This window comes from Salvelinus alpinus, chromosome 14 (assembly GCF_045679555.1).
Source record: "Salvelinus alpinus chromosome 14, SLU_Salpinus.1, whole genome shotgun sequence".
In the NCBI taxonomy this organism is placed as follows: domain Eukaryota; kingdom Metazoa; phylum Chordata; class Actinopteri; order Salmoniformes; family Salmonidae; genus Salvelinus; species Salvelinus alpinus.
Window position 1 is genome coordinate 17,502,389 of NC_092099.1, and position 283,792 is coordinate 17,786,180.

Below are 283,792 nucleotides of genomic sequence, written 5' to 3' on the forward strand. Positions count from 1 at the left end.
TACTAGACCTGACCTGTAGACCTGGTCTGTATTATAATAGACCTGGCCTGTATTATAATAGTTATGGTCCGTATTATACTAGACCTGGCCTATATTATACTACACCTGGCCTGTAGACCTGGCCTGTATTATAATAGACCTGGCCTGTATTATAATAGACATGGCCTGTATTATAATAGACCCGGCCTGTATTATACGAAACCTGGCATGTAGAGATGGCCTGTATAATAATAGATCTGGACATGTATAATAATAGACCTGGTCTATATTATAATAGACCTGGCCTGTATTATAATAGACCTGGCCTGTAAACCCGGCCTGTATTATAATAGACCTGGTCTGTATTATAATAGACCTGACCTGTATTATACTAGACATGGCCTGTAGACGGACCTGTATTATAATAGACCTGACCTGTATTATACTAGACCTGGCCTGTAGACCTGGCCTGTGTTATAATAGACCTGTTCTGTATTATAATAGACCTGGTCTGTATTATAATAGACCTGGCATGTATTATAATTTTCCTGACCTGTGTTATAATATACCTGGTCTGTATTATAATAGACCTGGTCTGTATTATAATTGATCTGACCTGTATTATACGAGACCTGGCCTGTAGACATGGTCTGTATTGTAATAGACGTGGCCTGTATTATACTAGACCTGGCCTGTATTATACTAGACCTGGCCTGTAATATACTAGACCTGGCCTGTAAACCCGGCCTGTAATATAATAGACCTGGTCTGTATTATAATTGACCTGACCTGTATTATACTAGACCTGGCCTGTAGACATTGTCTGTATTATAATAGACCTGGTCTGTATTATAATAGACCTGGCCTGTATTATACTAGACCTTGCCTGTAGACCAGGCCTGTATTATAATAGACATGGTCTGTATTATAATAGACCTGGCCTGTATTATAATATACCTCATCTGTATAATAATAGACCTGGTCTGTTTTATAATAGACCTTGCCTGTAAACCAGGCCTGTATTATAATAGACCTGGTCTGTATTATACTAGACCTGCCTGTAGACATGGTCTGTATTATAATAGACTTGGCCTGTATTATACTAGACCTGGCCTGTAGACCTGGTCTGTATTATAATAGACCTGGTCTGTATTATACTAGTCCTCGCCTGTAGACCTGGCCTGTAATATAATAGACCTGGACTCTATTATAATAGTACTGGTCTTATTATAATAGACCTGGCCTGTATTATACTAGACCTGGCCTGTAGACCTGGCTTGTAATATAATAGACCTGGCCTGTTTTATAATAGACCTGGCCTGTATTATAATAGACCTGATCTGTATTATAATAGACCTGGCCTGTATTATACTAGACCTGGCATGTAGACATGGCCTGTATAAAGATAGATCTGGCCTGTTAATAATAGACCCGGTCTGTATTACAATAGACCTGGCCTGTATTATACTAGACCTGGCCTGTAGAACTGACCTGTATTATAATGGACCTGGCCTGTGTTACAGTAGACCTGGCCTGTATTATACTAGACCTGGCATGTAGAGATGGCCTGTATAATAATTGATCTGGCCTGTATAATAATAGACCTTGTCTGTATTATAATAGACATAGTCTGTATTATAATAGACCTGGCCTGTATTATACTAGACCTGGCCTGTAGACCTGGCTTGTAATATAATAGACCTGGCCTGTATTATAATAGACCTGTCCTGTATTATAATAGACCTGATCTTTATTATAATAGACCTGGCCTGTATTATACTAGACCTGGCCTGTAGACATGGTCTGTATTATAATAGACCTGGCCTGTATTATACTAGACCTGGCCTGTAGACCTGGTCTTTATTATAATAGACCTGGTCTGTATTATAATAGACCTGGCCTGTATTATACTAGACCTCACCTGTAGACCTGGCCTGTAATATAATAGACCTGGCCTGTATTATAATAGTTCTGGTCTGTATTATAATAGACCTGGCCTGTATTATACTAGACCTGGCCTGTAGACCTGGCTTATAATATAATAGACCTGGCCTGTATTATAATAGACCTGGCCTGTATTATAATAGACCTGATCTGTATTATAATAAACCTGGCCTGTATTATACTAGACCTGGCATGTAGACATGGCCTGTATAATAATAGATCTGGCCTGTTAATAATAGACCTGGTCTGTATTACAAAAGACCTGGCCTGTATTAAACTAGACCTGGCCTGTAGAACTGACCTGTTTTATAATGGACCTGGCCTGTGTTAAAGTAGACCTGGCCTGTATTATACTAGACCTGGCAGGTAGAGATGGCCTGTATAATAATCGATCTGGCCTGTATAATAATAGACCTTGTCCGTATTATAATAGACATGGTCTGTTTTATAATAGACCTGGCCTGTATTATAATAGACCTGGCCTGTATTATACTATAACTGACCTGTAGACCTGGCCTGTTTTATAATAGATCTGGCCTGTATAATAATAGACCTGGTATGTATTATAATAGACCTGACCTGTATTATACTAGACCTGGCCTGTAGACCTGGCCTGTGTTATAATAGACCTGGCCTGTATTATAATAGTACTGGTCTGTATTATAATAGACCTGGCCTGTATTATACTAGACCTGGCCTGTAGACCTGGATTGTAATATAATAGACCTGGCCTGTTTTATAATAGATCTGGCCTGTATAATAATAGACCTGGTATGTATTATAATAGACCTGACCTGTATTATACTAGACCTGGCCTGTAGACCTGGCTTGTGTTATAATAGACCTGGCCTGTATTATAATAGACCAGTCCCGTATTATAATATACCTGGTCTTTATTATAACAGACCTGTTCTGTATTATAATAGACCTGGCCTGTTTTATACTAGACCTGGCCTGTAGACCTGAAATGTATTATTATGGACCTGGCCTGTGTTATAATAGACCTGGCCTGTTTTATACTAGACCTGGCCTGTAGACCTGAAATGTATTATTATGGACCTGGCCTGTGTTATAATAGACCTGGCCTGTTTTATACTAGACCTGGCCTGTAGACCTGAAATGTATTATAATAGCCCTGGCATGTGTTATAATTTTCCTGACATGTATTATAATAGACCTGGTCTGTATTATAATTGATCTGACCTGTATTATACTAGACCTGGCCTGTAGACATGGTCTTTATTATAATAGACCTGGTCTGTATTATAATAGACCTGGCCTGTATTATACTAGACCTCACCTGTAGACCTGGCCTGTAATATAATAGACCTGGCCTGTATTATAATAGTTCTGGTCTGTATTATAATAGACCTGGCCTGTATTATACTAGACCTGGCCTGTAGACCTGGCTTATAATATAATAGACCTGGCCTGTATTATAATAGACCTGGCCTGTATTATAATAGACCTGATCTGTATTATAATAGACCTGGCCTGTATTATACTAGACCTGGCATGTAGACATGGCCTGTATAATAATAGATCTGGCCTGTTAATAATAGACCTGGTCTGTATTACAAAAGACCTGGCCTGTATTAAACTAGACCTGGCCTGTAGAACTGACCTGTTTTATAATGGACCTGGCCTGTGTTAAAGTAGACTTGGCCTGTATTATACTAGACCTGGCAGGTAGAGATGGCCTGTATAATAATCGATCTGGCCTGTATAATAATAGACCTTGTCCGTATTATAATAGACATGGTCTGTTTTATAATAGACCTGGCCTGTATTATAATAGACCTGGCCTGTATAATAATAGACCTGGTATGTATTATAATAGACCTGACCTGTATTATACTAGACCTGGCCTGTAGACCTGGCCTGTGTTATAATAGACCTGGCCTGTATTATAATAGTACTGGTCTGTATTATAATAGACCTGGCCTGTATTATACTAGACCTGGCCTGTAGACCTGGCTTGTAATATAATAGACCTGGCCTGTTTTATAATAGATCTGGCCTGTATAATAATAGACCTGGTATGTATTATAATAGACCTGACCTGTATTATACTAGACCTGGCCTGTAGACCTGGCTTGTGTTATAATAGACCTGGCCTGTATTATAATAGACCAGTCCCGTATTATAATATACCTGGTCTTTATTATAACAGACCTGTTCTGTATTATAATAGACCTGGCCTGTTTTATACTAGACCTGGCCTGTAGACCTGAAATGTATTATTATGGACCTGGTCTGTATTATAATAGACCTGGTCTGTATTATAATTGATCTGACCTGTATTATACTAGACCTGGCCTGTAGACATGGTCTGTATTATAATAGACCTGAACTGTATTATACTAGACCTGGCCTGTATTATACTAGACCTGGCCTGTAATATACTAGACCTGGCCTGTAAACCCGGCCTGTATTATAATAAACCTGTTCTGTATTATAATTGACCTGACCTGTATTATACTAGACCTGGCCTGTAGACATGGTCTGTATTATAATAGACCTGGCCTGTATTATACTAGACCTGGACTGTATTATACTAGACCTGGCCTGTATTATACTAGACCTTGCCTGTAGACCTGGCCTGTAATATAATAGACATGGTCTGTATTATAATAGACCTGGCCTGTATTATAATTTACCTGACCTGTATTATAATATACCTCATCTGTATAATAATAGACCTGGTCTGTTTTATAATAGACCTTGCCTTTAAACCAGGCCTGTAATATAAAAGACCTGGTCTGTATTATACTAGACCTGCCTGTAGACATGGTCTGTATTATAATAGACCTGGCCTGTATTATACTAGACCTGGCCTGTAGACCTGGTCTGTATTATAATAGACCTGGCCTGTATTATACTAGACGTGGCCTGTATTATACTAGACCTGGCCCGTATTATACTAGACCTGGACTGTATTATACTAGACCTGGTCTGTATTATAATAAACCTGGTCTGTATAATAATAGACCTTGTCCGTATTATAATAGACATGGTCTGTTTTATAATAGACCTGGCCTGTATTATAATAGACCTGGCCTGTATTATACTATAACTGACCTGTAGACCTGGCCTGTTTTATAATAGATCTGGCCTGTATAATAATAGACCTGGTATGTATTATAATAGACCTGACCTGTATTATACTAGACCTGGCCTGTAGACCTGGCCTGTGTTATAATAGACCTGGCCTGTATTATAATAGTACTGGTCTGTATTATAATAGACCTGGCCTGTATTATACTAGACCTGGCCTGTAGACCTGGATTGTAATATAATAGACCTGGCCTGTTTTATAATAGATCTGGCCTGTATAATAATAGACCTGGTATGTATTATAATAGACCTGACCTGTATTATACTAGACCTGGCCTGTAGACCTGGCTTGTGTTATAATAGACCTGGCCTGTATTATAATAGACCAGTCCCGTATTATAATATACCTGGTATTTATTATAACAGACCTGTTCTGTATTATAATAGACCTGGCCTGTTTTATACTAGACCTGGCCTGTAGACCTGAAATGTATTATTATGGACATGGCCTGTGTTATAATAGACCTGGCCTGTTTTATACTAGACCTGGCCTGTAGACCTGAAATGTATTATTATGGACCTGGCCTGTGTTATAATAGACCTGGCCTGTTTTATACTAGACCTGGCCTGTAGACCTGAAATGTATTATAATAGCCCTGGCATGTGTTATAATTTTCCTGACATGTATTATAATAGACCTGGTCTGTATTATAATTGATCTGACCTGTATTATACTAGACCTGGCCTGTAGACATGGTCTTTATTATAATAGACCTGGTCTGTATTATAATAGACCTGGCCTGTATTATACTAGACCTCACCTGTAGACCTGGCCTGTAATATAATAGACCTGGCCTGTATTATAATAGTTCTGGTCTGTATTATAATAGACCTGGCCTGTATTATACTAGACCTGGCCTGTAGACCTGGCTTATAATATAATAGACCTGGCCTGTATTATAATAGACCTGGCCTGTATTATAATAGACCTGATCTGTATTATAATAGACCTGGCCTGTATTATACTAGACCTGGCATGTAGACATGGCCTGTATAATAATAGATCTGGCCTGTTAATAATAGACCTGGTCTGTATTACAAAAGACCTGGCCTGTATTAAACTAGACCTGGCCTGTAGAACTGACCTGTTTTATAATGGACCTGGCCTGTGTTAAAGTAGACTTGGCCTGTATTATACTAGACCTGGCAGGTAGAGATGGCCTGTATAATAATCGATCTGGCCTGTATAATAATAGACCTTGTCCGTATTATAATAGACATGGTCTGTTTTATAATAGACCTGGCCTGTATTATAATAGACCTGGCCTGTATTATACTATAACTGACCTGTAGACCTGGCCTGTTTTATAATAGATCTGGCCTGTATAATAATAGACCTGGTATGTATTATAATAGACCTGACCTGTATTATACTAGACCTGGCCTGTAGACCTGGCCTGTGTTATAATAGACCTGGCCTGTATTATAATAGTACTGGTCTGTATTATAATAGACCTGGCCTGTATTATACTAGACCTGGCCTGTAGACCTGGCTTGTAATATAATAGACCTGGCCTGTTTTATAATAGATCTGGCCTGTATAATAATAGACCTGGTATGTATTATAATAGACCTGACCTGTATTATACTAGACCTGGCCTGTAGACCTAGCTTGTGTTATAATAGACCTGGCCTGTATTATAATAGACCAGTCCCGTATTATAATATACCTGGTCTTTATTATAACAGACCTGTTCTGTATTATAATAGACCTGGCCTGTTTTATACTAGACCTGGCCTGTAGACCTGAAATGTATTATTATGGACCTGGTCTGTATTATAATAGACCTGGTCTGTATTATAATTGATCTGACCTGTATTATACTAGACCTGGCCTGTAGACATGGTCTGTATTATAATAGACCTGAACTGTATTATACTAGACCTGGCCTGTATTATACTAGACCTGGCCTGTAATATACTAGACATGGCCTGTAAACCCGGCCTGTATTATAATAAACCTGTTCTGTATTATAATTGACCTGACCTGTATTATACTAGACCTGGCCTGTAGACATGGTCTGTATTATAATAGACCTGGCCTGTATTATACTAGACCTGGACTGTATTATACTAGACCTGGCCTGTATTATACTAGACCTTGCCTGTAGACCTGGCCTGTAATATAATAGACATGGTCTGTATTATAATAGACCTGGCCTGTATTATAATTTACCTGACCTGTATTATAATATACCTCATCTGTATAATAATAGACCTGGTCTGTTTTATAATAGACCTTGCCTTTAAACCAGGCCTGTAATATAAAAGACCTGGTCTGTATTATACTAGACCTGCCTGTAGACATGGTCTGTATTATAATAGACCTGGCCTGTATTATACTAGACCTGGCCTGTAGACCTGGTCTGTATTATAATAGACCTGGTCTGTATTATACTAGACCTGGCCTGTATTATACTAGACCTGGCCCGTATTATACTAGACCTGGACTGTATTATACTAGACCTGGTCTGTATTATAATAAACCTGGTCTGTATAATAATAGACCTGGTCTGTATTATACTAGACCTGCCTGTAGACATGGTCTGTATTATAATAGACCTGGCCTGTATTATACTAGACCTGGCCTGTAGACCTGGCTTGTAATATAATAGACCTGGCCTGTTTTATAATAGACCTGGCCTGTATTATAATAGACCTGATCTGTATTATAATAGACCTGGCCTGTATTATACTAGACCTGGCATGTAGACATGGCCTGTATAAAGATAGATCTGGCCTGTTAATAATAGACCCGGTCTGTATTACAATAGACCTGGCCTGTATTATACTAGACCTGGCCTGTAGAACTGACCTGTATTATAATGGACCTGGCCTGTGTTACAGTAGACCTGGCCTGTATTATACTAGACCTGGCATGTAGAGATGGCCTGTATAATAATCGATCTGGCCTGTATAATAATAGACCTTGTCTGTATTATAATAGACATGGTCTGTATTATAATAGACCTGGCCTGTATTATACTAGACCTGGCCTGTAGACCTGGCTTGTAATATAATAGACCTGGCCTGTATTATAATAGACATGGCCTGTATTATAATAGACCTGATCTTTATTATAATAGACCTGGCCTGTATTATACTAGACCTGGCCTGTAGACATGGTCTGTATTATAATAGACCTGGCCTGTATTATACTAGACCTGGCCTGTAGACCTGGTCTTTATTATAATAGACCTGGTCTGTATTATAATAGACCTGGCCTGTATTATACTAGACCTCACCTGTAGACCTGGCCTGTAATATAATAGACCTGGCCTGTATTATAATAGTTCTGGTCTGTATTATAATAGACCTGGCCTGTATTATACTAGACCTGGCCTGTAGACCTGGCTTATAATATAATAGACCTGGCCTGTATTATAATAGACCTGGCCTGTATTATAATAGACATGATCTGTATTATAATAGACCTGGCCTGTATTATACTAGACCTGGCATGTAGACATGGCCTGTGTAATAATAGATCTGGCCTGTTAATAATAGACCTGGTCTGTATTACAAAAGACCTGGCCTGTATTAAACTAGACCTGGCCTGTAGAACTGACCTGTTTTATAATGGACCTGGCCTGTGTTAAAGTAGACCTGGCCTGTATTATACTAGACCTGGCAGGTAGAGATGGCCTGTATAATAATCGATCTGGCCTGTATAATAATAGACCTTGTCCGTATTATAATAGACATGGTCTGTTTTATAATAGACCTGGCCTGTATTATAATAGACCTGGCCTGTATTATACTATAACTGACCTGTAGACCTGGCCTGTTTTATAATAGATCTGGCCTGTATAATAATAGACCTGGTATGTATTATAATAGACCTGACCTGTATTATACTAGACCTGGCCTGTAGACCTGGCCTGTGTTATAATAGACCTGGCCTGTATTATAATAGACCAGTCCCGTATTATAATATACCTGGTCTTTATTATAACAGACCTGTTCTGTATTATAATAGACCTGGCCTGTTTTATACTAGACCTGGCCTGTAGACCTAAAATGTATTATTATGGACCTGGTCTGTATTATAATAGACCTGGTCTGTATTATAATTGATCTGACCTGTATTATACTAGACCTGGCCTGTAGACATGGTCTGTATTATAATAGACCTGAACTGTATTATACTAGACCTGGCCTGTATTATACTAGACCTGGCCTGTAATATACTAGACCTGGCCTGTAAACCCGGCCTGTATTATAATAAACCTGTTCTGTATTATAATTGACCTGACCTGTATTATACTAGACCTGGCCTGTAGACATGGTCTGTATTATAATAGACCTGGCCTGTATTATACTAGACCTGGACTGTATTATACTAGACCTGGCCTGTATTATACTAGACCTTGCCTGTAGACCTGGCCTGTAATATAATAGACATGGTCTGTATTATAATAGACCTGGCCTGTATTATAATTTACCTGACCTGTATTATAATATACCTCATCTGTATAATAATAGACCTGGTCTGTTTTATAATAGACCTTGCCTTTAAACCAGGCCTGTAATATAAAAGACCTGGTCTGTATTATACTAGACCTGCCTGTAGACATGGTCTGTATTATAATAGACCTGGCCTGTATTATACTAGACCTGGCCTGTAGACCTGGTCTGTATTATAATAGACCTGGCCTGTATTATACTAGACCTGGCCTGTATTATACTAGACCTGGCCCGTATTATACTAGACCTGGACTGTATTATACTAGACCTGGTCTGTATTATAATAAACCTGGTCTGTATAATAATAGACCTGGTCTGTATTATACTAGACCTGCCTGTAGACATGGTCTGTATTATAATAGACCTGGCCTGTATTATACTAGACCTCGCCTGTAGACCTGGCCTGTAATATAATAGACCTGGCCTCTATTATAATAGTACTGGTCTGTATTATAATAGACCTGGCCTGTATTATACTAGACCTGGCCTGTAGACCTGGCTTGTAATATAATAGACCTGGCCTGTTTTATAATAGACCTGGCCTGTATTATAATAGACCTGATCTGTATTATAATAGACCTGGCCTGTATTATACTAGACCTGGCATGTAGACATGGCCTGTATAAAGATAGATCTGGCCTGTTAATAATAGACCCGGTCTGTATTACAATAGACCTGGCCTGTATTATACTAGACCTGGCCTGTAGAACTGACCTGTATTATAATGGACCTGGCCTGTGTTACAGTAGACCTGGCCTGTATTATACTAGACCTGGCATGTAGACATGGTCTGTATTATAATAGACCTGGCCTGTATTATACTAGACCTGGCCTGTAGACCTGGTCTGTATTATAATAGACCTGGCCTGTATTATACTAGACCTGGCCTGTATTATACTAGACCTGGCCTGTAATATACTAGACCTGGCCTGTAAACCCGGCCTGTATTATAATAAACCTGGTCTGTATTATAATTGACCTGACCTGTATTATACTAGACCTGGCCTGTAGACATGGTCTGTATTATAATAGACCTGGTCTGTATTATAATAGACCTGGCCTGTATTATACTAGACCTTGCCTGTAGACCTGGCCTGTAATATAATAGACCTGGCCTGTATTATAATTTACCTGACCTGTATTATAATATACCTCATCTGTATAATAATAGACCTAGTCTGTTTTATAATAGACCTTGCCTTTAAACCAGGCCTGTATTATAAAAGACCTGGTCTGTATTATACTAGACCTGCCTGTAGACATGGTCTGTATTATAATAGACCTGGCCTGTATTATACTAGACCTGGCCTGTAGACCTGGTCTGTATTATAATAGACCTGGTCTGTATTATAATAGACCTGGCCTGTATTATACTAGACCTCGCCTGTAGACCTGTCCTGTAATATAATAGACCTGGCCTGTATTATAATAGTTCTGGTCTGTATTATAATAGACCTGGCCTGTATTATACTAGACCTGGCCTGTAGACATGGCTTGTAATATAATAGACCTGGCCTGTATTATAATAGACCTGGCCTGTATTATAATAGACCTGATCTTTATTATAATAGACCTGGCCTGTATTATACTAGACCTGGCCTGTAGACATGGTCTGTATTATAATAGACCTGGCCTGTATTATACTAGACCTGGCCTGTAGACCTGGTCTGTATTATAATAGACCTGGTCTGTATTATAATAGACCTTGCCTGTATTATACTAGACCTCACCTGTAGACCTGGCCTGTAATATAATAGACCTGGCCTGTATTATAATAGTTCTGGTCTGTATTATAATAGACCTGGCCTGTATTATACTAGACCTGTCCTGTAGACCTGGCTTATAATATAATAGACCTGGCCTGTATTATAATAGACCTGGCCTGTATTATAATAGACCTGATCTGTATTATAATAGACCTGGCCTGTATTATACTAGACCTGGCATGTAGACATGGCCTGTATAATAATAGATCTGGCCTGTTAATAATAGACCTGGTCTGTATTACAAAAGACCTGGCCTGTATTAAACTAGACCTGGCCTGTAGAACTGACCTGTTTTATAATGGACCTGGCCTGTGTTAAAGTAGACCTGGCCTGTATTATACTAGACCTGGCAGGTAGAGATGGCCTGTATAATAATCGATCTGACCTGTATAATAATAGACCTTGTCCGTATTATAATAGACATGGTCTGTTTTATAATAGACCTGGCCTGTATTATAATAGACCTGGCCTGTATTATACTATAACTGACCTGTAGACCAGGCCTGTTTTATAATAGATCTGGCCTGTATAATAATAGACCTGCTATGTATTATAATAGACCTGACCTGTATTATACTAGACCTGGCCTGTAGACCTGGCCTGTGTTATAATAGACCTGGCCTGTATTATAATAGACCAGTCCCGTATTATAATATACCTGGTCTTTATTATAACAGACCTGTTCTGTATTATAATAGACCTGGCCTGTTTTATACTAGACCTGGCCTGTAGACCTGAAATGTATTATTATGGACCTGGCCTGTGTTATAATAGACCTGGCCTGTTTTATACTAGACCTGGCCTGTAGACCTGAAATGTATTATTATGGACCTGGTCTGTATTATAATAGCCCTGACCTGTGTTATAATATACCTTGTCTGTATTATAATAGACCTGGTCTGTATTATAATTGATCTGACCTGTATTATACTAGACCTGGCCTGTAGACATGGTCTGTATTATAATAGACCTGAACTGTATTATACTAGACCTGGCCTGTATTATACTAGACCTGGCCTGTAATATACTAGACCTGGCCTGTAAACCAGGCCTGTATTATAATATACCTCATCTGTATAATAATAGACCTGGTCTGTTTTATAATAGACCTTGCCTTTAAACCAGGCCTGTATTATAAAAGACCTGGTCTGTATTATACTAGACCTGCCTGTAGACATGGTCTGTATTATAATAGACCTGGCCTGTATTATACTAGACCTGGCCTGTAGACCTGGTCTGTATTATAATAGACCTGGCCTGTATTATACTAGACCTGGCCTGTATTATACTAGACCTGGCCTGTAATATACTAGACCTGGCCTGTAAACCCGGCCTGTATTATAATAAACCTGGTCTGTATTATAATTGACCTGACCTGTATTATACTAGACCTGGCCTGTAGACATGGTCTGTATTATAATAGACCTGGTCTGTATTATAATAGACCTGGCCTGTATTATACTAGACCTTGCCTGTAGACCTGGCCTGTAATATAATAGACATGGTCTGTATAATAATAGACCTGGCCTGTATTATAATTTACCTGACCTGTATTATAATATACCTCATCTGTATAATAATAGACCTGGTCTGTTTTATAATAGACCTTGCCTTTAAACCAGGCCTGTATTATAAAAGACCTGGTCTGTATTATACTAGACCTGCCTGTAGACATGGTCTGTATTATAATAGACCTGGCCTGTATTATACTAGACCTGGCCTGTAGACCTGGTCTGTATTATAATAGACCTGGTCTGTATTATAATAGACCTGGCCTGTATTATACTAGACCTCGCCTGTAGACCTGTCCTGTAATATAATAGACCTGGCCTGTATTATAATAGTTCTGGTCTGTATTATAATAGACCTGGCCTGTATTATACTAGACCTGGCCTGTAGACCTGGCTTGTAATATAATAGACCTGGTCTGTATTATAATAGACCTGGCCTGTATTATAATAGACCTGATCTTTATTATAATAGACCTGGCCTGTATTATACTAGACCTGGCCTGTAGACATGGTCTGTATTATAATAGACCTGGCCTGTATTATACTAGACCTGGCCTGTAGACCTGGTCTGTATTATAATAGACCTGGCCTGTATTATAATAGTTCTGGTCTGTATTATAATAAACCTGGCCTGTATTATACTAGACCTGGCCTGTAGACCTGGCTTATAATATAATAGACCTGGCCTGTATTATAATAGACCTGGCCTGTATTATAATAGACCTGATCTGTATTATAATAGACCTGGCCTGTATTATACTAGACCTGGCATGTAGACATGGCCTGTATAATAATAGATCTGGCATGTTAATAATAGACCTGGTCTGTATTACAAAAGACCTGGCCTGTATTAAACTAGACCTGGCCTGTAGAACTGACCTGTTTTATAATGGACCTGGCCTGTGTTAAAGTAGACCTGGCCTGTATTATACTAGACCTGGCAGGTAGAGAGGGCCTGTATAATAATCGATCTGACCTGTATAATAATAGACCTTGTCCGTATTATAATAGACATGGTCTGTATAATAATAGACCTGGCCTGTTTTATACTAGACCTGGCCTGTAGACCTGAAATGTATTATTTTGGACCTGGTCTGTATTATAATAGACCTGACCTGTAGACCTGGCTTATAATATAATAGACCTGGCCTGTATTATAATAGACCTGGCCTGTATTATAATAGACCTGATCTGTGTTATAATAGACCTGGCCTGTTTTATACTAGACCTGGCCTGTAGACCTGAAATGTATTATTATGGACCTGTTCTGTATTATAATAGACCTGACCTGTAGACCTGGCTTATAATATAATAGACCTGGCCTGTATTATAATAGACCTGGCCTGTATTATAATAGACCTGATCTGTGTTATAATAGACCTTGCCTGTTTTATACTAGACCTGGCCTGTAGACCTGAAATGTATTATTATGGACCTGGTCTGTATTATAATAGCCCTGGCCTGTGTTATAATTTTCCTGACCTGTGTTATAATATACCTTGTCTGTATTATAATAGACCTGTTCTGTATTATAATTGATCTGACCTGTATTATACTAGACCTGGCCTGTAGACATGATCTGTATTATAATAGACCTGGCCTGTATTATACTAGACCTGGCCTGTATTATACTAGACCTGGCCTGTAATATACTAGACCTGGCCTGTAAACCCGGCCTGTATTATAATAAACCTGTTCTGTATTATAATTGACCTGACCTGTATTATACTAGACCTGGCCTGTAGACATGGTCTGTATTATAATAGACCTGGTCTGTATTATAATAGACCTGGCCTGTATTATACTAGACCTTGCCTGTAGACCTGGCCTGTAATATAATAGACATGGTCTGTATTATAATAGACCTGGCCTGTATTATAATTTACCTGACCTGTATTATAATATACCTCATCTGTATAATAATAGACCTGGCCTGTAGACATGGTCTGTATTATAATAGACCTGGTCTGTATTATAATAGACCTGGTCTGTTTTATAATAGACCTTGCCTTTAAACCAGGCCTGTATTATAAAAGACCTGGTCTGTATTATACTAGACCTGCCTGTAGACATGGTCTGTATTATAATAGACCTGGCCTGTATTATACTAGACCTGGCCTGTAGACCTGGTCTGTATTATAATAGACCTGGTCTGTATTATAATAGACCTGGCCTGTATTATACTAGACCTCGCCTGTAGACCTGGCCTGTAATATAATAGACCTGGCCTGTATTATAATAGTTCTGGTCTGTATTATAATAGACCTGGCCTGTATTATACTAGACCTGGCCTGTAGACCTGGCTTGTAATATAATAGACCTGGCCTGTATTATAATAGACCTGGCCTGTATTATAATAGACCTGGCCTGTTTTATACTAGACCTGGCATGTAGACATGGCCTGTATAATAATAGATCTGGCCTGTTAATAATAGACCCGGTCTGTATTACAATAGACCTGGCCTGTATTATACTAGACCTGGCCTGTAGAACTGACCTGTATTATAATGGACCTGGCCTGTGTTACAGTAGACCTGGCCTGTATTATACTAGACCTGGCATGTAGAGATGGCCTGTATAATAATCGATCTGGCCTGTATAATAATAGACCTTGTCTGTATTATAATAGACATGGTCTGTATTATAATAGACCTGGCCTGTATTATACTAGACCTGGCCTGTAGACCTGGATTGTAATAGAGTAGACCTGGCCTGTATTATAATAGACCTGGCCTGTATTATAATAGACCTGATCTGTATTATAATAGACCTGGCCTGTATTATACTAGACCTGGCCTGTAGACATGGTCTGTATTATAATAGACCTGGCCTGTATTATAATTTACCTGACCTGTATTATAATATACCTCATCTGTATAATAATAGACCTGGCCTGTAGACATGGTCTGTATTATAATAGACCTGGTCTGTATTATAATAGACCTGGTCTGTTTTATAATAGACCTTGCCTTTAAACCAGGCCTGTATTATAAAAGACCTGGTCTGTATTATACTAGACCTGCCTGTAGACATGGTCTGTATTATAATAGACCTGGCCTGTATTATACTAGACCTGGCCTGTAGACCTGGTCTGTATTATAATAGACCTGGTCTGTATTATAATAGACCTGGCCTGTATTATACTAGACCTCGCCTGTAGACCTGGCCTGTAATATAATAGACCTGGCCTGTATTATAATAGTTCTGGTCTGTATTATAATAGACCTGGCCTGTATTATACTAGACCTGGCCTGTAGACCTGGCTTGTAATATAATAGACCTGGCCTGTATTATAATAGACCTGGCCTGTATTATAATAGACCTGGCCTGTTTTATACTAGACCTGGCATGTAGACATGGCCTGTATAATAATAGATCTGGCCTGTTAATAATAGACCCGGTCTGTATTACAATAGACCTGGCCTGTATTATACTAGACCTGGCCTGTAGAACTGACCTGTATTATAATGGACCTGGCCTGTGTTACAGTAGACCTGGCCTGTATTATACTAGACCTGGCATGTAGAGATGGCCTGTATAATAATCGATCTGGCCTGTATAATAATAGACCTTGTCTGTATTATAATAGACATGGTCTGTATTATAATAGACCTGGCCTGTATTATACTAGACCTGGCCTGTAGACCTGGATTGTAATAGAGTAGACCTGGCCTGTATTATAATAGACCTGGCCTGTATTATAATAGACCTGATCTGTATTATAATAGACCTGGCCTGTATTATACTAGACCTGGCCTGTAGACCTGGTCTGTATTATAATAGACCTGGTCTGTATTATAATAGACCTGGCATGTATTATACTAGACCTCGCCTGTAGACCTGGCCTGTAATATAATAGACCTGGCCTGTATTATAATAGTTCTGGTCTGTATTATAATAGACCTGGCCTGTATTATACTAGACCTGGCCTGTAGACCTGGTCTGTATTATAATAGACCTGGCCTGTATTATACTAGACCTGGCCTGTATTATACTAGACCTGGCCTGTAATATACTAGACCTGGCCTGTAAACCCGGCCTGTATTATAATAAACCTGGTCTGTATTATAATTGACCTGACCTGTATTATACTAGACCTGGCCTGTAGACATGGTCTGTATTATACTAGACCTGGTCTGTATTATAATAGACCTGGCCTGTATTATACTAGACCTTGCCTGTAGACCTGGCCTGTAATATAATAGACCTGGCCTGTATTATAATTTACCTGACCTGTATTATAATATACCTCATCTGTATAATAATAGACCTAGTCTGTTTTATAATAGACCTTGCCTTTAAACCAGGCCTGTATTATAAAAGACCTGGTCTGTATTATACTAGACCTGCCTGTAGACATGGTCTGTATTATAATAGACCTGGCCTGTATTATACTAGACCTGGCCTGTAGACCTGGTCTGTATTATAATAGACCTGGTCTGTATTATAATAGACCTGGCCTGTATTATACTAGACCTCGCCTGTAGACCTGTCCTGTAATATAATAGACCTGGCCTGTATTATAATAGTTCTGGTCTGTATTATAATAGACCTGGCCTGTATTATACTAGACCTGGCCTGTAGACCTGGCTTGTAATATAATAGACCTGGCCTGTATTATAATAGACCTGGCCTGTATTATACTAGACCTGATCTTTATTATAATAGACCTGGCCTGTATTATACTAGACCTGGCCTGTAGACATGGTCTGTATTATAATAGACCTGTCCTGTATTATACTAGACCTGGCCTGTAGACCTGGTCTGTATTATAATAGACCTGGTCTGTATTATAATAGACCTTGCCTGTATTATACTAGACCTCACCTGTAGACCTGGCCTGTAATATAATAGACCTGGCCTGTATTATAATAGTTCTGGTCTGTATTATAATAGACCTGGCCTGTATTATACTAGACCTGTCCTGTAGACCTGGCTTATAATATAATAGACCTGGCCTGTATTATAATAGACCTGGCCTGTATTATAATAGACCTGATCTGTATTATAATAGACCTGGCCTGTATTATACTAGACCTGGCATGTAGACATGGCCTGTATAATAATAGATCTGGCCTGTTAATAATAGACCTGGTCTGTATTACAAAAGACCTGGCCTGTATTAAACTAGACCTGGCCTGTAGAACTGACCTGTTTTATAATGGACCTGGCCTGTGTTAAAGTAGACCTGGCCTGTATTATACTAGACCTGGCAGGTAGAGATGGCCTGTATAATAATCGATCTGACCTGTATAATAATAGACCTTGTCCGTATTATAATAGACATGGTCTGTTTTATAATAGACCTGGCCTGTATTATAATAGACCTGGCCTGTATTATACTATAACTGACCTGTAGACCAGGCCTGTTTTATAATAGATCTGGCCTGTATAATAATAGACCTGCTATGTATTATAATAGACCTGACCTGTATTATACTAGACCTGGCCTGTAGACCTGGCCTGTGTTATAATAGACCTGGCCTGTATTATAATAGACCAGTCCCGTATTATAATATACCTGGTCTTTATTATAACAGACCTGTTCTGTATTATAATAGACCTGGCCTGTTTTATACTAGACCTGGCCTGTAGACCTGAAATGTATTACTATGGACCTGGCCTGTGTTATAATAGACCTGGCCTGTTTTATACTAGACCTGGCCTGTAGACCTGAAATGTATTATTATGGACCTGGTCTGTATTATAATAGCCCTGACCTGTGTTATAATATACCTTGTCTGTATTATAATAGACCTGGTCTGTATTATAATTGATCTGACCTGTATTATACTAGACCTGGCCTGTAGACATGGTCTGTATTATAGTAGACCTGAACTGTATTATACTAGACCTGGCCTGTATTATACTAGACCTGGCCTGTAATATACTAGATCTGGCCTGTAAACCAGGCCTGTATTATAATATACCTCATCTGTATAATAATAGACCTGGTCTGTTTTATAATAGACCTTGCCTTTAAACCAGGCCTGTATTATAAAAGACCTGGTCTGTATTATACTAGACCTGCCTGTAGACATGGTCTGTATTATAATAGACCTGGCCTGTATTATACTAGACCTGGCCTGTAGACCTGGTCTGTATTATAATAGACCTGGCCTGTATTATACTAGACCTGGCCTGTATTATACTAGACCTGGCCTGTAATATACTAGACCTGGCCTGTAAACCCGGCCTGTATTATAATAAACCTGGTCTGTATTATAATTGACCTGACCTGTATTATACTAGACCTGGCCTGTAGACATGGTCTGTATTATAATAGACCTGGTCTGTATTATAATAGACCTGGCCTGTATTATACTAGACCTTGCCTGTAGACCTGGCCTGTAATATAATAGACATGGTCTGTATAATAATAGACCTGGTCTGTATTATAATTTACCTGACCTGTATTATAATATACCTCATCTGTATAATAATAGACCTGGTCTGTTTTATAATAGACCTTGCCTTTAAACCAGGCCTGTATTATAAAAGACCTGGTCTGTATTATACTAGACCTGCCTGTAGACATGGTCTGTATTATAATAGACCTGGCCTGTATTATACTAGACCTGGCCTGTAGACCTGGTCTGTATTATAATAGACCTGGTCTGTATTATAATAGACCTGGCCTGTATTATACTAGACCTCGCCTGTAGACCTGTCCTGTAATATAATAGACCTGGCCTGTATTATAATAGTTCTGGTCTGTATTATAATAGACCTGGCCTGTATTATACTAGACCTGGCCTGTAGACCTGGCTTGTAATATAATAGACCTGGTCTGTATTATAATAGACCTGGCCTGTATTATAATAGACCTGATCTTTATTATAATAGACCTGGCCTGTATTATACTAGACCTGGCCTGTAGACATGGTCTGTATTATAATAGACCTGGCCTGTATTATACTAGACCTGGCCTGTAGACCTGGTCTGTATTATAATAGACCTGGCCTGTATTATACTAGACCTGGCCTGTAGACCTGGCTTGTAATATAATAGACCTGGCCTGTATTATAATAGACCTGGCCTGTATTATAATAGACCTGATCTTTATTATAATAGACCTGGCCTGTATTATACTAGACCTGGCCTGTAGACATGGTCTGTATTATAATAGACCTGGCCTGTATTATACTAGACCTGGCCTGTAGACCTGGTCTGTATTATAATAGACCTGGTCTGTATTATAATAGACCTTGCCTGTATTATACTAGACCTCACCTGTAGACCTGGCCTGTAATATAATAGACCTGGCCTGTATTATAATAGTTCTGGTCTGTATTATAATAGACCTGGCCTGTATTATACTAGACCTGTCCTGTAGACCTGGCTTATAATATAATAGACCTGGCCTGTATTATAATAGACCTGGCCTGTATTATAATAGACCTGATCTGTATTATAATAGACCTGGCCTGTATTATACTAGACCTGGCATGTAGACATGGCCTGTATAATAATAGATCTGGCCTGTTAATAATAGACCTGGTCTGTATTACAAAAGACCTGGCCTGTATTAAACTAGACCTGGCCTGTAGAACTGACCTGTTTTATAATGGACCTGGCCTGTGTTAAAGTAGACCTGGCCTGTATTATACTAGACCTGGCAGGTAGAGATGGCCTGTATAATAATCGATCTGACCTGTATAATAATAGACCTTGTCCGTATTATAATAGACATGGTCTGTTTTATAATAGACCTGGCCTGTATTATAATAGACCTGGCCTGTATTATACTATAACTGACCTGTAGACCAGGCCTGTTTTATAATAGATCTGGCCTGTATAATAATAGACCTGCTATGTATTATAATAGACCTGACCTGTATTATACTAGACCTGGCCTGTAGACCTGGCCTGTGTTATAATAGACCTGGCCTGTATTATAATAGACCAGTCCCGTATTATAATATACCTGGTCTTTATTATAACAGACCTGTTCTGTATTATAATAGACCTGGCCTGTTTTATACTAGACCTGGCCTGTAGACCTGAAATGTATTACTATGGACCTGGCCTGTGTTATAATAGACCTGGCCTGTTTTATACTAGACCTGGCCTGTAGACCTGAAATGTATTATTATGGACCTGGTCTGTATTATAATAGCCCTGACCTGTGTTATAATATACCTTGTCTGTATTATAATAGACCTGGTCTGTATTATAATTGATCTGACCTGTATTATACTAGACCTGGCCTGTAGACATGGTCTGTATTATAGTAGACCTGAACTGTATTATACTAGACCTGGCCTGTATTATACTAGACCTGGCCTGTAATATACTAGAACTGGCCTGTAAACCAGGCCTGTATTATAATATACCTCATCTGTATAATAATAGACCTGGTCTGTTTTATAATAGACCTTGCCTTTAAACCAGGCCTGTATTATAAAAGACCTGGTCTGTATTATACTAGACCTGCCTGTAGACATGGTCTGTATTATAATAGACCTGGCCTGTATTATACTAGACCTGGCCTGTAGACCTGGTCTGTATTATAATAGACCTGGCCTGTATTATACTAGACCTGGCCTGTATTATACTAGACCTGGCCTGTAATATACTAGACCTGGCCTGTAAACCCGGCCTGTATTATAATAAACCTGGTCTGTATTATAATTGACCTGACCTGTATTATACTAGACCTGGCCTGTAGACATGGTCTGTATTATAATAGACCTGGTCTGTATTATAATAGACCTGGCCTGTATTATACTAGACCTTGCCTGTAGACCTGGCCTGTAATATAATAGACATGGTCTGTATAATAATAGACCTGGCCTGTATTATAATTTACCTGACCTGTATTATAATATACCTCATCTGTATAATAATAGACCTGGTCTGTTTTATAATAGACCTTGCCTTTAAACCAGGCCTGTATTATAAAAGACCTGGTCTGTATTATACTAGACCTGCCTGTAGACATGGTCTGTATTATAATAGACCTGGCCTGTATTATACTAGACCTGGCCTGTAGACCTGGTCTGTATTATAATAGACCTGGTCTGTATTATAATAGACCTGGCCTGTATTATACTAGACCTCGCCTGTAGACCTGTCCTGTAATATAATAGACCTGGCCTGTATTATAATAGTTCTGGTCTGTATTATAATAGACCTGGCCTGTATTATACTAGACCTGGCCTGTAGACCTGGCTTGTAATATAATAGACCTGGTCTGTATTATAATAGACCTGGCCTGTATTATAATAGACCTGATCTTTATTATAATAGACCTGGCCTGTATTATACTAGACCTGGCCTGTAGACATGGTCTGTATTATAATAGACCTGGCCTGTATTATACTAGACCTGGCCTGTAGACCTGGTCTGTATTATAATAGACCTGGCCTGTATTATAATAGTTCTGGTCTGTATTATAATAGACCTGGCCTGTATTATACTAGACCTGGCCTGTAGACCTGGCTTATAATATAATAGACCTGGCCTGTATTATAATAGACCTGGCCTGTATTATAATAGACCTGATCTGTATTATAATAGACCTGGCCTGTATTATACTAGACCTGGCATGTAGACATGGCCTGTATAATAATAGATCTGGCCTGTTAATAATAGACCTGGTCTGTATTACAAAAGACCTGGCCTGTATTAAACTAGACCTGGCCTGTAGAACTGACCTGTTTTATAATGGACCTGGCCTGTGTTAAAGTAGACCTGGCCTGTATTATACTAGACCTGGCAGGTAGAGATGGCCTGTATAATAATCGATCTGACCTGTATAATAATAGACCTTGTCCGTATTATAATAGACATGGTCTGTTTTATAATAGACCTGGCCTGTATTATAATAGACCTGGCCTGTATTATACTATAACTGACCTGTAGACCAGGCCTGTTTTATAATAGATCTGGCCTGTATAATAATAGACCTGCTATGTATTATAATAGACCTGACCTGTATTATACTAGACCTGGCCTGTAGACCTGGCCTGTGTTATAATAGACCTGGCCTGTATTATAATAGACCAGTCCCGTATTATAATATACCTGGTCTTTATTATAACAGACCTGTTCTGTATTATAATAGACCTGGCCTGTTTTATACTAGACCTGGCCTGTAGACCTGAAATGTATTACTATGGACCTGGCCTGTGTTATAATAGACCTGGCCTGTTTTATACTAGACCTGGCCTGTAGACCTGAAATGTATTATTATGGACCTGGTCTGTATTATAATAGCCCTGACCTGTGTTATAATATACCTTGTCTGTATTATAATAGACCTGGTCTGTATTATAATTGATCTGACCTGTATTATACTAGACCTGGCCTGTAGACATGGTCTGTATTATAGTAGACCTGAACTGTATTATACTAGACCTGGCCTGTATTATACTAGACCTGGCCTGTAATATACTAGACCTGGCCTGTAAACCAGGCCTGTATTATAATATACCTCATCTGTATAATAATAGACCTGGTCTGTTTTATAATAGACCTTGCCTTTAAACCAGGCCTGTATTATAAAAGACCTGGTCTGTATTATACTAGACCTGCCTGTAGACATGGTCTGTATTATAATAGACCTGGCCTGTATTATACTAGACCTGGCCTGTAGACCTGGTCTGTATTATAATAGACCTGGCCTGTATTATACTAGACCTGGCCTGTATTATACTAGACCTGGCCTGTAATATACTAGACCTGGCCTGTAAACCCGGCCTGTATTATAATAAACCTGGTCTGTATTATAATTGACCTGACCTGTATTATACTAGACCTGGCCTGTAGACATGGTCTGTATTATAATAGACCTGGTCTGTATTATAATAGACCTGGCCTGTATTATACTAGACCTTGCCTGTAGACCTGGCCTGTAATATAATAGACATGGTCTGTATAATAATAGACCTGGTCTGTATTATAATTTACCTGACCTGTATTATAATATACCTCATCTGTATAATAATAGACCTGGTCTGTTTTATAATAGACCTTGCCTTTAAACCAGGCCTGTATTATAAAAGACCTGGTCTGTATTATACTAGACCTGCCTGTAGACATGGTCTGTATTATAATAGACCTGGCCTGTATTATACTAGACCTGGCCTGTAGACCTGGTCTGTATTATAATAGACCTGGTCTGTATTATAATAGACCTGGCCTGTATTATACTAGACCTCGCCTGTAGACCTGTCCTGTAATATAATAGACCTGGCCTGTATTATAATAGTTCTGGTCTGTATTATAATAGACCTGGCCTGTATTATACTAGACCTGGCCTGTAGACCTGGCTTGTAATATAATAGACCTGGTCTGTATTATAATAGACCTGGCCTGTATTATAATAGACCTGATCTTTATTATAATAGACCTGGCCTGTATTATACTAGACCTGGCATGTAGACATGGCCTGTATAATAATAGATCTGGCCTGTTAATAATAGACCTGGTCTGTATTACAAAAGACCTGGCCTGTATTAAACTAGACCTGGCCTGTAGAACTGACCTGTTTTATAATGGACCTGGCCTGTGTTAAAGTAGACCTGGCCTGTATTATACTAGACCTGGCAGGTAGAGATGGCCTGTATAATAATCGATCTGACCTGTATAATAATAGACCTTGTCCGTATTATAATAGACATGGTCTGTTTTATAATAGACCTGGCCTGTATTATAATAGACCTGGCCTGTATTATACTATAACTGACCTGTAGACCAGGCCTGTTTTATAATAGATCTGGCCTGTATAATAATAGACCTGCTATGTATTATAATAGACCTGACCTGTATTATACTAGACCTGGCCTGTAGACCTGGCCTGTGTTATAATAGACCTGGCCTGTATTATAATAGACCAGTCCCGTATTATAATATACCTGGTCTTTATTATAACAGACCTGTTCTGTATTATAATAGACCTGGCCTGTTTTATACTAGACCTGGCCTGTAGACCTGAAATGTATTACTATGGACCTGGCCTGTGTTATAATAGACCTGGCCTGTTTTATACTAGACCTGGCCTGTAGACCTGAAATGTATTATTATGGACCTGGTCTGTATTATAATAGCCCTGACCTGTGTTATAATATACCTTGTCTGTATTATAATAGACCTGGTCTGTATTATAATTGATCTGACCTGTATTATACTAGACCTGGCCTGTAGACATGGTCTGTATTATAGTAGACCTGAACTGTATTATACTAGACCTGGCCTGTATTATACTAGACCTGGCCTGTAATATACTAGAACTGGCCTGTAAACCAGGCCTGTATTATAATATACCTCATCTGTATAATAATAGACCTGGTCTGTTTTATAATAGACCTTGCCTTTAAACCAGGCCTGTATTATAAAAGACCTGGTCTGTATTATACTAGACCTGCCTGTAGACATGGTCTGTATTATAATAGACCTGGCCTGTATTATACTAGACCTGGCCTGTAGACCTGGTCTGTATTATAATAGACCTGGCCTGTATTATACTAGACCTGGCCTGTATTATACTAGACCTGGCCTGTAATATACTAGACCTGGCCTGTAAACCCGGCCTGTATTATAATAAACCTGGTCTGTATTATAATTGACCTGACCTGTATTATACTAGACCTGGCCTGTAGACATGGTCTGTATTATAATAGACCTGGTCTGTATTATAATAGACCTGGCCTGTATTATACTAGACCTTGCCTGTAGACCTGGCCTGTAATATAATAGACATGGTCTGTATAATAATAGACCTGGCCTGTATTATAATTTACCTGACCTGTATTATAATATACCTCATCTGTATAATAATAGACCTGGTCTGTTTTATAATAGACCTTGCCTTTAAACCAGGCCTGTATTATAAAAGACCTGGTCTGTATTATACTAGACCTGCCTGTAGACATGGTCTGTATTATAATAGACCTGGCCTGTATTATACTAGACCTGGCCTGTAGACCTGGTCTGTATTATAATAGACCTGGTCTGTATTATAATAGACCTGGCCTGTATTATACTAGACCTCGCCTGTAGACCTGTCCTGTAATATAATAGACCTGGCCTGTATTATAATAGTTCTGGTCTGTATTATAATAGACCTGGCCTGTATTATACTAGACCTGGCCTGTAGACCTGGCTTGTAATATAATAGACCTGGTCTGTATTATAATAGACCTGGCCTGTATTATAATAGACCTGATCTTTATTATAATAGACCTGGCCTGTATTATACTAGACCTGGCCTGTAGACATGGTCTGTATTATAATAGACCTGGCCTGTATTATACTAGACCTGGCCTGTAGACCTGGTCTGTATTATAATAGACCTGGCCTGTATTATAATAGTTCTGGTCTGTATTATAATAGACCTGGCCTGTATTATACTAGACCTGGCCTGTAGACCTGGCTTATAATATAATAGACCTGGCCTGTATTATAATAGACCTGGCCTGTATTATAATAGACCTGATCTGTATTATAATAGACCTGGCCTGTATTATACTAGACCTGGCATGTAGACATGGCCTGTATAATAATAGATCTGGCCTGTTAATAATAGACCTGGTCTGTATTACAAAAGACCTGGCCTGTATTAAACTAGACCTGGCCTGTAGAACTGACCTGTTTTATAATGGACCTGGCCTGTGTTAAAGTAGACCTGGCCTGTATTATACTAGACCTGGCAGGTAGAGATGGCCTGTATAATAATCGATCTGACCTGTATAATAATAGACCTTGTCCGTATTATAATAGACATGGTCTGTTTTATAATAGACCTGGCCTGTATTATAATAGACCTGGCCTGTATTATACTATAACTGACCTGTAGACCAGGCCTGTTTTATAATAGATCTGGCCTGTATAATAATAGACCTGCTATGTATTATAATAGACCTGACCTGTATTATACTAGACCTGGCCTGTAGACCTGGCCTGTGTTATAATAGACCTGGCCTGTATTATAATAGACCAGTCCCGTATTATAATATACCTGGTCTTTATTATAACAGACCTGTTCTGTATTATAATAGACCTGGCCTGTTTTATACTAGACCTGGCCTGTAGACCTGAAATGTATTACTATGGACCTGGCCTGTGTTATAATAGACCTGGCCTGTTTTATACTAGACCTGGCCTGTAGACCTGAAATGTATTATTATGGACCTGGTCTGTATTATAATAGCCCTGACCTGTGTTATAATATACCTTGTCTGTATTATAATAGACCTGGTCTGTATTATAATTGATCTGACCTGTATTATACTAGACCTGGCCTGTAGACATGGTCTGTATTATAGTAGACCTGAACTGTATTATACTAGACCTGGCCTGTATTATACTAGACCTGGCCTGTAATATACTAGACCTGGCCTGTAAACCAGGCCTGTATTATAATATACCTCATCTGTATAATAATAGACCTGGTCTGTTTTATAATAGACCTTGCCTTTAAACCAGGCCTGTATTATAAAAGACCTGGTCTGTATTATACTAGACCTGCCTGTAGACATGGTCTGTATTATAATAGACCTGGCCTGTATTATACTAGACCTGGCCTGTAGACCTGGTCTGTATTATAATAGACCTGGCCTGTATTATACTAGACCTGGCCTGTATTATACTAGACCTGGCCTGTAATATACTAGACCTGGCCTGTAAACCCGGCCTGTATTATAATAAACCTGGTCTGTATTATAATTGACCTGACCTGTATTATACTAGACCTGGCCTGTAGACATGGTCTGTATTATAATAGACCTGGTCTGTATTATAATAGACCTGGCCTGTATTATACTAGACCTTGCCTGTAGACCTGGCCTGTAATATAATAGACATGGTCTGTATAATAATAGACCTGGTCTGTATTATAATTTACCTGACCTGTATTATAATATACCTCATCTGTATAATAATAGACCTGGTCTGTTTTATAATAGACCTTGCCTTTAAACCAGGCCTGTATTATAAAAGACCTGGTCTGTATTATACTAGACCTGCCTGTAGACATGGTCTGTATTATAATAGACCTGGCCTGTATTATACTAGACCTGGCCTGTAGACCTGGTCTGTATTATAATAGACCTGGTCTGTATTATAATAGACCTGGCCTGTATTATACTAGACCTCGCCTGTAGACCTGTCCTGTAATATAATAGACCTGGCCTGTATTATAATAGTTCTGGTCTGTATTATAATAGACCTGGCCTGTATTATACTAGACCTGGCCTGTAGACCTGGCTTGTAATATAATAGACCTGGTCTGTATTATAATAGACCTGGCCTGTATTATAATAGACCTGATCTTTATTATAATAGACCTGGCCTGTATTATACTAGACCTGGCCTGTAGACATGGTCTGTATTATAATAGACCTGGCCTGTATTATACTAGACCTGGCCTGTAGACCTGGTCTGTATTATAATAGACCTGGCCTGTATTATACTAGACCTGGCCTGTATTATACTAGACCTGGCCTGTAGACCTGGCTTGTAATATAATAGACCTGGCCTGTATTATAATAGACCTGGCCTGTATTATAATAGACCTGATCTTTATTATAATAGACCTGGCCTGTATTATACTAGACCTGGCCTGTAGACATGGTCTGTATTATAATAGACCTGGCCTGTATTATACTAGACCTGGCCTGTAGACCTGGTCTGTATTATAATAGACCTGGTCTGTATTATAATAGACCTTGCCTGTATTATACTAGACCTCACCTGTAGACCTGGCCTGTAATATAATAGACCTGGCCTGTATTATAATAGTTCTGGTCTGTATTATAATAGACCTGGCCTGTATTATACTAGACCTGTCCTGTAGACCTGGCTTATAATATAATAGACCTGGCCTGTATTATAATAGACCTGGCCTGTATTATAATAGACCTGATCTGTATTATAATAGACCTGGCCTGTATTATACTAGACCTGGCATGTAGACATGGCCTGTATAATAATAGATCTGGCCTGTTAATAATAGACCTGGTCTGTATTACAAAAGACCTGGCCTGTATTATACTAGACCTGGCCTGTAGACCTGGTCTGTATTATAATAGACCTGGCCTGTATTATACTAGACCTGGCCTGTATTATACTAGACCTGGCCTGTAATATACTAGACCTGGCCTGTAAACCCGGCCTGTATTATAATAAACCTGGTCTGTATTATAATTGACCTGACCTGTATTATACTAGACCTGGCCTGTAGACATGGTCTGTATTATAATAGACCTGGTCTGTATTATAATAGACCTGGCCTGTATTATACTAGACCTTGCCTGTAGACCTGGCCTGTAATATAATAGACATGGTCTGTATAATAATAGACCTGGTCTGTATTATAATTTACCTGACCTGTATTATAATATACCTCATCTGTATAATAATAGACCTGGTCTGTTTTATAATAGACCTTGCCTTTAAACCAGGCCTGTATTATAAAAGACCTGGTCTGTATTATACTAGACCTGCCTGTAGACATGGTCTGTATTATAATAGACCTGGCCTGTATTATACTAGACCTGGCCTGTAGACCTGGTCTGTATTATAATAGACCTGGTCTGTATTATAATAGACCTGGCCTGTATTATACTAGACCTCGCCTGTAGACCTGTCCTGTAATATAATAGACCTGGCCTGTATTATAATAGTTCTGGTCTGTATTATAATAGACCTGGCCTGTATTATACTAGACCTGGCCTGTAGACCTGGCTTGTAATATAATAGACCTGGTCTGTATTATAATAGACCTGGCCTGTATTATAATAGACCTGATCTTTATTATAATAGACCTGGCCTGTATTATACTAGACCTGGCCTGTAGACATGGTCTGTATTATAATAGACCTGGCCTGTATTATACTAGACCTGGCCTGTAGACCTGGTCTGTATTATAATAGACCTGGCCTGTATTATACTAGACCTGGCCTGTAGACCTGGCTTGTAATATAATAGACCTGGCCTGTATTATAATAGACCTGGCCTGTATTATAATAGACCTGATCTTTATTATAATAGACCTGGCCTGTATTATACTAGACCTGGCCTGTAGACATGGTCTGTATTATAATAGACCTGGCCTGTATTATACTAGACCTGGCCTGTAGACCTGGTCTGTATTATAATAGACCTGGTCTGTATTATAATAGACCTTGCCTGTATTATACTAGACCTCACCTGTAGACCTGGCCTGTAATATAATAGACCTGGCCTGTATTATAATAGTTCTGGTCTGTATTATAATAGACCTGGCCTGTATTATACTAGACCTGTCCTGTAGACCTGGCTTATAATATAATAGACCTGGCCTGTATTATAATAGACCTGGCCTGTATTATAATAGACCTGATCTGTATTATAATAGACCTGGCCTGTATTATACTAGACCTGGCATGTAGACATGGCCTGTATAATAATAGATCTGGCCTGTTAATAATAGACCTGGTCTGTATTACAAAAGACCTGGCCTGTATTAAACTAGACCTGGCCTGTAGAACTGACCTGTTTTATAATGGACCTGGCCTGTGTTAAAGTAGACCTGGCCTGTATTATACTAGACCTGGCAGGTAGAGATGGCCTGTATAATAATCGATCTGACCTGTATAATAATAGACCTTGTCCGTATTATAATAGACATGGTCTGTTTTATAATAGACCTGGCCTGTATTATAATAGACCTGGCCTGTATTATACTATAACTGACCTGTAGACCAGGCCTGTTTTATAATAGATCTGGCCTGTATAATAATAGACCTGCTATGTATTATAATAGACCTGACCTGTATTATACTAGACCTGGCCTGTAGACCTGGCCTGTGTTATAATAGACCTGGCCTGTATTATAATAGACCAGTCCCGTATTATAATATACCTGGTCTTTATTATAACAGACCTGTTCTGTATTATAATAGACCTGGCCTGTTTTATACTAGACCTGGCCTGTAGACCTGAAATGTATTACTATGGACCTGGCCTGTGTTATAATAGACCTGGCCTGTTTTATACTAGACCTGGCCTGTAGACCTGAAATGTATTATTATGGACCTGGTCTGTATTATAATAGCCCTGACCTGTGTTATAATATACCTTGTCTGTATTATAATAGACCTGGTCTGTATTATAATTGATCTGACCTGTATTATACTAGACCTGGCCTGTAGACATGGTCTGTATTATAGTAGACCTGAACTGTATTATACTAGACCTGGCCTGTATTATACTAGACCTGGCCTGTAATATACTAGACCTGGTCTGTAAACCAGGCCTGTATTATAATATACCTCATCTGTATAATAATAGACCTGGTCTGTTTTATAATAGACCTTGCCTTTAAACCAGGCCTGTATTATAAAAGACCTGGTCTGTATTATACTAGACCTGCCTGTAGACATGGTCTGTATTATAATAGACCTGGCCTGTATTATACTAGACCTGGCCTGTAGACCTGGTCTGTATTATAATAGACCTGGCCTGTATTATACTAGACCTGGCCTGTATTATACTAGACCTGGCCTGTAATATACTAGACCTGGCCTGTAAACCCGGCCTGTATTATAATAAACCTGGTCTGTATTATAATTGACCTGACCTGTATTATACTAGACCTGGCCTGTAGACATGGTCTGTATTATAATAGACCTGGTCTGTATTATCATAGACCTGGCCTGTATTATACTAGACCTTGCCTGTAGACCTGGCCTGTAATATAATAGACATGGTCTGTATAATAATAGACCTGGCCTGTATTATAATTTACCTGACCTGTATTATAATATACCTCATCTGTATAATAATAGACCTGGTCTGTTTTATAATAGACCTTGCCTTTAAACCAGGCCTGTATTATAAAAGACCTGGTCTGTATTATACTAGACCTGCCTGTAGACATGGTCTGTATTATAATAGACCTGGCCTGTATTATACTAGACCTGGCCTGTAGACCTGGTCTGTATTATAATAGACCTGGTCTGTATTATAATAGACCTGGCCTGTATTATACTAGACCTCGCCTGTAGACCTGTCCTGTAATATAATAGACCTGGCCTGTATTATAATAGTTCTGGTCTGTATTATAATAGACCTGGCCTGTATTATACTAGACCTGGCCTGTAGACCTGGCTTGTAATATAATAGACCTGGTCTGTATTATAATAGACCTGGCCTGTATTATAATAGACCTGATCTTTATTATAATAGACCTGGCCTGTATTATACTAGACCTGGCCTGTAGACATGGTCTGTATTATAATAGACCTGGCCTGTATTATACTAGACCTGGCCTGTAGACCTGGTCTGTATTATAATAGACCTGGCCTGTATTATAATAGTTCTGGTCTGTATTATAATAGACCTGGCCTGTATTATACTAGACCTGGCCTGTAGACCTGGCTTATAATATAATAGACCTGGCCTGTATTATAATAGACCTGGCCTGTATTATAATAGACCTGATCTGTATTATAATAGACCTGGCCTGTATTATACTAGACCTGGCATGTAGACATGGCCTGTATAATAATAGATCTGGCCTGTTAATAATAGACCTGGTCTGTATTACAAAAGACCTGGCCTGTATTAAACTAGACCTGGCCTGTAGAACTGACCTGTTTTATAATGGACCTGGCCTGTGTTAAAGTAGACCTGGCCTGTATTATACTAGACCTGGCAGGTAGAGAGGGCCTGTATAATAATCGATCTGACCTGTATAATAATAGACCTTGTCCGTATTATAATAGACATGGTCTGTTTTATAATAGACCTGGCCTGTATTATAATAGACCTGGCCTGTATTATACTATAACTGACCTGTAGACCAGGCCTGTTTTATAATAGATCTGGCCTGTATAATAATAGACCTGGTATGTATTATAATAGACCTGACCTGTATTATACTAGACCTGGCCTGTAGACCTGGCCTGTGTTATAATAGACCTGGCCTGTATTATAATAGACCAGTCCCGTATTATAATATACCTGGTCTTTATTATAACAGACCTGTTCTGTATTATAATAGACCTGGCCTGTTTTATACTAGACCTGGCCTGTAGACCTGAAATGTATTATTATGGACCTGGCCTGTGTTATAATAGACATGGTCTGTATTATAATAGACCAGTCCCGTATTATAATATACCTGGTCTTTATTATAACAGACCTGTTCTGTATTATAATAGACCTGGCCTGTTTTATACTAGACCTGGCCTGTAGACCTGAAATGTATTATTATGGACCTGGTCTGTATTATAATAGACCTGACCTGTAGACCTGGCTTATAATATAATAGACCTGGCCTGTATTATAATAGACCTGGTCTGTATTATAATAGACCTGATCTGTGTTATAATAGACCTGGCCTGTTTTATACTAGACCTGGCCTGTAGACCTGAAATGTATTATTATGGACCTGTTCTGTATTATAATAGACCTGCCCTGTAGACCTGGCTTATAATATAATAGACCTGGCCTGTATTATAATTTACCTGACCTGTATTATAATATACCTCATCTGTATAATAATAGACCTGGTCTGTTTTATAATAGACCTTGCCTTTAAACCAGGCCTGTATTATAAAAGACCTGGTCTGTATTATACTAGACCTGCCTGTAGACATGGTCTGTATTATAATAGACCTGGCCTGTATTATACTAGACCTGGCCTGTAGACCTGGTCTGTATTATAATAGACCTGGTCTGTATTATAATAGACCTGGCCTGTATTATACTAGACCTCGCCTGTAGACCTGTCCTGTAATATAATAGACCTGGCCTGTATTATAATAGTTCTGGTCTGTATTATAATAGACCTGGCCTGTATTATACTAGACCTGGCCTGTAGACCTGGCTTGTAATATAATAGACCTGGTCTGTATTATAATAGACCTGGCCTGTATTATAATAGACCTGATCTTTATTATAATAGACCTGGCCTGTATTATACTAGACCTGGCCTGTAGACATGGTCTGTATTATAATAGACCTGGCCTGTATTATACTAGACCTGGCCTGTAGACCTGGTCTGTATTATAATAGACCTGGCCTGTATTATAATAGTTCTGGTCTGTATTATAATAGACCTGGCCTGTATTATACTAGACCTGGCCTGTAGACCTGGCTTATAATATAATAGACCTGGCCTGTATTATAATAGACCTGGCCTGTATTATAATAGACCTGATCTGTATTATAATAGACCTGGCCTGTATTATACTAGACCTGGCATGTAGACATGGCCTGTATAATAATAGATCTGGCCTGTTAATAATAGACCTGGTCTGTATTACAAAAGACCTGGCCTGTATTAAACTAGACCTGGCCTGTAGAACTGACCTGTTTTATAATGGACCTGGCCTGTGTTAAAGTAGACCTGGCCTGTATTATACTAGACCTGGCAGGTAGAGAGGGCCTGTATAATAATCGATCTGACCTGTATAATAATAGACCTTGTCCGTATTATAATAGACATGGTCTGTTTTATAATAGACCTGGCCTGTATTATAATAGACCTGGCCTGTATTATACTATAACTGACCTGTAGACCAGGCCTGTTTTATAATAGATCTGGCCTGTATAATAATAGACCTGGTATGTATTATAATAGACCTGACCTGTATTATACTAGACCTGGCCTGTAGACCTGGCCTGTGTTATAATAGACCTGGCCTGTATTATAATAGACCAGTCCCGTATTATAATATACCTGGTCTTTATTATAACAGACCTGTTCTGTATTATAATAGACCTGGCCTGTTTTATACTAGACCTGGCCTGTAGACCTGAAATGTATTATTATGGACCTGGCCTGTGTTATAATAGACATGGTCTGTATTATAATAGACCAGTCCCGTATTATAATATACCTGGTCTTTATTATAACAGACCTGTTCTGTATTATAATAGACCTGGCCTGTTTTATACTAGACCTGGCCTGTAGACCTGAAATGTATTATTATGGACCTGGTCTGTATTATAATAGACCTGACCTGTAGACCTGGCTTATAATATAATAGACCTGGCCTGTATTATAATAGACCTGGCCTGTATTATAATAGACCTGGTCTGTATTATAATAGACCTGGTCTGTATTATAATTGATCTGACCTGTATTATACTAGACCTGGCCTGTAGACATGGTCTGTATTATAATAGACCTGGCCTGTATTATACTAGACCTGGCCTGTATTATACTAGACCTGGCCTGTAATATACTAGACCTGGCCTGTAAACCCGGCCTGTATTATAATAAACCTGTTCTGTATTATAATTGACCTGACCTGTATTATACTAGACCTGGCCTGTAGACATGGTCTGTATTATAATAGACCTGGTCTGTATTATAATAGACCTGGCCTGTATTATACTAGACCTTGCCTGTAGACCTGGCCTGTAATATAATAGACATGGTCTGTATTATAATAGACCTGGCCTGTATTATAATTTACCTGACCTGTATTATAATATACCTCATCTGTATAATAATAGACCTGGCCTGTAGACATGGTCTGTATTATAATAGACCTGGTCTGTATTATAATAGACCTGGTCTGTTTTATAATAGACCTTGCCTTTAAACCAGGCCTGTATTATAAAAGACCTGGTCTGTATTATACTAGACCTGCCTGTAGACATGGTCTGTATTATAATAGACCTGGCCTGTATTATACTAGAGCTGGCCTGTAGACCTGGTCTGTATTATAATAGACCTGGTCTGTATTATAATAGACCTGGCCTGTATTATACTAGACCTCGCCTGTAGACCTGGCCTGTAATATAATAGACCTGGCCTGTATTATAATAGTTCTGGTCTGTATTATAATAGACCTGGCCTGTATTATACTAGACCTGGCCTGTAGACCTGGCTTGTAATATAATAGACCTGGCCTGTATTATAATAGACCTGGCCTGTATTATAATAGACCTGGCCTGTTTTATACTAGACCTGGCATGTAGACATGGCCTGTATAATAATAGATCTGGCCTGTTAATAATAGACCCGGTCTGTATTACAATAGATCTGGCCTGTATTATACTAGACCTGGCCTGTAGAACTGACCTGTATTATAATGGACCTGGCCTGTGTTACAGTAGACCTGGCCTGTATTATACTAGACCTGGCATGTAGAGATGGCCTGTATAATAATCGATCTGGCCTGTATAATAATAGACCTTGTCTGTATTATAATAGACATGGTCTGTATTATAATAGACCTGGCCTGTATTATACTAGACCTGGCCTGTAGACCTGGATTGTAATAGAGTAGACCTGGCCTGTATTATAATAGACCTGGCCTGTATTATAATAGACCTGATCTGTATTATAATAGACCTGGCCTGTATTATACTAGACCTGGCCTGTAGACATGGTCTGTATTATAATAGACCTGGCCTGTATTATACTAGACCTGGCCTGTAGACCTGGTCTGTATTATAATAGACCTGGTCTGTATTATAATAGACCTGGCATGTATTATACTAGACCTCGCCTGTAGACCTGGCCTGTAATATAATAGACCTGGCCTGTATTATAATAGTTCTGGTCTGTATTATAATAGACCTGGCCTGTATTATACTAGACCTGGCCTGTAGACCTGGCTTGTAATATAATAGACCTGGCCTGTATTATAATAGACCTGGCCTGTATTATAATAGACCTGATCTGTATTATAATAGACCTGGCCTGTATTATAGTAGACCTGGCATGTAGACATGGCCTGTATAATAATAGATCTGGCCTGTTAATAATAGACCTGGTCTATATTACAAAAGACCTGGCCTGTATTAAACTAGACCTGGCCTGTAGAACTGACCTGTATTATAATGGACCTGGCCTGTGTTACAGTAGACCTGGCCTGTATTATACTAGACCTGGCATGTAGAGATGGCCTGTATAATAATCGATCTGGCCTATATAATAATAGACCTTGTCCGTATTATAATAGACATGGTCTGTTTTATAATAGACCTGGCCTGTATTATAATAGACCTGGCCTTTATAATACTATAACTGACCTGTAGACCTGGCCTGTTTTATAATAGACCTGGCCTGTATTATACTAGACCTGGCATGTCGACAAGGCCTGTATTATAATAGACCTGGCCTGTATTATACTATATCTGACCTGTAGACCTGGCCTGTTTTATAATAGACCTGGCCTGTTTTATACTAGACCTGGCATGTAGACATGGCCTGTATAATAATAGATCGGGCCTGTATAATAATAGACCTGGCCTGTATAATAATAGACCTGGTCTGTATAATAATAGACCTGGTCTGTATTATAATAGACCTGGCCTGTAGTATAATTTACCTGACCTGTATTATAATATACCTCATATGTATAATAATAGACCTGATCTGTTTTATAATAGACCTTGCCTGTAAACCAGGCCTGTAATATAATAGACCTGGCCTGTATTATAATAGACCTGGCCTGTATTATAATAGTTCTGGTCTGTATTATAATAGACCTGGCCTGTATTATACTAGACCTGGCCTGTAGACCTGGCTTGTAATATAATAGACCTGGCCTGTATTATAATAGACCTGGCCTGTATTATAATAGACCTGGCCTGTTTTATACTAGACCTGGCATGTAGACATGGCCTGTATAATAATAGATCTGGCCTGTTAATAATAGACCCGGTCTGTATTACAATAGACCTGGCCTGTATTATACTAGACCTGGCCTGTAGAACTGACCTGTATTATAATGGACCTGGCCTGTGTTACAGTAGACCTGGCCTGTATTATACTAGACCTGGCATGTAGAGATGGCCTGTATAATAATCGATCTGGCCTGTATAATAATAGACCTTGTCTGTATTATAATAGACATGGTCTGTATTATAATAGACCTGGCCTGTATTATACTAGACCTGGCCTGTAGACCTGGATTGTAATAGAGTAGACCTGGCCTGTATTATAATAGACCTGGCCTGTATTATAATAGACCTGATCTGTATTATAATAGACCTGGCCTGTAGACATGGTCTGTATTATAATAGACCTGGCCTGTATTATACTAGACCTGGCCTGTAGACCTGGTCTGTATTATAATAGACCTGGTCTGTATTATAATAGACCTGGTATGTATTATACTAGACCTCGCCTGTAGACCTGGCCTGTAATATAATAGACCTGGCCTGTATTATAATAGTTCTGGTCTGTATTATAATAGACCTGGCCTGTATTATACTAGACCTGGCCTGTAGACCTGGCTTGTAATATAATAGACCTGGCCTGTATTATAATAGACCTGGCCTGTATTATAATAGACCTGGTCTGTATTACAATAGACCTTGCCTGTATTATAATAGACCTGGCCTGTAGACCTGGCCTGTATTCAAATAGACATGTTCTTTATTATAATATACCTGGACTGTATTATACTAGTCCTTGCCTGTAGACCTGGCCTGTATTGTAATAGGCCTGGCCTGTATTATAATAGACCTGGCCTGTATTATAATAGACCTGGCCTGTATTATAATAGACCTGGCCTGTATTATACTAGATCTGGCCTGTAGACCTGGTCTGTATTATAATAGACCTGGCCTATATTATACTAGACCTCGCCTGTAGACCTGGCCTGTAATATAATAGACTTGGCCTGTATTATAATAGTTCTGGTCTGTATTATAATAGACCTGGCCTGTATTATACTAGACCTGGCCTGTAGACCTGGCTTGTAATATAATAGACCTGGCCTGTATTATAATATACCTGGCCTGTATTATACTAGACCTGGCCTGTAGAACTGACCTGTATTATAATGGACCTGGCCTGTGTTACAGTAGACACGGCCTGTATTATACTAGACCTGGCATGTAGAGATGGCCTGTATAATAATCGATCTGGCCTGTATAATAATAGACCTTGTCTGTATTATAATAGACATGGTCTGTATTATAATAGACCTGGCCTGTATTATAATAGACCTGGCCTGTATTATACTATAACTGACCTGTAGACTTGGCCTGTTTTATAATAGACCTGGCCTGTATTATACTAGATCTGGCATGTCGACAAGGCCTGTATTATAATAGACCTGGCCTGTATTATAATAGACCTGGCCTGTATTATACTATAACTGACCTGTAGACCTGGCCTGTTATATAATAGACCTGGCCTGTATTATACTAGACCTGGCATGTAGACATGGCCTGTATAATAATAGATCTGGCCTGTATAATAAGAGACCTGGTATGTATTATAATAGAATCGACCTGTATTATACTAGACCTGGCCTGTAGACCTGGCCTGTGTTTTAATAGACCTGGCCTGTATTATAATAGACCAAACCTGTATTATAATATACCTGGTCTGTATTATAACAGACCTGTTCTGTTTTATACTAGACCTGGCCTGTAGACCTGACATGTATTATTATGGACCTGGCCTGTGTTATAATAGACCTGGCCTGTTTTATAATAGACCTGGTCTGTATTATAACAGACCTGGCATGTCGACAAGGCCTGTATAATAATTGATCTGGCCTGTATTATACTAGACCTGGCATGTAGACATGAGCTGTATAATAATAGATCTGGCCTGTATAATAATAGACCTGGTCTGTTTTATAATAGAACTTGCCTGTAAACCAGGCCTGTATAATAATAGACCTGGTCTGTATTATACTAGACCTGCCTGTAGACATGGTCTGTATTATACTAGACCTGGCCTGTAGACCTGCTCTGTATTATAATAGACCTGGCCTGTATTATACTAGACCTCGCCTGTAGACCTGGCCTGTAAAATAATAGACCTGGCCTGTATTTTAATAGTTCTGGTCTGTATTATAATAGACCTGGCCTGTATTATAATAAACCTGATCTGTATTATAATAGACATGGCCTGTATTATACTAGACCTGGCATGAAGACGTGGCCTGTATAATAATAGATCTGGCCTGTTAATAATAGACCTGGTCTGTATTACAATAGACCTGGCCTGTATTATACTAGACCTGGCCTGTAGAACTGACCTGTATTATAATGGACCTGGCCTGTGTTACAGTAGACACGGCCTGTATTATACTAGACCTGGCATGTAGAGATGGCCTGTATAATAATCGATCTGGCCTGTATAATAATAGACCTTGTCTGTATTATAATAGACATGGTCTGTATTATAATAGACCTGGCCTGTATTATAATAGACCTGGCCTGTATTATACTATAACTGACCTGTAGACCTGGCCTGTTTTATAATAGACCTGGCCTGTATTATACTAGATCTGGCATGTCGACAAGGCCTGTATTATAATAGACCTGGCCTGTATTATAATAGACCTGGCCTGTATTATACTATAACTGACCTGTAGACCTGGCCTGTTATATAATAGACCTGGCCTGTATTATACTAGACCTGGCATGTAGACATGGCCTGTATAATAATAGATCTGGCCTGTATAATAAGAGACCTGGCCTGTATAATAATAGACCTGGTCTGTATTATAATAGACCTGGCCTGTATTATAATAGACCTGGCCTGTAAACCCGACCTGTATTGTAATAGACCTGGCCTGTATTATAATAGACCTGACCTGTATTATAATAGCCCTGGCCTTTATTATACTATACCTGACCTGTAGACCTGGCCTGTTTAATAATAGACATGGCTAGTATTATACTAGACCTGGCATGTAGACATGGTATGTATAATAATAGATCTGGTCTGTATGATAATAGACCTGGCCTGTATTATACTATAACTGACCTGTAGACCTGGCCTGCTTTATAATAGACTTGGCCTGTATTAAAATAGACCTGGCCTGTATAATAGACCTGGCCTGTATTATAATATACCTGGTCTGTATTACAATAGACCTTGCCTGTATTATAATAGACCTGGCCTGTAGACCTGGCCTGTATTCAAATAGACATGTTCTTTATTATAATATACCTGGCATGTATTATAATTTACCTGACCTATGTTATAATATACCTGGTCTGTATTATAATAGACCTGGTCTGTATTATAATTGACCTGACCTGTATTATACTAGACCTGTTCTGTAGACAAGACCTGGCCTGTATTATAATAGACCTGGCCTGTATTATAATAGTTCTGGTCTGTATTATAATAGACATGGCCTGTATTGTACTAGACCTGGCCTGTAGACCTGGCCTGTAATATAATAGACCTGGCCTGTATTATAATAGACCTGGTCTGTATTATAATAGACCTGATCTGTATTATAATAGACCTGGCCTGTATTATACTAGACCTGGCATGTAGACATGGCCTGTGTAATAATAGATCTGGCCTGTTAATAATACACCTGGTCTGTATTACAATAGACCTGGCCTGTACTATACTAGACCTGGCCTGTAGAACTGACCTGTATTATAATGGACCTGGCCTGTGTTACAGTAGACCTGGCCTGTATTATACTAGACCTGGCATGTAGAGATGGCCTGTATAACAATCGTTCTGGCCTGTATAATAACAGACATTGTCCGTATTATAATAGACATGGTCTGTTTTATAATAGACCTGGCCTGTATTATAATAGACCTGGCCTGTATTATACTATAACTGACCTGTAGACCTGGCCTGTTTTATAATAGACCTGGCCTGTATTATACTAGACCTGGCATGTCGACAAGGCCTGTATTATAATAGACCTGGCCTGTATTATACTATAACTGACCTGTAGACCTGGCCTGCTTTATAATAGACTTGGCCTGTTTTAAAATAGACCTGGGCTGTATTATAATATACCTTTCCAGTATAATAATAGACATGGCCTGTATTATAATAGACCTGGCCAGTATTATAATATACCTGGTCTGTATTACAATAGACCTTGCCTGTATTATAATAGACCTGGCCTGTAGACCTGGCCTGTATTATAATAGACCTGGACTGTATTACAATAGACCTGGCCTGTAGACCTGGCCTGTATTGTAATAGGCCTGGCCTGTATTATAATAGACCTGGCCTGTATTTGAATAGACCTGGTGTGTATTATAATAGACCTGACCTGTATTATACTAGACCTGGCCTGTAGACCTGGCCTGTATTATAATAGACCTGGACTGTATTATAATAGACATGGCCTGTAGACCTGGTCTGTATTATAATTGACCTGGTCTGTATTATAATAGACTTAGCCTGTATTATAATAGAACTTGCCTGTATTATAATAGACCTGGCCTGTATTATAATATACCTGGTCTGTATTACAATTGACCTTGCCTGTATTATAATAGACCTGGCCTGTATTATAGTAGACCTTGGCTGTAGACCTGGCCTGTAATATAACACACATGGTCTGTATTATAATAGACCTGGCCTGTATTATAATTTGCCTGACCTGTATTATAATATACCTCATCTGTTTTATAATAGACCTTGCCTGTAAACCAGGCCTGTATTCAAATAGACATGTTCTTTATTATAATATACCTGGACTGTATTATACTAGACCTGGCCTGTAGACCTGGCCTGTATTATAATAGAACTGGCCTGTAAACCCGGCCTGTATTATAATAGACCTGGTCTGTATTATAATAGACCTGACCTGTATTATACTAGACATGGCCTTTAGACCTGGCCTGTATTATAATAGACCTGGCCTGTATTATGCTAGACATGGCCTGTAGACCTTGCCTGTATTATAATTGACCTGGTCTGTATTTGAATAGACCTGGCATGTAGACATGGCCTGTATAATAATAGACCTGGCCTGTTTAATAATAGACCTGACCTGTATTATACTAGACCTGGCCTGTAGACCAGGCCTGTGTTATAATAGACCTGGCCTGTATTATAATAGACCTGGCCTGTTTTATAATTTACCTCACCGGTGTTATAATATACCTGGTCTGTATTATAATAGACCTGGCCTGTATTATAATAGACCTGACCTGTATTATACTAGACCTGGCCTGTAGACATGGTCTGTATTATAATAGACCTGGCCTGTATTATTCTGACCTGGCCTGTATTATACTAGACCTGGCCTGTAGTATACTAGACCTGGCCTGTAAACCAGGCCTGTATTATAATAGACCTGGTCTGTATTATAATTGACCTGACCTGTATTATACTAGACCTGGCCTGTAGACATGGTCTGTATTATAATAGACCCGGCTTGTATTATACTAGACCTGGCCTGTAGACCTGGTCTGTATTATAATAGACCTGGTCTGTATTATAATAGACCTGGCCTGTATTATACTAGACCTGGCATGTAGACAAGGCCTGTATTATAATAGATCTGGGTTGTATTATACTATAACTGACCTGTAGACCTGGCCTGTTTTATAATAGACCTGGCCTGTATTATACTAGACCTGGCATGTAGACATGGCCTGTATAATAATAGATCTGGCCTGTATAATAATAGACCTGGCCTGTATAATAATAGACCTGGTCTGTATTATAATAGACCTGGCCTGTATTATAATAGACCTGGCCAGTATTATAATAGACCTGACCTGTAGACCTGGCCTGTATTATAATAGACCTGGCCTGTAGTATACTATAACTGACCTGTAGACCTGGCCTTTTTTATAATAGATATGGTTAGTATTATACTAGACCTGGCATTTAGACATGGCCTGTATTATAATAGACCTAGCCTGTATTATACTATAACTGACCTGTAGACCTGGCCTGCTTTATAATAGACCTGGCCTGTATTAAAATAGACCTGGGCTGTATTATAATATACCTTTCCAGTATAAAAATACACATGGCCTGTATTACAACAGACCTTGCCTGTATTATAATAGACCTGGCCTGTAGACCTGCCCTGTATTGTAATAGGCCTGGCCTGTATTATAATAGACCTGACCTGTATTATACTAGACCTGGCCTGGAGACCTGGCCTGTATTTTAATAGACCTGGCCTGTATTATAATAGACCTGGCCTGTATTATACTATAACTGACCTGTAGACCTGGCCTGCTTTATAATAGAACTGGCCTGTATTAAAATAGACCTGGGCTGTATTATAATATACCTTTCCAGTATAATAATAGACATGGCCTGTATTATAATAGACCTGGCCTGTATTATAATATACCTGGTCTGTATTACAATAGACCTTGCCTGTATTATAACAGACCTGGCCTGTAGACCTGCCCTGTATTATAATAGACCTGGCCTGCATTATACTAGACCTAGCCTGTATTATACTCGACCTGGTCTGTTTTATAATAAGCCAGCATGTATGATACTAGACCTGGCCTGTAGATCTGGCCAGAATTATAATAGACCTGGTCTGTATTATAATAGACTTAGCCTTTATTATAATAGAACTTGCCTGTATTATATTAGACCTGGTCTGTATTATAATATACCTGGTCTGTATTATAATAGACCTGGCCTGTATTCAAATAGACATGTTCTTTATTATAATATACCTGGACTGTATTATACTAGACCTGGCCTGTAGACCTGGCCTGTATTATAATAGACCTGGCCTGTTTTATAATAGACCTGGCCTGTATTAAAATAGACCTGGGCTGTATTATAATATACCTTTCCAGTATAAAAATACACATGGCCTGTATTACAATAGACCTTGCCTGTATTATAATAGACCTGGCCTGTAGACCTGGCCTGTATTGTAATAGGCCTGGCCTGTATTATAATAGACCTGACCTGTATTATACTATACCTGGCCTGGAGACCTGGCCTGTATTTTAATAGACCTGGCCTGTATTATAATAGACCTGGCCTGTATTATACTATAACTGACCTGTAGACCTGGCCTGCTTTATAATAGACCTGGCCTGTATTAAAATAGACCTGGGCTGTATTATAATATACCTTTCCAGTATAATAATAGACATGGCCTGTATTATAATAGACCTGGCCTGTATTATAATATACCTGGTCTGTATTACAATAGACCTTGCCTGTATTATAACAGACCTGGCCTGTAGACCTGCCCTGTATTATAATAGACCCGGCCTGTATTATACTAGACCTAGCCTGTATTATACTCGACCTGGTCTGTTTTATAATAAGCCAGCATGTATGATACTAGACCTGGCCTGTAGATCTGGCCAGAATTATAATAGACCTGGTCTGTATTATAATAGACTTAGCCTGTATTATAATAGAACTTGCCTGTATTATATTAGACCTGGTCTGTATTATAATATACCTGGTCTGTATTATAATAGACCTGGTGTCACGCCCTGGCCTTAGTATTCTTTGCTTTCTTTATTATTTTAGTTAGGTCAGGGTGTGACATGGGTATTTATGTGGGTTTTTGTAGTGTCCAGGGTGATTGTAAGGTTTAGGGGGTTTATTTAGAGTAGTTGGCTTTATGTTTAGTATAGTTGTCTAGCTGTGTCTATGTTGTGTGTAGTTGTCTAGGAAAGTCTATGGTTGCCTGAATGGGTTCCCAATTAGAGACAGCTGGTTTCTGTTGTCTCTGATTGGGAGCCATATTTAAGGTAGCCATAGGCTTTAGTTTGTTGTGGGGAATTGTCTATGTAGAACGTTTGTAGCCTGTATGTATGTGCACAACGTTTGTAGCTTCACGGTCGTTTTGTTGTTTTGTTAGTTTGTATAGTGGTTTGTGTCGTGTTCATCTTCGTGGTGTTATTAAAAGAAGATGGCTTATTTTCCAAATGCTGCGTTTTGGTCCGTCTCTCAACCACACGATCGTGACAGAATTCCCCACCACAACAGGATCAAGCAGCATGATCGGAACCAACAACAGCGGCAAAGTAAACAGGACTCATGGACATGGGAGGAGATCCTGGACGGCAAAGGACCCTGGACTCAGCCAGGGGAATATCGCCGTCCCAAAGCGGAGCTGGAGGCAGCGAAAGCGGAGAGGCGGTTTTATGAGGCAAAGGCAAGGCAGAGTGGCTGGAAGCCCGTGAGTAACACCCAAAAATTTCTTGGGGGGGGGGCTAAAGGGGAGTGTGGCGAAGCCGGGTTGGATACCTGAGCCAACTCCCCGGGCTTGCCGTGGAGTAAGAGGGCGTCGTACTGGTCAGACACCGTGTTATGCGGTAAAGCGCACGGTGTCCCCAGTACGCGTGCTTAGCCCAGTGCGGGCTATTCCACCTTGCCGCACTGGGAGGGCTAGGTTGGGCATCGAGCCGAGTGCCATGAAGCCGGCCCAACGTATCTGGTCTCCAGTACGTCTCCTCGGGCCGGCGTACATGGCACCAGCCTTACAGGTGGTGTCCCCGGTTCGCCTGCATAGCCCAGTGCGGGCTATTCCACCTCGCCGCACTGGCAGGGCTACGGGGACCATTCAACCTGGTAAGGTTGGGGAGGCTCGGTGCTCAAGAGCACGTGTCCTCCTTCACGGTCCGGTATATCCGGCGCCACCTTCCCACCCCAGCTCAGTACCACCAGTGCCTACACCACGCACCAGGCTTCCAGTGCATCTCCAGAGCCCTGTTCCTCCTCCACGCACTCTCCCTATGGTGCGTGTCTCCAGCCCAGTGCCTCCAGTTCCGGCACCACGCACTAAGCCACCTGTGCGTCTCCTGAGTCCTGTACACACTGTTATTTCTCCCCGCACTCGTCCTGAGGTGCGTGCCCTCAGTCCGGTACCACGCACCAGGCATATAGTGCGCTTTGAGAACTCAGTGTGCCCTGTTGTTGTTCCCCGCACTAGCCTTAAGGTGCGTGTCATTAGCCCGGTACCTCCAGTTCCGGTACCACGCACCAGGCCTACAGTGCGTCTCAGCCGGCCAGAGTCTGCCGTCTGCCCAGCGGCGCCTGAACTGCCCGTCTGCCCAGCGGCGCCTGAACTGCCCGTCTGCCCAGCGGCGCCTGAACTGCCCGTCTGCCCAGCGGCGCCTGAACTGCCCGTCTGCCCAGCGGCGCCTGAACTGCCCGTCTGCCCAGCGGCGCCTGAACTGCCCGTCTGCCCAGCGGCGCCTGAACTGCCCGTCTGCCCTACGCCGTCTGAACTGTCCGTCTGCCATGAGCCTGCAAAGCCGCCCGTCTGCCATGAGCCTGCAAAGCCGCCCGTCTGCCATGAGCCTACAGAGCCGTCAGCCAGACAGGAGCCGCTAGAGCCGTCCGCCAGACAGGAGCCGCCAGAGCCTTCCGCCAGACCGGATCAGCCAGAGCCTTCCGCCAGACCGGATCAGCCAGAGCCTTCCGCCAGACCGGATCAGCCAGAGCCTTCCGCCAGACCGGATCAGCCAGAGCCTTCCGCCAGACCGGATCAGCCAGAGCCTTCCGCCAGACCGGATCAGCCAGAGCCGTCAGCCAGCCATGACCAGCCAGAGCCGTCAGCCAGCCATGACCAGCCAGAGCCGTCAGCCAGCCATGACCAGCCAGAGCCGTCAGCCAGCCATGACCAGCCAGAGCCGTCAGCCAGCCATGACCAGCCAGAGCCGTCAGCCAGCCATGACCAGCCAGAGCCGTCAGCCAGCCATGACCAGCCAGAGCCGTCAGCCAGCCATGACCAGCCAGAGCCGTCAGCCAGCCAGGATCCGCCAGCCAGTCCGGAGCTGCCGTCCCTCAGCCCGGAGCTGCCGTCCCTCAGCCCGGAGCTGCCGTCCCTCAGCCCGGAGCTGCCGTCCCTCAGCCCGGAGCTGCCGTCCCTCATCCCGGTGTTGCCCCTTATCCCGGTGCTGCCCCTTGTGTCGATGTTACCCAAAAGATTAAGTGGGGGTAATATGAGGGTGGTCATTTGTAGGGGTAGATATAAGCTGGGATTGACTATGGTGGGGTGGGGACCTCGCCCTGAGCCTGAGCCACCACCGTGGTCAGATGCCCACCCAGGCCCTCCCCTAGACTTTGTGCTGGTGCGCCCGGAGTTCGCACCTTAAGGGGGGGGCTATGTCACGCCCTGGCCTTAGTATTCTTTGTTTTCTTTATTATTTTAGTTAGGTCAGGGTGTGACATGGGTATTTATGTGGGTTTTTGTAGTGTCCAGGGTGATTGTAAGGTTTAGGGGGTTTATTTAGAGTAGTTGGCTTTATGTTTAGTATAGTTGTCTAGCTGTGTCTATGTTGTGTGTAGTTGTCTAGGAAAGTCTATGGTTGCCTGAATGGGTTCCCAATTAGAGACAGCTGGTTTCTGTTGTCTCTGATTGGGAGCCATATTTAAGGTAGCCATAGGCTTTAGTTTGTTGTGGGGAATTGTCTATGTAGAACGTTTGTAGCCTGTATGTATGTGCACAACGTTTGTAGCTTCACGGTCGTTTTGTTGTTTTGTTAGTTTGTATAGTGGTTTGTGTCGTGTTCATCTTCGTGGTGTTATTAAAAGAAGATGGCTTATTTTCCAAATGCTGCGTTTTGGTCCGTCTCTCAACCACACGATCGTGACACCTGGCCTGTATTCAAATAGACATGTTCTTTATTATAATATACCTGGACTGTATTATACTAGACCTGGCCTGTAGACCTGGCCTGTATTATAATAGACCTGGCCTGTATTATAATAGACCTGGTCTGTGTTAAAATAGACCTGCCTGTATTATACTAGACCTGGCCTGTAATATAATAGACCTGGTCTGTATTATAAGAGACCTGGTCTGTTTTATAATAAGCCAGCAAGTATGATACTAGACCTGGCCTGTAGATCTGGCCAGTATTATAATAGACCTGGTCTGTATTATAATAGACCTAGCCTGTATTTAAATAAATCTTGCCTGTATTATATTAGACTTGGTCTGGATTAAAATAAACCTGGCCTGTATTATACTAGACCTGGCCTGTAGACCTGGCCTGTAATATAATAGACCTGACCCTGTACTTTACTAGACCTGGCCTGTATTAAAATAGACCTGGCCTGTATTATAATAGACGTTGACTGTATTATAATAGACCTGACCTGTATGATACTAGACCTGGCTTGTAGACCCGGCCTGTATTATAATAGTTCTGGTCTGTATTATAATAGACCTGGTATGTATTATAATAGACCTGACCTGTATTATACTAGACCTGGCCTGTAGACCTGGCCTGTATTATAATAGACCTGGCCTGTATTATACTAGACCTGGCCTGTAGCCCTGGCCTGTTTTATAATAGACCTGACCTGTATTATAATAGACCTGGCCTGTATTATAATAGACCTGGCCTGTAAACCCGGCCTGTTATCAAATCCCGTTAATACCCAGATACCCCGTCAACAAATCTTCAGCTATCAAATCCCGTTAGTACCCAGATACCCAGATAAGTAGAAAAGGAATTTCTCTCTGAGTCTCTGCCTCCATCTATTATGATCGAAAAGCAGCTTATCTTGGTGTTTTGATACAGCCAACAACATCCCCACCGCAGACAGCACACAGGTCAGCACAGGTTATTTCAGTCATTATTCACTATAAATCACATGCAATGAGCATGACAACAAGGCAATGAGCATGACAACATGGCAATGAGCATGACAACATGGCAATGAGCATGACAACATGGCAATGAGCATGACAACATGGCAATGAGCATGACAATGAGCATGACAACATGGCAATGAGCATGACAATGAGCATGACAACATGGCAATGAGCATGACAATGAGCATGACAACATGGCAATGAGCATGACAATGAGCATGACAACATGGCAATGAGCATGACAACATGGCAATGAGCATGACAACATGGCAATGAGCATGACAATGAGCATGACAACATGGCAATGAGCATGACAATGAGCATGACAACATGACAATGAGCATGACAACATGGCAATGAGCATGACAACATGGCAATGAGCATGACAACATGGCAATGAGCATGACAACATGGCAATGAGCATGACAACATGGCAATGAGCAGACAGTTATTATGGTGTTGGAACATCCAGAGATCTCAGTGTAGATTTTACATGTAGCCTAGTGTCATGTGGACACTTGCTAATCGAACATCTCATTCCAAAATCATGATCATTAATATGGAGTTAGTCCCCCCTTTTGCTGCTATAACAGCCTCCACTCTTCTGGGAAGGCTTTCCACTAGATGTTGGAACATTGCTGCTATAACAGCCTCCACTCTTCTGGGAAGGCTTTCCATTAGATGTTGGAACATTGCTGCTATAACAGCCTCCACTCTTCTGGGAAGGCTTTCCACTAGATGTTGGAACATTGCTGCTATTACAGCCTCCACTCTTCTGGGAAGGCTTTCCACTAGATGTTGGAACATTGCTGCTATAACAGCCTCCACTCTTCTGGGAAGGCTTTCCATTAGATGTTGGAACATTGCTGCTATTACAGCCTCCACTCTTCTGGGAAGGCTTTCCACTAGATGTTGTAACATTGCTGCTATACCAGCCTCCACTCTTCTGGGAAGGCTTTCCACTAGATGTTGGAATATTGCTGCTATAACAGCCTCCACTCTTCTGGGAAGGCTTTCCACTAGATGTTGGAACATTGCTGCTACAACAGCCTCCACTCTTCTGGGAAGGCTTTCCATTAGATGTTGGAACATTGCTGCTATAACAGCCTCCACTCTTCTGGGAAGGCTTTCCACTAGATGTTGGAACATTGCTGCTATAACAGCCTCCACTCTTCTGGGAAGGCTTTCTACTGGATGCTGGAACATTGCTGCTATAACAGCCTCCACTCTTCTGGGAAGGCTTTCCACTAGATATTGGAACATTTCTGTGGGGACTTGCTTCCATTCAGCCACAAGACTATTAGTGAGGTCGGCACTAACGTTGGGTGATTAGGTCCGGCTCGCAGTCCTAGTTCCAATTCATCCCAAAGGTGTTCGATGGGGCAGAGGTCAGGGCTCTGTGCAGGCCAGTCAAGTTCTTCCACACCGATCTCGACAAACCATTTCGGTATGGACCTTGCTTTGTGCACGGGGGCATTGTCATGCTGAAACAGGAAAGGGCCTTCCACAAACTGTTGCCACTCCAGCCGATGCCTGGCATTGTGCATGGTGATCTTAGGCTTGTGCGCGGCTGCTCTGCCATGGAAAACCATTTCATGAAGCTCCCGACCAACAGTTATTGTGCTGACGTTGCTTCCAGAGGCAGTTTGGAACTCGGTAGTGAGTGTTGCAACTGAGGACAGACAATTCTTTTTTTTAATTTTTACGCGCTTTAGCACTCAGCGGTCGCGTTCTGTGAGCTTGTGTGGCCTACCACTTGACGACTGAGCCGTTGTTGCTCCTAGACATTTCCACTTCACAATAACAGCACTTACAGTTGACCAGGGCAGCTCTAGCAGGGCAAAAATGTGATGAACTGACTTGTTGAAAAGGCTGAATCCTATGACGGTGCCACGTTAAACGTCACTGAGCTCTTCAGTAAGGCCAATACTTGTCTATGGAGATTGCATGGCGGTGTGCTCGATGTTATACACCTGTCAGCAATGGGTGTGGCTGAAATGGATGAATCCACTCATTTGAAGGGGTGTCCACATACTTTTGTATATATAGTGTACTAAACTACTAATAATTGAAATGAAAATGATAACAAATGCATCATCATTAGTTCATTAGATATACGCTGCTGTTACATTGTTCCAATACGGGCGTGGTCCATGGGCGAGTCTACTGTTTCAAGCTCCGCCTTTAGTGATAGAGCTCCATATACCGGGCTCATTCATTCCGGACACACTACACGAGTCAAACAAACGGACGGTGTGTACATTTGTGTTGACGTGTTTTAAACCCCGTTTACAACGGATTTCTGACTGGGACGCTAATAGGAGTTCCTTGGTTTACTTGGTGTCTATTCCCGTTTTGAGAAGAAAGAGTGCGAAGGAAACGTCTCTCATCTTGAGCTCCGCTCGCGAATGGAAAGCATCAGGAAATACATCTTCGTCCTCGACTCCGCTGTGGGACCTGGAATCTAAGATCAGAATAGTTTTTTGGAGGATCATTTATTTTAAATGGATTCCTTCTTTGTAGAGGTAAGTCAAAGTCTCTACATGTTATATTTTTGGGTCGTTGATTTCCAAAGTGATTGTAGGAGGCGAGACCGTCTTTGTTACATCTTTTACGAGCAGTGGACACTTATGTCCAGCAGTTTGAGTGGCTTAATTAATACATGTTTTTTTAGCGGCCCTTTTCGCCTGCAAAGTCAAATGTATTACTGGTTATTTCTCAAGGAGTAGATGTGTTCCTCAACTTCGTGTCAGTAGTTGGTGCAGGATAGGCTCTCTTCAGTCAGTCACAGCAGTCCCCAGCACGCTGCTCTGGGATAGCTCGGCCACTAATCAAACCTTATTTCTCATAAGCGCAGAACAAAACAGGTGTAGACTTTTACCGTCAAAGTACTTACGAGCCCTTTCCCAACAATGCAGAGTTAAAAAGTAAGGAAATGAACGAACAAAAAAATGTAAAATAGTAACACAATAAATAACAACAGCGAGGCTACATATGAGTACCAGTAACGAGTCAATGTGAAGGGGTACAAGGTAACTGAGGTACACAGGACGCAGCTGGACGGTCTGTCGATCGGGATCACAAGTTTACAGCCACATGTTACACTCTTCTTCTGACTCGTCACACACGCTGCTGCTCCTGTTTAATATCTATCCTGCTGCCTAGTCGCTTGATCCCTACCATATGTATATATCTACCTCAATTACCTGGTGGCCCTACACATCCACTCGTACTGGTACCCTGTGTATATAGCCTGGCACCCTGTGTATATAGCCTGGTACCCTGTGTATATCCGTGGGGCGACGCACAATTGGCATAGCGTCGTCCGGGTTAGGGAGGGTTTGGCCGGTAGGGGTAGGGATCCTTGTCCCAGTATGGAAAAATGTAATAAAATGTATGCACTCTACTGTAAGTCGCTCTGGATAAGAGCGTCTGCTAAATGACTAAAATGTAAATGTAAATAGCCAATATATTGTTACTCAGTACTGGCACCCTGTGTATATAGCCTGGCACCCTGTGTATATATAGCCAATATATTGTTACTCAGTACTGGCACCCTGTGTATATAGCCTGGCACCCTGTGTATATAGCCTGGCACCCTGTGTATATATAGCCAAGATATTGTTACTCAGTACTGGCACCCTGTGTATATAGCCTGGTACCCTGTGTATATAGCCTGGTACCCTGTGTATATAGCCAATATATTGTTACTCAGTACTGGCACCCTGTGTATATAGCCTGGCACCCTGTGTATATAGCCTGGTACCCTGTGTACATAGCCAAGATAGTGTTACTCAGTACTGGCACCCTGTGCATATAGCCTGGCACCCTGTGCATATAGCCTGGCACCCTGTGCATATAGCCTGGCACCCTGTGTATATAGCCACGATATCATTACTTTAGAGGTATACCTAGTTACTTATGACTCAAAGGACTCTACAGACCTGTCGATAGACCAACTGTAAACCAGCCTTAAACCTGCAACACGACAAGTGTGACAACCCTAGCCCTATTAAACAACCAGGCTAGATTTAATTAATCTGGGATCCAACAAGTGAAGGGAGTTAGTTAAAGAATAGCATTCCATGTAAACTCCCTCACTGTGACTCAGTGGAATGCAGAGATGACTAAAAGACGAGGCCTCATTGGCCACTGTCCCATTTTGGTATTACATGTCCTCTTAAAGGAACATAGACGTAAACAGAGACATGAGTTTAGTTATGCTCTTTTGGACCCTGATATGCAGCTGTGTAGCCTGGGGGAACATACTGCTGTTAGGCTGGGTTATCCTCTAAGCTGTGTGGCCTGGGGAACATACTGCTGTAAGGCTGGGTTATCCTCTAAGCTGTGTGGCCTGGAGGAACATACTGCTGTTAGGCTGGGTTATCCTCTAAGCTGTGTGGCCTGGGGAACATACTGCTGTAAGGCTGGGTTATCCTCTAAGCTGTGTGGCCTGGAGGAACATACTGCTGTAAGGCTGGGTTATCCTCGACGCTGTGTGGCCTGGAGGAACTTAACAAGTGAGTGTCTCAGGTAACTGAGAAAGCTTTGTTTTTAGAGCCTTTAACACAAACTTCGGGGAGGGGCCAGCTGAGTATAAGACTGTCATCTGTGCCATAGTCTCCTTCCTCTCTGCATGCTTACATCCTCACAACTGAGAACCCCCCAACACACACACACACACGCTCTCTCACACACACACGCTCTCTCTCACACACACACGCTCTCTCACACACACACACGCTCTCTCACACACACACACGCTCTCTCACACACACACACACGCTCTCTCACACACACACACGCTCTCTCACACACACACACGCTCTCTCACACACACACGCTCTCTCACACACACACGCTCTCTCACACACACGCGCTCTCTCACACACACGCGCTCTCTCTCTCTCGCTCTCGCTCTCGCTCTCTTCCCCCCCACCAGCCTGTGGCTGAACCAAACACCAGCAGTCGTAACCTTACCAAGTACTGTTCAGCATCAGTTTGACACTGAAGAGGAAGAAAGGAAATCATCCTGACGTCTTCACTGTTTTCATCTGATTGTTCTGTTGTGGGGTTGAGACCGTGTCTTGGTGCCTCTCAGACAACTCTGTCTCACACACAGCCAGCAAGCGAAATCAACCATTTTACACCTTGGTTATTAAACTTGACGATGAGGGTGAATCCCAGATATTTCTTTCTAAATGTAATTCATTCCCTCTATGGGATGGCTGGTATTCATGGTAAAAGTACCCCCTAACTCTTCTCCGGAACAGGGTTCCTTCCTCGCCTTCAGACGTTCCCCTCTTGGGATTCCCAACCCTAACCCTTAGATTCCATAGCCATCCCTCTCCCATCTCTACTCTCTCCCCTCCGCTGCCCCTCATCCCACAGGCCTGAGGTGGCAAGGCATTAGGTTTCACACCCTCAACCTCTCTACAGTCTCTCCTCTCACCCCGTGCTTCTACACCTGCATTGCCTGCTGTTTGGGGTTTTAGGCTGGGTTTCTGTACAGCACTTTGAGATATCAGCTGATGTACGAAGGGCTTTATAAATAAATTTGATTTAATTAAATCAACTCCTGCAGACATAGCTGCCAGTCCTCTGTCTCGGTCTTAAAGTAGGAACCATGTGCTGGTATGTTGGGTCAGACTCGGCGTTCTCTGGTTAAATGGGGAACTCCTCCTGAGTCACTGAGTGGTAACATTTCTTCTCCCTCGATTGTAACTCTGTCACTTCCTCCCGCTGCCCCATGGCATAGCTGAGATGTATTGGCTATAGAGGACATCCTGAAGTCATCGCCTGTTCCTCTGCAGCCAGACTGATCTCTATAGACAACATCCTGAAGTCATCGCCTGTTCCTCTGCAGCCAGACTGATCTCTATAGACGACATCCTGAAGTCATCGCCTGTTCCTCTGCAGCCAGACTGATCTCTATAGACGACATCCTGAAGTCATCGCCTGTTCCTCTGCAGCCAGACTGATCTCTATAGACGACATCCTGAAGTCATCGCCTGTTCCTCTGCAGCCAGACTGATCTCTATAGACGACATCCTGAAGTCATCGCCTGTTCCTCTGCAGCCAGACTGATCTCTATAGACGACATCCTGAAGTCATCGCCTGTTCCTCTGCAGCCAGACTGATCTCTATAGACGACATCCTGAAGTCATCGCCTGTTCCTCTGCAGCCAGACTGATCTCTATAGACGACATCCTGAAGTCATCGCCTGTTCCTCTGCAGCCAGACTGATCCCACAATAAGTAATAAATAAAAGTAGTACCAAAGAAATAGTTACGTTATATATGTAGCTCTACACAGTATTATCTCTACACAGAGAAAGAAGAACGGGTGTTTGTGTAGGGCTGTGACTGTTGTGGATGATATTTATTAGTCAGCCAAATGACCACAGTCACCGTAATAATAAAATATTTACATTACCAGTCAAAAGTTTGGACACCTACTCATTCAAGGGTTTTTATTTTTACTATTTTCCACATTGTAGAATAATTGTGAAGATATCAAAACTATGAAATAACACATATGGAATCATGTAGTAACCAAAAAAAGTGTTAAACAAATCAAAATATATTTGAGATTCTTCAAAGAAGCCAGCCTTTGCCTTGATGACAGCTTTGCACACTCTTGGCTTCAGGAGGTAGTCACCTGGACTGCATTTCAATTAACAGGTGTACCTTGTTAAAAGTTAATTTGTGGAATTTCTGTTCTTAATGCGTTTGAGCCAATCAGTTGTGTTGTGACAAGGTATGGGGTGGTATACAGAAGATAGCCCTATATGGTAAAAGACCAAGTCCATATTATGGCAAGAACAGCTCAAATAAGCAAAGAGAAACGACAGTCCATCATTACTTTAAGACATGAAGGTCAGTCAATCCGGAAAATGTCAAGAACTTTGTAAGTTTCTTCAAGTGCAGTCGCAAAAACCATCAAACTGGCTCTCATGAGGACCACCACAGGAATGGAAGACCCAGAGTTACCTCTATTGCAGAGGATAAGTTCATTAGAGTTAACACCTCCTTTAGCCTGTTTCCTCCCCTTCATCTACACTGATTGAAGTGGATTTAACAAGTGAGTGACTGATTGACACTGGTTGCAGAGGGAGAGCGGGACAGCAGAAACCATGCCGACTCATGCTAGTTAAATAACATGGAAGCTAGAAGTTTGTCAATCATCCCATCTGAATAAATAGTACCTGTCTTGACTGCATCAAACAGAATAGAGAAGCTAGCTAGTTAACGAGCAGCTAGGCTAATTGAGGCGACATGCGAGTAGAGAAGCTTGCGAGCAACGAAGCTAGGCTAATTGAGGCGACATGCGAGTAGAGAAGCTAGCGAGTAGAGAAGCTTGCGAGCAACGAAGCTAGGCTAATTGAGGTAACATGCGTTTCCTCCCAGTCATTCTAATTACAAATCAACACTCTGTTCAGATTATTAAGTAGCAGCCTAAAGTTACCTGTTGTCTTTGGACGTTGTAGCATATCCTTCTCTCCAGCAAGATGGCGCCGATACACATGGCCGCTCTGTTTCCTATGCGTCTTTGCAGTATGTGTATATATATATATATTTTTTTTGTTATTTCTCACACTATTAGCCCAGAAGTATTGAAGATGGCACTGAAGAACATGGCTGACGTTTTATATTCTCCAAACCAATTGTGCTATTTTGTAAAAAAAAAAAAAAAGCGTTTTGTGTAACTTATTTTTTAACTTATTGTGTACATAATGTTGCTGCTACCGTCTGTTATGACCGAAAATAACTTTAACGAGTCCGACTAGAAGGATATCTTTGCTTTCACTGGAACAGGCCCAGATCCAAGCCTTTTGCGTGAAGAAGATGCTGGAAAAGAGGCCGCAGAATCCTTCTGAGAATCCGGAGGCGAACGAGTAAACTCCCATTGCCTTCCATTCTCCTTGCTAACGTGCAATCATTGGAAAATAACATTGATGACCTACGATTTTAAGATTATCCTACCAACGGGACATTAAAAACGTTCTTATGTTTCACCGAGACGTGGCTGAACGAAGATACGGACAACATAGCGCTAGCACGGGCAGAACAGAGACGCTACCTCTGGTAAGACGAGGGGTGGGGTTGTCTTTTTGTCAATAACAGCTGGTGCGTGATGTCTAATATTAAAGAAGTCTCGAGGTATAGCTCGCCTGAGGTAGAGTACCATATGATACGCTGTAGACCACACTATTCATAGCCGTCTATTTGCCACCACAAAGCGAAGCTGGCACTAAGACCGCTCTCAACCCACTCTATAAGGCCGTAAGCAAAGAAGAAAATGCTCACCCAGACGCGGCGCTCCTAGTGGCCGGTGACTTTAATATAGGCAAATTTAAATAAGTTATACCAAATTTTTATCAGCATGTCACATGTGCAACCAGGGGGGGAAAGAATCCTAGACCACCTTTACTCCACACACAGAGATGCATACAAAGCTCTTCCTCACCCTCAATTTGGCAAATCTGACCATAATTCCTCCTGATTCCTGCTTACAAGCTAAAACTAAAGCAGGAAGTACCAGTGACTCGCTCAATACGGAAGTGGTCAGATGATGCGGATGCTACACAACATGACTGTTTTGCACAGACTGGAACATGTTCTGGGATTCATCCAATGGCATTGAGGAGTACACCACCTCAGTCATCGGCTTCATCAATAAGTGCATTGATGACGTTGTCCCCACAGTAACTGTACGTACATACCCCAACCAGAAGCCATGGATTACAGGCAACATCCGAATTGAGAAAATCTAGAGCTGCCACTTTCAAGGAGCGGGAGACTAATCCAGACGCTTATAAGAATTCCCTCAGATGAACCATCAAACAAGCAAAGCGTCTATACAGGATTAAGATTGAATCCTACTACACCGGCTCTGACGTTCGTCGGATGTGGCAGGGCTTGAAAACTATTACGGACTACAAAGGGAAACCCAGATGCGAGACTACTAGACGAGCTAAATGCCTTTTTATGCTCGCTTCGAGACAAGCAACACTGAAGCGTGCACGAGAGCACCAGCTGTTCTGGATGACTGCGATAACGCTCTCGGTAGCCAATGTGAGCAAAACTTTTATACTGGTCAACATTCACAAAGCCGCTGGGCCAGACGGATAACCAGGACGTGTACTGCGAGCATTCACTGACCAACTGTCAAGTGTCTTCACTGACATTTTCTCCCTGACCTAGTCTGTAATACCTACATATTTAAAGCAGACCACCATAGTCCCTGTGCCCAAGGAAGCGAAGGTAACCTGCCTAAATGATTACCGCCCCATGGGACTCACGTCGGTAGCCATGAAGTGCTTTGGAAGGCTGGTCATGGCTCACATCAACAGCATCCTCCCGGACACCCTAGACCCACTCCAATTTGCATACCGCCCCAACAGATCCAGACCTCCCTCTGCAACTGGATCCTGGACTTCCTGAAGGGCCACCCCCAGGTGGTAAGGGTAGGTAACAACACATCTGCCACGCTGATCCTTAATGTTGGGCCCCCTCAGTAGTCCCCTCCTGTATTCCCTGTTCACCCACGACTGCGTGGGCAAACACGACTCCTCCACCATTAAGTTTGCTGATGACACAACAGTGGTAAGTAAGCCTGATCACCGACAACGAGATAGGGAGGAGGTCAGAGACCTCAGTTCCCTCAATGTGATCAAGACAAAGGAGCTGATCGTGGACTACAGGAAAAGGAGGGCTGAGCACGCCCCCATTCTAATCGACGGCGCTGTAGTGGAGCAGGTTGACTGCTTCAAGTTCGTTGGTGTCCACATCACCAACAAACTAACATGGTCCAAACACACCAAGACAGACGTGAAGAGGGCACAACAAAACTTTTTCCCCCTCAGGAGACTGAAAAGATTTGGCATGGGTCCTCAGATCCTTAAAAAGTTCTACAGCTGCACCATCGAGAGCATCCTGACAGGTTTCATCACCGCCTGGTATGGCAACGGCCATGTATGGAAATGATCTTTCTGGGCTGGGCGTCAGTTAAACTGCAGTACCGAAACAGAACTGCAGGCGCAGTCTAAACCATGATTCTAGACCAGAAACCCCCTTACTTCCAAATCAAATCAAATCAAATTTTATTAGTCACATACACATGGTTAGCAGATGTTAATGCGAGTGTAGCGAAATGCTTGTGCTTCTAGTTCCGACAATGCAGTAATAACCAACAGTAATCTAACCTAACAATTCCACACTACTACCTTACACACACACACAAGTGTAAAGGGATAAAGAATATGTACATAAAGATATATGAATGAGTGGTGGTACAGAACGGCATGGCAGATGCAGTAGATGGTATAGAGTACGGTATATACATATGAGATGAGTACTGTAGGGTATGTAAACATAAAGTGGCATAGTTTAAAGTGGCTAGTGGTACATGTATTGCATAAAGATGGCAAGATGCAGTAGATGATATAGAGTACAGTATATATACATATGAGATGGGTAATGTAGGGTATGTAAACATTGTATTAAGTGGCATTGCTTAAAGTGGCTAGTGGTACATTTTTACATAATTTCCATCAATTCCCATTTTTAAAGTGGCTGGAGTTGGGTCAGTATGTTGGCAGCGGCCGCTAAATGTTAGTGGTGGCTGTTTAACAGTCTGATGGCCTTGAGATAGAAGCTGTTTTTCAGTCTCTCGGTCCCTGCTTTGATGCACCTGTACTGACCTCGCCTTCTGGATGATAGCGGGGTGAACAGGCAGTGGCTTGGGTGGTTGTTGTCCTTGATGATCTTTATGGCCTTCCTGTGACATCGGGTGGTGTAGGTGTCCTGGAGGGCAGGTAGTTTGCCCCTGGTGATGCGTTCTGCAGACCTCACTACCCTCTGGAGAGCCTTACGGTTGTGGGCGGAGCAGTTGCCGTACCAGGCGGTGATACAGCCCGACAGGATGCTCTCGATTGTGCATCTGTAGAAGTTTGTGAGTGCTTTTGGTGACAAGCCGAATTTCTTCAGCCTCCTGAGGTTGAAGAGGCGCTGCTGCGCCTTCTTCACAACGCTGTCTGTGTGGGTGGACCAGTTCAGTTTGTCCGTGATGTGTACACCGAGGAACTTAAAACTTTCCACCTTCTCCACTACTGACCCGTCGATGTGGATAGGGGGGTGCTCCCTCTGCTGTTTCCTGAAGTCCACAATCATCTCCTTTGTTTTGTTGACGTTGAGTATGAGGTTATTTTCCTGACACCACACTCCGAGGGCCCTCACCTCCTCCCTGTAGGCCGTCTCGTCGTTGTTGGTGATCAAGCCTACCACTGTAGTGTCATCCGCAAACTTGATGATTGAGTTGGAGGCGTGCATGGCCACGCAGTCGTGGGTGAACAGGGAGTACAGGAGAGGGCTCAGAACGCACCCTTGTGGGGCCCCAGTGTTGAGGATCAGCGGGGTGGAGATGTTGTTACCTACCCTCACCACCTGGGGGCGGCCCGTCAGGAAGTCCAGGACCCAGTTGCACAGGGCGGGGTCGAGACCCAGGGTCTCGAGCTTGATGACGAGTTTGGAGGGTACTATGGTGTTATGCTTCATATCTGTTGGCTAGAACTAGTCTCAGTGGTTTGCTATAATGGGAGAGGACTGGACACATTACGTTATAACTTTATTCTAAAATTGATTAAAAAAAATATCTTCCTCATCAATCTACACACTACTCCATAATGACAAAGCAAAAACTGGTTGTTATAAATTTATAAATATATTTATATTTACCTAGTGTTTAGACCCTTTGCTATGAGATACAAAATTGATCTCAGGTGCATCCTGTTTCCAGTGATCATCCTTGAGATGTTTCTACAACTTGACTGGAGTCCACCTGTGGTAAATTCAATTGATTGGACATGATTTGGAAAGGCACACACCTGTCTATATAAGGTCCCACAGTTGACAGTGCGTGTCAGAGCAAAAACCAAGCCATGAGGTCAAATGAATTGTCCGTAGAGCTCCGAGACAAGATTGTGTCGAGGCACAGATCTGGGGAAGGGTACCAAAACATTTCTGCAGCATTGAAGGTCCCCAAGAACACAGTGGCCTCCATCATTCTTAAATGGAAGTTTGGAGCCACCAAGACTCTTCCTAGAGCTGGCCACCACTGTCTCCAGGGAGGTGACCAAGAACCCAATGGTCCCTCTGACAGAGTTCCTCTCTGGAGATGGTTGTCCTTCTGGAAGGCTCCCTCATCTCTGCAGCACTCTCCAGAACATCTCTGGACAGACCTGAAAATAACTGTGCAGCGACGCTTCCCATCCAACCTGACAGAGCTTGAGTGGATCTGCAGAGACGAATGGGAGAAATTCCCCAAATACAGGTGTGCCAAGCTTGTAGTGTCATACCCAAGAAGACTCAAGGCTGTAATCGCTACCAAAGGTGCTTCAACAAAGTACTGAGTAAAGGGTCTGAATACTTATGTAAATGTTTTTTTTTTTATACATTTGCACACAAAAAATAACGTGTTTTTGCTTTGTTGTGGGGTGTTGTGTGTAGTTTGAGGAAGAGAACAATTTAATCCGTTTTAGAATAAGGCTGTAACGTAAAAAAATGTGGAAAAAATTCAAGGGGTCTGAATCCTTTCTGAATGCACTGTATATATACACACATTTATTATTATTACTCTATGTGGAGTTGTGGGCAGACCCTGTAGGTGGCGGCCGCTAGTGGTTACTGTTAATACAGACCCGGCTCCTCTTCCTCACTCCCCAGTCAGCTAGTGGTTCCTGTTAATACAGACCCGGCTCCTCTTCCTCACTCCCCAGTCAGCTAGTGGTTCCTGTTACTGCAGACCCGGCTCCTCTTCCTCACTACCCAGTCAGCTCGTGGTTCCTGTTACTGCAGACCCGGCTCCTCATCCTCACTCCCCAGTCAGCTAGTGGTTCCTGTTACTGCAGACCCGGCTCCTCTTCCTCACTACCCAGTCAGCTAGTGGTTCCTGTTACTGCAGACCCGGCTCATTTTCCTCACTCCCCAGTCAGCTAGTGGTTCCTCTTCCTCACTCCCCAGTCAGCTCGTGGTTCCTGTTACTGCAGACCCGGCTCCTCTTCCTCACTCCCCCAGTCAGCTAGTGGTTCCTGTTACTGCAGACCCGGCTCCTCTTCCTCACTCCCCCAGTCAGCTAGTGGTTCCTGTTACTGCAGACCCGGGTCCTCTTCCTCACTCCCCAGTCAGCTCGTGGTTCCTGTTACTGCAGACCCGGCTCCTCTTCCTCACTCCCCAGTCAGCTAGTGGTTCCTGTTAATACAGACCCGGCTCCTCTTCCTCACTCCCCAGTCAGCTAGTGGTTCCTGTTACTGCAGACCCGGCTCCTCTTCCTCACTACCCAGTCAGCTCGTGGTTCCTGTTACTGCAGACCCGGCTCCTCATCCTCACTCCCCAGTCAGCTAGTGGTTCCTGTTACTGCAGACCCGGCTCCTCTTCCTCACTACCCAGTCAGCTAGTGGTTCCTGTTACTGCAGACCCGGCTCATTTTCCTCACTCCCCAGTCAGCTAGTGGTTCCTCTTCCTCACTCCCCAGTCAGCTCGTGGTTCCTGTTACTGCAGACCCGGCTCCTCTTCCTCACTCCCCCAGTCAGCTAGTGGTTCCTGTTACTGCAGACCCGGCTCCTCTTCCTCACTCCCCCAGTCAGCTAGTGGTTCCTGTTACTGCAGACCCGGGTCCTCTTCCTCACTCCCCAGTCAGCTCGTGGTTCCTGTTACTGCAGACCCGGCTCCTCTTCCTCACTACCCAGTCAGCTCGTGGTTCCTGTTACTGCAGACCTGGCTCCTCTTCCTCACTCCCCAGTCAGCTAGTGGTTCCTGTTACTGCAGACCCGGCTCCTCTTCCTCACTCCCCCAGTCAGCTAGTGGTTCCTGTTACTGCAGACCCGGCTCCTCTTCCTCACTCCCCCAGTCAGCTAGTGGTTCCTGTTACTGCAGACCCGGCTCCTCTTCCTCACTCCCCCAGTCAGCTAGTGGTTCCTGTTACTGCAGACCCGGCTCCTCTTCCTCACTCCCCCAGTCAGCTAGTGGTTCCTGTTACTGCAGACCCGGCTCCTCTTCCTCACTCCCCCAGTCAGCTAGTGGTTCCTGTTACTGCAGACCCGGCTCCTCTTCCTCACTCCCCCAGTCAGCTAGTGGTTCCTGTTACTGCAGACCCGGCTCCTCTTCCTCACTCCCCCAGTCAGCTAGTGGTTCCTGTTACTGCAGACCCGGCTCCTCTTCCTCACTCCCCCAGTCAGCTAGTGGTTCCTGTTACTGCAGACCCGGCTCCTCTTCCTCACTCCCCCAGTCAGCTAGTGGTTCCTGTTACTGCAGACCCGGCTCCTCTTCCTCACTCCCCCAGTCAGCTGGTGGTTCCTGTTACTGCAGACCCGGCTCCTCTTCCTCACTCCCCCAGTCAGCTGGTGGTTCCTGTTACTGCAGACCCGGCTCCTCTTCCTCACTCCCCCAGTCAGCTGGTGGTTCCTGTTACTGCAGACCCTGCTCCTCTTCCTCACTCCCCCAGTCAGCTGGTGGTTCCTGTTACTGCAGACCCGGCTCCTCTTCCTCACTCCCCCAGTCAGCTGGTGGTTCCTGTTACTGCAGACCCGGCTCCTCTTCCTCACTCCCCCAGTCAGCTGGTGGTTCCTGTTACTGCAGACCCGGCTCCTCTTCCTCACTCCCCCAGTCAGCTGGTGGTTCCTGTTACTGCAGACCCGGCTCCTCTTCCTCACTCCCCCAGTCAGCTCGTGGTTCCTGTTACTGCAGACCCGGCTCCTCTTCCTCACTCCCCAGTCAGCTCGTGGTTCCTGTTACTGCAGACCCGGCTCCTCTTCCTCACTACCCAGTCAGCTCGAGGTTCCTGTTACTGCAGACCTGGCTCCTCTTCCTCACTCCCCAGTCAGCTAGTGGCTCCTCTTCCTCACTCCCCAGTAACATGTTAGGTTCTTGATGAAGAGTAAGTAAAACTCATGGATTCTTATTAAAGCTCAAACCAAATACAGCAGACAAGGAACATATTGACTCTTTCTCCTGTGCCGAGCCCCTCCTAACACATCTGAAGATTAGTGAAATGTTCTTCCTCACTTCATCTGACTCGACCTCTGCCCCAACGTGCTCACTCCTCCCCAACTCACGGCTGTCATGTTGTACCAGACTGTGTCTCTTCTCCTCCCAGAGGATCCCCGATGGTTAACAATAACATATCCTGACAGAATGTGAACGTCATACATTCCCCACTCTCCCTCAGTGACATGAAGAAGTATATTTCATGTGTGAAAGTCAGAACCCATCACATGGGTGGGAGGCCGTTGACGCCGTCAGAACCCATCACATGGGTGGGAGGCCGTTGACGCCGTCAGAACCCATCACATGGGTGGGAGGCCGTTGACGCCGTCAGAACCCATCACATGGGTGGGAGGCCGTTGACGCCGTCAGAACCCATCACATGGGTGGGAGGCCGTTGACGCCGTCAGAACCCATCACATGGGTGGGAGGCCGTCGACGCCGTCAGAACCCATCACATGGGTGGGAGGCCGTTGACGCCGTCAGAACCCATCACATGGGTGGGAGGCCGTTGACGCCGTCAGAACCCATCACATGGGTGGGAGGCCGTTGACGCCGTCAGAACCCATCACATGGGTGGGAGGCCGTTGACGCCGTCAGAACCCATCACATGGGTGCCACTCTAGAGCAGACCACCCATCCTGTGTTTCTTTAACAGACAGGAAAACAGGAGATTGTGGCTGTGCGCTGCAATGCTTCGTGGGTAGTTTGAACATCAGGCTGCGTGGTCGCTGGGAACAGGTACACTCCCTGTAGGCTGTTTCTGTCATGATGTTAAAGAGTATCCCTCCCTCAGTAGAACACAGTGGACACTATGGCGCTGCAGCTCTGAGCCTGCCAGCCTGGGATGGCTAATGGCTAGGCTGTGCTATGTGACAGGATTGTGAGACAGAGGGTCAAGGTCCTCTCCAACTGGTCAGAACCTGAGTCAGGGACTGACTAGTGGCAGGATTGTGAGTGAGATAGGTTCTGACCCGTTGGAGAGGTCCTTGACCCTGAGTCAGGGACTGACTAGTGACAGTCTGTTGGCTGTTGTATTTAAATGTCACGTAAACTGTTATTTTTATTAATGAACTTTGAAGACCATCTCTATCTTTGTAGCTGATGGTTTCTCTCTGAAATGTTGGTGTCTATACTGTAGAAACAGGTTGGTAACCATGTATGTTCCTCTCTGAAATGTTGGTGTCTGTACTGTAGAAACAGGACTGAAAACCATGTTTCTCTTATGGCATGTTTATGGGTTGCCATTCCCCTCCTGAAGTGGCACTTGACATTGACACAGATTTTAGTAGTTGTTGACAGTCGGGGGGCATCAGATTTTAGTAGTTGTTGACAGTCGGGGGGCATCAGATTTTAGTAGTTGTTGACAGTCGGGGGGCATCAGATTCTAGTAGTTGTTGACAGTCGGGGGGGCATCAGATTCTAGTAGTTGTTGACAGTCGGGGGGGCATCAGATTCTAGTAGTTGTTGACAGTCGGGGGGGCATCAGATTCTAGTAGTTGTTGACAGTCGGGGGGGCATCAGATTCTAGTAGTTGTTGACAGTCGGGGGGGCATCAGATTCTAGTAGTTGTTGACAGTCGGGGGGGGCATCAGATTCTAGTAGTTGTTGACAGTCGGGGGGGCATCAGATTCTAGTAGTTGTTGACAGTCGGGGGGGCATCAGATTCTAGTAGTTGTTGACAGTCGGGGGGGCATCAGATTCTAGTAGTTGTTGACAGTCGGGGGGGCATCAGATTCTAGTAGTTGTTGACAGTCGGGGGGGCATCAGATTCTAGTAGTTGTTGACAGTCGGGGGGCATCAGATTCTAGTAGTTGTTGACAGTCGGGGGCATCAGATTCTAGTAGTTGTTGACAGTCGGGGGCATCAGATTATAGTAGTTGTTGACAGTCGGGGGGCATCAGATTCTAGTAGTTGACATCAGATTCTAGTAGTTGTTGACAGTCGGGGGGGCATCAGATTCTAGTAGTTGACAGTCGGGGGGCATCAGATTCTAGTAGTTGTTGACAGTCGGGGGCATCAGATTCTAGTAGTTGTTGACAGTCGGGGGCATCAGATTCTAGTAGTTGACAGTCGGGGGGCATCAGATTCTAGTAGTTGTTGACATCAGATTCTAGTAGTTGACAGTCGGGGGGCATCAGATTCTAGTAGTTGTTGACAGTCGGGGGGGCAGCAGATTCTAGTAGTTGACAGTCGGGGGGGCAGCAGATTCTAGTAGTTGTTGACAGTCGGGGGGCATCAGATTCTAGTAGTTGTTGACAGTCGGGGGGCATCAGATTCTAGTAGTTGTTGACAGTCGGGGGGCATCAGATTCTAGTAGTTGTTGACAGTCGGGGGGGCATCAGATTATAGTAGTTGTTGACAGTCGGGGGGGCATCAGATTCTAGTAGTTGACAGTCGGGGGGCATCAGATTCTAGTAGTTGTTGACAGTCGGGGGCATCAGATTCTAGTAGTTGTTGACAGTCGGGGGCATCAGATTCTAGTAGTTGACAGTCGGGGGGCATCAGATTCTAGTAGTTGTTGACATCAGATTCTAGTAGTTGACAGTCGGGGGGCATCAGATTCTAGTAGTTGTTGACAGTCGGGGGGGCAGCAGATTCTAGTAGTTGACAGTCGGGGGGGCAGCAGATTCTAGTAGGTGTTGACAGTCGGGGGGCATCAGATTCTAGTAGTTGTTGACAGTCGGGGGGCATCAGATTCTAGTAGTTGTTGACAGTCGGGGGGCATCAGATTCTAGTAGTTGTTGACAGTCGGGGGGGCATCAGATTCTAGTAGTTGTTGACAGTCGGGGGGGCAGCAGATTCTAGTAGTTGACAGTCGGGGGGGCAGCAGATTCTAGTAGTTGTTGACAGTCGGGGGGCATCAGATTCTAGTAGTTGTTGACAGTCGGGGGGCATCAGATTCTAGTAGTTGTTGACAGTCGGGGGGGCATCAGATTCTAGTAGTTGTTGACAGTCGGGGGGGCATCAGATTCTAGTAGTTGTTGACAGTCGGGGGGCATCAGATTCTAGTAGTTGTTGACAGTCGGGGGGCATCAGATTCTAGTAGTTGTTGACAGTCGGGGGGCATCAGATTCTAGTAGTTGTTGACAGTCGGGGGGGCATCAGATTCTAGTAGTTGTTGACAGTCGGGGGGCATCAGATTCTAGTAGTTGTTGACAGTCGGGGGGGCATCAGATTCTAGTAGTTGTTGACAGTCGGGGGGCATCAGATTCTAGTAGTTGTTGACAGTCGGGGGGGCATCAGATTCTAGTAGTTGTTGACAGTCGGGGGGGCATCAGATTCTAGTAGTTGTTGACAGTCGGGGGGCATCAGATTCTAGTAGTTGTTGACAGTCGGGGGGCATCAGATTCTAGTAGTAGACAGTCGGGGGGGCATCAGATTCTAGTAGTTGACAGTCGGGGGGGCATCAGATTCTAGTAGTTGTTGACAGTCGGGGGGCATCAGATTCTAGTAGTTGTTGACAGTCGGGGGGCATCAGATTCTAGTAGTTGACAGTCGGGGCATCAGATTCTAGTAGTTGACAGTCGGGGCATCAGATTCTAGTAGTTGACAGTCGGGGGGCATCAGATTCTAGTAGTTGTTGACAGTCGGGGGGCATCAGATTCTAGTAGTTGTTGACAGTCGGGGGCCATCAGATTCTAGTAGTTGTTGACAGTCGGGGGGGCATCAGATTCTAGTAGTTGTTGACAGTCGGGGGGCCATCAGATTCTAGTAGTTGTTGACAGTCGGGGGCCATCAGATTCTAGTAGTTGTTGACAGTCGGGGGCCATCAGATTCTAGTAGTTGTTGACAGTCGGGGGCCATCAGATTCTAGTAGTTGTTGACAGTCGGGGGGCATCAGATTCTAGTAGTTGTTGACAGTCGGGGGGCATCAGATTCTAGTAGTTGTTGACAGTCGGGGGGCATCAGATTCTAGTAGTTGTTGACAGTCGGGGGGGCATCAGATTCTAGTAGTTGTTGACAGTCGGGGGGGCATCAGATTCTAGTAGTTGTTGACAGTCGGGGGGGCATCAGATTCTAGTAGTTGTTGACAGTCGGGGGGGCATCAGATTCTAGTAGTTGTTGACAGTCGGGGGGGCATCAGATTCTAGTAGTTGTTGACAGTCGGGGGGGCATCAGATTCTAGTAGTTGTTGACAGTCGGGGGGGCATCAGATTCTAGTAGTTGTTGACAGTCGGGGGGGCATCAGATTCTAGTAGTTGACAGTCGGGGGGCATCAGATTCTAGTAGTTGTTGACAGTCGGGGGGGCATCAGATTCTAGTAGTTGACAGTCGGGGGGCATCAGATTCTAGTAGTTGTTGACAGTCGGGGGGCATCAGATTCTAGTAGTTGTTGACATCAGATGTTTGTAGTTGTTGACAGTCGGGGGGGCATCAGATTCTAGTAGTTGTTGACAGTCGGGGGGGCATCAGATTCTAGTAGTTGACAGTCGGGGGCATCAGATTCTAGTAGTTGTTGACAGTCGGGGGGGCATCAGATTCTAGTAGTTGTTGACATCAGATTCTAGTAGTTGTTGACAGTCGGGGGGGCATCAGATTCTAGTAGTTGTTGACAGTCGGGGGGCATCAGATTCTAGTAGTTGACAGTCGGGGGGCATCAGATTCTAGTAGTTGTTGACAGTCAGGGGCATCAGATTCTAGTAGTTGTTGACAGTCGGGGGGCATCAGATTCTAGTAGTTGTTGACAGTCGGGGGGGCATCAGATTCTAGTAGTTGTTGACAGTCGGGGGGGCATCAGATTCTAGTAGTTGACAGTCGGGGGGCGTCAGATTCTAGTAGTTGTTGACAGTCGGGGGGGCATCAGATTCTAGTAGTTGACAGTCGGGGGGCATCAGATTCTAGTAGTTGTTGACAGTCGGGGGGCATCAGATTCTAGTAGTTGTTGACATCAGATGTTTGTAGTTGTTGACAGTCGGGGGGGCATCAGATTCTAGTAGTTGTTGACAGTCGGGGGGGCATCAGATTCTAGTAGTTGACAGTCGGGGGCATCAGATTCTAGTAGTTTGACAGTCGGGGGGGCATCAGATTCTAGTAGTTGTTGACATCAGATTCTAGTAGTTGTTGACAGTCGGGGGGGCATCAGATTCTAGTAGTTGTTGACAGTCGGGGGGCATCAGATTCTAGTAGTTGACAGTCGGGGGGCATCAGATTCTAGTAGTTGTTGACAGTCGGGGGCATCAGATTCTAGTAGTTGACAGTCGGGGGGCATCAGATTCTAGTAGTTGTTGACAGTCGGGGGGGCATCAGATTCTAGTAGTTGTTGACAGTCGGGGGGGCATCAGATTCTAGTAGTTGTTGACAGTCGGGGGGGCATCAGATTCTAGTAGTTGACAGTCGGGGGCATCAGATTCTAGTAGTTGTTGACAGTCGGGGGGCATCAGATTCTAGTAGTTGTTGACAGTCGGGGGGGCATCAGATTCTAGTAGTTGTTGACATCAGATTCTAGTAGTTGTTGACAGTCGGGGGGCATCAGATTCTAGTAGTTGTTGACAGTCGGGGGGGCATCAGATTCTAGTAGTTGACATCAGATTCTAGTAGTTGACAGTCGGGGGGCATCAGATTCTAGTAGTTGTTGACAGTCGGGGGGGCATCAGATTCTAGTAGTTGTTGACAGTCGGGGGGCATCAGATTCTAGTAGTTGTTGACAGTCGGGGGGGCATCAGATTCTAGTAGTTGACAGTCGGGGGGCATCAGATTCTAGTAGTTGTTGACATCAGATGTTTGTAGTTGTTGACAGTCGGGGGGGCATCAGATTCGAGTAGTTGTTGACAGTCGGGGGGGCATCAGATTCTAGTAGTTGACAGTCGGGGGGCATCAGATTCTAGTAGTTGACAGTCGGGGGGGCATCAGATTCTAGTAGTTGTTGACAGTCGGGGGGGCATCAGATTCTAGTAGTTGTTGACAGTCGGGGGGGCATCAGATTCTAGTAGTTGTTGACAGTCGGGGGGGCATCAGATTCTAGTAGTTGTTGACAGTCGGGGGGGGCATCAGATTCTAGTAGTTGTTGACAGTCGGGGGGGCATCAGATTCTAGTAGTTGTTGACAGTCGGGGGGGCATCAGATTCTAGTAGTTGTTGACAGTCGGGGGGGCATCAGATTCTAGTAGTTGTTGACAGTCGGGGGGGCATCAGATTCTAGTAGTTGTTGACAGTCGGGGGGGCATCAGATTCTAGTAGTTGTTGACAGTCGGGGGGGCATCAGATTCTAGTAGTTGTTGACAGTCGGGGGGGCATCAGATTCTAGTAGTTGTTGACAGTCGGGGGGGCATCAGATTCTAGTAGTTGTTGACAGTCGGGGGGGCATCAGATTCTAGTAGTTGTTGACAGTCGGGGGGGCATCAGATTCTAGTAGTTGTTGACAGTCGGGGGGGCATCAGATTCTAGTAGTTGTTGACAGTCGGGGGGGGCATCAGATTCTAGTAGTTGTTGACAGTCGGGGGGGCATCAGATTCTAGTAGTTGTTGACAGTCGGGGGGGCATCAGATTCTAGTAGTTGTTGACAGTCGGGGGGGCATCAGATTCTAGTAGTTGTTGACAGTCGGGGGGGGCATCAGATTCTAGTAGTTGTTGACAGTCGGGGGGGCATCAGATTCTAGTAGTTGTTGACAGTCGGGGGGGGCATCAGATTCTAGTAGTTGTTGACAGTCGGGGGGGGCATCAGATTCTAGTAGTTGTTGACAGTCGGGGGGGGCATCAGATTCTAGTAGTTGTTGACAGTCGGGGGGGGCATCAGATTCTAGTAGTTGTTGACAGTCGGGGGGGGCATCAGATTCTAGTAGTTGTTGACAGTCGGGGGGGGCATCAGATTCTAGTAGTTGTTGACAGTCGGGGGGGGCATCAGATTCTAGTAGTTGTTGACAGTCGGGGGGGGCATCAGATTCTAGTAGTTGTTGACAGTCGGGGGGGGCATCAGATTCTAGTAGTTGTTGACAGTCGGGGGGGGCATCAGATTCTAGTAGTTGTTGACAGTCGGGGGGGGCATCAGATTCTAGTAGTTGTTGACAGTCGGGGGGGGCATCAGATTCTAGTAGTTGTTGACAGTCGGGGGGGGCATCAGATTCTAGTAGTTGTTGACAGTCGGGGGGGGCATCAGATTCTAGTAGTTGTTGACAGTCGGGGGGGGCATCAGATTCTAGTAGTTGTTGACAGTCGGGGGGGGCATCAGATTCTAGTAGTTGTTGACAGTCGGGGGGGGCATCAGATTCTAGTAGTTGTTGACAGTCGGGGGGGGCATCAGATTCTAGTAGTTGTTGACAGTCGGGGGGGGGCATCAGATTCTAGTAGTTGTTGACAGTCGGGGGGGGCATCAGATTCTAGTAGTTGTTGACAGTCGGGGGGGGCATCAGATTCTAGTAGTTGTTGACAGTCGGGGGGGGCATCAGATTCTAGTAGTTGTTGACAGTCGGGGGGGGCATCAGATTCTAGTAGTTGTTGACAGTCGGGGGGGGCATCAGATTCTAGTAGTTGTTGACAGTCGGGGGGGGCATCAGATTCTAGTAGTTGTTGACAGTCGGGGGGGGCATCAGATTCTAGTAGTTGTTGACAGTCGGGGGGGGCATCAGATTCTAGTAGTTGTTGACAGTCGGGGGGGGCATCAGATTCTAGTAGTTGTTGACAGTCGGGGGGGGCATCAGATTCTAGTAGTTGTTGACAGTCGGGGGGGGCATCAGATTCTAGTAGTTGTTGACAGTCGGGGGGGGCATCAGATTCTAGTAGTTGTTGACAGTCGGGGGGGGCATCAGATTCTAGTAGTTGTTGACAGTCGGGGGGGCATCAGATTCTAGTAGTTGTTGACAGTCGGGGGGGCATCAGATTCTAGTAGTTGTTGACAGTCGGGGGGGCATCAGATTCTAGTAGTTGTTGACAGTCGGGGGGGCATCAGATTCTAGTAGTTGTTGACAGTCGGGGGGGCATCAGATTCTAGTAGTTGTTGACAGTCGGGGGGGCATCAGATTCTAGTAGTTGTTGACAGTCGGGGGGGCATCAGATTCTAGTAGTTGTTGACAGTCGGGGGGGCATCAGATTCTAGTAGTTGTTGACAGTCGGGGGGGCATCAGATTCTAGTAGTTGTTGACAGTCGGGGGGGCATCAGATTCTAGTAGTTGTTGACAGTCGGGGGGGCATCAGATTCTAGTAGTTGTTGACAGTCGGGGGGGCATCAGATTCTAGTAGTTGTTGACAGTCGGGGGGGCATCAGATTCTAGTAGTTGTTGACAGTCGGGGGGGCATCAGATTCTAGTAGTTGTTGACAGTCGGGGGGGCATCAGATTCTAGTAGTTGTTGACAGTCGGGGGGGCATCAGATTCTAGTAGTTGTTGACAGTCGGGGGGGCATCAGATTCTAGTAGTTGTTGACAGTCGGGGGGGCATCAGATTCTAGTAGTTGTTGACAGTCGGGGGGGCATCAGATTCTAGTAGTTGTTGACAGTCGGGGGGGCATCAGATTCTAGTAGTTGTTGACAGTCGGGGGGGCATCAGATTCTAGTAGTTGTTGACAGTCGGGGGGGCATCAGATTCTAGTAGTTGTTGACAGTCGGGGGGGCATCAGATTCTAGTAGTTGTTGACAGTCGGGGGGGCATCAGATTCTAGTAGTTGTTGACAGTCGGGGGGGCATCAGATTCTAGTAGTTGTTGACAGTCGGGGGGGCATCAGATTCTAGTAGTTGTTGACAGTCGGGGGGGCATCAGATTCTAGTAGTTGTTGACAGTCGGGGGGGCATCAGATTCTAGTAGTTGTTGACAGTCGGGGGGGCATCAGATTCTAGTAGTTGTTGACAGTCGGGGGGGCATCAGATTCTAGTAGTTGTTGACAGTCGGGGGGGCATCAGATTCTAGTAGTTGTTGACAGTCGGGGGGGCATCAGATTCTAGTAGTTGTTGACAGTCGGGGGGGCATCAGATTCTAGTAGTTGTTGACAGTCGGGGGGGCATCAGATTCTAGTAGTTGTTGACAGTCGGGGGGGCATCAGATTCTAGTAGTTGTTGACAGTCGGGGGGGCATCAGATTCTAGTAGTTGTTGACAGTCGGGGGGGCATCAGATTCTAGTAGTTGTTGACAGTCGGGGGGGCATCAGATTCTAGTAGTTGTTGACAGTCGGGGGGGCATCAGATTCTAGTAGTTGTTGACAGTCGGGGGGGCATCAGATTCTAGTAGTTGTTGACAGTCGGGGGGGCATCAGATTCTAGTAGTTGTTGACAGTCGGGGGGGCATCAGATTCTAGTAGTTGTTGACAGTCGGGGGGGCATCAGATTCTAGTAGTTTGACAGTCGGGGGGGGCATCAGATTCTAGTAGGTTGACAGTCGGGGGGGGCATCAGATTCTAGTAGTTGTTGACAGTCGGGGGGGGCATCAGATTCTAGTAGTTGTTGACAGTCGGGGGGGGCATCAGATTCTAGTAGTTGTTGACAGTCGGGGGGGGCATCAGATTCTAGTAGTTGTTGACAGTCGGGGGGGGCATCAGATTCTAGTAGTTGTTGACAGTCGGGGGGGCATCAGATTCTAGTAGTTGTTGACAGTCGGGGGGGCATCAGATTCTAGTAGTTGTTGACAGTCGGGGGGGCATCAGATTCTAGTAGTTGTTGACAGTCGGGGGGGCATCAGATTCTAGTAGTTGTTGACAGTCGGGGGGGCATCAGATTCTAGTAGTTGTTGACAGTCGGGGGGGCATCAGATTCTAGTAGTTGTTGACAGTCGGGGGGGCATCAGATTCTAGTAGTTGTTGACAGTCGGGGGGGCATCAGATTCTAGTCGTTGTTGACAGTCGGGGGGGCATCAGATTCTAGTCGTTGTTGACAGTCGGGGGGGCATCAGATTCTAGTCGTTGTTGACAGTCGGGGGGGCATCAGATTCTAGTCGTTGTTGACAGTCGGGGGGGCATCAGATTCTAGTCGTTGTTGACAGTCGGGGGGGCATCAGATTCTAGTCGTTGTTGACAGTCGGGGGGGCATCAGATTCTAGTCGTTGTTGACAGTCGGGGGGGCATCAGATTCTAGTCGTTGTTGACAGTCGGGGGGGCATCAGATTCTAGTCGTTGTTGACAGTCGGGGGGGCATCAGATTCTAGTCGTTGTTGACAGTCGGGGGGGCATCAGATTCTAGTCGTTGTTGACAGTCGGGGGGGCATCAGATTCTAGTCGTTGTTGACAGTCGGGGGGGCATCAGATTCTAGTCGTTGTTGACAGTCGGGGGGGCATCAGATTCTAGTCGTTGTTGACAGTCGGGGGGGCATCAGATTCTAGTCGTTGTTGACAGTCGGGGGGGCATCAGATTCTAGTCGTTGTTGACAGTCGGGGGGGCATCAGATTCTAGTCGTTGTTGACAGTCGGGGGGGCATCAGATTCTAGTCGTTGTTGACAGTCGGGGGGGCATCAGATTCTAGTCGTTGTTGACAGTCGGGGGGGGCATCAGATTCTAGTCGTTGTTGACAGTCGGGGGGGGCATCAGATTCTAGTCGTTGTTGACAGTCGGGGGGGGCATCAGATTCTAGTCGTTGTTGACAGTCGGGGGGGGCATCAGATTCTAGTCGTTGTTGACAGTCGGGGGGGGCATCAGATTCTAGTCGTTGTTGACAGTCGGGGGGGGCATCAGATTCTAGTCGTTGTTGACAGTCGGGGGGGGCATCAGATTCTAGTCGTTGTTGACAGTCGGGGGGGGCATCAGATTCTAGTCGTTGTTGACAGTCGGGGGGGGCATCAGATTCTAGTCGTTGTTGACAGTCGGGGGGGGCATCAGATTCTAGTCGTTGTTGACAGTCGGGGGGGGCATCAGATTCTAGTCGTTGTTGACAGTCGGGGGGGGCATCAGATTCTAGTCGTTGTTGACAGTCGGGGGGGGCATCAGATTCTAGTAGTTGTTGACAGTCGGGGGGGGCATCAGATTCTAGTAGTTGTTGACAGTCGGGGGGGGCATCAGATTCTAGTAGTTGTTGACAGTCGGGGGGGGCATCAGATTCTAGTAGTTGTTGACAGTCGGGGGGGGCATCAGATTCTAGTAGTTGTTGACAGTCGGGGGGGGCATCAGATTCTAGTAGTTGTTGACAGTCGGGGGGGGCATCAGATTCTAGTAGTTGTTGACAGTCGGGGGGGGCATCAGATTCTAGTAGTTGTTGACAGTCGGGGGGGGCATCAGATTCTAGTAGTTGTTGACAGTCGGGGGGGGCATCAGATTCTAGTAGTTGTTGACAGTCGGGGGGGGCATCAGATTCTAGTAGTTGTTGACAGTCGGGGGGGGCATCAGATTCTAGTAGTTGTTGACAGTCGGGGGGGGCATCAGATTCTAGTAGTTGTTGACAGTCGGGGGGGGCATCAGATTCTAGTAGTTGTTGACAGTCGGGGGGGGCATCAGATTCTAGTAGTTGTTGACAGTCGGGGGGGGCATCAGATTCTAGTAGTTGTTGACAGTCGGGGGGGGCATCAGATTCTAGTAGTTGTTGACAGTCGGGGGGGGGCATCAGATTCTAGTAGTTGTTGACAGTCGGGGGGGGGCATCAGATTCTAGTAGTTGTTGACAGTCGGGGGGGGGCATCAGATTCTAGTAGTTGTTGACAGTCGGGGGGGGCATCAGATTCTAGTAGTTGTTGACAGTCGGGGGGGGGCATCAGATTCTAGTAGTTGTTGACAGTCGGGGGGGGCATCAGATTCTAGTAGTTGTTGACAGTCGGGGGGGGCATCAGATTCTAGTAGTTGTTGACAGTCGGGGGGGGCATCAGATTCTAGTAGTTGTTGACAGTCGGGGGGGGCATCAGATTCTAGTAGTTGTTGACAGTCGGGGGGGGCATCAGATTCTAGTAGTTGTTGACAGTCGGGGGGGGCATCAGATTCTAGTAGTTGTTGACAGTCGGGGGGGGCATCAGATTCTAGTAGTTGTTGACAGTCGGGGGGGGCATCAGATTCTAGTAGTTGTTGACAGTCGGGGGGGGCATCAGATTCTAGTAGTTGTTGACAGTCGGGGGGGGCATCAGATTCTAGTAGTTGTTGACAGTCGGGGGGGGCATCAGATTCTAGTAGTTGTTGACAGTCGGGGGGGGCATCAGATTCTAGTAGTTGTTGACAGTCGGGGGGGGCATCAGATTCTAGTAGTTGTTGACAGTCGGGGGGGGCATCAGATTCTAGTAGTTGTTGACAGTCGGGGGGGGCATCAGATTCTAGTAGTTGTTGACAGTCGGGGGGGGCATCAGATTCTAGTAGTTGTTGACAGTCGGGGGGGGCATCAGATTCTAGTAGTTGTTGACAGTCGGGGGGGGCATCAGATTCTAGTAGTTGTTGACAGTCGGGGGGGGCATCAGATTCTAGTCGTTGTTGACAGTCGGGGGGGGCATCAGATTCTAGTCGTTGTTGACAGTCGGGGGGGGCATCAGATTCTAGTCGTTGTTGACAGTCGGGGGGGGCATCAGATTCTAGTCGTTGTTGACAGTCGGGGGGGGCATCAGATTCTAGTCGTTGTTGACAGTCGGGGGGGGCATCAGATTCTAGTCGTTGTTGACAGTCGGGGGGGGCATCAGATTCTAGTCGTTGTTGACAGTCGGGGGGCATCAGATTCTAGTAGTTGTTGACAGTCGGGGGGGGCATCAGATTCTAGTAGTTGTTGACAGTCGGGGGGGGCATCAGATTCTAGTAGTTGTTGACAGTCGGGGGGGGCATCAGATTCTAGTAGTTGTTGACAGTCGGGGGGGGCATCAGATTCTAGTAGTTGTTGACAGTCGGGGGGGGCATCAGATTCTAGTAGTTGTTGACAGTCGGGGGGGGCATCAGATTCTAGTCGTTGTTGACAGTCGGGGGGGGCATCAGATTCTAGTCGTTGTTGACAGTCGGGGGGGGCATCAGATTCTAGTCGTTGTTGACAGTCGGGGGGGGCATCAGATTCTAGTCGTTGTTGACAGTCGGGGGGGGCATCAGATTCTAGTCGTTGTTGACAGTCGGGGGGGGCATCAGATTCTAGTCGTTGTTGACAGTCGGGGGGGGCATCAGATTCTAGTCGTTGTTGACAGTCGGGGGGGGCATCAGATTCTAGTCGTTGTTGACAGTCGGGGGGGGCATCAGATTCTAGTCGTTGTTGACAGTCGGGGGGGGCATCAGATTCTAGTCGTTGTTGACAGTCGGGGGGCCATCAGTTTCTAGTCGTTGTTGACATCAGATTCTAGTAGTTGACAGTCGGGGGGGCATCAGATTCTAGTAGTTGACAGTCGGGGGGGCATCAGATTCTAGTAGTTGTTGACAGTCGGGGGGCATCAGATTCTAGTAGTTGTTGACAGTCGGGGGGCATCAGATTCTAGTAGTTGACAGTCGGGGGGCATCAGATTCTAGTAGTTGACAGTCGGGGGGCATCAGATTCTAGTAGTTGACAGTCGGGGGCCATCAGTTTCTAGTAGTTGTTGACAGTCGGGGGGCCATCAGATTCTAGTAGTTGTTGACATCAGATTCTAGTAGTTGACAGTCGGGGGGGCATCAGATTCTAGTAGTTGTTGACAGTCGGGGGGCATCAGATTCTAGTAGTTGTTGACAGTCGGGGGGGCATCAGATTCTAGTAGTTGTTGACAGTCGGGGGGGCATCAGATTCTAGTAGTTGTTGACAGTCGGGGGGGCATCAGATTCTAGTAGTTGACAGTCGGGGGGGCATCAGATTCTAGTAGTTGTTGACAGTCGGGGGGGCATCAGATTCTAGTAGTTGTTGACAGTCGGGGGGGCATCAGATTCTAGTAGTTGTTGACAGTCGGGGGGGCATCAGATTCTAGTAGTTGTTGACAGTCGGGGGGGCATCAGATTCTAGTAGTTGTTGACAGTCGGGGGGGCATCAGATTCTAGTAGTTGTTGACAGTCGGGGGGGCATCAGATTCTAGTAGTTGTTGACAGTCGGGGGGGCATCAGATTCTAGTAGTTGTTGACAGTCGGGGGGGCATCAGATTCTAGTAGTTGTTGACAGTCGGGGGGGCATCAGATTCTAGTAGTTGTTGACAGTCGGGGGGGCATCAGATTCTAGTAGTTGTTGACAGTCGGGGGGGCATCAGATTCTAGTAGTTGTTGACAGTCGGGGGGGCATCAGATTCTAGTAGTTGTTGACAGTCGGGGGGGCATCAGATTCTAGTAGTTGTTGACAGTCGGGGGGGCATCAGATTCTAGTAGTTGTTGACAGTCGGGGGGGCATCAGATTCTAGTAGTTGTTGACAGTCGGGGGGGCATCAGATTCTAGTAGTTGTTGACAGTCGGGGGGGCATCAGATTCTAGTAGTTGTTGACAGTCGGGGGGGCATCAGATTCTAGTAGTTGACAGTCGGGGGGGCATCAGATTCTAGTAGTTGACAGTCGGGGGGGCATCAGATTCTAGTAGTTGACAGTCGGGGGGGGCATCAGATTCTAGTAGTTGTTCACAGTCGGGGGGGGCATCAGATTCTAGTAGTTGTTGACAGTCGGGGGGGGCATCAGATTCTAGTAGTTGTTGACAGTCGGGGGGGGCATCAGATTCTAGTAGTTGTTGACAGTCGGGGGGGGCATCAGATTCTAGTAGTTGTTGACAGTCGGGGGGGCATCAGATTCTAGTAGTTGACAGTCGGGCGGGCATCAGATTCTAGTCGTTGTTGACAGTCGGGGGGGCATCAGATTCTAGTCGTTGTTGACAGTCGGGGGGGCATCAGATTCTAGTCGTTGTTGACAGTCGGGGGGGCATCAGATTCTAGTCGTTGTTGACAGTCGGGGGGGCATCAGATTCTAGTCGTTGTTGACAGTCGGGGGGGCATCAGATTCTAGTCGTTGTTGACAGTCGGGGGGGCATCAGATTCTAGTCGTTGTTGACAGTCGGGGGGCATCAGATTCTAGTCGTTGTTGACAGTCGGGGGGGCATCAGATTCTAGTCGTTGTTGACAGTCGGGGGGGCATCAGATTCTAGTCGTTGTTGACAGTCGGGGGGGCATCAGATTCTAGTCGTTGTTGACAGTCGGGGGGGCATCAGATTCTAGTCGTTGTTGACAGTCGGGGGGGCATCAGATTCTAGTCGTTGTTGACAGTCGGGGGGGCATCAGATTCTAGTCGTTGTTGACAGTCGGGGGGGCATCAGATTCTAGTCGTTGTTGACAGTCGGGGGGGCATCAGATTCTAGTCGTTGTTGACAGTCGGGGGGGCATCAGATTCTAGTCGTTGTTGACAGTCGGGGGGGCATCAGATTCTAGTCGTTGTTGACAGTCGGGGGGCATCAGATTCTAGTCGTTGTTGACAGTCGGGGGGCATCAGATTCTAGTCGTTGTTGACAGTCGGGGGGCATCAGATTCTAGTCGTTGTTGACAGTCGGGGGGGCATCAGATTCTAGTCGTTGTTGACAGTCGGGGGGCATCAGATTCTAGTCGTTGTTGACAGTCGGGGGGCATCAGATTCTAGTAGTTGTTGACAGTCGGGGGGCATCAGATTCTAGTAGTTGTTGACAGTCGGGGGGGCATCAGATTCTAGTAGTTGTTGACAGTCGGGGGGCATCAGATTCTAGTAGTTGACAGTCGGGGGGGCATCAGATTCTAGTAGTTGTTGACAGTCGGGGGGGCATCAGATTCTAGTAGTTGTTGACAGTCGGGGGGCCATCAGATTCTAGTAGTTGTTGACAGTCGGGGGGCCATCAGATTCTAGTAGTTGTTGACAGTCGGGGGGCCATCAGATTCTAGTAGTTGTTGACAGTCGGGGGGGCATCAGATTCTAGTAGTTGTTGACAGTCGGGGGGCCATCAGTTTCTAGTAGTTGTTGACAGTCGGGGGGCCATCAGTTTCTAGTAGTTGTTGACAGTCGGGGGGGCATCAGATTCTAGTAGTTGTTGACAGTCGGGGGGCCATCAGATTCTAGTAGTTGTTGACAGTCGGGGGGCCATCAGATTCTAGTAGTTGTTGACATCAGATTCTAGTAGTTGACAGTCGGGGGGGCATCAGATTCTAGTAGTTGTTGACAGTCGGGGGGCATCAGATTCTAGTAGTTGTTGACAGTCGGGGGGGCATCAGATTCTAGTAGTTGTTGACAGTCGGGGGGCATCAGATTCTAGTAGTTGTTGACAGTCGGGGGGCATCAGATTCTAGTAGTTGTTGACAGTCGGGGGGGCATCAGATTCTAGTAGTTGTTGACAGTCGGGGGGGCATCAGATTCTAGTAGTTGTTGACAGTCGGGGGGGCATCAGATTCTAGTAGTTGTTGACAGTCGGGGGGGCATCAGATTCTAGTAGTTTTTGACAGTCGGGGGGGCATCAGATTCTAGTAGTTGTTGACAGTCGGGGGGCCATCAGATTCTAGTAGTTGTTGACAGTCGGGGGGCCATCAGATTCTAGTAGTTGTTGACATCAGATTCTAGTAGTTGTTGACAGTCGGGGGGCATCAGATTCTAGTAGTTGTTGACAGTCGGGGGGCATCAGATTCTAGTAGTTGTTGACAGTCGGGGGGCATCAGATTCTAGTAGTTGTTGACAGTCGGGGGGGCATCAGATTCTAGTAGTTGTTGACAGTCGGGGGGGCATCAAATTCTAGTAGTTGTTGACAGTCGGGGGGCCATCAGATTCTAGTAGTTGTTGACATCAGATTCTAGTAGTTGTTGACAGTCGGGGGGGCATCAGATTCTAGTAGTTGTTGACAGTCGGGGGGCCATCAGATTCTAGTAGTTGTTGACAGTCGGGGGGGATCAGATTCTAGTAGTTGTTGACATCAGATTCTAGTAGTTGTTGACAGTCGGGGGGGCATCAGATTCTAGTAGTTGTTGACAGTCGGGGGGCATCAGATTCTAGTAGTTGTTGACAGTCGGGGGGCATCAGATTCTAGTAGTTGTTGACAGTCGGGGGGCCATCAGATTCTAGTAGTTGTTGACAGTCGGGGGGCCATCAGATTCTAGTAGTTGTTGACAGTCGGGGGGGATCAGATTCTAGTAGTTGTTGACAGTCGGGGGGCCATCAGATTCTAGTAGTTGTTGACAGTCGGGGGGCATCAGATTCTAGTAGTTGTTGACAGTCGGGGGGCATCAGATTCTAGTAGTTGTTGACAGTCGGGGGGCATCAGATTCTAGTAGTTGTTGACAGTCGGGGGGCATCAGATTCTAGTAGTTGTTGACAGTCGGGGGGCATCAGATTCTAGTAGTTGTTGACAGTCGGGGGGCATCAGATTCTAGTAGTTGTTGACAGTCGGGGGGCATCAGATTCTAGTAGTTGTTGACAGTCGGGGGGCATCAGATTCTAGTAGTTGTTGACAGTCGGGGGGCATCAGATTCTAGTAGTAGTTGACAGTCGGGGGGGCATCAGATTCTAGTAGTTGTTGACAGTCGGGGGGGCATCAGATTCTAGTAGTTGTTGACAGTCGGGGGGGCATCAGATTCTAGTAGTTGTTGACAGTCGGGGGGGCATCAGATTCTAGTAGTTGTTGACAGTCGGGGGGGCATCAGATTCTAGTAGTTGTTGACAGTCGGGGGGGCATCAGATTCTAGTAGTTGTTGACAGTCGGGGGGGCATCAGATTCTAGTAGTTGTTGACAGTCGGGGGGGCATCAGATTCTAGTAGTTGTTGACAGTCGGGGGGGCATCAGATTCTAGTAGTTGTTGACAGTCGGGGGGGCATCAGATTCTAGTAGTTGACAGTCGGGGGGGCATCAGATTCTAGTAGTTGACAGTCGGGGGGGGCATCAGATTCTAGTAGTTGACAGTCGGGGGGGGCATCAGATTCTAGTAGTTGTTGACAGTCGGGGGGGGCATCAGATTCTAGTAGTTGTTGACAGTCGGGGGGGGCATCAGATTCTAGTAGTTGACAGTCGGGGGGGGCATCAGATTCTAGTAGTTGTTGACAGTCGGGGGGGGCATCAGATTCTAGTAGTTGTTGACAGTCGGGGGGGCATCAGATTCTAGTAGTTGACAGTCGGGCGGGCATCAGATTCTAGTCGTTGTTGACAGTCGGGGGGGCATCAGATTCTAGTCGTTGTTGACAGTCGGGGGGGCATCAGATTCTAGTAGTTGTTGACAGTCGGGGGGGCATCAGATTCTAGTAGTTTTTGACAGTCGGGGGGCCATCAGATTCTAGTAGTTGTTGACAGTCGGGGGGCCATCAGATTCTAGTAGTTGTTGACATCAGATTCTAGTAGTTGTTGACAGTCGGGGGGCATCAGATTCTAGTAGTTGTTGACAGTCGGGGGGCATCAGATTCTAGTAGTTGTTGACAGTCGGGGGGCATCAGATTCTAGTAGTTGTTGACAGTCGGGGGGGCATCAGATTCTAGTAGTTGTTGACAGTCGGGGGGGCATCAAATTCTAGTAGTTGTTGACAGTCGGGGGGCCATCAGATTCTAGTAGTTGTTGACATCAGATTCTAGTAGTTGTTGACAGTCGGGGGGGCATCAGATTCTAGTAGTTGTTGACAGTCGGGGGGCATCAGATTCTAGTAGTTGTTGACAGTCGGGGGGCATCAGATTCTAGTAGTTGTTGACAGTCGGGGGGCCATCAGATTCTAGTAGTTGTTGACAGTCGGGGGGCCATCAGATTCTAGTAGTTGTTGACAGTCGGGGGGCCATCAGATTCTAGTAGTTGTTGACAGTCGGGGGGCCATCAGATTCTAGTAGTTGTTGACAGTCGGGGGGCCATCAGATTCTAGTAGTTGTTGACAGTCGGGGGGCATCAGATTCTAGTAGTTGTTGACAGTCGGGGGGCATCAGATTCTAGTAGTTGTTGACAGTCGGGGGGCATCAGATTCTAGTAGTTGTTGACAGTCGGGGGGCATCAGATTCTAGTAGTAGTTGACAGTCGGGGGGGCATCAGATTCTAGTAGTTGTTGACAGTCGGGGGGGCATCAGATTCTAGTAGTTGTTGACAGTCGGGGGGGCATCAGATTCTAGTAGTTGTTGACAGTCGGGGGGGCATCAGATTCTAGTAGTTGTTGACAGTCGGGGGGGCATCAGATTCTAGTAGTTGTTGACAGTCGGGGGGGCATCAGATTCTAGTAGTTGTTGACAGTCGGGGGGGCATCAGATTCTAGTAGTTGTTGACAGTCGGGGGGGCATCAGATTCTAGTAGTTGTTGACAGTCGGGGGGGCATCAGATTCTAGTAGTTGTTGACAGTCGGGGGGGCATCAGATTCTAGTAGTTGACAGTCGGGGGGGCATCAGATTCTAGTAGTTGACAGTCGGGGGGGCATCAGATTCTAGTAGTTGACAGTCGGGGGGGGCATCAGATTCTAGTAGTTGTTGACAGTCGGGGGGGGCATCAGATTCTAGTAGTTGTTGACAGTCGGGGGGGGCATCAGATTCTAGTAGTTGACAGTCGGGGGGGGCATCAGATTCTAGTAGTTGTTGACAGTCGGGGGGGGCATCAGATTCTAGTAGTTGTTGACAGTCGGGGGGGCATCAGATTCTAGTAGTTGACAGTCGGGCGGGCATCAGATTCTAGTCGTTGTTGACAGTCGGGGGGGCATCAGATTCTAGTCGTTGTTGACAGTCGGGGGGGCATCAGATTCTAGTAGTTGTTGACAGTCGGGGGGGCATCAGATTCTAGTAGTTTTTGACAGTCGGGGGGCCATCAGATTCTAGTAGTTGTTGACAGTCGGGGGGCCATCAGATTCTAGTAGTTGTTGACATCAGATTCTAGTAGTTGTTGACAGTCGGGGGGCATCAGATTCTAGTAGTTGTTGACAGTCGGGGGGCATCAGATTCTAGTAGTTGTTGACAGTCGGGGGGCATCAGATTCTAGTAGTTGTTGACAGTCGGGGGGGCATCAGATTCTAGTAGTTGTTGACAGTCGGGGGGGCATCAAATTCTAGTAGTTGTTGACAGTCGGGGGGCCATCAGATTCTAGTAGTTGTTGACATCAGATTCTAGTAGTTGTTGACAGTCGGGGGGGCATCAGATTCTAGTAGTTGTTGACAGTCGGGGGGCATCAGATTCTAGTAGTTGTTGACAGTCGGGGGGCATCAGATTCTAGTAGTTGTTGACAGTCGGGGGGCCATCAGATTCTAGTAGTTGTTGACAGTCGGGGGGCCATCAGATTCTAGTAGTTGTTGACAGTCGGGGGGGATCAGATTCTAGTAGTTGTTGACAGTCGGGGGGCCATCAGATTCTAGTAGTTGTTGACAGTCGGGGGGCATCAGATTCTAGTAGTTGTTGACAGTCGGGGGGCATCAGATTCTAGTAGTTGTTGACAGTCGGGGGGCATCAGATTCTAGTAGTTGTTGACAGTCGGGGGGCATCAGATTCTAGTAGTTGTTGACAGTCGGGGGGGCATCAGATTCTAGTAGTTGACAGTCGGGGGGGATCAGATTCTAGTAGTTGTTGACAGTCGGGGGGCATCAGATTCTAGTAGTTGTTGACAGTCGGGGGGTATCAGATTCTAGTAGTTGTTGACAGTCGGGGGGCATCAGATTCTAGTAGTTGTTGACAGTCGGGGGGCATCAGATTCTAGTAGTAGTTGACAGTCGGGGGGCATCAGATTCTAGTAGTTGTTGACAGTCGGGGGGCATCAGATTCTAGTAGTTGTTGACAGTCGGGGGGGCATCAGATTCTAGTAGTTGTTGACAGTCGGGGGGCCATCAGATTCTAGTAGTTGTTGACAGTCGGGGGGCATCAGATTCTAGTAGTTGTTGACAGTCGGGGGGCATCAGATTCTAGTAGTTGTTGACAGTCGGGGGGCATCAGATTCTAGTAGTTGTTGACAGTCGGGGGCATCAGATTCTAGTAGTTGACAGTCGGGGGGCATCAGATTCTAGTAGTTGTTGACAGTCGGGGGGGCATCAGATTCTAGTAGTTGACAGTCGGGGGGCATCAGATTCTAGTAGTTGTTGACAGTCGGGGGGGCATCAGATTCTAGTAGTTGACAGTCGGGGGGGCATCAGATTCTAGTAGTTGTTGACAGTCGGGGGGGGCATCAGATTCTAGTAGTTGTTGACAGTCGGGGGGGCATCAGATTCTAGTAGTTGTTGACAGTCGGGGGGGCATCAGATTCTAGTCGTTGTTGACAGTCGGGGGGCATCAGATTCTAGTCGTTGTTGACAGTCGGGGGGCATCAGATTCTAGTCGTTGTTGACAGTCGGGGGGGGCATCAGATTCTAGTCGTTGTTGACAGTCGGGGGGCATCAGATTCTAGTCGTTGTTGACAGTCGGGGGGGGCATCAGATTCTAGTCGTTGTTGACAGTCGGGGGGGCATCAGATTCTAGTCGTTGTTGACAGTCGGGGGGGCATCAGATTCTAGTCGTTGTTGACAGTCGGGGGGGCATCAGATTCTAGTCGTTGTTGACAGTCGGGGGGGCATCAGATTCTAGTCGTTGTTGACAGTCGGGGGGGCATCAGATTCTAGTCGTTGTTGACAGTCGGGGGGGCATCAGATTCTAGTCGTTGTTGACAGTCGGGGGGGCATCAGATTCTAGTCGTTGTTGACAGTCGGGGGGGCATCAGATTCTAGTCGTTGTTGACAGTCGGGGGGGCATCAGATTCTAGTCGTTGTTGACAGTCGGGGGGGCATCAGATTCTAGTCGTTGTTGACAGTCGGGGGGGCATCAGATTCTAGTCGTTGTTGACAGTCGGGGGGGCATCAGATTCTAGTCGTTGTTGACAGTCGGGGGGGCATCAGATTCTAGTCGTTGTTGACAGTCGGGGGGGCATCAGATTCTAGTCGTTGTTGACAGTCGGGGGGGCATCAGATTCTAGTCGTTGTTGACAGTCGGGGGGGCATCAGATTCTAGTCGTTGTTGACAGTCGGGGGGGCATCAGATTCTAGTCGTTGTTGACAGTCGGGGGGGCATCAGATTCTAGTCGTTGTTGACAGTCGGGGGGGCATCAGATTCTAGTCGTTGTTGACAGTCGGGGGGGGCATCAGATTCTAGTCGTTGACAGTCGGGGGGGGCATCAGATTCTAGTCGTTGTTGACAGTCGGGGGGGCATCAGATTCTAGTCGTTGTTGACAGTCGGGGGGGCATCAGATTCTAGTCGTTGTTGACAGTCGGGGGGGCATCAGATTCTAGTCGTTGTTGACAGTCGGGGGGGCATCAGATTCTAGTCGTTGTTGACAGTCGGGGGGGCATCAGATTCTAGTCGTTGTTGACAGTCGGGGGGCCATCAGATTCTAGTCGTTGTTGACAGTCAGGGGGGCATCAGATTCTAGTCGTTGTTGACAGTCGGGGGGGCATCAGATTCTAGTCCTTGTTGACAGTCGGGGGGGCATCAGATTCTAGTCGTTGTTGACAGTCGGGGGGGCATCAGATTCTAGTCCTTGTTGACAGTCGGGGGGGCATCAGATTCTAGTCGTTGTTGACAGTCGGGGGGGCATCAGATTCTAGTAGTTGTTGACAGTCGGGGGGGCATCAGATTCTAGTAGTTGACAGTCGGGGGGGCATCAGATTCTAGTCGTTGTTGACAGTCGGGGGGGCATCAGATTCTAGTAGTTGTTGACAGTCGGGGGGGGCATCAGATTCTAGTAGTTGTTGACAGTCGGGGGGGGCATCAGATTCTAGTAGTTGACAGTCGGGGGGGGCATCAGATTCTAGTAGTTGACAGTCGGGGGGGGCATCAGATTCTAGTAGTTGTTGACAGTCGGGGGGGCATCAGATTCTAGTAGTTGTTGACAGTCGGGGGGGCATCAGATTCTAGTAGTTGTTGACAGTCGGGGGGGCATCAGATTCTAGTAGTTGTTGACAGTCGGGGGGGCATCAGATTCTAGTAGTTGTTGACAGTCGGGGGGGCATCAGATTCTAGTCGTTGTTGACAGTCGGGGGGGCATCAGATTCTAGTCGTTGTTGACAGTCGGGGGGGCATCAGATTCTAGTCGTTGTTGACAGTCGGGGGGGCATCAGATTCTAGTCGTTGTTGACAGTCGGGGGGGCATCAGATTCTAGTCGTTGTTGACAGTCGGGGGGGCATCAGATTCTAGTCGTTGTTGACAGTCGGGGGGGCATCAGATTCTAGTCGTTGTTGACAGTCGGGGGGCATCAGATTCTAGTCGTTGTTGACAGTCGGGGGGGCATCAGATTCTAGTCGTTGTTGACAGTCGGGGGGGCATCAGATTCTAGTCGTTGTTGACAGTCGGGGGGCATCAGATTCTAGTAGTTGTTGACAGTCGGGGGGCATCAGATTCTAGTAGTTGTTGACAGTCGGGGGGCATCAGATTCTAGTAGTTGTTGACAGTCGGGGGGCATCAGATTCTAGTAGTTGTTGACAGTCGGGGGGCATCAGATTCTAGTAGTTGTTGACAGTCGGGGGGGCATCAGATTCTAGTAGTTGTTGACAGTCGGGGGGGCATCAGATTCTAGTAGTTGTTGACAGTCGGGGGGCCATCAGATTCTAGTAGTTGTTGACAGTCGGGGGGCCATCAGATTCTAGTAGTTGTTGACAGTCGGGGGGCCATCAGATTCTAGTAGTTGTTGACAGTCGGGGGGCCATCAGATTCTAGTAGTTGTTGACAGTCGGGGGGGCATCAGATTCTAGTAGTTGTTGACAGTCGGGGGGGCATCAGATTCTAGTAGTTGTTGACAGTCGGGGGGGCATCAGTTTCTAGTAGTTGTTGACAGTCGGGGGGGCATCAGATTCTAGTAGTTGTTGACAGTCGGGGGGGCATCAGATTCTAGTAGTTGTTGACATCAGATTCTAGTAGTTGACAGTCGGGGGGGCATCAGATTCTAGTAGTTGTTGACAGTCGGGGGGCATCAGATTCTAGTAGTTGTTGACAGTCGGGGGGGCATCAGATTCTAGTAGTTGTTGACAGTCGGGGGGCATCAGATTCTAGTAGTTGTTGACAGTCGGGGGGGCATCAGATTCTAGTAGTTTTTGACAGTCGGGGGGGCATCAGATTCTAGTAGTTTTTGACAGTCGGGGGGGCATCAGATTCTAGTAGTTGTTGACAGTCGGGGGGCCATCAGATTCTAGTAGTTGTTGACAGTCGGGGGGCCATCAGATTCTAGTAGTTGTTGACATCAGATTCTAGTAGTTGTTGACAGTCGGGGGGGCATCAGATTCTAGTAGTTGTTGACAGTCGGGGGGCATCAGATTCTAGTAGTTGTTGACAGTCGGGGGGCATCAGATTCTAGTAGTTGTTGACAGTCGGGGGGCATCAGATTCTAGTAGTTGTTGACAGTCGGGGGGGCATCAGATTCTAGTAGTTGTTGACAGTCGGGGGGGCATCAAATTCTAGTAGTTGTTGACAGTCGGGGGGCCATCAGATTCTAGTAGTTGTTGACATCAGATTCTAGTAGTTGTTGACAGTCGGGGGGGCATCAGATTCTAGTAGTTGTTGACAGTCGGGGGGCATCAGATTCTAGTAGTTGTTGACAGTCGGGGGGCATCAGATTCTAGTAGTTGTTGACAGTCGGGGGGCCATCAGATTCTAGTAGTTGTTGACAGTCGGGGGGCCATCAGATTCTAGTAGTTGTTGACAGTCGGGGGGGATCAGATTCTAGTAGTTGTTGACAGTCGGGGGGCCATCAGATTCTAGTAGTTGTTGACAGTCGGGGGGCATCAGATTCTAGTAGTTGTTGACAGTCGGGGGGCATCAGATTCTAGTAGTTGTTGACAGTCGGGGGGCATCAGATTCTAGTAGTTGTTGACAGTCGGGGCATCAGATTCTAGTAGTTGTTGACAGTCGGGGGGCATCAGATTCTAGTAGTTGACAGTCGGGGGGGATCAGATTCTAGTAGTTGTTGACAGTCGGGGGGCATCAGATTCTAGTAGTTGTTGACAGTCGGGGGGCATCAGATTCTAGTAGTTGTTGACAGTCGGGGGGCATCAGATTCTAGTAGTAGTTGACAGTCGGGGGGCATCAGATTCTAGTAGTTGTTGACAGTCGGGGGGCATCAGATTCTAGTAGTTGTTGACAGTCGGGGGGGCATCAGATTCTAGTAGTTGTTGACAGTCGGGGGGGCATCAGATTCTAGTAGTTGACAGTCGGGGGGGCATCAGATTCTAGTAGTTGTTGACAGTCGGGGGGGGCATCAGATTCTAGTAGTTGTTGACAGTCGGGGGGGCATCAGATTCTAGTAGTTGTTGACAGTCGGGGGGGCATCAGATTCTAGTAGTTGTTGACAGTCGGGGGGGCATCAGATTCTAGTAGTTGTTGACAGTCGGGGGGGCATCAGATTCTAGTAGTTGACGACAGTCGGGGGGCATCAGATTCTAGTAGTTGACAGTCGGGGGGGCATCAGATTCTAGTAGTTGTTGACAGTCGGGGGGGCATCAGATTCTAGTAGTTGTTGACAGTCGGGGGGGCATCAGATTCTAGTAGTTGTTGACAGTCGGGGGGGCATCAGATTCTAGTAGTTGTTGACAGTCGGGGGGGCATCAGATTCTAGTAGTTGTTGACAGTCGGGGGGGCATCAGATTCTAGTAGTTGTTGACAGTCGGGGGGGCATCAGATTCTAGTAGTTGTTGACAGTCGGGGGGGCATCAGATTCTAGTAGTTGTTGACAGTCGGGGGGGCATCAGATTCTAGTAGTTGTTGACAGTCGGGGGGGCATCAGATTCTAGTAGTTGTTGACAGTCGGGGGGGCATCAGATTCTAGTAGTTGTTGACAGTCGGGGGGCATCAGATTCTAGTAGTTGTTGACAGTCGGGGGGCATCAGATTCTAGTAGTTGTTGACAGTCGGGGGGGCATCAGATTCTAGTAGTTGTTGACAGTCGGGGGGGCATCAGATTCTAGTAGTTGTTGACAGTCGGGGGGGCATCAGATTCTAGTAGTTGTTGACAGTCGGGGGGGCATCAGATTCTAGTAGTTGTTGACAGTCGGGGGGGCATCAGATTCTAGTAGTTGTTGACAGTCGGGGGGGCATCAGATTCTAGTAGTTGACAGTCGGGGGGGCATCAGATTCTAGTAGTTGGCAGTCGGGGGGCATCAGATTCTAGTAGTTGACAGTCGGGGGGCATCAGATTCTAGTAGTTGTTGACAGTCTGGGGGGCATCAGATTCTAGTAGTTGTTGACAGTCTGGGGGGCATCAGATTCTAGTAGTTGTTGACAGTCGGGGGGCATCAGATTCTAGTAGTTGTTGACAGTCGGGGGGCCATCAGATTCTAGTAGTTGTTGACAGTCGGGGGGCATCAGATTCTAGTAGTTGTTGACAGTCGGGGGGCCATCAGATTCTAGTAGTTGTTGACAGTCGGGGGGCCATCAGATTCTAGTAGTTGTTGACAGTCGGGGGGCCATCAGATTCTAGTAGTTGTTGACAGTCGGGGGGCCATCAGATTCTAGTAGTTGTTGACAGTCGGGGGGCCATCAGATTCTAGTAGTTGTTGACAGTCGGGGGGCCATCAGATTCTAGTAGTTGTTGACAGTCGGGGGGCCATCAGATTCTAGTAGTTGTTGACAGTCGGGGGGGCATCAGATTCTAGTAGTTGTTGACAGTCGGGGGGGCATCAGATTCTAGTAGTTGTTGACAGTCGGGGGGGCATCAGATTCTAGTCCTCTGTGCTCCCAGAACCTGATCTTCTGTTGTCTTTCAGGGGGCCCGTGTTTGGCTGCGGGACGAAGAGCTGCTCCTCCCTGCTACCGTCAGCTCCCGTTCCCACGACGACCTGGTCCTTACAACCGACTACGGAGAGGTAAGGAGGACAAACTATGTACTGGGACAAACCAAACTACCTTCATTAACCAAGATGGTCTTCATTAGGCTAATTACTCTGTGTTGTAGGGCCAATGTTGACTGTAACATCTCAGAAACAGGTGCAGTAAGTCCATCTAGCAGATTAGATTAGTTTAGAAACATGTGTTATTTATCTTTGTGAGGTGTGAAAAGGTGAAATAAATACAATTGTGTAAATGTCTAGTAGTTATGTCCAGATTTTGAAAGCCCTGGATCGCCTACAGACACTTGTGGGACCACAATGTTTTTTTTCAGCATGTTCAGGATTTCTTTAAAAAGGTGAGTCAGTATACAGATTCAACTAGATAAATAGTGGTGTGTTTGTTAACTCAGCCAGCCAGGAGTGCAGGTGAGGATGATTGTTTCATCTGAACAGGGGTCCGTGTACAGCCTTAAGTATGGATCTAAGGACCACGAATATTAGCTACGATGCTAATATTTGTGTGAACTCTAAACAGTTGTGTTCTGTGGGTGTCGCTGAGTAGGCTGATCACCCAAGACCCGTAGGTAAGGCTGCACAGTGCATATAAGACACGTAGGTAAGGCTGCACAGTGCATATAAGACCCGTAGGTAAGGCTGCACAGTGCATATAAGTACGGTGCATTCGGACTCCTTGACTTTTTCCACATTTTGTTACATTACAGCCTAATCCTGAAATGGATTGATTAGATTTTTCCCCCTCATCAATCTACACACAATACCCCACAATGACATCACAATACCCCACAATGACATCACAATACCCCACAATGACATCACAATACCCCACAATGACATCACAATACCCCACAATGACATCACAATACCCCACAATGACATCACAATACCCCACAATGACATCACAATACTCCACAATGACATCACAATACTCCACAACAACATCACAATACCCCATGACACAATTAAAAAAAATGTTTTTGGTTGAAATGTTTTCAAGTTTCATTTAAAAAAAAACTAAAACGGGAAATATAACATTTACGTAGGTAATTCAGACCCTTTACTCAGTACTTTGTTGAAGCACCTTTTGATGGGGGGCATCGCTGCACAGCTATTTTCAGGTCTCCAGAGATGTTCAATCGGGTTCAAGTCCAGGCTCTGGCTGGGCCACTCAAGGACATTCAGAGACTTGTCCCAAAGCCACTTCTGCGTTGTAGAAACATCTCAAGGATGATCAAATGTTCCGTTTTGTAGCTTAGCTCATGCTATTCTACACATTTTGTAATGCGGCTGAGAGAAGGTCCCGTGGGCCCCCTAGGCTCGGGCAGTATACCGGGGTATTTGAAAATAGCCATTGGATGGTTTTTCAATACAATTGAAGCTATTTCTTTTACATTTTTCTTAATACATTTTAATAATTGTAATAATTGTAATCTTTTTATGTAAATACCTTATGTAATATGTTTGCTTTCTTCATGTCACCTTTCACATGATTTTACATTATGAAGTTTACCGTAGTTCCCCGAAATCAATGACGAGGCCTTCATGATGCTCATCTTAGATTGAAGAAGGCAATGAGCTTTTTTTAAAATTTTTATTTTTATTTTTTATAAATGGCAGGTAGGGAAGAGAAACCTATTGCGTGATCGTGAGGAGAGATGTCGTGTGGGAAAACGGCTTTTTTCACTCGATCTGTCCATCTTATCACCTTATCGCCTCTAAAATGTAAATAAAAAAACTATACTATAAAGAGTTTATATAATGTATAATTACATACCTATTTGAAGGTTTGTGTCGAATTTGATTCTGGTTTTTAGGGCGGCGCTATAGTGCTCTTCAGAAGTAAACAGCGGCTTTTGAGAGTCACGATAGCTTGCAGTGAAGACGCAAAAAATGACTAGGTATCCCCCCCTTACCCTGTCCCTTTCTTATTTTTAAACTGGGAGAGTAGTGCTACACCTGGTGGAGAGAGGCTGTACGACACAGAATGAGTTGCATTATGGGTGCTGTATGTTACGTCATGACACGTCACAATTTAACGTACAGCGTCGGAGGGGATCAGTTAAAAAAAAAAAAACTTTTCTCCGATATTATTGGTTGATTACCATGTCAATCAACGCTTGAATAGAAACGTAGTTCACACCCCAGATTTTTGTCGCTACAGTCCCATTGGTTTTCTTTGCAGCCTCGTTTGAATGTCGAGGTGGCGCAGATTTGTACAGAATAGTTAATGCGTTAATGGTTAGTCAGCGTTATAGTTTTTCTTCACAGAAAATACATCAGTGCAAAATGGTTTCATTTCCATCAGATGACAACAGAAGTGCAACGCTATTTGGCTGGCAGCAACACACGTAAATGAGCTTTCAATGAAAAAAGCTAAGTATTTTTTTTGCGAAGACACCCATTTCAAAATTTTATCAAGAATATAGCCAGCTCCTAAAGTTAATCTTGCATTTTACCTGAGAAAAGTATCGGAGAAAAGTAGCTACTCATCAGTCCGTCTGTCTGCCTGTTTCTGATATCTCAAAGTGCTGTACAGAAACCCAGCCTAAAACCCCAAACAGCAAGCAATGCAGGTGTAGAAGCACGGTGGCTAGGAAAAACTCCCTAGAAAGGCCGAAACCTAGCGAGGAACCAGGCTATGAGGGGTGGCCAGTCCTCTTATGGCTGTGCCGGGTGGAGATTATAACAGAACATGGCTAAGATGTTCAAATGTTCATTGATCACCATAATATTCACAGTGGTTGTAGAGGGTGCACCAGGTCAGCATATCAGGAGTAAATGTCAGTTGGCTTTTCATAGCCGATCATTCAGAGTACGTCTACCGCTCCTGCTGTCTCTAGAGAGTTGAAGACAGCAGGTCTGGGACAAGGTAGCACGTCCGGTGAACAGGTTAGGTTTCCATAGCCGCAGGCAGAACAGCTGAAACTGGAGCAGCAGCACGACCAGGTGGACTGGGACAGCAAGGAGTCATCAGGCCAGGTAGTCCTAGGGCCATGGTCCACCGGATAAGACAGGATAAATACTCCAGATATAACAAACTGACCCTAGCCCCCCGACAAACTATTGCAGCATAAATACTGGAGGCTGAGACAGGAGAGGTCGGGAGACACTGTGGGCCCGTCTGACGATACCTCCGGACAGGGCCAACCAGGCAGGATATAACCCCACCCACTTTGCCAAAGCACAGCCCCCACACCACTAGAGGGATATCTTAAACCACCAACTTACCATCCTGAGACAAGGCCGAGTATAGCCCACGAAGATCTCTCCCACGGCACGCACCCGAGGGGGGGCGCCAACCCGGACAGGAAGATCACACCAGTGACTCAACCTACTCAAGTGACGCACCCCTCCTAGGGACGGCATGGAAGAGCACCAGTAAGCCAGTGACTTAGCCCCTGAAATAGGGTTTGAGGCAGAGAATCCAGTGGAAGAGGGAACCGGCCAGGCAGAGACAGCAAGGGCGGTTCGTTGCTCCAGTGCCTTTCCGTTCACCTTCACACCCCTGGGCCAGACTACACTCAATCATATGACCCACTGAAGAGATAAGTCTTCAGTAAAGACTTAAAGGTTGAGACCGAGTCTGCGTCTCTCACATGGGTAGGCAGACCGTTCCATAAAAATGGAGATCTATAGGAGAAAGCCCTGCCTCCCGCTGTTTGCTTAGAAATTCTAGGGACAATTAGGAGGCCTGCATCTTGTGACCGTAGCGTACATGTAGGTATGTACGGCAGGACTAAATCGGGAAGATGGATAGGAGCAAGCCCAAGTAATGCTTTGTAGGTTAGCAGAAAAACCTTGAACTCAGCCCTAGCCTTAACAGGAAGCCAGTGTAGGGAGGCTAGCACTGGAGTAATATATTTGGTTCTAGTCAAGATTCTAGCAGCTGTGTTTAGCACTAACTGAAAGTTTATTTAGTGTTTTATCCGGGTAGCCGGTAGAAGTAGAGTAGAGCATTGCAGTAGTCTAACCTACAAGTGACAAAAGCATGGATACATTTTTCTGCATCATTTTTGGACAGAAAATGTCTGATTTTTGCAATGTTACGTAGATGGAAAAAAGCTGTCCTTCAAACAGTCTTGATATGTTCGTCAAAGAGAGATCAGGGTCCAGAGTAACGCTGAGGTCCTTCACAGTTTTATTTGAGAAGACTTTACAACCAAGATTAATTGTCAGATTCAACAGAAGATCTCTTTTGTTTCTTGGGACCTAGAACAAGCATCTCTGTTTTGACCGAGTTTAAAAGTAGAAAGTTTGCAGCCATCCATTTCCTTATGTCTGAAACACAGGCTTCTAGCGAGGGCAATTTTGAGGCTTCACCATGTTTCATTGAAATGTACAGCTGTGTGTCATCCACATAGCAGTGAAAGGTAACATTATGTTTTCGAATGACATCACCGAGGTCAAATATATAGTGAAAACAATAGTGGTCCTAAAACAGAGCCTTGAGGAACACCGAAATGTACAGTTGATTTGTCAGAGGACAAACCATCTACGGAGACAAACTGATATATTTCCGACAGATAAGATCTAAACCAGGCCAGAACTTGTCCATGTAGACCAATTTGGGTTTCCAGTCTCTCCAAAAGAATGTGGTGATCGATGGTATCAAAGGCAGCACTAAGGTCTAGTAGCACGAGGACAGATGCAGAGCCTTGGTCTGACGCCATTAAAAGGTCATTTACCACCTTCACAAGTGCAGTCTCAGTGCTATGATGGGGTCTAAAACCAGACTGAAGCTTTTTCTAAAGTTTTTGAGAGGAATGGAAGATTCGATATAGGCCGATCATTTTTTATATTTTCCGGGTCAAGGTTTGGCTTTATTACTGCCACTTTTAGTGAGTTTGGTACACATCCGGTGGATAGGGAGCCGTTTATTATGTTCAACATAGGAGGACCAAGCACAGGAAGCAGCTCTTTCAGTAGTTTAGTTGGAATAGAGTCCAGTATGCAGCTTGAAGGTTTAGAGGCCATGATTATTTTCATCATTGTGTCACAAGATATAGTATTAAAACACTTAAGTGTCTCCCTTGATCCTAGGTCCTGGCAGAGTTGTGCAGACTCAGGACAACTGAGCTTTGGAGGAATACGCAAATTTAAAGAGGAGTCCGTAATTTGCTTTCTAATGATCATGATCTTTTCCTCAAAGAAGTTCATGAATTTATCACTGCTGACGTGAAAGCCATCCTCTCTTGGGGAATGCTGCTTCTTAGTTAGCTTTGCGACAGTATCATAAATACATTTTGGATTGTTCTTATTTTCCTCAATTAAGTTGGAAAAATAGTATGGTCGCGCAGCGGTGAGGGCTCTTCGATACTGCACGGTATTGTCTTTCCAAGGTAGTCGGAAGACTTCCAGTTTGGTGTAGCGCCATTTCCGTTCCAATTTTCTGGAAGCTTGCTTCAGAGCTCGGGTATTTTCTGTATACCAGGGAGCTAGTTTCTTATGACAAATGTTTTTAGGGGTGTGACTGCATTTAGGGTATTACGCAAGGTTAAATTGAGTTCCTCAGGCGGTTAATTGATTTTTGTACTCTGACGTCCTTTGATAGGCGGAGGGAGTCAAAGGGCATTTAGGAATCTTTGGGTTGTCCGAGAATTTATAGCACGGCTTTTGATGATCCTTGGTTGGGGTCTGAGCAGATTATTTGTTGCGATTGCAAACGTAATAAAATGGTGGTCCGATAGTCCAGGATTATGACGAAAAACATTAGATCCACAATATTTATTCCACGGGACAAAACTAGGTCCATAGTATGACTGTGGCAGTAAGTTGGACAAAACCCATTGAGTCGATGATGGCTCCGAAAGCCTTTTGGAGTGGGTCTGTGGACTTTTCCACTTGAATATTAAAGTCACCAAAAATGTGAATATTATCTGCCATGACTACAATGTCCGATAGGAATTCAGGGAACTCTGTGAGGAACGCTGTATTATGGCCCACGAGGCCTGTAAACAGTAGCTATAAAAAGTGATTGAGTTGCCTAGAAGCTCAAAAGACGAAAACGTCTTTTTTTTTTGTAAATTGAAATTTGCTCTCGTAAATGTTAGCAACACTTCTGCCTTTGCGGGATGCGCGGGGGATATGGTCACTAGTGTAACCAGGAGGTGAGGCCTCATTTTAACACAGTCAATTCATCAGGCTTAAGCCATGTTTCAGTCAGGCCAATCACATCAAGATTATGATCAGTGATTAGTTCATTGACTATAACTGCCTTGGAAGTGAGGGATCTAACATTAAGTAGCCCTATTTTGAGATGTGAGGTATCACTATCTCTTTCAATAATGACCGGAATGGAGGAGGTTCTAGTGAGATTGCTAAGGCGAACACCGCCATGTTTAATTTTGCTCAACCTAGATCGAGGCACAGACACAGTCTCAATGGGATAGCTGAGCTGACTACACTGACTGTGCTAGTGGCAGACTCCACTAAGCTGGCTGACAGGGTGCAGGCCAGGCAGCACGCTATCTCATTGTGGAGCTAGGGGAGTTAGAGCCCTGTCTATGTTTGTAGATAAGATGAGAGCACCCCTCCAGCTAGGATGGAGTCCGTCACTCCTCAGCAGGTCAGGCTTGGTCCTGTTTGTGGGTGAGTCCCAGAAAGAGGGCCAATTATCTACAAATTCTATCTTTTGGGAGGGGCAGAAAACAGTTTTCAACCAGCGATTGAGTTGTGAGACTCTGCTGTAGAGCTCGTCACTCCCACTAACTGGGAGAGGGCCAGAGACAATTACTCGATGCCGACACATCTTTCTAGCTGATTTACACGCTGAAGCTATGTTGCGCTTGGTGACCTCTGACTGTTTCATCCTAACATCGTTGGTGCCGACGTGGATAACAATAACCCTATACTCTCTACACTCGCCAGTTTTAGCTTTAGCCAGCACCATCTTCAGATTAGCCTTAACGTCGTTAGCCCTGCCCCCTGGTAAACAGTGTATGATCGCTGGGTGATTCGTTTTAAGTCTAATACTGCGGGTAATGGAGTCGCCAATGACTAGGGTTTTCAATTTGTCAGAGCTAATGGTGGGAGGCTTCGGCATCTCAGACCCCATAACGGGACGAGTAGAGACCAGAGAAGGCTCAGCCTCAGACTCCGACTCGCTGCTTAATGGGGAAAACCGATTGAAAGTTTCTGTCGGCTGAATGAGCGACACCGGTTGAGCATTCCTACAGCATTTCCTTCCAGAAGCCATGAGAATGTTGTCCGGCTGCGGGGACCGTGCGAGGGTATTTACACTGCTATCTGTATTTACTGGTGGCAGAGACGCTGTTTCATCCTTTCCTACACTTACATTACCCTCGCCTAACGATTGCATCTGAAGCTGGGCTTGCAGCACAGCTATCCTCGCCGCAAGGTGATCGTTCTCCTGTATATTATGAGTACAGCGACTGCAATTAGAAGCCATCATGTTAATGTTACTACCATGAGGGGAAAGGTATCCCCATTTCCCCCTCATGGTATCCCCCTTCATTTCCTTTTTTTTCCTCCACCTGTCTGCTCCTCCCCCTCAGAGCAGGCAGGCCCGTTGCCCTAGCGACTCCAGACACACAGCATGTAGATATGCTGCTTCACAGCCAGTATTGTTCTTCCTTCAGACAAGCATGCGTCAAATCTTTATTCATTTGCACAATGTATTTTGTTCACATTGGCTTGTAAACGTGCTTCTACACCTGCATTGCTTGCTGTTTGGGGTTTTAGGCTGGGTTTCTGTACAGCACTTTGAGATATCAGCTGATGTAAGAAGGGCTATATAAAATACATTCGATTTGATGATAGAGGAGACAATATAATAAATAAATACATTTGATTTGAATGTGCAAACTCACCAAAAATGACATTTGGTAGCGCCTACCTATATATTTGTATAACTTTATGAGCTGAATTGCCTGACTTTGCAATTAGTTTATTTTCGTTTGTGGTCATTAGCATATTTATCTAGCAGCCTCCATGGATATTTGCTATTACTTGTGTTAAGGTTGATAGCACAACGGGCTTTTTTGCATTTTATTGCAACCCCCTGTGCACTAAACCGTTAATACTGTAAATTTCGGTATAGAGAAGGACTGTAATGATGATGTGAACGTCTGGATACTGCCCACCCTAGCCTGGCCACCGGGGGGGGGTGCGGTATACCAGAGTTGATTTAATTAATCAATACATTTATCTTATGCGACACAAAGATAAATAACATACATTTTTCTAAACTAATTGCAACTGTTACTGAGATCTTTGTTCTCATTCATCTTTTTAACACAGTCATTCTGAATGCAGATTGTGGGAATCGACTCTGGCTGGTTTCCAATAGGATGTATGCTGGTCATCAGTGTCCATAACACAGCGAAGGCTGGTCACCATGCCAGTATAACCAGTTAGACCATGCTGGTCAAGACCAGCATCAGACCAACACTGACCAGCATGGACCAGCTTGTAATGTATGCTGATCTATGCTGGTTTTTTTCAGAAGGTAATGATTAGCAGTATGATTAGCAGTTTGTATGATGAGAATAGTAGGAATGGGCTCTACTCTAGCCAGGCTGAACTTATCTGTTGGCCTGGAGGGAGACCTTTGTGTCTGAAGGATATCCTGTTGAGTGAGTGAGACGTCAGCTGTGGGGTAAAGTCTTTTGGGTTCAGCTGCTGTTTGTTCTTGAAGGATGCCGCTTTACTGTAAATATGTTTAGCTTTTGAACTTGGACTGGTTTTGGTATGTTTCGCTAATCATGCACTGTAGCTCCATATTCCTAGACCTATTCCCAGGCCTTCGGAGTTGGCCCAGAGGACCATGACCCTCTGCCCCATCCCGTCCCCATTCCTAGGGTCTGTCCCCCAGCTGTCCACCTCACCCATACCCCAGGCTTCATGCTATTTCTGGAGGCCTGTGCTGTTCTGAGGATCTAAATATGAACAGTTCTAGTCTGCTGGTGTACTGAGTTTCTTTACAAGGTCACAGCTTAACTCACAGCATGATTTCTCAATGGAGCGAGTCATGGGTACTTCCTGTTTTGAGCTTCTACTTGTAAACAGGAAGCAGGAGTATGGAGTTGTGATCTGATTTGCTGAATGGCGGACAAGGGAGGGTCTTGTATGCTTGCTTGTGGGTAGATTTAACAGTGGTCTAGGACTTTATCGCCCCCTAGTGGCGAAGGAGAAGTGTTGGAGGTTGGGCATCACGTGTCTTAATAACGCAGAGTTAAAATCGCCGGTGGCAAGGAAAGCAGCCACCAGATATGTTTTCAGCCTCATACAGTTCGTTAAGTGTCTGCTTGTTATATTTCTTGTCCTGAGGTGGCTGAAAATGCCCTCGGGAGTCAACATTTGACCATCAGGTATTCCAAGACATCCACTGCGCTCAAATAAGCACACCAGTTGTTGAAGAGGCAAAACTCTCCTTTCGATTTCCCCGACTCAACTGTCCTGTCCGCTCGGTGAATGGAGAATCCATCGAGTTGGATAGCCATGGGGGTTATCTTGTCTGAAGGCCACGTTTCAGAAAAAACTGAGAATATTGTAGTTACGAAAGTCCCGTTTGGTAGCAATTCCACGATCAGAGGTTATCCATCTTATTATCAAGTGACTGGAGGTGGAGGGAAGAGGTGGCCGGTTTTCCCTTCACCTTCATCTCTCCAGGACTCCTCCTCTCCTGCCTCTGTTCCACTGGTGTTGCATACCCTGAAAAATTGGGTCAGAATTACAGAAGGAGCCCAGGGGCAGATGAGTCGAAGTGAAAGTTGAAGCTGGAATTGGGGTAAGTAACTGCCAATCTGATGTTCAAAAGTTATTGTCAATTACAAGGAATGATAGTGGATACATTCCGTGAATTAAAGTAAAGATAAACGGCAAAAGAAAATAGCAAAGTTAGGTCGCTGTTCTCAAAGCATCATCCAGTGTGGTGCCATCTTAGTAGATGTAGGAGACTGCTGCTGTAGCCAATCACGGCTTACAGCCATGTCGCTGACACCGATGTCTTGCTCCCGGACAAGCTGAACACCTTCCTCGCCCGCTTTGAGGATAACACAGCGCCATCGACGCTGCCCGCTCCCAAGGACTGTGGGCTCTCGTTCTCCGTGGCCGACGTGAGTAAGATATTTTAAGCGTGTTAACCCTCACAAGGCAGCCTGCTCATCCCTAGCCACGTCCTCAGAGCATGCGCAGACCTGCTGGCTGGAGTGTTTATGGACATATTCAATCTCTCCCTGTCCAAGTCTGCTGTCCCCACTTGCTTCAAGATGTCCACCATTGTTCCTGTACCCAAGAAGGCAAAGGTAACTGAACTAAATGACTAAATCACCCCGTAGCACTCACTTCTGCCATCATGAAGTGCTTTGAGAGGCTAGTTTGCATACCTCCCCAATAGATCCATAGATGATGCAATCGCCATCACACTTCCCTATCCCATCTGACGAATACCGATGTAAGAATGCTGTTCATTGACTAATTGCTCAGCCTTAAGCTCGGGGACCTGGGTCTAAACCGCGCCCTGTGCAACTGGGTCCTGGACTTCCTTACAGGCCGCCCCCAGGTGGTGAAGGTAGGAAACAACACCTCCACTTCACTGATCCTTAACACAGGGGCCCCACAAGGGTGTGTGCTCAGCCCCCTCCTGTACCCCCTGTTCACCCATGACTGCCTGGCCATGACTGCCTCCAACTCAATCATCAAGTTTTCAGACGACACAACCCTAGTGGGCCTGATTACCAACAATGACGAGACAGCCTACAGGGAGGAGGTGAGGGCCCTGGCAGAGTGGTGCCAGGAATATAACCTCTCCCTCAACGCCAACATAATGAAGGAGCTGTTCGTGGACTTCAGGAAACAGCAGAGGAAGCACGCCCCTGTTCAGAGTGACGGGACCGCAGTGGAGAAGGTGAAAAGCTTAAAGTTCCTCAGTGTACACATCATTGACAATCTGAAATGGTCCACCCACACAGACAGTGTGGCATTGCCTCTTCAACCTCAGGGGCCAAGCCGAATTTCTAAAGCCTCCTAAGACACAAACTTTTACAAATGCACCATTGAGCGCATACTGTTGGGCTGTATCACCGCCTGGTACGGCAACTGCACCGTCCTCAACCGCAGGGCTCTCCAGAGGGTAGTGAGGTCTGCCCAACATCACCGGGGGAAAACTACCTGCCCTCCAGGACACCTACAGCACCCGATGTCACAGGAATGCCGGAAAAATTATCGAGGACATCAACCACCCGAGCCACTGCCTGTTCACCCCGCTATCATCCAGAAGGCGAGATCACTACAGGTGCGTCAATGCTGGGACCGAGAGACTGAAAAACAGCTTCTATCTCAAGGCCATCAGACCATTCAATAGCCATCACTAGCCGGCTTCCACCCGATTACTCATCCCTGCACCTTAGAAGCTGCTGCCCTATATACATAGACATGGAATCACTGGTCACTTTAATAATGTTACTCCACCCTGTACCTTAGAGGCTGCTGCCCTCTATACATAGACATGGAATCACTGGTCACTTTAATAATGTTACTCCACCCTGTACCTTAGAGGTTGCTGTCCTCTATACATAGACATGGAATCACTGGTCACTTTAATAATGTTACTCCACCCTGTACCTTAGAGGCTGCTGCCCTCTATACATAGACATGGAATCACTGGTCACTTTAATAATGTTACTCCACCCTGCACCTTAGAGGCTGCTGCCCTCTATACATAGACATGGAATCACTGGTCACTTTAACTATGTTTACATACTGTTTTACCCATGCCATATGTGTATACTGTATTATAGGCAATATCTTTCAGCCATTGCTCATAATATTTATTTATTTGTTAATTCCATTCTTTTAGATTTGTGTATCGTTGTGAATTGTGAGATTCTACTGCGCAGGTGGAGCTAGGAGCACAAACATTTTGCTACACCTGCAATATCATCTGCTAAAAATGTGATGTGATCAATAAAATTAGATTTGAGTTGTTACGCAGTCATATTCTCAGCTATGTGTGTACTGAAATAGCATGGTTTTCACTAGCATCCACAGCTGACTACTGTTATTAGATGTGCAGTGAATACCACAGTAATGAAATTTGCAGAATCTACAATTATTTAATGTTGCCATGCATGCTGGATGATTCTCCTGCCCCTCTAATCTGCTCCAGGAAGTAAAAGACAATTCTGCTGCCCCTCTAATCTGCTCCAGAGATTAAGAGTTGTGAGCCTGTACTCTATTTCCCAGAGGGGCCTCGTGTGGCTTCTACTGTAATCTAGCCTCGTGTGGCTTCTACTGTAATCTAGCCTTGTGTGGCTTCTACTGTAATCTAGCCTTGTGTACTGTAATCTAGCCTTGTCTACTGTAATCTAGCCTTGTGTGGCTTCTACTGTAATTTAGCCTCGTGTGGCTTCTACTGTAATTTAGCCTCGTGTGGCTTCTACTGTAATTTAGCCTCGTGTGGCTTCTACTGTAATTTAGCCTCGTGTGGCTTCTACTGTAATCTGGCCTCGTGTGGCTTCTACTGTAATCTGGCCTCGTGTGGCTTCTACTGTAATCTGGCCTCGTGTGGCTTCTACTGTAGCCTAGTGTTCATCCCGACTGTTTTATGTAACCTTTATTTGTCAAGCAGGAAGTCTTATTGAGGTCAGCACCTCTCTCCTAGGGCAAACCAAGTACTGTACTGTCACAAAGGGACCAAGTCTAATGCAGATCAGCGCCAATATAGTAGGCCTACTTCCTGGCTGGCTGCTAACCAACCACCACTAGGCATGTTACCATGGAGACGGCCTGAAGTCAGTGATCAGACCCCACCATGTTAATCAGTGACTAGGGAAGAGTTGATCTGTTTGCAAGGGGCATCCGCTTCATGTGTGGTTGGTGGGTCTTCCATTTCCTGTTTTCCTAGGAGATATATCAGGATGTCTGGTTGTGTTGGTTCTAGACGTATAAGCAGGTCATAGTGTGAGTTATGGTGAGGCTTAAGGATGTCTCTTATGGGGAGTTACAGAGTGAGTTCCAACCAGAATGCAGTGTGGTGTGACAGAGCTAAACACCATATATCACAGTTGGCACTGATCTCTGGGGTTCAGGGGTTAGAGGTCAAGGCTGGACGAAGGCCCTGCCAGCTCTGTAGGTCTGTAACCTGTAACGTGTTAGTTTCAGTATTAGGACTTGTTCCACCTACCCATCTCCCCCTGCCCATCCCTCCCTCCCACATTCCTACCCATCTCCCCCCTGCCCATCCCTCCCTCCCACATTCCTACCCATCTCCCCCCTGCCCATCCATCCCTCCCACAATCCTACCCATCTCCCCCCTGCCCATCCATCCCTCCCACAATCCTACCCATCTCTCCCCTGCCCACCCATCAAATTGAGTTATATAGCCCTTCGTACATCAGCTGATATCTCAAAGTGCTGTACAGAAACCAGCCTAAAACCCCAAACAGCAAGCAATGCAGGTGTAGAAGCACGGTGGCTAGGAAAAACTCCCTAGAAAGGCCAAAACCTAGGAAGAAACCTAGAGAGGAACCAGGCTGAGGGGTGGCCAGTCCTCTTCTGGCTGTGCCGGGTGGAGATTATAACAAAACATGGCCAAGATGTTCAAATGTTCATAAATGACCAGCAGGGTCAAATAATAATATTCACAGTAGTTGTAGAGGGTGCAACAAGTCAGAACCTCAGGAGTAAATGTCAGTTAGCTTTTCATAGCCGATCATTGAGAGTATCTCTACCGCTCCTGCGGTCTCTAGAGAGTTGAAAACAGCAGGTCTGGGACAGGTAGCACGTCCGGTGAACAGGTCAGGGCTCCATAGCCGCAGGCAGAACAGTTGAAACTGGAGCAGCAGCACGGCCAGGTGGACTGGGGACAGCAAGGAGTCATCATGCCAGGTCGTCCTGAGGCATGGTCCTAGGGCTCAGGTCCTCCAAGAAAGAGAAAGAGAATTAGAGAGCATACTTAAATTCACACAGGACACCGGATAAGACAGGAGAAGTACTCCAGATATAACAAACTGACCCTAGCCCCCTGACACACAAACTACTGCAGCATAAATACTGGAGGCTGAGACATCCCTCCCACATTCCTACCCATCTGCCCCATCTAATCTTCATTCTTACATGTTGTCATCATATTCTCCAAGAATGTTCTGAGGTCACTAGGGGTTGTGTTTGTGTGTGTCTCCCAGGAATCCTGAGCAGGAATCACAGGAATGCTTCAGTCATGGGACTGGCTCCACCTACAGGAGGTAGTATATAATATAGGCCCAGGGTTAGGGGATATAATTGCCCCATCATATTATTGTTGCTTCATTTGATGTTATGTTCATTTAACAGACGCTCTCATCCAGAGCGACTTAGAGAATTGAGTGAGGTATATTTTTGGTATATTTCATACTGTTCCCCCATACTTTTTCGTGCTGGTTCCTCAAGCTAAGTGGTGTGAACCCCTCTGCTTTGTATAGCTGCCAAGCCATTAGCTTCAGGGGATCTGTGGGACTCTGCTCTGTCTAGCTGCCCAGCCACTAGCTTCAGGGGATCTGTGTGACTCTGCTCTGTCTAACTGCCCAGCCACTAGCTTCAGGGGATCTGTGTGACTCTGCCATTACTCACTGTAAGCGTGTGGTAAGTTAATTTGACTGCAGGAAAGGGCTACACACAAATGTTTAAAAATGTCAAATTATTAACTATATACAAAAACAAACTCAAATGAGTGTATCGGTCCAGACCTATACAGGCCGTCGGTCTATACACTCTAAATGAAATATAAAATAGCCTAGAAATTAAGATAAAATAGCTCAGACTATTTCAACTACTCACACCTTACAGAACTAGCTGGCTTTGCCAAGGCCTGTTCAGGAGGCTGGCTCTGCCAGGGCCTGTTCAGGAGGCTGGCTCTGCCAGGGCCTGTTCAGGAGGCTGGCTCTGCCAGGGCCTGTTCAGGAGGCTGGCTCTGCCAGGGCCTGTTCAGGAGGCTGGCTCTGCCAGGGCCTGTTCAGGAGGCTGGCTCTGCCAGGGCCTGTTCAGGAGGCTGGCTCTGCCAGGGCCTGTTCAGGAGGCTGGCTCTGCCAGGGCCTGTTCAGGAGGCTGGCTCTGCCAGGGCCTGTTCTGGAGGCTGGCTCCGCCAGGGCCTGTTCTGGAGGCTGGCTCCGCCAGGGCCTGTTCTGGAGGCTGGCTCCGCCAGGGCCTGTTCTGGAGGCTGGCTCCGCCAGGGCCTGTTCTGGAGGCTGGCTCCGCCAGGGCCTGTTCTGGAGGCTGGCTCCGCCAGGGCCTGTTCTGGAGGCTGGCTCCGCCAGGGCCTGTTCAGGAGGCTGGCTCCGCCAGGGCCTGTTCTGGAGGCTGGCTCCGCCAGGGCCTGTTCTGGAGGCTGGCTCCGCCAGGGCCTGTTCAGGAGGCTGGCTCCGCCAGGGCCTGTTCAGGAGGCTGGCTCCGCCAGGGCCTGTTCAGGGGGCTTAGTGCAATGTCTTTCAGGGTCCTGACAAAGGTTGGGACTGTGGTCTTGTACAGGTGTACCTGGTCATAGAGTGGTCCAAATCCAGCGTGGGTTGATGAGCCAGGTCAACGTCGGGTTTTGAAACAGTCACAGGAAATGCTTGCATTCACATGCTGCATGGTGGCAGGATGAAAGTATTTTTGTGGTAGCAGGGTAGAGATGACCACTCGTGTGTTAGGGAAAGTGGAAGAAGCATTTTCAATCATTCCCTTGGGTGCTGTGGCCACCTAGTCGGTCCTCTGACTGTCCTCTGACTGTCGGTCCTCTGACAGCAGCTCCAGGGCACGCCTAGAGGTTTGGCACAATAGTTTTGCCATTTTATGTTTTCTCATTCATGTATTCCCCATTTCAGTCTACAAGGAGCACAATCTCTGGGTGTTTTGTAACGAGTACAATCTGTGGCTTGTCCTCAGTGGGGGTTATCGGGGGTAGGTTGGGTCTGATGGGTTGGTGGGTCCTGCCTGCAGTCTGGGTCTGCAGAGGGCTGTTCTGTTGGCTTATCTTGGGGGATGGTCAGGTCTCATGACTTCTTCTTTGTCGCATCTGAGCTTTTGCCCATCCTCCTTCAGCTGGGCAGTTTTTTTTCTCCCCCTCCTGTTGGTGGTTTTCACCAGAGTGTAGACACTTCTGTCTCTGTCTCTTTCTCTCTCTTTCTCTCTCTGTCTCTTTCTCTCTCTGTCTCTGTCTCTCTCTGTCTCTGTCTCTTTCTCTCTCTGTCTCTCTCTCTCTCTCTCTCGCCATCTGTCCGTGTCTGGTTGAGGGGTTGTTGTTGTGTTGGGGTCTGTGCTGTCTGGTGTTGAAATGCTGTTGGAGCTCCACCAGCTCCATCTGTCTGTCTGGTTGAGGGGTTGTTGTTGTGTTGGGGTCTGTGCTGTCTGGTGTTGAAATGCTGTTGGAGCAGCAGCATCTACCAGCTTCATCTCCAGCTGTGTGAATGTGTCCCTCATAATGGTGTTAGTTATGTGAAAAGTGCCTTGGTCGTCCTCTCTTTCAGATGTATGTCTGTATTGTGTTAGTGATTTCACCATAGTGAAGGCTCAGGTTTTCTGGGTCTCTATGTTTTAGGTTGGATAGGTTTCTCAATTTCTTTCTTTAGGTTTTTGCGTTCTTCGTCAAACCGTTTGTCATTGTTGTTAATTTTCTTAGGTTGTCTGCTTGATTTTTTTTAGATTGTGCATTCGGGAAGTATTCAAACCCCTTGACCTTTTCCACATTTTGTTAGGTTACAGCCTAATTAAAAAATATATGAAATAAAACATTCTCATCAATCTACACACAATACCCCATAATAACAAAGCATAAACTGGTTTTTAGATTTTTTTTTGCAAATGTCGTAAAAATTAACATACTTTATTTACATAAGTATTCAGACTGTTTACTATGAGACTCTAAATTGAGCTCAGGTGCATCCTGTTTCCATTGATCATCCTTGAGATGTTTCTACAACTTGATTGGATTCAACCTGAAGTAAAATTCAATTGATTGGACATGGGAGGTGACCAAGAACCCAATGGTCAGTCTGACAGAGCTCCAGAGTTCCTCTGTGGAGATGGGAGAACCTTCCAGAAGGACAACCATCTCTGCAGCACTCCACCAATCAGGCCTTTATGGTAGAGCGGCCAGACGGAAGCCACTCCTCAGTAAAAGACACACGACAGCCCGCTTGGAGTTTGCCAAAAATGCACCTAAAGACTCAGACCATGAGAAACAAGATTCTCTGGTCTGATGAAACCAAAGATTCAGGCCAAAGAGTTCAATGCCAAGCGTCACATCTGGAGGAAACCTGGTACCATCCCTACAGTGAAGCATGGTGGTCTGATGAAACCAATAATGAATTCTTTGGCCTGAATGCCAAGCGTCACCTTGATGAAAACCTGCACCAGACTGGGGTGAAGGTTCATGTTACAACAGGACAACGACCCTAAGTACACAGCCAAGACAACGCAGGAGTGGCTTTGGGACAAGTCTCTGAATGTCCTTGAGTGTCCCGGACTTGAACCCGATCGAATATCTCTGGAGAGACCTGAAAATAGCTGTGCAGCAACGCTCTCCATCCAACCTGACAGAGCTTAAGAGGATCTGCTGAGAAGAATGGGAGAAACTCCCAAAATACAGGTGTGCCAAGCTGTGTGCCAAGATTTTTTTGTTGTTGTGCACAGTCCTAGTGTGGGCACAGTCCTAGTGTGTGGGCACAGTCCTAGTGTGTGGGCACAGTCCTAGTGTGTGGGCACAGTCCTAGTGTGTGGGCACAGTCCTAGTGTGTGGGCACAGTCCTAGTGTGTGGGCACAGTCCTAGTGTGTGGGCACAGTCCTAGTGTGTGGCACAGTCCTAGTGTGTGGGCACAGTCCTAGTGTGTGGGCACAGTCCTAGAGTGTGGGCACAGTCCTAGAGTGTGGGCACAGTCCTAGAGTGTGGGCACAGTCCTAGAGTGTGGGCACAGTCCTAGAGTGTGGGCACAGTCCTAGAGTGTGGGCACAGTCCTAGAGTGTGGGCACAGTCCTAGAGTGTGGGCACAGTCCTAGAGTGTGGGCACAGTCCTAGAGTGTGGGCACAGTCCTAGAGTGTGGGCACAGTCCTAGTGTGTGGGCACAGTCCTAGAGTGTGGGCACAGTCCTAGAGTGTGGGCACAGTCCTAGAGTGTGGGCACAGTCCTAGTGTGTGGGCACAGTCCTAGAGTGTGGGCACAGTCCTAGAGTGTGGGCACAGTCCTAGAGTGTGGGCACAGTCCTAGAGTGTGGGCACAGTCCTAGAGTGTGGGCACAGTCCTAGAGTGTGGGCACAGTCCTAGAGTGTGGGCACAGTCCTAGAGTGTGGGCACAGTCCTAGAGTGTGGGCACAGTCCTAGAGTGTGGGCACAGTCCTAGTGTGTGGGCACAGTCCTAGTGTGTGGGCACAGTCCTAGAGTGTGGGCACAGTCCTAGAGTGTGGGCACAGTCCTAGAGTGTGGGCACAGTCCTAGAGTGTGGGCACAGTCCTAGTGTGTGGGCACATTTTGTGTTCTGTATTCAGTTTGACTTCTCCTGCAGGGTTCCATTGATCCCCATACAGCTGGGTCTGTCTGCTGCCCCTCCCACGACATGCATATTCATTAGCTCCAGGCTAAACAAAGCTCCGTCGTGGTTTCTTCACTCTCACAGAACCCAGCAGCCTCTCACGCTGCCTCAGGAACCCACAGTCACACTGGAGGGTAGTGGAGATGTTTCCACAGTCACACTGTAGGGTAGTGGAGATGTTTCCACAGTCACACTGTAGGGTAGTGGAGATGTTTCCACAGTCACACTGTAGGGTAGTGGAGATGTTTCCACAGTCACACTGTAGGGTAGTGGAGATGTTTCCACAGTCACACTGTAGGGTAGTGGAGATGTTTCCATCAGTCACACTGTAGGGTAGTGGAGATGTTTCCACAGTCACACTGTAGGGTAGTGGAGATGTTTCCACAGTCACACTGTAGGGTAGTGGAGATGTTTCCACAGTCACACTGTAGGGTAGTGGAGATGTTTCCACAGTCACACTGTAGGGTAGTGGAGATGTTTCCATCAGTCACACTGTAGGGTAGTGGAGATGTTTCCACAGTCACACTGTAGGGTAGTGGAGATGTTTCCACACTCACACTGTAGGGTAGTGGAGGTGTTTCCATCAGTCACACTGTAGGGTAGTGGAGATGTTTCCATCAGTCACACTGGAGGGTAGTGGAGATGTTTCCATCAGTCACACTGTAGGGTAGTGGAGATGTTTCCATCAGTCACACTGTAGGGTAGTGGAGATGTTTCCATCAGTCACACTGTAGGGTAGTGGAGATGTTTCCACAGTCACACTGTAGGGTAGTGGAGATGTTTCCATCAGTCACACTGTAGGGTAGTGGAGATGTTTCCATCAGTCACACTGTAGGGTAGTGGAGATGTTTCCACAGTCACACTGTAGGGTAGTGGAGATGTTTCCACAGTCACACTGTAGGGTAGTGGAGATGTTTCCACACTCACACTGTAGGGTAGTGGAGATGTTTCCATCAGTCACACTGTAGGGTAGTGGAGATGTTTCCACAGTCACACTGTAGGGTAGTGGAGATGTTTCCAAAGTCACACTGTAGGGTAGTGGAGATGTTTCCATCAGTCACACTGTAGGGTAGTGGAGATGTTTCCATCAGTCACACTGTAGGGTAGTGGAGATGTTTCCAAAGTCACACTGTAGGGTAGTGGAGATGTTTCCATCAGTCACACTGTAGGGTAGTGGAGATGTTTCCACAGTCACACTGTAGGGTAGTGGAGGTGTTTCCACAGTCACACTGTAGGGTAGTGGAGGTGTTTCCATCAGTCACACTGTAGGGTAGTGGAGATGTTTCCATCAGTCACACTGTAGGGTAGTGGAGATGTTTCCACAGTCACACTGTAGGGTAGTGGAGATGTTTCCACAGCCACACTGTAGGGTAGTGGAGATGTTTCCACAGTCACACTGTAGGGTAGTGGAGATGTTTCCACACTCACACTGTAGGGTAGTGGAGGTGTTTCCATCAGTCACACTGTAGGGTAGTGGAGATGTTTCCACACTCACACTGTAGGGTAGTGGAGATGTTTCCACAGTCACACTGTAGGGTAGTGGAGATGTTTCCACAGTCACACTGTAGGGTAGTGGAGATGTTTCCACAGCCACACTGTAGGGTAGTGGAGATGTTTCCATCAGTCACACTGTAGGGTAGTGGAGATGTTTCCACAGTCACACTGTAGGGTAGTGGAGATGTTTCCATCAGTCACACTGTAGGGTAGTGGAGATGTTTCCATCAGTCACACTGTAGGGTAGTGGAGATGTTTCCATCAGTCACACTGTAGGGTAGTGGAGATGTTTCCACAGTCACACTGTAGGGTAGTGGAGATGTTTCCATCAGTCACACTGTAGGGTAGTGGAGATGTTTCCATCAGTCACACTGTAGGGTAGTGGAGATGTTTCCACAGTCACACTGTAGGGTAGTGGAGATGTTTCCACAGTCACACTGTAGGGTAGTGGAGGTGTTTCCATCAGTCACACTGTAGGGTAGTGGAGATGTTTCCACAGTCACACTGTAGGGTAGTGGAGATGTTTCCATCAGTCACACTGTAGGGTAGTGGAGATGTTTCCACAGTCACACTGTAGGGTAGTGGAGATGTTTCCACAGTCACACTGTAGGGTAGTGGAGATGTTTCCATCAGTCACACTGTAGGGTAGTGGAGATGTTTCCAAAGTCACACTGTAGGGTAGTGGAGATGTTTCCACAGTCACACTGTAGGGTAGTGGAGATGTTTCCATCAGTCACACTGTAGGGTAGTGGAGATGTTTCCACAGTCACACTGTAGGGTAGTGGAGATGGTTCCATCAGTCACACTGTAGGGTAGTGGAGATGTTTCCACAGTCACACTGTAGGGTAGTGGAGATGTTTCCACACTCACACTGTAGGGTAGTGGAGATGTTTCCATCAGTCACACTGTAGGGTAGTGGAGATGTTTCCATCAGTCACACTGTAGGGTAGTGGAGATGTTTCCACAGTCACACTGTAGGGTAGTGGAGATGTTTCCACAGTCACACTGTAGGGTAGTGGAGATGTTTCCACAGTCACACTGTAGGGTAGTGGAGATGTTTCCATCAGTCACACTGTAGGGTAGTGGAGATGTTTCCACAGTCACACTGTAGGGTAGTGGAGATGTTTCCATCAGTCACACTGTAGGGTAGTGGAGATGTTTCCATCAGTCACACTGTAGGGTAGTGGAGATGTTTCCACAGTCACACTGTAGGGTAGTGGAGATGGTTCCATCAGTCACACTGTAGGGTAGTGGAGATGTTTCCATCAGTCACACTGTAGGGTAGTGGAGATGGTTCCATCAGTCACACTGTAGGGTAGTGGAGATGTTTCCATCAGTCACACTGTAGGGTAGTGGAGATGGTTCCATCAGTCACACTGTAGGGTAGTGGAGATGTTTCCACAGTCACACTGTAGGGTAGTGGAGATGTTTCCACAGTCACACTGTAGGGTAGTGGAGATGTTTCCACAGTCACACTGTAGGGTAGTGGAGATGTTTCCATCAGTCACACTGTAGGGTAGTGGAGATGTTTCCATCAGTCACACTGTAGGGTAGTGGAGATGTTTCCACAGTCACACTGTAGGGTAGTGGAGATGTTTCCATCAGTCACACTGTAGGGTAGTGGAGATGTTTCCACAGTCACACTGTAGGGTAGTGGAGATGTTTCCACACTCACACTGTAGGGTAGTGGAGATGTTTCCATCAGTCACACTGTAGGGTAGTGGAGATGTTTCCATCAGTCACACTGTAGGGTAGTGGAGATGTTTCCACAGCCACACTGTAGGGTAGTGGAGATGTTTCCACAGTCACACTGTAGGGTAGTGGAGATGTTTCCACAGTCACACTGTAGGGTAGTGGAGATGTTTCCACAGTCAAACTGTAGGGTAGTGGAGATGTTTCCACAGTCACACTGTAGGGTAGTGGAGATGTTTCCATCAGTCGCACTGTAGGGTAGTGGAGATGTTTCCATCAGTCGCACTGTAGGGTAGTGGAGATGTTTCCACAGTCACACTGTAGGGTAGTGGAGATGTTTCCACAGTCACACTGTAGGGTAGTGGAGATGTTTCCACAGTCACACTGTAGGGTAGTGGAGATGTTTCCATCAGTCACACTGTAGGGTAGTGGAGATGTTTCCACAGTCACACTGTAGGGTAGTGGAGATGTTTCCACAGTCACACTGTAGGGTAGTGGAGATGTTTCCACAGTCACACTGTAGGGTAGTGGAGATGTTTCCACAGTCACACTGTAGGGTAGTGTAGATGTTTCCACAGTCACACTAGGGTAGTGGAGATGTTTCCACAGTCACACTGTAGGGTAGTGGAGATGTTTCCATCAGTCACACTGTAGGGTAGTGGAGATGTTTCCACAGTCACACTGTAGGGTAGTGGAGATGTTTCCACAGTCACACTGTAGGGTAGTGGAGATGTTTCCACAGTCACACTGTAGGGTAGTGGAGATGTTTCCATCAGTCACACTGTAGGGTAGTGGAGATGTTTCCATCAGTCACACTGTAGGGTAGTGGAGATGTTTCCACAGTCACACTGTAGGGTAGTGGAGATGTTTCCACAGTCACACTGTAGGGTAGTGGAGATGTTTCCATCAGTCACACTGTAGGGTAGTGGAGATGTTTCCACAGTCACACTGTAGGGTAGTGGAGATGTTTCCACAGTCACACTGTAGGGTAGTGGAGATGTTTCCATCAGTCACACTGTAGGGTAGTGGAGATGGTTCCATCAGTCACACTGTAGGGTAGTGGAGATGTTTCCATCAGTCACACTGTAGGGTAGTGGAGATGTTTCCACAGTCACACTGTAGGGTAGTGGAGATGTTTCCATCAGTCACACTGTAGGGTAGTGGAGATGGTTCCATCAGTCACACTGTAGGGTAGTGGAGATGTTTCCACAGTCACACTGTAGGGTAGTGGAGATGTTTCCACAGTCACACTGTAGGGTAGTGGAGATGTTTCCACAGTCACACTGTAGGGTAGTGGAGATGTTTCCATCAGTCACACTGTAGGGTAGTGGAGATGTTTCCACAGTCACACTGTAGGGTAGTGGAGATGTTTCCATCAGTCACACTGTAGGGTAGTGGAGATGTTTCCATCAGTCACACTGTAGGGTAGTGGAGATGTTTCCATCAGTCACACTGTAGGGTAGTGGAGATGTTTCCATCAGTCACACTGTAGGGTAGTGGAGATGTTTCCATCAGTCACACTGTAGGGTAGTGGAGATGTTTCCACAGTCACACTGTAGGGTAGTGGAGATGTTTCCACACTCACACTGTAGGGTAGTGGAGATGTTTCCACAGTCACACTGTAGGGTAGTGGAGATGTTTCCACAGTCACACTGTAGGGTAGTGGAGATGTTTCCATCAGTCACACTGTAGGGTAGTGGAGATGTTTCCATCAGTCACACTGTAGGGTAGTGGAGATGTTTCCATCAGTCACACTGGAGGGTAGTGGAGATGTTTCCATCAGTCACACTGTAGGGTAGTGGAGATGGTTCCATCAGTCACACTGTAGGGTAGTGGAGATGTTTCCATCAGTCACACTGTAGGGTAGTGGAGATGTTTCCACAGTCACACTGGAGGGTAGTGGAGATGTTTCCATCACCACCCTGAGTGGTTGTCCATCTCTATTGCTTCCTCAGGTACCCACAGCCACACTGTAGTGGAGATTATGTTTCCACAGCAACACTGGAGCATTGATGCTGACAGTTGATGATACAGAATGTTAAGTTCTGACTAAAATACAGCTGTACTTACAATTACATTTATTATAGGATCCATACGGATCACACTATACAACAATTAGTTTTTTTTTTTTTTTTACATTTGTTTTCTGCTGACTGAACCATGTGTGTTTGTGTGTTGTCCGTCCTCTGTCTAATATGGGATGGGCCGCTGCCGGGTGCCTATCAACCAGAGGGAGTGGGGGTCTGGCAGGAAGCCAATCTTTTGTCCCGACTCCCGACCTAGCTGCTAATGTCCCGACTCCCGACCTAGCTGCTGTTGTCCCGACTCCCGACCTAGCTGCCTATTGTCCCCACCTAGCTGCCTATTATCCCCACCTAGCTGCCTGTTGTCCCGACCTAGCTGCCTTATTGTCCCCACCTTGCTGCCTATTGTCCCCACCTTGCTGCCTGTTGTCCCCACCTAGCTGCCTTATTGTCCCCACCTAGCTGCCTGGTTTCCTGTAATTGACCAATAGTTTAGCATGGTGTCGCATGGGCCAGAGCCAGCCTGGTGTCATGGATAACACATTTCCTGATTTATTACATTGATGTTGTGTTGGGCACACCATTACTGGAACTGATGTTACTGACTACTGATCGTTTCCACTTCCTTTCCTATTTGTCAAACCTTTCTACTCCTCAACTCTAAGTTCACGATGTTGTCCAGTTCCTTATAACTGTGTAGCATAACGATGGACACCAACTCATTAACAAAGATCTGAACTATTTTATTTAACCTTTTATTTAACTAGGCAATTCAGTTAAGAACAAATTCTTATATTACATTGACGGCCTACACCGGCCAAATCCGGGCGACGCTAGGCCAATTGTGCGCCGCCCTATGGGACTCCCAATCACGGCCGGTTGTGATACAGCTTGAAATCGAACCAGGGTGTCTGTAGTGACGCCGTTAGAGAAATGTATAGCCCTCTCCTTTTATTCTCTCTCTGTCCATCTTGGAATCCAGTCTTCTACCAGTTCCACTGGCTGACCGGGTAAGGAGTTCGTACAGGGAATATACCAAGGCCGATGTACAAGATCACACGTGCTGCGCGTACACTCTGGAGCCCATTCGATTTGAATGTTGTGGTGACCTCTGGCGACAGACAGGCTGAGGAGAGAGTTGGAAGGGAAGCTGAGGAGAGAGTTGGACAGGAAGGGAAGCTGAGGAGAGAGTTGGACAGGAAGGGAGGCTGAGGAGAGAGTTGGACAGGAAGGGAAGCTGAGGAGAGAGTTGGACAGGAAGGGAAGCTGAGGAGAGAGTTGGACAGGAAGGGAAGCTGAGGAGAGAGTTGGGCAGGAAGGGAAGCTGAGGAGAGAGTTGGACAGGAAGTGAGGCTGAGGAGAGAGTTGGACAGGAAGGGAGGCTGAGGAGAGAGTTGGACAGGAAGGGAAGCTGAGGAGAGAGTTGGACAGGAAGGGAAGCTGAGGAGAGAGTTGGACAGGAAGGGAAGCTGAGGAGAGAGTTGGGAGGGAAGGGAAGCTGAGGAGAGAGTTGGGAGGGAAGGGAAGCTGAGGAGAGAGTTGGGAGGGAAGGGAAGCTGAGGAGAGAGTTGGGAGGGAAGGGAAGCTGAGGAGAGAGTTGGGAGGGAAGGGAAGCTGAGGAGAGAGTTGGGAGGGAAGGGAAGCTGAGGAGAGAGTTGGGAGGGAAGGGAAGCTGAGGAGAGAGTTGGAAGGGAAGCTGAGGAGAGAGTTGGAAGGGAAGCTGAGGAGAGAGTTGGAAGGGAAGCTGAGGAGAGAGTTGGAAGGGAAGCTGAGGAGAGAGTTGGAAGGGAAGCTGAGGAGAGAGTTGGAAGGGAAGCTGAGGAGAGAGTTGGAAGGGAAGCTGAGGAGAGAGTTGGAAGGGAAGCTGAGGAGAGAGTTGGAAGGGAAGCTGAGGAGAGAGTTGGAAGGGAAGCTGAGGAGAGAGTTGGAAGGGAAGCTGAGGAGAGAGTTGGAAGGGAAGCTGAGGAGAGAGTTGGAAGGGAAGCTGAGGAGAGAGTTGGAAGGGAAGCTGAGGAGAGAGTTGGACAGGAAGGGAAGCTGAGGAGAGAGTTGGACAGGAAGGGAAGCTGAGGAGAGAGTTGGACAGGAAGGGAAGCTGAGGAGAGAGTTGGACATGAAGGGAAGCTGAGGAGAGAGTTGGGCAGGAAGGGAAGCTGAGGAGAGAGTTGGACAGGAAGTGAGGCTGAGGAGAGAGTTGGACAGGAAGGGAGGCTGAGGAGAGAGTTGGACAGGAAGGGAAGCTGAGGAGAGAGTTGGACAGGAAGGGAAGCTGAGGAGAGAGTTGGACAGGAAGGGAAGCTGAGGAGAGAGTTGGGAGGGAAGGGAAGCTGAGGAGAGAGTTGGGAGGGAAGGGAAGCTGAGGAGAGAGTTGGAAGGGAAGCTGAGGAGAGAGTTGGACAGGAAGGGAAGCTGAGGAGAGAGTTGGACAGGAAGGGAGGCTGAGGAGAGAGTTGGACAGGAAGGGAGGCTGAGGAGAGAGTTGGACAGGAAGGGAAGCTGAGGAGAGAGTTGGACAGGAAGGGAAGCTGAGGAGAGAGTTGGGAGGGAAGGGAAGCTGAGGAGAGAGTTGGGAGGGAAGGGAAGCTGAGGAGAGAGTTGGGAGGGAAGGGAAGCTGAGGAGAGAGTTGGAAGGGAAGCTGAGGAGAGAGTTGGAAGGGAAGCTGAGGAGAGAGTTGGAAGGGAAGCTGAGGAGAGAGTTGGAAGGGAAGCTGAGGAGAGAGTTGGAAGGGAAGCTGAGGAGAGAGTTGGAAGGGAAGCTGAGGAGAGAGTTGGAAGGGAAGCTGAGGAGAGAGTTGGAAGGGAAGCTGAGGAGAGAGTTGGAAGGGAAGCTGAGGAGAGAGTTGGAAGGGAAGCTGAGGAGAGAGTTGGAAGGGAAGCTGAGGAGAGAGTTGGACAGGAAGGGAGGCTGAGGAGAGAGTTGGACAGGAAGGGAAGCTGAGGAGAGAGTTGGACAGGAAGGGAAGCTGAGGAGAGAGTTGGACATGAAGGGAAGCTGAGGAGAGAGTTGGGCAGGAAGGGAAGCTGAGGAGAGAGTTGGACAGGAAGTGAGGCTGAGGAGAGAGTTGGACAGGAAGGGAGGCTGAGGAGAGAGTTGGACAGGAAGGGAAGCTGAGGAGAGAGTTGGACAGGAAGGGAAGCTGAGGAGAGAGTTGGACAGGAAGGGAAGCTGAGGAGAGAGTTGGACAGGAAGGGAAGCTGAGGAGAGAGTTGGGAGGGAAGGGAAGCTGAGGAGAGAGTTGGAAGGGAAGCTGAGGAGAGAGTTGGACAGGAAGGGAAGCTGAGGAGAGAGTTGGACAGGAAGGGAGGCTGAGGAGAGAGTTGGACAGGAAGGGAAGCTGAGGAGAGAGTTGGACAGGAAGGGAAGCTGAGGAGAGAGTTGGGCAGGAAGGGAAGCTGAGGAGAGAGTTGGACAGGAAGTGAGGCTGAGGAGAGAGTTGGACAGGAAGGGAGGCTGAGGAGAGAGTTGGACAGGAAGGGAAGCTGAGGAGAGAGTTGGACAGGAAGGGAAGCTGAGGAGAGAGTTGGGCAGGAAGGGAAGCTGAGGAGAGAGTTGGACAGGAAGGGAGGCTGAGGAGAGAGTTGGACAGGAAGGGAGGCTGAGGAGAGAGTTGGACAGGAAGGGAAGCTGAGGAGAGAGTTGGGCAGGAAGGGAAGCTGAGGAGAGAGTTGGACAGGAAGTGAGGCTGAGGAGAGAGTTGGACAGGAAGGGAGGCTGAGGAGAGAGTTGGACAGGAAGGGAAGCTGAGGAGAGAGTTGGACAGGAAGGGAAGCTGAGGAGAGAGTTGGACAGGAAGGGAAGCTGAGGAGAGAGTTGGGCAGGAAGGGAAGCTGAGGAGAGAGTTGGACAGGAAGTGAGGCTGAGGAGAGAGTTGGACAGGAAGGGAGGCTGAGGAGAGAGTTGGACAGGAAGGGAAGCTGAGGAGAGAGTTGGACAGGAAGGGAAGCTGAGGAGAGAGTTGGACAGGAAGGGAAGCTGAGGAGAGAGTTGGGAGGGAAGGGAAGCTGAGGAGAGAGTTGGGAGGGAAGGGAAGCTGAGGAGAGAGTTGGGAGGGAAGGGAAGCTGAGGAGAGAGTTGGGAGGGAAGGGAAGCTGAGGAGAGAGTTGGGAGGGAAGGGAAGCTGAGGAGAGAGTTGGGAGGGAAGGGAAGCTGAGGAGAGAGTTGGGAGGGAAGGGAAGCTGAGGAGAGAGTTGGAAGGGAAGCTGAGGAGAGAGTTGGAAGGGAAGCTGAGGAGAGAGTTGGAAGGGAAGCTGAGGAGAGAGTTGGAAGGGAAGCTGAGGAGAGAGTTGGAAGGGAAGCTGAGGAGAGAGTTGGAAGGGAAGCTGAGGAGAGAGTTGGAAGGGAAGCTGAGGAGAGAGTTGGAAGGGAAGCTGAGGAGAGAGTTGGAAGGGAAGCTGAGGAGAGAGTTGGACGGGAGGCTGAGGAGAGAGTTGGACGGGAGGCTGAGGAGAGAGTTGGACGGGAGGCTGAGGAGAGAGTTGGACGGGAGGCTGAGGAGAGAGTTGGACGGGAAGCTGAGGAGAGAGTTGGACGGGAAGCTGAGGAGAGAGTTGGACGGGAAGCTGAGGAGAGAGTTGGACGGGAAGCTGAGGAGAGAGTTGGACGGGAAGCTGAGGAGAGAGTTGGACGGGAAGCTGAGGAGAGAGTTGGACGGGAAGCTGAGGAGAGAGTTGGGAGGGAAGCTGAGGAGAGAGTTGGGAGGGAAGCTGAGGAGAGAGTTGGGAGGGAAGCTGAGGAGAGAGTTGGGAGGGAAGCTGAGGAGAGAGTTGGGAGGGAAGCTGAGGAGAGAGTTGGGAGGGAAGCTGAGGAGAGAGTTGGGAGGGAAGCTGAGGAGAGAGTTGGGAGGGAAGCTGAGGAGAGAGTTGGGAGGGAAGCTGAGGAGAGAGTTGGGAGGGAAGCTGAGGAGAGAGTTGGGAGGGAAGCTGAGGAGAGAGTTGGGAGGGAAGCTGAGGAGAGAGTTGGGAGGGAAGCTGAGGAGAGAGTTGGGAGGGAAGCTGAGGAGAGAGTTGGACAGGAAGGGGGGCTGAGGAGAGAGTTGGACAGGAAGGGGGGCTGAGGAGAGAGTTGGACAGGAAGGGAAGCTGAGGAGAGAGTTGGACAGGAAAGGAGGCTGAGGAGAGAGTTGGACAGGGAGGCTGAAGAGTACTTGTCTCAGGTGATGTACCTGCAGCAGTAAAGCTATAACTACCTGTTGTTTCTCTGTGTCTCAGGTGATGTACCTGCAGCAGGGGGAGCTGAGCAGAGACCAGGTGTTTCCTATGCACCTCACCAGTATTAATGGAGTAGAGGACATGTCTTCTCTGGCAGAGCTACATGAAGCTGCCATCATGTACAACCTTTACCTACGCTACCAGAAGGACTGCATCTATGTAAGACACTGTTATAGTCCAGCCCTACCAGAAGGACTGCATCTATGTAAGACACTGTTATAGTCCAGCCCTACCAGAAGGACTGCATCTATGTAAGACACTGTTATAGTCCAACCCTACCAGAAGGACTGCATCTATGTAAGACAGTTATAGTCCAACCCTACCAGAAGGACTGCATCTATGTAAGACACTGTTATAGTCCAACCCTACCAGAAGGACTGCATCTATGTAAGACACTGTTATAGTCCAACCCTACCAGAAGGACTGCATCTATGTAAGACACTGTTATAGTCCAGCCTACCAGAAGGACTGCATCTATGTAAGACACTGTTATAGTCCAGCCTACCAGAAGGACTGCATCTATGTAAGACACTGTTATAGTCCAACCCTACCAGAAGGACTGCATCTATGTAAGACACTGTTATAGTCCAGCCTACCAGAAGGACTGCATCTATGTAAGACACTGTTATAGTCCAGCCTACCAGAAGGACTGCATATATGTTAGACAGTGTTATAGTCCAGCCTACCAGACAGACATTATCTACTGTATGTAAGACACTGTTATGGTCCAACCCTACCAGACATCCTCTCTCCTCTTCTCCTCTCTCCCCTGTCTCCTCTCCTCTCTTCTCCTGTCTCCCCTGTCTCCTCTCCTCTCTTCTCCTGTCTCCCCTGTCTCCTCTCCTCTCTTCTCCTCTCTCCCCTGTCTCCTCTCCTCTCTTCTCCTGTCTCCCCTGTCTCAGACCAACATAGGCTCTATCCTGGCAGCGGTGAACCCCTATAAGCAGATCTCAGGTCTGTACGACCCAGCAGCAGTAGCCCTGTATAGTAGACACCACCTGGGAGAGCTGCCCCCTCATATCTTCGCTGTGGCCAACGAGTGTTACCGCTGTCTCTGGAAGAGACACGACAGCCAGTGTGTTCTCATCAGGTCAGTTCACCAGGGCCTTGGGAACATGGCATTAACTAGTAGCTACTGTCGTCACGAGAGACCACACACACACACACACACACACACACACATTAACTAGTAGCTACTGTCGTCACGAGAGACCACACACACACACACACATTAACTAGTAGCTACTGTCGTCACGAGAGACCACACACACACACACACACACACACACACACACACACACACATTAACTAGTAGCTACTGTCGTCACGAGATACTAGACTCCAACACCTAGTTTTAATACATGGTACACCTTGTCATATGTATTTTTTATACATTTTGTCATATGTAATGTATGTTCGTAGTGCAGGGGGCCTCATATTGAAGAGAGATGTTATATGATAGTGCCTGAGGAAAGTATTCACTCCTGGACTTTATTTAATATTTTGTTACTTTACAGCCTTATTCTGAAATGGATTATATTGTTGTTATCCCCCCCCCCCCCCTCATCAATCTACACACAATAGCCCATGATGACGTCCCAATACCCCATAATGACGTCCCAATACCCCGTAATGACGTCCCAATACCCCATAATGACGTCCCAATACCCCATAATGACGTCCCAATACCCCATGATGACGTCCCAATACCCCATAATGACGTCCCAATACCCCATAATGACGTCCCAATACCCCATAATGACGTCCCAATACCCCATAATGACGTCCCAATACCCCATAATGACGTCCCAATACCCCATGATGACGTCCCAATACCCCATAATGACGTCCCAATACCCCATAATGACGTCCCAATACCCCATAATGACGTCCCAATACCCCATAATGACAAAGCGAAAACAGGTTTTTAGAAATGTTTGCAAAAACTGAAACTGAAATATCACATTTACATAAGTATTCAGACCCTTTACTCAGTACTCTGTTGAAGCACCTTTGGCAGCGATTCCAGACTCAAGTCTTCTTGGGTATGACGCTACAAACTTGGCACACCTGTATTTGGGGAGTTTCTCCAATTCTTCTCTGCAGATCCTCTCAAGCTCTGTCAGGTTTGATGGGGAGCGTCGCTGCACAGCTTTTTTCAGGTCTCTCCAGAGATGTTCGATCAGGTTCAAGCTCTGGCTGGGACACTCAAGGACATTCAGAGACTTGTCCCAAAGCCACTTCTGCATTGTCTTGGCTGTGTGCTTAGGGTCGTTGTCCTGTTGGAAGGTGAACCTTCGCCCCAGTCTGAGGTCCTGAGTGCTCTGGAGCAGGTTTTCATCAAGGATCTCTCTGTACTTTGCTCCGTTCATCTTTCCCTCGATCCTGACTAGTCTCCCAGTCCCTGTCGCTGAAAAACATCCCCACAGCAATGATGCTGCCACCACCATGCTTCACCGTAGGGATGGTGCCAGATTTCCTCCAGACGTGACGCTTGTTATTCAGGCCAAAGAGTTCAATCTTGGTTTCATCAGACCAGAGAATCTTGTTTCTCATGTTTTGGGACCCTTCCCCAGATCTGTGCCTCGACACAATCCTGTCTCGGAGCTCTACAGACAATTCCTTCGACCTCATGGCTTGGTTTTTGCTCTGACATGCACTGTCAACTGTGGGACCTTATATAGACAGGTGTGTACCTTTCCAAATCATGTCCAATCAATTGAATTTACCACAGGTGGACTCCAATCAAGTTGTAGAAACATCTCAAGGATGATCAATGGAAACAAGATTCACTAGAGCTCAATTTAGAGTCTCATAGCAAAGGGTCAGAATACTTGTGTAAATAAAGTTTCTGATTCTTATTTTTAATACATTTTTAAACATTTCTAAAAACCTGTTTTTGCTTTGTCTTTATGAGGTATTGTGTGTAGATTGATGAGGGGGAAAAAACAATTTAATCAATTTTAGAACAAGGCTGTAAAGTAGCGAAATGGTTAAGGAGTCTGAATACTTTTGTCTGTCTCCGGTATGGAGTCATATCTGTGTGTCTGTCTCCGGTATAGAGTCATATCTGTGTGTCTGTCTCCGGTATAGTCATATCTGTGTGTCTGTCTCCGGTATAGAGTCATATCTGTGTGTCTGTCTCTAGTGGAGAGTCAGGAGCAGGGAAGACGGAGAGTACCAAGCTGCTGCTCCAGTTCCTGTCTGTGATGTCCCAGAAGTCTGCCGGGACAGCCCAGTCTGAGAGGAGCATCCGTGTGGAGCAGGCCATTATACAGAGCAGGTAACTGACTGATTCTACAGACACCGATGACCCGTACAGGTTTGTCTGATGGTCGGTGTGTCTCTTGTTACGTTCCCCAGCTAGAAAAACAAACATGTCGCTCAAACAGAAGAGGACACTAACAAAGAGTCACTGACAACAACAACAACCAAACAGCTGGGAGGAGAAGGAGCAGTTTCCTGGAACAGAGGTGGACATGTTTGCCCATTTCATAGGTGAGTCTCTGAAGAGGACCAAGGTCAGGGACTATGTTCCGTCTCAGGAGGAGATCGTAGCCTTACTGACCCGGCAGGAAATGACTACTACGGTCTACTGCCACGGAGGAGGATCCTGCAAGATCTCCATCAACTCACACACCACCGCTGGAGAGGTTAGTGTTACGTTCCCCAGCAAGAAAACCAAAAATAGTCGCTCCGAAGAAGAGGGAACTAAAAAAACTGTAATTGAACAACAACCAAACAGCTGGGGTTTTAGGAGGGGTTCTGAAAGACACTCATGGGGGGGTCCACTGGAAGTTGACTAGCAACAACAACTGGGACCTAAAAGACACCCAACATGAGACCTGCTACATTTACCCAAGAGGAGGAAAAATTAATTAAAACCCAAACCTAAAGACAGGAAGTAAACCGAAAAGTGGCGCAAAACGAAACCAGGGAAATCAGATAAAGGATTGTTGGTCTAGAAATCAAAATGGTGTTAAACCAACTAAAGGTGTTGACCCTCCACATCTATCAAGACAACTAAAGGTGTTAACCCTCCACATCGATCAAGACAACTAAAGGAGTTGACCCTCCACATCTATCAAGACAACTAAAGGTGTTGACCCTCCACATCGATCAAGACAACTAAAGGAGTTGACCCTCCACATCGATCAAGACAACTAAAGGTGTCGACCCTCCACATCTATCAAGACAACTAAAGGAGTTAACCCTCCACATCGATCAAGACAACTAAAGGTGTCGACCCTCCACATCGATCAAGACAACTAAAGGTGTCGACCCTCCACATCTATCAAGACAACTAAAGGTGTTGACCCTCCACATCTATCAAGACAACTAGAGCATTGGGCCAGACACTCTTAAATAACACCTGGGCCAGGACAGGTGAAACCCCTTCCCACTAACGAGGTGACAAACCAGCACAGGTGTAACATACTGACTAACGAGGTGACACCTATCGGTGCGTCATACGTGCTGAAGTCCAACCTCAAAACATAATTGGAAAAACCAAAGCCTGTAACACTCTCTCTCTCCCTCTCTCTCTCTCCCTCTCTCTCCCTCCCTCTCTCTCTCTCTCTCTCCTTCTGTCTATCTCTCTCCCTCTGTCTCTCTCTCTCTCTCTCTCCCTCTCTCTGTCTCTCTCTCCTCCAGCCCCATCATGGAGGCGTTTGGGAATGCCAAGACGGTGTACAACAACAACTCTTCCCGCTTTGGGAAGTTTATCCAGCTCCACTTCTCCCAGTGTGGAAACATCCATGGAGGCTGCATCATAGACTGTATCCCTAAAACACTGTCTCACACACTCTCTCACACTCTCTCACACTCACTCACTCTCTCTCACACACTCACTCACTCTCTCTCACACACTCTCTCACACTCTCTCACACTGTCTGTGTTCTCCTTAACTTCACACCTTCAGATTTACTTGAAAAGAACCGTGTGGTGAGACAGAACCCTGGAGAGAGGAACTATCACATCTTCTATGCTCTGCTGGCCGGGGCCGACGAGAACCACAGAGGTTGTAACCTTCCTGTAGAGACTCCTACACTAGAGGACAGTGATAACACAGCATCCTAACCTTCCTGTAGAGACTCCTACACTAGGACAGTGATAACAGCATCCTAACCTTCCTGTAGAGACTCCTACACTAGGACAGTGATAACACAGCATCCTAACCTTCCTGTAGAGACTCCTACACTAGGACAGTGATAACACAGCATCCTAACCTTCCTGTAGAGACTCCTACACTAGAGGACAGTGATAACACAGCATCCTAACCTTCCTGTAGAGACTCCTACACTAGAGGACAGTGATAACAGCATCCTAACCTTCCTGTAGAGACTCCTACACTAGAGGACAGTGATAACAGCATCCTAACCTTCCTGTAGAGACTCCTACACTAGAGGACAGTGATAACACAGCATCCTAACCTTCCTGTAGAGACTCCTACACTAGAGGACAGTGATAACACAGCATCCTAACCTTCCTGTAGAGACTCCTACACTAGAGGACAGTGATAACACAGCATCCTAACCTTCCTGTAGAGACTCCTATACTAGAGGACAGTGATAACACAGCATCCTAACCTTCCTGTAAAGACTCCTACACTAGAGGACAGTGATAACACAGCATCCTAACCTTCCTGTAGAGACTCCTACACTAGGGGACAGTGATAACACAGCATCCTAACCTTCCTGTAGAGACTCCTACACTAGAGGACAGCATCCTAACCTTCCTGTAGAGACTCCTACACTAGGGGACAGCATCCTAACCTTCCTGTAGAGACTCCTACACTAGAGGACAGTGATAACACAGCATCCTAACCTTCCTGTAGAGACTCCTACACTAGAGGACAGTGATAACACAGCATCCTAACCTTCCTGTAGAGACTCCTACACTAGAGGACAGTGATAACACAGCATCCTAACCTTCCTGTAGAGACTCCTACACTAGAGGACAGTGATAACACAGCATCCTAACCTTCCTGTAGAGACTCCTACACTAGAGGACAGTGATAACACAGCATCCTAACCTTCCTGTAGAGACTCCTACACTAGAGGACAGTGATAACACAGCATCCTAACCTTCCTGTAGAGACTCCTACACTAGGGGACAGTGATAACACAGCATCCTAACCTTCCTGTAGAGACTCCTACACTAGAGGACAGTGATAACACAGCATCCTAACCTTCCTGTAGAGACTCCTACACTAGAGGACAGTGATAACACAGCATCCTAACCTTCCTGTAGAGACTCCTACACTAGAGGACAGTGATAACACAGCATCCTAACCTTCCTGTAGAGACTCCTACACTAGGACAGTGATAACACAGCATCCTAACCTTCCTGTAGAGACTCCTACACTAGGACAGTGATAACACAGCATCCTAACCTTCCTGTAGAGACTCCTACACTAGGACAGTGATAACACAGCATCCTAACCTTCCTGTAGAGACTCCTACACTAGAGGACAGTGATAACACAGCATCCTAACCTTCCTGTAGAGACTCCTACACTAGGGGACAGTGATAACACAGCATCCTAACCTTCCTGTAGAGACTCCTACACTAGAGGACAGTGATAACACAGCATCCTAACCTTCCTGTAGAGACTCCTACACTAGAGGACAGTGATAACACAGCATCCTAACCTTCCTGTAGAGACTCCTACACTAGAGGACAGTGATAACACAGCATCCTAACCTTCCTGTAGAGACTCCTACACTAGAGGACAGTGATAACACAGCATCCTAACCTTCCTGTAGAGACTCCTACACTAGAGGACAGTGATAACACAGCATCCTAACCTTCCTGTAGATACTCCTACACTAGAGGACAGTGATAACACAGCATCCTAACCTTCCTGTAGAGACTCCTACACTAGAGGACAGTGATAACACAGCATCCTAACCTTCCTGTAGAGACTCCTACACTAGAGGACAGTGATAACACAGCATCCTAACCTTCCTGTAGAGACTCCTACACTAGAGGACAGTGATAACACAGCATCCTAACCTTCCTGTAGAGACTCCTACACTAGAGGACAGTGATAACAGCATCCTAACCTTCCTGTAGAGACTCCTACACTAGAGGACAGTTATAACAGCATCCTAACCTTCCTGTAGAGACTCCTACACTAGGACAGTGATAACACAGCATCCTAACCTTCCTGTAGAGACTCCTACACTAGAGGACAGTGATAACACAGCATCCTAACCTTCCTGTAGAGACTCCTACACTAGGACAGTGATAACACAGCATCCTAACCTTCCTGTAGAGACTCCTACACTAGAGGACAGTGATAACACAGCATCCTAACCTTCCTGTAGAGACTCCTACACTAGAGGACAGTGATAACACAGCATCCTAACGTTCCTGTAGAGACTCCTACACTAGGACAGTGATAACACAGCATCCTAACCTTCCTGTAGAGACTCCTACACTAGAGGACAGTGATAACACAGCATCCTAACCTTCCTGTAGAGACTCCTACACTAGGACAGTGATAACACAGCATCCTAACCTTCCTGTAGAGACTCCTACACTAGAGGACAGTGATAACACAGCATCCTAACCTTCCTGTAGAGACTCCTACACTAGGGGACAGTGATAACACAGCATCCTAACCTTCCTGTAGAGACTCCTACACTAGAGGACAGTGATAACACAGCATCCTAACCTTCCTGTAGAGACTCCTACACTAGAGGACAGTGATAACACAGCATCCTAACCTTCCTGTAGAGACTCCTACACTAGAGGACAGTGATAACACAGCATCCTAACCTTCCTGTAGAGACTCCTACACTAGAGGACAGTGATAACACAGCATCCTAACCTTCCTGTAGAGACTCCTACACTAGAGGACAGTGATAACACAGCATCCTAACCTTCCTGTAGAGACTCCTACACTAGAGGACAGTGATAACACAGCATCCTAACCTTCCTGTAGAGACTCCTACACTAGGACAGTGATAACACAGCATCCTAACCTTCCTGTAGAGACTCCTACACTAGAGGACAGTGATAACATAGCATCCTAACCTTCCTGTAGAGACTCCTACACTAGAGGACAGTGATAACACAGCATCCTAACCTTCCTGTAGAGACTCCTACACTAGAGGACAGTGATAACACAGCATCCTAACCTTCCTGTAGAGACTCCTACACTAGAGGACAGTGATAACACAGCATCCTAACCTTCCTGTAGAGACTCCTACACTAGAGGACAGTGATAACAGCATCCTAACCTTCCTGTAGAGACTCCTACACTAGAGGACAGTGATAACACAGCATCCTAACCTTCCTGTAGAGACTCCTACACTAGAGGACAGTGATAACACAGCATCCTAACCTTCCTGTAGAGACTCCTACACTAGGGGACAGTGATAACACAGCATCCTAACCTTCCTGTAGAGACTCCTACACTAGAGGACAGTGATAACACAGCATCCTAACCTTCCTGTAGAGACTCCTACACTAGAGGACAGTGATAACACAGCATCCTAACCTTCCTGTAGAGACTCCTACACTAGAGGACAGTGATAACACAGCATCCTAACCTTCCTGTAGAGACTCCTACACTAGGGGACAGTGATAACACAGCATCCTAACCTTCCTGTAGAGACTCCTACACTAGGACAGTGATAACACAGCATCCTAACCTTCCTGTAGAGACTCCTACACTAGGGGACAGTGATAACAGCATCCTAACCTTCCTGTAGAGACTCCTACACTAGGGGACAGTGATAACACAGCATCCTAACCTTCCTTTAGAGACTCCTACACTAGGGGACAGTGATAACACAGCATCCTAACCTTCCTGTAGAGACTCCTACACTAGGGGACAGTGATAACACAGCATCCTAACCTTCCTGTAGAGACTCCTACACTAGGACAGTGATAACACAGCATCCTAACCTTCCTGTAGAGACTCCTACACTAGAGGACAGTGATAACAGCATCCTAACCTTCCTGTAGAGACTCCTACACTAGGGGACAGTGATAACACAGCATCCTAACCTTCCTGTAGAGACTCCTACACTAGGACAGTGATAACACAGCATCCTAACCTTCCTGTAGAGACTCCTACACTAGAGGACAGTGATAACACAGCATCCTAACCTTCCTGTAGAGACTCCTACACTAGAGGACAGTGATAACACAGCATCCTAACCTTCCTGTAGAGACTCCTACACTAGGGGACAGTGATAACACAGCATCCTAACCTTCCTGTAGAGACTCCTACACTAGAGGACAGTGATAACACAGCATCCTAACGTTCCTGTAGAGACTCCTACACTAGAGGACAGTGATAACACAGCATCCTAACCTTCCTGTAGAGACTCCTACACTAGGGGACAGTGATAACACAGCATCCTAACCTTCCTGTAGAGACTCCTACACTAGAGGACAGTGATAACACAGCATCCTAACCTTCCTGTAGAGACTCCTACACTAGGGGACAGTGATAACAGCATCCTAACCTTCCTGTAGAGACTCCTACACTAGAGGACAGTGATAACAGCATCCTAACCTTCCTGTAGAGACTCCTACACTAGGGGACAGTGATAACAGCATCCTAACCTTCCTGTAGAGACTCCTACACTAGGGGACAGTGATAACAGCATCCTAACCTTCCTGTAGAGACTCCTACACTAGGGGACAGTGATAACAGCATCCTAACCTTCCTGTAGAGACTCCTACACTAGGGGACAGTGATAACACTGCATCCTAACCTTCCTGTAGAGACTCCTACACTAGAGGACAGTGATAACACAGCATCCTAACCTTCCTGTAGAGACTCCTACACTAGGGGACAGTGATAACAGCATCCTAACCTTCCTGTAGAGACTCCTACACTAGGGGACAGTGATAACACAGCATCCTAACCTTCCTGTAGAGACTCCTACACTAGAGGACAGTGATAACACAGCATCCTAACCTTCCTGTAGAGACTCCTACACTAGGACAGTGATAACACAGCATCCTAACCGTCCTGTAGAGACTCCTACACTAGAGGACAGTGATAACACAGCATCCTAACCTTCCTGTAGAGACTCCTACACTAGGACAGTGATAACACAGCATCCTAACCTTCCTGTAGAGACTCCTACACTAGGACAGTGATAACACAGCATCCTAACCTTCCTGTAGAGACTCCTACACTAGAGGACAGTGATAACAGCATCCTAACCTTCCTGTAGAGACTCCTACACTAGAGGACAGTGATAACAGCATCCTAACCTTCCTGTAGAGACTCCTACACTAGAGGACAGTGATAACACAGCATCCTAACCTTCCTGTAGAGACTCCTACACTAGGACAGTGATAACACAGCATCCTAACCTTCCTGTAGAGACTCCTACACTAGGACAGTGATAACACAGCATCCTAACCTTCCTGTAGAGACTCCTACACTAGGACAGTGATAACACAGCATCCTAACCTTCCTGTAGAGACTCCTACACTAGAGGACAGTGATAACAGCATCCTAACCTTCCTGTAGAGACTCCTACACTAGAGGACAGTGATAACACAGCATCCTAACCTTCCTGTAGAGACTCCTACACTAGGACAGTGATAACACAGCATCCTAACCTTCCTGTAGAGACTCCTACACTAGAGGACAGTGATAACACAGCATCCTAACCTTCCTGTAGAGACTCCTACACTAGGACAGTGATAACACAGCATCCTAACCTTCCTGTAGAGACTCCTACACTAGAGGACAGTGATAACAGCATCCTAACCTTCCTGTAGAGACTCCTACACTAGAGGACAGTGATAACACAGCATCCTAACCTTCCTGTAGAGACTCCTACACTAGGACAGTGATAACACAGCATCCTAACCTTCCTGTAGAGACTCCTACACTAGGACAGTGATAACACAGCATCCTAACCTTCCTGTAGAGACTCCTACACTAGGACAGTGATAACACAGCATCCTAACCTTCCTGTAGAGACTCCTACACTAGAGGACAGTGATAACACAGCATCCTAACCTTCCTGTAGAGACTCCTACACTAGAGGACAGTGATAACACAGCATCCTAACCTTCCTGTAGAGACTCCTACACTAGGACAGTGATAACACAGCATCCTAACCTTCCTGTAGAGACTCCTACACTAGAGGACAGTGATAACACAGCATCCTAACCTTCCTGTAGAGACTCCTACACTAGGACAGTGATAACACAGCATCCTAACCTTCCTGTAGAGACTCCTACACTAGAGGACAGTGATAACAGCATCCTAACCTTCCTGTAGAGACTCCTACACTAGAGGACAGTGATAACACAGCATCCTAACCTTCCTGTAGAGACTCCTACACTAGGACAGTGATAACACAGCATCCTAACCTTCCTGTAGAGACTCCTACACTAGAGGACAGTGATAACACAGCATCCTAACCTTCCTGTAGAGACTCCTACACTAGAGGACAGTGATAACAGCATCCTAACCTTCCTGTAGAGACTCCTACACTAGAGGACAGTGATAACAGCATCCTAACCTTCCTGTAGAGACTCCTACACTAGAGGACAGTGATAACAGCATCCTAACCTTCCTGTAGAGACTCCTACACTAGGACAGTGATAACACAGCATCCTAACCTTCCTGTAGAGACTCCTACACTAGAGGACAGTGATAACACAGCATCCTAACCTTCCTGTAGAGACTCCTACACTAGAGGACAGTGATAACACAGCGTCCTAACCTTCTTGTAGAGACTCCTACACTAGGGGACAGTGATAACACAGCATCCTAACCTTCCTGTAGAGACTCCTACACTAGGGGACAGTTATAACAGCATCCTAACCTTCCTGTAGAGACTCCTACACTAGAGGACAGTGATAACAGCATCCTAACCTTCCTGTAGAGACTCCTACACTAGAGGACAGTGATAACACAGCATCCTAACCTTCCTGTAGAGACTCCTACACTAGGGGACAGTGATAACACAGCGTTGTAACGTTCCTGTAGAGACTCCTACACTAGGGGACAGTGATAACACAGCATCCTAACCTTCCTGTAGAGACTCCTACACTAGAGGACAGTGATAACACAGCGTCCTAACCTTCCTGTAGAGACTCCTACACTAGGGGACAGTGATAACACAGCATCCTAACCTTCCTGTAGAGACTCCTACACTAGGGGACAGTTATAACAGCATCCTAACCTTCCTGTAGAGACTCCTACACTAGAGGACAGTGATAACACAGCATCCTAACCTTCCTGTAGAGACTCCTACACTAGAGGACAGTGATAACAGCATCCTAACCTTCCTGTAGAGACTCCTACACTAGGACAGTTGTAACACAGCGTCCTAACCTTCCTGTAGAGACTACTACACTAGGGGACAGTGATAACACAGCATCCTAACCTTCCTGTAGAGACTCCTACACTAGGGGACAGTGATAACAGCATCCTAACCTTCCTGTAGAGACTCCTACACTAGAGGACAGTGATAACACAGCATCCTAACCTTCCTGTAGAGACTCCTACACTAGGGGACAGTGATAACACAGCATCCTAACCTTCCTGTAGAGACTCCTACACTAGAGGACAGTGATAACAGCATCCTAACCTTCCTGTAGAGACTCCTACACTAGAGGACAGTGATAACACAGCATCCTAACCTTCCTGTAGAGACTCCTACACTAGGACAGTGATAACACAGCATCCTAACCTTCCTGTAGAGACTCCTACACTAGGACAGTGATAACACAGCATCCTAACCTTCCTGTAGAGACTCCTACACTAGGACAGTGATAACACAGCATCCTAACCTTCCTGTAGAGACTCCTACACTAGAGGACAGTGATAACACAGCATCCTAACCTTCCTGTAGAGACTCCTACACTAGAGGACAGTGATAACACAGCATCCTAACCTTCCTGTAGAGACTCCTACACTAGGACAGTGATAACACAGCATCCTAACCTTCCTGTAGAGACTCCTACACTAGAGGACAGTGATAACACAGCATCCTAACCTTCCTGTAGAGACTCCTACACTAGAGGACAGTGATAACAGCATCCTAACCTTCCTGTAGAGACTCCTACACTAGAGGACAGTGATAACAGCATCCTAACCTTCCTGTAGAGACTCCTACACTAGAGGACAGTGATAACAGCATCCTAACCTTCCTGTAGAGACTCCTACACTAGGACAGTGATAACACAGCATCCTAACCTTCCTGTAGAGACTCCTACACTAGAGGACAGTGATAACACAGCATCCTAACCTTCCTGTAGAGACTCCTACACTAGAGGACAGTGATAACACAGCGTCCTAACCTTCTTGTAGAGACTCCTACACTAGGGGACAGTGATAACACAGCATCCTAACCTTCCTGTAGAGACTCCTACACTAGGGGACAGTTATAACAGCATCCTAACCTTCCTGTAGAGACTCCTACACTAGAGGACAGTGATAACAGCATCCTAACCTTCCTGTAGAGACTCCTACACTAGAGGACAGTGATAACACAGCATCCTAACCTTCCTGTAGAGACTCCTACACTAGGGGACAGTGATAACACAGCGTTGTAACGTTCCTGTAGAGACTCCTACACTAGGGGACAGTGATAACACAGCATCCTAACCTTCCTGTAGAGACTCCTACACTAGAGGACAGTGATAACACAGCGTCCTAACCTTCCTGTAGAGACTCCTACACTAGGGGACAGTGATAACACAGCATCCTAACCTTCCTGTAGAGACTCCTACACTAGGGGACAGTTATAACAGCATCCTAACCTTCCTGTAGAGACTCCTACACTAGAGGACAGTGATAACACAGCATCCTAACCTTCCTGTAGAGACTCCTACACTAGAGGACAGTGATAACAGCATCCTAACCTTCCTGTAGAGACTCCTACACTAGGACAGTTGTAACACAGCGTCCTAACCTTCCTGTAGAGACTACTACACTAGGGGACAGTGATAACACAGCATCCTAACCTTCCTGTAGAGACTCCTACACTAGGGGACAGTGATAACAGCATCCTAACCTTCCTGTAGAGACTCCTACACTAGAGGACAGTGATAACACAGCATCCTAACCTTCCTGTAGAGACTCCTACACTAGGGGACAGTGATAACACAGCATCCTAACCTTCCTGTAGAGACTCCTACACTAGAGGACAGTGATAACAGCATCCTAACCTTCCTGTAGAGACTCCTACACTAGAGGACAGTTATAACAATATCCTAACCTTCATGTAGAGACTCCTACACCAGGGGACAGTGATAACAGCATCCTAACCTTCCTGTAGAGACTCCTACACTAGAGGACAGTTATAACAGCATCCTAACCTTCTGTAGAGACTCCTACACTAGAGGACAGTTATAACAGCATCCTAACCTTCCTGTAGAGACTCCTACACTAGGACAGTGATAACACAGCATCCTAACCTTCCTGTAGAGACTCCTACACTAGGACAGTGATAACACAGCATCCTAACCTTCCTGTAGAGACTCCTACACTAGGACAGTGATAACACAGCATCCTAACCTTCCTGTAGAGACTCCTACACTAGAGGACAGTTATAACAGCATCCTAACCTTCCTGTAGAGACTCCTACACTAGGTGACAGTGATAACACAGCGTTGTAACGTTCCTGTAGAGACTCCTACACTAGAGGACAGTGATAACACAGCATCCTAACCTTCCTGTAGAGACTCCTACACTAGAGGACAGTTATAACACAGCGTTGTAACGTTCCTGTAGAGACTCCTACACTAGAGGACAGTGATAACACAGCATCCTAACCTTCCTGTAGAGACTCCTACACTAGGACAGTGATAACACAGCATCCTAACCTTCCTGTAGAGACTCCTACACTAGAGGACAGTGATAACAGCATCCTAACCTTCCTGTAGAGACTCCTACACTAGAGGACAGTGATAACACAGCATCCTAACCTTCCTGTAGAGACTCCTACACTAGGACAGTGATAACACAGCATCCTAACCTTCCTGTAGAGACTCCTACACTAGGACAGTGATAACACAGCATCCTAACCTTCCTGTAGAGACTCCTACACTAGGACAGTGATAACACAGCATCCTAACCTTCCTGTAGAGACTCCTACACTAGAGGACAGTGATAACACAGCATCCTAACCTTCCTGTAGAGACTCCTACACTAGAGGACAGTGATAACACAGCATCCTAACCTTCCTTTAGAGACTCCTACACTAGGACAGTGATAACACAGCATCCTAACCTTCCTGTAGAGACTCCTACACTAGAGGACAGTGATAACACAGCATCCTAACCTTCCTGTAGAGACTCCTACACTAGGACAGTGATAACACAGCATCCTAACCTTCCTGTAGAGACTCCTACACTAGAGGACAGTGATAACAGCATCCTAACCTTCCTGTAGAGACTCCTACACTAGAGGACAGTGATAACACAGCATCCTAACCTTCCTGTAGAGACTCCTACACTAGGACAGTGATAACACAGCATCCTAACCTTCCTGTAGAGACTCCTACACTAGAGGACAGTGATAACAGCATCCTAACCTTCCTGTAGAGACTCCTACACTAGAGGACAGTGATAACACACCATCCTAACCTTCCTGTAGAGACTCCTACACTAGGACAGTGATAACACAGCATCCTAACCTTCCTGTAGAGACTCCTACACTAGAGGACAGTGATAACACAGCATCCTAACCTTCCTGTAGAGACTCCTACACTAGAGGACAGTGATAACAGCATCCTAACCTTCCTGTAGAGACTCCTACACTAGAGGACAGTGATAACAGCATCCTAACCTTCCTGTAGAGACTCCTACACTAGAGGACAGTGATAACAGCATCCTAACCTTCCTGTAGAGACTCCTACACTAGGACAGTGATAACACAGCATCCTAACCTTCCTGTAGAGACTCCTACACTAGAGGACAGTGATAACACAGCATCCTAACCTTCCTGTAGAGACTCCTACACTAGAGGACAGTGATAACACAGCGTCCTAACCTTCTTGTAGAGACTCCTACACTAGGGGACAGTGATAACACAGCATCCTAACCTTCCTGTAGAGACTCCTACACTAGGGGACAGTTATAACAGCATCCTAACCTTCCTGTAGAGACTCCTACACTAGAGGACAGTGATAACAGCATCCTAACCTTCCTGTAGAGACTCCTACACTAGAGGACAGTGATAACACAGCATCCTAACCTTCCTGTAGAGACTCCTACACTAGGGGACAGTGATAACACAGCGTTGTAACGTTCCTGTAGAGACTCCTACACTAGGGGACAGTGATAACACAGCATCCTAACCTTCCTGTAGAGACTCCTACACTAGAGGACAGTGATAACACAGCGTCCTAACCTTCCTGTAGAGACTCCTACACTAGGGGACAGTGATAACACAGCATCCTAACCTTCCTGTAGAGACTCCTACACTAGGGGACAGTTATAACAGCATCCTAACCTTCCTGTAGAGACTCCTACACTAGAGGACAGTGATAACAGCATCCTAACCTTCCTGTAGAGACTCCTACACTAGAGGACAGTGATAACACAGCATCCTAACCTTCCTGTAGAGACTCCTACACTAGAGGACAGTGATAACAGCATCCTAACCTTCCTGTAGAGACTCCTACACTAGGACAGTTGTAACACAGCGTCCTAACCTTCCTGTAGAGACTACTACACTAGGGGACAGTGATAACACAGCATCCTAACCTTCCTGTAGAGACTCCTACACTAGGGGACAGTGATAACAGCATCCTAACCTTCCTGTAGAGACTCCTACACTAGAGGACAGTGATAACACAGCATCCTAACCTTCCTGTAGAGACTCCTACACTAGGGGACAGTGATAACACAGCATCCTAACCTTCCTGTAGAGACTCCTACACTAGAGGACAGTGATAACAGCATCCTAACCTTCCTGTAGAGACTCCTACACTAGAGGACAGTTATAACAATATCCTAACCTTCATGTAGAGACTCCTACACCAGGGGACAGTGATAACAGCATCCTAACCTTCCTGTAGAGACTCCTACACTAGAGGACAGTTATAACAGCATCCTAACCTTCTGTAGAGACTCCTACACTAGAGGACAGTTATAACAGCATCCTAACCTTCCTGTAGAGACTCCTACACTAGGACAGTGATAACACAGCATCCTAACCTTCCTGTAGAGACTCCTACACTAGGACAGTGATAACACAGCATCCTAACCTTCCTGTAGAGACTCCTACACTAGAGGACAGTTATAACAGCATCCTAACCTTCCTGTAGAGACTCCTACACTAGGTGACAGTGATAACACAGCGTTGTAACGTTCCTGTAGAGACTCCTACACTAGAGGACAGTGATAACACAGCATCCTAACCTTCCTGTAGAGACTCCTACACTAGAGGACAGTTATAACACAGCGTTGTAACGTTCCTGTAGAGACTCCTACACTAGAGGACAGTGATAACACAGCATCCTAACCTTCCTGTAGAGACTCCTACACTAGGACAGTGATAACACAGCATCCTAACCTTCCTGTAGAGACTCCTACACTAGAGGACAGTGATAACAGCATCCTAACCTTCCTGTAGAGACTCCTACACTAGAGGACAGTGATAACACAGCATCCTAACCTTCCTGTAGAGACTCCTACACTAGAGGACAGTGATAACACAGCATCCTAACCTTCCTGTAGAGACTCCTACACTAGGACAGTGATAACACAGCATCCTAACCTTCCTGTAGAGACTCCTACACTAGGACAGTGATAACACAGCATCCTAACCTTCCTGTAGAGACTCCTACACTAGAGGACAGTGATAACACAGCATCCTAACCTTCCTGTAGAGACTCCTACACTAGAGGACAGTGATAACACAGCATCCTAACCTTCCTGTAGAGACTCCTACACTAGGACAGTGATAACACAGCATCCTAACCTTCCTGTAGAGACTCCTACACTAGAGGACAGTGATAACACAGCATCCTAACCTTCCTGTAGAGACTCCTACACTAGGACAGTGATAACACAGCATCCTAACCTTCCTGTAGAGACTCCTACACTAGAGGACAGTGATAACAGCATCCTAACCTTCCTGTAGAGACTCCTACACTAGAGGACAGTGATAACACAGCATCCTAACCTTCCTGTAGAGACTCCTACACTAGAGGACAGTGATAACACAGCATCCTAACCTTCCTGTAGAGACTCCTACACTAGAGGACAGTGATAACAGCATCCTAACCTTCCTGTAGAGACTCCTACACTAGAGGACAGTGATAACAGCATCCTAACCTTCCTGTAGAGACTCCTACACTAGGACAGTGATAACACAGCATCCTAACCTTCCTGTAGAGACTCCTACACTAGAGGACAGTGATAACACAGCATCCTAACCTTCCTGTAGAGACTCCTACACTAGAGGACAGTGATAACACAGCGTCCTAACCTTCTTGTAGAGACTCCTACACTAGGGGACAGTGATAACACAGCATCCTAACCTTCCTGTAGAGACTCCTACACTAGGGGACAGTTATAACAGCATCCTAACCTTCCTGTAGAGACTCCTACACTAGAGGACAGTGATAACACAGCATCCTAACCTTCCTGTAGAGACTCCTACACTAGAGGACAGTGATAACACAGCGTCCTAACCTTCTTGTAGAGACTCCTACACTAGTGGACAGTGATAACACAGCATCCTAACCTTCCTGTAGAGACTCCTACACTAGGGGACAGTTATAACAGCATCCTAACCTTCCTGTAGAGACTCCTACACTAGAGGACAGTGATAACAGCATCCTAACCTTCCTGTAGAGACTCCTACACTAGAGGACAGTGATAACACAGCATCCTAACCTTCCTGTAGAGACTCCTACACTAGGGGACAGTGATAACACAGCGTTGTAACGTTCCTGTAGAGACTCCTACACTAGGGGACAGTGATAACACAGCATCCTAACCTTCCTGTAGAGACTCCTACACTAGAGGACAGTGATAACACAGCGTCCTAACCTTCCTGTAGAGACTCCTACACTAGGGGACAGTGATAACACAGCATCCTAACCTTCCTGTAGAGACTCCTACACTAGGGGACAGTTATAACAGCATCCTAACCTTCCTGTAGAGACTCCTACACTAGAGGACAGTGATAACAGCATCCTAACCTTCCTGTAGAGACTCCTACACTAGAGGACAGTGATAACACAGCATCCTAACCTTCCTGTAGAGACTCCTACACTAGAGGACAGTGATAACAGCATCCTAACCTTCCTGTAGAGACTCCTACACTAGGACAGTTGTAACACAGCGTCCTAACCTTCCTGTAGAGACTACTACACTAGGGGACAGTGATAACACAGCATCCTAACCTTCCTGTAGAGACTCCTACACTAGGGGACAGTGATAACAGCATCCTAACCTTCCTGTAGAGACTCCTACACTAGAGGACAGTGATAACACAGCATCCTAACCTTCCTGTAGAGACTCCTACACTAGGGGACAGTGATAACACAGCATCCTAACCTTCCTGTAGAGACTCCTACACTAGAGGACAGTGATAACAGCATCCTAACCTTCCTGTAGAGACTCCTACACTAGAGGACAGTTATAACAATATCCTAACCTTCCTGTAGAGACTCCTACACTAGGACAGTGATAACACAGCATCCTAACCTTCCTGTAGAGACTCCTACACTAGGACAGTGATAACACAGCATCCTAACCTTCCTGTAGAGACTCCTACACTAGGACAGTGATAACACAGCATCCTAACCTTCCTGTAGAGACTCCTACACCAGGGGACAGTGATAACAGCATCCTAACCTTCCTGTAGAGACTCCTACACTAGAGGACAGTTATAACAGCATCCTAACCTTCTGTAGAGACTCCTACACTAGAGGACAGTTATAACAGCATCCTAACCTTCCTGTAGAGACTCCTACACTAGGACAGTGATAACACAGCATCCTAACCTTCCTGTAGAGACTCCTACACTAGGACAGTGATAACACAGCATCCTAACCTTCCTGTAGAGACTCCTACACTAGAGGACAGTTATAACAGCATCCTAACCTTCCTGTAGAGACTCCTACACTAGGTGACAGTGATAACACAGCGTTGTAACGTTCCTGTAGAGACTCCTACACTAGAGGACAGTGATAACACAGCATCCTAACCTTCCTGTAGAGACTCCTACACTAGAGGACAGTTATAACACAGCGTTGTAACGTTCCTGTAGAGACTCCTACACTAGAGGACAGTGATAACACAGCATCCTAACCTTCCTGTAGAGACTCCTACACTAGGACAGTGATAACACAGCATCCTAACCTTCCTGTAGAGACTCCTACACTAGAGGACAGTGATAACAGCATCCTAACCTTCCTGTAGAGACTCCTACACTAGAGGACAGTGATAACACAGCATCCTAACCTTCCTGTAGAGACTCCTACACTAGGACAGTGATAACACAGCATCCTAACCTTCCTGTAGAGACTCCTACACTAGGGGACAGTGATAACACAGCGTTGTAACGTTCCTGTAGAGACTCCTACACTAGGGGACAGTGATAACACAGCATCCTAACCTTCCTGTAGAGACTCCTACACTAGAGGACAGTGATAACACAGCGTCCTAACCTTCCTGTAGAGACTCCTACACTAGGGGACAGTGATAACACAGCATCCTAACCTTCCTGTAGAGACTCCTACACTAGGGGACAGTTATAACAGCATCCTAACCTTCCTGTAGAGACTCCTACACTAGAGGACAGTGATAACAGCATCCTAACCTTCCTGTAGAGACTCCTACACTAGAGGACAGTGATAACACAGCATCCTAACCTTCCTGTAGAGACTCCTACACTAGAGGACAGTGATAACAGCATCCTAACCTTCCTGTAGAGACTCCTACACTAGGACAGTTGTAACACAGCGTCCTAACCTTCCTGTAGAGACTACTACACTAGGGGACAGTGATAACACAGCATCCTAACCTTCCTGTAGAGACTCCTACACTAGGGGACAGTGATAACAGCATCCTAACCTTCCTGTAGAGACTCCTACACTAGAGGACAGTGATAACACAGCATCCTAACCTTCCTGTAGAGACTCCTACACTAGGGGACAGTGATAACACAGCATCCTAACCTTCCTGTAGAGACTCCTACACTAGAGGACAGTGATAACAGCATCCTAACCTTCCTGTAGAGACTCCTACACTAGAGGACAGTTATAACAATATCCTAACCTTCCTGTAGAGACTCCTACACTAGGACAGTGATAACACAGCATCCTAACCTTCCTGTAGAGACTCCTACACTAGGACAGTGATAACACAGCATCCTAACCTTCCTGTAGAGACTCCTACACTAGGACAGTGATAACACAGCATCCTAACCTTCCTGTAGAGACTCCTACACCAGGGGACAGTGATAACAGCATCCTAACCTTCCTGTAGAGACTCCTACACTAGAGGACAGTTATAACAGCATCCTAACCTTCTGTAGAGACTCCTACACTAGAGGACAGTTATAACAGCATCCTAACCTTCCTGTAGAGACTCCTACACTAGGACAGTGATAACACAGCATCCTAACCTTCCTGTAGAGACTCCTACACTAGGACAGTGATAACACAGCATCCTAACCTTCCTGTAGAGACTCCTACACTAGAGGACAGTTATAACAGCATCCTAACCTTCCTGTAGAGACTCCTACACTAGGTGACAGTGATAACACAGCGTTGTAACGTTCCTGTAGAGACTCCTACACTAGAGGACAGTGATAACACAGCATCCTAACCTTCCTGTAGAGACTCCTACACTAGAGGACAGTTATAACACAGCGTTGTAACGTTCCTGTAGAGACTCCTACACTAGAGGACAGTGATAACACAGCATCCTAACCTTCCTGTAGAGACTCCTACACTAGGACAGTGATAACACAGCATCCTAACCTTCCTGTAGAGACTCCTACACTAGAGGACAGTGATAACAGCATCCTAACCTTCCTGTAGAGACTCCTACACTAGAGGACAGTGATAACACAGCATCCTAACCTTCCTGTAGAGACTCCTACACTAGGACAGTGATAACACAGCATCCTAACCTTCCTGTAGAGACTCCTACACTAGGACAGTGATAACACAGCATCCTAACCTTCCTGTAGAGACTCCTACACTAGGACAGTGATAACACAGCATCCTAACCTTCCTGTAGAGACTCCTACACTAGAGGACAGTGATAACACAGCATCCTAACCTTCCTGTAGAGACTCCTACACTAGAGGACAGTGATAACACAGCGTCCTAACCTTCCTGTAGAGACTCCTACACTAGGACAGTGATAACACAGCATCCTAACCTTCCTGTAGAGACTCCTACACTAGAGGACAGTGATAACACAGCATCCTAACCTTCCTGTAGAGACTCCTACACTAGGACAGTGATAACACAGCATCCTAACCTTCCTGTAGAGACTCCTACACTAGAGGACAGTGATAACAGCATCCTAACCTTCCTGTAGAGACTCCTACACTAGAGGACAGTGATAACACAGCATCCTAACCTTCCTGTAGAGACTCCTACACTAGGACAGTGATAACACAGCATCCTAACCTTCCTGTAGAGACTCCTACACTAGAGGACAGTGATAACACAGCATCCTAACCTTCCTGTAGAGACTCCTACACTAGAGGACAGTGATAACAGCATCCTAACCTTCCTGTAGAGACTCCTACACTAGAGGACAGTGATAACAGCATCCTAACCTTCCTGTAGAGACTCCTACACTAGGACAGTGATAACACAGCATCCTAACCTTCCTGTAGAGACTCCTACACTAGAGGACAGTGATAACACAGCATCCTAACCTTCCTGTAGAGACTCCTACACTAGAGGACAGTGATAACACAGCGTCCTAACCTTCTTGTAGAGACTCCTACACTAGGGGACAGTGATAACACAGCATCCTAACCTTCCTGTAGAGACTCCTACACTAGGGGACAGTTATAACAGCATCCTAACCTTCCTGTAGAGACTCCTACACTAGAGGACAGTGATAACACAGCATCCTAACCTTCCTGTAGAGACTCCTACACTAGAGGACAGTGATAACACAGCGTCCTAACCTTCTTGTAGAGACTCCTACACTAGGGGACAGTGATAACACAGCATCCTAACCTTCCTGTAGAGACTCCTACACTAGGGGACAGTTATAACAGCATCCTAACCTTCCTGTAGAGACTCCTACACTAGAGGACAGTGATAACAGCATCCTAACCTTCCTGTAGAGACTCCTACACTAGAGGACAGTGATAACACAGCATCCTAACCTTCCTGTAGAGACTCCTACACTAGGGGACAGTGATAACACAGCGTTGTAACGTTCCTGTAGAGACTCCTACACTAGGGGACAGTGATAACACAGCATCCTAACCTTCCTGTAGAGACTCCTACACTAGAGGACAGTGATAACACAGCGTCCTAACCTTCCTGTAGAGACTCCTACACTAGGGGACAGTGATAACACAGCATCCTAACCTTCCTGTAGAGACTCCTACACTAGGGGACAGTTATAACAGCATCCTAACCTTCCTGTAGAGACTCCTACACTAGAGGACAGTGATAACAGCATCCTAACCTTCCTGTAGAGACTCCTACACTAGAGGACAGTGATAACACAGCATCCTAACCTTCCTGTAGAGACTCCTACACTAGAGGACAGTGATAACAGCATCCTAACCTTCCTGTAGAGACTCCTACACTAGGACAGTTGTAACACAGCGTCCTAACCTTCCTGTAGAGACTACTACACTAGGGGACAGTGATAACACAGCATCCTAACCTTCCTGTAGAGACTCCTACACTAGGGGACAGTGATAACAGCATCCTAACCTTCCTGTAGAGACTCCTACACTAGAGGACAGTGATAACACAGCATCCTAACCTTCCTGTAGAGACTCCTACACTAGGGGACAGTGATAACACAGCATCCTAACCTTCCTGTAGAGACTCCTACACTAGAGGACAGTGATAACAGCATCCTAACCTTCCTGTAGAGACTCCTACACTAGAGGACAGTTATAACAATATCCTAACCTTCATGTAGAGACTCCTACACCAGGGGACAGTGATAACAGCATCCTAACCTTCCTGTAGAGACTCCTACACTAGAGGACAGTTATAACAGCATCCTACCCTTCTGTAGAGACTCCTACACTAGAGGACAGTGATAACACAGCATCCTAACCTTCCTGTAGAGACTCCTACACTAGAGGACAGTTATAACACAGCGTTGTAACGTTCCTGTAGAGACTCCTACACTAGAGGACAGTGATAACACAGCATCCTAACCTTCCTGTAGAGACTCCTACACTAGGACAGTGATAACACAGCATCCTAACCTTCCTGTAGAGACTCCTACACTAGAGGACAGTGATAACAGCATCCTAACCTTCCTGTAGAGACTCCTACACTAGAGGACAGTGATAACACAGCATCCTAACCTTCCTGTAGAGACTCCTACACTAGGACAGTGATAACACAGCATCCTAACCTTCCTGTAGAGACTCCTACACTAGGACAGTGATAACACAGCATCCTAACCTTCCTGTAGAGACTCCTACACTAGGACAGTGATAACACAGCATCCTAACCTTCCTGTAGAGACTCCTACACTAGAGGACAGTGATAACACAGCATCCTAACCTTCCTGTAGAGACTCCTACACTAGGACAGTGATAACACAGCATCCTAACTTTCCTGTAGAGACTCCTACACTAGGACAGTGATAACACAGCATCCTAACCTTCCTGTAGAGACTCCTACACTAGGACAGTGATAACACAGCAGAGATGGAACCACAGGTTCAAAAGTGGTGTATTTGTCTTTTTCTGCAGCCTGGAGTTTTTCCTGAAATTGTCCTGGTCGGGTAAAACTCTGGGTCCTATCTGTAGGCCATGACAAAATGTTATTATAGATATATTCTCCTTTCATCTGTGCTATGACTAGAGGACTGGAGGTTTTCTTGTCAGGTCATGTGAACTGGAAACACTCCTGGCCTAAGGTGGATCAATCCCTTTCAAATTACCACAAACCTGTTAGAATGCATAATGATATCAAAAGAGCCAGAGACAACAACCTCCACGGACAACATCCTCTGAAGTTTAGTGAACTACTGTAGCAGGGCTGGACAACATACTCTGTAGTTTAGTGAACTACTGTAGCGGGGCTGGACAACATCCTCTGTAGTTTAGTGAACTACTGTAGCGTGGCTGGACAACATGCTCTGTAGTTTAGTGAACTACTGTAGCGGGGCTGGACAACATCCTCTGTAGTTTAGTGAACTACTGTAGCGGGGCTGGACAACATGCTCTGTAGTTTAGTGAACTACTGTAGCGGGGCTGGACAACATCCTCTGTAGTTTAGTCAACTACTGTAGCGGGGCTGGACAACATGCTCTGTAGTTTAGTGAACTACTGTAGCGGGGCTGGACAACATCCTCTGTAGTTTAGTGAACTACTGTAGCAGGGCTGGACAACATCCTCTGTAGTTTAGTGAACTACTGTAGCGGGGCTGGACAACATCCTCTGTAGTTTAGTGAACTACTGTAGCAGGGCTGGACAACATCCTCTGTAGTTTAGTGAACTACTGTAGCAGGGCTGGACAACATCCTCTGTAGTTTAGTGAACTACTGTAGCAGGGCTGGACAACATCCTCTGTAGTTTAGTGAACTACTGTAGCGGGGCTGGACAACATCCTCTGTAGTTTAGTGAACTACTGTAGCAGGGCTGGACAACATCCTCTGTAGTTTAGTGAACTACTGTAGCGGGGCTGGACAACATGCTCTGTAGTTTAGTGAACTACTGTAGCGGGGCTGGACAACATCCTCTGTAGTTTAGTCAACTACTGTAGCGGGGCTGGACAACATGCTCTGTAGTTTAGTGAACTACTGTAGCGGGGCTGGACAACATCCTCTGTAGTTTAGTGAACTACTGTAGCAGGGCTGGACAACATCCTCTGTAGTTTAGTGAACTACTGTAGCGGGGCTGGACAACATCCTCTGTAGTTTAGTGAACTACTGTAGCAGGGCTGGACAACATCCTCTGTAGTTTAGTGAACTACTGTAGCAGGGCTGGACAACATCCTCTGTAGTTTAGTGAACTACTGTAGCAGGGCTGGACAACATCCTCTGTAGTTTAGTGAACTACTGTAGCGGGGCTGGACAACATCCTCTGTAGTTTAGTGAACTACTGTAGCAGGGCTGGACAACATCCTCTGTAGTTTAGTGAACTACTGTAGCAGGGCTGGACAACATCCTCTGTAGTTTAGTGAACTACTGTAGCAGGGCTGGACAACATCCTCTGTAGTTTAGTGAACTACTGTAGCAGGGCTGGACAACATCCTCTGAAGTTTAGTGAACTACTGTAGCGGGGCTGGACAACATGCTCTGAAGTTTAGTGAACTACTGTAGCGGGGCTGGACAACATGCTCTGAAGTTTAGTGAACTACTGTAGCGGGGCTGGACAACATGCTCTGAAGTTTAGTGAACTACTGTAGCGGGGCTGGACAACATGCTCTGAAGTTTAGTGAACTACTGTAGCGGGGCTGGACAACATGCTCTGTAGTTTAGTGAACTACTGTAGCGGGGCTGGACAACATGCTCTGAAGTTTAGTGAACTACTGTAGCGGGGCTGGACAACATGCTCTGAAGTTTAGTGAACTACTGTAGCGGGGCTGGACAACATGCTCTGTAGTTTAGTGAACTACTGTAGCGGGGCTGGACAACATCCTCTGAAGTTTAGTGAACTACTGTAGCAGGGCTGGACAACATGCTCTGTAGTTTAGTGAACTACTGTAGCGGGGCTGGACAACATCCTCTTCATCATCATCTACTATAGAACAGGAACACACACCAGTCCTAGAATGTTAACAGGAACTTGGTGCCCAGATGTCTTATCATTGTGTCTTGGATGCTTGGTGTCCAGATGTCTTTTAGTTATGGAGGGGTTTAGATAAGATGCTCTTTGAAGAGGTCTGGTTTCAGATGTTTTCAGAAACATGGGTAGGGACTCCACCGTCCTAACCTCAGCTTGTTCCACCAATGGGGTGCCAGGACAAAAAAAAGAGCTTTGATTGAGCTTCATTTACACAGGCAGTCCGATTCTGATCTTTTTCGAATAGTTGGGCTGCCTTTGTGTCTCTGGAAAAGGTACATTTCCTGAAGAAAAATGTGTGTGTGCTTGCTTCAGCTGTATGTGTGTGTGCTTGCTTCAGCTGTATGTGTGTGTGCTTGCTTCAGCTGTGTGTGTGTGTGTGTGTGTGCTTGCTTCAGCTGTGTGTGTGTGCTTGCTTCAGCTGTGTGTGTGTGCTTGCTTCAGCTGTGTGTGTGTGTGTGTGCTTGCTTCAGCTGTGTGTGTGTGCGCTTGCTTCAGCTGTGTAAAGTTATTTTCTGTCTGTGTTCCAGAGCTGTACTTCCTGTCTGAGGGCCCAGAGTCGTACCACTACCTGAGTCAGTCTGGCTGTGTGAAGGACAGGAGTCTCGATGACCTGAAGCTATATGACAGTTTTATGGTGAGATTGACTGGTCTATATATTATAGCTTTATATGTTATAGCTCTGTGTTATAGCTCTGTGTTATAGCTCTGTGTTATAGCTCTGTGTTATAGCTCTGTGTTATAGCTCGGTGGTGGGTTGTAGCTCTATGGGTTGTAGCTCTGTGTTGTAGCTCGGTGGTGGGTTGTAGCTCTATGGGTTGTAGCTCTGTGGGTTGTAGCTCGGTGGTGGGTTGTAGCTCGGTGGTGGGTTGTAGCTCGGTGGTGGGTTGTAGCTCGGTGGTGGGTTGTAGCTCGGTGGTGGGTTGTAGCTCGGTGGTGGGTTGTAGCTCGGTGGTGGGTTGTAGCTCGGTGGTGGGTTGTAGCTCGGTGGTGGGTTGTAGCTCTATGGGTTGTAGCTCGGTGGTGGGTTGTAGCTCTATGGGTTGTAGCTCGGTGGTGGGTTGTAGCTCTGTGTGTTGTAGCTCGGTGGTGGGTTGTAGCTCGGTGGTGGGTTGTAGCTCGGTGGTGGGTTGTAGCTCTATGGGTTGTAGCTCGGTGGTGGGTTGTAGCTCGGTGGTGGGTTGTAGCTCGGTGGTGGGTTGTAGCTCGGTGGTGGGTTGTAGCTCGGTGGTGGGTTGTAGCTCGGTGGTGGGTTGTAGCTCGGTGGTGGGTTGTAGCTCGGTGGTGGGTTGTAGCTCGGTGGTGGGTTGTAGCTCGGTGGTGGGTTGTAGCTCGGTGGTGGGTTGTAGCTCGGTATGTTATAGCTCGGTATGTTATAGCTCGGTATGTTATAGAGTCAGTCTGAATGACAGGAGTCTAGATGACCTGAAATCTATATTACAGTGTTCTGGTGACATTGACTGGTCTGTATGGTCAGGACTACATGCTGTACCGTATCATACTGCCACCAGAGGGCGCCATAACCATTATAAACACTACAGGCTTTTATAGACACGGTCTATGAGGTCTATGAGACCAGCAAACATGTAAACATGTGGGCCTGTATTCAACAAACGTCTCAGAGTAGAAGTGCTGTTCTAGGATCAGGGTCCCCTGTCCATGTGGTCTGATTCATTATGATCTAGGATCAGGTCCCCTGTCCATGTAGTCTGATTCATTATGATCTAGGATCAGGTCCCCCGTCCATTTAGTCTGATTCATTATGATCTAGGATCAGGGTCCCCCGTCCATATAGTCTGATTCATTATGATCTAGGATCAGGTCCGTGTGGTCTGTTTCATTATGATCTAGGATCAGGTCCGTGTAGTCTGTTTCATTATGATCTAGGATCAGGTCCCCTGTCCATGTAGTCTGTTTCATTATGATCTAGGATCAGGTCCCCTGTCCATGTAGTCTGTTTCATTATGATCTAGGATCAGGTCCCCTGTCCATGTAGTCTGTTTCATTATGATCTAGGATCAGGTCCCCTGTCCATGTGGTCTGATTCATTATGATCTAGGAACAGGTCCCCCGTCCGTGTAGTCTGATTCATTATGATCTAAAAGGCTACAGTGATCCTACAGCACGCCGACTCGTACATTTTTTTGAATATGTGCCCTGCAGCTTGAGGATTTATCATCCAGTCTGTGTTCAGTAGGTCTCTCATCCAGTCTGTGTTCAGTAGGTCTCTCAACCAGTCTGTGTTCAGTAGGTCTCTCAACCAGTCTGTGTTCAGTAGGTCTCTCATCCAGTCTGTGTTCAGTAGGTCTCTCAACCAGTCTGTGTTCAGTAGGTCTCTCAGCCAGTCTGTGTTCAGTAGGTCTCTCAGCCAGTCTGTGTTCAGTAGGTCTCTCAGCCAGTCTGTGTTCAGTAGGTCTCTCAGCCAGTCTGTGTTCAGTAGGTCTCTCAACCAGTCTGTGTTCAGTAGGTCTCTCAACCAGTCTGTGTTCAGTAGGTCTCTCAACCAGTCTGTGTTCAGTAGGTCTCTCAACCAGTCTGTGTTCAGTAGGTCTCTCAACCAGTCTGTGTTCAGTAGGTCTCTCAACCAGTCTGTGTTCAGTAGGTCTCTCAACCAGTCTGTGTTCAGTAGGTCTCTCAACCAGTCTGTGTTCAGTAGGTCTCTCAACCAGTCTGTGTTCAGTAGGTCTCTCAACCAGTCTGTGTTCAGTAGGTCTCTCAACCAGTCTGTGTCCAGTAGGTCTCTCATCCAGTCTGTGTTCAGTAGGTCTCTCAACCAGTCTGTGTTCAGTAGGTCTCTCAACCAGTCTGTCTCTGCTACCAGGAGGCTCTAAAGGTGCTGCAGTTCCGTGAGGAGGAGATCCGTGACGTCTTCAAGCTGCTGTCTGCTGTTCTCCTGATGGGGAACATAGAGTTCATGACGGCAGGAGGAGCACAGATCACCTCTAAAGGAGGTGAGAGACCCTCTTCTACATGTTCTCTGCAGATCTTGACAGGGAGGGTGGTTCTCCTCACCCTCTCCTCACCCTCTCCTCACCCCGGCCCTCCTGAGGAAGCGTTGCTTCGGTGACGAGAGAACACTGAACACGCAGTAACATGTTCTAGAATTCCTTTGTCACCTGGATCTCATCTGACCCCATTTCCAGAGCACCAGGAACAAATCCACACATCATGTTGGATCGAGTAACAGCGTGTGGCATTAATAAGATTAAACCTCAACACCTTATTCCACACAGCTGTCAGCTCCTCCTCGTTCCTTAATTATTCTGTCCAAACTGCTCGGAGAATGTGTCAGTCCAGTAATACTGTTTTATCTACTGTCGCCCTCTCTCTAGTGGTCAGTAACATCTGTCTGTCTCTAGTGGTCAGTAACATCTGTCTGTCTCTCTAGTGGTCAGTAACAGCTGACTGTCTCTCTAGCGGTCAGTAACATCTGTCTGTCTCTAGCGGTCAGTAACATCTGTCTGTCTCTCTAGTGGTCAGTAACATCTGACTGTCTCTCTAGCGGTCAGTAACATCTGTCTGTCTCTAGCGGTCAGTAACATCTGTCTGTCTCTCTAGCGGTCAGTAACAGCTGTCTGTCTCTAGTGGTCAGTAACAGCTGTCTGTCTCTCTAGCGGTCAGTAACAGCTGACTGTCTCTAGTGGTCAGTAACATCTGTCTGTCTCTCTAGCGGTCAGTAACATCTGTCTGTCTCTAGTGGTCAGTAACATCTGTCTGTCTCTAGTGGTCAGTAACATCTGTCTGTCTCTCTAGTGGTCAGTAACATCTGTCTGTCTCTAGTGGTCAGTAACATCTGTCTGTCTCTAGTGGTCAGTAACAGCTGTCTGTCTCTCTAGCGGTCAGTAACATCTGACTGTCTCTAGCGGTCAGTAACATCTGACTGTCTCTAGCGGTCAGTAACAGCTGTCTGTCTCTCTAGCGGTCAGTAACAGCTGTCTGTCTCTCTAGTGGTCAGTAACAGCTGACTCTCTCTAGTGGTCAGTAACATCTGTCTGTCTCTAGCGGTCAGTAACAGCTGTCTGTCTCTCTAGCGGTCAGTAACATCTGTCTGTCTCTCTAGCGGTCAGTAACAGCTGACTGTCTCTCCAGCGGTCAGTAACATCTGACTGTCTCTCTAGCGGTCAGTAACATCTGTCTGTCTCTCTAGCGGTCAGTAACATCTGTCTGTCTCTCTAGCGGTCAGTAACAGCTGTCTGTCTCTCTAGCGGTCAGTAACAGCTGTCTGTCTCTCTAGCGGTCAGTAACAGCTGTCTGTCTCTCTAGCGGTCAGTAACAGCTGTCTGTCTCTCTAGCGGTCAGTAACAGCTGTCTGTCTCTCTAGCGGTCAGTAACAGCTGTCTGTCTCTCCAGCGGTCAGTAACAGCTGACTGTCTCTCTCCAGCGGTCAGTAACATCTGTCTGTCTCTCTCTCCAGTGATCAGTAATGTCAGTGATCTGCTGGGCCTGGACTCGTTCCAGCTGTCTGAGGTTCTGACCCAGAGGTCCATGATCCTGAGAGGAGAGGAGATCTGTTCACCCCTCACTGTGGAACAGGTAAGATGCCCTGTCGTGCCACGCCCCTCTACCCTGCCCTGCATTCACGCCCTGCTACCCTGCCCTACTGCCACGCCCCTCTACCCTGCCCTCCTGTCCCACCCTGCTACCCTTCCCTCCTGTCACGCCCTGCTGTCATGTCCTGCTACCCCTCTACCCTTCCCTCCTGTCCCACCCTTCTACCCTTCCCTCCTGTCACGCCCTCCTGTCACGCCCTGCTACCCTGCCCTCCTGTCGCGCCCTTCTACCCTGCCCTCCTGTCGCGCCCTCCTGTCACGCCCTGCTACCCTGCTGCCCTTCTACCCTGCCCTCCTGTCCCACCCTGCTACCCTTCCCTCCTGTCACGCCCTGCTGTCACGTCCTGCTACCCCTCTACCCTGCCCTCCTGTCCCACCCTGCTACCCTTCCCTCCTGTCACGCCCTCCTGTCACGCCCTGCTACCCTGCCCTCCTGTCGCGCCCTCCTGTCACGCCCTGCTACCCTGCTGCCCTTCTACCCTGCCCTCCTGTCACGCCCTGCTACCCTGCCCTGCTGTCACGCCCTGCTACACTGCCCTCCTGTCCCACCCTGCTACCCTCCCCTCCTGTCATGCCCTCCTGTCATGCCCTCCTGTCATGCCCTCCTGTCATGCCCTCCTGTCATGCCCTCCTGTCACGCCCTCCTGTCACGCCCTCCTGTCACGCCCTCCAACCACGCCCTCCTGTGACGCCCTGCTACCCTGCCCTGTCGTGCCACGCCCTGCTACCCTGCCCTCCTGTCCCACCCTGCTACCCTCCCTCCTGTCACGCCCTGCTGCCCTGCCCTCCTGTCACGCCCTCCTGTCACGCCCTCCAACCACGCCCTCCTGTGACGCCCTGCTACCCTGCCCTGTCGTGCCACGCCCTGCTGCCCTGCTGCCCTATTGGCCCTGACCATTCCCATCCATGTCTGAGCTGACACAGTTACAGTTGTCTCCTTGTCCCTCACCTTGTCCCTCACCTTGTCCCTCACCTTGTCCCGCTGATAGACATGAGGCGAATTCAATAAAGAGAATCTGTTTTGAAAAGGAATGAAACTGGGAAGTACAACTCTCATTTGCCCATTGAGAACAAACCATGGCCTCAATCTATTTTATTTTTATTTCACCTTTATTTAACCTGCCCTGCTGTCATCTAGTGCTCCCAATGCCTCTCTCTCTCTCTCTCTCTGTAAATCCCTTGCGTGACTTAGCACCATTTCCTGTCCTTTGTGTGCCAAATTCCTCATACAATAAACCCCAGTGATAATGATCTGTCAGTAGCACAATAGAGGTCCAGACTGGGGCGCAGTAACACATCTTCCACTCTAGGGGCAGTGTAACACACATGGGACAGCTGAACTATTCTCCCCAGGTTGGCTTTAACCACAGTATCTCATTTGAAGGAAGACGTGATAAATGTATTCAGTAATTAGATTTTAAATATATTGCTGTATCTGCAGTCTTTTTTTTTTACATCTAAACATCTGAGCTTTGAATTATGGGAAACTATTATTCTTGTATCGTGAGTCTGCTGCCCAAGGAATGTGATGACCACACAACGAACACAAACTTTTTCACGATTTAAACAAAGAGCCCAGACCAGGTGTCTCCCTCGCTCTCCTCTCCTCTCTCTGCCTGTCAGCCAGACAACCAATCAGCCAACTAGCCAGCCAACCAATCAACTAGCCAACCAACCAATCAACCAACCCGTATCATAACCTGGACCAACAGCCATCCTAACGTCTAACCCATATCATAACCTGGACCAACAGCCATCCTAACGTCTAACCCATATCCCTGGTCGTAACCTGGACCAACAGCCATCCTAACGTCTAACCCGTATCCCCGGTCATAACCTGGACCAACAGCCATCCTAATGTCTAACCCGTATCATAACCTGGACCAACAGCCATCCTAACGTCTAACCCGTATCATAACCTGGACCAACAGCCATCCTAACGTCTAACCCGTATCCCTGGTCGTAACCTGGACCAACAGCCATCCTAACGTCTAACCCGTATCCCTGGTCGTAACCTGGACCAACAGCCATCCTAACGTCTAACCCGTATCCCCGGTCGTAACCTGGACCAACAGCCATCCTAACGTCTAACCCGTATCCCCGGTCGTAACCTGGACCAACAGCCATCCTAACGTCTAACCCGTATCCCCGGTCGTAACCTGGACCAACAGCCATCCTAACGTCTAACCCGTATCCCCGGTCGTAACCTGGACCAACAGCCATCCTAACGTCTAACCCGTATCCCCGGTCGTAACCTGGACCAACAGCCATCCTAACGTCTAACCCGTATCCCCGGTCGTAACCTGGACCAACAGCCATCCTAACGTCTAACCCGTATCCCCGGTCGTAACCTGGACCAACAGCCATCCTAACGTCTAACCCGTATCCCCGGTCGTAACCTGGACCAACAGCCATCCTAACGTCTAACCCGTATCTTAACCTGGACCAACAGCCATCCTAACGTCTAACCCGTATCATAACCTGGACCAACAGCCATCCTAACGTCTAACTCGTATCCCCGGTCGTAACCTGGACCAACAGCCATCCTAACGTCTAACACGTATCCCCGGTCGTAACCTGGACCAACAGCCATCCTAACGTCTAACCCGTATCCCCGGTCGTAACCTGGACCAACAGCCATCCTAACGTCTAACCCGTATCCCCGGTCGTAACCTGGACCAACAGCCATCCTAACGTCTAACCCGTATCCCCGGTCGTAACCTGGACCAACAGCCATCCTAACGTCTAACCCGTATCCCCGGTCGTAACCTGGACCAACAGCCATCCTAACGTCTAACCCGTATCCCCGGTCGTAACCGGGACCAACAGCCATCCTAACGTCTAACCCGTATCCCCGGTCGTAACCTGGACCAACAGCCATCCTAACGTCTAACCCGTATCCCCGGTCGTAACCTGGACCAACAGCCATCCTAACGTCTAACCCGTATCCCCGGTCGTAACCTGGACCAACAGCCATCCTAACGTCTAACCCGTATCCCCGGTCGTAACCGGGACCAACAGCCATCCTAACGTCTAACCCGTATCCCCGGTCGTAACCTGGACCAACAGCCATCCTAACGTCTAACCCGTATCCCCGGTCGTAACCTGGACCAACAGCCATCCTAACGTCTAACCCGTATCCCCGGTCGTAACCTGGACCAACAGCCATCCTAACGTCTAACCCGTATCCCCGGTCGTAACCTGGACCAACAGCCATCCTAACGTCTAACCCGTATCCCCGGTCGTAACCTGGACCAACAGCCATCCTAACGTCTAACCCGTATCCCCGGTCGTAACCTGGACCAACAGCCATCCTAACGTCTAACCCGTATCCCCGGTCGTAACCTGGACCAACAGCCATCCTAACGTCTAACCCGTATCCCCGGTCGTAACCTGGACCAACAGCCATCCTAACGTCTAACCCGTATCGTAACCTGGACCAACAGCCATCCTAACGTCTAACCCGTATCGTAACCTGGACCAACAGCCATCCTAACGTCTAACCCGTATCGTAACCTGGACCAACAGCCATCCTAACGTCTAACCCGTATCGTAACCTGGACCAACAGCCATCCTAACGTCTAACCCGTATCGTAACCTGGACCAACAGCCATCCTAACGTCTAACCCGTATCGTAACCTGGACCAACAGCCATCCTAACGTCTAACCCGTATCCCCGGTCGTAACCTGGACCAACAGCCATCCTAACGTCTAACCCGTATCCCCGGTCGTAACCGGGACCAACAGCCATCCTAACGTCTAACCCGTATCCCCGGTCGTAACCTGGACCAACAGCCATCCTAACGTCTAACCCGTATCCCCGGTCGTAACCTGGACCAACAGCCATCCTAACGTCTAACCCGTATCCCCGGTCGTAACCTGGACCAACAGCCATCCTAACGTCTAACCCGTATCCCCGGTCGTAACCTGGACCAACAGCCATCCTAACGTCTAACCCGTATCCCCGGTCGTAACCTGGACCAACAGCCATCCTAACGTCTAACCCGTATCCCCGGTCGTAACCTGGACCAACAGCCATCCTAACGTCTAACCCGTATCCCCGGTCGTAACCGGGACCAACAGCCATCCTAACGTCTAACCCGTATCCCCGGTCGTAACCGGGACCAACAGCCATCCTAACGTCTAACCCGTATCCCCGGTCGTAACCTGGACCAACAGCCATCCTAACGTCTAAACCGTATCCCCGGTCGTAACCTGGACCAACAGCCATCCTAACGTCTAACCCGTATCCCCGGTCGTAACCTGGACCAACAGCCATCCTAACGTCTAACCCGTATCCCCGGTCGTAACCTGGACCAACAGCCATCCTAACGTCTAACCCGTATCCCCGGTCGTAACCTGGACCAACAGCCATCCTAACGTCTAACCCATATCATAACCTGGACCAACAGCCATCCTAACGTCTAACCCATATCCCTGGTCGTAACCTGGACCAACAGCCATTCTTCTGCTCTCTGACGGAGTTCCTGGAGCCACCAGTCCAGCTCTATTCTCTATTCAACATGTCTGCTGCTCCCACAGGTTAATGATTGTCCTGGACCATTGTGGCCCTGCAAAAGACTAACATCCTGTCCAGGAGGTTACTTGAACTTCAAGCTGCCTCACGCCACAGAAACAGGAGCCGTTCTGGCTCAGACAAGGCCTCTAGTCATTGTGCTCCTGAAACACCAGACAGTACGGATCTTACAGCCTGTTGAGTTACAACACAATGCCTGTAGGAAGCTCACTACAACACAATGCCTGTAGGAAGCTCACTACAACACAATGCCTGTAGGAAGCTCACTACAACACAATGCCTGTAGGAAGCTCACTACAACACAATGCCTGTAGGAAGCTCACTACAACACAATGCCTGTAGGAAGCTCACTACAACACAATGCCTGTAGGAAGCTCACTACAACACAATGCCTGTAGGAAGCTCACTACAACACAATGCCTGTAGGAAGCTCACTACAACACAATGCCTGTAGGAAGCTCACTACAACACAATGCCTGTAGGAAGCTCACTACAACACAATGCCTGTAGGAAGCTCACTACAACACAATGCCTGTAGGAAGCTCACTACAACACAATGCCTGTAGGAAGCTCACTACAACACAATGCCTGTAGGAAGCTCACTACAACACAATGCCTGTAGGAAGCTCACTACAGCACAATGCCTGTAGGAAGCTCACTACAGCACAATGCCTGTAGGAAGCTCACTACAGCACAATGCCTGTAGGAAGCTCACTACAGCACAATGCCTGTAGGAAGCTCACTACAGCACAATGCCTGTAGGAAGCTCACTACAGCACAATGCCTGTAGGAAGCTCACTACAGCACAATGCCTGTAGGAAGCTCACTACAGCACAATGCCTGTAGGAAGCTCACTACAGCACAATGCCTGTAGGAAGCTCACTACAGCACAATGCCTGTAGGAAGCTCACTACAGCACAATGCCTGTAGGAAGCTCACTACAGCACAATGCCTGTAGGAAGCTCACTACAGCACAATGCCTGTAGGAAGCTCACTACAGCACAATGCCTGTAGGAAGCTCACTACAGCACAATGCCTGTAGGAAGCTCACTACAACTCAATGCCTGTAGGAAGCTCACTACAACTCAATGCCTGTAGGAAGCTCACTACAACACAATGCCTGTAGGAAGCTCACTACAACTCAATGCCTGTAGGAAGCTCACTACAACTCAATGCCTGTAGGAAGCTCACTACAACACAATGCCTGTAGGAAGCTCACTACAACACAATGCCTGTAGGAAGCTCACTACAACTCAATGCCTGTAGGAAGCTCACTACAACGCAATGCCTGTAGGAAGCTCACTACAACGCAATGCCTGTAGGAAGCTCACTACAACGCAATGCCTGTAGGAAGCTCACTACAACGCAATGCCTGTAGGAAGCTCACTACAACGCAATGCCTGTAGGAAGCTCACTACAACGCAATGCCTGTAGGAAGCTCACTACAACGCAATGCCTGTAGGAAGCTCACTACAACGCAATGCCTGTAGGAAGCTCACTACAACGCAATGCCTGTAGGAAGCTCACTACAACGCAATGCCTGTAGGAAGCTCACTACAACGCAATGCCTGTAGGAAGCTCACTACAACGCAATGCCTGTAGGAAGCTCACTACAACGCAATGCCTGTAGGAAGCTCACTACAACGCAATGCCTGTAGGAAGCTCACTACAACGCAATGCCTGTAGGAAGCTCACTACAACACAATGCCTGTAGGAAGCTCACTACAACACAATGCCCGTAGGAAGCTCACTACAACACAATGCCCGTAGGAAGCTCACTACAACACAATGCCCGTAGGAAGCTCACTACAACACAATGCCCGTAGGAAGCTCACTACAACACAATGCCCGTAGGAAGCTCACTACAACACAATGCCCGTAGGAAGCTCACTACAACACAATGCCCGTAGGAAGCTCACTACAACACAATGCCCGTAGGAAGCTCACTACAACACAATGCCCGTAGGAAGCTCACTACAACACAATGCCCGTAGGAAGCTCACTACAACACAATGCCCGTAGGAAGCTCACTACAACACAATGCCCGTAGGAAGCTCACTACAACACAATGCCCGTAGGAAGCTCACTACAACACAATGCCCGTAGGAAGCTCACTACAACACAATGCCCGTAGGAAGCTCACTACAACACAATGCCCGTAGGAAGCTCACTACAACACAATGCCCGTAGGAAGCTCACTACAACACAATGCCCGTAGGAAGCTCACTACAACACAATGCCCGTAGGAAGCTCACTACAACACAATGCCCGTAGGAAGCTCACTACAACACAATGCCCGTAGGAAGCTCACTACAACACAATGCCCGTAGGAAGCTCACTACAACACAATGCCCGTAGGAAGCTCACTACAACACAATGCCCGTAGGAAGCTCACTACAACACAATGCCCGTAGGAAGCTCACTACAACACAATGCCCGTAGGAAGCTCACTACAACACAATGCCCGTAGGAAGCTCACTACAACACAATGCCCGTAGGAAGCTCACTACAACACAATGCCCGTAGGAAGCTCACTACAACACAATGCCCGTAGGAAGCTCACTACAACACAATGCCCGTAGGAAGCTCACTACAACACAATGCCCGTAGGAAGCTCACTACAACACAATGCCCGTAGGAAGCTCACTACAACTCAATGCCCGTAGGAAGCTCACTACAACACAATGCCCGTAGGAAGCTCACTACAACACAATGCCCGTAGGAAGCTCACTACAACACAATGCCCGTAGGAAGCTCACTACAACACAATGCCCGTAGGAAGCTCACTACAACACAATGCCCGTAGGAAGCTCACTACAACACAATGCCCGTAGGAAGCTCACTACAACACAATGCCCGTAGGAAGCTCACTACAACACAATGCCCGTAGGAAGCTCACTACAACACAATGCCCGTAGGAAGCTCACTACAACACAATGCCCGTAGGAAGTTCACTACAACACAATGCCCGTAGGAAGCTCACTACAACACAATGCCCGTAGGAAGCTCACTACAACACAATGCCCGTAGGAGGCTCACTACAACACAATGCCCGTAGGAAGCTCACTACAACACAATGCCCGTAGGAAGCTCACTACAACACAATGCCCGTAGGAAGCTCACTACAACACAATGCCCGTAGGAAGCTCACTACAACACAATGCCCGTAGGAAGATCACTACAACACAATGCCCGTAGGAAGCTCACTACAACTCAATGCCCGTAGGAAGCTCACTACAACACAATGCCCGTAGGAAGCTCACTACAACACAATGCCCGTAGGAAGCTCACTACAACACAATGCCCGTAGGAAGCTCACTACAACACAATGCCCGTAGGAAGCTCACTACAACACAATGCCCGTAGGAAGCTCACTACAACACAATAAGTAACATTCCAAGTTGCGTCGGGAGGTTGGTGGCGTCGGGAGGTTGGTTGGTGGCGTCGGGAGGTTGGTTGGTGGCGTCGGGAGGTTGGTTGGTGGCGTCGGGAGGTTGGTTGGTGGCGTCGGGAGGTTGGTTGGTGGCGTCGGGAGGTTGGTTGGTGGCGTCGGGAGGTTGGTTGGTGGCGTCGGGAGGTTGGTTGGTGGCGTCGGGAGGTTGCTGGCGTCGGGAGGTTGGTTGGTGGCGTCGGGAGGTTGGTTGGTGGCGTCGGGAGGTTGGTGGCGTCGGGAGGTTGGTTGCATTGCAGGGCCTGGTTCAGAACACCTCAGCTGTATTAAAAGGTTTCTCATCACAACAGACACTGTAAATCTGATGTAACGACACTTTTCTCTTTCCTTGGATCACACACAGACCAGTCTTTCTTTCAACCTGTATTTACCAACACATTCAGTGGGTACAGCTAATTATAACGACTCTGGGTGTTATAACACATTCAGTGGGTACAGCTAATTATAATGACTGTGGGTGTTATAACACATTCAGTGGGTACAGCCATTTAATAATGACTGTGGGTGTTAGTGTTACAACACATTCAGACATTTTTATGAGAAGTTGTTTGTTGGGTTTTTCTAACAGACGTCAGTGTTTTTTGTTGTCTGGTTTTTGGACTGAAGGTGTTTCTAACTAATCATTATTGCTGTATTAATCCCTTTTAGCTTCAGTAATCACCAGAAATATACTCTCAGAATATGTGGAACAAGGCAGGGATGTGGTCTATCCCCGTTATGGTTCACTATCGCCTTAACCTTCAGAAACCTACAGTGCATCTCCAATGGCTCCCCTTACACAGTGCTGTACTGTTGACCAGAGTCAAGACCATTTTAGAACGCATTCCTAGTCCTCTGATTGGTCTGTATATTATTCTGTTCACCCATTGGTCTGTTTGATTTGACTGACAGGCGGTGTGCTCTCGGGACTCGGTTGCCATGGCGTTGTACGCCCAGTCTTTCTCCTGGATCATCACACGGATCAACCAGAAGGTCCGAGGGAAGGACAACTTCAAGTCCATCGGTATCCTCGACATCTTCGGCTTCGAGAATTTTGAGGTACATTTATGTGTTCCCTTCTTTTTAGTTGGCACTGAGTCCAAGATCTGTTTGGTGTTGTCATGCCAAACATGGACATTGGCAAGATGGCACAAACAACTCCTGGACAATGCTAGTTGCAGCTTCTGAAGGTACTGTAGTTGGTAGTTAAGTTAGCATATTGTTATAGTATATATGTCTCCTCCTGCAGGTGAACAGGTCTGTAGTTGGTAGTTAAGTTAGCATATTGTTATAGTATATATGTCTCCTCCTGCAGGTGAACAGGTCTGTAGTTGGTAGTTGGCATATTGTTATAGTATATATGTCTCCTCCTGCAGGTAAACAGGTCTGTAGTTGGTAGTTAGCATATTGTTATAGTATATATGTCTCCTCCTGCAGGTGAACAGGTCTGTAGTTGGTAGTTAGCATATTGTTCTGGTATATATGTCTCCTCCTGCAGGTGAACAGGTCTGTAGTTGGTAGTTAAGTTAGCATATTGTTATAGTATATATGTCTCCTCCTGCAGGTGAACAGGTCTGTAGTTGGTAGTTAGCATATTGTTCTGGTATATATGTCTCCTCCTGCAGGTGAACAGGTCTGTAGTTGGTAGTTAAGTTAGCATATTGTTATAGTATATATGTCTCCTCCTGCAGGTGAACAGGTCTGTAGTTGGTAGTTGGCATATTGTTATAGTATATATGTCTCCTCCTGCAGGTAAACAGGTCTGTAGTTGGTAGTTAGCATATTGTTATAGTATATATGTCTCCTCCTGCAGGTGAACAGGTCTGTAGTTGGTAGTTAGCATATTGTTCTGGTATATATGTCTCCTCCTGCAGGTGAACAGGTCTGTAGTTGGTAGTTAAGTTAGCATATTGTTATAGTATATATGTCTCCTCCTGCAGGTGAACAGGTCTGTAGTTGGTAGTTAGCATATTGTTCTGGTATATATGTCTCCTCCTGCAGGTGAACAGGTCTGTAGTTGGTAGTTAAGTTAGCATATTGTTATAGTATATATGTCTCCTCCTGCAGGTGAACAGGTCTGTAGTTGGTAGTTAGCATATTGTTATAGTATATATGTCTCCTCCTGCAGGTGAACAGGTCTGTAGTTGGTAGTTAGCATATTGTTATAGTATATATGTCTCCTCCTGCAGGTGAACAGGTCTGTAGTTGGTAGTTAGCATATTGTTATAGTATATATGTCTCCTCCTGCAGGTGAACAGGTCTGTAGTTGGTAGTTAGCATATTGTTATAGTATATATGTCTCCTCCTGCAGGTGAACACGTCTGTAGTTGGTAGTTAGTATATATGTCTCCTCCTGCAGGTGAACAGGTCTGTAGTTGGTAGTTGGCATATTGTTATAGTATATATGTCTCCTCCTGCAGGTGAACAGGTCTGTAGTTGGTAGTTAGTATATATATGTCTCCTCCTGCAGGTGAACAGGTCTGTAGTTGGTAGTTAGCATATTGTTATAGTATATATGTCTCCTCCTGCAGGTGAACAGGTCTGTAGTTGGTAGTTAGCATATTGTTATAGTATATATTTCTCCTCCTGCAGGTGAACAGGTCTGTAGTTGGTAGTTAGTATATATGTCTCCTCCTGCAGGTGAACAGGTCTGTAGTTGGTAGTTAGCATATTGTTATAGTATATATGTCTCCTCCTGCAGGTGAACAGGTCTGTAGTTGGTAGTTAGCATATTGTTATAGTATATATTTCTCCTCCTGCAGGTGAACAGGTCTGTAGTTGGTAGTTAAGTTAGCATATTGTTATAGTATATATTTCTCCTCCTGCAGGTGAACAGGTCTGTAGTTGGTAGTTAGCATATTGTTATAGTATATATGTCTCCTCCTGCAGGTGAACAGGTCTGTAGTTGGTAGTTAGCATATTGTTATAGTATATATGTCTCCTCCTGCAGGTGAACAGGTCTGTAGTTGGTAGTTAGCATATTGTTATAGTATATATGTCTCCTCCTGCAGGTGAACAGGTTCGAACAGTTCAACATCAACTACGCCAACGAGAAGCTGCAGGAATACTTCAACAAACACATCTTCTCCCTGGAACAGCTGGACTACAACAGGTATGTTACTAGTACTGTATAATATTACTATGGAGTATAACAGGTCTGTTACTAGTACTGTATACTATTACTATGGAGTACAACAGGTCTGTTACTAGTCCTGTTTACTATTACTATGGAGTATAACAGGTCTGTTACTAGTACTGTATGCTATTACTATGGAGTACAACAGGTCTGTTACTAGTACTGTATACTATTACTATGGAGTATAACAGGTCTGTTACTAGTACTGTATACTATTACTATGGAGTACAACAGGTCTGTTACTAGTACTGTATACTATTACTATGGAGTACAACAGGTCTGTTACTAGTACTGTATACTATTACTATGGAGTACAACAGGAATGTTAGCAGATTGGCAATCACAGTTCCTAGAGAGAAGATACATTGGCTGCCTCTGAAATTGTGTCGTATTCCCCATCGGACTGGTCACAAGTAGTGCACTATACAGGGAAAAGTGTTGGTTCGTAGCTTGGGGTTGGGGTCTGGGCACTGGGCAGCACTGCCAGAGAGAGGGCACAGTGTTGGGTCGTAGCTGGGGGTTGGGGTCTGGGCAGCACTGCCAGAGGGCACCGTGTTGGGTCCTAGCTGGGGGTTGGAGTCTGGGCAGCACTGCCAGAGAGGGCACCATGTTGGGTCCTAGCTGGGGGTTGGAGTCTGGGCAGCACTGCCAGAGGGCACCATGTTGGGTCCTAGCTGGGGGTTGGGGTCTGGGCAGCACTGCCAGAGAGGGCACCATGTTGGGTCCTAGCTGGGGGTCGTAGCTGGGGGTCGTAGCTGGGGGTCGTAGCTGGGGGTTGCCAGATGTTTACAATGGGAACACGGTTATGTTCTAGAACAGACCTACCAGCATCTAGCCAGCAGCCTGGTCACAGCTCATTTCATCACATCAACCTGTGGACAATACAGCCATTGTGTCTGCCTTACTGTGTGTGTGTGTGTGTGTGTGTGTGTGTGTGTGTGTGTGTGTGTGTGTGTGTGTGTGTGTGTGTGTGTGTGTGTGTGTGTGTGTGTGTGTGTGTGTGTGTGTGTGTGTGTGTGTGTGTGTGTGTGTGTGTGTGTGTGTGTGTGTGTGTTCCTCAGAGAGGGAATCCAGTGGGAAGCCATAGACTGGATGGATAATGCAGAGTGTCTGGACCTCATAGAGAAGGTAAACGGTGTCACCAACCCCGGACGACTAGACCCATGACATGATGACCTTGATACAGTGGAGTCCGAGGCTAAGACATGAAAATAGAGCTGTATGGCTATGACACAGCAGTGGTGGGGGTTTGTCGTCGACATGACGACGCATAAGCAGAAAATAACCTCGTACCTGCTGTAGAATATGTCTGTTTATGAGGCTGTTTTGCTTCTGCTGGTCCTGGGGCCTTTAAGGTCACCGGCACCATGAACTTTGACCTTGATTTAACTAGGCAAGTCAGTTAAGGTCAAATTCTTATTTACAATGACGGCCTACCCAGGCCAAACCTGGACGACGCTGGGCCAATTGTGCGCCAGCGTTATGGGACTCCCAATCACGGCCTGGATTTGAACCAGAGACTGTAGTGACACCTCTTGCACTGAGATGCAGTGCCTTAGACCGCTGCACCACTCGGGAGCCCAGTACCAGGACATTTTAGCCTTAAACCGGGTTCCCTCTGCCAGGAATCTGAAACGTGATTGCAAGTGGATGTTTCCAGCCAGCCAATAACCCAGAGCGCGCATCAAAACCCACCTATCTATCTTTAGCTCAGTATTTTATATTTATTTATATATATATATATATATCTCAGTATTTGATAGTCATTATTGCTAATCTTTATCAAGGATCCCACAACAATATTGACGAATATGCTGATTCGGTGAGCGAGTTCATTAGGAAGTGCATTGACGATGTCGTACCCACAGCAACGATAAAAACATTCCCAAACCAGAAACCGTGGATTGACGGCAGCATTCGCGTGAAACTGAAAGCGCGAACCACTGCTTTTAACCAGGGCAAGGTGACCGGAAGCATGACCGAATACAAACAGTGTAGCTATTCTCTCCGCAAGGCAATCAAACAGGCCAAGTCTCAGTACAGAGACAAAATCGAGTCGAAATTCAACAGCTCAGACACAAGAGGTATGTGGCAGGGTCTACAGTCAATCACGGATTACAAAAAGAAAACCAGCCCCGTCGAGGACCAGGATGTCTTGCTCCCAGACAGGCTAAACAACTTTTTTGCCCGCTTTGAGGACAATACAGTGCCACTGACACGGCCCCCTACCAAAACCTGCGGGCTCTCCTTCACTGCAGCCGAGGTGAGTAAAACATTTAAACGTGTTAACCCTCGCAAGGCTGCAGGCCCAGACGGCATTCCCAGCCGCGTCCTCAGAGCATGCGCAGACCAGCTGGCTGGTGTGTTTACGGACATATTCAATCAATCCTTATCCCAGTCTGCTGTTCCCACATGCTTCAAGAGGGCCACCATTGTTCCTGTGCCCAAGAAAGCTAAGGTAACTGAGCTAAACGACTACCGCCCCGTAGCACTCACTTCCGTCATCATGAAGTGCTTTGAGAGACTAGTCAAGGACCATATCACCTCCACCCTACCGGACACCCTAGACCCACTCCAATTTGCTTACCGACCCAATAGGTCCACAGACGACGCAATCGCAACCACACTGCACACTGCCCTAACCCATCTGGACAAGAGGAATACCCATGTGAGAATGCTGTTCATCGATTACAGCTCAGCATTTAACACCATAGTACCCTCCAAACTCGTCATCAAGCTCGAGACCCTGGGTCTCGACCCCGCCCTGTGCAACTGGGTCCTGGACTTCCTGACGGGCCGCCCCCAGGTGGTGAGGGTAGGTAACAACATCTCCACCCCGCTGATCCTCAACACTGGGGCCCCACAAGGGTGCGTTCTGAGCCCTCTCCTGTACTCCCTGTTCACCCACGACTGCGTGGCCATGCACGCCTCCAACTCAATCATCAAGTTTGCGGATGACACTACAGTGGTAGGCTTGATCACCAACAACGACGAGACGGCCTACAGGGAGGAGGTGAGGGCCCTCGGAGTGTGGTGTCAGGAAAATAACCTCATACTCAACGTCAACAAAACAAAGGAGATGATTGTGGACTTCAGGAAACAGCAGAGGGAGCACCCCCCTATCCACATCGACGGGTCAGTAGTGGAGAAGGTGGAAAGTTTTAAGTTCCTCGGTGTACACATCACGGACAAACTGAACTGGTCCACCCACACAGACAGCGTTGTGAAGAAGGCGCAGCAGCGCCTCTTCAACCTCAGGAGGCTGAAGAAATTCGGCTTGTCACCAAAAGCACTCACAAACTTCTACAGATGCACAATCGAGAGCATCCTGTCGGGCTGTATCACCGCCTGGTACGGCAACTGCTCCGCCCACAACCGTAAGGCTCTCCAGAGGGTAGTGAGGTCTGCAGAACGCATCACCAGGGGCAAACTACCTGCCCTCCAGGACACCTACACCACCCGATGTCACAGGAAGGCCATAAAGATCATCAAGGACAACAACCACCCAAGCCACTGCCTGTTCACCCCGCTATCATCCAGAAGGCGAGGTCAGTACAGGTGCATCAAAGCAGGGACCGAGAGACTGAAAAACAGCTTCTATCTCAAGGCCATCAGACTGTTAAACAGCCACCACTAACATTTAGCGGCCGCTGCCAACATACTGACTCAACTCCAGCCACTTTAAAAATGGGAACTGATGGAAATTATGTAAAAATGTACCACTAGCCACTTTAAGCAATGCCACTTAATACAATGTTTACATACCCTACATTACCCATCTCATATGTATATATACTGTACTCTATATCATCTACTGCATCTTGCCATCTTTATGCAATACATGTACCACTAGCCACTTTAAACTATGCCACTTTATGTTTACATACCCTACAGTACTCATCTCATATGTATATACCGTACTCTATACCATCTACTGCATCTGCCATGCCGTTCTGTACCACCACTCATCCATATATCTTTATGTACATTTTCTTTATCCCTTTACACTTGTGTGTGTGTGTAAGGTAGTAGTGTGGAATTGTTAGGTTAGATTACTGTTGGTTATTACTGCATTGTCGGAACTAGAAGCACAAGCATTTCGCTACACTCGCATTAACATCTGCTAACCATGTGTATGTGACTAATAAATTTGATTTGATTTGATTTGAGATGTATTTGTCTTTGTTGTCATTATGGCCTTGAGCCTCATATCAGGCTTCTCTGTGAACTGTTAGTCTCCTCTTCCTCCTCTTCCTCCTGGCAGAAACTGGGCATGTTGGCTCTGATCAACGAGGAGAGTCGCTTCCCTAAAGGCACCGACTACACCCTGCTAGAGAAACTACACAGTAGACACGCTGTGAGTACACACACAGACACACACACACAGAGACACACACACAGAGACACACACACAGACACAGACACACACACACACACACACAGAGACACACACAGACCGCTGTAAAGGAAATGCTTCCCCAGCCACTCCAGACCACAAAGAATGAATCTGTCCTGACTGTCTTCGATGCAGATCAGAGCAGTAACGCCCTCTCTGTCCTCTCACACGCACAGCAACAACAGTGAAATGTGATCCGCTTTTCTCAGACCTAATGAACATTGTATGCTGCAGGATGAAGCAGGAGAAATGCAGAGATTTTCATGTGATACCGATGCCAGCTCTCTGTCCTATGACTGCTAAGTCATATATTATAACCTGTCGTATGACTGCTAAGTCATGTATTATAACCTGCTGTGTGTCTCTCTCTCTCTCTCCAGACTAACCAGTACTACATGAAGCCCAGAGTGACGGATCACCAGTTTGGCATCAAGCACTATGCTGGAGAGGTAAAATACCCTCAAGGAGCTCAACACTTGAGAAGGATACCTCTGTCTCTCTCTCTCTGTGTGTGTGTGTGTGTGTGTGTGTGTGTGTGTGTGTGTGTGTGTGTGTGTGTGTGTGTGTGTGTGTGTGTGTGTGTGTGTGTGTGTGTGTGTGTGTGTGTGTGTGTGTGTGTGTGTGTGTGTGTGTGTGTGTGTGTGTGTGTGTGTCTTTCACACATCAGGAGGGGTGACTAAAACACACTGTTCGGGCATGTCGCCAGGCAACTAGGCTGAAGGACGGCTCCTCTTTCACTAATTAGCCCAGGCTATGGGGGCTGGATCATGAGCCCTGCCAAGAGTCAGGCGTGCCAGGCCCCAGGGACAGAGAGGGGGGGAGGCTGTTGTTTCAGGGACAGAGAGGGGGGGAGGCTGTTGTTTCAGGGGGGGGGGGGGGGGGCTTTTTCAGGGACAGAGAGAGGGGGGAGGCTTGTTGTTTCAGGGACAGAGGGGGGGGGCTGTTGTTTCAGGGACAGAGAGGGGGGGAGGCTGTTGTTTCAGGGACAGAGAGAGGGGGGAGGCTTGTTGTTTCAGGGACAGAGGGGGGGGGCTGTTGTTTCAGGGACAGAGAGGGGGGAGGCTTGTTGTTTCAGGCACAGAGAGGGGGGGAGGCTGTTGTTTCAGGGACAGAGAGGGGGGGAGGCTGTTGTTTCAGGGACAGAGAGGGGGGAGGCTGTTGTTTCAGGGACAGAGAGGGGGGGGGGGCTGTTGTTTCAGGGACAGAGAGGGGGGGAGGCTGTTGTTTCAGGAACAGAGAGGGGGGGAGGCTGTTGTTTCAGGGACAGAGAGGGGGGGAGGCTGTTGTTTCAGGGACAGAGGGGGGGGGGGGGCTGTTGTTTCAGGGACAGAGAGGGGGGAGGCTGTTGTTTCAGGGACAGAGAGGGGGGGAGGCTGTTGTTTCAGGGACAGAGAGAGGGGGGGAGGCTTGTTGTTTCAGGGACAGAGAGAGGGGGGGGGGCTGTTTCAGGGACAGAGAGGGGGGGGGCTGTTGTTTCAGGGACAGAGAGGGGGGGAGGCTGTTGTTTCAGGGACAGAGAGGGGGGGGAGGCTGTTGTTTCAGGGACAGAGAGGGGGGGGAGGCTGTTGTTTCAGGGACAGAGAGAGGGGGGAGGCTTGTTGTTTCAGGGACAGAGAGAGGGGGGAGGCTTGTTGTTTCAGGGACAGAGAGAGGGGGGGGGCTGTTGTTTCAGGGACAGAGAGGGGGGGGCTGTTTCAGGGACAGAGAGGGGGGGAGGCTGTTGTTTCAGGGACAGAGAGGGGGGGAGGCTTGTTGTTTCAGGGACAGAGAGGGGGGGAGGCTTGTTGTTTCAGGGACAGAGAGAGGGGGGGGCTGTTGTTTCAGGGACAGAGAGGGGGGGAGGCTGTTGTTTCAGGAACAGAGAGGGGGGGAGGCTGTTGTTTCAGGGACAGAGAGGGGGGGAGGCTGTTGTTTCAGGGACAGAGAGGGGGGGAGGCTGTTGTTTCAGGGACAGAGGGGGGGGGGGGCTGTTGTTTCAGGGACAGAGAGGGGGGAGGCTGTTGTTTCAGGGACAGAGAGGGGGGGAGGCTGTTGTTTCAGGGACAGAGAGGGGGGGGAGGCTGTTGTTTCAGGGACAGAGAGAGGGGGGAGGCTTGTTGTTTCAGGGACAGAGAGAGGGGGGAGGCTTGTTGTTTCAGGGACAGAGAGAGGGGGGGGGCTGTTGTTTCAGGGACAGAGAGGGGGGGGGCTGTTTCAGGGACAGAGAGGGGGGGAGGCTGTTGTTTCAGGGACAGAGAGGGGGGGAGGCTTGTTGTTTCAGGGACAGAGAGGGGGGGAGGCTTGTTGTTTCAGGGACAGAGAGAGGGGGGGGCTGTTGTTTCAGGGACAGAGAGGGGGGGAGGCTGTTGTTTCAGGAACAGAGAGGGGGGGAGGCTGTTGTTTCAGGGACAGAGAGGGGGGGAGGCTGTTGTTTCAGGGACAGAGAGGGGGGGAGGCTGTTGTTTCAGGGACAGAGAGGGGGGGGGGCTGTTGTTTCAGGGACAGAGAGGGGGGAGGCTGTTGTTTCAGGGACAGAGAGGGGGGGAGGCTGTTTCAGGGACAGAGAGGGGGGAGGCTTGTTGTTTCAGGGACAGAGAGGGGGGAGGCTGTTGTTTCAGGAACAGAGAGGGGGGGAGGCTGTTGTTTCAGGGACAGAGAGGGGGGGAGGCTGTTGTTTCAGGGACAGAGAGGGGGGGAGGCTGTTGTTTCAGGGACAGAGGGGGGGGGGGGCTGTTGTTTCAGGGACAGAGAGGGGGGAGGCTGTTGTTTCAGGGACAGAGAGGGGGGGAGGCTGTTTCAGGGACAGAGAGGGGGGAGGCTTGTTGTTTCAGGGACAGAGAGGGGGGAGGCTGTTGTCTCCAACTCCCCTAGGAGAGGAGGCTGTGGAGCCATGGTGATTCCTGTCCCTCCTCTCCCCAGACCCCAACTCCCCTAGGAGAGGAGGCTGTGGAGCCACCGTGATTCCTGTCCCTCCTCTCCCCAGACCCCAACTCCCCTAGGAGAGGAGGCTGTGGAGCCACCGTGATTCCTGTCCCTCCTCTCCCCAGACCCCAACTCCCCTAGGAGAGGAGGCTGTGGAGCCACCGTGATTCCTGTCCCTCCTCTCCCCAGACCCCAACTCCCCTAGGAGAGGAGGCTGTGGAGCCACCGTGATTCCTGTCCCTCCTCTCCCCAGACCCCAACTCCCCTAGGAGAGGAGGCTGTGGAGCCACCGTGATTCCTGTCCCTCTCCCCAGACCACAACTCCCCTGCTGCTCAGGGCTTGGTGTTATCTGAAAGGGCTCTGTTAGTTCACATGGAGGACAGTCACATCCTTCAGTAGATTTATCCAACTGTAATGTAGTGGTTATTTCATCATAAACAACACAAGGTGAAATAGTAACCTCTGAAGTCCTGTGTCTATAACCCTCAGTGTCCTCATCCGAGGCGAAGCCCTACCGTCATTAAACTCATAAGCACGTCTCTGTCATGGGTCATTTTCTATATGGCTATGGATGTACAAGGAATGTGTCCATGTAATCAATACCTCTGTCTACGCCTACTGGCCTGGGCCAGGCGAGCAGTACTTTAGTAGTAGGGAGGGATCTACTGCTGCTACGCTGTTAAGACCAGGGGCTGAGTAACTGTCAACAGGTGACTGTCTTAACACAGCAGTCGACTCCTCTCACCTGCCCTTAGCCGTGCTCTCACTGAGCTTCAGATCAGGCCGGCCATCATTCTCTTTCAGCATGTGTAACGTGGCCCCGGTGAACATGCAGTAACATCCCCTGTCCTGTCCCCTGTCAGGTTGAAATAACTGAAACATGTCCCCACTCTCTGTCAGGTTCTGTATGACGTCAGAGGGGTCCTACTGAAGAACAGAGACACCTTCAGAGATGACGTCTTGAACATGCTCAAAGACAGCAGGTGTGTGTGTGTGTGTGTGTGTGTGTGTGTGTGTGTGTGTGTGTGTGTGTGGTTCCCTGGTCATGGAACGGCTACTAGATGTTCCTCTGACTGGAATAAACAATCACAACAACCCACAAAGTCTGACCCTGTACTAAAGTCACTCCACTGTGTTAATGTACTCTGACCCTGTACTAAAGTCACTCCACTGTGTTAATGTACTCTGACCCGGTACTAAAGTCACTCCACTGTGTTAATGTACTCTGACCCTGTACTAAAGTCACTCCACTGTGTTAATGTACTCTGACCCTGTACTAAAGTCACTCCACTGTGTTAATGTACTCTGACCCTGTACTAAAGTCACTCCACTGTGTTAATGTACTCTGACCCTGTACTAAAGTCACTCCACTGTGTTTAGAGAATGTTGAACATGTTTGTTCTGTCCTTCAGGCTTGACTTCATCTATGACCTGTTTGAGCGTGTTGGGAGCAGGAACGGAGAGGAGACCCTGAAGATGGGGACGGCCAGACGAAAACCCACTGTCAGCTCTCAGTTCAGGGTGAGGATCTCTAACCCCTAACCCTAACCCACTGTCAGCTCTCAGTTCAGAGTGAGGACCTCTAACCCCTAACCCACTGTCAGCTCTCAGTTCAGGGTGAGGACCTCTAACCCCTAACCCGCTGACAGCTCTCAGTTCAGGGTGAGGACCTCTAACCCCTAACCCGCTGACAGCTCTCAGTTCAGGGTGAGGACCTCTAACCCCTAACCCGCTGACAGCTCTCAGTTCAGGGTGAGGACCTCTAACCCCTAACCCACTGTCAGCTCTCAGTTCAGAGTGAGGACCTCTAACCCCTAACCCACTGTCAGCTCTCAGTTCAGGGTGAGGACCTCTAACCCCTAACCCGCTGACAGCTCTCAGTTCAGGGTGATGACCTCTAACCCCTAACCCGCTGACAGCTCTCAGTTCAGGGTGAGGACCTCTAACCCCTAACCCACTGTCAGCTCTCAGTTCAGGGTGAGGACCTCTAACCCCTAACCCGCTGACAGCTCTCAGTTCAGGGTGAGGACCTCTAACCCCTAACCCACTGACAGCTCTCAGTTCAGGGTGAGGACCTCTAACCCCTAACCCACTGACAGCTCTCAGTTTAGGGTGATGACCTCTAACCCCTAACCCACTGACAGCTCTCAGTTCAGGGTGATGACCTCTAACCCCTAACCCGCTGACAGCTCTCAGTTCAGGGTGATGACCTCTAACCCCTAATCCACTGTCAGCTCTCAGTTCAGGGTGATGACCTCTAACCCCTAACCCGCTGACAGCTCTCAGTTCAGGGTGATGACCTCTAACCCCTAACCCGCTGACAGCTCTCAGTTCAGGGTGATGACCTCTAACCCCTAACCCACTGACAGCTCTCAGTTCAGGGTGATGACCTCTAACCCCTAACCCGCTGACAGCTCTCAGTTCAGGGTGATGACCTCTAACCCCTAATCCACTGTCAGCTCTCAGTTCAGGGTGATGACCTCTAACCCCTAACCCGCTGACAGCTCTCAGTTCAGGGTGATGACCTCTAACCCCTAACCCGCTGACAGCTCTCAGTTCAGGGTGATGACCTCTAACCCCTAACCCACTGACAGCTCTCAGTTCAGGGTGATGACCTCTAACCCCTAACCCACTGACAGCTCTCAGTTCAGGGTGATGACTTCTAACCCCTAACCCACTGACAGCTCTCAGTTCAGGGTGAGGACCTCTAACCCTAACCCTAACCCACTGACAGCTCTCAGTTCAGGGTGAGGACCAATCACAGAGGAGCATAGTCAACCTCTGACCTCCTAACCATAAACCTTCACTATACTGTAGAGTCACAGAATCCTTTTGGCTATGCCATGATACGGATTGCCTTGATCATGAGGTTGACAGTTTCCCTAAGCGTTTTGAATAGTCTTTTGTTTGTGTTTTAGAGAGTCCTTCTCAAGTGTTGAGCTCCTTGAGGGTAATTTACCTCTCCAGCATAGTGCTTGATGCCAAACTGGTGAGCCGTCACTCTGGGCTTCATGTAGTACTGGTTAGTCTGGAGAGAGAGACACAGCAGGTTATTATATATATATATATATAGATATAGATATAGATATAGATATAGAGAGAGAGAGATTTCCATGTGAGATGGGTGGGGGGTTTAACATGCCATAACTGACATGGAGGGGATTTAGCCTGGACTGCAGCTCCTAAAGCTGGAGATTACCTCTCATCTGCAAGTCCCCCTGGCAGTGTTTTACTGGAGACAGTCAGTCTGAGTGAGAGAGAGTGCTAGGTTCAAGGGTCCTTGTTGGCACTGCTGGGTAAATATAGTCCTGTAGCCAGAGCCTGTAAACACCCTGGTCAGCAGGAGATGAGGACCCTAGGAGGCCAGAGCCTGTAAACACCCTGGTCAGCAGGAGATGAGGACCCTAGGAGGCCAGAGCCTGTAAACACCCTGGTCAGCAGGAGATGAGGACCCTAGGAGGCCAGAGCCTGTAGACACCCTGGTCAGCAGGAGATGAGGAGCCTCTGATTCCGTATCTAGATGTCATGTTTCTGATTCCGTATCTACAGTTTAAATTTACATACACTTAGTTTGGAGTCATTAAAACTCGTTTTTCAACCACCACAAATTTCTTGTTAACAAACTATAGTTTGGCAAGTCGGTTAGGGCATCTACTTTGTGCATGACACAAGTCATTTCTCTAACAATTGTTTACAGACATATTATTTCACTTATAATTCACTGTATCACAATTCCAGTGGGTCAGAAGTTTACATACACTAAGTTGACTGTGTCTTTAAACAGCTTGGAAAATTCCAGAAAATTATATCATGGCTTTAGAAGCTACTCATAGGCTAATTGACACAATTTGAGTCAATTAGAGGTGTACCTGTGGATGTATTTCAAGGCCTACCTTCCAACTCAGTGCCTCTTTGCTTGACATCATGGGAAAATCAGCCAAGACCTCAGGAAAAAAAAATTGTAGACCTCCACAAGTCTGGTTCATCCTTGGGAGCAATTTCCAAAAGCCTGAAGGTACCACGTTCATCTGTACAAACAATAGTACGCAAGTATAAACACCATGGGACCACACAGCCATCATACCGCTCAGGAAGGAGATGCGTTCTGTCTCCTAGAGTTGAACGTACTTTGATACGAAAAGTGCAAATCAATCCCAGAACAACAGCAAAGGACCTTGTGAAAATGCTGGAGGAAACAGGTACAAAAGTATCTAGATCCACAGTAAAACGAGTCCTATATCGACATAACCTGAAAGGATTCTCAGCAAGGAAGAAGCCACTGCTCCAAAACCGCCATAAAAAAGCCAGACTACAGTTTCCAACTGCACATGGGGACAAAGATTGTACTTTTTGGAGAAATGTCCTCTGGTCTGATGAAACAAAAATAGAACTGTTTGGCCATAATGACCATCGTTATGTTTGGAGGAAAAAGGGGGATGCTTGCAAGCCGAAGAACACCATCCCAACCGTGAAGCACGGGGGTGGCAGCATCATGTTGTGGGGGTGCTTTGCTGAAGGAGGGGGGACTGGTGCACCTCACAAAATAGATGGCATCATGATGGAGGAAAATTATGTGGATGTATTGAAGCAACATCTCAAGACATCAGTCAGGAAGTTAAAGCTTGGTCGCAAATGGGTCTTCCAAATGGACAATGACCCCAAGCATACTTCCAAAGTTGTGGCAAAATGGCTTAAGGACAACAAAGTCATGGTATTAGAGTGGCCACTAAGCCCTGAACTCAATCCCATAGAAAATTGTGGGCAGAACTGAAAAAGCGTGTGCGAGCAAGGAGGCCTACAAACCTGACTCAGTTACACCAGCTCTCTCAGGAGGAATGGGCCAAAATTCACCCAATTTATTGTGGGAAGCTTGTGGAAGGCTACCCGGAACGTTCGACCCAAGTTAAACATTTTAAAGGCAATGCTGCCAAATACTAATTGAGTGTATGTAAACTTCTGACCCACTGGGAATGTGATGAAAGAAAGAAATAAAAGCTGAAATAAATCATTCTCTCTACTATTATTCTGACATTTCACATTATTAAAATAAAGTTGTGATCCTAACTGACCTAAGACAGGGAATTTTTACTAAGATTAAATGTCAGCAATTGTGAAACTGAGTTTAAATGTATTTGGCTAAGGTGTACTTAAACTTCCGACTTCAACTGTATACTTGTTGTTGTGTTTCTGCAGGACTCTCTCCATTCCTTGATGAACACTCTGAGTGCCTCCAACCCTTTCTTTGTGCGCTGCATCAAACCCAACATGAACAAGGTGGGTCATTCAGTATTCACCACAACATGGACAAGGTGGGTCATTCAGTATTCACCACAACATGAACAAGGTGGGTCATTCAGTATTCACCACAACATGAACAAGGTGGGTCATTCTGTATTCACCCCAACATGAACAAGGTGGGTCATTCTGTATTCACCACAACATGGACAAGGTGGGTCATTCAGTATTAACCACAACATGTACAAGGTGGGTCATTCAGTATTAATCACAACATGGACAAGGTGGGTCATTCAGTATTCACCACAACATGAACAAGGTGGGTCATTCAGTATTCACCCCAACATGGGCAAGGTGGGTCATTCAGTATTCACCCCAACATGGGCAAGGTGGGTCATTCAGTATTCACCCCAACATGGACAAGGTGGGTCATTCAGTATTCACCCCAACATGGACAAGGTGGGTCATTCAGTATTCACCCCAACATGGACAAGGTGAGTCATTCAGTATTCACCCCAACATGGACAAGGTGGGTCATTCAGTATTCACCACAACATGAACAAGGTGGGTCATTCAGTATTCACCCCAACATGGACAGGGTGGGTCATTCAGTATTCACCCCAACATGGACAAGGTGGGTCATTCAGTATTCACCCCAACATGGACAAGGTGGGTCATTCAGTATTCACCCCAACATGAACAAGGTGGGTCATTCAGTATTCACCCCAACATGAACAAGTTGGGTCATTCTGTATTCACCCCAACATGAACAAGGTGGGTCATTCTGTATTCACCACAACATGAACAAGGTGGGTCATTCTGTATTCACCACAACATGAACAAGGTGGGTCATTCAGTATTCACCCCAACATGAACAAGGTGGGTCATTCTGTATTCACCACAACATGGACAAGGTGGGTCATTCAGTATTAACCACAACATGGACAAGGTGGGTCATTCAGTATTAACCACAACATGGACAAGGTGGGTCATTCAGTATTCACCACAACATGAACAAGGTGGGTCATTCAGTATTCACCCCAACATGGGCAAGGTGGGTCATTCAGTATTCACCCCAACATGGGCAAGGTGGGTCATTCAGTATTCACCCCAACATGGACAAGGTGGGTCATTCAGTATTCACCACAACATGAACAAGGTGGGTCATTCAGTATTCACCACAACATGAACAAGGTGGGTCATTCAGTATTCACCACAACATGGACAAGGTGGGTCATTCAGTATTCACCACAACATGGACAAGGTGGGTCATTCAGTATTCACCCCAACATGGACAAGGTGGGTCATTCAGTATTCACCCCAACATGGACAAGGTGGGTCATTCAGTATTCACCCCAACATGGACAAGGTGGGTCATTCAGTATTCACCCCAACATGGACAAGGTGGGTCATTCAGTATTCACCCCAACATGGACAAGGTGGGTCATTCAGTATTCACCCCAACATGAACAAGGTGGGTCATTCAGTATTCACCCCAACATGGACAGGGTGGGTCATTCAGTATTGACCACAACATGAACAAGGTGGGTCATTCTGTATTCACCCCAACATGAACAAGGTGGGTCATTCAGTATTCACCCCAACATGAACAAGGTGGGTCATTCTGTATTAACCACAACATGAACAAGGTGGGTCATTCAGTATTCACCCCAACATGGACAAGGTGGGTCATTCAGTATTCACCCCAACCTGGAGAAGGTGGGTCATTCAGTATTCACCCCAACATGGACAAGGTGGGTCATTCAGTATTCACCCCAACCTGGACAAGGTGGGTCATTCTGTATTCACCCCAACATGAACAAGGTGGGTCATTCAGTATTCACCCCAACATGGACAAGGTGGGTCATTCAGTATTAACCACAACATGGACAAGGTGGGTCATTCAGTATTCACCACAACATGGACAAGGTGGGTCATTCTGTATTCACCCCAACATGAACAAGGTGAGTCATTCAGTATTCACCCCAACATGGACAAGGTGGGTCATTCAGTATTCAAGGTGGGTCATTCAGTATTCAAGGTGGGTCATTCAGTATTCACCACAACATGGACAAGGTGGGTCATTCATTATTCAAGGTGGGTCATTCAGTATTCAAGGTGGGTCATTCAGTATTCAAGGTGGGTCATTCAGTATTCACCACAACCACCAGCTACTGAAAGTGAACTCGTCTGTTACTGTGTACTCATAGGTGCCAGAGGCAGGCAGCCATATTTAACAGAGCCTAACCTCTGACCCCTCTGTCTGAACAGAGCCAAACCTCTGACCCCTCTGTCTGAACAGAGCCTAACCTCTGACCCCTCTGTCTGAACAGAGCCTAAGCTCTGACCCCTCTGTCTGAACAGAGCCTAAGCTCTGACCCCTCTGTCTGAACAGAGCCTAACCTCTGACCCCTCTGTCTGAACAGAACCAAACACCTTATTTACAGAAGTATTCAGACCCTTTGCTTTGAGACACTTGAAATTGAGCTCAGGTGCATCCTGTCTACATTGATCATCCTTGAGATGTTTCTACATCTTGATTGGAGTCCACCTGTGTTAAATTCAATTAATTGGACATGATTTGGAAAGGGACACACCTGTCTATATAAGGTCCCACAGTTGAGCGTACATGTCAGAGCAAAAACCAAGCCATGAGGTTAAAGGAATTGTCTGTAGAGCTCCGAGACAGGATTATGTCGAGGCACAGATCTGGGGAAGGGTACCAAAACATTTCTGCAGCATTGAAGATCCTCAAGAACAGTGGCCTCCATCATTCTTAAATGGAAGAAGTTTGGAACCACCAAGACTCTTCCTAGAGCTGGCAGACCGGCAAAACAGAGTAATCGGGGTAGAAGGGCCTTGGTCAGGGAGGTGACCAAGAACCCAATGGTCACTCTGACAGAGCTCCGGAGTTCCTCTGTGGAGATGGGAGAACCTTCCAGAAGGACAACCATCTCTGCAGCACTCCACCAATCAGGCCTTTATGGTAGAGTGGCCAGACGGAAGCCACTGCTCAGTAAAAGACACATGAGAGACCGCTTGGAGTTTGACAAAAGGCACCTAAATGACTCTCAGACCATGAGAAACTAGATTCTCTGGTCTGATGAAATCAAGATTGAACTATTTGGCCTGAATGCCAAGCATCACGTCTGGAGGAAACCTGGCACCATATAGCTGTACCACAGGGACTTTGTTTGTTGTACATTCAAGTCCTGACACTCCTCTGAACAACAGGTTGATAACATGCCTGATGGTAGGGTACCACACACACACACACACACACACACACACACACACACACACACACACACACAGCCAGTGAGATGTGAATCAGAGTTAAGTGATTGTGCAGTGTGATAAGCAGCACTGGGGAACAACATGACGCAGTCAGAACAGAGCAGCTGAGAACAATAGAGTTGATTATACCGGACTGAAACGTTCCTGTGGGTTAAGGACATGGAACAGAATTCCAGCTCCTAAACACCTTGTATCGTCCAGCTGTAAGACAACTATAGTACTGTTGTGTGTTCCCTCGGTACTGTCAACTATAGTACTGTTGTGTGTTCCCTCGGTACTGTCAACTATAGTACTGTTGTGTGTTCCCTCGGTACTGTCAACTATAGTACTGTTGTGTGTTCCCTCTGTACTGTCAACTATAGTACTGTTGTGTGTTCCCTCTGTACTGTCAACTATAGTACTGTTGTGTGTTCCCTCGGTACTGTCAACTATAGTACTGTTGTGTGTTCCCTCTGTACTGTCAACTATAGTACTGTTGTGTGTTCCCCTCTGTACTGTCAACTATAGTACTGTTGTGTGTTCCCTCTGTACTGTCAACTATAGTACTGTTGTTTGTTCCCTCTGTACTGTCAACTATAGTACTGTTGTGTGTTCCCCTCGGTACTGTCAACTATAGTACTGTTGTGTGTTCCCTCGGTACTGTCAACTATAGTACTGTTGTGTGTTCCCTCTGTACTGTCAACTATAGTACTGTTGTGTGTTCCCTCGGTACTGTCAACTATAGTACTGTTGTGTGTTCCCCTCGGTACTGTCAACTATAGTACTGTTGTGTGTTCCCTCGGTACTGTCAACTATAGTACTGTTGTGTGTTCCCTCGGTACTGTCAACTATAGTACTGTTGTGTGTTCCCTCTGTACTGTCAACTATAGTACTGTTGTGTGTTCCCTCGGTACTGTCAACTATAGTACTGTTGTGTGTTCCCTCTGTACTGTCAACTATAGTACTGTTGTGTGTTCCCTCTGTACTGTCAACTATAGTACTGTTGTGTGTTCCCTCTGTACTGTCAACTATAGTACTGTTGTGTGTTCCCTCGGTACTGTCAACTATAGTACTGTTGTGTGTTCCCTCTGTACTGTCAACTATAGTACTGTTGTGTGTTCCCTCGGTACTGTCAACTATAGTACTGTTGTGTGTTCCCTCTGTACTGTCAACTATAGTACTGTTGTGTGTTCCCTCGGTACTGTCAACTATAGTACTGTTGTGTGTTCCCTCTGTACTGTCAACTATAGTACTGTTGTGTGTTCCCTCGGTACTGTCAACTATAGTACTGTTGTGTGTTCCCTCTGTACTGTCAACTATAGTACTGTTGTGTGTTCCCTCGGTACTGTCAACTATAGTACTGTTGTGTGTTCCCCTCGGTACTGTCAACTATAGTACTGTTGTGTGTTCCCTCGGTACTGTCAACTATAGTACTGTTGTGTGTTCCCCTCGGTACTGTCAACTATAGTACTGTTGTGTGTTCCCTCTGTACTGTCAACTATAGTACTGTTGTGTGTTCCCCTCGGTACTGTCAACTATAGTACTGTTGTGTGTTCCCTCGGTACTGTCAACTATAGTACTGTTGTGTGTTCCCCTCGGTACTGTCAACTATAGTACTGTTGTGTGTTCCCTCGGTACTGTCAACTATAGTACTGTTGTGTGTTCCCCTCGGTACTGTCAACTATAGTACTGTTGTGTGTTCCCTCGGTACTGTCAACTATAGTACTGTTGTGTGTTCCCCTCGGTACTGTCAACTATAGTACTGTTGTGTGTTCCCTCGGTACTGTCAACTATAGTTCTGTTGTGTGTTCCCTCTGTACTGTCAACTATAGTACTGTTGTGTGTTCCCTCTGTACTGTCAACTATAGTACTGTTGTGTGTTCCCTCTGTACTGTCAACTATAGTACTGTTGTGTGTTCCCTCTGTACTGTCAACTATAGTACTGTTGTGTGTTCCCTCTGTACTGTCAACTATAGTACTGTTGTGTGTTCCCCTCTGTACTGTCAACTATAGTACTGTTGTGTGTTCCCTCTGTACTGTCAACTATAGTACTGTTGTGTGTTCCCTCTGTACTGTCAACTATAGTACTGTTGTGTGTTCCCTCTGTACTGTCAACTATAGTACTGTTGTGTGTTCCCCTCTGTACTGTCAACTATAGTACTGTTGTGTGTTCCCTCTGTACTGTCAACTATAGTACTGTTGTGTGTTCCCCTCTGTACTGTCAACTATAGTACTGTTGTGTGTTCCCTCTGTACTGTCAACTATAGTACTGTTGTGTGTTCCCCTCTGTACTGTCAACTATAGTACTGTTGTGTGTTCCCTCGGTACTGTCAACTATAGTACTGTTGTGTGTTCCCTCGGTACTGTCAACTATAGTACTGTTGTGTGTTCCCTCTGTACTGTCAACTATAGTACTGTTGTGTGTTCCCCTCTGTACTGTCAACTATACAGTCGTCAGATGGCTACTGTTGTGTGTTCTCACAGAGTTAGAGTTGAAAAGTAAATCAGTATGTTTTGTACTTCTCAGAACGCCAACATGTTTGACCCAGAAGTGGTCCTGAACCAGCTGAGGTATTCTGGGATGTTGGAGACGGTGAAGATCCGCAGGGCTGGGTTCCCTGTCCGTCGGACCTTTACAGACTTCTGCAGCAGGTGAGAAAAATGGACAACGGTCTTTTACAGGGAAGACGGACCAACATCACCGTCTCCCGTGCACGGTAGATCACCTGCTCGGTGTCGACGAAGGCCCCGGGGTTTCAACGTGTAGAATCATCTGCTGAGTGTCGATGAACCCCGGGGTTTCAACGTGTAGAATCACCTGCTGGGTGTCGACGAACCCCGGGGTTTCAACGTGTAGAATCACCTGCTGGGTGTCGACGAACCCCGGGGTTTCAACGTGTAGAATCACCTGCTGGGTGTCGACGAACCCCGGGGTTTCAACGTGTAGAATCACCTGCTGGGTGTCGACGAACCCCGGGGTTTCAACGTGTAGAATCACCTGCTGGGTGTCGATGAACCCCAGGGTTTCAACGTGTAGAATCACCTGCTGGGGGTCGACGAACGCTGGGGATGTTCTGTGATCAGGGTCAATGGCACGGCCACCCCCCGCTGCGCACCACCAAGGCTCATGTTGGCCTGTCTACCCTCTTACAAAACAGCAGAACATGAGGACTCAGCGTTCACCTGCGTCATTGAGTTCATGTGTTGATTGCCTATTGTGCTGCTGTCAACTGTCTGGGTGTCATGTTGTGTTCCTTCGACACGTCTGGCCCGTTTGATTTGTCTGACCCGTCGGATCCGTGTTGTATCCGTGTCTGATCTGTGTGCGTCTCTGTTCCCTGTGCAGGTACAAGATGATCCTGAAAGACGAGCATCCAACAGATGACCAGAGAGGGAGCTGCACAGAGCTGCTGATGTCATACGACCCCGCCAAGAGAGACTGGCAGCTGGGGAAGACTAAGGTACGCTGGCCCCCCGTTGCTCTGACCACGCATCACACTCTCACACGGCGGCTCTGACCACGCATCACACTCTCACACGGCGTACTCTGACCACGCATCACACTCTCACACGGCGTACTCTGACCACGCATCACACTCTCACACGGCGGCTCTGACCACGCATCACACTCTCACACGGCGGCTCTGACCACGCATCACACTCTCACACGGCGGCTCTGACCACGCATCACACTCTCACACGGCGGCTCTGACCACGCATCACACTCTCACACGGCGGCTCTGACCACGCATCACACTTTCACACGGCGGCTCTGACCACGCATCACACTCTCACACGGCGTACTCTGCTGCGTGTACTGTGACCCAGGGGTTTACAGGGTCGAACAGGGTAGAGTTACATGTTATAGGTTATAAGAACAGGGACCGAAGGAGCATCAGCTTTAGGCTAACAACAAACCTCATCAGCCACGTATTGGTTATCTGCCCGGCGCCGCGGAGGACATCTGCCCGGCGCCGCGGAGGACATCTGCCCGGCGCCGCGGAGGACATCTGCCCGGCGCCGCGGAGGACATCTGCCCGGCGCCGCGGAGGACATCTGCCCGGCGCCGCGGAGGACATCTGCCCGGCGCCGCGGAGGACATCTGCCCGGCGCCGCGGAGGACATCTGCCCGGCGCCGCGGAGGACATCTGCCCGGCGCCGCGGAGGACATCTGCCCGGCGCCGCGGAGGACATCTGCCCGGCGCCGCGGAGGACATCTGCCCGGCGCCGCGGAGGACATCTGCCCGGCGCTATGGACATATTACTTATAGTGATGCAGGACACCTCTAATTTAGTGTTAGCTCCATGACACACTGTAATAGGGTGCAGGACATCAGGGGTGAAAGAGACAATAAGACTGACTACGGGGGTAAAGTCCAGAAGGCCAGGCAGAGAGTCAATATGTGGACTAGAGGACATGACTTGTGGTCTGTCTGTGTGTGGAACCACCAGAGGGATGAGGTGTAGAATGGTGGTGGGTGAATAAAGATGTGTAGCATGACCAGGTCTGTGTGGGAAATATGTGTCTCTAATATGGTCATACATTTGTCAGGAGGTAAGGAAGTGCAGGCCGTGTAATGTTAGTTTATGGACCGTGTAATGTAATGTTAGTTTATTGACCGTGTAATGTTAGTTTATTGACCGTGTAATGTTATGTTAGTATATGGACTGTGTAATGTTATGTTAGTTTATGGACCGTGTAATGTAATGTTAGTTTATGGACCGTGTAATGTAATGTTAGTTTATGGACCGTGTAATGTTAGTTTATGGACCGTGTAATGTTAGTTTATGGACCGTGTAATGTAATGTTAGTTTATGGACCGTGTAATGTAATGTTAGTTTATGGACCGTGTAGTGTAATGTTAGTTTATGGACCGTGTAATGTTAGTTTATGGACCGTGTAATGTTAGTTTATGGACCGTGTAATGTAATGTTAGTTTATGGACCGTGTAATGTTAGTTTATTGACCGTGTAATGTAATGTTAGTTTATGGACCGTGTAATGTAATGTTAGTTTATTGACCGTGTAATGTTAGTTTATGGACCGTGTAATGTTATGTTAGTTTATTGACCGTGTAATGTTATGTTAGTATATGGACCGTGTAATGTTATGTTAGTTTATGGACCGTGTAATGTAATGTTAGTTTATGGACCGTGTAATGTAATGTTAGTTTATTGACCGTGTAATGTTAGTTTATTGACCGTGTAATGTTATGTTAGTTTATGGACCGTGTAATGTAATGTTAGTTTATGGACCGTGTAATGTAATGTTAGTTTATTGAACGTGTAATGTAATGTTAGTTTATGGACCGTGTAATGTTAGTTTATGGACCGTGTAATGTTAGTTTATGGACCGTGTAATGTAATGTTAGTTTATGGACCGTGTAATGTAATGTTAGTTTATGGACCGTGTAATGTAATGTTAGTTTATGGACCGTGTAATGTAATGTTAGTTTATGGACCGTGTAATGTAATGTTAGTTTATGGACCGTGTAATGTTATGTTAGTTTATGGACCGTGTAATGTAATGTTAGTTTATTGAACGTGTAATGTAATGTTAGTTTATGGACCGTGTAATGTTAGTTTATGGACCGTGTAATGTTAGTTTATGGACCGTGTAATGTAATGTTAGTTTATGGACCGTGTAATGTAATGTTAGTTTATGGACCGTGTAATGTTAGTTTATGGACCGTGTAATGTAATGTTAGTTTATGGACCGTGTAATGTTATGTTAGTTTATGGACCGTGTAATGTTAGTTTATGGACCGTGTAATGTAATGTTAGTTTATGGACCGTGTAATGTTATGTTAGTATATGGACCGTGTAATGTTATGTTAGTTTATGGACCGTGTAATGTTATGTTAGTTTATGGACCGTGTAATGTAATGTTAGTTTATGGACCGTGTAATGTAATGTTAGTTTATGGACCGTGTAATGTAATGTTAGTTTATGGACCGTGTAATGTAATGTTAGTTTATGGACCGTGTAATGTTATGTTAGTTTATGGACCGTGTAATGTTAGTTTATTGAACGTGTAATGTAATGTTAGTTTATGGACCGTGTAATGTTAGTTTATGGACCGTGTAATGTAATGTTAGTTTATGGACCGTGTAATGTAATGTTAGTTTATGGACCGTGTAATGTTAGTTTATTGACCGTGTAATGTAATGTTAGTTTATGGACCGTGTAATGTAATGTTAGTTTATGGACCGTGTAATGTTATGTTAGTTTATGGACCGTGTAATGTTATGTTAGTATATGGACCGTGTAATGTTATGTTAGTTTATGGACCGTGTAATGTAATGTTAGTTTATGGACCGTGTAATGTAATGTTAGTTTATTGACCGTGTAATGTAATGTTAGTTTATTGACCGTGTAATGTTAGTTTATGGACCGTGTAATGTTATGTTAGTTTATGGACCGTGTAATGTAATGTTAGTTTATGGACCGTGTAATGTTATGTTAGTTTATGGACCGTGTAATGTAATGTTAGTTTATTGAACGTGTAATGTAATGTTAGTTTATGGACCGTGTAATGTTAGTTTATGGACCGTGTAATGTAATGTTAGTTTATGGACCGTGTAATGTAATGTTAGTTTATGGACCGTGTAATGTTATGTTAGTTTATGGACCGTGTAATGTAATGCTAGTTTATGGACCGTGTAATGTAATGCTAGTTTATGGACCGTGTAATGTAATGTTAGTTTATGGACCGTGTAATGTAATGTTAGTTTATGGACCGTGTAATGTAATGTTAGTTTATGGACCGTGTAATGTAATGTTAGTTTATGGACCGTGTAATGTAATGTTAGTTTATGGACCGTGTAATGTTATGTTAGTTTATGGACCGTGTAATGTAATGTTAGTTTATGGACCGTGTAATGTAATGTTAGTTTATGGACCGTGTAATGTAATGTTAGTTTATGGACCGTGTAATGTAATGTTAGTTTATGGACCGTGTAATGTAATGTTAGTTTATGGACCGTGTAATGTAATGTTAGTTTATGGACCGTGTAATGTAATGTTAGTTTATGGACCGTGTAATGTAATGTTAGTTTATGGACCGTGTAATGTAATGTTAGTTTATGGACCGTGTAGTGTAATGTTAGTTTATGGACCGTGTAGTGTAATGTTAGTTTATGGACCGTGTAATGTAATGTTAGTTTATGGACCGTGTAATGTAATGTTAGTTTATGGACCGTGTAGTGTAATGTTAGTTTATGGACCGTGTAATGTTATGTTAGTTTATGGACCGTGTAATGTAATGTTAGTTTATGGACCGTGTAATGTAATGTTAGTTTATGGACCGTGTAGTGTAATGTTAGTTTATGGACCGTGTAGTGTAATGTTAGTTTATGGACCGTGTAATGTAATGTTAGTTTATGGACCGTGTAATGTAATGTTAGTTTATGGACCGTGTAATGTAATGTTAGTTTATGGACCGTGTAATGTAATGTTAGTTTATGGACCGTGTAATGTAATGTTAGTTTATGGACCGTGTAGTGTTATGTTAGTTTATGGACCGTGTAATGTAATGTTAGTTTATGGACCGTGTAATGTAATGTTAGTTTATGGACCGTGTAATGTAATGTTAGTTTATGGACCGTGTAGTGTAATGTTAGTTTATGGACCGTGTAATGTAATGTTAGTTTATGGACCGTGTAATGTAATGTTAGTTTATTGAACGTGTAATGTAATGTTAGTTTATTGAACGTGTAATGTAATGTTAGTTTATTGAACGTGTAATGTTAGTTTATGGACCGTGTAATGTTAGTTTATGGACCGTGTAATGTTAGTTTATGGACCGTGTAATGTAATGTTAGTTTATTGAACGTGTAATGTAATGTTAGTTTATGGACCGTGTAATGTTAGTTTATGGACCGTGTAATGTTAGTTTATGGACCGTGTAATGTAATGTTAGTTTATGGACCGTGTAATGTAATGTTAGTTTATGGACCGTGTAATGTTAGTTTATTGACCGTGTAATGTAATGTTAGTTTATGGACCGTGTAATGTAATGTTAGTTTATGGACCGTGTAATGTTATGTTAGTTTATGGACCGTGTAATGTTATGTTAGTATATGGACCGTGTAATGTTATGTTAGTTTATGGACCGTGTAATGTAATGTTAGTTTATTGAACGTGTAATGTAATGTTAGTTTATGGACCGTGTAATGTTAGTTTATGGACCGTGTAATGTAATGTTAGTTTATGGACCGTGTAATGTTATGTTAGTTTATGGACCGTGTAATGTAATGCTAGTTTATGGACCGTGTAATGTAATGCTAGTTTATGGACCGTGTAATGTAATGTTAGTTTATGGACCGTGTAATGTAATGTTAGTTTATGGACCGTGTAATGTAATGTTAGTTTATGGACCGTGTAATGTAATGTTAGTTTATGGACCGTGTAATGTAATGTTAGTTTATGGACCGTGTAATGTAATGTTAGTTTATGGACCGTGTAGTGTAATGTTAGTTTATGGACCGTGTAATGTTATGTTAGTTTATGGACCGTGTAATGTAATGTTAGTTTATGGACCGTGTAGTGTAATGTTAGTTTATGGACCGTGTAATGTAATGTTAGTTTATGGACCGTGTAATGTAATGTTAGTTTATGGACCGTGTAATGTAATGTTAGTTTATGGACCGTGTAATGTAATGTTAGTATATGGACCGTGTAATGTAATGTTAGTTTATGGACCGTGTAATGTAATGTTAGTTTATTGAACGTGTAATGTTAGTTTATTGAACGTGTAATGTTAGTTTATGGACCGTGTAATGTAATGTTAGTTTATTGAACGTGTAATGTAATGTTAGTTTATTGAATGTGTAATGTTAGTTTATGGACCGTGTAATGTTAGTTTATGGACCGTGTAATGTTAGTTTATTGAACGTGTAATGTTATGTTAGTTTATGGACCGTGTAATGTTAGTTTATGGACCGTGTAATGTTAGTTTATGGACCGTGTAATGTTAGTTTATTGAACGTGTAATGTTATGTTAGTTTATGGACCGTGTAATGTTAGTTTATGGACCGTGTAATGTTAGTTTATGGACCGTGTAATGTTAGTTTATGGACCGTGTAATGTTAGTTTATGGACCGTGTAATGTAATGTTAGTTTATGGACCGTGTAATGTAATGTTAGTTTATTGAACGTGTAATGTTAGTTTATGGACCGTGTAATGTAATGTTAGTTTATTGAACGTGTAATGTTAGTTTATGGACCGTGTAATGTAATGTTAGTTTATGGACCGTGTAATCTAATGTTAGTTTATTGAACGTGTAATGTTAGTTTATGGACCGTGTAATGTAATGTTAGTTTATGGACCGTGTAATGTAATGTTAGTTTATGGACCGTGTAATGTAATGTTAGTTTATTGAACGTGTAATGTTAGTTTATTGAACGTGTAATGTTAGTTTATGGACCGTGTAATGTTAGTTTATTGACAGTTTAAATTGTACACAGCCCTTCTATGGAAGCCTAGAGATGAACATTTTCTTCCAAGGCCTTTTATCTGTTAACTCCGGATGCACATTGAGTTGGGGGTCACAGACAATACAATATCCCAAGTGAACGTTGGTGTGTGTGTAATATTTTTTTTGCACGTTCCCACAATGATGTGTCATGCCTTTGTGCGTTTAGTGTTGTGGTTATGAGGGCCATATTTGTGTGGTTAAAGGTAGGAAAGTAAGGCGGGTTTGAAGGTAGAGGTTGGGATTGCATTTCCTGTGTAGAAAGTCTAATTATATCCATGTCTGATTGTGTGATGAGGAAGCTAGGACCAGACGGTGTTGAGGATGTTGTCCAGGAAGCTTCCTCTCTGTGACTCGGAGAGTGTAGAGGAGAAACAGGAGCTGGGGGGGGGGGGGGGGGGACCAGGGGAAGGGGTTGGGGCAGTGGGTTGGGGAGCTGGGGGGGGGGGGGGACAGGAAGTGGGTTGGGGAGCTGGGTTGGGGGTGGGACAGGAGAAGCGGGGTGGGGAGCTGGGGTGGGACGGGAAGCGGGGTGGGGAGCTGGGGTGGGACAGGAGAAGTGGGGTGGGACAGGGGAAGCGGGTTGGGGAGCTGGGGGGGGGGGGGGGGGGACAGGAAGCGGGGTGGGGAGCTGGGGTGGGACAGGAGAAGTGGGGTGGGACAGGGGAAGTGGGTTGGGGAGCTGGGGGGGGGGTGGGACAGGGGAAGTGGGGTGGGGAGCTGGGGTGGGACGGGAAGCGGGGTGGGGAGCTGGGGTGGGACAGGGGAAGTGGGTTGGGGAGCTGGGGAGGGACAGAGGAAGTGGGTTGGGGGTGGGACAGGGGAAGTGGGTTGGGGGTGGGACAGAGGAAGTGGGTTGGGGAGCTGGGGTGGGACAGGGGAGGTGGGTTGGGGAGCTGGGGTGGGACAGGGGAAGTGGGTTGGGGAGCTGGGGTGGGACAGGGGAAGTGGGTTGGGGAGCTGGGGAGGGACAGAGGAAGTGGGTTGGGGGTGGGACAGGGGAAGTGGGTTGGGGGTGGGACAGAGGAAGTGGGTTGGGGAGCTGGGGTGGGACAGGGGAAGTGGGTTGGGACAGGGGAAGTGGGTTGGGGAGCTGGGGTGGGACAGGGGAAGTGGGTTGGGGAGCTGGGGAGGGACAGAGGAAGTGGGTTGGGGGTGGGACAGGGGAAGTGGGTTGGGGGGGGGACAGGAAGTGGGTTGGGGAGCTGGGTTGGGGGTGGGACGGGAAGCGGGGTGGGGAGCTGGGGTGGGACGGGAAGCGGGGTGGGGAGCTGGGGTGGGACAGGGGAAGTGGGTTGGGGAGCTGGGGAGGGACAGAGGAAGTGGGTTGGGGGTGGGACAGGGGAGGTGGGTTGGGGGTGGGACAGAGGAAGTGGGTTGGGGAGCTGGGGTGGGACAGGGGAAGTGGGTTGGGACAGGGGAAGTGGGTTGGGACAGGGGAAGTGGGTTGGGGAGCTGGGGTGGGACAGGGGAGGTGGGTTGGGGAGCTGGGGTGGGACAGGGGAAGTGGGTTGGGGAGCTGGGGGGGGGGGGGGGACAGGAAGTGGGTTGGGGAGCTGGGTTGGGGGTGGGACGGGAAGCGGGGTGGGGAGCTGGGGTGGGACGGGAAGCGGGGTGGGGAGCTGGGGTGGGACAGGGGAAGTGGGTTGGGGAGCTGGGGAGGGACAGAGGAAGTGGGTTGGGGGTGGGACAGGGGAGGTGGGTTGGGGGTGGGACAGAGGAAGTGGGTTGGGGAGCTGGGGTGGGACAGGGGAAGTGGGTTGGGACAGGGGAAGTGGGTTGGGACAGGGGAAGTGGGTTGGGGAGCTGGGGTGGGACAGGGGAGGTGGGTTGGGGAGCTGGGGTGGGACAGGGGAAGTGGGTTGGGGAGCTGGGGAGGGACAGAGGAAGTGGGTTGGGGGTGGGACAGGGGAAGTGGGTTGGGGGTGGGACAGAGGAAGTGGGTTGGGGAGCTGGGGTGGGACAGGGAAAGTGGGTTGGGACAGGGGAAGTGGGTTGGGGAGCTGGGGTGGGACAGGGGAAGTGGGTTGTGGAGCTGGGGTGGGACAGGGGGGGTGGGGTGGGGGTGGGACTGAGGAGCAGGACTGCAGCTGTGTGCCTGTGATTACTGGCAGTTAGCAGGAACTGAGAGCTGATAAACCTACAGTATTCAGTCAGGGAGGGGTTAACTAGCCCCAATGGAATGCTCTTCTTTCATGAGGAGGGGAGTGGTCTGCTCTTGGAGGAGTGCCATCCTCTCCCCTCCCCTCTAGTGTCTCTCTCTGCCTGTGCACCTCCCCTCCCAACCCGTCTGTCTTTCTCTCGCCCCGTCCGTCTCTTTCTCTCGCCCTGCCTCCTCCTGTCTCTCTCTCGCCCTGCCTCCTCCCCTCCTGTCTCTCTCTCGCCCTGCCTCCTCGCTCTGCCTCCTCCCCTCCTGTCTCTCTCCTGTCTCTCTCTTAGTAGTCTGTAAGAAGCCAGAGAGCCAGAACACAGACAGGATGTTAGCTGTGGGACTAACAACACAACACTGACTCTTTGCAGTAGCAGCACCGTCATAGTGTTCCGCTGGGCTCTCTGCAGTGACAGTCAGGGAGAATAGCCAGGAAAGTAGCTGAAACCGGCAGGGCAGACCGGCCGGTCGGTCCCAGTCCTTATCAAGAGGACTTAACCCGGAGAGAAGAAGAGTAGCTAACAGTGAGAGCAGCTAATAGGGAGAATAGCTAGCAGGATGCGTAGCTAACAGTTAGCAGGGGGAGTAGCTAACAGCTAGGAGCTCTGCAGCAAACAGCTAGCTGGGCATAAACGGACTGCATCCAGACCTTCTCAAGAAGAACTAACTATCCTACAGGAACTAACCTCCATCCCTCTCTCTGCCTGGCCGTGCCGTGTGGGCCGTGCCGTGTGTCATGTCCTGCAGGTGTTCCTGAAGGAAGAGCTGGAACACAGGCTGGAGAAGGAGAGGGAAAAGGTGCGGCGACAGGCGGGCATGGTGATCCGGGCACACATACTCAGCTATGTGGCAAGGTGAGTACTGCTGGGGAGAGGGCTGGTGGGGAGAGGGCTGGGGGACTGGGGAGAGGGACTAGGAGGGCTGAGGGAGAGTGACTAGGAGGGCTGAGGGAGAGTGACTAGGAGGGCTGGGGGAGAGTGACTAGGAGGGCTGGGGGAGAGTGACTAGGAGGGCTGGGGGAGAGTGACTAGGAGGGCTGGGGGAGAGTGACTAGGAGGGCTGGGGGAGAGTGACTAGGAGGGCTGGGGGAGAGTGACTGGGAGGGCTGGGGGAGAGTGACTGGGAAGAGGGTTGGGGGGCCTGGGGGGAGTGACTGGGGGTTGAGTGCAGGGGAGGTGGATACTGCTGGGCTAGAGGATGTGTCACTGTGTGTTTGTGTTTGATTGTTTTTGTTTATACCGAATTATTCTGTGAGGGGCGTGACAGTATTATTACCATAAATAACGTGATCTGGTATCCCAGCTATCATCCTTGTCTTTTTAGTAGGATTTAACTTTCTCTGCAGGGGTGAGTCGTACTTATACCAGTATGTCTGAAAGATCTCTATCTGTTTAATCAACCCTAAATAGACTATTGGAACTGTGTCCCAGCATTAGTTATGGAAGATGCCAGTCCAGAAACACATGATATTCAGAACCAATCAAATCTGGATATTTAAACTGTAAAGATAATGCCATTTAGAAACACATTAGCAGACAGCCCCTCAGTGTTCGTCTTCCCTCTGACGGTCCGCTGACTACCATTTAGAAACACATTAGCAGTGTTCATCTTCCCACTGACGGTCCGCTGACTACCATTTAGAAACACATTAGCAGACAGTCCCTCAGTGTTCATCTTCCCTCTGACGGTCCGCTGACTACCATTTAGAAACACATTAGCAGTGTTCATCTTCCCTCTGACGGTCCGCTGACTACCATTTAGAAACACATTAGCAGTGTTCATCTTCCCTCTGACGGTCCGCTGACTACCATTTAGAAACACATTAGCAGTGTTCATCTTCCCTCTGACGGTCCGCTGACTACCATTTAGAAACACATTAGCAGTGTTCATCTTCCCTCTGACGGTCCGCTGACTACCATTTAGAAACACATTAGCAGTGTTCATCTTCCCACTGACGGTCCGCTGACTACCATTTAGAAACACATTAGCAGTGTTCATCTTCCCACTGACGGTCCGCTGACTACCATTTAGAAACACATTAGCAGACAGCCCCTCAGTGTTCGTCTTCCCGCTGACGGTCCGCTGACTACCATTTAGAAACACATTAGCAGACAGTCCCTCAGTGTTCATCTTCCCACTGACGGTCCGCTGACTACCATTTAGAAACACATTAGCAGTGTTCATCTTCCCGCTGACGGTCCGCTGACTACCATTTAGAAAAACCATTAGCAGACAGTCACCACACGTGTTCATCCTATAGTACTCGACCATGTTATTTTGTAGAGTTGATCTAGTTATTGTTTGAACAAATGGCATCTATACCTGACCTGATTGATTACTTGATGAGATGACTACACAGTATTTTGAGTTCCAGACAGATGAGGAACATTCTGCCCTGACAGAGACAGAGACACAGCATAAATCAGAGACATTCTGCCCTGTGAGAGACACAGCATAAATCAGAGAGACATTCTGTCCTGTGAGAGACACAGCATAAATCAGAGAGACATTCTGTCCTGTGAGAGACAGAGACACAGCATAAATCAGAGAGACATTCTGCCCTGTGAGAGACAGAGACACAGCATAAATCAGAGACATTCTGCCCTGTGAGAGACACAGTATAAATCAGAGAGACATTCTGTCCTGTGAGAGACACAGCATAAATCAGAGACATTCTGCCCTGTGAGAGACAGAGACACAGCATAAATCAGAGAGACATTCTGCCCTGTGAGAGACAGAGACGGAGCATAAATCAGAGAGACATTCTGCCCTGTGAGAGAGACAGAGCATAAATCAGAGAGACATTCTGCCCTGTGAGAGACAGAGCATAAATCAGAGAGACATTCTGCCCTGTAAGAGACAGAGACGGAGCATAAATCAGAGAGACATTCTGCCCTGTGAGAGACACAGCATAAATCAGAGACATTCTGCCCTGTGAGAGACAGAGACACAGCATAAATCAGAGAGACATTCTGCCCTGTGAGAGACAGAGCATAAATCAGAGAGACATTCTGCCCTGTAAGAGACAGAGACGGAGCATAAATCAGAGAGACATTCTGCCCTGTGAGAGACACAGCATAAATCAGAGACATTCTGCCCTGTGAGAGACAGAGACACAGCATAAATCAGAGAGACATTCTGCCCTGTGAGAGACAGAGACGGAGCATAAATCAGAGAGACATTCTGCCCTGTGAGAGAGACAGAGCATAAATCAGAGAGACATTCTGCCCTGTGAGAGACAGAGCATAAATCAGAGAGACATTCTGCCCTGTGAGAGACAGAGCATAAATCAGAGAGACATTCTGCCCTGTAAGAGACAGAGACGGAGCATAAATCAGAGAGACATTCTGCCCTGTGAGAGACAGAGCATAAATCAGAGAGACATTCTGCCCTGTGAGAGACAAGAGACACAGCATAAATCAGAGAGACATTCTGCCCTGTGAGAGACAAGAGACACAGCATAAATCAGAGACATTCTGCCCTGTAAGAGACACAGCATAAATCAGAGAGACATTCTGCCCTGTGAGAGACAGAGACGGAGCATAAATCAGAGAGACATTCTGCCCTGTGAGAGACAGAGACGGAGCATAAATCAGAGAGACATTCTGCCCTGTGAGAGAGACAGAGCATAAATCAGAGAGCCATTCTGCCCTGTGAGAGACACAGCATAAATCAGAGAGACATTCTGCCCTGTGAGAGAGACAGAGCATAAATCAGAGAGCGTGTTCAGGCGTCTAGACAGACCCCCTCCCACCCCCCACCACGTCAGCTCCCCGGGCCAGATGTGTAAATTAGCCCTCCATGGAACGTGATGAAGTCCCCTCTCCCCTTTTACGTAGTGGGCAAGGTCACCCAGTCCCCAGATGGTTGGGAGAGAGGTCTCCGTGGGGCTTTGGCGGCCTGGGTCAGGGTGGAGGTTCTGGGCAGAGATGCAGGGCCTGGTGGGTGGTCCAGGAGATAGTGTTTGAAAGGTGGACAGCCAGTGACTTGTGTTGTCCTCTCTCTTGTAGGAAGCGCTGTAGGAGATAGTGAATGACAGTAGGTCTTGTCCTTGTCCCCGCATTGTGTTGTCCCCTCCTGTAGGAAGCGCTGTAGGAGACAGTGAATGACAGTATGTCTTGTCCTTGTCCCTGCATTGTGTTGTCCCCTCCTGTAGGAAGTGCTGTTGGAGACATTGACTGACAGTGTCTTGTGTCCTTGTTCCTGCATTGTGTTGTCCCCTCCTGTAGGAAGCGCTGTAGGAGACAGTGACTGACAGTATGTCTTGTGTCCTTGTCCCCACATTGTGTTGTCACCTCCTGTAGGAAGCGCTATAAGAGGGTGCTGGTCAGCACCGTCACTATCCAGAAGAACTACAGGGCTCACTTCTGGAGACGCGTGTTCCTTCGTCTCCGCACCGCCGCTGTCATTCTACAGAAACACCAGCGTGGTCGGCTGGCCCGAGGCCTCTATCGCCACCTCTCTGAGGAGAAGAAGAGGAGGGAGGAGGAGGAGGAGAGAAGGCAGGTAGAGGGGGAGAGGAGGAGGCTGGAGGAAGAAAAGAGACGAGAGGAGGAGGAGACACGGAGGGTGTTGGAGCTGGAGGAGTTGAGGAGGAGGAAGGAGGAGGAGACACGGAGGGTGTTGGAGGAGTTGAGGAGGAAGGAGGAGGAGGAGACACAGAGGGTGTTGGAGATGGAGGAGTTGAGGAGGAAGGATGAGAGACGGAGAGTGTTGGAGCTGGAGGAGGTGAGGAGGAAGGAGGAGGAGAAACTGAGACTACGAAAGGAGCAGGAAGCAGCGAAGAGAAAGGAGGAGGAGCTTTGCAACGGACAGCAAGGAGAAGACGAGGAGAACGCTACAGCCAACAACAGGTACACCTGTAGCAGTGTGCCGGCTGTCATTCCAGTCTGTCTACAGCAAACTGTCTTTACTCAGTCTTCTAATCATTTTCCTCTTCTTCTCTCCACTTAGGAACTCCCTGGGGATGGATTCTCCTGCTCCCCGTAAGGAGGTGTCCCTGTCCTACTCCCTGCCCCCCCACACCTCCGAGGAGGAGTCCCGTCAGATGGAGGAGATCCTTCGGCTGGAGAAGGAGATTGAGCGTCTGCAGTGCCAGAAGGAGGACGGGGTGTCCATGTTAGGGGACGGCCTGGGAGGGAGCAGGGAGGAGCTCCGGCAGAGGAGGGACGCAGAGATCTACCGGCTGGAGAAGGAGGCGTCTCGCGTGGCCACAGAGTTCCTGGAGCTCCTGGACTTTGGGGGTCTGGAACAGAGTTTGTCCAGCGAGGAGAACCTCCACGACCCCTCAGAGAGCACCGCTCCCCTGGCCCGGGCCGAGGAGGAGGTGGAGGAGGAGGAGGTGGACGAGGGCTTCCATGCTGAGGAGGAGTGTCCCGGTAGCGGTATCCTCCTGCCTGACTTCCATCTCCCCGCGGAGGTTCCTCTGGACCAGGAGGTCTTCTCCACTCTCCCTCCTTCTCCTCCGGCCTTCGCTGAGAGGCTGGTAGCACAGGCCCTCTCACAGGCCCCATGTTGCCCCCCTGTTTACTACCCCCTCACCTCTATTGTCCCTACACACCACCCTGCTCCTCCTCTCCCTGCCCTCACCAACGGAGGTGGTAAGGCTCTCTGTCACCAACCCACCAGGAGAATAGAGGTGGCTCCAGAGACCAACAGTGTGCCCAGAAGAGTGGACGTGGTACCCGACAGACCCTGCGCCAGGGTCGATGTTATGCCAACTAGAGTGGACGTGGTACCCGACAGACCCTGCGCCAGGGTCGATGTTATGCCAACTACAGTGGACGTGGTACTCGACAGACCCTGCGCCAGGGTCGATGTTATGCCAACTAGAGTGGACGTGGTACCCGACAGATTCCCAGAGGCTGTGCCAGTCAGGAGAGTACAGCGAGTGCCCACTGTGCCTGTCCCAGGGGCCAGGGAGGTCAGAGAGGAGGTGTCATTCAGCATCCTACCAGACACAGAGTCAGACTGTGACCAGGAGGAGTTTGAGGAGGTGCAGGGAAGTACAGGCTCGGGAGACGGAGCCAGTATCACGGACGGACACGCTACTGATGAAGTGCTGAGGAAATCGTCCTGTACTCAGAACAGCCTGGACTCCTTCAGAGGCAGCTCAGACTCTGTGAGTAGCATGTTTACAAACCTGTACTACATTTATATGTTATTAACTACACACTACTTTACCAACTACACACTACTGTGCCACCTACAGTTGAAGTCGGAAGTTTACATACACCTTAGCCACATTTAAACTCAGATTTTCACAATTCCTGACATTTAATCCCAGTAAAAATTCCTTGTTTTAGGTCAGTTAGGATTACCACTTTATTTTAAGAATGTGAAATGTCAGAATAATAGTAGAGAGAATGATTTATTTCAGCTTTTATTTCTTTCATTACATTCCCAGTGGATCAGAAGTTTACATACATTCAATTAGTATTTGGTAGCATTGCCTTTAAATTGTTTAACTTGGGTCAAACGTTTCAGGGAGCCTTCCACAAGCTTCCCACAATAAGTTGGGTGAATTTTGGCCCATTCCTCCTGACAGAGCTGGTGTAACTGAGTCAGGTTTGTAGGCCTCCTTACTTGCACACGCTTTTTCAGTTCTGCCCACAAATTTTCTATGGGATTGAGGTCAGGGCTTTGTGATGGCCACTCCAATACCTTGACTGTGTTGACCTTAAGCCATTTTGCCACAACTTTGGAAGTATGCTTGGGGTCATTGTCCATTTGGAAGACCCATTTGTGACCAAGCTTTAACTTCCTGACTGATGTCTTGAGATGTTGCTTCAATATTTCCACATAATTTTCCTACCTCATGATGCCATCTATTTTGTGAAGTGCACCAGTCCCTCCTGCAGCAAAGCAGCCCCACAACATGATGCTGCCACCCCCGGGCTTCATGGTTGGGATGGTGTTCTTTGGCTTGCAAGCCTCCCCCTTTTCCTCCAAACATAACGATTGGCATTATGGCCAAACAGTTCTATTTTTGTTTCATCAGACCAGAGGACATTTCTCCAAAAACTACAATCTTTGTCCCCATGTGAAGTTGGAAACTGTAGTCTGGCTTTTTTTATGGCGGTTTTGGAGCAGTGGCTTCTTCCTTGCTGAGCGGCCTTTCAGGTTATGTCGATATAGGACTAGTTTTACTGTGGATATAGATACTTTTGTACCGGTGTCCTCCAGCATCTTCACAGCTGTTGTTCTGGGATTGATTTGCACTTTTTGCACCAAAGTACGTTCATCTCTAGGAGACAGAACGCGTCTCCTTCCTGAGCGGTATGATGGCTGCGTGGTCCCATGGTGTTTATACTTGCGTACTATTGTTTGTACAGATGAACGTGGTACCTTCAGGCATTTGGAAATTCCTCCCAAGGATGAACCAGACTTGTGGAGGTCTACAATTTTTTTTCTGAGTTCTTGGCTGATTTCTTTTGATTTTCCCATGATGTCAAGCAAAGAGGCACTGAGTTTGAAGGTAGACCTTGAAATACATCCACAGGTACACCTCCAATTGACTCAGATTATGTCAATTAGCCTATCAGAAGCTTCTAAAGCCATGACATAATTTTCTGGAATTTTCCAAGCTGTTTAAAGGCACAGTCAACTTAGTGTATGTAAACTTCTGACCCACTGGAATTGTGATACAGTGAAATAATCTGTCTGTAAACAATTGTTGGAAAAATGACTTGTGTCATGCACAAAGTAGATGCGGTGGCCCTCTGCGCGGTGGCCCTCTGCGCGCTGGCCCTCTGCGCGGTGGCCCTCTGCGCGGTGGCCCTCTGCGCGGTGGCCCTCTGCGCGGTGGCCCTCTGCGCGCTGGTCCTCTGCGCGGTGGCCCTCTGCGCGGTGGCCCTCTGCGCGGTGGTCCTCTGCGCGCTGGTCCTCTGCGCGCTGGTCCTCTGCGCGGTGGCCCTCTGCGCGGTGGCCCTCTGCGCGGTGGCCCTCTGCGCGGTGGCCCTCTGCGCGGTGGCCCTCTGCGCGGTGGCCCTCTGCGCGCTGGTCCTCTGCGCGCTGGTCCTCTGCGCGCTGGTCCTCTGCGCGCTGGTCCTCTGCGCGCTGGTCCTCTGCGCGCTGGTCCTCTGCGCGCTGGTCCTCTGCGCGGTGGCCCTCTGCGCGGTGGCCCTCTGCGCGGTGGCCCTCTGCGCGGTGGCCCTCTGCGCGGTGGCCCTCTGCGCGGTGGTCCTCTGCGCGCTGGTCCTCTGCGCGCTGGTCCTCTGCGCGGTGGTCCTCTGCACGGTGGTCCTCTGCACGGTGGTGGCTCAGTTGGTTGAGCATGGTGCTTCCTACACCTGAATACTGGGCTCTGAGCGTCTGCTAAATGGCTATGTAATAATGAATCTCTGTGTGTCGTCTCAGTTTATAGACAGTGACACAAGCAACGATGGCTATGTGGACACAGACGAGGAGGTGTCCAATGGGAGGGTGAATCTTCTGAACGGCTCTGGGCCTCCATACTTCCACAGCTACCTCTACATGAAGGGTGAGTACTGAGTAACCTCGTCCACAGGCTTGAATTGCAGGCGCATAGAGCCTGAGGGGGTGTGGTTAAAATAGAGGCGGGAGAGTGAGAAAGACGGCTGTATTAGATTGGACTTTGGAAAATCACCAATCAGAAGAAATGTTCTGTGTCAAATCAAGTTTATTTTATATAGCCCTTCGTACATCAGCTGATATCTCAAAGTGCTGTACAGAAACCCAGCCTAAAACCCCAAACAGCAAGCAATGCAGGTGTAGAAGCACGGTGGCTAGGAAAAACTCCCTAGAAAGGCCAAAACCTAGGAAGAAACCTAGAGAGGAACCAGGCTATGAGGGTCTCTATGTAACTCCATGTTATTTTTGGAGAGCCCAGTTGATTCTAAGTTAGGACATATAAAGTTTATATGTGAAAACAATTTCTTAGAGTCATACTTTCCGATTTCCCGAACTCGAAATCCACAAAGAGGGGGAGGTGCTAGATGGTGATGGACTGATGGATCGGCCAGTTAAAACCAACAGCTGTTTTCGCTGCTCCTGCCATATTGCCATTCAAGTCCCATTGTTCTGAGGCGCTCTGAAACCAGACGTTTGGACAGAGAGACAGTCAGCTGGTGGACCACTGGCCAACAGGCATGTAGAGGGTTTCATGTTGCACTGAAGACACTGTTGTAGTGTTGTGGTCCTCTGGCTGGCTGGTAGACCACTAGAGACCAGTAAGTCCTCTGGCTAGCTGGTACACCACCAGAGACCAGTAAGTCCTCTGGCTGGCTGGCTGATACACCACCAGAGACCAGTAAGTCCTCTGGCTGGCTGGTACACCACTAGAGACCAGTAAGTCCTCTGGCTAGCTGGTACACCACTAGAGACCAGTAAGTCCTCTGGCTGGCTGGCTGGCTGGTACACCACCAGAGACCAGTAAGTCCTCTGGCTGGCGGGTACACCACCAGAGACCAGTAAGTCCTCTGGCTGGCGGGTACACCACCAGAGACCAGTAAGTCCTCTGGCTGGCGGGTACACCACCAGAGACCAGTAAGTCCTCTGGCTGGCGGGTACACCACCAGAGACCAGTAAGTCCTCTGGCTGGCTGGTACACCACCAGAGACCAGTAAGTCCTCTGGCTGGCGGGTACACCACCAGAGACCAGTAAGTCCTCTGGCTGGCGGGTACACCACCAGAGACCAGTAAGTCCTCTGGCTGGCGGGTACACCACCAGAGACCAGTAAGTCCTCTGGCTGGCTGGTACACCACCAGAGACCAGTAAGTCCTCTGGCTGGCTGGTACACCACCAGAGACCAGTAAGTCCTCTGGCTGGCTGGTACACCACCAGAGACCAGTAAGTCCTCTGGCTGGCTGGTACACCACCAGAGACCAGTAAGTCCTCTGGCTGGCTGGTACACCACCAGAGACCAGTAAGTCCTCTGGCTGGCTGGTACACCACCAGAGACCAGTAAGTCCTCTGGCTGGCTGGTACACCACCAGAGACCAGTAAGTCCTCTGGCTGGCTGGTACACCACCAGAGACCAGTAAGTCCTCTGGCTGGCTGGTACACCACCAGAGACCAGTAAGTCCTCTGGCTGGCTGGTACACCACCAGAGACCAGTAAGTCCTCTGGCTGGCTGGTACACCACCAGAGACCAGTAAGTCCTCTGGCTGGCTGGTACACCACCAGAGACCAGTAAGTCCTCTGGCTGGCTGGTACACCACCAGAGACCAGCAAAGACTGCAACATTTCTTGTCACTAATCGTCATTGTCTGTCTTCCTCTCCACGGCTCTCTGTAAACTAGTGTAATGACTGCTGTTGTCAAAAAGGGATTTCTAAATACGTTAGTTGGTTCATAACCCCCCCCCCCCCCCCCCCCCTGTTCTCCAGGTGGACTGATGATCCCGTGGCGACGGAGGTGGTGTGTATTGAAGGACGACACCTTCATGTGGTTCAGGGCGAAGCAGGACAGTCTGAAGAGTGGCTGGCTGTATAAGAAGGGAGGCGGCATGTCCACTCTGTCCAGAAGGAACTGGAAGCAGCGTTGGTTCGTCCTGAGAGACGATAAACTCATGTACTTTGAGAGCGACAGCGAGGAGAAACTGAAGGGGACCGTGGACATCCGCTCCGCCAAGTAAGAATCTGCTCCCATATCTGATGAAACAGGCCTCCAAGGCCTCATTCACACAGGCAGACAGATTCTGATCTTTTTTTCCCCACTACTAATTGGTATTTTGACAAAATCACATCAGTTCCTTTTTCAGCTGGTCTAATTGGTCAAAAGAACAATTAGTGAAAAGATCAGAATTGGGCTGCCTGTGTAAACACAGCCATGTTCTTTCCAGTAACAGTTTCTCTTCTCGTGATTTTACTTTTTAGAACTCTGGCAAAAATGTATTTTATACATTACTAGATTAATACATTACTAGATTAATACATTACTAGCGGAATACGTTACTAGATTAATTCGTTACTAGATTAATACATTATTAGCGGAATACGTTACTAGATTAATTCATTACTAGATTAATTCATTATTAGCTAAATACGTTATTAGCGGAATACATTACTAGATTAATACGTTATTAGCGGAATACGTTACTAGATTAATTCGTTACTAGATTAATACATTATTAGCGGAATACGTTACTAGATTAATTCGTTACTAGATTAATACATTATTAGCGGAATACGTTACTAGATTAATTCATTACTAGATTAATTCATTATTAGCTAAATACGTTATTAGCGGAATACATTACTAGATTAATACGTTATTAGCGGAATACGTTACTAGATTAATTCGTTACTAGATTAATACATTATTAGCTAAATACATTACTAGATTAATACATTACTAGATTAATACATTACTAGATTAATACATTACTAGGATAGGATAAAGTAATCCTTCTCACCCCCCCCCCCCCCTTAAAAGATTTAGATGCACTATTGTAAAGTGGCTGTTCCACTGGATGTCATAAGGTGAATGCACCAATTTGTAAGTCGCTCTGGATAAGAGCGTCTGCTAAATGACTTAAATGTAAATGTAAATGTAGATTAATACATTACTAGACTAATACATTACTAGATTAATTCATTACTAGATTAATTCATTACTAGACTAATACATTACTAGATTAATACATTACTAGATTAATACATTACTAGATTAATACATTACTAGCTGAATTGGTGTCCTATCCTGCTGTCTACAGGGACATAGTGGATAACCTGTCTCTAACCTGTGGTGTCCTATCCTGCTGTCTACAGGGACATAGTGGATAACCTGTCTCTAACCTGTGGTGTCCTATCCTGCTGTCTACAGGGACATAGTGGATAACCTGTCTCTAACCTGTGGTGTCCTATCCTGCTGTCTACAGGGACATAGTAGATAACCTGTCTCTAACCTGTTGTGTCCTATCCTGCTGTCTACAGGGACATAGTGGATAACCTGTCTCTAACCTGTGGTGTCCTATCCTGCTGTCTACAGGGACATAGTAGATAACCTGTCTCTAACCTGTGGGGTCCTATCCTGTTGTCTACAGGGACATAGTGGATAACCTGTCTCTAACCTGTGGTGTCCTATCCTGCTGTCTACAGGGACATAGTGGATAACCTGTCTCTAACCTGTGGTGTCCTATCCTGCTGTCTACAGGGACATAGTGGATAACCTGTCTCTAACCTGTGGTGTCCTATCCTGTTGTCTACAGGGACATAGTGGATAACCTGTCTCTAACCTGTGGTGTCCTATCCTGCTGTCTACAGGGACATAGTGGATAACCTGTCTCTAACCTGTGGTGTCCTATCCTGCTGTCTACAGGGACATAGTGGATAACCTGTCTCTAACCTGTGGTGTCCTATCCTGCTGTCTACAGGGACATAGTAGATAACCTGTCTCTAACCTGTGGTATCCTATCCTGCTGTCTACAGGGACATAGTAGATAACCTGTCTCTAACCTGTGGTGTCCTATCCTGCTGTCTACAGGGACATAGTGGATAACCTGTCTCTAACCTGTGGTGTCCTATCCTGTTGTCTACAGGGACATAGTGGATAACCTGTCTCTAACCTGTGGTGTCCTATCCTGCTGTCTCCAGGGACATAGTAGATAACCTGTCTCTAACCTGTGGTGTCCTATCCTGCTGTCTACAGGGACATAGTAGATAACCTGTCTCTAACCTGTGGTGTCCTATCCTGCTGTCTACAGGGACATAGTAGATAACCTGTCTCTAACCTGTGGGGTCCTATCCTGTTGTCTACAGGGACATAGTAGATAACCTGTCTCTAACCTGTGGGGTCCTATCCTGTTGTCTACAGGGACATAGTAGATAACCATGCCAAGGAGAATGCTTTGAACATCGTGACTGAAGAGAGAACCTACCACATCTATGCAGAGACTCCTGAAGACGCCAGGTATGTTCAGACTCTAATCCTCTTCTGTCCAGACTAGCTCTCTTCTGTCCAGACTCTAGCTCTATTCTATCCAGACTCTAGCTCTATTCTGTCCAGACTCTAGCTCTATTCTGTCCAGACTCTAGACCTCTTCTCTCCAGACTCTAGACCTCTTCTGTCCAGACTCTAGACCTCTTCTGTCCAGACTCTAGACCTCTTCTGTCCAGACTCTAGACCTCTTCTGTCCAGACTCTAGACCTCTTCTGTCCAGACTCTAGACCTCTTCTGTCCAGACTCTAGACCTCTTCTGTCCAGGGTCTAGACCTCTTCTGTCCAGGGTCTAGACCTCTTCTGTCCAGGGTCTAGACCTCTTCTGTCCAGGGTCTAGACCTCTTCTGTCCAGGGTCTAGACCTCTTCTGTCCAGGGTCTAGACCTCTTCTGTCCAGGGTCTAGACCTCTTCTGTCCAGGGTCTAGACCTCTTCTGTCCAGGGTCTAGACCCCTTCTGTCCAGACTCTAGACCCCTTCTGTCCAGACTCTAGACCTCTTCTGTCCAGACTCTAGACCTCTTCTGTCCAGACTCTAGACCTCTTCTGTCCAGACTCTAGACCTCTTCTGTCCAGACTCTAGACCTCTTCTGTCCAGACTCTAGACCTCTTCTGTCCAGGGTCTAGACCTCTTCTGTCCAGGGTCTAGACCTCTTCTGTCCAGGGTCTAGACCTCTTCTGTCCAGGGTCTAGACCTCTTCTGTCCAGGGTCTAGACCTCTTCTGTCCAGGGTCTAGACCTCTTCTGTCCAGGGTCTAGACCTCTTCTGTCCAGGGTCTAGCCCTCTTCTGTCCAGGGTCTAGCCCTCTTCTGTCCAGGGTCTAGCCCTCTTCTGTCCAGGGTCTAGCCCTCTTCTGTCCAGGGTCTAGCCCTCTTCTGTCCAGACTCTAGACCTCTTCTGTCCAGGGTCTAGACCTCTTCTGTCCAGGGTCTAGACCTCTTCTGTCCAGGGTCTAGACCTCTTCTGTCCAGGGTCTAGACCTCTTCTGTCCAGGGTCTAGACCTCTTCTGTCCAGGGTCTAGACCTCTTCTGTCCAGGGTCTAGACCTCTTCTGTCCAGGGTCTAGACCTCTTCTGTCCAGGGTCTAGACCTCTTCTGTCCAGGGTCTAGACCTCTTCTGTCCAGGGTCTAGACCTCTTCTGTCCAGGGTCTAGACCCCTTCTGTCCAGACTCTAGACCTCTTCTGTCCAGACTCTAGACCTCTTCTGTCCAGACTCTAGACCTCTTCTGTCCAGACTCTAGACCTCTTCTGTCCAGACTCTAGACCTCTTCTGTCCAGACTCTAGACCTCTTCTGTCCAGACTCTAGACCTCTTCTGTCCAGGGTCTAGACCTCTTCTGTCCAGGGTCTAGACCTCTTCTGTCCAGGGTCTAGACCTCTTCTGTCCAGGGTCTAGACCTCTTCTGTCCAGGGTCTAGACCTCTTCTGTCCAGGGTCTAGCCCTCTTCTGTCCAGGGTCTAGCCCTCTTCTGTCCAGGGTCTAGCCCTCTTCTGTCCAGGGTCTAGCCCTCTTCTGTCCAGACTCTAGACCTCTTCTGTCCAGACTCTAGACCTCTTCTGTCCAGACTCTAGACCTCTTCTGTCCAGACTCTAGCCCTCTTCTGTCCAGGGTCTAGCCCTCTTCTGTCCAGGGTCTAGCCCTCTTCTGTCCAGGGTCTAGACCTCTTCTGTCCAGGGTCTAGCCCTCTTCTGTCCAGGGTCTAGCCCTCTTCTGTCCAGGGTCTAGCCCTCTTCTGTCCAGGGTCTAGCCCTCTTCTGTCCAGGGTCTAGCCCTTTTCTGTCCAGGGTCTAGCCCTTTTCTGTCCAGGGTCTAGCCCTTTTCTGTCCAGGGTCTAGCCCTCTTCTGTCCAGACTCTAGCCCTCTTCTGTCCAGACTCTAGCCCTCTTCTGTCCAGGGTCTAGCCCTCTTCTGTCCAGGGTCTAGCCCTCTTCTGTCCAGACTCTAGCCCTCTTCTGTCCAGACTCTAGCCCTCTTCTGTCCAGGGTCTAGCCCTCTTCTGTCCAGACTCTAGCCCTCTTCTGTCCAGGGTCTAGCCCTCTTCTGTCCAGGGTCTAGCCCTCTTCTGTCCAGACTCTAGACCTCTAGCTCCTGACTAGACGGGTCTGTTAGCAACAGCAGACTAGACGGGTCTGTTGGCAACAGCAGACTAGACGGGTCTGTTGGCAACAGCAGACTAGACGGGTCTGTTGGCAACAGCAGACTAGACGGGTCTGTTGGCAACAGCAGACTAGACGGGTCTGTTGGCAACAGCAGACTAGACGGGTCTGTTAGCAACAGCTGTTATGATATGACCTATGGTATAACCCTAGTGGTCCACCAGTGTATTGCTCTGTGGAATCCTTACCTCTCTCTCCCTCCAGTGGCTGGTTCAACATGCTGAGTCGTGTCCACAGTGCCAGTCCAGACCAGCTGATGGAGATGAACCATGAGCAGGCCAACCCCAAGAACGCTGTGGTCAGTACTAACCTCCTCCATCACGTCTATCATTCTACCCATCTCTAGGAGTTACAGCCTTGCGGTGTTCATGTTGACTGACGATATTCCATCTCTAGGAGTTACAGCCTTGCGGTGTTCATGTTGACTGACGGTATGACAATGTTCTTAACTTCACATTTCACCCCAGGGAACTGTGGATGTTGGACTGATCGACTCTGTGTGCGCGTCAGACAACCCTGACAGACCCAACTCGTTTGTCATCATCACCGCTAACCGTGTGATCCACTGCAACACTGAGATGCCTGAAGAGATGCACCACTGGATCGGCCTGCTGCAGAAACCCAAAGGAGACGCCAGGATAGACGGACAGGACTTCCTCGTCAGAGGTTAGTGACGTACTTGTACGTCAAAGTTAATTTGTCGAATTTCATTCCTTTTTTTATGCGTTTGAGCCAATCAGTTGTGTTGTGACAAGGTCGGGTGGTATACAGAAGATAGCTCTATTTGGTAAAAGACCAAGTCCATATTATGGCAAGAACAGCTCAAATAAGCAAAGAGAAACAACAGTCCATCATTACTTTAAGACATGAAGGTCAGTCAATCTGGAAAATGTAAAGAACTTTGTAAGTTTCTTCAAGTGCAGTTGCAAAAACCATCAAACTGTCTCTCATGAGAACCATCACAGGAATGGAAGACCCAGAGTTACCTCTGTTGCAGAGGATAAGTTCATTAGAGTTACCATCCTCAGATTGGAAAGGAAGACCCAGAGTTACCTCTGTTGCAGAGCTCTAAAAGTTCATTAGAGTTACCAGCCTCAGAAATCAGCAATTAACTTTACCTCAGATTGCAGCCCAAATAAATGCTTCACAGAGTTCAAGTAACAGACACATCGCAACATCAACTGTTCAGAGGAGACTGCGTGAATCAGGCCTTCATGGTCGAATTGCTGCAAAGAAACCACTACTAAAGGACACCAATAAGAAGAAGAGACTTGCTTGGGCCAAGAAACACGAGCAATGGACATTAGACTGGTGGCAATCTGTCCTTTGGTCTGATGAGTTCAAATCTGAGATTTTTGGTTCCAACCGCCGTGTCTTTGTGAGACGCGGAGTAGGTGAACGGATGATCTCCGCATGTGTGGTTCCCACCGTGAAGCATGGAGGAGGAGGTGTGAGGGTGCTTTGCTGGTGACACTGTGATTTATTTAGAATTCAAGGAACACTTAACCAGCATGGCTACCACAGCATTCTGCAGTGATACGCCATCCCATCTGGTTTGTGCTTCGTGGGACTCATTCGTTTTTCAACAGGACAATGACCCAAAACACACCTAAAGTCTCTAAGGGCTATTTGACCAAGAAGGAGAGTGATGGAGTGCTGCGTCAGATGACCTGACCTCAACAATCACCTGGCCTCAACCCGTTTGGGATGAGTTGGACCGCAGACTAAAGAAAAAGCAGCCAACAAGTGCTCAGCACATGTGGGAACTCCTTCAAGACTTTTGAAAAGCATTCCAGGTGACTACCTCATGAAGCTGGTTGAGAGAATGCCAAGAGTATGCAAAGCTATCAAGGCAAAGGGTGTCTACTTTGAATAATCTGAAATCTAAAATATATTTTGATTTGTTTAACAGTTTTTTGGTAACTACATGATTCCATATGTGTTATTTCATAGTTTCGATATCTTCACTATTATTCTATAATGTACAAAATAGTCAAAATAAAGAAAAACCCTGGAATGAGTAGGTGTTTCCAAACTTTTGACTGGTACTGTATATATTTTTGGAACCATCATGAACATTTAACAACTGATATTTTTTATATTTTGATATGTATTTTATATTTTTGATATATTTTGTCTGTTCTCAGTACTGGACCTTAATTTCCTTCTCTCTCTCTTCCCAGGTTGGCTTCACAAGGAGATGAGGGCTAAGAGTCTGAAACTGAAGAAGAGGTGGTTTGTCTTAACCTCTAACTCTCTGGACTACTACAAGTCTTCAGAGCGCAGTGTGTCCAAGCTGGGGACCCTGGTCCTCAACAGTCTCTGCTCTGTGGTCCAGCCCGACGAGAAGGTCTACAAGGACACAGGTAGGGGTAGAGACTGAGAACGTGGCACCCTTTTCCCTTCATAGTGCCAATAGGGCTCTGCTCAAAAGAAGTTTTTTTTTTTTTTTTTTTAACCTTTATTTAACCAGGTAGGCAAATTGAGAACACGTTCTCATTTACAATTGCGACCTGGCCAAGATAAAGCAAAGCAGTTCGACACATACAACAACACATAGTTACACATGGAGTAAAACAAACATATAGTCAATAATACAGTGAAAAAAAAATAAGTCTATATACAATGTGAGCAAGTGAGGTGAGATAAGGGAGGTGAAGGCAAACAAATATATGTATAAATAAATAAAATAAATAAATAAAAATATAAAAGGCCATGGAGGTGAACTGAACACAACACAGCAAGTAAAATAAAACTAAAAAAAAACCCTGGAATGGTTGGTTTGCAGCGGAAGAAAGTGCAAAGTAGAGACAGAAAATAATGGGGTGCAAAGGAGCAAAATAAATTAATAAAATAAATACAGTAGGTAAAGAGGTAGTTGTTTGGGCTAAATTGTAGATGGGTTATGTACAGGTGCAGTAATCTATGAGCTGCTCTGACAGCTGGTGCTTAAAGCTAGTGAGGGAGATAGGTGTTTCCAATTTCAGAGATTTTTGTAGTTCGTTCCAGTCATTGGCAGCAGAGAACTGGAAGGAGAGGCGTCCAAAGGAAGAATTGGTTTTGGGGGTGACTAGAGAGATATACCTGCTGGAGCGCGTGCTACAGATAGGTGCTGCTATGGTGACCAGCGAGCAGAGATAAGGGGGGACTTTACCTAGCAGGGTCTTGTAGATGACCTGGAACCAGTGGGTTTGGCGACGAGTATGAAGCGAGGGCCAGCCAACGAGAGTGTACAGGTCGCAGTGGTGGGTAGTATATGGGGCTTTGGTGACAAAACGGATGGCACTGTGATAGACTGCATCCAATTTATTGAGTAGGGTTTTGGAGGCTATTTTGTAAATGACATCACCGAAGTCGAGGATTGGTAGGATGGTCAGTTTTACAAGGGTATGTTTGGCAGCATGAGTAAAGGATGCTTTGTTGCGGAATAGGAAGCCAATTCTAGATTTGACTTTGGATTGGAGATGTTTGATGTGAGTCTGGAAGGAGAGTTTACAGTCTAACCAGACACCTAGGTATTTGTAGTTGTCCACATATTCTAAGTCAGAACCGTCCAAAGTAGTGATGTTGGACAGGCGGGCAGGGGCAGGCAGCGATCGGTTGAAGAGCATGCATTTGGTTTTACTTGTATTTAAGAGCAGTTGGAGGCCACGGAAGGAGAGTTGTATGGCATTGAAGCTCGCCTGGAGAGTTGTTAACACAGTGTCAAAAGAAGGGCCAGAAGTATACAGAATAGTGTCGTCTGCGTAGAGGTGGATCAGAGAATCACCAGCAGCAAGAGCGACATCATTGATGTATACAGAGAAGAGAGTCGGTCCAAGAATTGAACCCTGTGGCACCCCCATAGAGACTGCCAGAGGCCCGGACAACAGACCCTCCGATTTGACACACTGAACTCGATCAGAGAAGTAGTTGGTGAACCAGGCGAGGCAATCATTAGAGAAACCAAGGCTGTCGAGTCTGCCAATGAGGATGTGGTGATTGACAGAGTCAAAAGCCTTGGCCAGGTCAATGAATACGGCTGCACAGTATTGTTTCCTATCGATGGCGGTTACGATGTCGTTTATGACCTTGAGCGTGGCTGAGGTGCACCCATGACCAGCTCTGAAACCAGATTGCATAGCGGAGAAGGTGTGGTGGGATTCGAAATGGTCGGTAATCTGTTTGTTGACTTGGCTTTCGAAGACCTTAGAAAGGCAGGGTAGGATAGATATAGGTCTGTAGCAGTTAGGGTCAAGGGTGTCCCCCCCTTTGAAGAGGGGGATAACCGCAGCTGCTTTCCAATCTTTGGGGATCTCGGACGACACGAAAGAGAGGTTGAAGAGGCTAGTAATAGGGGTGGCAACAATTTCAGCAGATAGTTTTAGAAAGAAAGGGTCCAGATTATCTAGCCCGGCTGATTTGTAAGGGTCCAGATTTTGCAGCTCATTTAGGACATCAGCTGACTGTATTTGGGAGAAAGAGAAATGGGGGAAGCTTGGGCGAGTAGCAGAGGGGAGGGCAGTGCTGTTGTCCGGGGTAGGGGCAGCCAGATGGAAAGCATGGCCAGCCGTGGAAAAATGCTTATTGAAATTCTCAATTATAGTGGATTTGTCGGTGGTGACAGTGTTTCCTATCTTCAGAGCGGTTGGAAGCTGGGAGGAGGTGTTCTTATTCTCCATGGACTTTACGGTGTCCCAGAACTTTTTTGAATTTGTGTTGCAGGAAGCAAATTTCTGCTTGAAAAAGCTAGCCTTGGCTGTTCTAACTGCCTGTGTATATTGGTTTCTGGCTTCCCTGAAAAGTTGCATATCACGGGGGCTGTTCGATGCTAATGCAGAACGCCATAGGATGTTTTTCTGTTGGTTAAGGGCAGTCAGGTCAGGAGAGAACCAAGGGCTATATCTGTTCCTGGTTCTAAATTTCTTGAATGGGGCATGCTTATTCAAGATGGTGAGGAAGGCATTTTTAAAAAATGACCAGGCATCCTCTACTGACGGGATGAGATCGATATCCTTCCAGGATACCCCGGCCAGGTCGATTAGAAAGGCCTGCTCGCTGAAGTGTTTCAGGGAGCGTTTGACAGTGATGAGTGGAGGTCGTTTGACCGCTGACCCATTACGGATACAGGCAATGAGGCAGTGATCGCTGAGATCTTGGTTGAAAACAGCAGAGGTGTATTTGGAGGGCAAGTTTGTTAGGATGATATCTATGAGGGTACCCGAGTTTACGGAATTGGGGTGGTACCTGGTAGGTTCATTGATAATTTGTGTGAGATTGAGGGCATCAAGCTTAGATTGTAGGGTGGCTGGGGTTTTGAGCATGTTCAAATTTAGGTCGCCTAGCAGCACGAACTCTGAAGATAGATGGGGGGCAATCAGTTCACATATAGTGTCCAGAGCACAGCTGGGGGCAGAGGGTGGTCTATAGCAGGCGGCAACGGTGAGAGACTTGTTTTTAGAGAGGTGGATTTTTAAAAGTAGAAGTTCAAATTGTTTGGGAACAGACCTGGATAGTAAGACAGAACTCTGCAGGCAGTCTTTGCAGTAGATTGCAACACCGCCCCCTTTGGCCGTTCTATCTTGTCTGAAAATCTTGTAATTGGGGATGAAAATATCTGAGTTTTTGGTGGTCTTTCTAAGCCAGGATTCAGACACGGCTAAAACATCCGGGTTGGCAGAGTGTGCTAAAGCAGTGAACAAAACAAACTTAGGGAGGAGGCTTCTAATGTTAACATGCATGAAGCCAAGGCTATTACGGTTACAGAAGTCATCAAAAGAGAGCGCCTGGGGAATAGGAGTGGAGCCAGGTACTGCAAGTGTCCTATATAGGGAATAGGGTGCCATTTGGGATGCAGACTGGGAGAGTAGTGGCCTGTGCTCCGCGTTGCATTTCTAGCCTGGTCCCAGATCTGTTTGTGCCGTCTTGACAGTTCCTATTAGTGACAAAGACCATAAGTGTTGGCAAGACAGCAGAAAATACATCTGGGACCAGGCTAATGCATTTCAGTCAGTCATGGTAAAAATTAATGTGTGTCTGTCGACCATACAATAATACTCTGTCGTAATCACACCTGAGATTGATTTGCTATCGTACTATGTCAATGCTCCTTGAATCACTATACTATGCCCCCCCCCCCCAACTCCCCCACTAGGTTACTGGAGCATCGTCGTCCACGGACGTAAACACTCGTACCACCTCTACACCAAACTAGTGAACGAGGCTATGCGCTGGGCGTCGGCCATACAGGGGGCTGTCGACAGCAAGGCTCCCATAGAGACACCCACACAGCAACTCATCAGGGACATCAAGGTACAGCCAATCAACAACCTTCATACTGCCAGTCAACCAATCGCCAGCCTTCATACTGACATGGTCATTTTAAATGATACATTTGCATTTTAGCCTGGTTCCAGATCTGTTTTGTGTTGTCTTGCCAACTTCTATGTCATTGATGCGTGTTTGGCAAGACAGCACAAACAGGTCTGAGACCAGTCTAGTTACATTTGTCCAGATCTGAGACCAGTCTAGTTACATTTGTCCAGATCTGAGACCAGTCTAGTTACATTTGTCCAGGTCTGAGACCAGTCTAGTTACATTTGTCCGGGTCTGAGACCAGTCTAGTTACATTTGTCCGGGTCTGAGACCAGTCTAGTTACATTTGTCCAGGTCTGAGACCAGTCTAGTTACATTTGTCCGGGTCTGAGACCAGTCTAGTTACATTTGTCCAGGTCTGAGACCAGTCTAGTTACATTTGTCCGGGTCTGAGACCAGTCTAGTTACATTTGTCCAGGTCTGAGACCAGTCTAGTTACATTTGTCCAGGTCTGAGACCAGTCTAGTTACATTTGTCCGGGTCTGAGACCAGTCTAGTTACATTTGTCCGGGTCTGAGACCAGTCTAGTTACATTTGTCCAGGTCTGAGACCAGTCTAGTTACATTTGTCCGGGTCTGAGACCAGTCTAGTTACATTTGTCCAGGTCTGAGACCAGTCTAGTTACATTTGTCCGGGTCTGAGACCAGTCTAGGAAACTGGGCCTGTCCACTCTAGTGTAGTGAGGTACTAAACTGTACCACTGTAGTGTTCCAGACGTTTCTGGTTTTTGATTGTCATACGGAGTGTTGACTTGAATATTGTCTCATGACTTGAGATGCTAGTCTGGTCCCAGATGATGTCTTGCCAACTCAGCGGGAGCGGGGGGGGGGGAGCCTCGAGTTTAGAGCGTTGGGCCACAAGGTGGAAACCTGTTGCTCTGCCCTTGAGCAAGGCACTTGACCCAAATTTCTCCAGGGGCGCTGGACAACGGTGACCCTGGCCGTGATCCCACTGTGGGTGTCTTAGGGGGAGCTTTCATTACGTGTACAAGTGTTTAACAGCACAAAGATACAGTGCATTTGGAAAGTATACAGACCCCTTGACTTTTTCCACATTTTGTTATGTTGTTAAGCCTTATTCTAAAATGTATTAATACATTTAAAAAATATATCAATCTACACACAATACTCCATAATGACAAAACAGGTTTTTAGAAATGTTTGCAAATGTATTTTTTTTTTTTAAACAAATACCTTTTTTACATAAGTTATTCAGACCCTTTGCTATGAGACTTGAAATTGAGTTCAGGTGCATCATGTCTCCATTGATCATCCTTGACATGTTTCTACAACTTGATTGGAGTCCATCTGTGGTAGATTCAATTGATTGGACATGATTTAGAAAGGCACACACCTGTCTATATAAGGTCCCCCAGATGACAGTGTATGTCAGAGCAAAAACCAAGCCATGAGGTCGAAGGAATTGTCTGTAGAGCTCCGAGACAGGATTGTGTTGAGGCAGAGATCTGGGGAAGGGTAACAAAACATTTCTGCAGCATTGAAGGTCCCCAAGAACACAGTGGCCTCCATCATTCTTAAATGGAAGAAGTTTGGAACCACCAAGACTCTTCCTAGAGCTGGCAGACCGGCAAAACTGAACAATCGGGAGAAGGGCCTTGGTCAGGGAGGTGATCAAGAACCCGATGGACAGTCTGACAGAGCTCCAGAGTTCCTCTGTGGAGATGGGAGAACCTTCCAGAAGGACAACCATCTCTGCAGCACTCTACCAATCAGGCCTTTATGGTAGAGTGGCCAGATGGAAGCCACTTCTCAGTAAAAGACACATAACAGACCGCTCTGGTCTGATGAAACCAAGATTTAACTCTTTGGCCTGAATGCCAAGCGTCACGTCTGGAGGAAACCTGGCACCATCCCTACGGTGAAGCATGGTGGTGGCAGCACCATGCTGTGGGGATGTTTTTCAGCGGCAGGGACTGGGAGACTAGTCAGGATCATGGGAAGGATGAACAGAGCAAAGTACAGAGATCCTTGATGAAAACCTGCTCCAGAGCACTCAGGACATCAGACTGGGGCGAAGGTTCACCTTCCAACAGGACAACGACCCTAAACACACAGTCAAGACAGCCCAGGAGTGGCTTCGGGACACATTTCTGAATGTCCTTGAGTGGCCCAACCAGAGCCCAGACTTGAACCCGATCGAACATCTCTGGAGAGACCTGAAAATAGCTGTGCAGCGACGCTCCCCATCCAACCTGACAGAACATTAGAGGATCTGCAGAGAAGAATGGGAGAAACTCCCCAAATACAGGTGTGCCAAGCTTGTAGCGTCATACCCAAGAAGACTCAATGCTGTAATCGCTACCAAAGGTGCTTCAACAAAGTACAGAGTAAAGGGTCTGAATACTTCTGTTTTTTATTTGTCATTATGGGGTATTGTGGGTAGATTGATGAGCAAAAAAAAACAATATAATCCATTTTAGAATAAGGCTGTAACGTAACAAAATGTGGAAAAGGTCAAGGGGTCTGAATACTTTCCGAATGCACTGTAAGCACCCCCCATAGTATAATGAATTATGGTCCCACCCCCCCATAGTATAATGAATTATGGTCCCACCCCCCTTAAGTATAATGATTTATGGTCCCACCCCCCATAGTATAATGAATTATGGTCCCACCCCCCCCAAGTATAATGAATTATGGTCCCACCCCCCCCATAGTATAATGAATTATGGTCCCACCCCCCATAGTATAATGAATTATGGTCCCACCCCCCTTAAGTATAATGATTTATGGTCCCACCCCCCATAGTATAATGATTTATGGTCCCACCCCCCCATAGTATAATGAATTATGGTCCCACCCCCCATAGTATAATGATTTATGGTCCCACCCCCCCATGGTATAATGAATTATGGTCCCACCCCCCATAGTATAATGATTTATGGTCCCACCCCCCCATAGTATAATGATTTATGGTCCCACCCCCCCCTAAGTATAATGAATTATGGCCCCACCCCCCTAAGTATAATGAATTATGGTCCCACCCCCCATAGTATAATGAATTATGGTCCCACCCCCCCATAGTGTTGCTATGGTCCACAGGAGTTGGCAAGACCACACAAACAGATTGGCCTGTTCAAGCGAACTGATGGCTGTATTCATGTTTTGATTCAGACTACAAACAGACTAGTGTTGACCTCTGACCCCTAACCTCTGTGTGTGTCCCCCCCCCCCCGCCCCCCCCCCCCAGGAGAGCAGTCTGAACATGGAGGCTGTGGAACAGATGTACTGGAGGAACCCTATCCTCAGATATACCCAGCACCCCCTCCACGCCCCGCTGCTGCCTCTGCCTTACGGGGAGGTCAACATCCACCGTGAGTTGTTACTGTTTTAACCCAACAACCTCTCTAACCCTCCAAGGACTTCTTCTACTACCTCTCTAACCCTCCAAGGACTTCTTCTACAACCTCTTTAACCCTCCAAGGACTTATTCTACAACCTCTTTAACCCTCCAATGACTTCTTCTACAACCTCTTTAACCCTCCAAGGATTTCTTCTACTACCTCTCTAACCCGCCAAGGACTTCTTCTACAACCTCTCTAACCCTCCAAGGACTTCTTCTACAACCTCTTTAACCCTCCAAGGACTTCTTCTACTACCTCTCTAACCCTCCAAGGACTTCTTCTACTACCTCTCTAACCCGCCAAGGACTTCTTCTACTACCTCTCTAACCCGCCAAGGACTTCTTCTACAACCTCTCTAACCCTCCAAGGACTTCTTCTACAACCTCTCTAACCCTCCAAGGACTTCTTCTACAACCTCTCTAACCCTCCAAGGACTTCTTCTACAACCTCTCTAACCCTCCAAGGACTTCTTCTACTACCTCTCTAACCCTCCAAGGACTTCTTCTACAATCTCTCTAACCCTCCAAGGACTTCTTCTACTACCTCTTTAACCCTCCAAGGACTTCTTCTACTACCTGTTTAACCCTCCAAGGACTTCTTCTACTACCTCTTTAACCCTCCAAGGACTTCTTCTACTACCTCTAACCCTCCAAGGACTTCTTCTACTACCTCTCTAACCCTCCAAGGACTTCTTCTACAACCTCTTTAACCCTCCAAGGACTTCTTCTACTACCTCTCTAACCCTCCAAGGACTTCTTCTACTACCTCTCTAACCCTCCAAGGACTTCTTCTACAACCTCTTTAACCCTCCAAGGACTTCTTCTACAACCTCTCTAACCCTCCAAGGACTTCTTCTACAACCTCTCTAACCCTCCAAGGACTTCTTCTACAACCTCTTTAATCCTCCAAGGACTTCTTCTACAACCTCTTTAACCCTCCAAGGACTTCTTCTACTACCTCTCTAACCCTCCAAGGACTTCTTCTACTACCTCTCTAACCCGCCAAGGACTTCTTCTACTACCTCTCTAACCCTCCAAGGACTTCTTCTACTACCTCTCTAACCCTCCAAGGACTTCTTCTACTCCCTCTTTAACCCTCCAAGGACTTCTTCTACAACCTCTCTAACCCTCCAAGGACTTCTTCTACAACCTCTCTAACCCTCCAAGGACTTCTTCTACAACCTCTCTAACCCTCCAAGGACTTCTTCTACAATCTCTCTAACCCTCCAAGGACTTCTTCTACTACCTCTTTAACCCTCCAAGGACTTCTTCTACTACCTCTTTAACCCTCCAAGGACTTCTTCTACAACCTCTCTAACCGTCCAAGGACTTCTTCTACAACCTCTCTAACCCTCCAAGGACTTCTTCTACAACCTCTCTAACCCTCCAAGGACTTCTTCTACAACCTCTTTCATCCTCCAAGGACTTCTTCTACAACCTCTCTAACCCTCCAAGGACTTCTTCTACAACCTCTTTAACCCTCCAAGGACTTCTTCTACTACCTCTTTAACCCTCCAAGGACTTCTTCTACTACCTCTCTAACCCTCCAAGGACTTCTTCTACTACCTCTCTAACCCTCCAAGGACTTCTTCTACAACCTCTTTAACCCTCCAAGGACTTCTTCTACAACCTCTCTAACCCTCCAAGGACTTCTTCTACAACCTCTCTAACCCTCCAAGGACTTCTTCTACAACCTCTCTAACCCTCTAAGGACTTCTTCTACTACCTCTTTAACCCTCCAAGGACTTCTTCTACAACCTCTCTAACCATCCAAGGACTTCTTCTACAACCTCTCTAACCGTCCAAGGACTTCTTCTACAACCTCTCTAACCCTCCAAGGACTTCTTCTACAACCTCTCTAACCCTCCAAGGACTTCTTCTACAACCTCTTTCATCCTCCAAGGACTTCTTCTACAACCTCTCTAAACCTCCAAGGACTTCTTCTACAACCGTACAGTTTTACCATTCATTCTGGTTGACAGAAATGAAATGTATGAAGCCCCGTGGCTGTCTCTCACCATGCTTTTGTTAATCAAGTCTCTCTCTTTCTGTTTCTCTCTCTCTCCTCCTCTTCCACAGTCCATAAGGAGAATGGCTATGCCAGCCTGCAGGATGAGGCAGTGAAGATCTTCAACTCTCTGCAGGAGATGGAGGCTGTGTCTGACACCGTGCCTATCATCCAGGGCATCCTCCAGACCTGCCAGGACCTACGCCTGCTCCGAGACGAGGTCTACTGTCAGCTCATCAAGCAGACCAATCACGTGCCTCAGCCCAACAGCTCGGCCAATCACGCCCACTGGCACCTCCTCTCCTGTATGAGCTGTACCTTCCTGCCCAGCCGGGGCATCCTGCGCTACCTCAAGTTCCATCTTAAAGGGTACTTTATTTACCTCCAGTTCCACCTTTAAAGGGTACTTTATTTACCTCCAGTTCCACCTTAAAGGGTACTTTATTTACCTCCAGTTCCACCTTAAAGGGTACTTTATTTACCTCCAGTTCCACCTTAAAGGGTACTTTATTTACTGCCAGTTCCACCTTAAAGGGTACTTTATTTACCTCCAGTTCCACCTTAAAGGGTACTTTATTTACCTCCAGTTCCACCTTAAAGGGTACTTTATTTACTGCCAGTTCCACCTTAAAGGGTACTTTATTTACCTCCAGTTCCACCTTAAAGGGTACTTTATTTACCTCCAGTTCCATCTTAAAGGGTTCTTTATTTACCTCCAGTTCCACCTTAAAGGGTACTTTATTTACCTCCAGTTCCATCTTAAAGGGTACTTTATTTACCTCCAGTTCCACCTTAAAGGGTACTTTATTTACCTCCAGTTCCACCTTAAAGGGTACTTTATTTACCTCCAGTTCCACCTTAAAGGGTACTTTATTTACCTCCAGTTCCACCTTAAAGGGTACTTTATTTACTGCCAGTTCCACCTTAAAGGGTACTTTATTTACCTCCAGTTCCACCTTAAAGGGTACTTTATTTACCTCCAGTTCCACCTTAAAGGGTACTTTATTTACTGCCAGTTCCACCTTAAAGGGTACTTTATTTACCTCCAGTTCCACCTTAAAGGGTACTTTATTTACCTCCAGTTCCACCTTAAAGGGTTCTTTATTTACCTCCAGTTCCACCTTAAAGGGTACTTTATTTACCTCCAGTTCCATCTTAAAGGGTACTTTATTTACCTCCAGTTCCACCTTAAAGGGTACTTTATTTACCTCCAGTTCCATCTTAAAGGGTACTTTATTTACCTCCAGTTCCACCTTAAAGGGTACTTTATTTACCTCCAGTTCCATCTTAAAGGGGAGAGAAAAGACCCCCCCCCCCCCCCCCACCACCCTGGGAGAAGAGCAGACCAATCATAAATAATAATAACAATTAGTCAAACATTGCTATTAAATAGATTCCTATAGCTAGTACACGGTGGTTTACATTTATTAAATAGATTTATATAGCTAGTACACAGTGGTTTACATTTATTAAATAGATTCCTATAGCTAGTACACAGTGGTTTACATTTATTAAATAGATTCCTATAGCTAGTACACAGTGGTTTACATTTATTAAATAGATTCCTATAGCTAGTACACAGTGGTTTACATTTATTAAATAGATTCCTATAGCTAGTAATCAGTGGTTTACATATATTAAATAGATTCCTATAGCTAGTACACAGTGGTTTACATTTATTAAATAGATTCCTATAGCTAGTAATCAGTGGTTTACATGTATTAAATAGATTCCTATAGCTAGTACACAGTGGTTTACATATATTAAATAGATTCCTATAGCTAGTAAACAGTGGTTTACATTTATTAAATAGATTCCTATAGCTAGTACACAGTGGTTTACATGTATTAAATAGATTCCTATAGCTAGTAAACAGTGGTTTACATTTATTAAATAGATTCCTATAGCTAGTACACAGTGGTTTACATTTATTAAATAGATTCCTATAGCTAGTACACAGTGGTTTACATTTATTAAATAGATTCCTATAGCTAGTACACAGTGGTTTACATGTATTAAATAGATTCCTATAGCTAGTAAACAGTGGTTTACATGTATTAAATAGATTCCTATAGCTAGTACAGTGGTTTACATGTATTAAATAGATTCCTATAGCTAGTAAACAGTGGTTTACATTTATTAAATAGATTCCTATAGCTAGTAAACAGTGGTGTACATTTCCTTTTGTGTGTTTTATTTTCATTATCTTATTTCATCAAATACAACGTTATTCAATAGTGTGCAACAATGCCCCTGAGACCCCCGGCTACTCCACATAACGATCCACCCCGACACCAGAACGCACCAGTTTGCTAGTTAAGTGGCTAGTTGAATCTGGTGTGGTAGCGCCGGGACGGACAGAGCCCCTGGAGCGGACCGAGGGCCACGAGGGCCGGACCCCGGAGGTGCCCATCGAAATACACTGTTGATAAGTTAACATGTAATAATGTGAGGGGTCAAATTCATAGATTGAACCCTTTTATGTTGGACATATTCCAGGTATTCTGCCCAGATCCATTAAAATATCCTGGGTTTACTTGTAATATTATAATGCACATGGGAACTAAGGGAATATGGCTCCATAACTCTACAAACCAATGGGCACACCACTCCTTTGCTGAGGGCTTTGAAAGATGCTGAGCCACCAGCAGAATGTGTTCCCCTCCCTATAGCTTGTAGTAGCAGAATGTGTTCCCTCCCTATAGCTTCTAGTAAGCAGAATGTGTTCCCTCCCTATAGCTTCTAGTAAGCAGAATGTGTTCCCTCCCTACAGCTCGTAGTAAGCAGAATGTGTTCCCTCCCTATAGCTCGTAGTAAGCAGAATGTGTTCCCTCCCTATAGCTTGTAGTAAGCAGAATGTGTTCCCTCCCTATAGCTCGTAGTAGCAGAATGTGTTCCCTCCCTATAGCTTGTAGTAGCAGAATGTGTTCCCTCCCTATAGCTTGTAGTAGCAGAATGTGTTCCCTCCCTACAGCTCGTAGTAAGCAGAATGTGTTCCCTCCCTATAGCTCGTAGTAAGCAGAATGTGTTCCCTCCCTATAGCTTGTAGTAAGCAGAATGTGTTCCCTCCCTATAGCTCGTAGTAGCAGAATGTGTTCCCTCCCTATAGCTTGTAGTAGCAGAATGTGTTCCCTCCCTATAGCTTGTAGTAGCAGAATGTGTTCCCTCCCTATAGCTTGTAGTAGCAGAATGTGTTCCCTCCCTATAGCTTGTAGTAGCAGAATGTGTTCCCTCCCTATAGCTTGTAGTAAGCAGAATGTGTTCCCTCCCTATAGCTCGTAGTAGCAGAATGTGTTCCCTCCCTATAGCTTGTAGTAAGCAGAATTTGTTCCCTCCCTATAGCTTGTAGTAGCAGAATGTGTTCCCTCCCTATAGCTTCTAGTCAGCAGAATGTGTTCCCTCCCTATAGCTTGTAGTAGCAGAATGTGTTCCCTCCCTATAGCTTCTAGTCAGCAGAATGTGTTCCCTCCCTATAGCTTGTAGTCAGCAGAATGTGTTCCCTCCCTATAGCTTGTAGTAAGCAGAATGTGTTCCCTCCCTATAGCTCGTAGTAAGCAGAATGTGTTCCCTCCCTATAGCTTCTTGTCAGCAGAATGTGTTCCCTCCCTATAGCTTCTAGTCAGCAGAATGTGTTCCCTCCCTATAGCTCGTAGTAGCAGAATGTGTTCCCTCCCTATAGCTTGTAGTAGCAGAATGTGTTTCTTCCTTATAGCTCGTAGTAAGCAGAATGTGTTCCCTCCCTATAGCTCGTAGTAGCAGAATGTGTTCCCTCCCTATAGCTTGTAGTAAGCAGAATGTGTTCCCTCCCTACAGCTTGTAGTAGCAGAATGTGTTCCCTCCCTATAGCTCGTAGTAAGCAGAATATGTTCCCTCCCTATAGCTCGTAGTAGCAGAATGTGTTCCCTCCCTATAGCTCGTAGTAGCAGAATGTGTTGCCTCCCTATAGCTAGTAGTAAGCAGAATGTGTTCCCCCCCCTATAGCTCGTAGTAAGCAGAATGTGTTCCCTCCCTATAGCTCGTAGTAAGCAGAATGTGTTCCCTCCCTATAGCTTCTAGAAAGCAGAATGTGTTCCCTCCCTATAGCACGTAGAAGGCAGAATGTGTTCCCTCCCTATAGCTCGTAGTAAGCAGAATGTCAACGGCAGCATCAAGCTCATATGGAAAAACATTGATAAACTGACTAGAAAAGGCCACGTCAAGAATGGTGACCTACCACTGAAGGTAGATGGAAGGTCTCCAAGACAAAACTCTGTCATCGCCACCACTTTCTATTGGTTCAGTTTGAGTTGGGCCAACAATTTACCATCAGAGACCCGACTTGCAACAAACTGTCACCCGGTTTTTAACCTAGTGACGACAAATGAATGGTGCATAAACTCATATCCTGTCTGTCAACTGCAGACCAATCAGCAGCCTCCCTGTCATCTTGATGTGAGCAACTACAGACCAATCAGTATCTTCCTGCAGAGAAAGTGTTAATGGAACAGCTGAATATGAGCAGCTTTCTTCACCCAATGCAGTTTGGATTTAGGGTGAACCACTCAACAGAGGCAGTATGTTACCATCTCCTAGAGGTGAACGAGGCCGGTTTGGGTTTAGGGTGAACCACTCAACAGAGGCAGTATGTTACAATCTCCGAGAGGTGAACGAGGCCGGTTTGGGTTTAGGGTGAACCACTCAACAGAGACAGTATGTTACCATCTCCTAGAGATGACCAATGCAGTTTGGGTTTAGGGTGAACCACTCAACAGAGAGGGTATGTTACCGTCTCCTAGAGATGAACGAGGCCAAGCTGGACAAAGGGGATGTTGTAGGTGCAGTTCTCCTTCAGAAAATCCTTTGACGCTGTTAACCACAATGTCCTAGTCTCCAAGCGGTCCAACTTCAACATCTCATCAACTGTTTTAAAATGGATTGAGTCTTAATCAAATCATATCTGGCTGACCGGATGCAATGTGACCTACCATCGCCAAGGGACCACACTATGGGAGTACCACAGGGGTCAATCCTGGGCCCTTTGTTATTTAGTCTCTACCAGGCCGTGGATGATGCAGTTATTTATACACATGGACAAAATGCTGATGAAGTGGCAAGCAAACTAACGGTATCATTGTCGAAAGTGTCAACCACTACCGCCTCACCCTCAATGTGGGGAAAAATGGTAGCTGTTTACTTAAATATCTGGGCATTATCCTAGACCCTACTTTGAACTGTAAAAACACATACAAAATATACAGCATAGTCTTCTTATACAGATTTATGTCAGGAACTCTCTCTACAGAGACAGCCAAGATTAATTTACATTCAATGATTTTCTGTCACCTGTCCTATTGTATCGGCAGCTGGTCTCAAGCCACTTAAACATCAGTTAAACCCTTTCGATCTCTATGTAAACAAGTACTTAAGATCCTGGACAGGAAATCACATCCAATACTGTCACTGGGATATTCTCACCAAGTACAATCTGTTCAATTTGGACAACTTCCTTTTTCTCAGATGTCTGTCTAGTTTCTAAGATCATCAATAATGTTGTAGCCCCACCTCTGTTTTGTTCAGAGCTTAATAATCTGAAAGATTTTGTCATATTAAGCTCTGAACAACACAGAGGAGTCAGCCGGACCTCCACAAGCTAGAGGACACTGTCATTCCTCAACGCGGGAACAGTCAGCGTTCTCCACCTCAGGCATCAGGAAATGGAATTCCCTCCTCTCTACTTTTTTTAATTAAAGCACTAGTGACTTTAAATCCTGCTCCATGGAGGTCAAAGTGTGGATCAATCCTGCATTTGTTGTATTTTAATCGGTTATCCTACTATACTGCTGTGTATTTAGTTAGGGAGTGTGGATGAAAATTTGCTGTGTTTAGCTAACTCTGGTGGAAACAGTTCACACTCTGAAATTGGGTTTTTATTTGCACATGGTCCCTTTAATTACCACTTCAGCTTTGAGCCACAAGCAGAAAGTGTTCCCTCCCTATAGCTTCTAATACAAATAGACATATTTTCTGTGATTGATTTGTATGGATGAGTAAACTGGACAGTAAGACATCGGTAATGTTAATTTGCTCATCCTCAGTAACCCTCTGTTTGTTGTCTCCAGGGTGAAGGAGCAGTTTCCTGGAACAGAGGTGGACATGTTTGCCCATTTCATAGGTGAGTCTCTGAAGAGGACCAAGGTCAGGGACTATGTTCCGTCTCAGGAGGAGATCGTAGCCTTACTGACCCGGCAGGAAATGACTACTACGGTCTACTGCCACGGAGGTGGATCCTGCAAGATCTCCATCAACTCCCACACCACCGCTGGAGAGGTTAGTGTTACGTTCCCCAGCAAGAAAACCAAAAATTGTCGCTCCGACAGAAGAGGGAACTAAAAAAACTGTAATTGAACAACAACCAAACAGGTGGAGTTTTAGGAGGGGTTCTGAAAGACACTCATGGGGGGGTCCACTGGAAGTTGACTAGCAACAACAACCGGGACCTAAAAGACACCCACCATGAGACCCACTACATTTGCCCAAGAATAGGCAAATTAAATTCAAACCCACACCAAACCTAAAAGTGGAGCAAAACGAAACCAGGGAAATCAGATTGTCTAGAAACCAAAATAGTGAGAGCCAACTAAAGTTAACCCTCCACATCTATCAAGACAACTGGAGCACTGGGCCAGACACTCTTAAATAACACCTGGGCCAGGACAGGTGAAACCCCTTCCCACTAACGAGGTGACAAACCAGCACAGGTGGAACATACAGACTAACGAGGTGACACCAATCGGTGCGTCCTACGTGCTAACGTCCAACCTCGAAAAATAAATGAAAAGAACAAAGCCTGTAACACCTTCCACCTTAAGACAACGTACACAGTACCAGCCAAAATATTGGACACACCTACTCATTCAAGGGTTTTTCTTTATTTGTACTATTTTCTACATTGTAGAATAATAGTAAAGACAAAACAACACTTATGGAATCAAGTAGTAACCAAAGAAAAGTGTTAGATTCTTCAAAGACTCCACCCTTTGCCGTGATGACAGCTTTGCAAACGCTTGGCATTCTCTCAACCAGCTTCATGAGGTTGTCACCTGGAATGCATTCCAATTAACAGGTGTGTATGGGGTGTCCTCTACATACAATGCTCTATATCCCTCTATGGGGTGTCCTCTATGTCCCTCTATGGGGTGTCCTCTATGTCCCTCTATGGGGTGTCCTCTATATCCCTCTATGGGGTGTCCTCTACATACGATGCTCAATGTCCCTCTATGGGGTGTCCTCTACATACGATGCTCAATGTCCACTATAATTGAGAATTTCAATAAGCATTTTTCTACGGCTGGCCATGCTTTCCACCTGGCTACCCCTACCCCGGACAACAGCACTGCCCTCCCCTCTGCTACTCGCCCAAGCCTTCCCCATTTCTCTTTCTCCCAAATACAGTCAGCTGATGTTCTAAAAGAGCTGCAAAATCTGGACCCTTACAAATCAGCCGGGCTAGATAATCTGGACCCTTTCTTTCTAAAACTATCTGCTGAAATTGTTGCCACCCCTATTACTAGCCTTTTCAACCTCTCTTTCGTGTCGTCTGAGATTCCCAAAGATTGGAAAGCAGCTGCGGTTATCCCCCTCTTCAAAGGGGGGGACACTCTTGACCCTAACAGCTACAGACCTATATCTATCCTACCCTGCCTTTCTAAGGTCTTCGAAAGCCAAGTCAACAAACAGATTACCGACCATTTCGAATCCCACCATACCTTCTCCGCTATGCAATCTGGTTTCAGAGCTGGTCATGGGTGCACCTCAGCCACGCTCAAGGTCATAAACGATATCTTAACCGCCATCGATAGGAAACAATACTGTGCAGCCGTATTCATTGACCTGGCCAAGGCTTTTGACTCTGTCAATCACCACATCCTCATCGGCAGACTCGACAGCCTTGGTTTCTCTAATGATTGCCTCGCCTGGTTCACCAACTACTTCTCTGATCGAGTTCAGTGTGTCAAATCGGAGGGTCTGTTGTCCGGGCCTCTGGCAGTCTCCATGGGGGTGCCACAGGGTTCAATTCTTGGACCGACTCTCTTCTCTGTATACATCAATGATGTCGCTCTTGCTGCTGGTGATTCTCTGATCCACCTCTACGCAGACGACACTATTCTGTATACTTCTGGCCCTTCTTTTGACACTGTGTTAACAACCCTCCAGGCGAGCTTCAATGCCATACAACTCTCCTTCCGTGGCCTCCAATTGCTCTTAAATACAAGTAAAACTAAATGCATGCTCTTCAACCGATCGCTGCCTGCACCTGCCCGCCTGTCCAACATCACTACTCTGGACGGCTCTGACTTAGAATATGTGGACAACTACAAATACCTAGGTGTCTGGTTAGACTGTAAACTCTCCTTCCAGACTCACATCAAACATCTCCAATCCAAAGTTAAATCTAGAATTGGCTTCCTATTCCGCAACAAAGCATCCTTCACTCATGCTGCCAAACATACCCTTGTAAAACTGACCATCCTACCAATCCTCGACTTCGGTGATGTCATTTACAAAATAGCCTCCAAAACCCTACTCAATAAATTGGATGCAGTCTATCACAGTGCCATCCGTTTTGTCACCAAAGCCCCATATACTACCCACCACTGCGACCTGTACACTCTCGTTGGCTGGCCCTCGCTTCATACTCGTCGCCAAACCCACTGGTTCCAGGTCATCTACAAGACCCTGCTAGGTAAAGTCCCCCCTTATCTCAGCTCGCTGGTCACCATAGCAACACCTACCTGTAGCACGCGCTCCAGCAGGTTTATCTCTCTGGTCACCCCCAAAACCAATTCTTCCTTTGGCCGCCTCTCCTTCCAGTTCTCTGCTGCCAATGACTGGAACGAACTACAAAAATCTCTGAAACTGGAAACACTTATCTCCCTCACTAGCTTTAAGCACCAGCTGTCAGAGCAGCTCATAGATTACTGCACCTGTACATAGCCCATCTATAATTTAGCCCAAACAACTACCTCTTTACCTACTGTATTTATTTATTTATTTTGCTCCTTTGCACCCCATTATTTCTGTCTCTACTTTGCGCTTTCTTCCACTGCAAACCAACCATCCCAGTGTTTTTAGTTTTTATTTTACTTGCTGTGTTGTATTTACTTCGCCACCATGGCCTTTTTATATTTTTATTTATTTATACATATATTTGTTTGCCTTCACCTCCCTTATCTCACCTCACTTGCTCACATTGTATATAGACTTATTTTTTTTCACTGTATCATTGACTATATGTTTGTTTTACTCCATGTGTAACTATGTGTTGTTGTATGTGTCGAACTGCTTTGCTTTATCTTGGCCAGGTCGCAATTGTAAATGAGAACGTGTTCTCAATTTGCCTACCTGGTTAAATAAAGGTTAAATAAATAAATAAATAAAAAATAAATAAAAATGTCCCTCTATGGGGTGTCCTCTACATACGATGCTCAATGTCCCTCTATGGGGTGTCCTCTACATACGATGCTCAATGTCCCTCTATGGGGTGTCCTCTACATACGATGCTCAATGTCCCTCTATGTCCCTCTATGGGGTGTCCTCTACATACGATGCTCAATGTCCCTCTATGGGGTGTCCTCTACATACGATGCTCAATGTCCCTCTATGGGGTGTCCTCTACATACGATGCTCAATGTCCCTCTATGTCCCTCTATGGGGTGTCCTCTATATCCCTCTATGGGGTGTCCTCTACATACGATGCTCAATGTCCCTCTATGGGGTGTCCTCTACATACGATGCTCTATATCCCTCTATGGGGTGTCCTCTACATACGATGCTCTATATCCCTCTATGGGGTGTCTTCTACATACGATGCTCTGTCCCACATCTAAACAGTCTAAGGTTTTACATCAGCTCACACACCACCGCTGGAGAGGTAAAAAAAATATGTTATCCACAATGAGTAGCAGCTGTAAAAATAACAGTAATTTCTGCCTGGGGCAATCCTTCATTGGTACATCCATTTTCTCCAGGCTGTGTTAATGTCCCTCCGTCCTGCCTATGTCCAGGTGGTTAGATTTAGTCAGATGTGTTAATGTCCCTCTGTCCTGCCTGTCCCCAGGTGGTGGAGAAGTTGATCCGAGGCCTGGCCATGGAGGACAGTAGAAACATGTTTGCCCTGTTTGAACACAACAACACAACAGACCGGGCTGTGGAGAGCAGAGTCATCGTTACGGACGTACTCGCCAAGTTTGAGAGGTGAGAGTTCAACTGGAGAGAGAGATGCACAGAGATTAGCCTGGTTCCTGATCTGTTTGAGAGATGAGAGTTGAACTGGGGAGAGAGAGAGATGCACAGAGATTAGCCTGGTCCCTGATCTGTTTGAGAGGTGAGAGTTCAACTGGAGAGAGAGAGAGAGAGATGCACAGAGATTAGCCTGGTCCTTGATCTGTTTGAGAGGTGAGAGTTCAACTGGAGAGAGAGAGAGATGCACAGAGATTAGCCTGGTCGCTGATCTGTTTGTGCTGGTTTTTCAATCCCTATGGCCATTGACAGTTTGATTTATTTTGATTTAACCTTTAACCTCGGCAAGTCAGTTAAGAACAAATGCTAAATTACAATGACGGCCTACCAATAGGAAAAAGGCCTCCTGCGTGGACGGGGGCTGGGATTAAAAATATAGGACAAAACACACATCACGACAAGAGAGACCTAAGACGACAACATAGCAAGGCAGCAACACATGACAACAACATGGTAGCAACACAACATGACAACAACATGGTAGCAACACAACATGACAACAACATGGTAGCAACACAACATGACAACACAGCATCGTAGCAACACAACATGACAACAACATGGTAGCAACACAACATGACAACAACATGGTAGCAACACAACATGACAACAACATGGTAGCAACACAACATGACAACAACATGGTAGCAACACAACATGACAACAACATGGTAGCAACACAACATGACAACAACATGGTAGCAACACATGACAACAACATGGTAGCAACACAACATGACAACAACATGGTAGCAACACAACATGACAACAACATGGTAGCAACACAACATGACAACAACATGGTAGCAACACATGGTTGCAGCACAAAACGTGGTACAAACATTATTGGGCACAGACAACAGCACAAAGGGCAAGAAGGTAGAGACAACAATACATCACACAAAGCAGCCACAACTGTCAGTCAGAGTGTCCATGATTGAGTCTTTGAATAAGAGATTGAGATAAAACTGTCCAGTTTGAGTGTTTGTTGCAGCTCGTTCCAGTCGCTAGCTGCAGTGAACTGAAAAGAGGAGCGACTCAGGGAGGTGTGTGCTTTGGGGACCTTTAACAGAATGTGACTGGCAGAACGGGTGTTGTATGTGGAGGATGAGGGCTGCAGTAGATATCTCAGATAGGGGGAGTGAGGCCTAAGAGGGTTTTATAAATAAGCATCAACCAGTGGGTATTGCGACGGGTATACAGAGATGACCAGTTTACAGAGTATAGAGTGCAGTGATGTGTCCTGTAAGGAGCATTGGTGGTAAATCTGACAGTCGGATGGTAAAGAACATCTAGCCGCTCGGGAGCACCCTTACCTGACGATCTATAAATTACTTCTCCATAATCTAGCATGGGTAGGATGGTCATCTGAATCAGGGTTAGTTTGGTAGAAAGAGGAGCGATTACGATAGAGGAAACCAAGTCTAGATGTAACTTGAGCCTGCAGCTTTGATATGTGCTGAGAGAAGGACAGTGTACTGTCTAGCCATACTCCCAAGTACCTGCATGAGGTGACTACCTCAAGTTTTAAACCCTCAGAGGTAGTAATCACATCAGTGGGGAGAGGGGCATTCTTCTTACCAAACCACATGACCTTTGTTTTGGAGGTGTTCAGAACAGGGTTAAGGGTGGAGAAAGCTTGTTGAACACGGAGAAAGCTTGTTGAACACTGAGAAAGCTTGTTGAACATAGGGAAAAGTTAGCAAGACAGCACAAACAGATCTGGGACCAATCTACATGACCCACAATCCTCTCTGATATTATTACTATATTTCTGCTAAAACGAGGGTCTGAAATTGATTTGGTTGATTGAGTGATTGCTTGACTGATTGGTTTTGGTTGATTGGCTGATTCACTGATTGATTTCCAGGCTGTCAGGCAGTGAGGAGGTGGAGGAGGAGGGACAGTGGAAGCTCTACTTCAAACTCTACTGTTTCCTGGATGTAGAGAGCGTGCCCAAGGAAGGGGTGGAGTTCGCCTTCATGTTCGAACAGGTCAGTTACTACCATTTTGGTCTACTATTATTAGGAAGCACCCGAGTAGAAAAGTGTCTTACAATGTCGTGCTTTACAATGTCGAGTCTTTTCCATTGTAATTCATTGACTTGTTGCAAACCATCTTAGTTTGCAATCCATCTTCTTGCAATTTCTCTGTCCTCTTCCCTCTTTTTTGGAAGGCTTAAGCAAGCGCCCCATTCCCATAGAAACCTTTAGCCAGAATAGCTGTATCAATTCACTGACCTTCTGTCTCTTTAGTGTTAAGATTGCTACATGCTACTAGCATCACTACTCTGGACGGTTCTGACTTAGAATATGTGGACAACTACAAATACCTAGGTGTCTGGTTAGACTGTAAACTCTCCTTCCAGACTCACATTAATCATCTCCAATCCAAAATGTAATCTAGAATCGGCTTCCTATTTCGCAACAAAGCCTCCTTCACTCATGCTGCCAAACATACCCTCGTAAAACTGACTATCCTACCGATCCTTGACTACCGATCCTTGACACCCCATATATTACCCACAACTGCGACCTGTATGCTCTCGTTGGCTGGTCCTCGCTACATATTCGTCACCAAACGCACTGGCTCCAGGTCATCTATAAGTCTTTGCTAGGTAAAGCTCCGCCTTATCTCAGCTCACCGGTCACCATAGCAACACCCACCCATAGCACGCGCTCCAGCAGGTATATTTCACGCTTCCTTTGGCCGCCTTTCCTTCCAGTTCTCTGATACCAATGACTGCAATGAATTGCAAAAATCACTGAAGTTGGAGACTTATATCTCCCTCACTAACTTTAAGCGTCAGCTGTCAGAGCAGCTTACTGATCGCTGCAGCTGTACACAGCCCATCTGTAAATAGCCCATCCAACCAACTACCTACCTCATCCCCATATTCGTTTTTGTTTTTCTGCTCTTTTGCACCCCAGTATCTCTACTTGCACATCCTCATCTGCACATCTATCACTCCAGTGTAAACTGCTAAATTGTAATTACTTCGCCACTATAGCCTATTTATTGCCTTACCTCCTTACTTAATTTGCAACACACTTTATACAGATTTTTCTATTGTGATATTGACTGTATGTTTGTTTATTCCATGTGTAACTCTGTGTTGTTGTTTTTGTCACACTGCTTTGCTTTATCTTGGCCAGGTCGCAGTTGTAAATGAGAACTTGTTCTCAACTGTCCTACCTGGTTAAATAAAGGGTTAAGGTTATATATATATATAAATACCTGTTTAAATAAAGGTGAAATTAAAAAATAAATAAAATATACTTGTCTCCTCCAGGCCCATGAGTCTCTGACCAACGGTCATTTCCCGGCCCCAGAAGACACCCTGCAGCACCTGGCTGCTCTCAGGCTCCAGTTCCTCCACGGGGACAAGGCCCGGGGCAGCTGGTCTCTGGACAACGTCTACCCTGTAGGCAGGCTACGCGCACGCATCCTGCATTTCACCAAGGTACTTATATATTTTTCGTAAGCCCTAAAAACCTGTTTTCACTTTGTCATTATGGGGTATTGTGTGTAGATTGATGAGGGGGGGGGGAATATTTAATAGATTTTATAATAAGGCTGTAATGTAACAAAATGTGGACAAAGTAAAGGGGTCTGAATACTTTCTGATTGCACTGTATGTATCTCTGATGTATGCATATGTATGTTGCTGTATGTTGTCTTTGCTGGGGACAAATCCCACTGAATTTAGGTTAGTTACACTCTATCCAGGGGGTGGTGCTAGCAACGTGGGGTTGTATAGGTGGACTAACAAAGTGGGATTGTTTTATATTGTTGGACTAACAAAGTGGGGTTGTTTTGTGTAGGTGGGCGCGGCGGGGCCTGTGGGCCAAACCCTTGAGCGGAGGCGGACCAGCTTCCTGGACGGGACCCTGCGCCGCAGCGGGCTGAAGACGGGCTCCATGAAGAAACAGAAGATGGAGGAGGAACAGGTAGCCTAGCGGTTAGAGGAGGAACAGGTAGCCTAGCGGTTAGAGGAGGAACAGGTAGCCTAGCGGTTAGAGGAGGAACAGGTAGCCTAGCGGTTAGAGGAGGAACAGGTAGCCTAGCGGTTAGAGGAGGAACAGGTAGCCTAGCGGTTAGAGGAGGAACAGGTAGCCTAGCGGTTAGAGGAGGAACAGGTAGCCTAGCGGTTAGAGGAGGAACAGGTAGCCTAGCGGTTAGAGGAGGCTAGGTTGCCTAGCCCTTGAGGAAGGTACTAATAAAGTATTGTTCTTTTTTAGATGCTGGAGATGTGGGTGAAGGAGGAGACCTCAGCCACCAGAACCTCCATCGTAGAGAAGTGGTCCAGACTTCAGGGACTGGACCAGCACACTGCCATGCTCAAATACATGAACATCATCAAGGAGTGGCCCGGATATGGGTCCACACTGTTCGACGTAGAGGTAACTACATGACAACACAGACTAGCGTCCTGTCCAGGGGGTGGACATCAAGCTGCAGAGCCCTGCGGTGGCGGGCGGTGCAGTTGCCGTACCAGGCGGTGTTACAGCCCGACAGGATGCTCTCATATGTGCATTTATAAAAGTTTGTGAGGGTTTTAGGTGACAAGCCGATGTTGCGCGTTCTTCACCACACTGTCTGTGTGTGTGGGCCATTTCAGATGTCAGTGATGTGTACTCCGAGGAACATTAAGCTTTTCACCTTCTCCTACTGCGGTCTCGTCGATGTGGATAGGGGCGTGCTCCTAATGCTTTTTCCTGAAATCCCCGATCCATGGGATTAAATAGTGGGCTTTTGCACAGATGGGGCTCCATCTATGGTGGCACGGCGGTCAGGCCTCTGCAGGCTAGTTAGAAATGTGGCTCCCTCTGCCATTTGGACACATTTGTACACCAACAGCTTGGTGGGTATCGAGGGGGAATGTTGGAAACATTTTTCACATTGAGAGACCAACTGTTGTCATTCACAATGGATGTAAAAAAATAAATATGTTTTTAAAGACTTTCTTTGTTATGAAAAGAAAATGTGTCACCTTACAGTTGTAACAGACAAGGAAACTGAACAAACTGAATTTAAGCATACAGGGGAAATACAAAAACATTCTACAGATGAGTGACCGAATCAGTGGATTCAGAGAAGGGATGGTAACGGGCAGAAGGGATGGTAACGGGCAGAAGGGGATGGTAACGGGCAGAAGGGGATGGTAACGGGCAGAAGGGGATGGTAACGGGCAGAAGGGGATGGTAACGGGCAGAAGGGGATGGTAACGGGCAGAAGGGGATGGTAACGGGCAGAAGGGGATGGTAACGGGCAGAAGGGGATGGTAACGGGCAGAAGGGGATGGTAACGGGCAGAAGGGGATGGTAACGGGCAGAAGGGGAGGTAACGGGCAGAAGGGGATGGTAACGGGCAGAAGGGGATGGTAACGGGCAGAAGGGGAGGTAACGGGCAGAAGGGGATGGTAACGGGCAGAAGGGGAGGTGTGACGGGCAGAAGGGGAGGTGTGACGGGCAGAAGGGGAGGTGTGACGGGCAGAAGGGGAGGTAACGGGCAGAAGGGGAGGTAACGGGCAGAAGGGGATGTGTGACGGGCAGAAGGGGAGGTGTGACGGGCAGAAGGGGAGGTAACGGGCAGAAGGGGAGGTAACGGGCAGAAGGGGAGGTAACGGGCAGAAGGGGATGGTAACGGGCAGAAGGGGATGGTAACGGGCAGAAGGGGAGGGTAACGGGCAGAAGGGGAGGGAACGGGCAGAAGGGGAGGTAACGGGCAGAAGGGGATGGTAACGGGCAGAAGGGGATGGTAACGGGCAGAAGGGGATGGTAACGGGCAGAAGGGGAGGTAACGGGCAGAAGGGGAGGTAACGGGCAGAAGGGGAGGTGTAACGGGCAGAAGGGGAGGTGTAACGGGCAGAAGGGGATGGTAACGGGCAGAAGGGGATGGTAACGGGCAGAAGGGGATGGTAACGGGCAGAAGGGGAGGTAACGGGCAGAAGGGGAGGTAACGGGCAGAAGGGGAGGTGTAACGGGCAGAAGGGGAGGTGTAACGGGCAGAAGGGGAGGTAACGGGCAGAAGGGGATGGTAACGGGCAGAAGGGGAGGGTAACGGGCAGAAGGGAAGGTAACGGGCAGAAGGGGAGGTAACGGGCAGAAGGGGAGGTAACGGGCAGAAGGGGAGGTAACGGGCAGAAGGGGATGGTAACGGGCAGAAGGGGATGGTAACGGGCAGAAGGGGATGGTAACGGGCAGAAGGGGAGGTGTAACGGGCAGAAGGGGAGGTGTAACGGGCAGAAGGGGAGGTGTAGCGGGCAGAAGGGGAGGTGTAACGGGCAGAAGGGGAGGTAACGGGCAGAAGGGGATGGTAACGGGCAGAAGGGGAGGGTAACGGGCAGAAGGGGAGGGTAACGGGCAGAAGGGGAGGTGTAACGGGCAGAAGGGGAGGTGTAACGGGCAGAAGGGGATGGTAACGGGCAGAAGGGGATGGTAACGGGCAGAAGGGGAGGTAACGGGCAGAAGGGGAGGTGTAACTGGCAGAAGGGGAGGTGTAACTGGCAGAAGGGGAGGTGTAACGGGCAGAAGGGGATGGTAACGGGCAGAAGGGGATGGTAACGGGCAGAAGGGGAGGTAACGGGCAGAAGGGGAGGTAACGGGCAGAAGGGGAGGTAACGGGCAGAAGGGGAGGTAACGGGCAGAAGGGGAGGTGTAACGGGCAGAAGGGGAGGTGTAACGGGCAGAAGGGGAGGTGTAACGGGCAGAAGGGGAGGTGTAACGGGCAGAAGGGGAGGTAACGGGCAGAAGGGGAGGGTAACGGGCAGAAGGGGATGGTAACGGGCAGGAGGGGAGGTAACGGGCAGAAGGGGAGGTAACGGGCAGAAGGGGAGGGTAACGGGCAGAAGGGGATGGTAACGGGCAGAAGGGGATGGTAACGGGCAGAAGGGGAGGTAACGGGCAGAAGGGGATGGTAACGGGCAGAAGGGGAGGGTAACGGGCAGAAGGGGAGGGTAACGGGCAGAAGGGGAGGGTAACGGGCAGAAGGGGAGGGTAACGGGCAGGAGGGGAGGTAACGGGCAGAAGGGGATGGTAACGGGCAGAAGGGGATGGTAACGGGCAGAAGGGGATGGTAACGGGCAGAAGGGGAGGGTAACGGGCAGAAGGGGAGGGTAACGGGCAGAAGGGGAGGTAACGGGCAGAAGGGGATGGTAACGGGCAGAAGGGGATGGTAACGGGCAGAAGGGGAGGTAACGGGCAGAAGGGGAGGTAACGGGCAGAAGGGGAGGTAACGGGCAGGAGGGGAGTAAACGGGCAGTAGGGGAGGTAACGGGCAGAAGGGGATGGTAACGGGCAGAAGGGGATGGTAACGGGCAGAAGGGGATGGTAACGGGCAGAAGGGGAGGTAACGGGCAGAAGGGGATGGTAACGGGCAGAAGGGGATGGTAACGGGCAGGAGGGGAGGTAACGGGCAGAAGGGGAGGTAACGGGCAGAAGGGGATGGTAACGGGCAGAAGGGGAGGTAACGGGCAGGAGGGGAGAAAACGGGCAGGAGGGGAGAAAACGGGCAGAAGGGGATGGTAACGGGCAGGAGGGGATGGTAACGGGCAGGAGGGGATGGTAACGGGCAGGAGGGGATGGTAACGGGCAGGAGGGGAGGTAACGGGCAGGAGGGGAGGTAACGGGCAGAAGGGGATGGTAACGGGCAGAAGGGGATGGTAACGGGCAGAAGGGGATGGTAACGGGCAGAAGGGGAGGTAACGGGCAGAAGGGGATGGTAACGGGCAGAAGGGGATGGTAACGGGCAGAAGGGGATGGTAACGGGCAGAAGGGGAGGTAACGGGCAGAAGGGGAGGTAACGGGCAGAAGGGGAGGTAACGGGCAGGAGGGGAGGTGACGGGCAGAAGGGGAGATGACGGGCAGGAGGGGAGGTGTGACGGGCAGGAGGGGAGGTGTGACGGGCAGTAGGGGAGGTGTAACGGGCAGGAGGGGAGGTGTAACGGGCAGGAGGGGAGGTGTGACGGGCAGGAGGGGAGGTGTGACGGGCAGGAGGGGAGGTGTGACGGGCAGGAGGGGAGGTGTGACGGGCAGGAGGGGAGGTGACGGGCAGGAGGGGAGGTGTGACGGGCAGGAGGGGAGGTGTGACGGGCAGAAGGGGAGGTGTGACGGGCAGAAGGGGAGGTGTGACGGGCAGAAGGGGAGGTGTGACGGGCAGAAGGGGAGGTGTAACGGGCAGAAGGGGAGGTGTAACGGGCAGAAGGGAAAAAGAAGACAAATGAATGGAAATAGGTTGCTGGTTTCCATCGCCTGACTTTGTAAATGTATTTGATCATACTTGTTATCTGACCTGTCTGTGTATGTCTCTCTCTCTCTGGTTCCTCAGTGTAAAGAGGGAGGCTTTCCTCACGACCTGTGGCTGAGTGTGAGTGCAGAGAACGTGTCGGTCTACAAGAGAGGAGAGCCCAAACCTCTAGAGACGTTCCCCTACGAACACATCATCTTCTTCGGAGCTCCCCAGGCCACGACCTATAAGATCACAGTGGACGACAGAGAGATGTTCTTTGAGACACCTCTGGTACAGTATTACACCATAATACACCATTATAGAGGTAGTAGCCTGGTCCCAGGTCTGTTTATTACACCATAATACACCATTATAGAAGTAGTAGCCTGGTCCCAGGTCTGTTTATTACACCATAATACACCATTATAGAAGTAGTAGCCTGGTCCCAGGTCTGTTTATTACACCATAATACACCATTATAGAAGTAGTAGCCTGGTCCCAGGTCTGTTTATTACACCATAATACACCATTATAGAGGTAGTAGCCTGGTCCCAGGTCTGTTTATTACACCATAATACAACATTATAGAGGTAGTAGCCTGGTCCCAGGTCTGTTTATTACACCATAATACACCATTATAGAAGTAGTAGCCTGGTCCCAGGTCTGTTTATAACACCATAATACAACATTATAGAAGTAGTAGCCTGGTCCCAGGTCTGTTTATTACACCATAATACAACATTATAGAAGTAGTAGCCTGGTCCCAGGTCTGTTTATTACACCATAATACACCATTATAGAAGTAGTAGCCTGGTCCCAGGTCTGTTTATTACACCATAATACACCATTATAGAAGTAGTAGCCTGGTCCCAGGTCTGTTTATTACACCATAATACAACATTATAGAGGTAGTAGCCTGGTCCCAGGTCTGTTTATTACACCATAATACAACATTATAGAGGTAGTAGCCTGGTCCCAGGTCTGTTTATTACACCATAATACACCATTATAGAGGTAGTAGCCTGGTCCCAGGTCTGTTTATTACACCATAATACAACATTATAGAAGTAGTAGCCTGGTCCCAGGTCTGTTTATTACACCATAATACACCATTATAGAAGTAGTAGCCTGGTCCCAGGTCTGTTTATTACACCATAATACACCATTATAGAAGTAGTAGCCTGGTCCCAGGTCTGTTTATTACACCATAATACAACATTATAGAGGTAGTAGCCTGGTCCCAGGTCTGTTTATTACACCATAATACAACATTATAGAGGTAGTAGCCTGGTCCCAGGTCTGTTTATTACACCATAATACACCATTATAGAGGTAGTAGCCTGGTCCCAGGTCTGTTTATTACACCATAATACACCATTATAGAGGTAGTAGCCTGGTCCCAGGTCTGTTTATTACACCATAATACACCATTATAGAAGTAGTAGCCTGGTCCCAGGTCTGTTTATTACACCATAATACAACATTATAGAGGTAGTAGCCTGGTCCCAGGTCTGTTTATTACACCATAATACAACATTATAGAGGTAGTAGCCTGGTCCCAGGTCTGTTTATTACACCATAATACAACATTATAGAGGTAGTAGCCTGGTCCCAGGTCTGTTTATTACACCATAATACACCATTATAGAGGTAGTAGCCTGGTCCCAGGTCTGTTTATTACACCATAATACAACATTATAGAAGTAGTAGCCTGGTCCCAGGTCTGTTTATTACACCATAATACACCATTATAGAAGTAGTAGCCTGGTCCCAGGTCTGTTTATTACACCATAATACAACATTATAGAGGTAGTAGCCTGGTCCCAGGTCTGTTTATTACACCATAATACAACATTATAGAGGTAGTAGCCTGGTCCCAGGTCTGTTTATTACACCATAATACACCATTATAGAGGTAGTAGCCTGGTCCCAGGTCTGTTTATTACACCATAATACACCATTATAGAGGTAGTAGCCTGGTCCCAGGTCTGTTTATTACACCATAATACACCATTATAGAGGTAGTAGCCTGGTCCCAGGTCTGTTTATTACACCATAATACACCATTATAGAAGTAGTAGCCTGGTCCCAGGTCTGTTTATTACACCATAATACAACATTATAGAGGTAGTAGCCTGGTCCCAGGTCTGTTTATTACACCATAATACAACATTATAGAGGTAGTAGCCTGGTCCCAGGTCTGTTTATTACACCATAATACAACATTATAGAGGTAGTAGCCTGGTCCCAGGTCTGTTTATTACACCATAATACAACATTATAGAGGTAGTAGCCTGGTCCCAGGTCTGTTTATTACACCATAATACAACATTATAGAGGTAGTAGCCTGGTCCCAGGTCTGTTTATAACACCATAATACAACATTATAGAAGTAGTAGCCTGGTCCCAGGTCTGTTTATTACACCATAATACAACATTATAGAGGTAGTAGCCTGGTCCCAGGTCTGTTTATTACACCATAATACAACATTATAGAGGTAGTAGCCTGGTCCCAGGTCTGTTTATTACACCATAATACAACATTATAGAAGTAGTAGCCTGGTCCCAGGTCTGTTTATTACACCATAATACAACATTATAGAAGTAGTAGCCTGGTCCCAGGTCTGTTTATTACACCATAATACAACATTATAGAAGTAGTAGCCTGGTCCCAGGTCTGTTTATTACACCATAATACAACATTATAGAAGTAGTAGCCTGGTCCCGGGTCTGTTTATTACACCATAATACAACATTATAGAAGTAGTAGCCTGGTCCCGGGTCTGTTTATTACACCATAATACAACATTATAGAAGTAGTAGCCTGGTCCCGGGTCTGTTTATTACACCATAATACAACATTATAGAAGTAGTAGCCTGGTCCCGGGTCTGTTTATTACACCATAATACAACATTATAGAAGTAGTAGCCTGGTCCCAGGTCTGTTTATAACACCATAATACAACATTATAGAAGTAGTAGCCTGGTCCCAGGTCTGTTTATTACACCATAATACAACATTATAGAAGTAGTAGCCTGGTCCCAGGTCTGTTTATAACACCATAATACAACATTATAGAAGTAGTAGCCTGGTCCCAGGTCTGTTTATTACACCATAATACAACATTATAGAAGTAGTAGCCTGGTCCCAGGTCTGTTTATAACACCATAATACAACATTATAGAAGTAGTAGCCTGGTCCCAGGTCTGTTTATTACACCATAATACAACATTATAGAAGTAGTAGCCTGGTCCCAGGTCTGTTTATTACACCATAATACAACATTATAGAGGTAGTAGCCTGGTCCCAGGTCTGTTTATAACACCATAATACAACATTATAGAAGTAGTAGCCTGGTCCCAGGTCTGTTTATTACACCATAATACAACATTATAGAAGTAGTAGCCTGGTCCCAGGTCTGTTTATAACACCATAATACAACATTATAGAAGTAGTAGCCTGGTCCCAGGTCTGTTTATTACACCATAATACAACATTATAGAAGTAGTAGCCTGGTCCCAGGTCTGTTTATTACACCATAATACAACATTATAGAGGTAGTAGCCTGGTCCCAGGTCTGTTTATAACACCATAATACAACATTATAGAAGTAGTAGCCTGGTCCCAGGTCTGTTTATTACACCATAATACAACATTATAGAAGTAGTAGCCTGGTCCCAGGTCTGTTTATAACACCATAATACAACATTATAGAAGTAGTAGCCTGGTCCCAGGTCTGTTTATTACACCATAATACAACATTATAGAAGTAGTAGCCTGGTCCCAGGTCTGTTTATTACACCAGATTATAAATGACCAGTAGCCTGGTCCCAGATCTGTTTATAACACCAGATTTATAAATGACCAGATCTGTTTATAACACTAGATTATAAATGACCAGTAGCCTGGTCCCGGGTCTGTTTATAACACCAGATTATAAATGACCAGTAGCCTGGTCCCAGGTCTGTTTATAACACCAGATTATAAATAACCAGTAGCCTGGTCCCAGGTCTGTTTATAACACCAGATTATAAATAACCAGTAGCCTGGTCCCAGGTCTGTTTATAACACCAGATTATAAATGACCAGTAGCCTGGTCCCAGGTCTGTTTATAACACCAGATTATAAATGACCAGTAGTAGCCTGGTCCCAGGTCTGTTTATAACACCAGATTATAAATGACCAGTAGTAGCCTGGTCTGTTTATAACACCAGATTATAAATGACCAGTAGCCTGGTCTGTTTATAACACCAGATTATAAATGACCAGTAGCCTGGTCCCAGGTCTGTTTATAACACCAGATTATAAATGACCAGTAGCCTGGTCCCGGGTCTGTTTATAACACCAGATTATAAATGACCAGTAGCCTGGTCCCGGGTCTGTTTATAACACCAGATTATAAATGACCAGTAGCCTGGTCCCGGGTCTGTTTATAACACCAGATTATAAATGACCAGTAGCCTGGTCCCGGGTCTGTTTATAACACCAGATTATAAATGACCAGTAGCCTGGTCCCAGGTCTGTTTATAACACCAGATTATAAATGACCAGTAGCCTGGTCCCAGGTCTGTTTATAACACCAGATTTATAAATGACCAGTAGCCTGGTCTGTTTAGTGTCAACAGACATGTTTGGCATGACAATGAGTGACAGGGAATTGACATGATAACACAAACTGACTGGCACCCCAGGCTAGCATTTCAGAACGTCAACCAACAAAAGCCTTGGCTGTTATGATACTTATCTAAGTATCTGTTCAGTGTGCATCGTTCATTTGTTTGTTTTCCCTGCTGTTAAAACTCTCATCTGTGGTGTTTCAGGTTGGAGAGATCATCAAGATCATGAAAGCCTACATCAACATGATAGTAAAGAAGAGATGCAGTGTCAGATCTGGGTCCAGCGACGGAACCAACTGGATCAGGTGATGTGAGACAGAACACAGCCCAGTTGGCTTCCCACCACCGCCCCTGACCAGAAGGCTAAAAGGCTAGCACTACAAGGCTAAAAGGCTAGCACTACAAGGCTAAAAGGCTAGCACTACAAGGCTAACCAGCAGGGTCCGTGAAGACAAGCTTCAAGACTAAAAGTTCACGAAGACAGGACTGTACTCTTCAACTCAGATGTCTGGATAACTGACGTCACGCTGCTATTCAGCTACTCCAGAACTCGTCCGACTCCGGTGTCCCTCAGTGTGGTCCGCCAAGCCAACATTCAGAACATTCTAGAATGTGTAGCGCTAAAGGCTGTACTGCGTTCCTCAACCGTTTTAAATATTGCTATTCTATAGCTGTCGACAGAGTCGATATCACGTTACCTTCTGCTATTATTTACATCAATTTATCAATAGTATGAACCAATCAGGTTGTCACATTTATAATTTCCTTTTGTATTCAAGTTCTACCGTTTTCAAATTCCTTTCCAATGGATTGAGATTCAGATTGAGTGAGAAATGTCTCACTGTCAAGCCTTCCCGTGACTAGCTCCCCTTTCCTGTTGTGTCTATTTTTATAATTGGCAAGTGTTATTATTATTATTATAACATATGTTAATGTCTGGGCACCCAACTATACCGTTATATATTTACAATGAGAAGAAGTTATTTGTCTAAAGTAAAGGTTGAAAGACTTTCCCCTCAGGTTTTATGAGCAATAGGAGTTGAATCCCAAACCAACCACAGAACCAGGGAGTTGAACATCTCTACATTTTGATGCCTTAAATAGGTTTCGCTGCTTCCATCCATGTTGTTATTCTTTGGACTGTAAGTAATAGGTTTTCACTTTCAGGAATGGCGTCCCCGAGCCAGGGTTATGTCAGGGTTCATAGCTCGATGGTTATAACCAGTTATAATGCTAGTGGCAGAGGCTGCTGTTCTATAGCCCGGTCCCAGATCTGTTTCTGCTTTTGCCTACTCTGATTATGACGCTAAATATGTTTGAAATGACAATTCCATAAGAAGTAGAAGAGCAGAAAAGCAGACTGGTGCCCAAAGCCTTTCTACCCAGTGCCTGAGAAGCAGGTTTTTAACTCTGATGAAATAACACTTGTATTTTATAAGTTAAATATAACCAATACATAATCCATTACTACTATATTTAGGTTATTATTTATTTACAATAAAGGCAGTGGTTTAATATAGAACGTTTAGCTTAATTCTGAAGAACATCGTGATAGAATTTAGTCTGAGGTATTTTTCATTTAAATGTTTTATTTGCTATTTTGATTTGAAACCAGGTGTGTCCTTGTAATTAAATGTTTTCTGACTGAAACTGTTGAAAGAGAGTTGATGAAAGGAAGGTACTTCCTGGTACTTCTGTTACTGAGGTATTGTTGGTCACTAGCGATAGAGCAGGGTTACCCATTTGGCACCCCAACTTTTACGAGCAAATATAATTTCTTTAATTGTTGGACACACGACTGTTAAAAAAAACACCTGCACCTCAGCTCCAAATGATTAAAGTTTTAGATATCTGTTCTAAAGTATTCCCACGCCTAAGAGAGACATTGACTGGACAAAACATTAAGAACACCTTCTCATATTCCGTTTCACCCCCCTTTTGCCCTCGGGAACAGGCTCAATTCGTCGGGGCACGGACTCTACAAGGTGTCGAAAGTGTTTCACAGGGATGCTGGCCCATGTTGACTCCAATGCTTCCCCACAGTTGTCACTTGGTCAGTCTATGTCATGGAAAGACCAGGTGTTCATAATATTTTGTACACTCAGTGTGTATATATGTGATTTGTAAACAAATGTAAGCAAGGTTTGAAATGATGATGTTTTAGTCAAATATTATATCTGTTTGGGATTCTTGCGGTCAATTTGCAGTGTACAAAGTATTTAGAATTGATGTTCCAGCCCCATGAACATCCATTCGCTCAAGAAACAAAATCGTCCCGCGGTTGAATGTAGGTGAATGTCCCTGCTATTGTGTGTCGTCATGGGAGGGTGGCTGGGATATTTATTATGTGTAATTCTAATAGTCAGGAAGAGAGGGTCAGGAAGGACTCACCAGCCAAACATGGCGAGTCGTGTAGCGCAGTGTAACAGATGGAGGTAGGCTCCTACACCCAGCCTTGTAAGGTGAAAGACCGTGACAGAGGCTAAGATGGAGGTAGCCTCCTACACCCAGCCTTGTAAGGTGAAAGACCGTGACAGAGGCTAAGATGGAGGTAGCCTCCTACACCCAGCCTTGTAAGGTGAAAGACCGTGACAGAGGCTAAGATGGAGGTAGCCTCCTACACCCAGCCTTGTAAGGTGAAAGACAGTGACAGAGGCTAAGATGGAGGTAGCCTCCTACACCCAGCCTTGTAAGGTGAAATACCGTGACAGAGGCTAAGATGGAGGTAGCCTCCTACACCCAGCCTTGTAAGGTGAAAGACCGTGACAGAGGCTAAGATGGAGGTAGCCTCCTACACCCAGCCCTGTAAGGTGAAAGACCGTGACAGAGGCTAAGATGGAGGTAGCCTCCTACACCCAGCCCTTGTAAGGTGAAAGACCGTGACAGAGGCTAAGATGGAGGTAGCCTCCTACACCCAGCCTTGTAAGGTGAAAGACCGTGACAGAGGCTAAGATGGAGGTAGCCTCCTACACCCAGCCTTGTAAGGTGAAAGACCGTGACAGAGGCTAAGATGGAGGTAGCCTCCTACACCCAGCCTTGTAAGGTGAAAGACCGTGACAGAGGCTAAGATGGAGGTAGCCTCCGACACCCAGCCTTGTAAGGTGAAAGACCGTGACAGAGGCTAAGATGGAGGTAGCCTCCTACACCCAGCCCTGTAAGGTGAAAGACCGTGACAGAGGCTAAGATGGAGGTAACCTCCTACACCCAGCCTTGTAAGGTGAAAGACCGTGACAGAGGCTAAGATGGAGGTAACCTCCTACACCCAGCCTTGTAAGGTGAAAGACCGTGACAGAGGCTAAGATGGAGGTAGCCTCCGACACCCAGCCTTGTAAGGTGAAAGACCGTGACAGAGGCTAAGATGGAGGTAACCTCCTACACCCAGCCTTGTAAGGTGAAAGACCGTGACAGAGGCTAAGATGGAGGTAGCCTCCTACACCCAGCCCTGTAAGGTGAAAGACAGTGACAGAGGCTAAGATGGAGGTAGCCTCCTACACCCAGCCTTGTAAGGTGAAAGACAGTGACAGAGGCTAAGATGGAGGCTATCTGGCTTTGCACAAAGCCCTGGGCTGAGAACTGGAATAAAGATCAACATCACATGCAGTAAACCGGGCTATAGTGTGATAACATGACAGTGTGATTACATTGCGGTATCATGACAGTGTTGTGATTACAGGGTGATGACATGACAGTGTGATGATTACATTGTGATAACATGACAGTGTGATGATTACATGGTGGTATCATGACAGTGTGGTGATGATAACATAACATTGTGACAACATGACATTGTGATAACATGACAGTGTGATTACATTGCGGTATCATGACAGTGAGGTGATTACATTGTGGTATCATGACAGTGAGGTGATTACATTGTGGTATCATGACAGTGTGTTGATTACATTGTGGTATCATGACAGTGTGGTGATTACAGTGTGATAACATGACAGTGTGATGATTACATTGTGGTATCATGACAGTGCACTATATATTATTGTATCATGACAGTGTGATAACATTGTGGTATCATGACAGTGTGGTGATTACATTGTGGTAACATGACAGTGCAATGATTACATTGTGGTATCATGACAGTGGGGTGATTACATTGTGATATCATGGCAGTGTGGTGATTACATTGTGGTATCATGACAGTGTGATATCATGACAGTGTGGTGATTACATTGTGGTATCATGACAGTGTGATAACATGACAGTGTGGTGATTACATTGTGGTATCATGACAGTGCGATATCATGACAGTGTGATGATTACATTGTGATAACATGACAATGTGGTGATAACATTGTGGTATCATGACAGTGTGGTGATTACATTGTGGTAACATGACAGTGCGATGATTACATTGTGACAACATGACAGTGTGATGATTACACCTCTCTGAACCCCCGTACACCTCTCTGAACCCCCCGTACACCTCTCTGAACCCCCCGTACACCTCTCTGAACCCCCCGTACGCCTCTCTGAACCCCCGTACACCTCTCTGAACCCCCAGTACGCCTCTCTGAACCCCCGTACACCTCTCTGAACCCCCAGTACGCCTCTCTGAACCCCCGTACACCTCTCTGAACCCCCCGTACGCCTCTCTGAACCCCCCGTACGCCTCTCTGAACCCCCGTACGCCTCTCTGAACCCCCGTACGCCTCTCTGAACCCCCAGTACGCCTCTCTGAACCCCCGTACACCCCTCTGAACCCCCCGTACACCTCTCTGAACCCCCCGTACACCTCTCTGAACCCCCAGTACGCCTCTCTGAACCCCCGTACACCTCTCTGAACCCCCTCGTACACCTCTCTGAAAAACCACTTATCGCCTGCTGTAGCCTAAAAACAGCCCAACACAGCCCAAAAACAGGCATTGGCCGTGGAAGAAACTTCAGTTCACAAACAACTGTATCCAGCTTAGCAAAGTAGTTATTTACTTTTTATTTTTATGACTATCTCGGTGCAGACTTTAGCTCCAGGTACATGGAAGCTAGTATGATGCTAACAGCAAGCTACACAGACCAATTATGTATATCAAAAAACTGTTTTAAGTGAGAAGTAGGCATTGGTCCAGGCTGAATCACATCCGGCTGTGATTGGGAGTCCCATAGGGCGGCGCACAATTGGCCCAGCGTCGTCCGGGTTTGGCCGGGGTAGGCCGTCATTTGTAAATAAGAATTTGTTCTTAACTAACTTGCCTAGTTAATTATAAAAGGTTCAAAAAATTAGTCTGAAGCCGAAAATGAAAGTAAATTCACATGAGCACCACAATGCCTACTCCACCCATGCTCTACCAAGTTTTTACAGCACACAACACACACATCATAATTCAGGATTAGCTGATAACTGCGAATCATTCTGGATAATATAGAGAACCTTGAACTTATATGCTCAAAAATAAAAAGACACATCGACGTGAACAAGGGAAGACCTCTGCTCGAGCTCTGAAGGGAAGCTGCCATCTTAAATTCAGGTCTGCTATAGCCAGTCATTAGAGGAGGGGGTCTGTTATAGCCAGTCATTGGAGGAGGGGGTCTGCTATAGCCAGTCATTAGAGGGGGTCTGCTGTAGCCAGTCATTAGAGGGGGTCTGCTGTAGCCAGTCATTAGAGGGGGTCTGCTGTAGCCAGTCATTAGAGGGGGTCTGCTGTAGCCAGTCATTAGAGGGGGTCTGCTGTAGCCAGTCATTAGAGGAGGGGGTCTGCTGTAGCCAGTCATTGGAGGAGGGGGTCTGTTATAGCCAGTCATTGGAGGAGGGGGTCTGCTATAGCCAGTCATTGGAGGAGGAGGTCTGCTGTAGCCAGTCATTGGAGGAGGAGGTCTGCTGTAGCCAGTCATTGGAGGAGGGGGTCTGCTGTAGCCAGTCATTAGAGGAGGGGGTCTGCTATAGCCAGTCATTGGAGGAGGAGGTCTGCTGTAGCCAGTCATTGGAGGAGGGGGTCTGTTATAGCCAGTCATTGGAGGAGGAGGTCTGCTGTAGCCAGTCATTGGAGGAGGAGGTCTGCTATAGCCAGTCATTGGAGGAGGGGGTCTGTTATAGCCAGTCATTGGAGGAGGAGGTCTGCTATAGCCAGTCATTGGAGGAGGAGGTCTGCTGTAGCCAGTCATTGGAGGAGGAGGTCTGCTGTAGCCAGTCATTGGAGGGGGTCTGCTGTAGCCAGTCATTAGAGGGGGTCTGCTATAGCCAGTCATTGGAGGGGGTCTGCTATAGCCAGTCATTGGAGGGGGTCTGCTATAGCCAGTCATTGGAGGGGGTCTGCTATAGCCAGTCATTGGAGGGGGTCTGCTATAGCCAGTCATTGGAGGAGGGGGTCTGCTATAGCCAGTCATTGGAGGAGGGGGTCTGCTATAGCCAGTCATTGGAGGGGGTCTGCTGTAGCCAGTCATTGGAGGAGGGGGTCTGTTATAGCCAGTCATTAGAGGAGGGGGTCTGCTATAGCCAGTCATTGGAGGAGGGGGTCTGCTGTAGCCAGTCATTGGAGGAGGGGGTCTGCTGTAGCCAGTCATTGGAGGAGGGGGTCTGCTGTAGCCAGTCATTGGAGGAGGGGGTCTGCTGTAGCCAGTCATTGGAGGAGGAGGTCTGCTGTAGCCAGTCATTGGAGGAGGGGGTCTGCTATAGCCAGTCATTGGAGGAGGGGGTCTGCTATAGCCAGTCATTAGAGGAGGGGGTCTGCTATAGCCAGTCATTAGAGGAGGGGGTCTGCTGTAGCCAGTCATTAGAGGAGGGGGTCTGTTATAGCCAGTCATTGGAGGAGGGAGTCTGCTGTAGCCAGTCATTAGAGGAGGGGGTCTGTTATAGCCAGTCATTGGAGGAGGTCTTTATAACTGTCTCCAGAAGATAGAGCATTGCTTACCATCATAACAGAGCAGTTAAAACAACTGGAACTATTACCTGTGTTACTGGGTAAGGTTGAGGCCTTTAAAAATTACAGTAACAAAATTATGGAAAATAAGATATTGAAAACTACCGTGGACTCCCTAAAAGACACTACAGAGAGGCTACAGTATGATAATGAAATAATGAAAGCATAATTTCTTGATCTAAAGTGCAGAAGTATGAAGAATATATATGTATTGATTTTTATGTATCACATTTACATAAGTATTCAGACCTTTTACTCAGTACTTTGTTGAAGCACCTTTGGCAGCGATTACAGCATTGAGTCTTCTTGGGTATGACACTACAAGCTTGGCACACCTGTATTTGGGGAGTTTCTCTCATTCTTCTCTGTATTTGGGGAGTTTCTCTCATTCCGCGGCAGATCCTCTCAGGTTACATGAGGAGTATTGCTGCACAGCTATTTTCAGGTTTCTCCAGAGATGGCAAACTCCAAGCGGAATGTCATCTGCCTTTTACTGATGAGTGGCTTCCATCTTGCCTCTCTACCAAAAAGGCCTGATTGGCGGAGGATAGGAGAGTCAGGCAAGGAGAGTCAGTTGGTCTGGGTGGTGTGGATGGGTAGCCAGGCTAGGAGAGTCAGTTGGTCTGAGTGGTGTGGATGGGTAGCCAGGCTAGGAGAGTCAAATCAAATCAAATTTTATTAGTCACATACACATGGTTAGCAGATGTTAATGCGAGTGTAGCGAAATGCTTGTGCTTCTAGTTCCGACAATGCAGTAATAACCAACAAGTAATCTAACCTAACAATTCCACAACTACTACCTTATACACACACAAGTGTAAAGGGATAAAGAATATGTACATAAAGATATATGAATGAGTGGTGGTACAGAACGGCATAGGCAAGATGCAGTAGATGGTATAGAGTACGGTATATACATATGAGATGAGTACTGTAGGGTATGTAAACATAAAGTGGCATAGTTTAAAGTGGCTAGTGGTACATGTATTACATAAAGATGGCAAGATGCAGTAGATGATATAGAGTACAGTATATACATATGAGATGGGTAATGTAGGGTATGTAAACATTATATTAAGTGGCATTGTTTAAAGTGGCTAGTGGTACATTTTTACATAATTTCCATCAATTCCCATTTTTAAAGTGGCTGGAGTTGAGTCAGTATGTTGGCAGCGGCCGCTAAATGTTAGTGGTGGCTGTTTAACAGTCTGATGGCCTTGAGATAGAAGCTGTTTTTCAGTCTCTCGGTCCCTGCTTTGATGCACCTGTACTGACCTCGCCTTCTGGATGATAGCGGGGTGAACAGGAAGTGGCTTGGGTGGTTGTTGTCCTTGATGATCTTTATGGCCTTCCTGTGACATCGGGTGGTGTAGGTGTCCTGGAGGGCAGGTAGTTTGCTACCGGTGATGCGTTCTGCAGACCTCACTACCCTCTGGAGAGCCTTACGGTTGTGGGCGGAGCAGTTGCCGTACCAGGCGGTAATACAGCCCGACAGGATGCTCTCGATTGTGCATCTGTAGAAGTTTGTGAGTGCTTTTGGTGACAAGCCGAATTTCTTCAGCCTCCTGAGGTTGAAGTCAGTTGGAGTCAGTTGGTCTGAGTGATGTGGATGGGTAGCCAGGCTAGGAGAGTCAGTTGGTCTGAGTGGTGTGGATGGCTAGCCAGGCTAGGAGAGTCAGTTTGTCTGGGTGGGTAGCCAGGCTAGGAGAGTCAGTTTGTCTGGGTGGGTAGCCAGGCTAGGAGAGTCAGTTGGTCTGAGTGGTGTGGATGGGTAGCCTTTTTTTTTTGTTACTGTATTTGGTTTTTAACATTTCATTTTTGTTTTTTAATGTTTGGATATCAGAATATAACCCAGCATCACTCCTTGTGTTATTGTCTTCAATACTGGATCCCTGGTATTTAGACAAACATCTCTGAAAATCAAATCAAATCAAGTTTATTTTATATAGCCCTTCGTACATCAGCTAATATCTCGATGTGCTGTACAGACACCCAGCCTAAAACCCCAAACAGCAAGCAATGCAGGTGTAGAAGCACGGTGGCTAGGAAAAACTCCCTAGAAAGGCCAAAACCTAGGAAAATGTATTGGAAGAAAGTTGGGGCGAACGTTTCGGGTTCCTCTTCCCCTAAAATGCAACGATTTAAGAACAGTCCATTTAGACAGATAATTGTCAACCATTTCAACTAACATTCAATAATATTTCTGTTTTTTTCTTGCTTACGTCATACATTTTATTAGTTCATATTTCTCTATCATTGTTAGAGCTTCTGATTTACATATTTTAAAGAGACTGTTTAATATTGCTGTGTGTTTCATGAAATCAAATATTGACATCTCCAGTGTCTGTGTTCCCTTAATTTTCCTGTTCTTGTTGTGTGTGCGGTGACGGATTTAGGTATAGGCGACATGGGCGGGCGCCCAGGGCGGCATCTTGCCGAGGGCGGCGCGGGAATGGTGACATTTGGGCGATCGGTTTTCTATCGCTCATTTTCACGTCACGTCAATGATAGCATGTCACCGTGTGGGACAGTGGGTCAATAAATCTTGTCGGAGTGGGCTTCCTGATACTAGTTGATGAGCTAGGCAGGTCACTACCTGGGAAAGTCTCCCACTCAGAAGTACGACATGGGGACAGTTGCGGGGAATCTATCAAATAGCGCACCTCTAACTTTTTACAGTTACGAATGCAATTAGTAAAATCAGTCACACTGCGAAATGCTACCAAATAAACCACAAATGCTCGAGTGCCAAATCAACACAGATTTGTTTCCATTTGTCTTTGTTACTTCTTTTTGATATTTGAGTCTTATTTTTGTATATATTTTTTTATGTTATTAATTAAGGGGTTCGTCCAGGGAGCCATACCAGCTAGAACCGCAACTGTGTGTGTGACTACCATTTCGTATCAAAAGCTGTCAAATAGTTAAGGTTTTGTGATGAATTTCTGTTTGTGTTATACTATTCTTTATGCTAGATTAAAGATGTTCAATTTGATATTAGAGATTTTCCTCCACTCTAAACAATTTGAAAAATCTAGTTTTATTTTTTATTTTTATTATTGCGCTGTTTATTTTTGTAATCTTTACACAGTTCATAAATTGATTTACAGATCTTGTTGCAGCAATACTCGCAATTGGATATCACGAAATTGGGGATTAAAAAAAGGTTTGTCTGGGTCTTGTCTAATTCTCGGGAGCGCATATAAAACAGATTTTGCGCGCTCATGTGTGCACGGTCCCTAGAAAATATAGACACGTGATCCCCGTGAGCCAATTAGAGTTTAAAGCATTATGCGCGCTCCTGGTCGAAACGGAGAAGACTGAGAGAAGTGAAAAAGCGCAAATATTTAGCTGTCTGTAAATTAGTACATCGTTGAGCAATAACTAGCTACACAATGTCTGAAGAAAAGCCAAAGGTAAGCCATGTTGTGTTTCTATGATTTAATATTTTCCATATTTCATTGCATTCTTGCCAGTCGAGTTTGTGTGTGTTTACATGGCAGATTCCGCATTTGAGCGGGTAAAAAGAGAAAACAAAGGTTCGATGATTTGCGGATTTGTGGCCGTGCAACGTTTTGCGTGTAGAAAATGTCCAGCTAGTCAACTATCTGATATATGTATGCCCAGATGTAGTCTATTCCATAGTACATATCTACTCTTCTGTTGTAAAGTGATGGTTTAATTGAAACAGCGCCATTGTGACTTTTCTGTGCGCATTGGAATAGGGCCCGACGTTTGCTCTTTGCGGCTTTTTGACCTAGCTAACGTTAGCCTGACCCCCACCGGAGCTGCCACCTCATTGATGGCTGGCCAATTTCACTCAATGAATTAACTAGCTAGCTAGGATAGCCATGCCTAACATTGCTAACTAAAAAGGTAAACACAAACACATGTTTGACGCCAGGCTAGCATATTGCTCACCGCCAGTCTGAACTCATCAACCATGTTCGCCAACTTGTTAGACGCAGGGCGCGCTTTGCAAAAGCGATAATGGTACTTACTCCCTGGTAAAAAATAAAAGTACAACACAAAACAACCGTTAACAGTGTGAATCGCTAGCCTCCGCTATCACAAATGACATTTGGCTTAACTAGCTAGCTAACATGTTACAATGCGTGTTGAGATACTTTTGCTTAAATGAAACCAAATCCTAAACGTTTGCTCAGTCCCTAATGCTTGACATGAACCATGTTATATGATCAGCTATGTAACGTTTAACTATTGTCTCTGAAATGCATCCTTTCTGTTTCAGGAAGGAGTGAAGACTGAAAACGACCACATCAACCTAAAAGTTGCAGGTCAAGATGGGTCAGTAGTCCAATTCAAAATTAAAAGGCACACTCCGCTCAGCAAGCTGATGAAGGCATACTGCGAAAGACAGGTGAGGCTTTCCTTCAAGTTTACATTCATCTGATTTTAATCTTCTGCTCACCTAAAACAATGTAAAGCTTTGAGACTGATTGGACAACCTTGCAGGGCAAGTCCTGATCACAGTAACTTGCCTGACAATGTTTTATTTTAATTTTATAACCTCTTTATTTCAGGGTTTGTCAATTAGACAGATAAGGTTTAGGTTTGACGGACAGCCGATTAACGAGACTGACACACCTGCACAGGTAGGTGACAGTTTCCTTTCACTTTCATAATAGATTCAGAAGAACTAAGTTACTAATGAATGTACCAAAGACGAGAGACCTATTTTGCTGACGTAATGACCATGTATTTCTGTTGACAGCTTGAGATGGAAGATGAGGATACTATTGATGTATTTCAACAACAGACTGGCGGCTCCTCCCTCTCTGAGGCTCCTCCTCCCTCTCTGAGGCTCCTCCTCCCTCTCTGAGGCTCCTCCTCCCTCTCTGAGGCTCCTCCTCCCTCTCTGAGGACAGATACACTTGAAGAGCAGCATCACTCAAAACATTTTTTTTTTTAAATAATCGTTCAGCGTTATAAATATATTTTTTGTTTGATCGATCCGCTTCCCCCCCCCCCCAAGCCCTAAAATGTTGTGAGGGGAGGCAGGGTTCTGTTTACAATGGAAAACCATGGCGTTAAGAAAGACGGACTGTTAAATGGGTTACATTCACATTCTCTACCCACTCGTTCAATCCCCCTTCATGCTTTTTAAAGCATTGCATTGGTGCAGCATGACTAAAGGGAGGTTCCACCACCATACTCCTCACACCATTCCATTTAAATGCCTGAGATTGAGTGAACGAGTGTGGGGTAGTGAATTGGGACGTAGCCATGGTCCTATTTGTCATGATCACAAGCTGGATTTTCATGCCACCGATCCATTTCTTGTTTATATTCACAACGAGGATGAACTAGAACTGTTTTTGAGAATATGTATTTGTTTCACACACAGGACTAAGGTGATGTGGGGGGGGGGGGATCCAACTGTCATTCAGACTCTGCCCCTAATGGCACCCTATTCCCTTTAAAGTGCACTACTTTTTGACCAATAGTAGTGCACTATATAGTGAATAGGGTGCCACGGCCCATAGGGCTCTGGTCAAAAGGAGTGCACTATATAGTGAATAGGGCGCAATTTGGGATGCGCCTCAATCTACCACAGGTTGAGGTAACACAAGGTCCACTAGTGATGAGGTAACACAAGGTCCACTAGTGATGAGGTAACACAAGGTCCACTAGTGATGAGGTAACACAAGGTCCTCTAGTGATGAGGTAACACAAGGTCCTCTAGTGATGAGGTAACACAAGGTCCTCTAGTGATGAGGTAACACAAGGTCCTCTAGTGATGAGGTAACACAAGGTCCTCTAGTGATGAGGTAACACAAGGTCCTCTAGTGATGAGGTAACACAAGGTCCTCTAGTGATGAGGTAACACAAGGTCCTCTAGTGATGAGGTAACACAAGGTCCACTAGTGATGAGGTAACACAAGGTCCACTAGTGATGAGGGAACACAAGGTCCTCTAGTGATGAGGGAACACAAGGTCCTCTAGTGATGAGGTAACACAAGGTCCTCTAGTGATGAGGTAACACAAGGTCCACTAGTGATGAGGTAACACAAGGTCCACTAGTGATGAGGGAACACAAGGTCCTCTAGTGATGAGGGAACACAAGGTCCTCTAGTGATGAGGGAACACAAGGTCCACTGATCTTTCTGGTTCTCTAGTGACTTGTATATTAGTTTTGTTGTCTTTTTTTTTAGTACATTTTGCTAAATATATGGGCCAAATGATCCATTTTCTCATTTCTCACCCTGTATGGCCATACGATTGAATGGTGCATGGCTGTGTCTAGACCAAATGCTAAATGAACAGTATTGTGAACAGAAATGTCTTGGTGATATGATTGAAAACTGTAAAGAATTAAGGTCTATTTTTAACGTCACTTGAAGAGGAAGGATGCAACTTACCTTTTCAGGCGGCTTTCTGTTTATCCCCCTCCACCCAGACGGAAGGGGAGTAGTTGAGCTGTACTTGGTGGATTTCTCCAGAATTTTACCCATTCCCCACTGCATCACTGATATTTTATGACAAAATAAAAGGGAATCCACCCAGACTTCAACCTTTTTTGACTTTCTATTTTTCTTATTCACTGTTGGCAATAAGCAGACTAAATTAATTTCTCCTCCACCTGCATTGAGACAATCACATTCTGCACTGTGTTGATTTGGAGCTCGAAGTTGGTAAGGTCCACTGATCCTTTTGGTTCTCTAGTGATGAGGTAACAAGGTCCACTGATCCTTTTGGTTCTCTAGTGATGAGGTAACAAGGTCCACTGATCCTTTTGGTTCTCTAGTGATTAGGTAACAAGGTCCACTGATCCTTCTGGTCCTCTAGTGATGAGGTAACACAAGGTCCACTGATCCTTCTGGTTCTCTAGTGATGAGGGAACAAGGTCCACTGATCCTTCTGGTCCTCTAGTGATGAGGTAACAAGGTCCACTGATCCTTCTGGTTCTCTAGTGATGAGGGAACAAGGTCCACTGATCCTTCTGGTCCTCTAGTGATGAGGTAACAAGGTCCACTGATCCTTTTGGTTCTCTAGTGATGAGGGAACAAGGTCCACTGATCCTTTTGGTTCTCTAGTGATGAGGTAACAAGGTCCACTGATCCTTCTGGTTCTCTAGTGATGAGGTAACAAGGTCCACTGATCCTTCTGGTCCTCTAGTGATGAGGTAACACAAGGTCCACTGATCCTTCTGGTCCTCTAGTGATGAGGTAACACAAGGTCCTCTGATCCTTTTGGTTCTCTAGTGATTAGGTAACAAGGTCCACTGATCCTTCTGGTCCTCTAGTGATGAGGTAACACAAGGTCCACTGATCCTTCTGGTTCTCTAGTGATGAGGTAACACAAGGTCCTCTGATCCTTCTGGTTCTCTAGTGACTTGTATATTATTTGTTGTCATTTACTACTGTATACAATGGATATAATTTGGTACTTAACTACCTGGTAGTCAGCTTCCTGGTACTCGGCTTCCTTGTTTGCATGTTTTGTGGAGTGCTGAAAGACTGTAGCTAACTTCCTAGGCCACATTAGGAATCGTAGGCAATATCACATTTTATTAGTCACATGCACCAAATACAACAGGTGTAGAGTAGACCTTAAAGTGAAATGCTTATTTACGAGCCCTTAACCAACAATGCGGTTTAAAAAAATATATATATATGAATAAGAAATAAAAGTAACTAATTAGAACACATCTGTACAAATAAAAAGTACATAGTAATCCAAGCTAGTATATGTACTGATGTTTTTTAGCAAACACAACGATTCTCTGACACAACGGTGTTTATATGTAAACCTGGAGTACTTCCAACAGGTGGCGCTGTTGCATCTCGGGAGCTCTTTGTTACTTCTACAAACCAGAAGTGTGGACATGCGCAGTTGATCAGCTGTTAGCAGCTGCGTTGTCAACCAAAAGACAGGCGTGATTGTTTTTTTTCTGTTTTTATTTTTGAGTTTGAGTCTATATTCTTTACAAATGGCTGGTACTGCGTTAAAAAGACTGATGGCTGAGTATAAGCGTGAGTTTTCAGTATATTGGACAGCTAGCTAGCCACATTAACTCATAAACTGGCTGCTAACTAGCTAGCGTCATTAACATTAGCTAGCTAGCATCGTTAGCCAAATGGAGATGTTTTGCAACTGGCGGTTAGCCTGCCTTCCATTAAAGTGAAACTCAGGAGAATCAGTAGACTAGTTTCAGACATTTTACATTTGAATTAGCTGATTGCCACGTCACCCTTTTACTTGCCTTCCTGGGTGTCAATGTGTAGCTAGTCTGTGGCCTCTTATCTAAATGACTAGCGCTTAAATAACGTTACATATTTAACGTTGCATCATGACAGTAATGTGTACTTTCGCCCCTATCCTAGAGCTGACTCTAAACCCACCCGAGGGGATCGTTGCAGGTGAGAGATTATATAAGCCTATTACCAGTTAGCTAACATACACTACATGGCCAAAAGTATGTGGACACCGTCGAACATCTCATTCCAAAATCATGGGCATTAATATCGAGTTGGTTCCCCCTTTGCTGCTATAACAGCCTCCACTCTTCTGGGAAGGCTTTCTACTGGATGTCAAATCAAAGTTTTTTCGTCACGTAACAAATAGTGCAAAAAAGGTGTTAGGTGAACAATAGGTAAGTAAAGAAATAAAAAGACAGCCTACAGTAGTGAGGCTTTAAAAGTAGCGAGGCTACATACAGACACCGGTTAGTCAGGCTGATTTTGAGGTAGTATGTACATGTAGATATGGTTAAAGTGACTATGCATATATGATGAACAGAGAGTTGCAGTAGCGTAAAAGAGGGTGGTGGGACACAATGCAGATAGCCCAGTTAGCCAATGTGCGGGAGCACTGGTTGGTCGTGCCAATTTAGGTAGTAGAACACAGCCACAACAGCATTAGTGAGGTTGGACACTGATGTTAGGCGATTACGCCTGACTCGCAGTCGTCTTTCCAATTCAATTCCTACTCTGTGCAGGCTAGTCAAGTTCTTCCACACCAATCTCAGCAAACAATTTCTGTATGGACTTCGCTTTGTCCACAGTGGCATTGTCATGCTGAAACAGGAAAGGGCCTTCCCCAAACTGTTGCCACAAAGTTGGAAGCACAGAATCGTCTACAATGTCATTGTAGCGTTAAGATTTCCCTTCACTGGAACTAAGGGGCCTAGCCCGAACCATGAAAAACAGCCCCTGACCATTATTCCTCCCCCACCAAACGTTACAGTTGGCACTATGCATTGGTGTATGTACCGTTCTCCTGGCATCGGTCAAACCCAGATTCGTCCGTCGGACTGCCAGGTGACGGTGAAGCGTAATTCATTACTCCAGAGAACGTGTTTTCACGGCTCTAGAGTCCAATGGCAGTGGGCTTTACACCCCGCTTGGCATTGCGCGTGGTGATCTTGTGTGCCGGCTGCTCGGCCACGGAAACCCATTTCATGAAGCTCCCGACGAACAATTCTTGTGCTGACGTTGCTTCCAGAGGCAGTTTGGAACTCGGTAGTGAGTGTTGCAACTGAGGACAGACGCTTTTTACACGTCTTTTCCACTCTTCAGCGGTCCCGTTCTGTGAGCTTGTGTGGCCTACAACTTCATGGCTGAGCTGTTGTTGCTCCTAGACGTTTCCACTTCACAATAAAATCACTTACAGTTGACCGGGGCAGCTCTAGCAGGGCAAAAAGTTGACGAACTGACTTGTTGGAAAGGTGGCATCCTATGACAGTGCCATGTTTGTTACTCACTGAGCTCTTCACCAAGGCCATTCTACTGCCAATGTTTGTCTATGGAGATTGCATGGCTGTGTGCTAAATTTTATACACCTGTCGGCAACGGGTGTGGTTGAAATAGCCGAGTCTACTAATGTGAAGGGGTGTCCACATACTTTTGACCATGTAGTGTATCTCTGGTTGATGTTTAGACTAGAAACCAGTAGTGTTACTGTAGGGTCATGGATTGTAGCCTAACTAGCTAGTAGCTACAGAAACAACTAAGTCAGACTCGTATCATGTCATCACATTTCCATTTCTTGACAGGCCCTGCAAATGAAGAGAACTTCTTTGAGTGGGAGGCTTTAATTATGTAAGTATTTAAACAACTAAACAAATGTTCACTAGTACTAAACTATAGGAACATAACTAAAACAAACTCCTTTTATTTGGTCTATTCAGTGGGTTATGTAGTACTTGTGAATGATGATCAGTCCAGAAAATGTCCAGAAAAGTATATTTGCATGTCCAACTAGTGGGTAACCTGATGAATTCTGTGTATTTTCATGTCCAACTAGTGGGTAACCTGATGAATTCTGTGTATTTTCATGTCCAACTAGTGGGTAACCTGATGAATTCTGTGTATTTCCATGTCCAACTAGTGGGTAACCTGATGAATTCTGTGTATTTGCATGTCCAACTAGTGGGTAACCTGATGAATTCTGTGTATTTCCATGTCCAACTAGTGGGTAACCTGATGAATTCTGTGTATTTCCATGTCCAACTAGTAGGTAACCTGATGAATTCTGTATATTTCCATGTCCAACTAGTGGGTAACCTGATGAATTCTGTATATTTCCATGTCCAACTAGTGGGTAACCTGATGAATTCTGTATATTTCCATGTCCAACTAGTGGGTAATCTGATGAATTCTGTGTATTTCCATGTCCAACTAATGGGTAATCTGATGAATTCTGTGTATTTCCATGTCCAACTAGTGGGTAACCTGATGAATTCTGTGTATTTCCATGTCCAACTAGTGGGTAACCTGATGAATTCTGTGTATTTCCATGTCCAACTAGTGGGTAACCTGATGAATTCTGTGTATTTACATGTCCAACTAGTGGGTAACCTGATGAATTCTGTGTATTTCCATGTCCAACTAGTGGGTAACCTGATGAATTCTGTGTATTTCCATGTCCAACTAGTGGGTAACCTGATGAATTCTGTGTATTTACATGTCCAACTAGTGGGTAACCTGATGAATTCTGTGTATTTCCATGTCCAACTAGTGGGTAACCTGATGAATTCTGTGTATTTCCATGTCCAACTAGTAGGTAACCTGATGAATTCTGTATATTTCCATGTCCAACTAGTGGGTAACCTGATGAATTCTGTATATTTCCATGTCCAACTAGTGGGTAACCTGATGAATTCTGTGTATTTCCATGTCCAACTAGTGGGTAACCTGATGAATTCTGTGTATTTCCATGTCCAACTAATGGGTAATCTGATGAATTCTGAGCTTTCTTGACCAGATGGGACGATTGGGGGGAAGGGGTGCATTGGGAACTGGCTTTGAATACCAGAGTTGAATTGGAGGGGTCTATGAGCTCATAGTGTGGGGATTCCCCAGGTTTCATCTATTACTCTGTTTGCAGCTCTGATCCTGTGATGCTTAACAGGCTGACTACACCGCTCGCGTCGCAAAATAAATTTAGAAATCTATATTATTTAATTATTGCACCCACACGCCAACGAGCATCTGCGTTGCCAAGGGCTAAAATAGAAGTCAGTTCTATTTCTGATGCTGATCGCGCTGCAAGTCCTGCCTCTCCCATCTCCTCATTGGTGTATAGAAGCAGGTACCCACGTGCCATCTCCTCATTGGTTATACCCACGTGGGTGACTGAAAGACGAACGAGGTCGGTGGCGGTAATGCACCGAATTTATGAAAGTTGCCAATCGCAATATAAAGTCAAGAGAAGAAAAGGCCTGGGAAGAGGAGAGATGACTAGAAACGATTCGGTTGGCCGTTTTATGTGTGGATTAATTGTCGGAGTAGAGGACCTTGTGCATTTCAGGTAAAATAACAACTCAATGTTTATATCTCCACCCGGCACAGCCAGAAGAGGACTGGCCACCCCTCATAGCCTGGTTCCTCTCTAGGTTTCTTCCTAGGTTTTGGCCTTTCTAGGGAGTTTTTCCTAGCCACCGTGCTTCTACACCTGCATTGCTTGCTGTTTGGGGTTTTAGGCTGGGTTTCTGTACAGCACTTCGAGATATTAGCTGATGTACGAAGGGCTATATAAAATAAACTTGATTTGATATCACAGGACAAATTAGCTAGCAACAGCAAGCTAGCTAAATAGGACAAATTAGCTAGCAACAGCAAGCTAGCTAAATAGGACAAATTAGCTAGCACCAGCAACTTAGCTAAATAGGACAAATTAGCTAGCAAGTGCAAGCTACCTAAATAAGACAAATTAGCTAGCTAGCTGAATTTCCATAAATGTTTAATGCTATTCGACCTGTCCCCAAATTTAATGTAATTTGTTCAGTTTGTTTTGATATTTTAACCTGCGTGTCGTGATCGCGTCTGGTGTGGGGTGTGGGGGGGGGGGGAATACATTTATGCACGATGGCGCACACTCGCAGCCGGTTTGGGTTCCATGTCAGAAAGGTGGCTGTTGGATGTTTGATTAATGAGCACGAGACCCACAATCCAACCTTAAAACTGCCTTAAAATAATAATAAAAAATATCCAGCCTTAAAACTGTTGACTAACTGATTTTAAAATGGATCGAGGACATGTATGTATGGGCATTGTTATGTTGATACCTGTGCAACTAGGCACAACAGTAATCCACATCTGACCATGACAGAAATGGCAGAGAGATTTCAGTGTAGAGTTGTGGGCTGTAGATGTCTCTCTGTCCTGGTATTGGTAAGACTGATGCCCAGGCTTGTCTCATAGTCTTTTATATTAGGGTCTGTATATTCTCAAGTTAAGGTATTGAAAACGATGATATTGAGCTGTTAGTAGCCTTTCTCTAGTTTCATCCTGTTATTGATTGTCTTCCGTATTCAACGGATCATTTCCTAGGATGAAAACACCTTGGGATGGATGTAACATAAAAAAACGTGTTACATTTATTCAAAGTCCTAATTTACACCTATTTCCAATCGTTTTGGCCTGCTGTCCAGGTGGGGACACACACACACACAACAATGTAAATAGTTTTGAGACTGTTATACTGTAGCAGGGAGCTAACCCCTCAGTTTGACCTGGTGATTTGTCTTACACAATACCCTGGGAAACTCTCTGACATGAGATACCAACCAAGAGCATTCTTCACTGTTTGATTTCGTGATATCTACTCCTCATCTATACACAGCTCTCCAGGAACTAACAGCAGTGTGTAGTAAGTAACAGCTGTTAACGTTCTGGCAGTCCCAGGCCTCTGGCAGTCCCAGGCCATGCCTCCGGCAGTCCCAGGCCAGGCCTCTGGCAGTCCCAGGCCTCTGGCAGTCTCAGGCCTCTGGCAGTCCCAGGCCATGCCTCTGGCAGTCCCAGGCCCAGAAGCGGTGAACAGGGCCCGGAGGGTTCTGGTCAGAAGCGGTGAACAGGGCCCGGAGGGTTCTGGTCAGAAGCGGTGAACAGGGCCCGGAGGGTTCTGGTCAGAAGCGGTGAACAGGGCCCGGAGGGTTCTGGTCAGAAGCGGTGAACAGGGCCCGGAGGGTTCTGGTCAGAAGCGGTGAACAGGGCCCGGAGGGTTCTGGTCAGAAGCGGTGAACAGGGCCCGGAGGGTTCTGGTCAGAAGCGGTGAACAGGGCCCGGAGGGTTCTGGTCAGAAGCGGTGAACAGGGCCCGGAGGGTTCTGGTCAGAAGCGGTGAACAGGGCCCGGAGGGTTCTGGTCAGAAGCGGTGAACAGGGCCCGGAGGGTTCTGGTCAGAAGCGGTGAACAGGGCCCGGAGGGTTCTGGTCAGAAGCGGTGAACAGGGCCCGGAGGGTTCTGGTCAGAAGCGGTGAACAGGGCCCGGACCTAACCCTAATCCACTAATATAGAAAATGAGCTGTAGGCTACAGTCAGAGACGGTGGAGCGGTCAGAGACGGTGGATCGGTCAGAGACGGTGGATCGGTCAGAGACGGTGGATCGGTCAGAGACGGTGGAGCGGTCAGAGACGGTGGAGCGGTCAGAGACGGTGGATCGGTCAGAGACGGTGGATCGGTCAGAGACGGTGGAGCGGTCAGAGACGGTGGATCGGTCAGACGGTGGATCGGTCAGACGGTGGATCGGTCAGAGACGGTGGATCGGTCAGACGGTGGATCGGTCAGAGACGGTGGATCGGTCAGAGACGGTGGATCGGTCAGAGACGGTGGATCGGTCAGACGGTGGATCGGTCAGACGGTGGATCGGTCAGAGACGGTGGATCGGTCAGAGACGGTGGAGCGGTCAGAGACGGTGGAGCGGTCAGACGGTGGAGCGGTCAGACGGTGGAGCGGTCAGACGGTGGAGCGGTCAGACGGTGGAGCGGTCAGAGACGGTGGAGCGGTCAGAGACGGTGGATCGGTCAGAGACGGTGGATCGGTCAGAGACGGTGGAGCGGTCAGAGACGGTGGAGCGGTCAGAGACGGTGGATCGGTCAGAGACGGTGGATCGGTCAGAGACGGTGGATCGGTCAGAGACGGTGGAGCGGTCAGAGACGGTGGAGCGGTCAGAGACGGTGGAGCGGTCAGAGACGGTGGATCGGTCAGAGACGGTGGATCGGTCAGAGACTCAGAGGCGGTCAGAGAATAATTTTTTGACAGGGGTGCATTAATATGATATATTTTTTTGGTCGGCAACATTTTTGTCGCCAACATTTTGGTCGGCAATTTCTTAGTCTGTAATTAGATGCATGCAGATTCTCTTCAGTCATTATATGTTGCCCTAGAAGACGAAATAAACTCTTACTCAACAGAATGATGCCTTAATGCCTCAATCTAGTTGGCATCAGTAAATCTGTCATTTCTGCTTCTTTCGCGGAACAAACACGTTTAGGGACCGGGTAGAAAATGCAATAACAAAAAGAGCTTTTCGGTGAAAAATCAGTTTGACCGGTTGTAAGGAAATAGAAAGCTGTGAAAACGACCCTACGTGTTTCTGATCAGATTTCAGTTCATCTTGGATCCATATTTTCTGGTTGAAATACCATCAGCTGGTATGATGCTGATAAAGACCGTCTGTAGAGGTGCTAACTGCACATTCACATTCTCTCAAGATGCTAAAAGAAAGAAATCAAATTTCCCCACTCCTGTTCCCAAGTCAAAATGTACATTTGGTGTATCATTTTACTGCAAGAAATACTCATTCTGCAGGAGTTAATATTAAAATGTGAGAGGTTATAGACAGTGTCCAGATTTCAGTTTCCATTTAACCCATCTAAACAGAAGGCTACAGTTCCCTTGACGTGCCATAGGCCTATCTGAAGTCCCCGTCTTGTGACTGTCTATTCTGTATAGCTCCTCAGATCATCACCACATAACCAGGACTGCTATCATCCTCTTAAGAGAAAAGCTGTGAAAAGGAGAGTTGAAAATAAAGAGAAGGGAGGGACAGAAAAGTAACGTTTGGGAAAGATTTGGTGAAGTAGTATAAGAGGATGATAGCAGTCCTGGCTATGTGGTGATGATCTGAGGAGCTATACAGATTAGACAGTCACAAGACGGGGACTTCAGATAGGCCTATGGCACGTCAAGGGAACCGTAGCCTTCTGTTTAGATGGGTTAAATGTTACTTTTCTGTCACTCCCTTCTCTTTATTTTCAACTCTCCATTTCACATCTTTTCTCTTATTGAATGAATCTCCGGCATCGTCCTTTTTGGCTCAGTGGATCGACATGAACTGTTTCTGCACGTTCCCGAATGTGATTGTAGGCTATTTGGTTCGCGTAAAGTTAGGCCTTAAAGCTTAGGCTTATGCACTAAATGTAGGCAATAGATATAAATTGTACGAGAATTATACATTTATGGATATTTCGGGGGTATTGTTTTTCTTTATTCAACCCACCCTTCATCCACACAATATTTAATGATCTCTAAACCCACCCGCCTTTCATCCACACAATGCAAATAGTCTGGGTAGTCATTTGACTACCTAGTTCAGGAGTCTTATGGCTTGGGGGTAAAACCTGTTGAGAAGCCTTTTTGTCCTAGACTTGGCGCTCCGGTACCGCTTGCCATGCGGTAGTAGAGAGAACAGTCTATGACTGGGCTGGCTGGGGTCTTTGACCATTTTTAAGGCCTTCCTCAGTTTGGCCTTTTTAAGTTCTATGAGTAAGATATTTAGTTCAGCAAATGAGGTAGCCTGAACCCAGATATATGTTTGTGCACTTGTCAACTCTGATGTTTGGCATGACAGTGTGTGACAAAGAGTTGGTGGTATGATGGCACAAACAGACTGGGACTCAGGCTATTAGGAACAAGGAGTGCAACTAACAGAATTGATATGATCAGAACCTGCCTGTCAATCAGCTGATCTGGTGGCTGGGTGATCGGATAAGGATTTGTTTAAGTGCTTCTAACTCAGCCAATCAAAACACGGATGTTGCCGTGTCCGTCCCGGGTTTTAACTCTTAAGGAAATTAGATGGGACAGCTGATTGGCTGTGAAGTCGATGATTAATGATTGATTGGCAGGCCTTAAAGCCCCCCAACGATTTGCCTGTTAACTTCTCTGTGATAGGTGTTGTTATCATATATATCCAATAATGTTCCAACCGGAGCATTCCTTCATGTCTGTAGAAGTTATGGAACGCAAGGCGATATCATGAGGAAAGCGCCTGACCAAGAACTGGCAATCTGCCAGACCAATGACTGAAACACCTCCCATCCGGCCCCACATCACACTAGAGGCTTCATTCAGCATTCTACAGACTGTTGACATCTAGTGGAAGGCGTAGGAAGTGCAAACAGATCCATATATTACAGGGAATTGAATAGGCGATGACTTTAACATCGACCAGTCTCAGAATTCTCACTTCCTGTTTGGATTTTTTCTCAGGTTTTTGCCTGCCATATGAGTTATGTTATACTCACAGACATCATTCAAACAGTTTTAGAAACGTCAGAGTGTTTTTTTTATCCAATAGTAATAATAATATGCATATATTAGCATCTGGGACAGAGTATGAGGCAGTTCACTATGGGCACGCAATTCATCCAAAAGTGAAAATGCTGCCCCCTATATCAAAGAAGTTAAAGGTAGACTCAGTGATGCGACGAAGATTCAAAAAGTGAACCTCATAGTGGGTTCAACAGCTAAGAGCATTGAAACGCGCGGCTCAACTTCTCTTCTGTTTTAGTTCCTTGGCTACAACGCTGTACACGGCGTGACGCCAACCCGTGCACGTGCTCAGATACTGTGTGACAGTGAAGTGTTGCGTCTCCATGTCTGGTGCTGCTCGTGGCAACGTCCTTTCGCTGAGTCTTATCTTTTAAATGCGGTGGAGAATTCCATCCGGTTATTGATTTATGGATGTTTTAATCGTTGTTTTTTGGGGGTGAAGTGGTGAGCTTGAACTGTCCTGATTTTTAGAAAGGCACACACCTGCCTATATAAGGTCCTACAGTTGACAGTGCATGTCAGAGCAAAAACCAAGCCATGAGGTTGAAGGAATTGTCCGTAGAGCTCCGAGACAGGATTGTGTCGAGGCACAGATCTGGGGAAGGGTACCAAAAAATGTTTGCAGCATTGAAGGTCCCCAAGAACACAGTTGCCTCCATCATTCTTAAATGGAAGAAGTTTGGACCCACCAAGACTCTTCCTAGAGCTGGACCCCCACCTAAACTGAGCAATCGGGGGAGAAGGGCCTTGGTCAGGGAGGTGACCAAGAACCCGATGATCACTCTGACAGAGCTTCAGAGTTCCTCTGTGGAGATGGGAGAACCTTCCAGAAGGACAACCATCTCTGCAGCACTCCACCAATCAGGCCTTTATGGTAGAGTGTCCAGACGGAAGCCACTCTTCAGTAAAAGACACATGACTGCCTGCTTGGAGTTTGCCAAAAGCCACCTAAAGACTCTCAGACCATGAGAAACTAGATTCTCTGGTCTGATGAAATCAAGATTGAACTCTTTGGCCTGAATGCCAAGCGTCACGTCTGGAGGAAATCTGGCACCATCCCTACGGTGAAGCATGGTGGTGGCAGCATCATTGCTGTGGGGATGTTTTTCAGCGGCAGGGACTGGGAGACTAGTCAGGATCAAGGGAAAGATGAATGGAGCAAAGTACAGAGAGATCCTTGATGAAAACCTGCTCCAGAGCACTCAGGGCCTCAGACTGGGGTGAAGGTTCACCTTCCAACAGGACCCTAAGCACACTGCAATGTGTGATGCAGAAGTGGCTTCGGGACAAGTCTCTGATTGTCCTTGAGTGGCCCGGACTTGAACCCGATTGAACATCTTTGGAGAAACCTGAAAATAGCTGTGCAGCGACGCTCCCCATCCAACCTGAAAGAGTTTGAGAGGATCTGCAGAGAAGAATGGGAGGAACTCCCCAAATACAGGTGTGCAAGTTTGTAGTGTCATACCCAAGAAGAATTGAGGTTGTAATCGCTACCAAAGGTGCTTCAACAAAGTACTGAGTAAAGGGTCTGATGTAAATGTCATTTACGTTTTTTATTTGGGGTATTTTGTGTAGATTGATGAGGGGGGGAAATGATTTAATCCGTTTTAGAATAATAACATAACAAAATATGGAAAGTGAAGGGGTCTGAGTACTTTATGAATTGTATTTTACTGTATATTAAGTAACAATGATGACATGCAAAGCCATGTTTTGTCCCCCTAGTTATGCTGTCCCTCTGGTTTTACTGTTCCCCCCCTTTTATGATGTCCCTCCTGTTATACTGTCCCTCCTGTTATACTGTCCCTCCCGTTATGCTGTCCCTCCCGTTATGCTGTCCCTCCCTCCCGTTATGCTGTCCCTCCCTCCCGTTATGCTGTCCCTCCCTCCCGTTATGCTGTCCCTCCCTCCAGTTATGCTGTCCCTCCTGTTATGCTGTCCCTCCTGTTATACTGTCCCCCCTCTATTATACTGTCCCCCCTCTGTTATACTGTCCCTCCTGTTATGCTGTCCCTCCTGTTATGCTGTCCCTCCTGTTATACTGTCCCTCCTGTTATACTGTCCCTCCTGTTATGCTGTCCCTCCTGTTATGCTGTCCCTCCTGTTATACTGTCCCTCCTGTTATGCTGTCCTTCCTGTTATGCTGTCCTTCCTGTTATACTGTCCCTCCTGTTATACTGTCCCTCCTGTTATGCTGTCCCTCCTGTTATGCTGTCCCTCCTGTTATGCTGTCCCTCCTGTTATGCTGTCCCTCCTGTTATGCTGTCCCTCCTGTTATGCTGTCCCTCCTGTTATGCTGTCCCTCCTGTTATGCTGTCCCTCCTGTTATGCTGTCCCTCCTGTTATGCTGTCCCTCCTGTTATGCTGTCCCTCCTGTTATGCTGTCCCTCCTGTTATGCTGTCCCCCCTGTTATACTGTCCCTTCAGTTATACTGTCCCTCCTGTTATACTGTCCCTCCTGTTATACTGTCCCTCCTGTTATACTGTCCCTCCTGTTATGCTGTCCCTCCTGTTATGCTGTCCCTCCTGTTATGCTGTCCCCCCTGTTATACTGTCCCTCCTGTTATACTGTCCCTCCTGTTATACTGTCCCTCCTGTTATACTGTCCCTCACGTTTCCTTGTCTAGCCAGTAGCCATGCTTTTAAACCTATTGAAAACTAATTGTAATATGAATAATGTACATTTAAAGGGAAATTCTAGCTTATCTAGCCAGTGCAAATACTCTTGGTGTAGAGATGATTGTATATCTGACTAACTGTCCTGTGTTATGTGACCACAGTGTAGAGGGTCTATGAAGTGTTTTGATCCTTATAATTAGCATGCATCTCTGCCTAATCCTCCCCTGAATACCCTGCCTGCCCCAGCATGTGATACAGCAGTCTAATGAAAGCACTGCCTTGTGGGAACATTTCCATTTGGTACGCAGCCACTGGCTGTCCACAGAGCCTTACATCAGCAGCACCTCCCCCTTGGAGAACGGAGCGGGACCTCCCCCTTGGAGAACAGAGCATCACCTCCCCATTGGAGAACGGAGCGGCGCCTCCCCCTTGGAGAACAGAGCGGCGCCTCCCCCTTGGAGAACAGAGCATCACCTCCCCCTTGGAGAACAGAGCATCACCTCCCCCTTGGAGAACGGAGCATCACCTCCCCCTTGGAGAACAGAGCGGCACCTCCCCCTTGGAGAACGGAGCATCACCTCCCCCTTGGAGAACAGAGCGGCACCTCCCCCTTGGAGAACGGAGCATCGCCTCCCCCTTGGAGAACGGAGCATCGCCTCCCCCTTGGAGAACGGAGCATCACCTCCCCCTTGGAGAACAGAGCATCACCTCCCCCTTGGAGAACGGAGCATCACCTCCCCCTTGGAGAACGGAGCGGCACCTCCCCCTTGGAGAACGGAGCGGCGCCTCCCCCTTGGAGAACGGAGCGGCACCTCCCCCTTGGAGAACAGAGCATCACCTCCCCCTTGGAGAACAGAGCGGCGCCTCCCCCTTGGAGAACGGAGCGGCGCCTCCCCCTTGGAGAACGGAGCGACGCCTCCCCCTTGGAGAACGGAGCGACACCTCCCCCTTGGAGAACGGAGCGGCACCTCCCCCTTAGAGAACAGAGCATCACCTCCCCCTTGGAGAACAGAGCGGCACCTCCCCCTTGGAGAACAGAGCATCACCTCCCCCTTGGAGAACAGAGCGGCACCTCCCCCTTGGAGAACAGAGCATCACCTCCCCCTTGGAGACCAGAGCGGCACCTCCCCCTTGGAGAACAGAGCATCACCTCCCCCTTGGAGACCAGAGCGGCACCTCCCCCTTGGAGAACAGAGCATCACCTCCCCCTTGGAGACCAGAGCAGGACCTAGTAGGTTTTAGGCTGTTGAGTGGTTTGGTCTACCGGATAGTGGTTCAACATGAAGCTGATGTCAAGACACATCATGGTGGCGTTAAAATGTTTCTCTTGGATTTCACAGCTTTCTGCTACTTTTCTGCTCAGATCAGAAGTGCCTATGTAATATGTGGTTCACGATTAAGTTGCCTTTTTTTTTTTCATTACCTTTGACATCTGACCCATGTCCATAGAAAAACGCTTTCCATTTCTAATCCATATGACGAAAAAATGTGCAGGTGCAGAATGCATCACCCGTTGAGCTGTAAATGATTTATCACGTCTCCGGCCTAACTAACCCGACCTGCGTGTGTTTTCTAACCAGGGGTCCTGAGGACACGTGTTTTGAGGGCGGAGTATTCCCAGCCCTCCTCTCCTTCCCGTCGGACTACCCCCTCAGCCCTCCTAAAATGAGGTTCACCTGTGACATGTTTCACCCAAACAGTAAGTCAACATATCAACGTATCATTTGAGTTTGGACACACCAACTCATTCCAGGGGGTTTTTCTACATTGTAGAATAATAGTGAAGACATCAAAACTATGAAATAACACATATATGGAATCATGTAGTAACCAAAAAAAGTGTTAAACAAATCTAAATATATTTTATATTTAAGATTCTTCAAAGTAGCCACTTTTTGAAGAATGGTCCTGGGACAGTACATGTTGCTGTCTGACTTCCCCAACTCAGTCTGATGGGACAGTACATGTTGCTGTCTGACTTCCCTAACTCAGTCTCAAGTTGTCTGCCTGTCTAAAGTAGTGCATTATCGAGGGATTAGGTTGCCATTTTGGGACACAGCCAGGGAGTTGAGGATGGCATGGAGGGAGAGCAGGGGTAGTGAAGAGCCCACATCAAGGACTAATGGATATTGACACACATTAAAGGTGAAGGGTGCCGGCTTCAGCCTCCTCTATCCACCCTGCTGAGGCGTTGGGTGTAACTGTATATGATGCAGGCCAGGTGGGGGCTAAAGGTCTGACGGCAGCTTTACAGAGCGACAACGTGCGTTGTCTCCTGGTCAGTTTAGTTAGCAGCCTTTCATACAGAAAGACTTAAAGCATTTTTTTTTGGGCACGTTACGCCAGGCATTTGTAAGTTTACAAACCTGTGCTTGACCATCTGCAAGGCAGCTTTACAAAACCAAAGTTAAACCACAGTAACAGGCTAGTGCACGATCAGGGGCCCCCGTACAGGCTAGTGCACGATCAGGGGCCCCCGTACAGGCTAGTGCACGATCAGGGGCCCCCGTACAGGCTAGTGCACGATCAGGGGCCCCCGTACAGGCTAGTGCACGATCAGGGGCCCCCGTACAGGCTAGTGCACGATCAGGGGCCCCCGTACAGGCTAGTGCACGATCAGGGGCCCCCGTACAGGCTAGTGCACGATCAGGGGCCCCCGTACAGGCTAGTGCACGATCAGGGCCCCCCCGTACAGGCTAGTGCACTATAACAGGAATATGGTTCCATTTGGGACACAACGTCAGTGTTAACAGACGGCAGCAACAGGATAGACTGTCTTCAATGCCACCCTTTACACTATGTAGTGCACTCGTTTTGAACTAGGACCCATAGAGAAGCCATGGAGCTCAGGACCCATAGAGCTCAGGACCCATAGAGAACCCAGAGAGCTCAGGACCCATAGAGAACCCAGAGAGCTCAGGGTCCATAGAGAACCCAGAGAGCTCAGGACCCATAGAGAACCCAGAGAGCTCAGGACCCATAGAGAACCCAGAGAGCTCAGGGTCCATAGAGAACCCAGAGAGCTCAGGGTCCATAGAGAACCCATAGAGCTCAGGGCCCATAGAGAACCCATAGAGCTCAGGGCCCATAGAGAACCCATAGAGCTCAGGGCCCATAGAGAACCCAGAGAGCTCAGGACCCATAGAGAACCCAGAGAGCTCAGGGCCCATAGAGAACCCAGAGAGCTCAGGACCCATAGAGAACCCAGAGAGCTCAGGACCCATAGAGAACCCATAGAGCTGTTAATACCTGCCCTGTTAATACCTGTTAATACCTGCCCTGTTAATACCTGTTAATACCTGCCCTGTTAATACCTGTTAATACCTGTCAATGCCTGTTAATACCTGTCAATGCCTGTTAATACCTGTCAATACCTGTTAATACCTGTCAATGCCTGTTAATACCTGTCAATACCTGTTAATACCTGTCAATGCCTGTTAATACCTGTCAATGCCTGGGACACCTCAATATGAGAGCGGACAGAATCAGTGGTGGTGTTGTGCTGCTCCCAGGGGGAAGAGAGCACCACATCTGGGTTCAAATACTGTTTGAAATCCTTCAAATACTTGTGGCATTTGCTTTGGCCTGCATGAATGTGCCAGATTGGGTGGTGTTTTGACAATTGTATTGGTTCCTAAGCCAGGTAAGCTCAATCAAGCCCAGATAAAGTATTGTCAATGATTTCAAATAGTATTTGAACCCATGTGTGGAGAGGAGAGCCCTGTTCTGTGCTGTAACTAGTGCCTCTGCTGTGGCTTGTCTGACGATGAGTTGGTTGTGATAATTAGAGGCCGGCAGTCCCTGGACACCACTCTGAGGTTTCTTACGTGTTTGTAAGACAGTAGAGACTAACCTGGCACTATTGTTCTGTCCTGGCAGAGAGCCAGCTAGATACTGTGAGAAGGCCTGTGTGTGTATGTTTAGTACGTGTCCGTGTAGGGCATAGACTGGGACATTGTACCTTACCTTGCTTTTCACCCCCACAAAGACCAGATCCTGACAGTTTGAAACATCCAATATTGGGTGTTAACCTCCAAGGTGTGAATCCCATTCAGTAAAAATGACTCTTGGAACGTGATACTTCTAGTATGTTGTTGAACATGAGCAGTTGCTTTGTTTTGCTACGCTGCCAGTCAGCAGTAGAAGCATAATCAAAGAGATTAAACCCCCGCGGGCCTCTTTTAAAAGCCCTCGCTTCTTGTCAGCCCCACTGCCTCACCCACCATCTGCCCAGATCTTCTCCCAGAGGCCTTTATTCTGTGCTTCATCTGTAACGCTGATGTTTCTCTCCTCCGCCATATCTGAGAACTGTGACGTGAGGTACTGGATGGCTCAGGCCTGGGTGGTCCGAGGGGAAAGCGTTAAAACAGGATCTTCTGGCAGCCCCCCCCCACCTCAGCCCCCCCCCCACCTCAGCCCCCCCCACCTCAGCCCCCCCCCACCTCAGCCCCCCCCCCACCTCAGCCCCCCCCCCCCCTTAGCCCTGATAGTCTATGTTGTATCTGCGACTGTAACATTTCTCTCTTGTGGCATGTGATGTGGCATGGTGAGGGCTCAGGGGGAAATTGAGGCTAGCCACAAGATAACACATTGCAAACAGGAAGCACTTTATCAGCCTGCTGGCTGCTGGGAGGACAGATCGCTATCCCTGGGAGAGGCCCAAATAGAACCCTATTCCCTATATAGTGTACTACTTTTGACCAGGGACACTATATAGGGTTCCATTTGGAAGACTCTTGCTCTCTCCCTCCATGGCCTAGCAGAGTAGATGGGATCTGATCTGCTGTATTACAGTGGTCTGTGGTGGTGGCTGGTAGAACTGACGGGCTGCTTTGATTCACCAGAAGCAGGACGGCCCTGATTTAGATTGAAATCCAATCTCCAGCCCGTCTCTCTCTGTCTGTCTCTCTCTCTGTCTGTCTGTCTGTCTGTCTGTGTCTGTCTGTCTGTCTCACTGTCTGTCTCTCTCACTGTCTGTCTCTCTCACTGTCTGTCTCTCTCACTGTCTGTCTCTCTCACTGTCTGTCTGTCTGTCTGTCTGTCTCTCTCTCTCTCTCTCTCTCTCACTGTCTGTCTCTCTCTGTCACCCCCTACTACACCCCCCCCCCCAAATTCAACTAAGAACAGATATAGCCCTTGGTTCACTCCAGACTTGACTGCCCTTGACCAGCACAAAAACACCCTGACTGCACTAGCTTCGAATAGTCCCCGCGATATGCAACTTTTCAGAGAAGTTAGGAACCAACACACACAGTCAGTTAGGCTTTTTCAAACTGAAATTTGCATCCTGTAGCACTAATTCCAGAAAGTTCTGGGACACTGTAAAGTCCATGGAGAATAAGAGCACCTCCTCCCAGCTGCCCACTGCACTGAGGCTAGGGAACACTGTCACCACCGATAAATCCACTATAATTGATAATTTCAATAAGCATTTTTCTACGGCTGGCCATGCTATCCACCTGGCTCCCCCCTACCCCGATCAACAGCCCTGCGCTCCCCACAGCAGCTTGCCCGACCCCCCCCCCCCCCCCCTTCACCCAAATCCAGACAGAAGATGTTCTGAAAAAGTTGCAAAATCTGGATCACTACAAATCAGCCAGGCTAGACAATCTGGACCCTCTCTAAAATTATCCGCCACCATTGTTGCAACCCCTATTACTAGTCTGTCAAACCTCTCTTTCGTGTCGGGGGTTCAAAGGGGGAGACACTCTAGACCCAAACTGCTACAGACCTATATCTATCCTACCCTGCCTTTCTAAGGTCTTCGAAAGCCAAGTTAACAAACAGATTACCGACCATTTCGATTCCCACCGTACCTTCTCCGCAATGCAATCTGGTTTCCGAGCTGGTCACGGGTGCACCTCAGCCACGCTCAAGGTCCTAAATGATATCATAACCGCCATCGATAAAAGACAGTACTGTGCAGCCTGCTTCATCGACCTGGCTAAGGCTTTCAACTCTGTCTATCACCGTATTCTTACCGGCAGACTCAACAGCCTTGGTTTCTCTAATGACTGCCTCGCCTGGTTCACCAACTACTTCTCAGACAGAGTTCAGGGTGTCAAATCAGAGGGCCTGTTGTCCGGACCTCTGGCAGTCTCTATGGGGGTGCCACAGGGTTCAATTCTCGGGCCGACTCTTTTCTCTGTATACATCAATGATGTCGCTCTTGCTGCTGGTGATTCTCTGATCCACCTCTACGCAGACGACACCATTCTGTATACTTCTGGCCCTTCTTTGGACACTGTGTCAACAAACCTCCAGACGAGCTTCAATGCCATACAACTCTCCTTCCGTGGCTTCCCAATGCTCTTAAATACTAGTAAAAGTAAATGCATGCTCTTCAACCGATCGCTGCCCGCACCTGCCCGCCCGTCCAGCATCGCTACTCTGGTCGGTTTTGACTTGTGGACTACAAATACCTACAAATACCTAGGTGTCTGGTTAGACTGTAAACTCTCCTTCCAGACTCACATCAAACATCTCCAATCCAAAATGAAATCTAGAATTGGCTTCCTATTTCGCAACAAAGCATCATCCTTCATTCATGCTGCCAAACATACCTTCGTAAAACTGACTATCCTACCGATCCTCGACTTCGGTGATGTCATTTACAAAATAGCCTCCAACACTCTACTCAATAAATTGGATGCAGTCTATCCCAGTGACATCTGTTTTGTCACCAAAGCCCATATACTACCCAACACTGCGACCTGTATGCTCTCATTGGCTGGTCCTCGCTTCATATTCGTCGCCAAACCCACTGGCTCCAGGTCATCTACAAGTCTCTGCTAGGTAAAGCCCACCTTATCTCAGCTCACTGGTCACTATAGCAACACCCACCCGTTGCACACGCTCCAGCAGGTATATTTCATCCCCAAAGCCAACTCCTCCTTTGGCCGCCTTTTCTTCCAGTTCTCTGCTGCCAATGACTGGAACGAATTGCAAAAATCACTGAAGCTGGAGACTCATATCTCCCTCTCTAACTTTAAACACCAGCTGTCAGAGCAGCTTACCGATGGCTGTGTACAGCTGCAGAGAATCTGTAAATAGGCCAACCAACTACCTCATCCCCATATTTGTTTTAGTTTTTCTGCTCTTCTGCACACCAGTATCTCTACTTGCACATCCTCATCTGCACATCTATCACTCCAGTGTAATTGTAATTACTTCGCCACTATGGCCTATTTATTGCCTTACCTCCTTACTTCATTTACACACACTGTATACAGATTTTTATGTTGTATTACTGACTGACATTTGTTTATGTGTAATTCTGTGTTTGTGTCGCACTGCTTTGCTTTATCTTGGCCAGGTTGCAGTTGTAAATGAGAACTGGTTCTCAACTAGCTTACCTGGTTAAATAAAGGATTAGGGTTATATATATATATAATATATAAATACCTGGTTAAATAAATACATAAAAAAGCGACCTCAGGGCCACAGTTGTACTGAAATAAAAATATGCTTTTCATCAAAATGAAAGTACTACCAGGCTACATACAGCCTTCAGTTACTGGGTTTGTGTCATGTACCGTGTGATCCTGTGTCTACTGGTTGTGTTCTCCTCTCTCCTTCTCTTCAGTTTACCCAGATGGCCGTGTGTGCATCTCTATCCTGCACGCTCCAGGAGACGACCCAATGGGCTACGAGAGCAGTGCTGAGAGATGGAGTCCTGTCCAGAGTGTGGAGAAGATCCTACTGTCTGTAGTCAGCATGTTAGCAGGTCAGTACTGAGAGATCCTACTGTCTGTAGTCAGCATGTTAGCAGGTCAGTCCCTACCTACCTCAACATTATGGCCGTGTTCATTAAGTCACACCGTAGCAAAACGTTTTGCAGCGGAAAACCAAAAACAAGCGTTTCTTATTGGACAACTTCATGTATTCCCTCCCAGTTTTGTTCTGTTTGTTGCCTAATAAATGCATCCCTGGCCTGTCCGTCAGACAGGTGCTTCCTGAACATTATGGGCTGCGTTTGGCAGTGTGATCTGAGTTCAGAGCACTCTGGTTTGAGAGTGCCCGAGTGCAGAATAACGGATGAATTTAAAAGTAACGGATGAAAAGACCTGGTGCTTGTTGTTATTACAGGTGCCAGTCACACAGTTACAGTCACTAACTGGATGACATGAAAACAGCCTAATCAGCTCTGCTAGAGCGAGTGAAAAGGTCAGAGTGTCTGGAAGTAGCTAGCTCGCCAACGTTAGCCTGGGTGCTTTTACATTTTTTTAAAGTAATAATTTAACCTTTATTTAACTAGGCAAGTCAGTTAAGAAAAAAAATCTTATTTACAATGACGGCCTACCGGGGAACTGTGGGTTTACTGTCTTGTTCAGGGGCAGAACGACAGATTTTTACCTTGTCAGCTCAGGGATTCGATCTAGCGACCTTTGGGTTACTGGCCCAACGCTCTAACCACTAGGCTACCTGCCTGACTGCTGTTATGTGGTCAGGACACTCCAACTCAACTCAACTCCTCGGTCAGACTGTCCAGCGTATGCTCTGAGAGCGAGACGCTCTGGATTTACCAACAGAAAGATTGACAACGCTGTGCGATTAAGAACGTGACAGAGCGTGTTGACACTCCAGAGGGAGTTTAAGACCGAGGAGATATTTTATTACTCTGCTGTCTGGTATCACGTCACCACACAAAGACTTGAGACATAATGATGGTGGTGACAGGCAGGGCTACAGGCAGGCAGGGCTACGGGCAGGCAGGGCTACGGGCGGGCAGGGCTACGGGCGGGCAGGGCTACGGGCGGGCAGGGCTACGGGCGGGCTGAACCCTTTAGGATCAATGGGAGGCAGACAGAACCCTTTAGGAGCAATGGGAGGCAGACAGAACCCTTTAGGAGCAATGGGAGGCAGACAGAACCCTTTAGGAGCAATGGGAGGCAGACAGAACCCTTTAGGAGCAATGGGAGGCAGACAGAACCCTTTAGGAGCAATGGGAGACAGACAGAACCCTTTAGGAGCAATGTGAGACAGACAGACAGAACCCTTTAGGAGCAATGGGAGACAGACAGACAGAACCCTTTAGGAGCAATGGGAGGCAGACAGAACCCTTTAGGAGTAATGGGAGGCAGACAGAACCCTTTAGGAGTAATGGGAGGCAGACAGAACCCTTTAGGAGCAATGGGAGACAGACAGACAGAACCCTTTAGGAGCAATGGGAGGCAGACAGAACCCTTTAGGAGCAATGGGAGGCAGACAGAACCCTTTAGGAGCAATGGGAGGCAGACAGAACCCTTTAGGAGCAATGGGAGGCAGACAGAACCCTTTAGGAGCAATGGGAGACAGACAGAACCCTTTAGGAGCAATGGGAGGCAGACAGAACCCTTTAGGAGCAATGGGAGGCAGACAGACAGAACCCTTTAGGAGCAATGGGAGGCAGACAGAACCCTTTAGGAGCAATGGGAGGCAGACAGAACCCTTTAGGAGCAATGGGAGGCAGACAGACAGAACCTTTTAGGAGCAATGGGAGGCAGACAGACAGAACCCTTTAGGAGCAATGGGAGACAGAAAGAACCCTTTAGGAGCAATGGGAGACAGACAGAACCCTTTAGGAGCAATGGGAGGCAGACAGACAGAACCCTTTAGGAGCAATGGGAGACAGACAGACAGAACCCTTTAGGAGCAATGGGAGGCAGACAGAACCCTTTAGGAGCAATGGGAGGCAGACAGAACCCTTTAGGAGCAATGGGAGGCAGACAGAACCCTTTAGGAGCAATGGGAGGCAGACAGAACCCTTTAGGAGCAATGGGAGGCAGACAGAACCCTTTAGGAGCAATGGGAGACAGACAGAACCCTTTAGGAGCAATGGGAGGCAGACAGAACCCTTTAGGAGCAATGGGAGGCAGACAGACAGAACCCTTTAGGAGCAATGGGAGGCAGACAGAACCCTTTAGGAGCAATGGGAGGCAGACAGAACCCTTTAGGAGCAATGGGAGGCAGACAGACAGAACCTTTTAGGAGCAATGGGAGGCAGACAGACAGAACCCTTTAGGAGCAATGGGAGACAGAAAGAACCCTTTAGGAGCAATGGGAGACAGACAGAACCCTTTAGGAGCAATGGGAGGCAGACAGACAGAACCCTTTAGGAGCAATGGGAGGCAGACAGAACCCTTTAGGAGCAATGGGAGGCAGACAGAACCCTTTAGGAGCAATGGGAGGCAGACAGACAGAACCCTTTAGGAGCAATGGGAGGCAGACAGACAGAACCATTTAGGAGCAATGGGAGGCAGACAGACAGAACCCTTTAGGAGCAATGGGAGGCAGACAGAACCCTTTAGGAGCAATTGGAGGCAGACAGAACCCTTTAGGAGCAATGGGAGGCAGACAGAACCCTTTAGGAGCAATGGGAGGCAGACAGAACCCTTTAGGAGCAATGGGAGGCAGACAGAACCCTTTAGGAGCAATGGGAGGCAGACAGACAGAACCCTTTAGGAGCAATGGGAGGCAGACAGACAGAACCCTTTAGGAGCAATGGGAGGCAGACAGAACCCTTTAGGAGCAATGGGAGGCAGACAGAACCCTTTAGGAGCAATGGGAGACAGACAGAACCCTTTAGGATCAATGGGAGGCAGACAGAACCCTTTAGGAGCAATGGGAGGCAGACAGAACCCTTTAGGAGCAATGGGAGGCAGACAGAACCCTTTAGGAGCAATGGGAGACAGACAGAACCCTTTAGGATCAATGGGAGGCAGACAGAACCCTTTAGGAGCAGTGGGAGACAGACAGACAGAACCCTTTAGGAGCAATGGGAGGCAGACAGAACCCTTTAGGAGCAATGGGAGGCAGACAGAACCCTTTAGGAACAATGTGAATAGAGCTACAGCCCCTGGCCTCTTCCTGTAGACTCTCTGCTCCAGACTACAGTCTGTTTTCTCTACGTACTGTAGCCATCTCAACCTCAGAACAGGCCAGTTCACTCAACATAAATTGACATACTTGAAACCTAATGTTGGCGCTGTTGTTTTAATTTGAAGTTTGGTATTTGCCACTAAAATGTCCAAGTGAGTGTAAATAAGCCATTCTTCTCCTCTACCTTTTCCCTCCAGAGCCCAATGATGAGAGTGGAGCGAACGTAGACGCTTCCAAGATGTGGCGTGAGGACAGAGACCAGTTCTACAGCCTGGCCCAACAGATCGTCCGCAAGTCCCTGGGACTCTAATAACAACCACATCACATTCTCTACTTACGTCCCAAATGGCACCCTATTCCCTATAGCGCGCACTACTTTAGACCAAAGTCCTATGAGCCCTGGTCAAAAAGTAGTGCACTATGAAGGGAACGGTGTGTCATCTGGGACCTCTGTCTGGATCTAATCTGTAAGGTTTCCAACCTACCGCTTCCATTTCACCCAACATGTCACCAGGACAGGAAGTTGTCACAACCAGGAAGTTACAGGAGACTACAGTGACAATTAGACTAGCTGGTAGGCATGGATACGGCAGATGACTGATGGTTCCATCTCTGGCGGTTTCCATGGGTACGATGAACCCACAAAAATCATTTGACTCAAATGACCCGTTTGGTTCCGTTGTCACACACCCCTCTCTCTCTCTCAAGCACTTTATATTGTTTTATCCAAAGGAATATGTTTAGCGTGTTACTACCCAGAATGCCATTCACTCTGCAATATGGCTACATAATAGGTGCTGTGACTCATTCGAAATAGTAAATAAATAATAAAAAGTGTTTGTGAGAACTTGTCAATGTTCTGTGATAGAAGATATGTTTATTAATACTGTAAACGTGTGACAGACAGACACACGGAATGGTTCTTCTGTTTTAGGATATTCTCCCATGACCATCCTTCCAAAAATCCTCTCGTTGACTCAACTATTGCAAACTGTCTGAGGAGAAATAACATCGATGTGGGGAATAAAGCATTTAGCTTCTGGGCGGTACGTTTTTGGTTTTTGCCTGTGGTGTCGTTTGCTGTGTCTCAACGGGGTTTGATAGTCTGTAACCATGACAGGAAGTTACAAAGACTCCGGCTCTCATTTTGCACCGTATATTTCTGTGAGAACGACGGGCAGAAGAATGTGGTTGTAGCCTAGGACGATGGATAAATAGATTCTTCATCGAATGATTTGAAAATAAATATGAGGATATTCCTCTGAGAAGAATGAAGGCCTGTTGGTGATGATTATTTATCCAGCAACAACTCCCATCAACAGCAACAACTCCCATCAACAGCAACAACTCCCATCAGCAGCAACAACTCCCATCAGCAGCAACAACTCCCATCAACAGCAGCAACTCCCATCAACAGCAGCAACTCCCATCAGCAGCAACAACTCCCATCAACAGCAGCAACTCCCATCAGCAGCAACAACTCCCATCAACAGCAACAACTCCCATTAACAGCAACAACTCCCATCAGCAGCAACAACTCCCATCAACAACAACTCCCATCAGCAGCAACAACTCCCATCAGCAGCAACAACTCCCATTAACAGCAACAACTCACAGCAACAACTCCCATCAGCAGCAACAACTCCCATTAACAGCAACAACTACCATCAACAGCAACAACACCCATCAGCAGCAACAACTCCCATCAGCAGCAACAACTCCCATCAACAGCAACAACTCCCATCAACAACAACTCCCATCAGCAGCAACAACTCCCATCAACAGCAACAACTCCCATCAACAGCAACAACTCCCATCAGCAGCAACAACTCCCATCAACAGCAACAACTCCCATCAACAGCAACAACTCCCATCAACAGCAACAACTCCCATCAACAGCAACAACTCCCATCAGCAGCAACAACTCCCATCAGCAGCAACAACTCCCATCAGCAGCAACAACTTTAAGAGGCTCACAAGTTCAAACAGGTGCCGTTAATACAGGTAACGAGTTGAGGACAGAGGAGCCTCTTAAAGAAGAAGTTACAGGTCTGTGAGAGCCAGATATCTTGCTTGTTTGTAGGTGACCAAATACTTATTTTCCACCATAATTTGCAAATAAATTCATAAAAGATCCTACAATGTGATTTTCTGGATTTTTTTTTCTCATTTTGTCTGTCATAGTTGAAGTGTACCTATGATGAAAATTACAGGCCTCTCTCATCTTTTTAAGTGGGAGAACTTGCACAATTGGTGGCTGACTAAATACTTTTTTGCCCCACTGTAGATGGAAAAAAGCTGTCCTTGAAACAGTCTTGACATGTTTCTACAACTTGATTGGAGTCCACCTGTGGTAAATTCAATTGATTGGACATGATTTAGAAAGGCACACACCTGTCTATATAAAGGTCCCACAGTTGACAGTGCATGTCAGAGCAAAAACCAAGCCATGAGGTCGAAGGAATTGTCTGTAGAGCTCCGAGACAGGATTGTGTCAAGGCACAGATCTGGGGAAGGGTACCAAAACATTTCTGCAGCATTGAAGGTCCCCAAGAACACAGTTGCCTCCATCATTATTAAATGGAAGAAGTTTGGAACCACCAAGACTCTTCCTAGAGCTGGACGCCCGGCCAAACTGAACAATCGGGAGAAGGGCCTTGGTCAGGGAGGTGACCAAGAACCTGATGGTCACTCTGACAGAGCTCCACTGTGGAGATGGGAGAACCTTCCAGAAGTACAACCATCTCTGCAGAACTCCACCAATCAGGCCTTTATGGTAGAGTGGCCAGACGGAAGCAACTCCTCAGTATAGCCAGATCTCACTCCTCACTCTTTGGCCTGAAAGCATCACGTCTGGAGGAAACTTGGCACCATCCCTACAGTGAAGCATGGTGGTGGCAGCATCATGTTGTGGGGATGTTTTTCAGCGGCAGGGACTGGGAGACTAGTCAGGATTGAGGGAAAGCTGAACAGAGAAAAGTACAGAGAGATCCTTGATGAAAACCTGCTCCAGAGCTCTCAGGACCTCAGACTGGGGCGAAGGTTCACCTTCCAACAGGACTTCGACCCTAAGCACACAGCCAAGACAACGCAGGAGTGGCTTCGGGACAAGTCTCTGAATGTCCTTGAGTGTCCCGGACTTGAACCCGATCGAACATCTCTGGAGAGACCTGAAAATAGCTGTGCAGTGACGTTCCCCATCCAACCTGACAGAGTTCAAGAGGATCTGCAGAGAAGAATGGGAGAAACTCCCCAAATACAGGTGTGTCAAGCTTGTAGTATCATACCCAAGAAGAATCGAGTCTATAATCGCTTGCAAAGGTGCTTCAACAAAGTACTGCGTAAAGGGTCTGAATACTTATGTAAATGTCATATTTCCTCTCCAAAATTAAATACATTTGCAAAAATGTCTAGAAACCTGTTTTTGCTTTGTCATTATGGGGTATTGTGTGTAGATTGATGAGGGGGGGGGGGAACAATGTAATACATTTTAGAATAAGCCTGTAAAGTAACAAAATGTGGATTAAAGTCAAGGGGTCTGAACACTTCCCGAAGGCTCTGTATCTCATGAGTAAGTTTATATACATTTTTTTTTTTATTATTTTTTTTTTTAAATTTTATCCCCTTTTCTCCCCAATTTTTCGTGGTATCCAATCGCTAGTAATTACTATCTTGTCTCATCGCTACAACTCCCGTACGGGCTCGGGAGAGACGAAGGTCGAAAGTCATGCGTCCTCCGAAGCACAACCCAACCAGCCGCACTGCTTCTTAACACAGCGCGCCTCCAACCCGGAAGCCAGCCGCACCAATGTGTCGGAGGAAACACCGTGCACCCGCCCCCCTCAGTTAGCGCGCACTGCGCCCGGCCCGCCACAGGAGTCGCTGGAGCGCGATGAGACAAGGATATCCCTACCGGCCAAACCCTCCCTAACCCGGACGACGCTAAGCCAATTGTGCGTCGCCCCACGGACCTCCCGGTCGCGGCCGGCTGCGACAGAGCCTGGGCGCGAACCCAGACTCTGGTGGCGCAGCATAGCACTGCGATGCAGTGCCCTAGACCACTGCGCCACCCGGGAGGCCAAGTTTATATAATTGATGTGCCATTTAAACGAGCAGCACCAGTACAGATCCATCACTAGATGCAATCCACAATGCCACTGAACAGTAGGACTGACCATTCAGAGGAGGTGTCTGAGACATTCTAGTTCTATGGGTCAGGGGTCATGATGGTGGTTAATGAGAGGGTGAGCCTGTCTCTGTCATGCTGCAGCAGGGACAGGGCCCGGCCACGGTAATGATGGGCTGAGTCCTGCAGCCTTCTGCCTCACTCCTGGCCAGGGACCAGCAACAGGGTAATGACTGGGGTTGTCTCTCCTGACTCCTGCCTCCTACTACCTCACAGCCCAGGCCCAGCTGCCTCCTACTACCTCACAGCCCAAGCCCAGCTGACTCCTGCCTCCTACTACCTCACAGCCTGGGCTGACAGGGTAATACCCTGTGTGACAGGGTAATGACTGACTCCTGACTCCCTTTTGGCCCGACTCTCCTGCCCAACAAGACCTGACCCGGTGACAAGGTAATGGTCTGATTGCAGGGTGTCACTGTGTTTGCTTCTTTACACCAGTCTTTACGCTTCATTAGAACGCTGGGCCGGGCAGCACTCCTGCCCAGACTGGCCCTAGAGCCGACAGCCAAGACATGACACTGAAACTACCCTATTTGATTCTGGTGCTGATGTAGTGTGAGTTTTTGGATGTTTCATCGTAGAACCGGATGGGCATAGGCAGAAACAAATATTTTGAGTTGGGACACATTTTAGAATGGAGGCCATGCTAGTGCCTTTGGGCATCCCATTTCTTTAATCATGACGATAATTTGAAATTTTATACACGTCATTGTTTAAAATTCAGAAAATCATGTGAACTGCTATTGAAGTATTGCCCAATGGGACTCTAACACGGCTGCCAGGGACTGTAGTGTCATGTTAAATGGGACTCTAACCGGCTGCCAGGGACTGTAGTGTCATGTTAAATGGGACTCTAACACGGCTGCCAGGGACTGTAGTGTCATGTTAAATGGGACTCTAACACGGCTGCCAGGGACTGTAGTGTCATGATAAATGGGACTCTTAACACGGCTGCCAGGGACTGTAGTGTCATGTTAAATGGGACTCTAACACGGCTGCCAGGGAATGTAGTGTCATGTTAAATGGGACTCTAACACGGCTGCCAGGGACTGTAGTGTCATGTTAAATGGGACTCTAACACGGCTGCCAGGGAATGTAGTGTCATGTTAAATGGGACTCTAACACGGCTGCCAGGGACTGTAGTGTCATGTTAAATGGGACTCTAACACGGCTGCCAGGGACTGTAGTGTCATGTTAAATGCATCATAATCCGGAAACCTCTATGTCCCAGCTCTGGTTGGTCACGGGTAGGGTCCAGAGGTTTTCCTCACAACCTGGAAGTTGTGGTCAGGTCATGTGGTCTGGAAAAAGGAGGTGTTTTAGGGGTCAACAGAGAGAGAGAGAGAGGATGAATATGTTATCATGTTGAAGATCGATAGATCGCATTTGTTTCTGGGTTCCCAGATTAAAAGTCAAGCGTGTGAAAATGATTTAGCTCCTGTATTGTTAACCTGCTGGCTGGGTGATTGAGGACAGGGCTGATGAGACCATATATCTTGTGGTTGTTGTGCCTGGCAGGGATAAAGCCATGCTTCTCTCCTGTCTTTCATACTAGTCTATGACTTCTTCCAAAATAGCACCCTGATTAATAGTGCTCTGGTCAAAAGTAGTGCACTATACAGGACCCATATGGCTCTGGTCAAAAGTAGTGCACTAATAAATAATAAACCCCAGGAAGAGTAGTTGCTGCCTTGACAGGAACTAATGGGGATCCTTAATAAACCCCAGGAAGAGTAGCTGCTGCCTTGGCAGGAACTAATGGGGATCCATAATAAACCCCAGGAAGAGTAGCTGCTGCCTTGACAGGAACTAATGGGGATCCATAATAAACCCCAGGAAGAGTAGCTGCTGCCTTGGCAGGAACTAATGGGGATCCATAATAAAACCCAGGAAGAGTAGCTGCTGCCTTGGCAGGAACTAATGGGGATCCATAATAAACCCCAGGAAGAGTAGCTGCTGCCTTGACAGGAACTAATGGGGATCCATAATAAACCCCAGGAAGAGTAGTTGCTGCCTTGGCAGGAAATAATGGGGATCCATAATAAACCCCAGGAAGAGTAGCTGCTGCCTTGGCAGGAACTAATGGGGATCCATAATAAACCCCAGGAAGAGTAGCTGCTGCATTGGCAGGAACTAATGGGGATCCATAATAAACCCCAGGAAGAGTAGCTGCTGCCTTGGCAGGAACTAATGGGGATCCATAATAAACCCCAGGAAGAGTAGCTGCTGCCTTGGCAGGAACTAATGGGGATCCATAATAAACCTCAGGAAGAGTAGCTGCTGCCTTGACAGGAACTAATGGGGATCCATAATAAACCCCAGGAAGAGTAGCTGCTGCCTTGGCAGGAACTAATGGGGATCCATAATAAACCCCAGGAAGAGTAGCTGCTGCCTTGGCAGGAACTAATGGGGATCCATAATAAACCCAAGGAAGAGTAGCTGCTGCCTTGGCAGGAACTAATGGGGATCCTTAATAAACCCCAGGACGAGTAGCTGCTGCCTTGGCAGGAACTAATGGGGATCCATAATAAACCCCATGAAGAGTAGCTGCTGCCTTGACAGGAACTAATGGGGATCCATAATAAACCCCAGGAAGAGTAGCTGCTGCCTTGGCAGGAACTAATGGGGATCCATAATAAACCCCAGGAAGAGTAGCTGCTGCCTTGGCAGCAACTAATGGGGATCCATAATAAACCCCGGGAAGAGTAGCTGCTGCCTTGGCAGGAACTAATGGGGATCCATAATAAACCCCAGGAAGAGTAGCCGATGTCTTGACAGGAACTAATGGGGATCCATTAGAGACCTGGCACCACCCGGCCAGGTCTCTGACATCCTCCCTACAGGCTGTCTCGTCGGTGATCAGGCCTACCACTGTTGTGTTGTCTGCAAACTTAATGATGGTGCTGGAGTCGTGCCTGGCCATGCAGTCGTGGGTGAACAGGGAGTACAGGAGGGGACTGAGCACGCACCCCTGGGGGGCTCCAGTGTTGAGGATCAGCGTGGCAGATGTGTTGTTACATACCCTCACCACCTGGGGGCGGCCCGTCAGGAAGTCTAGGATCCAGTTGCAGAGGGAG

The 283,792-nt window shown here is 46.6% G+C and overlaps 3 protein-coding genes across 5 annotated transcripts; all 3 read left to right on the forward strand.

The window, feature by feature from the left end:
• The first annotated feature begins 51,229 nt into the window (after positions 1-51,229).
• Positions 51,230-243,300, forward strand: LOC139538537 (unconventional myosin-X-like). 2 transcript variants are annotated; one of them, XM_071340690.1, is made up of 40 exons: positions 51,236-51,560; positions 90,466-90,564; positions 119,467-119,625; positions 120,369-120,556; positions 122,615-122,749; positions 124,120-124,244; positions 124,388-124,486; positions 146,922-147,028; positions 149,213-149,342; positions 150,806-150,924; positions 159,821-159,967; positions 161,920-162,020; positions 163,106-163,172; positions 166,309-166,401; positions 166,821-166,889; positions 170,243-170,325; positions 170,755-170,863; positions 174,536-174,616; positions 180,381-180,505; positions 181,200-181,314; positions 190,225-190,331; positions 193,782-194,330; positions 194,431-195,598; positions 197,836-197,959; positions 199,827-200,070; positions 202,255-202,350; positions 204,739-204,832; positions 205,002-205,200; positions 206,718-206,900; positions 210,668-210,825; positions 214,099-214,222; positions 216,331-216,628; positions 222,358-222,565; positions 226,356-226,492; positions 228,408-228,531; positions 229,830-230,000; positions 230,362-230,487; positions 230,779-230,940; positions 234,866-235,057; positions 239,588-243,300. In XM_071340690.1, exons 1-40 carry the CDS (start codon positions 51,540-51,542, stop codon positions 239,690-239,692), a joined length of 6,741 nt encoding a protein of 2,246 aa, XP_071196791.1. In that variant the 5' UTR covers positions 51,236-51,539; the 3' UTR covers positions 239,693-243,300. The 2 variants fall into 2 exon arrangements, 1 of the variants encoding a protein (XP_071196791.1); XR_011667754.1 differs by lacking the exons at positions 229,830-230,000; positions 230,362-230,487; positions 230,779-230,940; positions 234,866-235,057; positions 239,588-243,300 and having other exon boundaries at positions 51,230-51,560; positions 222,358-222,410; positions 228,408-228,530.
• Positions 243,301-249,514: 6,214 nt separating this feature from the next.
• On the forward strand, positions 249,515-252,788 carry LOC139538538 (small ubiquitin-related modifier 3-like). 2 transcript variants are annotated; one of them, XM_071340692.1, is made up of 5 exons: positions 249,515-249,665; positions 250,502-250,630; positions 250,794-250,865; positions 250,985-251,053; positions 251,094-252,788. In XM_071340692.1, the coding sequence occupies exons 1-5, from the start codon at positions 249,645-249,647 to the stop codon at positions 251,130-251,132; spliced, it is 330 nt and encodes a 109-aa protein (XP_071196793.1). In that variant the 5' UTR covers positions 249,515-249,644; the 3' UTR covers positions 251,133-252,788. The 2 variants fall into 2 exon arrangements, with proteins under 2 accessions (XP_071196793.1, XP_071196792.1); XM_071340691.1 differs by having other exon boundaries at positions 250,985-252,788.
• A 1,251-nt stretch (positions 252,789-254,039) lies between these two features.
• Positions 254,040-277,376, forward strand: ube2g2 (ubiquitin-conjugating enzyme E2G 2 (UBC7 homolog, yeast)). The gene is made up of 6 exons (XM_071340703.1): positions 254,040-254,246; positions 254,598-254,633; positions 256,268-256,313; positions 267,250-267,368; positions 273,255-273,395; positions 276,727-277,376. Exons 1-6 carry the CDS (start codon positions 254,204-254,206, stop codon positions 276,837-276,839), a joined length of 498 nt encoding a protein of 165 aa, XP_071196804.1. The 5' UTR covers positions 254,040-254,203; the 3' UTR covers positions 276,840-277,376.
• Positions 277,377-283,792: the final 6,416 nt, after the last annotated feature.

What these genes read in the sequence shown, in the direction of transcription:
- ube2g2 (XM_071340703.1), top strand. Translation starts at nt 254,204, where the DNA reads ATGGCTGGTACTGCGTTAAAAAGACTGATGGCTGAGTATAAGC. An exon ending in ACCCGAGGGGATCGTTGCAG is followed by an intron (nt 254,634 to 256,267) that starts GTGAGAGATTAT and finishes ATTTCTTGACAG; the next exon opens with GCCCTGCAAATGAAGAGAAC. An exon ending in TGACATGTTTCACCCAAACA is followed by an intron (nt 267,369 to 273,254) that starts GTAAGTCAACAT and finishes CCTTCTCTTCAG; the next exon opens with TTTACCCAGATGGCCGTGTG.
- LOC139538537 (XM_071340690.1), top strand. Translation starts at nt 51,540, where the DNA reads ATGGATTCCTTCTTTGTAGAG. An exon ending in TGGAGGCTGCATCATAGACT is followed by an intron (nt 124,245 to 124,387) that starts GTATCCCTAAAA and finishes TCACACCTTCAG; the next exon opens with ATTTACTTGAAAAGAACCGT. An exon ending in GAACAGCTGGACTACAACAG is followed by an intron (nt 162,021 to 163,105) that starts GTATGTTACTAG and finishes TGTGTTCCTCAG; the next exon opens with AGAGGGAATCCAGTGGGAAG.
- LOC139538538 (XM_071340691.1), top strand. Translation starts at nt 249,645, where the DNA reads ATGTCTGAAGAAAAGCCAAAG. An exon ending in AGGCATACTGCGAAAGACAG is followed by an intron (nt 250,631 to 250,793) that starts GTGAGGCTTTCC and finishes TCTTTATTTCAG; the next exon opens with GGTTTGTCAATTAGACAGAT. An exon ending in AGACTGACACACCTGCACAG is followed by an intron (nt 250,866 to 250,984) that starts GTAGGTGACAGT and finishes TTCTGTTGACAG; the next exon opens with CTTGAGATGGAAGATGAGGA.